At 32.8% G+C, this 288,358-nt stretch overlaps 19 protein-coding genes and 2 long non-coding RNA genes across 28 annotated transcripts in view; 16 read left to right on the top strand and 5 right to left on the bottom strand.

Moving 5' to 3' along the window:
• Positions 1-693: 693 nt before the first annotated feature.
• LOC100267360 (germin-like protein 9-3) lies at positions 694-1,320 on the top strand. Its single transcript, XM_002273518.1, has one exon. The coding sequence runs from the start codon at positions 694-696 to the stop codon at positions 1,318-1,320; it is 627 nt and encodes a 208-aa protein (XP_002273554.1).
• Positions 1,321-1,879: 559 nt separating this feature from the next.
• On the bottom strand, positions 1,880-3,388 carry LOC100262192 (peroxidase 60). Its single transcript, XM_002273546.3, has 4 exons — positions 3,158-3,388; positions 2,871-3,050; positions 2,491-2,650; positions 1,880-2,386 (listed from the first exon to the last, which is right to left on the bottom strand). The coding sequence occupies exons 1-4, from the start codon at positions 3,374-3,376 to the stop codon at positions 1,944-1,946; spliced, it is 1,002 nt and encodes a 333-aa protein (XP_002273582.2). The 5' UTR covers positions 3,377-3,388; the 3' UTR covers positions 1,880-1,943.
• Positions 3,389-6,678: 3,290 nt separating this feature from the next.
• Positions 6,679-8,945, top strand: LOC104879730 (uncharacterized). Its single transcript, XM_010653568.3, has 2 exons — positions 6,679-6,874; positions 8,522-8,945. Exons 1-2 carry the CDS (start codon positions 6,787-6,789, stop codon positions 8,791-8,793), a joined length of 360 nt encoding a protein of 119 aa, XP_010651870.1. The 5' UTR covers positions 6,679-6,786; the 3' UTR covers positions 8,794-8,945.
• A 15,484-nt stretch (positions 8,946-24,429) lies between these two features.
• On the top strand, positions 24,430-26,353 carry LOC104879731 (uncharacterized). Its single transcript, XM_010653569.3, has 2 exons — positions 24,430-24,574; positions 25,906-26,353. Exons 1-2 carry the CDS (start codon positions 24,475-24,477, stop codon positions 26,187-26,189), a joined length of 384 nt encoding a protein of 127 aa, XP_010651871.1. The 5' UTR covers positions 24,430-24,474; the 3' UTR covers positions 26,190-26,353.
• A 19,601-nt stretch (positions 26,354-45,954) lies between these two features.
• On the bottom strand, positions 45,955-59,800 carry LOC109122722 (uncharacterized). Its single transcript, XR_002030232.2, has 2 exons — positions 59,495-59,800; positions 45,955-46,552 (listed from the first exon to the last, which is right to left on the bottom strand). It is a non-coding gene; the product is annotated as an uncharacterized LOC109122722 (long non-coding RNA).
• On the top strand, positions 46,022-47,027 carry LOC100246820 (uncharacterized). Its single transcript, XM_002274624.4, has 2 exons — positions 46,022-46,127; positions 46,552-47,027. The coding sequence occupies exons 1-2, from the start codon at positions 46,043-46,045 to the stop codon at positions 46,824-46,826; spliced, it is 360 nt and encodes a 119-aa protein (XP_002274660.1). The 5' UTR covers positions 46,022-46,042; the 3' UTR covers positions 46,827-47,027.
• Positions 59,801-62,581: 2,781 nt separating the features above from the next.
• LOC104879732 (uncharacterized) lies at positions 62,582-66,115 on the top strand. Its single transcript, XM_010653571.3, has 2 exons — positions 62,582-62,858; positions 65,707-66,115. Exons 1-2 carry the CDS (start codon positions 62,699-62,701, stop codon positions 66,000-66,002), a joined length of 456 nt encoding a protein of 151 aa, XP_010651873.1. The 5' UTR covers positions 62,582-62,698; the 3' UTR covers positions 66,003-66,115.
• Positions 66,116-76,509: 10,394 nt separating this feature from the next.
• Positions 76,510-79,822, top strand: LOC100853004 (glycine-rich protein DOT1). Its single transcript, XM_003632233.4, has 2 exons — positions 76,510-76,710; positions 79,344-79,822. Exons 1-2 carry the CDS (start codon positions 76,599-76,601, stop codon positions 79,697-79,699), a joined length of 468 nt encoding a protein of 155 aa, XP_003632281.2. The 5' UTR covers positions 76,510-76,598; the 3' UTR covers positions 79,700-79,822.
• Positions 79,823-109,870: 30,048 nt separating this feature from the next.
• Positions 109,871-111,734, top strand: LOC104879734 (uncharacterized). The gene is made up of 2 exons (XM_010653573.3): positions 109,871-110,092; positions 111,407-111,734. Exons 1-2 carry the CDS (start codon positions 110,005-110,007, stop codon positions 111,679-111,681), a joined length of 363 nt encoding a protein of 120 aa, XP_010651875.1. The 5' UTR covers positions 109,871-110,004; the 3' UTR covers positions 111,682-111,734.
• Positions 111,735-130,598: 18,864 nt separating this feature from the next.
• Positions 130,599-131,570, top strand: LOC100265664 (uncharacterized). The gene has a single exon (XM_002274681.5). It carries the CDS (start codon positions 130,928-130,930, stop codon positions 131,480-131,482), a length of 555 nt encoding a protein of 184 aa, XP_002274717.1. The 5' UTR covers positions 130,599-130,927; the 3' UTR covers positions 131,483-131,570.
• A 6,990-nt stretch (positions 131,571-138,560) lies between these two features.
• On the top strand, positions 138,561-146,412 carry LOC100243219 (rho GTPase-activating protein 5). Its single transcript, XM_010653575.3, has 5 exons — positions 138,561-139,159; positions 144,425-144,545; positions 144,741-144,860; positions 145,102-145,332; positions 145,570-146,412. Exons 1-5 carry the CDS (start codon positions 138,795-138,797, stop codon positions 146,170-146,172), a joined length of 1,440 nt encoding a protein of 479 aa, XP_010651877.1. The 5' UTR covers positions 138,561-138,794; the 3' UTR covers positions 146,173-146,412.
• Positions 146,413-147,165: 753 nt separating this feature from the next.
• LOC104879735 (suppressor protein SRP40) lies at positions 147,166-148,867 on the top strand. Its single transcript, XM_010653574.3, has one exon. It carries the CDS (start codon positions 147,766-147,768, stop codon positions 148,690-148,692), a length of 927 nt encoding a protein of 308 aa, XP_010651876.1. The 5' UTR covers positions 147,166-147,765; the 3' UTR covers positions 148,693-148,867.
• Positions 148,868-150,868: 2,001 nt separating this feature from the next.
• LOC100260445 (N-carbamoylputrescine amidase) lies at positions 150,869-158,186 on the bottom strand. Its single transcript, XM_002274877.5, has 9 exons — positions 157,688-158,186; positions 156,850-156,898; positions 152,908-152,999; positions 152,579-152,730; positions 152,450-152,496; positions 152,302-152,335; positions 151,875-152,041; positions 151,420-151,516; positions 150,869-151,239 (listed from the first exon to the last, which is right to left on the bottom strand). Exons 1-9 carry the CDS (start codon positions 157,813-157,815, stop codon positions 151,070-151,072), a joined length of 936 nt encoding a protein of 311 aa, XP_002274913.1. The 5' UTR covers positions 157,816-158,186; the 3' UTR covers positions 150,869-151,069.
• A 3,237-nt stretch (positions 158,187-161,423) lies between these two features.
• On the top strand, positions 161,424-168,000 carry LOC100255368 (eukaryotic initiation factor 4A-3). The gene is made up of 8 exons (XM_002274975.4): positions 161,424-161,831; positions 162,671-162,911; positions 163,000-163,080; positions 163,701-163,808; positions 163,903-164,022; positions 165,079-165,246; positions 166,846-166,932; positions 167,609-168,000. Exons 1-8 carry the CDS (start codon positions 161,512-161,514, stop codon positions 167,720-167,722), a joined length of 1,239 nt encoding a protein of 412 aa, XP_002275011.1. The 5' UTR covers positions 161,424-161,511; the 3' UTR covers positions 167,723-168,000.
• A 642-nt stretch (positions 168,001-168,642) lies between these two features.
• Positions 168,643-176,030, bottom strand: LOC100250197 (uncharacterized). Of its 4 annotated transcripts, XM_059737668.1 has the most exons (5): positions 175,853-175,941; positions 173,700-173,755; positions 172,411-172,529; positions 169,514-169,552; positions 168,643-169,044 (listed from the first exon to the last, which is right to left on the bottom strand). In XM_059737668.1, exons 3-5 carry the CDS (start codon positions 172,510-172,512, stop codon positions 168,841-168,843), a joined length of 345 nt encoding a protein of 114 aa, XP_059593651.1. In that variant the 5' UTR covers positions 172,513-172,529; positions 173,700-173,755; positions 175,853-175,941; the 3' UTR covers positions 168,643-168,840. The 4 variants fall into 4 exon arrangements, with proteins under 4 accessions (XP_059593651.1, XP_002275041.1, XP_019076180.1 ...); XM_002275005.5 differs by lacking the exon at positions 173,700-173,755 and having other exon boundaries at positions 175,853-176,030; XM_019220635.2 differs by lacking the exon at positions 173,700-173,755 and having other exon boundaries at positions 175,807-175,915.
• A 1,236-nt stretch (positions 176,031-177,266) lies between these two features.
• LOC100855259 (asparagine--tRNA ligase, cytoplasmic 1) lies at positions 177,267-181,785 on the top strand. Its single transcript, XM_059737666.1, has one exon. It carries the CDS (start codon positions 180,251-180,253, stop codon positions 180,977-180,979), a length of 729 nt encoding a protein of 242 aa, XP_059593649.1. The 5' UTR covers positions 177,267-180,250; the 3' UTR covers positions 180,980-181,785.
• A 2,427-nt stretch (positions 181,786-184,212) lies between these two features.
• On the top strand, positions 184,213-186,647 carry LOC109122758 (uncharacterized). 3 transcript variants are annotated; one of them, XM_059737665.1, is made up of 3 exons: positions 184,213-184,808; positions 184,906-185,915; positions 186,025-186,647. In XM_059737665.1, the coding sequence occupies exons 2-3, from the start codon at positions 185,850-185,852 to the stop codon at positions 186,511-186,513; spliced, it is 555 nt and encodes a 184-aa protein (XP_059593648.1). In that variant the 5' UTR covers positions 184,213-184,808; positions 184,906-185,849; the 3' UTR covers positions 186,514-186,647. The 3 variants fall into 2 exon arrangements, 2 of the variants coding, with proteins under 2 accessions (XP_059593648.1, XP_059593647.1); XM_059737664.1 differs by having other exon boundaries at positions 184,906-186,647.
• Positions 186,648-190,155: 3,508 nt separating this feature from the next.
• Positions 190,156-207,093, top strand: LOC100245064 (protein transport protein SEC23 D). The gene is made up of 14 exons (XM_002275256.4): positions 190,156-190,901; positions 191,221-191,286; positions 197,321-197,374; positions 197,467-197,639; positions 197,794-197,980; positions 198,147-198,292; positions 198,375-198,529; positions 199,119-199,200; positions 199,290-199,405; positions 200,292-200,390; positions 203,761-203,884; positions 205,255-205,532; positions 206,151-206,365; positions 206,461-207,093. The coding sequence occupies exons 1-14, from the start codon at positions 190,574-190,576 to the stop codon at positions 206,670-206,672; spliced, it is 2,235 nt and encodes a 744-aa protein (XP_002275292.1). The 5' UTR covers positions 190,156-190,573; the 3' UTR covers positions 206,673-207,093.
• Positions 207,094-227,044: 19,951 nt separating this feature from the next.
• On the top strand, positions 227,045-231,338 carry LOC104879736 (uncharacterized). The gene is made up of 4 exons (XR_786108.3): positions 227,045-227,837; positions 229,065-229,931; positions 230,051-230,280; positions 230,365-231,338. It is a non-coding gene; the product is annotated as an uncharacterized LOC104879736 (long non-coding RNA).
• A 37,337-nt stretch (positions 231,339-268,675) lies between these two features.
• Positions 268,676-287,447, top strand: LOC100267377 (heterogeneous nuclear ribonucleoprotein Q). 2 transcript variants are annotated; one of them, XM_002275330.5, is made up of 10 exons: positions 268,676-268,780; positions 270,564-270,579; positions 271,227-271,716; positions 271,798-271,914; positions 272,306-272,446; positions 272,637-272,810; positions 273,541-273,748; positions 273,875-274,050; positions 286,881-286,966; positions 287,101-287,447. In XM_002275330.5, the coding sequence occupies exons 3-10, from the start codon at positions 271,261-271,263 to the stop codon at positions 287,252-287,254; spliced, it is 1,512 nt and encodes a 503-aa protein (XP_002275366.1). In that variant the 5' UTR covers positions 268,676-268,780; positions 270,564-270,579; positions 271,227-271,260; the 3' UTR covers positions 287,255-287,447. The 2 variants fall into 2 exon arrangements, with proteins under 2 accessions (XP_002275366.1, XP_010651881.1); XM_010653579.3 differs by lacking the exon at positions 270,564-270,579 and having other exon boundaries at positions 268,710-268,780.
• Positions 287,448-288,200: 753 nt separating this feature from the next.
• The window catches only part of LOC100262207 (DNA polymerase II subunit B4), an 8,327-nt gene continuing 8,169 nt past the window's right edge, over positions 288,201-288,358 (bottom strand). For both annotated transcript variants that reach the window (XM_002275446.5, XM_059737663.1), the window contains one exon: positions 288,201-288,358. This exon is cut by the window's right edge. The gene's annotated coding sequence lies outside the window, so the exon portion shown is untranslated.

Here is a 288,358-nt window from a genome sequence, read left to right as displayed (position 1 = left end):
ACTTGTCTGCAGGCCTGAATAACATGAGATGACAATCACAATGTCATTGTTTTGAGAGTCAGCTTGGTTTTATCATTCAGGTCGACAGTGACGATGTATTTGAGATATCCAAAATGCCTAAGCTGTGTTGAAATATTTACACTCATTGGACTAAAGCATATGCACAAGAAATCCCATTAATTCTCTAGAATGGAGCCATCATGCAACTGGTAGTGAAAGAAAAAACTGAAATATGGCCGTGCATTCTATGAACCCCAACCTACAATATTATTAAAGTGTAATGGTGGCTCTGTTATCTGCAATGGGCCAATGGTTTCACTAAAGAGACTGATTGAGAATATGAATGATATGGTTTCTTAAGGCCTAAATCATAGTTTTTACGGGAAAATTTTGGTGAGGTTACTCGAGTTCTTAGCTGGCTCTAAGCTTGCCCTAGGTTTCCCATACCTGACAGGCACTTGGCAACCGGTTCCAGATGTAGCATATCCTATGTTTGTCCATGATTCTGGAGTGGTCAAAGGAGGGGTAATCGAGGCACAAGCCTTGTGAACATCTAACCCCAGCCGGCCACCACCAGAAAATTGGCTTATTAGAAACACAGTTAAAAAATCACACTCTATAAATTGACAAGGGAAGTCAAGATGATCATCAACCAAACATTCTCATACATTATAGTCTCTGAAGTATATCTCGATGGCCTCAACCATGCTCAAACACCTTCTTTTCTTCACTGTAGCTGTCTTCGCCACTTCTTGGATTGCCCAAGCAAGTGATCCAGATATCTTGTCCGACTTCATATTCCCCGCAAATTCTAATGCCATTAATGGCAGTTTCTTCACCTTTACTGGAATGCGAGGAGTGCTTGATTCCCCAGTCCCACCAAACTTTAAGGTGACCAAAGCTAGCATGGTTGAGTTCCCGGCTCTAAATGGTCAGAGTGTCTCTTTCGCTGTTCTCCAGTACCCTGCAGAGGGTGTAAACCCGCTTCACACCCACCCCCGTTCTGCAGAGCATCTGTTTGTCGTGGAAGGTGCCCTTGTGGTTGGTTTTGTTGACACCACCAACAAACTCTACACTCAGACGCTCGAACTCGGGGACATGTTTGTGTTTCCTAAGGGACTAGTGCACTTTCAGTACAATGCTAATGCCCAAGAACCGGCCGTCGCTATCTCTGCCTTTGGCAGTGCAAATGCTGGAACTGTTTCAGTTCCCCTCTCTGTGTTCGCTACTGGCATCGATGATGGAATCCTGGCCAAGTCTTTCAAAACCGATGTAGCTACCATTCAGAAGATCAAGGCAGGACTTGGGGGCAAGGCCTAAGTTGGAATGGCACTCCGTTCTTCATCTACATTCAGTGCATACCTTTTACCATTACCTTCATTTCATTTTAAAATGTTTTCTTCCTTTGAAATAGATGACCACTAATAAGTCTAAAGCAAAGGTGCTATAGAAGAACTGATATTTCATGTTGCATCGATAAGATCAGTGTATTGATGTAATGGAACTCTTTTCTTTTGTACCCCTTATATATGAAAACCAAGTTGAGTGCAAAACTGTTTGTGATTTAATTCTAAAGTATATTTAATTTTCTTCCATCAATGTGCCATCTTAAAAACTTGTGTTTATATACATACATAACTTGTTTGCTCTATCTCTTCAATACCAATTTGTTTTGCCATCAAAGTTCTAGCCAAGTCAGAATTACATAAAAAGCAACACCACATTACATGCACAAATCCGAAACTTTATCTTATTGTCTTGAATTGAAAAATAATAGAGATGATTATTCCATACAAGTAGTTCAATTCAAAGCAAATGACAAGCTCCAATGGTGCACAACTTCAATGAAAGAAAAAGAATGAAAAACTAGGAAAAAAAAAAAAACACAGACCATAAAGGGAGAAGGAAAAGCAAGTAGAAAATTTCTCCTCAATCACTGGTGATTAAAAATTAGTGGCTCGGCATGATTTCCTTATTTCTCCTTGAGCATCAGTGAGGACTTCAACCGCACCCAGCTTAACCATGGCCTGTTGAAACTTGGTAAGGAAGTAGTCATTTGGTGCAAAGGCTACTGTGTTCACTGTGTCTTTGGTCAGCTGATGCAACGCCAGTGCTTGATCAATTTGAAGAACTCCTCTATGGAACACTATTTGCTTGTAGAAGGAATTGTCGACGGTGTTTGAAGTCGGTTCGCCTAGTAGATCTGCTGAGCTTCCACCTTGGTCAAGATTGACTGTGTTGTCAACTGTTGAACTCTGAGGGCATCTTAATCTGAGGAAGAAAGCTAGCGAAGGTTGCATGGTTGGATCAGGTCTCCCAGTGTTATTGAAATTGTACAAACGATCTTTGAAGAGGGAACAATGCGTCACTCCAACAGTGTGACCACCTATATCAAGAAGCAAAATCAATCCATCAGTTGGCATCTTCCATGATCAGTTTAATGCACTTAAAAGTAAAGAAAAAACTAGGGGAGGTAAATGTAAACTATACCAAGAAGGTAAACCATGTCTTCAGTGCTAATTCCTTTGCTGTTGAATATTGCAGTGGAATTCTCCACTGAGACTGAAGGACCAGGGAGATTCACATTTGTAGCCAGAGATACCAAGCCATCTCTTCTACCTGTTTGAACACTGTACCACCCTCCTTTACTCTGCATGATCACACACGTATTACCATAAGCTCAAAACAGTCAGTATTAGTATTTGATAAACTAAACCCCATTTTATGAACATTCCTTGGAAATGATTTATGAAACATAAATTGCTTCTATTTAAATTGTTGTGGTCATACCAAACCCTCCTAATGTATAGATCAATACTAAAAGATTATCCAATTCAATGTATTTGACAAAAAATGGGAATATTATTTACCGCAGCAACAGCATCTCTCGTTGCCATGACAATGACATCAGCACAAGATACCACTCCAGGGCACATTTTCTCAATAGCAGCCTTGACTAAATCGATAACATCGTATCCCCTCACGCTTAGGTTCGGTGGTGCAGTTTTCTCGCTCGAGCTCCCATCTAGTAGGATTGATGCATCACATCCCTTTTCATAGAAAACATTACATGTTAGCTCGAAGATTTGATGGTTTTCTTTCTAATATCATTGGCATGGAATCTACTAATTATACATATCAGAAGATAAGAGTTAACCTTGACAAAGCAATCATGAAACTGCATGCGCAAGAGAGCTGGTGTGATCCACGGTTTCTGACCAACTAGTGGGGTGATGATACCGGACACTATCTTCTCAACATCTACGTTACATTTTCCCTTGTAGAATCCCTCCTGCAGTGCGCCATGGCACTGGTTGGCGAAGTTTGCAAGAACAAGGGCGAAAGCGAGAGCAACTGCTGCTGCAGACATCTTCATTTTCTTGTAGGGTTGGATGGAGATTGAAGACAGAATGGCTCTATTTATAGGGGTGAAATGCAGGGAATACATGAGAAATATGAACATCACCTTCCATGTCTATACCAAGCTTAATGCTCTGCACGACTATGCCACTTCCAAGCGTATGTAGGTCTTGAAATGTTCGTTTTGTAAAGGAACGTGCACTCATGCATGTTCAAATAAAGAACAATTAATCAGAAAGGTTTGACTGGTATTATTGGTACCACGTACTGTTTTGGAAGTTGACGGGTCAATCTAATCGACGTGGGTTGGTGAGCTTGTAAGAACAATTCCTTTACAACTGGCGTCTGCTTCTCCTTGCCTATGCAATCCAGTCAAATGTGAAGAGACTCAAAACCAAGACATTTTTAGAAAATTTATTAGATTTAGATTTGATTTTATTTCCCTTCTCGATTTTTGTTATAATTTTCTTATTTTCTTTCTTTATTTCCTACTCTCATTTCCTCTCAAACTTTTCATGATTCAAATGGAGTCCCAGCGAAAAGGCAAATAGTTTCCAAATTTTGAGAAATTGCATGCTTATCGTGTTGAGTTAATTTGCAGCTTTGTACTATCATAAGTTAATTAATTGTTTTATTTAAGTGGTTCCCAGTGCTGTTTGAATACATTTTTTAGTTTTTGTTTTTAAAAAATAAAAATAATAATAAATTTTATGTAAAAGTAGAATTTCTTTAAACAAATTAGAGATTTATATTTAAATATCATTTTAAAATTTAAAATAATAATTTTTTTATATCATAATTTAATGAACCAAAATAGATATATAAAACTCACCTTGTGACATTGTGATAAAAATCACCTTATGTAGATTGTTTACAATATTGATTCACTTTGGCAATACCTTGTATCTGTTGAATCGGTAATGACATCTTATATCTTCCCTCTTCTTATTCTCTTACACTTGATGCTTAAATAAAAAATGATGAGAATCCTCACAAACTTAGGATGAGTAGAGAGAGGGACCAAAAACCCTTTTATATCATTTCAAATAACCTTCCACCAAGAGTTACAAATGAGCACTTCCTTCTAGATACATGAATCTTCGTAATATAGCTACATGACTTTGGTCTTATACCTTGTACACAACTTGGTAGATGCATGACTTTGGTCATGATATCTTGTATTTTTCCATGTACCATATGCGTTTAATTTCCCCACATACAAATATAAAAAAGATTGTGAAAGTGCCATCCTTTCAATCAGTGAAAAGAATTTCTTTCCTAGTGACAAATTATGAAAAAAAAAGAGTTAAAAATGCTTATACACCACCTAGTAATTTTACTTTATATATATATATAAAATGAAATAAAAAAATTAACATATAAAAATTAAAAATTATTATGCAATCATTAGACCATTGTTTATATGACAAATGATTGAAAAAAAATGAAAAAAAAATATCCCTATTGATAATATTTAAAGAAATGTTATTTTTTTGTTTGTGATAGGAAATTTATTAATTTACTTTGTCATCAAATTAATTATATTAATAAAACATGAATTATAATCATTCAATAGAGGAGAAGAAATCTCATACATATATTTTTCTTTAAAACAATTTAGTTCACTTTTTCTCTTTTAACCTAACTTTTTATTACAACAATTCTGTATTTTTTTTAAAATTTTCTCAATTATTTTAATTCTCTAAATTATATAATGATATTAATCTAAAAATTTAAAATATTAGAAAACTGATAAAAAAATATTTCATACAATAAAATATTTAAAAAAAGAAAAACTTTGATCCAGAGGGTGAAGGAGAAAAGTTTTTAACACTTTATATAAACTTCTATTAATTATACAAATACATTTGCAATATTTTTACGAGATAATTAAGAGAGAATACATTGTTACAAAAATTTTGAAAAAAAATTGTCAATATGAGAATTGCAAAGAATCAAACTTAGAAAATAAAGTTAGGTTAAGTCATGCATAATTGTATTTTATTAATGGTCATGCACTTGAACATTTAAGCTAATAATTTTATTGGTAAGTTTGATGCAGCTTAGAAAGTAAATTTAACTAGTATTGTTATTTCATCGTCAGCCAAGGGCCTTATGGAAGAACATGCTCCAATAACTATTTTGAATACTCTAGCATCTTATGAGGAAAAAGGTTTTTATCTTTAGAGCACATGATACCCCAGGAAAATTCCCTTGGTAAAGATTTCGATAATTAGCACCTTTGAAATTTGAAACCTAAATCTGCGATATTATTTATAGATTCTGGAATTTGGACTTCTGGTAATTATGGTCGGTTATCCTAGCTGAGGAATTCATTCTGTCCATACAAGCATCAAAACCAAGAGGACTGTTGATTAGTTAAATGAAGTCTAGAAAAACCTGGCCTGTTGCTACCGTTTTAAGTTGCTGTGCTAATAAAAGCTTTAATGCAAATAATATTAAATAAATATAAAGATAAAACAATCATGTACACATGGTTTTCAAGTAGTTCTGTCAATTATGTCTACATCTACGGATAAGGGATAATTATTCAATTATATTATAGAAAATATTAAAAATGACAAAACTAAATATAATTATTGAGTTTTCGAAACATTTCATGTTTCCTCACTCCTTGTATCCACATCTTGAACCATAAGCCTCATTGTTCCATCCTATGTTTTCTATTTTTTTTCATATCTCCATCCATATGATACAGTCTTTCCAAACCCATTTCTTATCCCATTAGCTTACCTAGAATATTTATAAAGATATTCTTATTAACTTTCTTTATTTTATAAAAAAATATAATATTACAATAATATATAATTTAGACAATATTCTATAAACAAATCTTTACTAGTTAGAAATTCGAGACACTTCTAAAAAAGCTATGAAAAAAGAAAAAGAAAAATACATGTTAACATCAATGTTTGATCATATTTAGTGTAATGCTTGGGAATATGAATAAAAGTGAAGGTGAGTCATGCACGGTACCTTTTAGAAATAGTTAGAGAAAAAGATGAATTGAAATTTTGGTAAGGATAGGCATTTGCTTCGACAAGAATAAATCTTTTTTTCCTTTTTTCTCTTTTTCTTTCTTTTTTTTTTACTTTATTCTCATTTTTAATAAACAATGCAAATGTTTCCCACACGTGGTATTGAGCGAGTCTGAAAGAACGCGTAGATGAATTAAATGCGAAGAAATTCTTAAACCCTTCTATAAACCTCTTCACGAATTTCTTAATGTCTGTTACAAAGCAAATGGGGAATCAAAACCTCTTGCCATAAGTGGTGTAATATCAAATGAAGGAAAGCAAATGGGGAATCAAAATCCCTTTCCAGAAGTGACAGAATATAATAGCCTAGTAGTATAAAAATGAAGGTGAAGAAACCCTCATATATGAGAAAACCAAAAAGAGTGAGATGGGATCGAGAAGATTGGAATTTCTTCTCCTGCTTTTCTTCTTCCTTCTTTCATCTTCAAATACTTTGCAATATCTTTTTGCTTCAGGTAGGTGCAATCTCATTCCTTAACTGCCATATTTTGATTTTTTCTTCTTGTTTCCTGATCGGATATTCTTAATAATTAGAACTACAAATCATTCCATGCCCTTGTCTGCTTTTTTCCTTGTAACATTTCTTTTGATTTCTCATAGGTTTACATTTGTTTGGCATACATTTGTTTGAAAAAGTAATTCATGAAACATATTTGTAATCAATATTATGAAACAATTAATTGCTTGTTTGATTTTTCATATCAATACTATATTCTCCCATATTATAAATCAACAGTCGACAATCAGCCACTTATGTAAATGAGTTGTAATTATAGATAAATATTATTTATAATATAATTATTAAAATTCAGAATAATGCTGTGGAGTAATATTCTTTTTCTTATGATTGTGAAATTGATTCCATATTCCAATAAACACCGAGGAAAATAAAGAAAAAGGAACGACAAAGAACAATCACCATATACCTTTCTTGCCGCCCTAAAAAAGTTGATATCTTTTCAAGTGTCTATCCAACATAGAGAAGCATGGATGGAAATCTCACAAATTTCTAGTTTCGAGCTAACGGTTATTATTTCTCAAAATGTCTGCATTCGTGCTTTGGAATGTCGGATTATCTTGATAAATTATGTGTTGTTGTTAAGTTTAAGTGAATTTAAACTTGTAAATAAAATTATAGACATTTTCAAAAAGGTGGTATAGAAAATAAAAAATAATAATGTATATATCATTATTTTTCAACACCCTTTATTAAGAGTCTGTTTTGGTAATGATTTCAGACAGCGTTTCTACTCATTTTTCTAGGTACTTGAAAATCATTACCAAACAAATTCTAAGTATATTAAAAAATATTATCATTTTAATATTAAATGTAATACAACGAGTTTCTAAGGGTTGAAAATCAGTTAAAACATATTTTCAATCTTACATGAAAGTAATCTACATGCATGCCTTCTACCTTGTACCACAATTTTTATTCATTTTCATTTTTCCATTAAAAATAGAAGGAAATAAATATAATTTCCCATCTTTGATAACTAATTTACAATATTATTGTCTTATTATGGTCAACTTGGACAAGTTTAATAAGTCTCACTTTTTACTTGGCCATCCAATGTTCTATGTTGACTTTTATGATGAATTCAAGAATAGTTGACATCTATCATTTTAGAGAAGCTCTCGAGATGATACTATTACTAAAGTCAAACCCAAAGAATATTATTTTATTTATTTATTTTTGGTGGTGTTTTTTTTTACTAAATAGAAAAATATAAAATATTTGATTTTTTCTATTCAGTTAAAAATAATTTACTGATATTAATAGACATAATTAAAGTGAATTTATCATTAATGAGTTCAGTTTACTTATATTGATTGATATTAATAAGTTATTTTTAACTAAGTAAAACAAACAAAATATTTTAACTTTTTTTATTTAGTAAAAAAGCACCGCTTTATAGTATGGAATTAATGCACAATTTCTTTTTTTTCTTAAACTTGGAGAGAGCCTAGCTAGTCACCGGGTAAAAAGATCACAAAGAAAGGTGGAAAAGAAAGAAGGGTAGTAAAAAAAAAAAAAAAATAGCATGATACCCGTATGCATAAGAAAGGTATATATTTTTAATATAGTGTGACTCTTTCAGCTTTGAATGAAGAGCAAAATGTTAGAAACAGAGAGATATGGGAGAATCATTCAACCAAAACAAGATTGGTAGGAGAGATAACAGTGGATCGTCGGGGAGCTACTGGCGCTGGAGGGTCTCGCGGAGGTACCTATAGTTCCAGCAGTGCCATGAACCATGGCAATAACAACGACAACAAACCATCTCACCGTAATTCTGGTGGTTGCACCATCAGCCATCTTGGCTTCACTCGCTTGGGTATTCTACTATTATCGTCATTTTTGCTTCTCTAGCTTATACACATGTATATGCTGAATCGAAACGAGGCTTTAGAAATGAGATACTGGTATGATGTAAAGTGGGTATAACTTAAGTGTATCAATCATATCACATAATGTACTTTCCTTTCATGCGAGTTAATGATATTTTCGAAGTGTATCAATCATATCTGGTATGCGAGTTAATATATATGAAAATGTGGCTTTTGAAGTGTACCACTAAATCTATAGTACCAATAAAGGTATAAGAAATGAGTGAGGATGAAAATATCAGGATTAATGGATAGATCGGTAATTCAATTTTATAGATATATTGAAAAATATCAGTGGATATTTTGACAAAAAATATCGATTAAACGAAAATTGATCATGAAAACTCATGAAAATGTTAGGAAAAATATAAAAAATGATAGAAAAAGTAATAATGGTCATTTTGAAATTGTTCTACTTAAAAAATTGATATATGTATGATATAATTTATTAAATTTAATAATAATGTTATGTGCGTCAATAATCATATGAATTTTGTAAGTATACATTCATTATTAAGCTACATTAAATATTATTCGATAACAATATTATGACATTGATAATAGTATGTATAACTTGAAAATATATTTAATATTAAAACCATAATTTATTTAATTCAAATATATTTAATGAAGTAAAATAAATGATGATACACATATAATTTTTTTTTAATATTTATATTCTTTATATTTAATTATCATATAAATGATATAAAAAAAGACTATTAAGAAAATTATAAAGGTGATTTTATATTTTTGGTAATCAATTAAATGAAATTTAAAATAAAATAATTAGAATTCATTAATTAATTTAAATATTCTTTTAATATTAAAACTATAATATATTTAATATAGTAATGTCCCCCAATGCTTAGCTGGCTAGGTTAAGATGCTCACGACTCGGAAGCTTTAGAAAGCATAGTAGGCGACTCTTGAAGAATGGAAGCTTTTATTTCTCAAAGGAAGCTTTACAAGTGCTTTAGGGACTCCTTGCTTGGTTGGTTAGGTTCTTGAGTGGTTTTTGGGTGGTGCCTTACCAAATGAGGCCCTCACCTATTTATAGGCACCATTGGAACTTTTTGGAACCTTGGAGGGTTCCTTACAAATCAAGAAGATTCTAGAACACCTTACATAATTCTATGTACAAGAATATACAAGAGATTCCTAGAATTCTCTAGAAAGCCTTGGACTCCTCTCATGCCTTCCACCATAGTGTAGAGATGTGTGGACATCTCTAGGCATCTCTAGAACCTTCCACACTTTTCCCATGAATGACTTAGTGTAGATGACTCTAGGAGTCTCTAGAAGCTCCCTAGGCTCTATATAAGCCCATGGGGAGGCTCATTTGAAGTAGCATGTGACACTCTCCCCCACCTATGCCGTCGACGTCCCAGTCGTTGCCTCTTCTTGAAACCTCTCGATGTGTTTCCAGAACCTTCTCAAGGAATCCGCATGTTCCCGGCTTGCCTGCCTCTTGGGTAGTCATTTCCATCGGACTAGATACTCTATCATAGGAGGGACCCCTTGTCTCCTGGAAACCCGTTTAGCTAGGATATTTTTCACCTCTTTTTCCCATGAGGCCTTGGATGGATGCAGATCCTTGCACTTTCGATGCTTGGAATGCTGCTTCCTCTTACCCATCGAGTTCACCTTTCCCTTGGTGACTTTGTCAATGTGTGTGTGAGCTACCTCAGCTCGCTTATCTTTTGCCTCCTTTACTTGCACCCCTGATAGTAAGGAGGTTTTAGGCGTCCTAGGCTTTGGGTTGACTTGGAGGGCACCTAGCAGCTGCATCGAGCTCATATGTGCTTCATGTTCCTGCTTCATCTCTTCGATCATGGCACTGAGCGCTTTCCTTTTTGGACAATCCCGTGCCGAATGTGGACCATCACACAGGAAGCATTTGATTTTAGGCGTAAACTCCTTCCTTTCCACCTTACCCCTTCCTTCTCGGACATTAGACGTTTTGCCTAATCCCATTCTAGGAGCATTGTGGTCCCTTGAAACCTCGTCTTCCCCACCCGTGGCGTGGCTATTCTCCAAAGAATCAACTTAAGAGGAGTCTCCCCTTTTGTAATCCATTAAAGACTCTGTTATTTCCATAGCAATGGCTAAGTCTTGAATGCCTCGACGCCTTAATTCCTGCTCGGCCCATCCTTGCAGGTTATCCATGAAGTTGAATAATAACTCCTCTTCAGTCATGTTAGGAATCTCAAGCATAAGCGAAGAGAATTCCTTGACATAGTCGCGTATTGAGCCTATGTGCTTGAGACGCTTCATGTTTTTCCTATCCAGGTAAGCCACGTCCTCGGGGTAGAACTGCCTCTTGATCTTCCTCTTGAAGTCCTCCCACATCTCTATGGTGCAAATTCTTTTCTCTATATTGGCAAACCTCCGACGCCACCATAGAGTAGCTGTGTCAATAAGGTGGAGGGTTGCAGTTCTTACCGTAGCTGCCTCATTAGTTAGTGCGATAGCCTCGAAGTATCGCTTCATATGCCATAAGAAGTTGCCCAACTCCTTGGCATCCCGTTTGCCACTAAACCCTTGTGGCTTCGGCATCTCCACCCTAGATGCCTCCTAGGTGGCCATGACTCGTGCTGACACAACAACCTTGTAGATGGCCAACTCCTGCCTAACCTCCTGTCTCGGAACTCCATTCGAGTGGCCAAGGCCTCCACCTTTGACTTATGCTAGCGAACATGCTCATGACCTTGTCTTGGAAGGACATGAACTCCTTGTGTGACACCGGCTAAACTTGTGAGCCAAGCATCCCATCACGAAGGTCTTAGATCTGTACCATTAGATCCTCTAAGCCTTTCTCCATGCCTTACTCGATCAAGTCTACCCTTTCCCAGGTGTCTGCCATGGCTAGCTCCACTTTGGCTAGCCTTGCCTCCATGTTGGCTATGGCGCCACAAGATTTATCCTTTTGGCCCCTGCCCCGTGCAGTAGGCTCGATCTCACTCCCTTGGGTTTGCTCGCTAGTCTTCTCTACATTGGAGCCCGACATGCTTCCTTTACTATGCCCGCTTCATAGCCGCGCTCTGACACCACTTTTCATAGACTTAATCTTTTCCTAAGCTCGTGTGACACTTAGACAAGTCAAGACACTTGATCTTGCTAAGTCAGCCTTACTCCCAATGCTTAGCTTGCTAGGCTAAGATGCTCATGACTCCGAAGCTTTAGAAGGCAAAGTAGGTGATTCTTGAAGAATGGAATCTTTTATTGCTCAAAGGAAGCTTTACAAGTGCTTTAGGAACTCACTTGCTTGGTTGGTTAGGTTCTTGGGTGGTGCCTTACCAAATAAGGCCCTCACCTATTTATAGGCACCATTGGAACTTTATGGAACCTTAGAGGGTTCTTTACAAATCAGGAAGATTCTAGAACACCTTACATAATTCTATGTACAAACCTATGTACAAGAATATACAAGAGATTCCTAGAATTCTCTAGAAAGCCTTGGACTCCTCTCATGCCTTCCACCATAGTATAGAGATGTGTGGACATCTCCAGGCATCTCTAGAACCTTTCACACTCTTCCCATGAATGACTTAGTGTAGATGGCTCTAGGAGTCTTCGGAAGCTTCCTGGGTTCTATATAAGCCTATGAGGAGGCTCATTTGAAGCAACCTGTGACATGAGGCTGCAAATGAATCATTATGGATTACAGGTTTGGTTAAGGAGTTGGGTATTCAGCAAGGTGAAGTTCAATTATTTTGTGATAGTCAGAGTGCCATTTATTTGGAAAAGAACCAGGTGTATCATGCAAGGACCAAACACATAGATGCGAGGTTTCACAAGATTAGGGGATTGGTCTCTTTTGGTGAATTGTTACTTGAGAAGGTTCACACCTCTGAGAATGCAACAAACATGTTGACAAAGCTTGTTACCACAAAAAAGTTCAAGCATTGCTTGAACTTGATTAATGTCTCCAGATGTTAGATAGGAGATGCCCCAACCTATTGTCCTAGGTGGAGTTACAAGCTATGTTTCTTGTTTCCTAAGGGGGGTGAATTTTCGCTAAGGTGGAGATTGTAGTAGTATGTGGCTCATATTGAGTGAAAGACATATGGAGAAAAAGTGGCAAATGCTGGAGTGGAGAGGAGTGATGACATTTTCCATTCAAGTTTGTATTTTTATTGTTGAGGGCGAACGATAGGTTGGGAGGTTGCCCTCCCTACGATACGGTTAAGGGGTATTTTTGGAATTTCATTACTTGAGGGTTAGTATAAATACCCTTTTATGTAACCCTAATTTGAGATATAGTGAAAGTCTTCTTCCCTGTTCCCATGGACGTAGGCAATCTGCCAAACCACGTTAAATCTGTGTGTTTTTCTTTTCATTTTTCTCTAATTTTTCACTAGGAATCATTGCACGAAAAATCAACAGACATGGAATGCATTTTGCAAATGAAAAAGTTCATTAGGTTATGAAAGAACTTAGAGCTAACATGTGAGATGGTTAGATTCTTACTATTATTAATATTGATTGCATTTTTTCCTTGATAGGGTTGTAAGTTAGAAAGAGTTTCTTCACTATGTGCAAGATGTTGGCGTGAGTTGTTCTCTAAACCATTAAAGGAGAAAAATCAGTCACTGCAATCCCTCAGCAATTGTAGCCGTAATCCATGTAGTCCATGTATAACCTTTTCTTTTGTCTATATATACACCTGTACTCTAATAAATTGATATAAAAAAAATATATGATTTTATCTCAGACCAACATGGTATCAGAGCAGAATTCGATCCTCTACTCTCCGTTCAACCAAATTTCTTGAAAAGAGAGCCCAAACTCTTTTCACATGGCAGATACAAATCCTCACTCGGGTGAGCACTCGGGTGAATCTTCAATCCCGCCATCTGTACTGTTTGAACTGACGGCAAGGATGACAGAAGCTTTGAGTAAAGCTCCGACGTCCATTCCAGCCACCGACTCAGCAATTGGCCCGATTGGCATCAAACTGGATGGCATGAATTACGTCCTCTGGTCACGAGTCGTAGAGATGTATATCGCAGGCAAGGATAAACTCGGCTACATTAACGGCGACCTTCCTCAACCATTAACAACCCACCTTTCCTTCTGTAGGTGGCGGACTGAGAATACAACTGTGAAAGGATGGCTGATTGGTTCGATGGATCCATCCCTTATTGGCAACTTCATTCGGTTCCCAATGGCAAAGCAAGTTTGGGATGCAATTGCAACCACTTACTTCGATGGAAGTGATGCAACCCAAGTTTATGAACTCCGGCGGCGAGTGGTGCGACTCAGGTAGGGTAGTGGCTCTTTGGAAAAATACTACAATGATCTCCAAGGTCTATGACGGGAGATTGATTTCCGTCGTCCCAATCCAATGCAATGTCTAGCAGATATCCAATATTTTAACAATATGCTGCAGGAGGATCGAGTATATACTTTTCTTGATGGTTTGGATGATAAACTTGATAATATTAGAAGTGATGTGTTGCAGCTTAAGCCATTTCCCATAGTAGAACAGGCATATGCCCATGTTCGTAGAGAAGCTGTGCGTCAAGCGGTGATGACAGCCAATAATGGAGAAGAGGCGGTTGGAGCAGTGTTGGCTTCACGAAGCCTCAAACAAGGGCCCTCCACTGCAGCCAACTCTCTGTCATTGAATGGAAAATTCAACTCAGTTTCTAAGTCAAATAGTCCATCCAATGACATGAAATGCTCTTATTGTGGAAATTCAAAGCATACTCGAGACACATGCTTCAAACTACATGGCTACCCAGATTGGTGGCATGAATTACAAGCCAAGAGGCGACAAGATGGGAATGGGAATGATGGTGGAGCCAGCAAAAATGCAGCTAATGGCACGGGCAAGGCCGCGATAGCCTCGGCTGAGTCCCAATTGTCACTTATTCCTATAACAACAGTTGATTTGGATACAGGTATGAGTTTTCTCGGGACCAATACCACTGAATCATATGATGGTTGGATTCTTGATTCAGGGGCAACAGACCACATGACGTATGATGCAAGTGATTTTTCTGAACGATCCTCTCCTTGGCGTACTAGCATTGCTAATGCTAATGGGGACATCTCTTTGGTAAAAGGGGCTGGTACAATGATGATATCACCGGCTCTCTCCTTAACCAATACCATTTTTGTACCCTCATTGTCTCATAAATTATTGTCAGTGAGCCAAGTCATGAAGGAGTTAAATTGTATTGTTCTAATTTATCCAACCTTTTGTCTTCTTCAGGATATTCTCACCAAGGAGATAATTAGGCGTGGTACTAAAAAGGGGGGGCTCTACTATATGGAAGATTTTGGCATCGGTCGAGCTAACCATACGAGAAGCTCTAGTGATCGAAATAAGGCGAACATTTTGTTGTGGCATCGTCGGTTAGGACATCCTTCATTTGGATATTTGAAACTTATATTTCCTGCTTTATTTTCGGGTTTGTTGAATTTGGATTTTAAATGTGAGACATGCATCTTAGCTAAAAGTCATTGTGTTAGTTATCCTTTGAGTTTTAATAAGAGTCAGATGCCTTTTGAATTGATTCACTCTGATGTGTGGGGTCCATATCCCAAATCCACTATATCTAGGGTTCGATGGTTTGTGATTTTTGTGGATGATTGCACTCGTATGACATGGTTGTATCTAATGAAGAATAAGGATGAAGTTTTCTCTGTATTTTGCTCATTTCATGAGATGGTTAAAACTCAGTATTCTGCTACAATTCGCATACTTCGATCCGATAATGGTGGAGAGTATATGCATCGTGACTTCAAAAATTATTTCAGTCACCATGGCTTGATTCATGAAACTACCTGTCCTCAAACACCACAACAAAACGGAATTGCCGAAAGGAAAAATTGGCATATTTTAGAGACTGCTCGGGCTATTCTTCTTGGAGCTCATGTACCTAATCATTTTTGGACTGATGCTGTCACTACAGCAGTTCACTTTATTAATCGGATGCCTTCTAAGGTTCTTAAGTTCAAGACTCCTCTACAGGCTCTATCCACTGTCATCTCTCTACCTACTGCCTTAATGCTTCCACCTCGAGTATTTGGTTGTGTTGCCTTTGTTCATTTACACAAGAATCAACGCACTAAACTCGATCCCTGCGCAGTCCGATGTCTTTTTTTGGGGTATGGCCTACATCAAAAGGGATATCGCTGTTATGATCCATCTAATCATCGCACCTATGTGACAATGGATGTCACCTTCTTGGAATCAGAGACTTTCTACTCTCCGACCACATCCACTTCTACCCTTCAGGGGACGCCTCAAAATAAAGAGTTGAATTGGCTGAGGTTTGATTGGGAGCTTGTTGTTTCTGTATCCAATTCAGAACCTAATGTTGACACAGAACCTGGTGTTCTACCATTAGTAACTGAAGAGCAACAGCCACAACAGTCGATAGTACCCCCTCATCCCATAGTATCCAAAGACCCATCTCTTGAGAATATTCTTGAGGTAAGTTCCCTGAACACTCTGAGTACACCTGTATTAACTAATGATGCTCATGTGGGCTATGAGTTACCATACAGGCATAATCGAGGCAAGCCACCAGATAGATACTCTCCTAACATAGAAGATCAGAGGTTGAAATACCCAATTGTCAACTATGTATCCACAAAGACGCTTCCTAAACCTCTAAAGACTTTTGTAGATGCACTCTCCTCGTGTCAGGTTCCTACAAGCGTTGAAAAAGCAATGAAAGACCCGAGGTGGGTCCAGGCTATGAAGGAGGAGAAAGAGGCACTATTGAAAAATAAGACCTGGATTCTTGTCAATCTACCTAAAGGACAGAAAACAGTGGGGTGCAAGTGGGTGTTTTCTATCAAATACAAGGTAGATGGAACAATTGAGCGTTACAAGGAAAGACTTGTAGCAAAGGGATTCACGCAGACATACGGAGTTGACTATCAGGAAACATTCTCACCCGTTGCCAAACTAAATATGGTGAGAGTATTGTTGTCACTTGCAGCAAATCTGGATTGGCCCTTACATCAGTTCGATGTAAAGAATGCATTTTTACATGGTGATCTAGAAGAAGATATATATATATATGGACATTCCCTCAGGATATGTAGCCAACACAGAAGGCAACATTGTTTACAAATTACAAAGAACTCTATACGGATTGAAACAATCACCTCGAGCTTGGTTTGGGATATTCAGTACGGCAATGAAAAAATATGGATTCCAGCAAAGTAACTGTGATCACACTTTGTTCCTAAAGCATAGACAGGGCAAACTGACTACTCTGATAGTCTATGTAGACGATATGATCATCACAGGAGACGATTCAGAGGAGATAGCGAGACTTCAAGAGCAGTTGGCATTTGAGTTTGAAATGAAGAACCTAGGAGGACTAAAATACTTTCTAGGAATTGAAGTTGCTAGATCAAAGCGAGGTATATTCCTGTCTCAGAGAAAATATATTTTAGACCTATTAACAGAGGTTGGATTACTTGATTATAAGCCTACAAAAACTCTAATAATTCCGAATCTCAAACTTGGAGAATATCCCAATCAAGTACCAACAGACAAAGGAAGGTATAAAAGACTGGTAGGCAAGCTTATTTATCTTTCTCACACACGACCTGATATTGCTTATACAGTAAATGTGGTAAGCCAGTTTATGCATTGTCCAAGTGAAGATCATATGAGTGCTGTTATGCAGATTTTGAGATATTTGAAGTCGTCCCCTGGAAAGGGACTTATGTTCTCAAAAAATGATCACCTAAGAGTAGAAGAATATACAGACGCAGATTGGGCAGGGAACATCACGGATAGGAAATCCACCTCAGGCTACTTCACTTTTCTTGGAGGAAACTTGGTTACTTGGAGAAGCAAAAAACAGAAGGTGGTCGCTCTATCCAGTGCGGAAGCTGAGTTTCGTGGAATGGCTAAAGGGCTATGTGAGTTATTCTAACGGAGATTGGTTTTGCCCCTGACTCCGAGATGAAGTTGTTTTGTGATAATAAAGCAGCAATTGACATCTCGCATAATTCCATTCATCATGATCGGACTAAGCACGTAGAAGTAGATCGACACTTTATTAAACAAAATCTTGATGCAAAGATTATCCAATTCCCTTTTGTGAAATCTGAAGACCAATTGGCCGATATTCTTACAAAAGCTGTGTGCAGTAAAATATTCCATCACGCACTAGACAAGTTGAGACTTATTGATATTTACGTACCAACTTGAGGGGGAGTGTTGGCGTGAGCTGTTCTCTAAACCATTAAAGGAGAAAAATCAGTCCCTGCAATCCCTCAGCAATTGTAGTCGTAATCCATGTAGTCCATGTATAGCCTTTTCTTTTGTCTATATATACACCTGTACTCTAATGAATTGATATAGAAAAAATATATGATTTTATCTCAGACTAACACAAGATAGTGAGTAACACTGGTATCAAGAAACCATGAGTCATTGATGTTTGAGGATGGAGTGGCCAACATAGCTTGAACATTGTTCTTGGTTGTTGTGGAGAATGAGGGTTTAGTGCAGGTAAGGAATTTGGGTCTTGAAAATGGATGTCAAATCTGTGATAATATGAAATCACAGTGTGGCCATGTTTGCTACATAACTGACATTGTGGCCGATTGCTATTTTGTTTTGGTCAATGGTTCTGTCCGCGACCACCATGTCGATATTGTCATTGGAGTCCATTTTAATTGTATCCTACAGTGGTAGGTTTTCCATGTTAATGTTTTCTTGGACTTACAAAATGACTTTGGGTAGCTATATTTGTTGAGATAATTTCATCTTTTGTTACAGTGTTTTGAAAGTGAAGTCTTTGTTCATGGGTGAGTTGGAAGTTATGTATAGAGTGGAGGCTTGTATCATCTTCTTAGGTTGTTAAAAATGCTATAATGGGGTTATAATTTGGTCCAAGGCCGCCAAGAAGTTTCAAGATTTGATTTTGTTCAAAAATTGGTTCTCTAATGGCTGCAAAACTGTTAGTTAGTGTCTTTAATTTAAGGATACACTCCATCATAGACAAGAAACCTTCTTAGGTGGTTTGAAAAACTAGCCTTAACTGCATTATTCTTGCCTTTGATGAGGTTGAGAAAATTTTCTCAAGAGCAATCCATGCTGTATTAGAAGTTTGATGCCCAACTATTTGTCGCATAATTTCAGGAGTCAAGGATGAAAAGATTTAACTCATGATCATGCCATCAAAGCATCTCAAATTTAGGAATTTTGCATTGATTTCTTCATTTTTGTTTGTCTTGGGAGGGCAGGTCCATAGACCTTTGATGTGTTCTTTGAAGCCATTGACATAGATGACATTTTTCATCCGAGCTTTCCGTAGAATGTAGTTACTCTATCCAACATAATGGGTAGTGAATGATTCAACATATGCAGTGATTGAGATGGGTTTGGATGTTGCGACATGGAGTACTATGTAGTGGTGGTCATGTGTTGGTTGGTTGTTCTTTATGAACAAAGATGTCTATGGTTGAAATAGTGAGTGTTGGTCTAAGATTTAAACACTTATACAGAATATATATTTTGGGTTGTTGGAACACACGTTTTATTGATGAAGAGTGCTGAATTTATAAATGAGTTTGTAACTGAAATGATATTAGAATAGTAGAAAATCAAGCTACTAGATAATGAGCAAATACTTCCTATAAAATAGAAACCAAATAACCAAATCTTGACCAAATAAAAAAAAAGAAAATATTTGGATGTTGCAGATTTGTTAAGGACTCCAGCTGCAATATTTAACTTCAAAATTCAAATTCCAGCAAATACTAAGTCAAAATTCAACACTCCTCATTGACTTAGTAGATGCAAACTCCAAGTCTTCCACGTAGAAACTCAAACCAAACTTCGAAAGGGGTTTGCTTCTTTAATGCTTTTGTTGGAGATTTGTTCAGCAAATATACTGTTGTACTTGCAGCTCAACCCAAAATTTTTTAGGTAGATCTTTTTCATGTAGAAGACATCTTGTCATCTCCAAAATCGTTCTATTTTTCCTTTCCACGCTCCATTTTGTTGTGGATTATATGGTGCAGTGAGCTAGTGAACGATGCCTGCATTCTCTTTCAAGGATGGCATCTTTTGAGGTCCACCAACATCAGTATGCACCATTTTCAATTTTTAGGTTGCTCTCCAGGATGTTTTTTTTGGAAAGGAAAGTTTAGTTTGCTTCCCATATTGACAAATAGCACTTATAGGAAGATCCTTTTCTAAGTCAAGAAGTCTTTCAACTATTTGATTTTTCTTCATGTAGAGCACAACATCATGATGAAAGTGCCTGAGCCTTCTGTGCCAAAGCATTGTTGTGCTATCTTGTTGTAAAACAACAACATGCTCATCTTCTAATAAATTCAAGGCAAAACTCTTGCCCTTCATTTTTATGTTAAACACCTCTTTGCCTTCAACATCCTTGATAATGCAATTCCTATCTTCAAAATAAACTTTAAATCATTTCTCAATGAACTGTCCAACACTGAGTAAGTTTTGGTTAATGTCAGGCACAAACAAAACATCATAAATGAGTTTCAAACCCGTTTGGCTTTTGATAGCAACCGTTCTTTTGCCTTTCATTGGAATATACTCACCATTTCCAATTCTAACTTTGGAAATAGTTGTTCTATCAAATTCTCTAAAGAGATCTTGATTATTTGTCATGTGGTTTGTACAACCACTATCTACAAGCCAACTTTCAGAGGTGCTTTTATTAGCAAAACACGTTGTTGCAAATAATTGCTCATCCTGACAATAGTCAATTGCTACACTAGTTTCTTTTTGCTGTTGATTTTTGCAAATCCTTTCCACATGTCCTTGTTTACCACACTTGTTGCATTTCACATCTGGTTTCCACCAACATTTTTGTGGAGAATGATTTGTCTTCTTGTAATGAGGACAAGGTGGAAAAAATCCATTTTTTTGGTTATTGTTGCTTGGCTTATTGTTGTTCATCTTGCCATTTTTATGGTATGCATTTTTCTGCATTCTTGCTTGAAATGCTCCTTCTACAGTATCTCCTTGTCTCATGAGTCTTCTTTGTTTCGCAACCTCCAAGGAATGTAATAATTCTGTCAAGCTAATAGTTGATAGATCCTTTGAATTCTCCAAAGAGGAAATTGTAGCTTCATATTTCTCAGGAAGTGTAACCAATATCTTTTGAACAATCTTCTAATTGGAAAATTCTTTTCCAAGCAGCCTAACTTTGTCTGCTATTGAAAGAAGTTGTGCACCATAGTCTTTAACAGCATAAGACTCCTTCATTTTCTTCATTTCAAATTCTCAAATCAAGTTCATCACCTTCATGTTCTTGATTCTTTCATCTCCTTTGTATTCCTCCTTGAGATACTCCCAAATTTCTACAACTAAACCAATTTTCATGATTTTTATGAGAATTGATAGTGAAACTGCAGCAAACAAGCAAGCCTTCACTTTAGCCTTTCTTGTCTTTCTTTCTTTATACAACTTCATTTGAGCCACAGTTGGATTGGCTCCTAGGGGAGGAACTTCATAATTTTCTTCCACTACTTCCCAAACATCAAGTGCTTGTAGATGAACTGTCATTCTAACAGCCCAAGTTTCATAATTGTCTCCATCAAGAATTGATGGTGCAGCTGTGAGACTTGACTCCTCCATTGCTAGATGATTTTAGAAGGTGTTTGGGTTCACTCACCTCATGGGTTTTTAGGTGTTTAGGCACTCTCAAGGTATTCAGGCTTACTCAACTCACTGGCCCCTCAAGATAACTTCAACTCTGATACCACAATGTTGGTCTAAGATTTAAACACTTATGTAGAATATATATTTTGGGTTGCTGGAACACACGTTTTATTGATGAAGAGTGCTGAATTTATACATGAGTTTGTAATTGAAATGACATTAGAATAACAGAAAATCAAGCTACTAGATAATGAGCAACTACTTCCAATAAAATAAAAACCAAATAACCAAATCTTGACCAAATAAAAAACAAGAAAATATTTGGATGTTGCAGATTTTGTTAAGAACTCCAGCTGCAATATTTAACTTCAAAATTCAAATTCCAGCAGATACTAAGTCAAAATTCAATAGTGAGGCTCAAGGAAAATGGAATGTGGGGTCTGTGAGGATGAGAGTGAATGGCTCTAATACCATAAAGGAATTTCTTATTCTCTTGCATTATCGTGTTTCTTTATGTACAATATTTATACCCTGACTATAACAGATTCTTGAACAAAATATCAATTATATGATTTTACAATAGTCTTGAAGATTCTTTTGGTGTAGCTGTTTCTTCTATTGAAGGTAAGTTATTGTGACTTGAGGTTGTTGCAATATAGTGAGTGTTATCAGCTAATCAAATCACTATGGAGACAATCTAACTCTTATGCTTAGTTGTCAGTTGACTATGATCAATTCAGGATCAAGAGTCAAATCTAAAACTTAATTGTGAAACTGATTTTAAAAAGAGATTTTAAGGAAATCGAACTTTGAGAAATTGTAATAGGAAATAATTATTAAGTGAACATGAAATAGTCATCTAATTAAGTGCTATGTTAATTTGACTCAAAGCAAAAGTAAAATCAACGCACCACCACACATTTATTGTGTGCATACATATATCACCTATATTCTCTCTACAAACCTTAGTTGTTAGTACACATAGACCTTATGACCTCTAGCTCAACTTTCCTTTGTTCTGATTTTCCCCTGTAATATTATTTATGTTGTCAACACAACCCCTATATTCCGTGCACAATTTTCAACCTATGTTCTCTCTCTCTCCTTTTCTTTGTTCTAGTTCTCTCCAACTAAGCTTTTTGTTTTGGGTTTTTTTTTTTTTTTTTCCAGTTTCTTTGTTCAATTTTCCCATACAAGCAAGTGAATGATCTATTTTAAATTGAGAAAGTTTTAAAAATGGCTTACTAATGATACCCAGGAAAATTTCAAGAGTGATAAGTCAGTTTACAAGGTATAAATGCTTGAAGTTTATTACCCAAAGAGCTATGTTATAGATTGAAACTTTTAAATTAGAAACTTAATTTATAACCAAAATTGAAATTTATTAAAATTGAGTTGTGATCGACCAAACTTCTATCTTATAGATGATTAATGCTAGATTAAAAAAAAAAAAAAGTAATTACTAAGATATGTACTACTCAAGGTTATTATCATCTGGAACCAATACTAATGTATTTACTTGTCTTAGCCTAAATAATAACCATTCACCAAATCCGTTGATTGAAAATGTTAATACATCCCATTGACATCTAGCAATCACACAAGCATAATTGTTGAGAAACCACTAGTTTCTGTGGGCAAGTGAAGAAGTATCTAATTATACTAATAGACAAATGAAAGGTTGTCAAGTTGGAAATATTTAATTACCAAGATATGATTATGAATTATTAAATGGTAAAATGAATAAAAATTCATAGTTTGAAGGATTGTTCCTAAAGGACCCACGAATTCCTAATTGAAATTAGGGTATCTTTTTTTAATTGATTCTTTTATCACATTGTGATAATTTACATTGTTGAAAGGATCCATTCGAGAACAGTTGGACGATGACAAAATTACCAAAGATTGGCATTCATTATTTCGATTTAATAACATATGAATAGTTCATTCCAAAATATAAATATGTGTTAAATTATTTTTTCTTTTTTTAGATTTGTCATAATAAAAGATTTAACGATGCCTCTTCTGAATCCATTTCTTGTTGAGCAGCACACAACTGGTTATGAAAACCATTTTGAGAGAGAGAGGAAATTTTTTTTGTCCTATACCATGATGTCCTAGGGAAATAATAAAGAATGCAACAAATTTCCAATTTCTTATGTGGGATTGGGATTTATGGATATAAACCACCATTGTAACCAAGTCAGCAATTCATTCCATTATTTTACCCTCCAATTTTTAGTTGGTCCATATCCGCATATAGAAAACAAGTGGAGGGTGCATTGTTAAATTAGCATATATTACTGAGTTTTGTTGGAGTTGGGTTGGATGTTCGAGTGGATTGATATGGCCTTACCTAATAAAATGAGAAATAGAGCGAGATATTGTCTATATATATATATATATATATAAACTCTCTTACTTTCTTCGAGAAAAAAAAAAAAAAAATACTTTTAAAAAAAGTTATTTTTCTTAAATTTTTCTTTTTTTGAATGAAAATAAAAGAGAATACAGTTATATTATGGAAATAGAGGGGACACTTATGTTATAGAAATAGAGTGATTATCTTAATTTTTTTTTTTTGTGATTCTATTCGCCACTTGAGATAGAGAATTTATCAATAAAATAATTAATCAAAATTTTTGAGAATTCAAAAGTGAATCCTTATATTCCTTCAAGTTTAGAAAAGAGAAAGGATATGGTAACTTAACTACTTTCAAATAGGTTGGCATTCGAGCTTCGTTATGATGGGCTTATCTTACTTTTTCACTTTTTTTTTTTCCCCTTTTGTATTTTCCATGAGAAAATCCCTTTCCAATTTCCTTCCCAATTCGTTGTAATTCTATTAGGTGAAAGAAGTATTTGGAAATTGTCAAGAAATTTCCTAAACCCTGGTAGGAAACCTCTGTAGGAATTTGGTTAGTGGGCCACAAAGCACAAGAAGGAACATATCCCCTTTCTAGAAGTGACAGAATATAATATAAAAATGAACGTGACCAGAGGAACTCTCATCCAAGACAACTCAAAAGGAGTGAAATGGGAATGAGAAAATTGGGATTGCTTCTTGTGCTTCTCTTCTTCCTTCAGCCGTCTTCAAATCCTTTGCAAAATCCTCTGAAAAACCCTTTGGTTTCAGGTACGTACTTATCTTATTATTTACTTAGTATATTTTGGTTTTTCTTTTTCCTTTTTCTTTTTTCTTTTTTTTTTTTTCTTTTTCTTTTTGATTCTCTATACTTTGTAATTTAAACTGCAAACCATTCTATTATTCCCTGGCTTTTTTTTCCTGTAATATTTCTTTTGATTTCTCATGGGGAACAATTACTATGTGATCCCATTGACGATTAACATTGTTCGAACACTACATATTCATGGCATGCAACATACCCAGACATGCATACTTGTATTTTCAAAGTTTTCTATGACAGATTTTTTCTTTAGGATTTTAAATTACTGTTTATTAATTTATTAAATAGTATGTTTTATTTAAAAATTTAAATGAAATTATAAAAGGTGAAACATTTTCCACTGTACCATGTTAGAAGATTTGAGAAAAAGAGAGTTGAGAGTCATTAAAAGTATTTGAATAGAAGTTGACAAAGATGGGAACATGCTTTTGATTGAAAACTTAATAAAAGGAGTTTTATTATTTAGGTTATAAATTTAAATTTAATAAGACTAAAAATTCTATATATGTTATTTAAAATTTAAAAAAAAAAATTCTATTATGACTATTACCAACATATTGACAAAGCACATGATGAGAATAATTAATGCTCTTTTGCTCAAATTAATGCATTGTAATTTGAGTGATAAATATTTTTGGTGTTGTAATTATAAAAACCTAGAAAGACAGTAATATTTACTAGGCTAAAGTTGATACCATATGCCAAAAAGCCTCCCCCACATAGGAAAAGAGAAAAAAGAAAAATGACAAAGGACAATTAATATACTTTCCTTACTATCCTAGAAAGCAAACCTTACTTGACTATTTGAATAAAAATATTCCACATCCAGGAGCAAATGTTCTGCATTCACAAAACTTTCCCCACAAAAGCAAAGTTATTATATTAATTGCATGAAAATATTCTATATGTCTGAACCTTACTTGACGTTTATCCATGAAAATATTCTATATGTCTGAACCTTGACTGTTTTCCATAAAGATATTCTACTTATCTGAACCTTACTTTATTGTTTGGATAAAAATATTTCATATTCATTAAGCTTTTACTTGGTTGTTTCCATAAAAATATTCCATATCCATTAAGTTCTAACCTGATTGTTGGCATAAAAATATTCTACATCCACTAAGCTCTCTCTATATTCATTCACTAAGAATATTTACTCACATGCTACTTGGTGTTATATCATGCATGCTAAAGAAAAATATACCAATAAATAGTTGCATGATATATGCATACCCAAGAAAAAATATATACTTTTGACATGGTGGTACTCTTCCAGCCTATGATGAAAAACACAATGTTACCAATGGAGGGACATGGAAGAATCATGAATTGACCAAAATATCATTTGGACAAGAGGTAATGGTTGATCGACGTGGCGGTGGCGGTCATGGTGGGACTGAAAATAGTGGAGGCGTCCTAAACAATCAACCAACTGACAATAAGAGCAAACCCCACCATCATGGTCGTAATGGTTGCAGTAGCAATCATATTGGACTGGCTCGCTTGGTTTTTCTGCTCTTGACCTCATCTTTTCTTATCTTTATTTTTCATGGGTTTTAGGCATGTATAATGCTGAAGTATTTATACAATGCGTGCAGTTTCTACGATTCCCAGTTTTAGAAAGTGATGAATCAAGATGAGGCATGGGATATAAATGGAAAAAAAATGTAAATTAGTTTATATCAACCATATGTTATGTATAAATGAAAAGCGGAGCTTTCTCATATTTGCTTCCTTAATGGACCAAATGATATTTTCTGTATTCATAAGATTAGTCTTATGATTCCAACATGCTCCCAGTCCTACAAAATTCAATTCATAATTTCTTCTATTGATTTTTATTTAAATTTATTAATAGAATTGAAGGATAAGGAATAAGGAGACTATGAATAGTACTCTACAAGCTACATAAAATACGTTATACAACATATGTGAAAACATCCTACAAACCTTTTGTAGGCGTAAGACTATGAGTCTTAATTTAGTGCAAATAAAATTCAATTGTATTAAAAAGAATAAATAATTTTATTTGATTGGACTTTTACTTCTCCTAAAGAACTTATATTGATTAGCACATACATTCCTGATCTTTTTGTCCTCAATGGAACACCTCGTACTCTTTAGTGAATTCCATCTGACTTTCTATTATGGTAGGTTATTTGACCATACTTATCTTTCTATCTAGCTAATTGAAAGATTTTGAAAGTTCAAGAATAATAGTAAAGTACTTAATATATAGTAGATTATGAACACTAGTTCATAAGAAACTTGAATGTAGTGGTTAGTTTATCACCAACCTAAGCTTCATACCTTGTTTTAATATGATAGGATATTGGAGTGCACCCTATAGTAGGATGATAAGTTAACTTCAAAATTGGATTCTAAGAGAACTAATATTTTCCTATGGGTTCCAATGGTCTTCAATCAAACTTATATTTCTAGGTGATACATTATTTTAAGGATGTTTGGATTTATCATTCATATGTCTACATAAGAGCATTTTGGTAAAAATGTAAGGTTATATAAGAGCTTATGAATGTTCTTTCTTGATTAGGCTAATAAATTAATTGGAGACCAATAGTCTTAATTAATTAAGACTCAATGAGCTAGATTATGTAAACTCAAGCTTAAGATGGGCCCAAGTCTTTAAAGCTTATATGTGAGAAGGCTTGTATTTCTTGTTATTTAGTCTTCCAAAGAGAGAGAACCCTAGCCTCCATCAAAGAGGATTCCACCATCCTTGTATGCCAAGGTCTAGGAGAGAGTCATTGGGTTTTTGATCACAAGGTGTTTGAGATTCACATCACCCCTTTCACCAATTGGAGCGATTTAGGAACATCCTGATTGTAGGTATTGTTTTCTTAGCAATTAGATCTATACTTTTTTATTCATTTATGCTTCTATTGCATAGATCTAGAGATCCCTAGGATAGTTTTGAATGCACCCTATTGATTTGGGGCTAGAATGATTTTTCATAGTCATTCCTACACATGCATCCCATCTGGAATAAGATACAATGAAAAGTCAACATGTGACATACAATAGGTTACCCAACATATGTGACAACAACCTATAATACCTTTGTAGGCATACAACTATGATTCTTAATTGATTGTAGATAAAATTCTCTTGTATTAAAGACAATGTATGATTTTACTTTATTGGACGTTTCCGTCTCCTGAAGAACTTATATCAATTAGCAAATATATTCCTCTTTTTATTCTTGATGCAAAACCTTGTGTTGCTTCGTAAACTCTACCTCAATTCTTATTAAGTTAGGCCAGTCTTGTCTTTCTATCTAGCTACTTGAAAGATTTTGAAAAGTTAATTTGGGAACAATAACAAAGTACGTAATAGTAAAAAAAAAAAAAAACTTTCGAATCACGTGTCCATATGCTATGAAAAATATTTGTTTTTATATAGGTAAATTGAAACCTAAGAAAAATAGAATAAGAAGTCTAATAAATTAAAAGCATGAAACAAAACCAATTAGAACCAAAAATTTTTAAAAAGTATTTTAGGCACAAATTTTGAGAGGTACTTGAGTGGCACAAATTTTGAGAGGTAAGAGTGGCCATTGGAGAGCACTTGTACTCTTGGCAATTGAGCTTCTTTGTTAGGCATTTAAGGAGTTCCCTTCCTTTTTTAGATTTTCCATATTTTAAGATAACTCAAATGCTTCTTTGAGTGTCCTTAAATAATTTTAAACTCACTTTAAATTTATTAATTAATAACTTAGAGAGTATTTGATTAATCAATTTAATGACTTAATATGATTTATTAACTTAATTTTAAGTCAGATTAAATATGCTTGATAAAATAACTTAATATCAGAATTTAAAATAAATATAATTTTATGTATTAATTTAAAATAATTAACTTATTCTTAATCTCAAATATCTTTTGATGAATTGTCATGTTGAGTGAGAGTATATTTTATAATAGTTATCTTATGGTTTTACAATACTTTAATATGAATATTTAACAATAATTTGTTGGTTAAAATTAATGAAATTAAATATTAATTAAAAGTAATGAAGGTACCAATAATTAAAAACCTTAATACTTAAAATAAAAATCAAGTTCTAAGTTCTAAGTCAATTGCCAAAAAAATAATTTAACTTAAAATCAACTTAAATCATTATGTATTTGGTATTGAGTTTTGCCAATAACCTTTTCAATCATTACTTATTCAAGGATAAACTATAGTGGTGTTTGTTTTTTCTAATTTAATATTGAATATAATTTGCTTTTAGACTTTAGATTGTATATATATATTAACTTTTTTTCTATTTATTATTTATTTTAAAAAAATATTTTGACGGAATAAAAAAAACCAGAATATTTGGCTTGTTATTTAATGCTTAAAATAACTTGTTGAAACAACCCAAACATAATCTTCACCCTATTAATACTTAATACTTAATAAAAATAAAATAATAAAAAATAATATAATACTTAATACTACTAAATTGTATTTAGAGTTATATTAATTTGAGGGATATTTTCTATGATTTTCAGCATGTATATGGAAGGTGTCCACTTTTTGAAAGCAAAAAGGATTCCTTTCTGAATCATCACCACGCATAAAAAGGACAGGTTGCCACTTTGATAGGAGCCCGCAGCCTCCATAAAGGATCAGGGGACATCCATTTGGAAAGGCCTCCAACACGGGCAGATTCGGGGGATTTTTTTGGAGATGCAGCACGCACATAGGGGATCCATTCTGCATGCATAAGAGGATTAGAGTTGTCACTTTATAAGGACTTACGATACTGATCATTGGAGAAGTCTCAGACAGCATATTATTTGTAGTGTCATGCAGGATAGATGAATAATTTAAGTCTTAGGCTCACTTTTGCTATTTTATGTAGATTTATTTTGTAATTATATGTTCGTTGGAAATGTGAATGTTGCATATTATTTGAACTTGTTAGTTTCTTTACGTCTTATCTTAAATCATATATAAGTCATGTAGTATATGGGGTTTCTAATCAAGTTCTTCTTCTACTTATTATTATTTCTTGTAAACTCACTCTCTCTAGTTTATGCAAGTGGATTATAAGCCATGATTATTATCAAGGTACTATCTTCACCCTTTATTTCCTTAATTCCGTGAATATACACTTTGTGTCTACACAACCCTATGCTTAATTATGCTTCATTATGCTTTGATCATTGCTTGATTTCTTGAATGGAATGAAATGCATGTAACATGTAATATGATATGAATTAACCTTGATATCTTTATATGATATGTGTGTAGCATATTATTTGAAATGCATAAATTTTTTACTAGTGAGAAATATAATTATTTTTTTTCTATTTTCTATCATATAATTAAATATGAGAAAATCATTTTTCTTACCATTTTTCTTGCATTATTGTACCAATATATCTAAAGGGCTCTAGTAACTATACCAACATTTAACATCCTTGCTCATCCTTCAATCTCAACATGAATGCATGATAGTAAACAAGAGTCCTTGCTTATTATAGTTTGATAAAAATGGTGAACCAATCTTGTATAGAAGAGTGAGGGTGGCATTCTAAATGACCAAAAAAACATTTTCTGTCATAATCTAATAGATTGTTAGAATAGAGCCCTGAAAAACATGACATGATGAAACAATATATTATTTCATTTATATTTATGATTTTGGTAACCCTTTACTATTATATTTATGTGTCTTAATTACTTTGAGCATTCAAGTCTACTTCACTTACATTGTACATTGACGTGGGTGCATTATAAATTGCATAAAAGGTCTAAGCCCTTCCAAGTTGATGAGTTGTTCATTGCCAAATCATGGACTTAGGTAGTCCACCTAAGGTTAAAGTTTAGTACCTCCTAATATGGATGAGATGACTTATCTTGGTTATTAGGAAGAATTTTCCATAGTGAGTGCATTAGTGTGTATGATTACACACTGGGTATGACCTACAATGAGTCATAATATTAGCTATAGGGTGGTGATGACTTCACTAAGCTACTCTATTGCATGAGCTCTCAATCTTGAGTTAGTGTCAAGGTCATCAATGGCTTTAATCTACGGGTAAGACTCTAAAGTGGTCATATATTCCCTATGGATTGGTTACCATTGATTAAGACAAATAACAATAAGTATTCTCAAGATGGGTACCATGATATCTCAAGGGTTTGAGATAACATGTCCCCATGGGTGATCATAAGGATTTATGATCGTGAAATTTATAATTATAATAATTGCTTTAGTGGAATTTGCACATACTCTTCATGAGTTAGATTGTGTTAGTTGGTCATATAATTGGAGGATCTAAGTCTCAAGTCTTAGGATAGGGCCCTAAAAATCGTACCATGATGTAATAGATTTGGAATTCATTATTCATTTAATGATATTTTTGTTTCACTTTTATCTATCCATATCCCATGCATACTTTATAAGCATTTTCACCTAGAATCTTTTGCATTGTACATGACTTAGGTACATTAGGAATTGCACAAAAAATCCAAGTTATGGATTCCTTACAAGTAGATGATTTGTTTACATCTGGTTTGTGGACTTAGGAAATTTATTTGAGGTTGTAGTTCACCACCTCCTAATTAGAGGAATGACTGGTCTTGGCCATTGGGATGGGGTTCCCATGGTGAGTGCACTAGTGTGTTCAGTTACACATTGGACATGACTTATGGTGAGTCATGACATAAGATTATCGGTTAGTCATGACTTCATCAAGCGAATACATTCTATTGTCTCTCAATCTTGAGAGAATATTAAGCTTATACCAAAGTTAGCAATGACTTTAACTTACGAATAAGATCCTAAAGTGATCATATATTCCTTATGGATTGGGTCACCGTTGATAAATGTTGGTAGAATAGGTATTCTCAATAGAGTTACCATGATATCTAATGGACTTTGAGACAGTGTGTCCCTTTGGGTGATACTATGGACATGTAATCATGAAATATGTGGGTCCATAGTAATTTCTTTAGTGAAAATTGACATATGCTTTTATTGAGCTAGAGTAATAGGAGAATTTTTAACACAAAGATGGTAGAGGCAGTCTTGAAAGGATGATGACTTTCTCTTTGTTAGACTGTAGAAAACTAGTTCATGAGGGGACCATATATAGTGGATAGTCGATCATGGACTCGAGCAATTAGTATATCGTTGTAATTTACTTTAGGTACTAGAGTGTAATTGACTCTTTATAGTGAAATGTTGAGTCAACTTCAAAATTGGATTATGAGGGAACCGATATTTTCCTATGGGTTGTAATGGTCCCTACTCGAGCTCATATACCTTGATGACATGGTTTATGATGGTTGAATTGTTTCTTAGCTCACTTGTGTGCGCAAAAATGTTTTAATAATTACTTAAGATTGCATAGGGGTAAGAGACCAGTATCTCTAAATTGGACTAGTTGATTAATTAAAACCCTATTGGGTTATTTTAATAATATTATTATAATTCTTTTTTTTTTTTGGCTTATGTTAATTTCATTATTCTTGGGAAATAGCAATCTTGAAATATATATTGAGAAATAATGCAATTAATATTTTCCCATTAGCTTCCTCTATATTTAGGAAACAAAATCATGACTATTAGATTATATTAATTATAGATCCTTAACTGTTATCTAATGGACCATTTCTTTCCTTGTTCTTAATATTTTTATTTGGCCATACGAATTATGGAAAACAAGTTGTGAGTGTTCCCCTGATTTAAGTCCCTAAGATAACTCGTTGATTGTTGATTTTAGTCTCCAATTGCTAAAAAGAGAGAGAAAAAAAATTCAAACTTCTCATCCTCAAGTTTAAAAAAGGATAAGAACGGTGAGTATAGCAAGCAAACTTTATGGTTTTGAGTATTAAAATTAATTTGAATTGATTTCATCAATTTCCTACATTGATTTAATTGGTTTTTTGGTTTAATAATAATAATTGATCTAAGTTGATTTGGATTAATAACAAAACTGATTTTTTTTAGCTAATTACAACTAAAATCATAAAGTTTATAATTGTATATTGTGAGTCAATCATATGAATAGCTATTGTTATAGTCAATACTTTTCATACTAAGTAACCTAGCCATAGAGGGGAAAAAAACATATAAGTGTGATTTGGGGCTTTATCGAGTGCAAAACATGTGCACCAAACTTGAACTAAGTTAGTTTTTTCTTTTCCTTTTTTTTGTTTTTCAAAATTTATTAGTTGAATTTGAGGTATGTGTGGTAAAAGTAAGACAACTCAAATCAAATCCAAAATAATAGGGTATGGGCTCAACATAAACAAGTTTGGATTAGAATTTAGTTAACTCATTTAGCCCATTTAAATAATGGGTTGAGTTGTAGTCAACCCACATTCAAATTGTTTATCACCCATAAGAAACCCTAATTTAGATATATAAACACCTAATTTGCATTTTCAGCCTTAGGTTTTCTTTCGTAACTCTCACACTCTCAACAACTGCATCTCTAAATTTTCATTCTACCAAGTCAACAACAATCTCACTAGAGGTTTTTCCTGAGTTGAGTTAGTATAGCTTAGAGACCTCACCAACATATGGCTATCTATAGTTCTCCTTACTCTTATGGTTAGAAACAAAGGTTTGAACTTTTACTTCTTTATCTATGATTCTTTGGAGTTTTAGGGATTTTTTGTTCTACTTGTTGGAATATATTTTTGTGGGTAGGTTTTGGTTTGAGAATTTTTTTTGGAAGGCTTGCATTTAGTTGTGAAAGGTTGTACATGACCATAGAGCAAATAAACTTTTTAACCTTATTGTGATTAAGGATTGTGCAAGGTTCGTGTAGTAATCTTGTACAGGTTCTTACTTTAGACATTTGTCATTGATAAAACTTAAGGGAATGATTATTTCTTCTTGAGGCTATTTTTGCTTTATAAATAAATTTATGTCATGATTAGAATGTCCATATTCTTTTATGATTTATGGATATATGAGATTTTGATGCACTATCTTCAATTAGGTGTTTGATAAAGAATGTCTTTATTCTCTATTTATATATTGAGAGAAGATATGAAACGAAAGAACAAATATAAAATTTGAATTTAGAGGATAATTCTTGTTTGCAAGACATAATAGATAAAATATCTAGGCCTTGAAGCTTTTCTTTTTCCTTTTTGTTTCCTCATTTTCTTCAAAAAACAATATTAGGGCTAGGAAAAAAAGATATATTATATGAAATTTTGTACAAAATGTATTTCTATAAGAATGCTATCCATTTATTTATTTATTCATTGATAATTCTAAAAAAAAAGAAAAGAAAAGAAGACAGGGGATATGATTTAATTGAATATATGTTTTAGTATGAATATGAAACAATGACTCCAAGCTAGGAAATTAGAAGAGGTGTTATAGGGAATACTAAAATTATAATTTTATGGAAGAATCTAAAACTCAATGCCTTTCACTTATTATTCTATCTTCAGAATAAGAACTTCTGTTTGCCTTCCATTTTCCTAGAGATTTTAGGTTACTTATCATCGCGTAAGGAAAATGAAAATATAATGATAATAATAATAATAGATAATTTAAGTACTAAACACTATTGAATTTTCATATCATCATACAAAATCTGATTAGTGATATATTATGGTCTTAGCAAGAAGTAATACTAGAAAACATATGAGGTATCTTATTTGGAGCCTATAAGTAGTACCATGCTTAAAAAGGCAAACCATATACTAGTTGGGACATGTATTGGAACCATTTTATTTAGTTTTCAATAAACTATTCATATAAAATATAAAAATTCTAATAGAAGTTAAGAAGGGTTACTACTTAACATTTCTACAACCTATGTTTTATAACACATTCATTATTGAGAATTTGAGTTCACAATTTTACTTTTTAAATGTCAATCACTAAGTATCTTAAAATATAAGATAAAAACAACTTACATGGTATGGATAAAAGCAAGAAAGTAACAATGACGTAGAAGAAGCCATTCTCCCACAATGGAGTTTCTACATTTTATTCGGACTAGTCATTGCAAGCTAAACCACTTCTATATTCCTTTATTGGGCTCAATACATGATTCAAATTTGAGCAACCATGTTTTGGAAAGGAGAATTAAGTCTCTTATAGTGATGGCAACAAGACCATTTCCCTCTGGGTACTTCCTATGTGGCAGTTGATCATGCTTCATTAGGTTGACCTTTTCACATCATTTCATATCTTTATCAATTGGGTCTACACCAGTCGTCTTTCCTGCATATTGGCATTATGTTATATAAATTTTCCTTTTTGTAATGTATTACGACAATTTGCAGAACCACTTGTCCTTAGGAGTGTTTGTCATTAAGACACATTTTGCAATAGAGGAAATTAATATCAATGCACTAAAAGGAAAGTTAGCATAAAGTTCTCGATCAACAAATTTTTTAGCATCAATGATGTGAAGTACATAAATAATAAATGAGTAATAGTCATGTGGAATCAAATAACACCAAATTAGGTCAAAGTTGATTGGGCATGTAACATGAAAATGTACATTATCCAACATTGTTACAAAAAAAATTAACATTATAATAGTGATGTAAAAAGTTGTGACAAGAGAAAATAACGAAAAACAATTGAGGTGTGTAGAAAAGAAAAAGGTTTTGTTTCTATATGTTCAAGATGTTATATTTTACTAGTGTTTTTAAAACCAGACCAAATCAGTTGTTCCAACTAGTCGGATCGTTGAATGGAGAGTTTTTTGGTTCGGTTCATATTATCAAACCGGTCATAGCTACCATTGGGCTATCTATAAGCTTTTTGTAAATTTTTACAAAAAACCAATAATGTAAGGGTTTTTGTTTTCTTTTAAAGTTTCATTAATTTAAATTCTTAAATAAACATAAATATTTAAGTGAATATTTATTTTTGTAATGATAAGTATTAAAATAATAAAATCTATAATTTTCTATATGTAAATACTATTTACAGAATAGAATTGAATATTATCTTTTTTTCTTCTATTTTAAATTATATCTTCACATTCAAATATTATATATATATTATTGCATAAAATTAAAAATATTAATATATTTATATTTAAACTCATCATTATTTAATTTGATGATATCAAATATAAATGATAAAATATTCTTAAAAGTTTGAATTATATTTATATCCCTAATTTTTTTATAATTAATTATAATTTTATATAATATATTAAATTATATATTTATGACGTTACTAGTTTGATTGCGGTTCAACCATTTGACTAGTGAATCATGAACCGATAATTTTTCCGATTCAATGGTCTATCCAACTCTAAAAACATTGTATTTTACTATTATAAAACTTCTAAACTCAAATAGCAAGGTAACGGTGGTAAGAGACCATGTGGGTGGAGACAATGGTGAAAAATTATTGAGAATGCCTTCTATGTATCATTTTGAGGTTTTCTTGTGTTAATTGCATCTTATAATTAGTTATTTTAAAGCTAAAATGGCATGTCCAACTTTGTTGATGTGTTTTTACATTAGTAGACATTTTTGCAAGTTTCTTGACTCTAATGTCAAGTTTAATCATTTTCTCTAAGGTGAATGACTACATTTTGGAGCTTGGAAGTATCAATTGCCTTGTAGTCTCATGGAAAATTTGCCCTAAAGTCTAGCCACACTTCAAGTGAATATGTAAGATGAGTAGATCTCATTACTTGGATTGCTACTTAAACCTTGTACAAAATTAATGTTAAATAGATTTTCCATATATCCATTTATGACTAGAAACCCTTATGCCAACATCTATGCATATATTCTCAAAGTGAATGCATAAAAAATTGTCTTTAGTTTGATGCATTCCCTGGTCACACAATGGCGGCACATTACCAAATAAAGGTAACATGTTTAAGAGTATAAATACCATTTTAAAACTAAAAGTAAGGGTTTCAATCTAGGGTTCTTGTCCTTTTGTTTTCCATAACTTCTCTCTCATTATATAAACCCATTTTAAACATAGTTTAAAACTAGTTTTATGATTTTGAGATGCAATATTCAATTTTATTGTTTAAAATCACATTTGATTATTTAATCTTTAACACTAGGAGTTGTAACAACCTAAATTTTATTTACAAGAACACTAGTTGCTAAACTCTGCCACAAAATAATAGCTTCAGCCTGAATTTTTGAATGAGAGGGGCTTGGTAAATTTTTTTAATTATATAAAATCCCTTTAAGTAGAAAAATGAGTTACTATCATCAAGCATATGTATATGTTGTTGACATGGTAATAGAAACTCTTTTAGAGTAGGAGTGCAAAGAAGTTTCAAGCATGATCATTAATATTATTTATTATTAAGCAACTATAAAAAAATTGCTTCCTAATATAATTTTTGAACTTGACACTAAATAAAAAAGACCATACCAATAAAGAAAATTACCATAAAATATGAGAAAGTTATTAATAAAATGAAATATATAAGAAACCATACCTTTTTCGGACTCTACTCATGCCATTGTACTTACTACCCATTAGAAGTAATCTTACATTATGAAAATAAAAAAGAAATAGACGATCTTGTGAAAATTGGAAAATTTATACATGATACTAATTTAAGAAAATGGTTTTTTTTTTTTTTTTTCACTTTTTAGGAATTTAAGAAACAAAAAAATTAAGTTGGATCATGACCACCAAAGGCACACAAAAACAAGTTTCCATACACACATTCAACCTCTTAAAATAAACATAATTTAGGTAATTGTCCCTTTAAAGGAAAAGAAAAACAATAGTACTAGGCAAGGAAAAAGAGAAAACATTATAAAAAATAAGCTTAAGGTCATACCATAATGTATGCAGAAAATGATCCCACTCCATTCTTTTAAATGATTGGTAGCATGGCCATGCCTCTTTACTAGTTTGTGTTCCAATAACCATAACTCAATCTTCATTTTTGCATTCTTTTTTACCTTCCATTTTGCTATGGATAGAGCTGAAACAAGGATTAAGGATCAAATCAGTAACCCATAAATGGATTTATCTACCGTAGTGTTTTACAAAGATTATAAAAATACATACTCTTAACTTTTCATAAAAAGTGAAAGGTACATTAAGTAACCTCTCATATTTTCACAACACATCTTGCATTGCATTTAATTTAAAAAAGAAAGTTATAATGCCTAGTAAATGTCACTAAAAGACTAGCTGTTTTGATATATTTTAAGATATTTTGGTTGATTACAAGTATATCTTTTCATGACATAAGCTTCCATTTGCAATTAGGAATGTTTAATATCAATCAAACATTAGCTAGGGTTAGTATAATTAAGGGAAAAAAAGTACATTAGAAAAAAATTAGCTAATGGTATGATTCTATAATGAGATTCATTTTATTATAAAAAATAATATACTAATTCTAATCTCATAGATCAATATCCATTATACAATGAGAAAACCAAAAAATGCATATGTTATTGGAATATAATGCACAAATGAAATATCAATGATAAAAATGAAAGTTGAACTAAACATTACGTCAAAATTGAATATCTCCTAGAGCTACTTTTACATTAATTTTAAAATTCTTTAATTTTGAAGAAGAGTATTGGAGATATTGACACCCATATTTGAAATAATGGGTAAAATTTGAAGCATTTCATGCAAAGTGGAAATAGATTATATACCTTCAAGATATTTTATGGTACTTTTATATTTAAAGTGTCAAAGTAATGGTATTCTCATATGTTCATATCAACCCAAGAAGTGGTTCATTTCATATCATAAAGATTAGAAATAATTTGGCTATGAAGAAAGTATCTTGATGTTTAAAATATGAATGTAAAGTACAAAACCATAGTTGGAAAAAGGCTTAGCAGAATAATTAAAGTTTTAATTTTTACATTTTCCACAAAATAACATCTCTACAATTGGAAAACTTATAATTGCTTCCTACTTCCTACTTATCCCTAACCAAACAAGTTATTAAACCAACAACCAAAGTATAAAAAACATCACCAAGTGCCTCATCACAAAATAAGGAAAAATATTTAAATAAAACTTCTCTACATACACTAAACAAACAGAACATCGATCTCATATGTAGGAATAAGTCTTGAGGAAAACTATAAAAGGACTAAGTTAAAAATAAAAATAAAATGGTATGACAACTTTGAAAACACTAAAATATAAAGTTAAAAGAGAAAAAAAAAACAAAGAAATACAAAAAAAAAAGAATGTTGAGGCCTTTTAAGAGGGTTATAAAGATTGAGTAAATAGAACAAAGAAGTTGGTTTCACTTGTATTAGAAATGAAAAACCACTATCAAACCAAACCTTTGTCCATTTCAAAATGAGAATAAAAAATCGAACCCTAACTTCATAATGACATACTTTTTATGGCTTTGTCCATCAAATTATAGTAATTGATTCTCACCATAAATAGAGAGTACAATTGATTTATAAAAATTAATGATAGAGCCGATTCCGAAAGGAGATGAGATGTGAAGTTTGAAGTTCTAATAGTAATAGGTTTGGATAAAGTGAGTCATAAAATAGAATAAATATTTGAGAAGTGATTACTTCAAAAGCTAGGACTTTTATAATGGGTTTGAATCAACATTTAAGAATATTCTAAATGGTGGCTCTTACGAAACCAATATTGTTGCTTTGTAAAAATGAGAAATTTTAGTTTACCATACATTTTCCCAAGAGTCAACAATAGACCATGATCTATAAAAATTAGAACCCTATTAGCAAAGGTTAATAGAAACAACTTCAAGAATATGTTTTTATTTTATTTTATTAATACTTGAAATATTTCAAAGAGCCAAAATATTCTCACAATGGATAAGCATTTCTTTGTAATTTAACATTTTTTTTTAGCTTGTCAAAAATAAATAAAAATTTTTTGGTAAATTTTTCATAATTGTTATTGAAATATGACTACAAAAATACTGTTCCACAAAGGCACACCAAACCTACTCAAGTAGTATAATATAAACCAACTTGTCATTAATTAACTCCAAATGACTACAAAATAGATCAAAAACTAAACTCTCAAACATACAAAATATGCTAACCTAAACAACTGCACCACATTATCTAATTTCATTAGTTGAAAAAAAATGTGTGGCCCAAAATTTGAAGAGACCTAATTATTTGTCTTCACAAATGATTTATTATTATTATTATTATTATTGGAACATTGAACGGAATTTTTTACTTTTCAATTTATTTAATGTGCTCTTTTCCTTTTTGATTTTTTTGCAACTACATGATTCCTAGGATATGGTATGGGTTCACAAAGAATGAAAAGAAAACCACTACCAAATTGTCAACTAATAGAACAAATTAGGCTAGACTATAGTGATGACCATTAGAAAAAAAAAAAACTCAAGTCTCTACAACAAGAATCATAAATTCAAGTGACAACATGGATTTAATCCACCTTAGCATGGCTTAAAAAATCAAAATGTTGGTATTTAAATAGGGCTATGGTTCAACACTCTATATCATATCTTTCAAATGTATTCCATTATGAAAAATAAGACTCCATATAAAAGGGGCAAATATCCAAAAAAAAAAAAAAAGTAATAAATATGTGACTTCATTTTGGTTACCTAACTTATACTATTCATTTATTTTCAACCATTTCTATGAAATCTAAAAAATATTAAAACCAATAAAGCAAAGGATTAGGATACTTATTGTCCATGTTATAGGCTTGGAATCTACTTCTTGGGAATTTGAGACATTGGTACTAACTATAAATATTAGATGGTAAATTAATCACTAAATTTAAAGATATATATCTTAATCATTTTTTTTCTTCAAGACTAAACGGATAACTAGAATTGTTTTTCAATTTCCTTTTGTTTGTTTTATTTAACTATTGCATTATAGTAGCTTCCATAGTGTTACTAATAGTAACTACTACAATCAAAAGTTTTCTACCATGATAGTTGTCTAAGGCTTAGGGTAATTGGAGAAATAAAAACCTTGATAGAACTTTAGTAATAAAGAAAACTATTTTGAAATGATTATGTTAATATAAAAGTTTGAATATTTAATAAGAACTCATATTTTCATTTAATAAGAATTGTATTGAAAATAATCAATACAATTGATAACCAAACAAGTTGTACATCGAATGAACATGGGTACAAAATTAAATTAATAAATAATTTTAATTCAATCTATAAGCAACTATTTTCTTTATAAGAGGGTAGGAATAGATGAAAGAATCTAAAGCTTAAGAATCATACAACTAGAAGCAACGGACTAGTTCCATGCCATTAATCATAGGAACACTAGATAAGACAAGCCCAAATTTTAATATGACTGAAATGCATGAACCATTCTAATCTCACAAGAAGATTACAAACTTCAAAACGCTTTTCCTCTTTCCAAAAGCCTTTCATTGTTTTTTCCTCATTACGAGTAGGATATCTATATATGAATAGTTGACTATAAAAACTTCTCCTATAATTAGCTATCATATCACTAAATATAACCTAATATCTAAAATCAAGTAATCTACTCTTAAAATCAAGAAATAAATCTTATACTATTATAAATAAAAACACAACTTATTAGACATATAAATACATTTAACTAAGGTCATCTTGATATTTCCTTTTGGGTATAACATGGCTACCAAATTAGTGTCAAACCTTAAATAACATTACCTCACATCTTAGATAGCAAAAGTACAATTACTAAGTTAGAAAGGTAATTCAATTTTGATAATGAAGCACTTAAGTAGAATATTTTTACTAAACTAACATACTCCTAATAACATTAATCCGCATTATAAAATTTACTAAATAAAAAAATTACACTTGATATTGATTTTGTTTTTTTATTATGAAAATCTAGAAGAGAAATTTTTTTATTGATAATATATAGTTGAGCTAGATATTTAACTATGATACCTATAACTAGTAAGCAATTTGATATCTGGCTAATAGAGTATAAATAGTCATTCTCCAAAAAAACGTAATAGCTTAACACAGAAAAACTAACATGGTGGGTTATATCACACTTCTCTTGAATTAATATTTTATATATAGTAGTCTTAATTTGAAGATGGACTCTAATATCAATTTTTATGAAATACAAATAACTAAAAAAAGGATGTTATACACTACAATTGACTCTTATGTTATTTGATCTCATTTAACTGAGCAAATAATTAAAGTAAAAAAATTGCATAAACTTAGATACATAAAATTCCAATATTTCTATGCAATGATTTGATATAGTGAATCTATCCATTTACATTTATTCATGTGGAATGATGATAAAGAAAAGAAAAATATAAGAATTCACAAAAAAAAAATAAAAAAAAATAAAAACATAAAACATATAACAAGGTTGGGTTCGACTTGTGGATGATATTGATAAAAATCTCCTCATTGTAAATGAGGGTAGTACAATTAATCCCTAAAGGCTCATTTTTTCACTAAAGGTTTGCATGAATTATTTGATTAGGCTTTAATATATTGAGGGTAGGTTAAGCCTTTTATGATATTTTACCACCATCTTTGTGACCAATCCCTAAGTTTAAGAGCGACATTGTTCCACCCCAACTTGAAACCATGACCTCGAATTTGATGTCAATTCTTGGACCTAACTTTGACCATCTTAGCTTAAAAACCAATTGATGTCTAAGGATAGATTAAGCCTTTCTTTTTTTTTTTTAGCATCGACCACCATTAGTTAGGTAATTCAATCCTAAGCTTGAGAGAGGCATTTTTGCACCATAATAGGAATACAAGAGTTTTAATTGCAATGAGACTTTATTACTAGTCAAACAAGTAAGTATTCATACTATTCTCTTTCTAGCTGATAGTTTTAGATACTTAAACTTCATATTTACAATGCTTTCCTTCATGGTATCCTCAAAGAAATGTAAATAGAGTAGCCACTTATATTGTTTTAATTATTCTAGATTGGTATTCTATAATAAGTTTATGTGATGCAACCTTATATATTTGTTGAATCTAGAAATTCACAACATCATGTGTGTTGCCAACAAGATCGCTCTATGACTCGATATAAGTACCTTGTATCGTCCTTATACTTAAAGCCTTCATTAGCTCCAAAAATAATTTATTACTTATTATTCTAAATTATTCGGGCCTAGGCACAATTGCTTGTCCTTAATTATGCCCATGAGTTCACAATTATGAGTAACATCAATTGTACTCTTTATCTTAATCCAAAATCGCCTCTAAATGTCTTGTACAATTAAATTTCTTTTAAACACTGAAATTCTTCATTCCACAACTAATCTTAACACTGCATAATTATATCATAATCAAATTTTAAACTATAATAATGGGACTAGTTTAAATATTTATTGGGGAACACTCTTATCTATTTATAAAGGAACACTATCTATTAGGTCGAAAGATACAATCTTTGTCTACTTTGCTTTACCTCCTATATAGTTATTTTACTTTAAACTGAACACATTAGGCATACATGCAATCTATTTAAATAATAGATGTACTATGATTTACAAGGAAGCTATGTTTGGTGATGAAAATTATTTTTTACATTCAATTCTTGGCATTTTAATAGGAAGAAATTAATTTTGCTACCTATGTAAAGGACAATTACTTAGACAATATAGAAACAATGATTTAGGCATTGGGAATTTATCTTAATCACTAAAGATAGTTTTCTAAAAGCTAATAGCAAATAGAACCTAATCTTACCAACATCTGTAAATAGGGAAACAGGCCTACAAAATAAATTCTAGAGAGAGAAAGCCACATTTGTAGCTTAAATCTTCATTCCCTCAAACACTTAAGTCTTCAAGTTCTCATATATTAAAAGTAAAGGCTTTGAAGTTTTCAATTTTTCAAAGAATGTATATTTGTACTTTCTACTTTAGTCAATGGGAAAATCTTTGTTCCTTATTATTTTTTCTTTTCATCAGATTTTCTATACTGATATGCACATTCAACAGTATTTAGTACTTAAATTATATCTTTATTATTATTATTATTGTGCTTAAATTATCATTTTCCCTGTACAATGTCACAACCTAAAAACTCTAGGAAAATAGAAGGCAAACTAAAAGTTCTAAAATTGCAAGGAAAAAATAACAAGTGAAAGGCATGGAGTTTTAGATATCTTCCATAAAATTATAATTTGAGTATTCCCAATAATCCCTCTTCTAATTTCCTATATTTGAGATTTTCATATTCATACTAAAATATACATTCAATTAAATCATATACTCTTTCTCTCTATTCTATCATAATCATAAAAATAAATAAGTAAATAAACAAATATCACTCTTGCAAGCAACACATTTTATGTCCAAAAATCCATCTATGTTTATTATTTTCCTAGCACCAATATTATTGTCTTTTGAAGAAATAAAAAGGAAAAGAAAAGTTTTGAAACCTAGATTTTATTGTTATGTTAGACAAAAAAGAATATCCTCTAAATTCAAATATTTTATTTCTTTTTAGAAGTAAGGGTAAATTAATCTTTATTAACCTTATTTAAATTCTAATAGTATTGTACCTATTTGCAAGAGAATTCATAATGAATTTTTCTTTTATTTTCTCCTCTCTCTCTCTCTCTTTTTTTTTTTGGATTTCAATGGTAATAGCATGAAATGTGAATTATTTTTTAAGGATTTTATTTTCCTTTTCTTAAATAATTTTTTTTTAAAAAAAAAACTTCTATACTTAACCACACTTCACACTTTGTTGTTACTATTGCCCAATGTTTTAAACACAGCCGACCAACGGCCTTTCCGCTCTGATTGAGATAATTAGACCATCTTACATTTGGACCGCTGGTCGAACCAGCAAACACCATCCAATCAGACGAACCATCCGATTTCAGCTGAGCCAGTGTGGGATTTGGTCAAATAATGAATGAAAATAAACAGTGTCTCCTTGGGAAGGACTCGAACCAAAGACTTGCTATTCACCCAAAGGGTGAGAAGCCACCCTGGTGGGAGGCCCTTTTATCATGTGGTAATGGAAATTTTATATATTGAGTCTCCTTTCAAAATTCCATCATATGAAATATTTGAACAAATATAAATATTTAGTTATTTATATTCAAGTTTATTCTTATAATAATAATTAATAATAAGTATGAAAATACTATAATTAACTAATATAATAATTTTCAAATTTTAAAATAATAAAATAGATAGAAAACTTAAATATCTTAATTTTTTTCATGTTAAATATATCTTCATATTTAAATATTTACATATTTTATTTAATATATTCATATTTATAATTTAATTTGGTATATCAAATTTTAAAAATATTAATTATATATATTTTAAATTTAATAAAATGTAAATTTTATATTTATGAAATCATCGGTTTAACAACGGTTCAATCACCAGTCGAACCACTAAACATGAACTGATAACTTTTTTGGTTCAATGATTGATTTGATTTTTTCAACATTGCTATTGCCCTCTAATTGTCTGAAGTCTTATATATTTCCATATGACTTCTTCCCTTTTCCTTTCACTACATTTTTTTTTCTCAATAAAAAATAAGAAAGAAAGAAAGAAAAGGAATCTTCCATTGTTGCATTGGTCCAACTGAGGTAGTTTCCCTCTCTCTTATCATTATTTTTCTCTTTATTCTTTCTTTTTTCTTTATTCCAAAGTAGAGATGGAGTAAAAGAAAGGGGAGATGAAGCATGGAAGGGTTTAGGAACTAAGATCATGGTTTGGCCTGGTTGGTGAAAGATTGGAAGATCAGTGTAGGTTACGAATTTCACATCTTTATTTATTCAAAAATAAGAAATAAAATAAGAGAAAATTGGGCTTTTCAAATTTCCTATGTCTTCCGGTATCCTTTCACTTTGTTTCTCAAGTCAGAAATTCCAAAGTGGTTTAACTTAAGGCTTAATTATAGTATTTAAGTGTACTTTTTCAATATCTATGGAAAATGTACCATTAATCAAGTGATATCATTTATATATATATATATATATATATATTTTCAAGTATCTACATCCTAGTCTAATTATTTGTATCCATGTACCTTGAGTCCATTCGTTTGTACTTTCATTCAACACCTAGATCTCATCATATATGTTCGATGATTTAGATCTTTTGTGCTATATATATGGCTACAATAGCTTAACTTTTTTCCTCAATTTTAATATAGGAGGAAATGTCTTCTCAAAACAAAATCTCCGCCAAGTGTTTGATTCTTTCCCTTCTTCTTTTTTTGTTTTATTTATTTGTAAAATTTAGAAATTCCATCTGATTTCTTTGTAATACCATTATGAATTCAATGAAAAATTAATCCCAAAAGTGCCAAGGAATATGCCAAGATTTGTTGGAAACCACCTGGGACTTCCATAATAATGGCCAGGAAGCATAAAGGGTCCCAAATCCCCTTTCCAGGAGTGAAAGAATATAGTATAAAGATGAAGATAGAGGAGTTCTCATGTGGGACAACCAAACCGGAGTGAGATGGGAACAAGAAGATTGGAATTGTTTCTCCTGCTTCTCTTCTTCCTTCCACCTTCAAATCCTTTGCAAAATCCTCTGGTTTCAGGTATGTAGAAATCTCATTCCTTAAGGTCCATATTTTGATTTTTATTTTTGCTTCATGGTCCCTTATACATACAATTTGAAACTACCAACCATTCAGTCTCCTACATCTGTTTCTTCCTGTACTTAGTGACAATTAATATTAGAGATGCAAGGTAAGAGAAAAAAAATGAAAGATGGCTTTTTGTATCACGATTAAATAATTTTTATCTTATAATTATACAAATTTATAAAGCATTTTGTGAAATAAATAATTTTAAAGGAAACAATATTATTTGTCCCACAATCCAATCTGCCTTGCAGCTAGTTAAAAAAAAACTTACACAAGAAGGAAGATTGTAGCCAATAAAAATACTAAATGAATAATATCATACCTGCAAGCTCAAGGTAGATGCCTATTAATTTTTGACGTGGTGTTTCTCTTCCAGCCTTCAATGAAGAAAAAAATGTTAGAAATAGAGGAGCGGAGAAGAATGATTCCATTGAAATAGAATTTGGACAAGAAATGAGAGTTATTAGACGTAGTAGCGGTGGCGGCCACATGGGGGGTGGTCGCGGTGGAGGTATGAACCATCACAACAGCAACAATAATGGTTATAAACGTGGTGCTAACGGTTGCACCATCAATCATATTGGCCTGGCTCACTTGGCTTATCTACTCTTATCCCCACTTTTTCTTATATATATTTCACTTGGCTTCTAGGTATTTGCAATGCTAAAATATTTATTCAATTTCTACGAGTTTGGAATACGCATATTTTGTATGTTTAGCTTCATTCAAATGAAGCATTTAAAGTTGGGATATTGGTTTTATATCAAATGTAAATTAATGTATATAATCATCACAAATTGGCACGAATGTTCTATTTGATTGTTATTCTTAATGATATTGTTTTATGTTCAAGTGATTAATCTAACTATAACCTTAACATGCTGCTCATTTTTTTTTTTGTATAAAAAGGGGAAAAAAGATATATTCTAGGTTTAATGGACCCTTCTGACTTAAAATTAGATCTACATGATTAAAATAAGTCAATAATATATACAATGTGTAACACTCCAAATTAAAGTATAGGGGTAAAATCATAAATTAGAAAAAATAAATTAAAATTGGATGAAAAGGTCTTTTTCCTTTTAAAAGTTCAGGTATAAATTAGATTTTTTTTTTTTAATCTTCTTTGTACTAGAGAGTTTATGGTTTAAAGATTAGTTTTTCTAAGATTTTAGTTCTTAAATTAGTATTTCAACTGTTAAAGAGTTTAGAATGATTTAATTAGTCATTTGGAAAATTTCTATCTACATGAGGGTTTTATTCATTTAATTTTTAGATAAAAAAGATTGGAAATATATTAATATAGATAGATTCATTGATGGAGATTGAAAATTTTTGAATATTCAAATGAATAAATCTAAGCAAAAATATATAAATAAATAAAAATAAAAAAATCATAAATTTTGTATGAAAAAAATAGAAAAGATTGATTATAGAAAAAGTGTGTATGGCTATAAATTTGGATATAAAAAGTGTTTGACTTCGGAAAAAAATTATAAAATGGAAACACAACGTTCTTACTGTATTCCATGAAATTGTGAGGTCACTCAAAGTACTTTTAACACTCACTTTAAGTCTCAAGTTGGGGTTAACATTGGAAATCAACTTTGATACCATTCTATAAAAACTTGTTTCCTCCCATTTATATAAACTTAGAAAACCCAGAGCAGTTACTTAGAGTCTTACATAGGGGTCGATATTAATAACAACCTACTCCCTTCCATATAGATATCGTTTACTTTAGGCCTAATAGGCACTCATGGGTACTCATGGTTTTAAAATATGCTAGTTAAGAGAACCCCATTAGATGTATAATGTCAAAAAGTTTCCTCTTACTTGACCTTCTCCCTCCAATGTCAATATTAGGCCCCTCACATCTTTAAAATGGTACCAGAAACTTATTCCCCTATCCAACCTATATCCTCCTATGTAGATATTGGGCCTTCAAGGCTTTAAAATGTGTTTACCAAGTTAAGAAAGTTGATTGCATATACAATGCAAAAAACTTCTTCACTTATTTGATACAGGATACCACAATCATGCTCTTTCCATGGTGCAACATTCTCATTACCATTTTGTAATGGCCAACTCCCTCCTATTTTGATGTTATCCGCATTTGATCCAATGCACCCTCATAGCTCTAAAACACATTCATCTAGTTTAAAAAAGCTCATTGCATATATAGTTTTAGGAACTCCTTTTCCCCTATCCAATGTGGGATATTGCAAAGTCATAACCAAAGATACTCATTTACCATGCTTTTTTCTACCCCTTCATGAGCTCCTTACATTTTTACATGGTTGTATCACGTGACAAGCAAGTTTTGAGTGCTAATGAATGGTTGTTGGTTTTGACTTAATTAGTATTTGTTTTATTTATTTATTTATTTTTATTGATTCTTTGCCCCAAATCTATTATGTATTAGTTTTGCCTAGGCTTAGTGAAGAAAAATATTGGCAAGAGTCTTCAAGTATTGGTTTTCATTACCTAATAAGACATTCTTAACAAAGCCCCTAAATTTTGTATCCCTCTTCTATTTATTTTTCAATATATTGATTAGAGTTAGTTTACTTTGATTTCTAGTGGGCCTTCGAACGATAGTAATAAGGATACAAAATAACAAAATAGCTAGTGGAGTACTCATTCTAGCAAGTCAACTATATTTTACAATAAATAAGTTATCTTAAATTAAATAATCAAATAAAATTATATTACTTCTAAAATTACTAACAAATAATATTTTATATTTATCTTATTTTACCTAGGTAAATATTAATAATTATTTATAAAATTATTATAAAGAAGATTAAATTTTTTTTATTATTCTTAATTAATAAAATATTAATATTTTAATTCAAATTTAATTTAATTTATCTATTTATAACATTTTTATATCTTATTCTAAACCACGCTTAATTTTTATAAGATGAATACATCATACTTAGAATATAACATTAAAAGAATTATTAGTTTAAAAAATAAAATTAATATTAACATTTCTTATCCCGATAAGAGAACTATGACAACTAACTTTATTTTCATTCTAATTCCTGATATTCTTGTAAGCACTTGGTATAATTCCTAATTCTAATTGGAATCGCTTCTATTTTTTTTCCTTTTTGCTGTGGTTCTTTTTCTTTTCATTTTCTTTCTCAAAAATTTAGTGAACAAGTCATTAATAATAACATTTTCTTGATTTAGATTTCTAAAAACAATTTGTCCTCTTTTCCCCTCGTTTTTGAGTCTCTAATTAAGTTATCATAGCGCATCTCCTTCTCCCTTTCTTTGAGTTCCCTGTTACCCTTTCTTCTTCTCTCCTCTCTAAGGCCCAAACTAGTCTCATCTCTTGTCCTTTTAGGGCCCTTCCCTCTCCTCTTCCCCTCTTCATCCCCTTGTGGCCTCACAAAATTTTAAATTAAGCTTGAGTCAATTAATGATTTGGGATTAACTTAGTTACAAAGAAGTGACACTCATAAGATTTGGAAAGGATGGAAAAATATAAAAGTGATGTGGTGAAAGATTGTAATAAAAATGGATTGAAATTTGGAAGAAAGAAGAATTAAGTAACACTAAATAAATTAAGAATTTGAATTTAAGAACTAAAACTTAGAGTTTGGGAATCTTGGATCCCGACAATTGTGATGGTGCATATCATTTTTATAACTTAGATGACTCTCATGAAGTTAGTTGATGAGTTATACAAAAAGTATATATCAATAAAACATTGAAATTTTATCCCCACAAAATATTTCAAATCAATTCCATAAATTAATGTTTGAATTTTCTTTTTCTTAAACCAGATAAGATACTTCAAAATTCTAAATTCAACATGAAAGTTTAAGATCTTAGTCACATGTGGAGTTACCTAGAGGTGGTGAAGAGGTAGTCCTCTATCAAGTTAGCCCAAAGGTACCAAATTTTTATTTTTTTAGAAAATATTTAATTAATCAAATAGTTAATCAATATATCAAGAATTCCAATCACATGATGAGGCGCATCATATCTATAGAAAACCACCTACAAAACATCTAAGAGACTTTGAGGATGTAAAAAATCATGTTGATAGAGACCTTAGAGTCAACAATTCCAATCACATGATGAGGTGCATCATATTTGTGAAAAACCACCGACAAAACATCTAAGAGACTTTTTGGATGTAAAAAATCATATTGATAGAGACCTTAAAGTTAACAATTCCAATCACATGATGAGGTGCATCATATCTATTAAAAACCACATATAAAACATCTAAGAGACTTTGTAGATGTAAGAGTCATGTTAAAGACTTCAAAGCTATAATCCACTAACTTTGAAGAATTTTCTACCTAAACCTCATGTGCTTAATTTTGGTGTCCCCTCATAGTATTCTTCTTAAGACTTTTTCTTAAACTCAAATTTCATCATTCTTTAAGTTAAAGAGGGAAGAAAATTTATTTTGATTTTTCTTTCTTAGTTTAGGAAATCTCCTTCTATATGGCTCAATAGGGATCCACCGACAACCCCCGAGTTTTCACCCAAGGCACCAAGTGTTGAGGACCTTTATAGGCCACTTACCTCTTAGGTATCACCCTAGCTCAACGTAGAATAAGGTCAAATTTTTCAAACATTTATTTATTTATTTTTACCAAGTTTAGCTTGTGTAAAGAGCAAGATAGCAATGACTCCTAATCAGTTGGTTTAAGGCACCGGGGCTTGAAAATATAAGGCCATTACCCCCTCGAATAATTGCTCAAGCTTAAATCAGTCAAATTCATTTTTTTTTCATTTTCATTTTTTTATTATATATATATTATTTCCTTTTCTTGTTGCTTAAGAATAACTCTTTTTAAGTTAAAGAAATTATCTTCATTAAGATACCATAAGGGTACACAAGCTTTGTGTGTGCTTTGAGTATTAAATAGAAAATAACCATCATCAAACAAAAATTGAAGGTGTCCCAAGGATTCAACCTAACTATTTTTGCATTTGAAGGTATATGAAGAAAAGGTAAGCAAACTAATACTCTTGCTCCAACTGTATCTCTTCTCAAATTCTAAAGAAATAATACTACTTAAAGCATTCTTATGCAAAATAAACCATGAGTCACTGAGGCAAATCAAGAATCTTATTAATTAACCAAAGATAACATGCAAAATATTGAAAAAAAAAAATTAAGGCTAATATACTTTCCCCCTCAACCTAAATTACACAATGTCTCTAATGTATAGAACGAGTGAAAAGAATAGGGTGGAAGTGTTACCTCACAATCATAGAATCGGAATGACAAGTTAGCAAACCAAATCTTGTATCAACCAATCATTTGGGAAACAATATTAGAAAACTAACAAGAAATAAAAATTAATAAAATATCCTAAATAAGAAAAGAAAAGACAATAAAACAAAGCATAACAATTCAAATCCTAAAAGTTTAAGGGAGAAATAAACTAGAAATACCTAAACATGAATAAATGAAAAAGAAATAAAAACAAAAACAAAAACTAAAAAGCAACCTAAACCTAATTTTACCTACTAGATAAAGGAAATTAATGCATCATCCATTTTGAATCTTTCCATCAACAAGATGGAAAGTTTCCTCCAGTGGCCATACTTGCTCTCCAAGGGACTTGAGACAATGGTCTTTCACCTTAAACTTATGACCAATTTTGGGATTGAGTAAGGTGATGGGGCCAAAAAGAGGAACTTACCTCTTATTTGGTTTGAACTTTCTCCTCTTGTTCCTTTTACCATGATGAAATTTCAAGTTATCTCTTGCTTTCATCAACTTTTCATATAGTTCTTCCTCCAAAACACCTAAGTTAATCTTCCCATTCATTCCATGTTTTTTAGATTCCTTGGGAATTTTTAACAACTTTCTTCTTTGCACTTCTTCAATTGATGAAATTGAATCAACCATTAGTTCCATATTTTGCAAGATTTGGTTAGTGGGCCTTTGAATGAGAGTTTCAATTTGACATGCTTCTTCAATCTCTTCTTCCTCATGGTCAATTTGTTGATGACTTAAGTTAAATACATTCAACTCCAATGTCATATTGCCAAAAGAAAGTTGCATTATCCCATTTTGACAATTGATAAGGGCATTTGTTATCGCTAGAAAGGGTCTTCTAAGAATGATAGGCATAGAAGTTACTCCCTTATATAATGGCTCAGTGTCTAGTACCACGAAATCTACAGGATGGTAGAACTTGTCAACTCATACCAACACATGCTCTACTATTCCTCTAGGAACTTGGATAGATCGATCAGCCAAAGACAAAGTCATAGTAGTGGCCTTGAGCTCTCCTAACCCTAGTTTCTTGTAGATGGAGTATGGTAGGAGATTCATATTTGCTCCCAAATCAAGTAAAGTTTTCTCCACATATGTATCCCCTATTTGCACTGAAATAGAGGGGCATCCTAGATCTTTGTATTTCATTGGAGCTTTATTCTCAATTATTACACTTATTTGCTTGGAAAGGAATGCCTTCTTAAATCCTTCTCTTTACTATGCATAAGTCCTTAAGGAACTTTGCATAGGCTAGAACTTACTAGATCATATCTAGGAAAGAGATATTTATCTTAACTTTCTTCAACACTTCCAATATTTTTGAGGTCTTGTCTCCTACTCTCTGTTTTTTAAGTGTCATGGGAAATGGAATGGATTAGCATATTTATCATTTTCCTTACAATGATTTCTTCAAGTTCCATCTTTCTTCCAAAATTTAGACCATTCTCTTTGGTGTCATTGTCTTCAACCATTGGATTTTTAAGCCCTTTATATCATTTTCCACTTCTAAGTGTGACCAATGTCTTGCATTCTTCATTCCTTATTTTTGAAATTTCACATACACCTCTTGGATTTTGTTGTGTTTAAGTAGGAAACTTACCTTTCTCTTAACAAATACTTGCAGTGATTTGATTGAGATTGCTTGTGATGTTTGAGCATTAGTCCTTTCTTGATCCTCATTGATCTTACCTTGGTGTTGGATGAACTGCTTCATCATGTTTTCCAAGCTTGATATAGATGATAAAATTTGTCCTTATTATTGAAAACCAAGTGATGGTATTGCCTGAGGTGTAAATCCTTGTTGTTCATTACCTTGGTAACCTTGATACTGATTGCCTTGATGCTAGAATTGATCATTATTGTTACCTCCCCATGACATATTTGAATGATTTTTTTCAACCTGGATTGTAAGTGTTAGAGTATGGAAAGTTATTCATTGGTTGTTTATAGGTTCCAATAGCATTAGCTTGCTCAAAGAACATGTCTTGTACTGCAGGTAGTGTAGGGCAAGAATGCACATCATGTTCCATGGACTTACATATCAAGCACAGTTGCATTATTCCTTCATTGGCTATTTGAACCTTTTGAACTTTCTTAGCTTCCAAATCATCTAACCTCCTTATAATAGCGACAATCTTTGCTTGGACATCTAAACCCTCTGGTAATGTATACACCCCATTAGTTCTTGCCCTAATCACTATTCTATCTCTAAGTGGTTCCTTGATGATTGGTTTTTCCCAACTTCTAGATACCTCGACAACATAATCAAGGAATTGAAATGCTTCATCAGGGTTTTTATTCATGAAATCTTCTCCACTCATAATCTCGAGAAGTTGTTTCATTGGTGGTGACATGTCGTCATAGGAATACGATACTAGCGTCCAGTTGTCAAATTCATGATGGGGGCATGCTGCGACCATCTTCCTGAATCTTTCCCAACATGCAAAAAAAATTCTCATCCTCTATAGCCTTGAAATTCGAGATCTTCTTTTTCAATGCACTAGTCCTATGTGTTCGAAATAATTTTTGCAAAAACACTGATTGTAGATCACCCCAATTTTTGATACTATAAGGTCTATGACTATTTAACCAAGTCTTAGCTTTATCCTTCAATGACAAGGGGAACAGTTTCATGCGGAAGATCTCCAAAGAAGTGTTGGTTTCTCGAAAAATTGAAACGATGTCCTCAAATTCCTTGATATGAGAGTATGGGTTTTCATTTTCTATCCCTTTAAAAAAGGGTAATTGAGATATCACTTGAGGTTGAATGGTAACATGATCCTGATTTGGAGGTAGCATAAAACACGATGGTGTGCTCAACCTAGGAGGATTTAGAAACTCTCTCATAGTTCTTTGGTCCTACATAAGTGGTCGATGCTTGTTGTTGTTGTTGTTGGACTCTTCAATGTCCTTTATATTTGGTTGAGATTCTTGTGAAAGATCTTTTTCCTAACCAAGCATAAAATAGAAGAAAAATATATATAAAGAAAAAAAATTAAAAGAAATAAAACAAAGTAATGCATTATATCCTAGTTATGACGGTTGCTAATCCCCGACAACTACATCATTTTGTTGATCGATCTTCTCTATTGTCCAAAATATTAAGCCTTTTTATGTAGCAGCTCTGGTGAAATAAAAAACCAGAGAAAGAGTTACTACGACTTTTGTAGTACTCCGGGTATCGTCCTTAGGGATTAGCTTATGGAATTTATCAATATTGGTATAAATGAATCGTTTTTATTTGAATCCTAAAGTGAAAAATAATATGTGAATGAAGTGAAACTAAGTAAAAGAACTAAATTAATAACAAAACAAATATTTATTTTTAATTCAATTGATTCAAGTCTAGGGCTTTCCATAATATAACTTAAGGTATATAAATGGAGAGAACAAGGGTTTCTCAAGGAAAGTGATCTTAGGGTTTTGAGATCCTTGGTCGTTTGCAATCAACTTGAGTTCTATAACTCAAAATTGCATCTGAAACCTAATTTTTCCTTTTTAAAATAGATTCCTAAAATCATCAAATGACTAAGATTGATTACTGGTTTAAGGTTTGACTTTTTAACCCTTCTTAGTCCTTATAGCTTTGTTTTAGGACAAATAACGATAGAGAAGACAAGGATACCTAATGATCAAGAGTTACCAAGAATCATTAGTATAGAGTAATAACCCACCATATCATTCCCTAAACTAACTCACAATGATAGGATAAAAAAATTGATAAATTGTCACCCAACCAATAATTCACCTCATTGTTACAATAATTTATCCATTGTTCCTATAAGTTTCTAGCCCTTAGGTTTTCATGCTTCAAGCCCCAAGTTGGCTTTTTAGCCTCTCATGGGGGTGATGTCACATTCACAATCCATAATAGGGTAAAAATCCATAATTTGAATCAAAAGAAACTAAAAACAATATATTTAATAAAGAAGAAAAGAAAACAAACCAAAGTTCTCGTCTTCTTCCACCTTCGATGTCAAACTCTCCAAAAAAATATCCAAGATTTCTAAACCCTAGAACTAAGAGAGTTTATATAATATCATCAATAACCTAACATGTGGTACACTCTCATTGGTCACTTATTACAAAATAATTACCTAAAATGATTAGAAAATAATAAAATGGTGATTTATAATTGTATAGGGTCCACTTAGGGCGGATGGAGTGCCCTAGATGCAATTCTTGAGGTAGAGGAGGTGAAACATCAAAGTGGTAGTGGGTGAATTTGAAATTGGGTTCATTTCGAATTGGATTTTGAATTCATAAGTTGGATTTCAAATCCATAAGTTGAATTTCGAAATGGTTCTTCAACTTTGCGAAGTTGTCTTCAAATGGTCATAACTTCTTCATTTCAACTCCGATTTTCACATTATTTAAAGCATTGGATTTTTAACTTCTCGAACTTCAAAACAATATATAGTATGTCTAAAATGGACTTCATAAATTATTCCAATTTTTCCTCAAAGTCAGAGTATATGTTGCCACCAGATTTTGAGTTCTAAAATTTCCATGCAGATGAATCTTGTTTCATGCCTTATTTCCCATGTTTTTGTGCTTTTTTTCTTACTCCATAATGGTCATTTCTCATCATTCAAGCTCATGATAGCCTCGTCTTCCAAACTATTACTTTCTTACTCTTGATCTTTCAAAATCTAAAGTGATTCAACTTGCATCCTGAGATAAATCTCTAAAATACAAGTTAAACTCATGGCTAGGGTCTTAGCATTGATTTAGGTTATGTTAGGTGACTTGAGTGTCCTTTGGTGTAAAAATAATGTTGAATATGTGCCATTAGATCACATATTTTGGATCCAATCAATGACATGCTTAAAAACTCTGGATTAAATAGCAGAGTAAGCATTATACAAAAGTTCTAGCATTTGACAAGAACAATAGGGTTCTTAGAATAAATCTTAAAGAAAATATCTAACAGATGAATTCAGTTATGAGAATTTTTAGGAGACATCCTCTATGCGTCTAGTTCATCATTCAAGTGGTCAAACAATTATTCAAATCTCATACTTAAATCAAAACACCCAAAAGTTCTATAAGGTCCAAAACTAGGCAGAAAACAATAACTAGTGCAAACTAAATTTTACAAAATACCTAGAAGTCTTCTAAATTCACACAAAAAGTTGTACAAGTCATTTAAGATGTCTAGATTGTATAAAAAATAAATTAAACATTGGAAAACATTTAAAAGAATTTTTAGAACACTATACTTGATCAGCTATCCAGATTCAGTCATGTGTAGTAGGTACGACTTTGAAAAATCATATCTTCTCAAGAAAGCATACTTTTTTTAAAATATTTTATTTGTTAAAATTAAATTTTAAGAAGTCAATAATTTGATAGAAATATTCATTTAAATTAAAGAGATCAAAAAGTGATTTAATTTTACAAAGTTCTCTTGAGTGTACAAAAGTAGTCCTAAATAGTACATGTTGAAAGAAGTGATCATAACTCGACTTTGAGAAAAGCTATTTCACTCAAATAAAATTCAAAAATCAAATTCGAGAAGTCTACAATGCCATAAAACCACTAGAAATTTTTTTTAAATATCATAAGTCAAATCAAATTTTCTTTTCAGATGTGCAGTGAGTACAACAAGCTAACAATAAAAGTTTTTTTGAAAAATAATTTTATATAGGAGTTTCACCAAATCCCCACTTGATATATACAAATCTAGCCTATTGTCACAAGATGCTTCAAATGACCCTCCCCATGGGCTTATATAGGAGGAGGGAAGCTTCTGGAGACTCTTGGAGCCATCTACACTAAGCCATTGGTGGGAAGAGTGTGGAAGGTTCTAGAAATGCCTAGAGATGTCCACACATCTCTACACTATGGGGGAAGGCATGAGAGGAGTCCAAGGCTTTCTAGAGACTTCTAGGAATCTCTTGTATATTCTTGTACATAGGGTTGTACATAGAATAGGGTAGGATGTTCTAGAATATTCTTGATTTGTAAGGAACCCTCCAAGGTTCCAGAGAGTTCCATTGGTGCCTATAAATATGTGAGGGCCTCATTTGGCCAAGGCACCACCCAAATCACTTCCTAACCAAGCAAGTGAGCATCCAAGCACTTGTAAAGGTTTCCTTGAGTTAGTGAAAGCTTCCATTCTTTCAAGAGTTGCCTACCAAGCGTCTTAAGCTTTTGAGTCGCGAGTGTCTTAACCGAGCAAGCTAAGCATTGGGTAGCAAGGCTGACTTAGCAAGATCAAGCGTCTTGGCTTGTCTAAGTACCGCACAAGCTTAGTGAACGATTAAGTACGTGATACTATGCATTCTAAACTTTGCATGAGTTTTAATAAACTCATCAAAATTGAGAATTGTCCTATTTGTTTGGAACCATAAGTTTGGATTTGTGTTTCAATCAAAACCAGATTTTTTTTTTTTAGTGAAAACAAACAAACGGTGCAAACCCATCAAAACATGATGCGTATTTTCCAAGAAAAGGATTTTGATCTTAACTAAAGACTCTAGGGAATTTTTAAAATGAATTTTAATAAGGATTTCTTTAAGAAATTTTATTTTTAAAGGAGAAAAGAAAGTTTAGAATTTGCAAATAACAAAACACAAGAATCATACACAAGCAGACCAAAAGAAAAAAAAATTACAAAATATAATTTTGGACAACCAACCAAACTATTACTGGTGAGAGTAGAGGTTAATCTTCATAAGTTTTCAATGGCCTCTAAGAATTCAATTTAACAAACAAACGCCAAAGCAAATAACTAAACGACCTTAGATCAAATAAAGTCAACTAGATGTCAATCAAGTGCATAAATTGAGAATATAATCAAGAATTAAACATGATCAACCAAGCACACAAACCTATTATTATAATAAGGTAAAATATAGTACCACAAGTGCTTAGAATTCTAAAACACCTTAACTAAATAAGGATCAATCAATAACTAAAGCTTAACATTCTTAAAACATGAATATAATGATAAAGAATCAAATAAATTAATCAACTAAAATTCTAAAGACTCGTAAACTCAATAGGAACAATCCAAAAAAACAAAATTAACAAACATGGTAATAATGATATAGAATCAAATGAATTAATCAACTAAAAACCCAAAGCATCACATGAATCAACTAAGATGAATCCAAAAAAACTAAAATTTAAAACATAATGATAATGAGATAGAATAAAATAAATTAATTAATAAACTAAAATTTTTAAGACTGCTTAGAAACCAAATTGAATCAACTAAGATGAATCCAAAAAAACAATGATGACAATGACATAAAATCAAATAAATTAATCCACTAAACTCTTAAAACAACACACGAATTAATTAAGATGAATCCGAAAACTAAAATTTATAACATGATGATAATGACATACAATCAAATAAATTAATCCACTAAAATTTCAAAGACTAAAAACCAAATGAAATCAACTAAGATGAATCCTAAAAACTAAAATTAAAAACATGATGATAATAACATAGAATTGAATGAATTAATCCATTAAAATTTTAAAGACTCGGAAACCAAATCGAATCAACTAAGATGAATCGATTAACTAAATTAAAAACATGATGATAATAATATAGAATCAAATAAATTAATCCACTAAAATCTTAAAGCATCACACAAATTAATTAAAATGAATCTGAAAACTAAAATTAAAAACATGATGATAATAACATAGAGTGGAATAAATTAATCCACTAAAATCCTAAAGCATCACACAAATTAATTAAAACAAATCTGAAAATTAAAATTAAAAACAAGATGATAATGACATAAAATCAACTTAATTAATCAACTAAAATCCTAAAGCATTACACAAATTAATTAAGATGAATCCGAAAACTAAAATTAAAATCAAGATGATAGTGACAGCAAAGCAAATAAATTAATCAACAAAAATTTTAAAGACTTAGAAAGTAAATTATCCAAAAAAAAAAAAAAGAATATTTACAATATTAAGATAATGAAACATAACCAAAATCTAACATTCAACTTAATTAAAAAATAAAAAACTAATAAACTAATTAAAAAAAAAAAAATCAAAACTAATGAACAAAGAAACTCACCTTTCGAATGGGTGCACGGACTGTGGCAAAGTGGCAATGTCTCCAAGCTGTACATATGTGGTCATTCAAAGATGCAGCTACCACTTACATTCTTTAATGGTGCAACCTATCTTTCATCTTATGGCGCATCATGCGGAGATATTTTGTGTTGATGCTGGTTGTTTCCCCTCAAACTTGCAGCCCACGTGGAGATGCGTTGGACTCTGCGGCCGCCATATTCTGAGAGGCAGCCCGCTTTTTCTTTGAGAAAATCTGGGCATCATCCCCTCTATATCCTAAGTGGAGCATGCCCCTTTTAAAATTCTGGTATGGCAGCCGCCCCCCCCCCCCCCCCCCAGATCAGTGTTGTCCTAAAGATCCCCAAAAGGTGCAGATCATGTCCTGATCCCTCCCATGAGTGCGTGGTGACTTTCTTTTAGTAATCGTGCCTCCAAAGAATCAAGCATTTCCCCTTTGCGTGATGCTCTCCCAATGCATTCAGTCCACATATCAACCAAGTTGCAACTTTCCAAAATCCCATCTAATCTTCTTTTCATATTCTCTGGGATGTGCTTCCTTGGAGAGAATTTTCAAAGATGCAGTTGTGATGTCCCTTGGAGAGAATCATCCTTTTTCTCTTTGGAAAGTAGCCTCCTATTCTCATCTGTGGCTATGTATTATTATGGGAATCCTCTCCTAGTTGCACTGTGTTATCCTTTCTCAATGACACCTGTGGAGAATTCCTTTAGGAATGTGGACTGTGCGTGTTCAAGATCTCTCCAATGTGCGTGAACGTGTCCTTCTTTTGAAAAGGTGCCAGCCCTTATCTTCCTTTTTGGAGAGTTATCGAATTTCTATGAAAAAGAAAAAAAAAATAGAGATACAAGTTAAAAACCTTATAATAAATAATAATAATAAAAGTAAAAAATCACACCAATTTGGAAAAGGAAAATAGAAAATATTGATAAATGCATATATAAGAAAAATCTAAGTATTAATTCATGCAAATTTAATAATAATAATAATAATAATAATAATAATAATAATAATAATAATAAGGATAACATCACCAATCACATGCAATTTTTTGAAAATAAATAAATAAAAATAAACAAATAATAATACATAAATAACTAAATAAATAAATAAAATAAAATAGATAAATAAATAAGTAAAATCAAGTATATGTAAGTGTTAAAAATGCAAATCATGCGAACTATGTAAGTCATGTGACCTTGCAAGCCATGCAAGCCACTAACTAAAGGTGACTTAAGTGGGACAGGTGAGCTTAGATGTATCTAAATGGGCCAAGGTATATCTAAGTGGGTCTAAGTATGCCTAAATCAGCCTAGGCATGCCTAGATGGGTCAAGGTGTGCCTAAATGTGTCTATGTGGGCCTAGATGGCTTAAGGTGTGCCTAAAGTGGGTTTAAGTGTGTTAGGGTGTGTCTAAGTGACCTAAGATGATCATAAATATGCCTAAGAAAACTTCACAAAACCTCCCAAGGACTTTGCAAATATAAAGAACCACGAGGTTAGAGACCATAAATAATCATTAATTTGATTAATTAGGTGAATTGATTTATCCCATGGTTGCTACTCCTTGGGACATACACCATTGTACTCCTTAGTGAACTCCTCAACACCTTGACTAGATACAATTCTTTCTCATAAACCCACAAATGACACCGAACTTGTTTTGTGAGTTTTGGGTGATGCAAAGTGAAATAACTTTTAAGCTATTTGTGTATCAAGAAGAAGCTATATATATATGGGGTGAAAACCTATTGAACTTGGACTTATTTCCAAAATCTTAATTTTCTTAAACAAGTTTATCAAAATATATACAAGTTAAAACTTGCAAATTGAAATTAGGTTGTTCATGATTTGGACACTTGAGCACCTCTAGGAAGCACTTAAGCGCTCTCATACAGAACTTGAGTTCTCAATCTTAAAATCCAATTTTTTTATTGCATCAATGCATAATTTCTTAATTTCCTAAAGTCTATACCACTTGTAAAAATTATTACCATTTTCATAACCATTTATAGTTACCTATGCTATTCCTAGGTGATTTTACCACAACTTTGAGTTTTTAATGGAATGTAAGTTACAAGAAAATATAAAATTCCCTAAATTAGGATGACTAAAATAAAATTATCAACTTAATTTAATCAAACTAATGCACTAACAAAATAATTGGCTAAGTCATCCTCGATTACCTTAAGAGATCTCTATTATTATCATCCAACATATGAGCTCTTTCAAATGTTTCTTTTACAAGCAATATAATTTGACTAAATAAAATGACATAAGAGTCTTTTACAGAATATGTTCTAGTGACTATTTTTGAGGACTCAAGCATTTCGTGAAAGAGTAAAGATTTTTATCTTCCGCCATGATGTACTAGGAAAATCCACTTGCTAGAAAATGAAATAGAATTGTAATAACGTTATATCTGCAATATGCTTTTAAAGTGTGTGATTGAGACTTCTAATTACGAGCTATGATGTTACTGAATCAAGCAACTTACGATATTTTCTTACTCTATTTTTATAAGCCCATAAAAGCATCATAAACGAGTAAAGGATCCATCACTATGTTTTAAGTCTCCAATGCGTGGTTTTCAACAAAAGATGAAAGTGAAAATAGATACTTGGCGATTCTATGGACAACCCTTCTTTTCTTTTCATATCCTAATTTTCTTTTTTCTATAATCAAATTGCATGTATATAATCTACCATCAACTTCAACCTCATACCACATCAACCCAGTCCTCACCTATTCCCTCATCTTTTTCTTCCCTTCACGCCATTGCAGCTTCCCCCTCTGTGATTCTTTAATTTTAGGTGGGATTGGAATAAGGTTGAAGGTGAGGATGGTTTTGGAATTTTACTTGCTTCTTTATTTAAAGGCCAACACTTCCAAACAAGTTTATCTGAACACCATCGCACTATTCTGAACATCACTTTGTTTAAGAGGCCCAAGGCATATCTAACTTTAACTTTTATACAAGATGAAATATCTTGCCATGAGAGAATCTCCACCTATGTGTGTGGTTTCTTTTCCTTCTTTCTATAAAGGTTAGAAATTCGATACCATTTCTTTAGAATACCATTGAGTTGGGTATTAAAAAATATCCCAAAACTGCCCAAAAAAAAAAAAATTAAAAACCTTCTTGGAAACCAAATTCCCTTTCCAGTAGTGAAAGAATATGAAATAAAAATGGAGGTGGAGAAGCTTTCACTCGAGGCAACCAAAGAAAGGAGTGAAATGGGAATGAGAAGGTTGGGATGGTTTCTTCTGCTTCTCTTCTTCTTTCCGTCATCTTCAAATCCTTCGCAGAATCCTTTACAGAGTCCTTCACGAAATTCTCTGGTCTCGGGTATGTACTAATCGCATTCTTTAATTCCTATATTTTTGCCTTTTCCCTTTTTTTTTTCCTTGATTCATTAATACGTGACAATTTTAATTCCTATATTCCTAAAATAACCTCACCATATTAACCGTTATTTGTTTCTTTATTACACAACAACGGTTCATATATATTCTCACATATTCACTTATTGCTTCCTACAATATTCCTATCATATCATTCAATTTTACTTGTATAGCATGTTTTTATTATTGGGAGAATTATATTTTGGGGGTAGATGGGCCCCCAAATTAATAAAAGGTCCATGTAACTCTTCAAATTGAGCCCAATACCCAATGAAAGTATGGAAATTGAGTTGAAAGATATCATCCTTCAGTATTTCCAAAAATGTCCTTTGTTGATTTTGAGAAAAAAAATTAATATTTTTGAAAAATACTTTTATTTAATTTAATATTTTTGATTTAATTTAATATTTTTTAAAAATACTTTTATGTAATTTAATATTTTTTAAAAATAAATTCATTTAATTTAATATTTTAAAAAAATATTTAATTTAATATTTTTGAAAAAAAATTATTTAATTTAATATTTTTGAAAACTACTTTTATTTAATTTAGTATTTTTGAAAAAAAATTATTGAAAAAAAATTATTTAACTTAATTTTATAAAATATTTTATATGTATTCTTAAAGGGTATATTTGTCCGTTACTATTTCATATCCTTCAACTCAATTTGAAGAGTTATATGGACCTTTTGTTAATTTGGGGGTCCATCTACCCCCAAAACATAATTCTCCTATTACTGAAGGATGATATCCTTCAACTCAATTTTCATACTTTCATTGGGTCTTGGGCTCAATTTGAAGAGTTACATGAAACTTTTATTAATTTGGGGTCCATCTACCCCCAAAACATAATTCTCCCTTTATTATTTTATTGTAACAGTTTTTATAAATACTTTCATTATGACTGTAATGATATTAATAAATGCACAATTTTATTATTCACTATAATGAATAATATTAATTTAAAAAAAATTGTTTAGTCAAGTGTAAATATATAACATTTAATATTTTGTCTCAATTATATTTTTAAAGTCTAATTATAAGAAAATTTGATCATGACAAAAAGAAGTCATAGGTAATGTTTTAAAAATCGAATTAGACCAAACTGTCATTGAACCGTCTAAACCGACTGTCAAACCATCAAGGAATGAGAGATAAAATTCGGCATAAAACTATGAAGGAAAGAGAGATCAAGGAAAAGAAACATAAGAAGACACAAAACCATAAAAGAAAAAGAGACAAATAGAATTTGGATTCATATCCAATAGACAAAGACATACAAAATTTGCATTCATATCCAACAAATAAAGATAGATAGAATTTGGATTCATATATAATAAATAGACAAAATTTGGATTCATATCCAACAAACAAATAAGGGAAATGCAAAATTAGATTGTGTATACAATCTTTTCAAATGTTCCCATATCTTTTTTGTAGTTTTATATTTCACCAGCTGTATGTCTATCGAATTATCAATGGAGTTGTTGATCCAAGTGATAATTTTCAACTTGCTCACTTCCTAAACATTTAATTGTTCTACATATTTTTCATTATTTTTATTCATAAGTTTGTGTAGAGTGTCAATAATATAACCCCACAACTTTTTTCCCTTTAGAAAATTTTTCATCACATAACTCTAATACGAATAATTTTTTCATCCAATCTCACACTAATAAATTGAAGGAAATCAACTCATTCACCAGCCATGACAAATAAATAACAAATAACTACCAAACAAATGAAAGTAAATACGAATCAAAGAAAATGAATACGAAATCAAATATTAAGATCAAACAAGAAAAGAATGATACAATCACCTACTACGATATCCCATGGTCAAACACGACAAAAAAAAAAAAAAAAAAAGAATTTCATGATCAAACAGATCCGTGAAAGTAGTGTATGAGATTAAACTCTCTTCCATGAGATCACAAATCAAAAGTCCTATTAAAGATCAATTTAGCTCTGATACCATGTTGAAATCCAAAAAAATATTAAAAGAGATAAGAAAATCTAGGATTTCTTATTATGAATTCCCTTAAAAATAGATACAACATCATTAGAACTTAAATAAACCTAATAAAAAAAATAAAACTAATTTACCCTTACTTTAAAAAATAATAATTATTATAAATAAAGAAGAGATATAATAACTAAATATATAAATATATAGTAAACTAAATAAATATATAATAACTAAATATATCAATAACTTCTACCCGAAGAAATAATTATTTTAATAAAATTTGCAAGTGAGTAATTACATTCATTTTTAAAAAAATAATTTGATGAAAATGATTTTAGTTTCAAGATTAACACAATATAAATATATGTTTTATACTATGTTTTCTATAAAATAAAATGATATTTATTATCTTTTAATTACGTATCATTTTAGTAGTATATTTATAAGAATGAATTTACATTATTATGTACTATTATGCTTCAATTAAAACTCAGGCCATAGAATATTTTATATTCTCTTATTAATAAATTCAATCATAATTAAGTTGTACTTGTTTTAGAGAACTATTTTAAACACCTGTTTAAAGAAAATAATGTGACCAAAATATTTGGAAAATTTTAATCTTTCCACTTTTAATCTGTTTGTAATATAGAAAAAATATTTGTATTTGCTCTAGTGTTATTTATTTATTTTTCTTTTTTTTTTTTTTTTTTTTAATTTCATGAGCACCTTAGTTAAAAAACAAAAAGTAGTCAATCAAAAAATAAATATCATTCTGCATCCAAACTCAATGTATATTTTTGACTTGTTTTTATTCTTTCAGTCTCCAAGGGCGGGCAAAATGTTAGAAAAAGAGGTGTAGTGGAGAATGGTTTGAATAAAATAGGATTTGGAGAAGAGAGAATAGTTAGACCAGAAGTCCATGTTGGTGGTCACGGTGTTGGAGGCCACGGCGGCGGCGGTCATAGTGAGGGTGGTCACGGTGGAGGTGGTGCCATGAACCATCACAACAACAATAAGGATGATCCACGCGTCCGTGGTGCGAAGAGTTGCACCACGAACTATATTGGTTTCCTTCACTTGACTTTTCTAGTCTTGCCCCTGCTTTTTCTTATTTAGATCTCATATGACTTTTAGATAAGTGTGACACTAAAAAAAAATGTATGTACTACATCAAACTTCTACCTTTTCTAATCTAAATATTTCACTTTTTTTTTTTTAGTTTTATAAAATTGGGGAAAGAGGTTTTTCAAAATGGGAGTAAACACAATCGTGTTCCCTGTCATCATGAGTCTACATGCTCTGAATTAAAAAATAAAATAAAATAAAAGATCAGTCTAACAATCCTAATATTGTGCTCCCTTTTAATAAAAAATAATTGGAAGACCTTCCAAAAGTTCTTGATTAAAATTAAAAAAATAATAAATTATCCAATTTACTTGCCTGTGCATAAAAAATAAAATAAATAAAATAAAACTATTAAAACCAATTGCCATGACCAAAGGTGGCAATTTACCTTCATTTTTTTTTTCATCTTCTTAATTGACTATTTATATTTTTATATAGATATATAACTAAAAACCTCAAAATTTGCCTCAATTTTATTTCTACATTAATTTTGAACTCAATTTTATCCTTAGATTTTAAATCTCGATTACATATAATATTTTTTACTCACTCATCATTTAATTTTTAGTTTTTAATATTTTATATATTATTTTATTTTATTATTATTATTATTTTCTCTCTCCTCTCTCCTTTCTCTCCCCCACCCACCCCACCTCTCTTTCTCTCTCCTCCCATACCTCCCCATTCCCAATACCACCACCATCTCATCTCTTGCTTCTTTTTTCCCCCATCTGTTGGTCGGCCCCCATTTATTTTGCCCTTCCCCATCCTTCTTCCTCCCTCCAACACCCACACTCCACAGCCACTTCCAGTCGATCCCATATTTATATATATACATTTTTTATTCCATTTTTCTCTCTCTCCACTTCCTCTTCTTCCTCCACATACTACATTGCCACACGTCCCCCTCATTTCCCTCCTTCCATTTTTTTTCCTTTTTCCTTTTTCCTTTTTTTTATTTTTTATTTCCTAAAAAATACCCATCAATCCCTCCCACCACCAACGAGCCACTACCCGACTACTCCCTCCTCTTTCCTCTCTCATTCTTTAATTTCCTCAACTTTCTCTCACTTTCTCATCTTTCCAAAATTTAAAATTGTGTAAGTTTTTTTTTCCCCTTGATTTTAACAGTAATTTTTGTTGAAATTGGTCTTGTGTCGGTTAATGGGTCTTATGTTTGGGCTTTGAGGTTTCGGTATGAGCTCATGCATTTATTTTATATTTGTGAGTCATATGTTTGGGCTTTAAGATTTAGACATGCATACTGGATATCTAGTTGGGCTTAATTAAATTTATTGACTTTTTTTTTTTATTACATGTGGACTTTACATATTAAATTTTGTTTGGTTTTAGTTATGAATTTATGTTTGTGTATTAAATCAAGATTGAAGTATGAAATATTAAATTTAGGCCTAATTTAATTTATTTTGATTTGTCATATTTTAAACTTTGGTGAATTAATATTTAATTTGTTGGATGTGAGTTTGCATATTAAATTAGATTGATTTTGGTTATGGATTTAGGTTTGCATATTAAATTGGGCTTGAATTATGGGATATTAAATTTAGGCTTAATGAGATTTATTTTAATTTATCATATTTTGGGTTTGATTAATTGAGTTTATATTTTGACTATTAATTTAGAAACTTTATATTAAGTCTATGATATGTAAGATATTTTTGTTGGGTTATATTTGTTAATTTAGGTCCATTTTTAATTGATGAAATTTATTGGACTAATTTGAAGTTTGAATTTGGGTTTGAATAATTATTTTGGACTCCACATATTTTTGGATATTTACACTTTGTGCTATTTTTGTTTTTTTGCATGGGCCTATCCTGCAATTCTGTTGGCTGGGTACAAATTTATGGCGTGTGGAGCATGGAATTTCATGGAAGAAAGTGAGAATCGAAAAGTTGTAAGAAGACATTGAACTTGTTGTAAGCTTATTTAGGTACATATTTTATTTTTCACTTTTATTTGGTTTTATTTTTATTCGTTCTTGTAAATATTCATTTGTATATATTTATTGAGTGTGTACAAAATTGAATATCGAACAAATCAGAAATTTTGTTAAAATAAGAGCATGGAATTCTGTTGGCTGGGTATGAATTTATGACGTATGGAGCATGGAATTTCATGGAAGAAAGTGAGACTCGAAAAGTTGTAAGAAGACATTAAGCTTGTTGTAAACTTATTTGGTTACATATTTTATTTTTCACTTTTATTTGGTTTTATTTTTATTCGTTCTTGTAAATATTCATTTGTATATATTTATTGAGTGTGTACAAAATTGAATATCGAACAAATCAGAAATTTTGTTAAAATAAGAGCATGGAATTCTGTTGGCTGGGTATGAATTTATGACGTATGGAGCATGGAATTTCATGGAAGAAAGTGAGACTCGAAAAGTTGTAAGAAGACATTAAGCTTGTTGTAAACTTATTTGGTTACATATTTTATTTTTCACTTTTATTTGGTTTTATTTTTATTCGTTCTTGTAAATATTCATTTGTATATATTTATTGAGTGTGTACAAAATTGACTATCGAACAAATCAGAAATTTTGTTAAAATAAGATGAATAATTCAGTAAATATGTTTTAATAAAATAATAATTTTAAAATATTCTTCTTAATAAAAGAAAGTTTTTTTATTAATAAAAATTTAGAAAAATACTTTTAGAAAAAAAAAAGTGTTTTTAATAGGATTTGAAAAATTGTTTTTAATAATAATTGTCCAAAAATGTCTTTGTTTAATAAAAATTGTCCAAAAATTATTTTGTACTTAAAGTTGTCCCAAAAATGAATTTTTAATAAAATTGTCCAAAACATGCTTTTTAAATAAATAATTCTTTTTCCTTAATTGAAATGGGATTAAAAGTAATTTTTGGAAATAGAGGATTTAATTTTTTTTTAATATAAGAATAGAATAAAAGTCATTTTTGCAAATTGAAGTTGTGGAAATCATTTTTCTTGATAAAATTGGATTGAAAATATTTTCTTTGTAAAGAAATTATTTCCTTTTGAACAAAATCAAATTGAAATATTTTTGTAAAAAAAGTTGTAAAAAATCATTCTTTTCCTAACAAAGGTAAATAAAAATCATTTCTTTGTTAATTAATAAAATAAAATTCTTTTTTTTCTCTTTTTATATATATTATTTTTAATAAATTCTTTTAATAGTGTAAATAACTTTCTTGAAAATTGAATACAAGTGAAATTGAATCAAATCATTAATTGAAAATAAATTGAAACTGTTTTTGTAAATAAATAAATTAAAATCATTAATTAGAATTTGTTTTTAATAAACTCCTTTGAAATTTCTTGAAAAAATATCTTTTTTTAATCAGTTCAATAAACTAATTTGCATAATCTTCTTGTCATTTATTTTGTGTATTCTTGTAATTAGATTTCATCATTATTTTTTTTGTATATTGATTTTCATCATGACTTATACATACTCATTTGCATGATTATTTTTCTTGGTATCCATAATTAATTAATTATCACAATTTCCTTAATTCGTTTAGTAGAAGTCGTACATATACGGGTTTAAAGGGTTGCTATGGCTCACCACCGTAGCTTCCTAATAGGTAACCTGACTCCCGAATCTCGACTCGGATTTTCACAGACCTATTTTTCCTTTAGGAGTCACACTTAGGGTTTTTATTTCTTATTTTATTTTTCCCTTTAAAAATAAAACAAAAATAAGTGGTGACTCCAAGTCTTTTTCTAAAAATCATATTTTTCAACAAATAAATAAAAAACGAGTCTCACCATTCAAGTGAGGATGCATGTGAAAAACGCGGGTCCACAAAATAGCAAACAAGTTGTGAGTGTCATTGAGTGATAAGTCCACAGAATAACTAGTTGAGTTCTGATTTTAATTTGTGTTTCTATCGATTATGTTTTTCAATCAACTAAGTTCAAGAAATTTTGCTAATTTTGATACTTGGGGAATGGAATGGTTTATTGATGAAGTTCTATTTTTGGGCTTAGTGAGGTTCATTGTAATTTGTATAATTTTGTTGCAAAACTATCAAGGGGAAGATAGTGATGTATTAGTTTTAAATTGATAATTTTGTTTCATTTCTAAGTAATTAGGATGTGGTAACCACTATGAATCCAAAGAGGCTAAGAAGGCTTTAAGCTTTGCAAAACTGAGTTTGGGAAGGTATAGAATCATCGAATTCGATGTAAGTATGCATATTTAGTATGATAAAAAAATTTAGATGATAATTACATTAAAAAAAAAAGTCAAAAAGGCAATTGAAAATAGCTTCAAAGCTTGCAAAATGGAGAACACACTAAGTGGGCATTCAAATACCCATGAAGGTACCATAAGGAACTCCAAATTACTTATTTTCTTGACCTTGGATTGGTTAGTTGCATATTGGATCAGTTAGATGCATACAAAAACTTCCTAGGCTAATCTATATCTATGCACACAAAAAATAATTGATATTTAAAACAATTTATAAATCTAGATTATTGGTTTGAATATCTTACAAGGATTTAGACGTTCCTAGATTGATTCCATGTGATGAAGATTTTCGTTCAATACTGTTGAAGTTGAAAACAATCTTGTAGACCCTTGATGTTTCGTCCAATATCTCTTCCTTAAAGCTTGGCACTAAGATAGTAGAGATATCAGAAGATCGAGGCTAAGGCTCTCTCTTTAGAATGTAAGGAAGGATGGTGAAAGGATGAAACCTTAATTCCATAAGTATTTATAGGCTTCTTATTAAACTTAAGTGACTTGACCCTACTTTGGGCTTGAGTCACTTAATTTAACTTAAAAAGGGTTTTAATTGATCAACTAACCCAACAAGACTCCAATTAATCAATTAACCCGGCCTAGAAATATTGTTCACTAATTCCTATGTAACTTTACATAATTACCAAAACACCTTTTATGCACATAAGTGAACTAAGAACTGACCCTTATAAATCATCTCATCAAGGTAATGAGTTTGAACGAGGATCATTAGAACCCATAGGACAATACTAACTCCCTTAAAATTCAATTTTAAAGTTAATTCAATATCTCATTATACAAAATTAACTACACTCCAATACCTATTACAACGAAACACTAGATGTTCAAGTGTGTGACATGTTATCCATTGTATGCAATCTTCTCATGAACTAGCATCGATAATCTAACAAGGTGAAAGGTATCAATCTTTTAAGATTATCTTTACCATCCTTAAGTTATAAATCCTCCTATTGTGTGACCAAGTGAAATGTTCTAGCTTATAAAAAGCTTATTTTAAGTTCCACTAAAGGAACTACTATGGTCGTAGTTTATTTAAACACACATTCATAGAATCACCTAAGGGAATATACTGTCTTAATTCCATGAGATATCATGGTACCTTTATTAAGAGTACTCATTGCTATTAGTTTCCATCAACAGTGATCTCACCTATAGGTTAAATTCATTATTAACTTTAGCACAAACTTAATATTCTCTCAAGGTTAAGAGACAATATAACAATTTGGTGAAATCATGACTACTCGATAATATTATTGATCTTCATGCAAAGGTCCAACTACTAATAAATGAAGTTTATGACCGAATAGCTTCCAAATGCTACTTAGAAGGGTGGAGTGGGCCATGGGGTGGGGTGGGTGTTGTCACCCCTATGTTTACAGTAATGTTCAAAGTCTTTATATATATTCAATAATCCAATATCATTTTAAGCACAAACTTAATTATGAATCAGTTAAAATTAATTGACTCAATCAAGATTCTATGTTGACTTGGTTGATTTGTCCAAATTTTCTAAATATTTTTAAGTTAAATCCAAAATTAAATTTTCTATTCTTTCAAATTACAACAAAAGAAAAAAAATTAAAAATGAAAAATCTCTTAAAAATAAGAGATTCAAAAAAGCCTCAAGACTCATTACATCCATGATGAAGAAGAAAGAGGACATCAAACTAACCCATGACTAAGTGTTAGAGGTTTAGAAACAAAAAAAAAAAGAAAAAAAAGTTGAGGGTATTTCATTACTAATCTCATAATGTTCATGGATGGAGTTTAATGATTTCATCCTTGTGGTATTACTATGATGAGAAACACTGATTTTTCCATCCAGGATGATAGTTTCGTTGTACTCTCTCCTCTCTCAATGCTCTTGATCTCCGTGACCAAATGGTTTGGTCATGTGAAAATTGGGAATTTGAAGGGGAGTTGGTAATATATTATTTTTTATGATAATAATGTGATATGAATTGCATAAATTTAGCTAATATATTATTTCATATGGTTGAATATATGGTGTTTTAGTATGCTAATTTATTATTAATAATATATCGAAATCATTTAATTTATTATTATACTATTATATTAAAACATTTTAATTATTAATATTATACTTTGTTTGATAAATACATATTTATATTTTATTTATTTATGCAACTATGATTTTAATTTAGATTTGACAATACTAACCATTAAAATTGATATTATTGAACTTTGTAGTAAATTAGCCGAGAACTTGTTCTTACACATTGTAATACAATTACATTAGTTAGATCTTCCTCATCGTCTATGTCTAACATCTAGACCTTGTCTATGATGGGTACAAATTGGGAAGGGTGACTTAGCAACTTCATGGTAGATAATTTTTTTAGGTTATTTATTCAAAGAAATATTAGAATAATAAATTTTTTAAATACATGCATCTATTTATGATTCAATCATCTATGAAGAGGGACAAACTCAACATTTACTTTTGGTTAAATTGGAAGTTATATTTGGGTTCTAGAAAAATTTATGGAAAAATATAAGAAGAAATTAAAGAGGAAAATTAGAAGAAATGAGAAAAAAAAATTGAGAGAAAATAAAATAAATTTAAAATCAATAAATAATTTGTATATATTACTTTAAATTCATTTTTCTTATTTTAATTCTAAAAATTAAATAATTTGAAAATAAATAAATTTTTAAGTAATTAATTATTTTTAATTTTATTTCTTATTTTTTTATAATAAAACCAAATATTATATCTAAAATTCTATATAGTAAATAGTGAAAAAAGTGATGTAAAGAAAATTAAGATACACTACTAGGAATGACAACGGGGTGGGTTCAGGACGGGTCGCCCTCATCCCAATCCCGCCTCATTTATTCAAAATAATTTTCATCCCCATCCCATTTAAAAAATTAAACGGGGCGAGGTGGGTATGAGATCCCACTCCGTGTAACTTTTTTTTTTTAATTTAAATATTTTTTTTAAATCACTTTTAAAATTTTTAATTACATTAAAATAAATATATTTATAAATAATTAAATTATTATATTTTTTATAACTTATTTTATTAAAAATATTTTATTATTATCTAGATATCAAAAATAGTAAAATAAAAATTAAATTAAACTAATTTTAAAAATTAATTTTATATATAATCGGGACAGGACAATACCCGAACCCGTCCTAGGTTTTAAAGAAAATTTCAAACTCATCCCAAACCCATTTATTAAAATTGAACCCTGTCCCATTAGGGGTGGGGCGGGTACCAGAAAAAACCCGTCTCATTGCCATCCCTATGCACTACTCTAAAACCTAATTAAAACACTAGCTACTTCCACAAGATGCTATTTTGTGGGCCTTTTGAGGTAACGTATGTCTGGGGGCTTAGCTTTTTTACCTTGTCCAAGAAATTCCCCAAACCTTTTGGGAAACATCCTAGGGGTTTCACAACGGAGATAGATTAGACAACAAAACTCCTTTCCAGGAGTTGTAGGATAGGATTGTTCTATGGTACCCATTCTTCATTTTGGGGGTACCTACCCATATTTGACCACAATAAAAAGATGACATGTGTAAAGTACATATCATTAAAAAATTTATAAAACTTATCAAACCGGTAAAGATGACTTGTTGGTGAGAAATAATCACATGCATTTCATACATACATATATATATATATATATCTAAATATTACAACTTTTTTATAATTTATTATTAAATATCAAATATAATTTGTTATTTAATGCATTACCTAACTCTATCTAAAAAAAAGAAAATTCTACCAACTACTTTTATACTCTCATTATTCATATATAAAAAAAGGGATAGTAATTTAATATGAAAATTAAATAATTTCAACTACCAAATTACAAAATATGTAAGATGTATTTTGATGAATCAAATTTCAAGATCAAGTTTAAAACTTTTTGAGAGAGAAAATTTAAAATTTGTATTATATGAAGAAGATGAAGGATTTCAAGTGATTACAAGTGTCAAATGTAATATTTGATATATTTTTTATCCAAATATAATTGTTGTAAGAAGAAATGTGATGTTAAATAACGATTTTAGAATTTTTTATGAGTTTATTATAAAATTTTGTTATCAAATTGTTATTAATATTTTTATATAATTTTTTTTTGTTCATACATTAAATTTGAAGATAAAGCTTTATATATCTTGAAAGATGTCAAGTGATTACAAGTGTTAAAAGATAACATTTGATTTTTTTTTTCCATTTACATATAACTATTGTAAGTAGAAATGTCATGTTAAATGACATTTAAATATGTAATGATTTATAACATCTAGATTTTTTTTTTTTTGAGTTATTATTAATCAAATTGAGAGCATTTAGTCATTTGTTATGAAATTGTCATCAATATTTTGTAAGAGAGGGTACAAACATTGTAAACTTTCTAAGAGAGGGTACGAACTTTATAAGAGAGGGTACGAACTTTCTAAGAGAGGGTACGAACTTTCTAAGAGAGGGTACGAACTTTCTAAGAGAGGGTACGAACTTTCTAACAGAGAGTACGAACTTTCTAAGAGAGGGTACAAACTTTCTAAGAGAGGGTACAAACTTTCTAAGACAGGATACGAACTTTCTAAGAGAATGTACGAACTTTCTAAGATAGGGTACGAACTTTCTAAGACAGTGTACGAACTTTCTAAGAGATGGTACAAACTTTATAAGAGATTGTACGAACTTTCTATGAGATGGTACGAACTTTTGTAAGATAGGATACGAACTTTCTAAGAGAGGATACGAACTTTCTAAGAAATGATACGAACTTTCTAAGACAGGATACGAACTTTCTAAGAGAAGGTACGAACTTTATAAGACAGTGTACGAACTTTCTAAGAGATGGTACGAACTTTCTAAGACAGGGTACAAACTTTATAAGATAGGGTACGAACTTTCTAAGAGATGGTACAAACTTTCTAAGATAGGGTACGAACTTTGTAAGAGATGGTACGAACTTTGTAAGAGATGGTACGAACTTTGTAAGAGAGGATACGAACTTTCTAAGAAAGGGTACGAACTTTCTAAGACAAGGTACGAACTTTCTAAGACATGGTACGAACTTTGTAAAATAAGGTACGAACTTTCTAAGAGATGATACGAACTTTCTAAGAGAGTGTACGAACTTTGTAAGAGATGGTACGAACTTTGTAAGAGAGTATACGAACTTTGAAAATATAATATTTTACAATTACATAATGTTTTAATTTTTTAATTTTCTTGAAAATAGTTTTCATCATTTCTAAGCTTGATTAGTATCAATAAACAATATTATTTGTATTTTTAAGTGGAAAAAATCGAAAAAATTTTAAATTTCAAGATATGGAGAATATGATGTAGGATATGAAGAATGTGAGGATTTCTCATAATCTTCATACCTTTTCTCACATTTTTCGTATTCTCTCTAATTTTTTAGTGTTTTAATTTTCTAATTTTTTTTAGGACAATTTACATTATTTCCAATTTAAAAAATTTTAAAATTCTTTTTTTTTTTTTTGTAACAATTCTATCAATAATAACTCAAAATAATATCATTAAACTATGTTATTATTATTTCAAGTTAAAAAGTAAATATGAAATTTTAAAAATATAAATAATTTAGGGTACGAAAAATATGAGAACGGTACGAAAAATGTGATAAATACATGTTTGGTACTTTCATCACATTTTTCATATTGATTTTTAGTTTTAAAATTTTTGAAATTACAAATTTATTTTCCAAAGTACTATCATTAGTAACTCAAAAGAGTATTAGTAATTTATTTTATTCTAATTTAACTTTAAAAACCTTAAATTCAAAAAATGTAAAATTTGGAGAGTACGGAAAAAAATTAGGACGATCTAATTACCTAAGTTTCACATATGATTATCAAAATGTTGAATTTTAATGAAAATACTCATTTTATATTAAAATATTATCATATTCATTTTTATGTTGAATTTAAATGTTTAATAATTTGTTAAAAATAAAATAATGTAATTATGATATATGATGATTTTTTTTGTTAATAAATATGTTTTCAAATTTTATATCATTTTTATTTTTATTTTTTTTTCAATTCTATTTTTATCTCATATTTATTTTATTTAAACCAAAAATTGTTGATAAGGGAGGAAGAAAGAAGGCCACCGGTTCTTCCCTTAACTGATTAAGTAGAATTTTTATTTCAAATTTAAAATGGATGGCCAAGATGTAATATTGAACATCCAATGACTTAGAAAAACTTTTCGCTAGGTACCGAAGAGGTACCCTAGAATTTTCCCGTAGGATATAGTATAAAAACCAAAGGCGGTCCGACATGGAACAACCACCGGCGAGTAAAATGGGAGTGAGAAAATTGAGATTGCTTCTTCATATGCTCTTCTTCTTTTCTTCATCTTTAAGTCCTTCGCAAACCCGTCTGGTTTCAGGTTAGTAATCTCATTCCTTTGTTTCTATACCATGATACATGAAGCTTCTATAACGTTATTGATGATTGATCATACTCTACAACATTGAACTACCAACCACTGTCTTCTTCTGTTTTATTTTCCCTTTACTATTTGTTTTTATTTTTCTGAGCAACAAACTGTTCTTCAGTGATACCTCCGATGATAATTTGTTGTTTAGAGAACACACTGTATATTTTCTTAGTAACAGATATATACAAAGGGTGCAGCTTGGTTTAGTCCTTCTGGGCCTCCGTTTGGAAAATATTTTATGTTGTGAAAAGTTAAATAACATGAGAAACTGAACCAATTTGAAACTCTATTGGAGTTGAAACTCTTTGATTTAGAATTGAATAAAATGTTTTTGTTTTTTTCTTTCTTATAGGTTTTGATTTGAAAATTGATAGAATGATCAGCAAAAAAGGAAAAAGGAAAAAAATGAGAAAGAGAGTTGGGGGTGGGGGCGAAGGCGGTTGAGAAGTTGAGATACCTTCCTTGTCATCACCAAAAAAAGAAAGAAAGAAGAAAAGAGAAAAAACAAAGAAAAAAAAAAAAAAAAAGACCACTTGAGATACCTTCCTTGTCATCACCCACAAAAGAAGAAAAGACGTGGAGTGATATACCGCGTGCCTTCCTCCTCGCTTTTGAACCACAAGTTTCCTCTCGCTTTTAAACCACTCGTTCTCTTTTTGTGGCTTTCCATCCTCATCTTGAATGGACAGGTTTCCTAATACAGGGAGAGGCAAATGGATTCTTTTTAAGGGAAAAAAGATCCTAAATCTGGGTTAACGATGAAAATATTCACCAAAATCTTCCTGCCATATCTTCAAAACCACTTTATTCACCTTTAAATTTTTTGGTGTTAAAACCATATATATATATATATATATAAATGTGGTAGGAGCCCATTAATTTGGTCAATGTTATCAAGAATTTTTTGAAGGGTTATTTTTATTGCAAACTCTAACAAATGGGTTATTCTAGTTAGGGATGGGGTGTTTGGTAAAGTTTCAACCTTAATAGATTGAGGTTTGGATGGATATAATCTTAATAAATAAATATTTGATAAATTAATAACGTAATAACATCTCCTAGTCCCAGATAATAATTTTTCTAAAATCTTTTAAAGGATGAGTTAATATAAATTAATAATGGATGAATTAGATTTTTTTTAAAAAAATAGCAAACAAAAATTTATTACAAAGAATTAAATTATTAATTTTATATGAATTTTTTTTTTCAATTCAAGTCTTTTTCAGTATTATCACATACCGGAAACTTCTTTATCTTTTAAGCTATTAAGTTTTGATATCATATTTCTTTAATTTTTTTATTTTTTACAATTAATAATCATCTTCATTTTTAAAGTTTCTTAAGTTTATATCTATTAACTTTTTATCATATCTATTATTTTTGTGTTTATAAGTTATACATGTATAAAAAATCATAATGCTTTCTCTAAGCTAATAAATATCCATTAGTGATAAATTAATAACTCAATTAAGATAATAATTTTTCTTGATCCTAAGAGTATTAGTTTTTTTTTTAGTTTTTTTTTATCCTAAATAGATTAGGGGTAGGTTTAGAATTTTTTTTTTTTTTTTTTTGCAAGCTTGAAATGGGTGAGGTATTGACTTATTTCGTTACATCTTTATTATATGCAATTAAATTGAAAAATAATTTAATTTAATTCTTTTCATTTTTTTAAAACACATACAAAATAATAAAAATATCTTCTTCTTTTTTAAATAATAAGTTATAAAAATTTATAATATTTATTTAGTTAGAAAACATATTTATAATTTATTTTTAATCTAATTAAAAAAAATTAAAATTGAAAAACAAAAAAATTAAATAAAAGAATATTTGAATTAGCAAGTATGAGATCATTTAAATTTTTAATTGAAACGGGATGAATATAGGTTTCCATAAATGTTGGGATGGAATGAGGAGTTTGAATCCATTCCATTGTCATCCCCTTCCTAATTTTGATTCTTAAGAAGATGATGCAACATAAATTTTTTATTACATAAATAATATCATATGATTCCCTTTATTGGTTTAATAAATGAGATGATGGTGTATAAAGTGTTAATGTAATTCTAAATCATAATCTATGAACACAATTTTGAAGTATTTGAACATTCTTACCATTTAAATTTATAAAATATTACTTGAAAAATATTTTTTTAGCTATTTTAAGTTTTAATTTTTAATATTAATTTTTCATTCAAATGTATTACAAGATACAAAAAATAAATAAATAAATAAAATTCAAATATGATAAACTTTAATTTAACTCTTTATTTAGAATTGTATTTAATTTTTTAATTATAAAATATTTTTAATCCTTCCAATTTTATACTTATTTATTTAATTTTTTTAATTGTATGATTTATAATTTAAAAGGTAGTTTAATTTTTATAATTTTAAAATATATGAAATAATAAATTTATATATGAAATAATTGTCGTTTAAAAAAAAAAGTAAATTGTTATGGCACTCATGAGTTTATTTAAATGTAGCTTTAATTTCACAAGCATATCATGTAATTCTTTTAATAATTCAATTTTAATACAAATATGTAATAATTAAATATGGTGTTACACCTGCAGCGTCCAATCAAGCGATACGTGGACGAGAGATGATGGTAGTTAATCGGAGAGGAGGTGGTGGCGGTCACGGTGGCGGTGGAGGCGGTGGGCGCGGTGGAGGTGGAGGGAGTAGTGGGCACGGTGAAGGCGGTGGATCAAACGGTAAAGCCAAGGGGTTGGCGGCAGCCGGAGTAGTGCCGTTATACGCAGCTGGTGCCTTGAACCATCAAAACTACAACCACCAAAAGAATCCCCACCACCATGGTTCTAATAGCTGCACCACCAACTACAACATTGGCCTCCCTCAGTTTGTTTTTCCACTCTTCGGCCTTTCTTTTTCTCTTTCTTATTTGTTATTTCCTTCTAGAGTTGTGTGATGTTAAAACATGGATGGATTCACTATTCCCATTCCTTATTTCTATGAAACGTGTTTTTCAAGAAATGGAACACTGCTATTAATAAAGATTTAGGTGGTGTTTTTTTTTTCGGTCTAAATAAAATAATCAAAATATTTTATTTTTTCTATTCAGTTAAAAGTAACTTGTTGATATCAACAACATAATTAAATTGAATCTATTGATAAAAGTTTATTTTAATTATGTTAATTAATATCAACATATTACTTTTAATTGAATAAAAAAAAACATAAATATTTTATTTTTTTCTATTCAGTCAAAAAAAAAAACACCCACTTAAATTTAAGTTATTTTTGTTTTTGAAAAGTACTAAAAAAGAAAAAAGAATATTAAGGTTTTGTTTTGTTCACGGTAATTAGTAAGAAACGAACAAAAACATTAAAGAAAATTATTTTCTCATGTTTGATTATATTATGGAAAATACCAAATATAGAAATTTTTGTATCTTCAAATTATTTAATTTTTATATCAAAGATTTAAATAAGTAAAATGAATTTTATGTAGCATACAAAAATAATATAATGACTTCAAGTCTATTTTTTATTTTTTTTTTATTTTTTCTATCTGTTGTCTTTTCTTAAGTTATGTTTGGTTCTTAGAAAATCATTTTTCCTTAAATTTTCTAAGAACCAAACATAGCTTAAGAAAAATGATTTTCTTACATTTACTTGTATTATGAAAAATTCCAAAGAAAATCAAATAAAATTAAAATAAATTAGAAACTTATGTATTTTCAAATAATTAAAAAGAGTATAAAGTAGCACATAAAAATGATATATTGATAAGAAAGTAGTTCCCATTTATTAGATTCATCTCTCATAACATGTATAAGTATTTAAGACAAACAAAATATCAAGGAATCTACCTTTCAAGTCTTGAACTTGATTGTAAAGCAGGTAGTTCTCCTCTAAAACCTTCTGATAGGAAGACCCAGCTACCTCAAGTCATTTAACATGATAAACTAAGGCATCAAATAGTCCTAAAATAATGAAGCTTCAATCCAATATGCAAAATTACTTAAACGAAATTGAAAACTAGTTCAAAGGATAACATTTTTCTTAGTTATAGCCATGGTAGTCAACACCACATAAGACATCCCAAAATACAACATCCAAAATTAAAAGATATCCATAAACTTAACAACATTGAAAAAAAAAAAGACATTACAAAGAAATTGTTAACATCCCAAAATATGTCTTTAACATCATCTTAAGTAAAAAATTTAAAGCACAAGTAAATCATCATTTCATCCATCATTGTGAGTTGAAGCTGTGAGTCATGAATTGAATAATCACCTAATAAAAAGAAAGCACAAAAAAATAGAAAACTTTACTAAATATCTTAATATGAAACTATTCATAAAATTGATAATTATGTAAATCAGTTACCTTCTTTTTCCTTCCATAACCAACTTTGAGCACACATTAAGGTATCCAAAGTATTTGGATGAAGCCTATTGCGATGTTTTGATACCACCTTACCACTTGTGCTAAAGGCTGACTTAGATGCAACTGTAGATACCGGAATAGCATAAATATCACGAACAATCATCTGCAAAGTCGGATACTTTATACCATTTGTCTTCCACCAACTTAAAACATCAAAATCTAAAGTCCTTGGCATAATAGACTCCTTTAAGTAATAATCTAACTCCAACTTCGTATGACTTTCTCCAATGGTACTATGAACAAATAAGTCAAGCTTTGAAAGAGGATCTTGTTCATCATAGTTTAACTCCAAAATAGTTGAACCTGATGAAATATCATAGGATGAAGTTTTTTGCCCCAACTTAGACTTTGATTGATACTAAAAAAACAACTCATAATACATTCCACAGATTTTTTCTATCTCATTTGAAGCTTCAAACCCATATATTAGTGGGAAGTAAAACTCTAAAATCTTTATCTTGTATCTTGGGTTAAATATAGCTTCTATTGCCATCACAATATGACACTCACTCCAATACTTGTCAAACTTTTGTAACATACATGATGCCATTGTTTTCACAACATCATTTGAGTAGATCAACCAATCATACAATGCCTCTTTGATCTCACACACTTTGATGAAGAAAGTATTTGCAGTGGGATAATTTTGTCCTGTGAACAACTCTGTTATATTGTAAAACAATTTCAATCTTCCTCATATTTCCTTTGCCATATTCCATTTTTCCTCTAATGGCACAACCATGTAGTATTTTTCACATTGCTTCAAACGTGGAAACACATCTTTATATGTTATAGCAATTGATAACATCAAGTAGGTGGAATTCCATCGTGTCTTACAATCAATATTTAACTTCTTGTTGCATGGAATACACAATTGGCGAGTTGCATCTTCAAACTTTTCCACTCTTGATGGGGTTGCCGACCAATATGCAACACTCTCATGAATTTTTTCAATTTCTACTTCAATGACATCCAAACCTTCCTTAACAATTAAGTTCAACACATGTGCCGCACATCGCATATGAAAAAATTTTCCATTCAATAAGAGTGAATTGCTCAAAGATAATTTTTCCACCAAGATATCGATAATTCCGTCATTATTTGAGCAATTATCCACAATGACTATAGATATTTTTCTATTCACATTCCAATCCAACAAGAAATCCATTAATACATATTAAAGAACTTCTTTTGTGTGTGGAGCAGGCTTATAAAGAAATCTACATTAAGAAAAAAAAACATATCATTAACACAAACGATATCATTAAAGGATCAAATCAAAAAACACTTAGGAAGTTAAAAAAATAAATAACATAACATAACTAACCTTTTAATATGATGTTGCAATAACCAAGACTCATCAATGTAATGTATAGTGATAGCCATGTAGCCTTTCTTTTGATTTGATGCCCACATATCAATTGTGATAGCAACTCTACTTTCAAGTTTCTCTAAGTAGCTAATCATCTTCTCTTTCTCAACTTTATAATCTTTATTATATCACCCTTAATTGTGTTGCGGGAAACCATCTTAAACAAGGGTTGGAGACTAGTAGCAAAATCTCTAAACTCCACTCAACAATTGAAAGTGGGTACTCATGCAATATAATTGCACATGCAAGCTTTTCTCTTGAGATTTCTTGATCAAAGGTAAAACCACCAATTTGAACTTTTCCATAACCTTTTCTTTGTACTGCTAATAATTGTTGTCTAATATCAACATTTCTTCATTTCATGCACCTATCTATGTGTACATGTAAATGTTTTGTCCCATTCTTACTATCGGCCTTGAGCTTTCCTTTACAGTGCTTACAAATAGCATAATCTTGTTCATATATCTTCTATGACTTAACCGAAGTCAACTTTCTTCTTTTAGATCCCAATGGTCCATTAGTAGTTGAAGTACTACCTTTAATTGGAGTTGAACTCGCACTTGGTATGGAAAAGTTTTCTCATTCTTCTGATGCCATTTTTCTTAATATGAAATAAAGCCTATAAGTAAAACATTCAAACCCCAAATAAATAAGACTATGTTACCACATAAATAGACCACAAAAATATAAATACCCCATAAAAAATAATGTTTTATTCCCTACTGGTAAATGGGAGCTTCATGAAGAAGACAATACTAACAAGTTCAGATAAATAACATGATGCAAATAAATTTTCTACTTCAACTTCTCAAGACTTAATGTAGCATAAATCAACCTTCTAAACACCTAAAGTGAATATGTGGCTGATTTCACATGCTATGCTATGATGTATCAATTTTTATTTATCGTTTAAATATTATGGCGAATGCTTAAGTTGGTAAAAATTTTCTAAGCATCCTATCTATTGCAATACTTATTTAGTTAAGATAGGAAATAATGAATGCATGGTTTTGAAAAGAAATATATAAGTGCATCCCTCATTATCTCTCGTAAAACAACAAAACCAAATAAATTAGCAAAAATACCACACCTTGTTGCCAAAAGATTATGAATCTACTGTACGTTTGGACTCTTCGAATTTTTTGATTAAGTTGCAATTACAATGATGCCAATAAGAAGGACAATCTCAAATATCACCAACAAATCTCTCATTCTTTGCCTAGAAACTAACAGAGAAAACACCCCAAACCAAACAAATCAACATTCAAGAAAATTACCTAACGTTCAAGACACAAAAAACAAAACAAATGAACAAATAATCTTGCCAGTTTGTAGATACATGAAGATATGATTCTTGTGGAGAAAATGGTAGTAGCGTAAACTGATGAGACTGCCAATAGATGTGATTATGCGATAAACATGGATGAATCAAAAGGAGATGAAGGAAATGAGATTAGTGAATGGATTTTCAGATGATTATCTTATGGATTTTTGCATTGAGTAGGAGAAACAACAACCCTAACAATAGAGAGGAATGAGAACCCTAAAATGAGAGAGGAAGGCCAGAAAAGATCAAGGGAAACAAATATTTTTTTGTTTTCTTGATAAAATCTTATGGCAAGGAAAAATTCCTATTAGGTATTGTTTATGTGATTTTTTATAAATGTTTATTATAAATATACCTGAAAATATTTAGGATGAATTTAAGTAAAAAAAAATATTTATAAAATTGAAAAAAATTATATTACAGGTGGGAGTACAGTGTTGCTTTGGTGTCTTACACCCTTAAATAAAAAAGGTATTTCAATCTTTTTCTTGATCAATTATTTTGTTCCCCAACCATTCATAGGAATTATTTTTACTCTCTTAATCAATTATCCAGGGTCATTTTATATTCTATAATCACTAATGGTTAATGTTCTAGCAATGTTAAAAACTAAAGTTAAATCTTTTATATAAAACAACGTAATTTTATATATATAAAATAAATTTAAGTGAAAACCAAGTTATTTTTAAAAAATATGAAGTGAAATATTTCAAATTAAATAATATAATTATATATATATAAATTTAAATAAAAATCGTAGTTGATGACTACAATTTGAAGCTTAAAGTCAAATGTATTATTTTGGAATCCGGATATTTTTTTAAAAATGGGTTATTTTTGGTCAAGTGCATAATGCAAGTACATCAATAACCGTTGGTACCATTTACCATCTATTTTTTTATTTCATTAACTATTGCCCCCACTTGCCACATTTCTAAATGCTATTGGTCCAAAGCAAAACGGCCGGCACCGAAAAGTTTCATCTATCTACTAAACTCCTGGTATAGGTTTAAACAAATCCAATATCACCAAAAAAAAAAAAAATCCCAAATCGTTGTTGGAAATCTCCTACAAGTTCCATAACATCTTCCAAAAGCCCGAAGAAAATTTCTCTGCCAGAATAGTAGACTACTATAAAAATGAAGGATAGAGAGATTTTAGATATTCAATAAGGCAAATTAGAATGAGAATATCAACATTGTTCCTCCTCCTCCTCTTCTTTTATGCATCTTCCTGTCATCTGGTTTCAAGTATGTAAAGAGTAATTATTAAAATAATTATGGACTCACATATGTAACATAGTTTATGATTAAGCTATTCGCATTCACATATTTATTTTCTGTTTGTTTTAAAGTATGGGCCACGTCATGTGTAGAGCCCGATACCATATGTATCTCAAATGATAGGCTTAAGACACATATGGCCCAATATTTTAAAGGGAATGATCCTTAAGGCATAGAGGGTATATAAGGTTGGTGTCTGTTCAATTTCTGGAGAGATATCTTTTGAATAGACAAAAAACATTCTCTCCCGCTTCCCATCGCCAAAAAAATTACAGAGACAGTGGTTTCCCCTCTACAGCCTTAGAAGATCCATACCTTGTTCAAAATCAAGAGATAAATGGACTCGGGTTCATTCATTTTCTATAAAGATGTCTAGCATAAGTTCGTCATATGATTCAACATGTTATCCCAGTCTGTTATTAGATTTATAATGGAGTTCTCTCAATTGGTATCAGAGCCAACATGTTTAATCATTGAAAAAATTGCCACATTTTTTTAAATTCTTAATGGAAATTTCTTTGTGAAATGTATTGCAATGCAATTCGTCAAAGCCCTTGATAGGCATGCAATTCCACTCCTATCATGGTGGCCCATCCTACAACGGTGTTTTTTTTTTTTTTTTTTTTTTTTTTTACCGCGGTGATGCTGCGATGCCGCCTTGCACGTTGTGGTGTCGTTTGGCACCACTACCGGCATCTCCGAACGCTAAATCCCTATGATAAAACCTAGAGGGGGGATAGGAACGTCGTTGCAGGCCGTGACGGCACCGCTATAACGCCGTTTCAAGCAATCAAGACGTCGTTATGGCGTCGTTTCCAATCGGCGATGTAGTTCAAACGTCGTTCCCAGTCAAGTGGCGCCTTCAAGGCGTCGTTTTGGCACCATTGTTGCAAGCGTTCCAGGGACGCCGTTCAGGCACCATTTCACATCGGTGAGAAGCGTCGTTTTGGGCGTTGTTGCAGGCTTCCCAACGACGTTGTTACAACATCTTTCTGTGAAAGCGTTGTTGTTCCGATGATGGCACTCCTTACGACGCCACTCTCGGCATCGTTAACGATTGGAGAAGATGACGCCGTTTTGGCGTCGTTCGGAGATCACAGAAGATCGTTTTGGGGCCGCTGCTAACGTCGTTTGAGGATCGCTCCGGCGCCGTTTTGGCACAATTGATGACGTCGTTGCCGAGGACCTTAGGGTCCTTTGGGGCTACAGTAAATAAATTATATATATACATGGGTTTATGCATCTAATCAGATGGGTTTATGCATCTAAAATGAATGTCCTCTCTAAGCTATTGATAATAAAGGATTGGTGGTGGTTTGATAAATAAATAAATAAAGGTCTTAATGAGATTGACATGTAATTCCTCCTCTATTAAGGCATTCCAAGCATGAATTATATTAATGTCATCTCATTGGAAATTTATTTACTTTTATTTATCTAAACTTATCCATGTTATGGGAAGATAGGCACTTGTTATGGGTTTCTCATTCAGCTTTGGTGATAAACACTAGTATTTGAGTTATAGATTCAATTTTATAAAGAGAAACTCAACTAAAACCATAATTCAAGTTATTCGCATAGAGTTTAAATAATGGATTTAGCATTTTCTTGCTACATTTGTGTTTAATATTTTAAAATAAATGAATTATGTATATTTGTTGCCAAATTAACTTATATTATATAATTCATTTATTTTATAATATGTAAACATGTTATTATTATATAAAATAATTAGCCCAAAAGAAGATTATTTTAATATAATAATAAATAAAGTAGTCATAAATATGTGATATATAAAGTTTATCTTCCATGTTGTATGTCAGTCCAAAGACAGGCATATTGCTTCGGTTTTATTGTCAATATTTATGAATTAATTTTGAAAAGGATACCAATTACAAGTTGATATTTTTATCCAAAGACTGATATTAATGTTTGTGCTAGGTATCTTGTAATGGGCCCACATGCATGATTACTACCAAAAAGTGTTATTTTGTAGACCTAATAATAATGGTTTTAAGCACCTTTGAGTAGTAATCATATTCATTTAACCCAATTAATTCATTAAGGTCCTTAGTAATTGGTTTTAACCATTTTGTGGCAAGTTTACATGTTTTTATCAGCTTATGAACCAATTCAAGCATGCCAATTGATGGAGGAGCTATTTGGGCGAGTTAAGCAAGGATTTTGGATGATTACAGGCTTGAATTTCAAGTGGAAACACGAGCACAAGCAATGGAGAAGAGGAAAACAGAGTGAAGAAAACAGCTGCAGTCTTCTTTCGCACTTTTGGAGCACTTCCCGAAGTCCATTTTCTACATGCTATATACCATTTGAAAGCTTAGGAAGTCAAGAATCCAACGCTTCAAACCGTGTATGATTTGGAGCTGAAATGAGGAAGATATGGCCTTCGGAAGGCAACTGCATCATGCCAAATGACCAATTTCGCAAGGTGAATTTCACATTGCGAAAATTTCGCAATGTGATTTTCTTCATGGTGCGAAATTTTGCCATTTCGCAATGTGAATTTCACATTGCGAAAATTTCGCAAGGTGAATTAACTCATGATGCGAAAATATGGCACTTCGCATCATGAGTAATTCACCTTGCGAAAATTTCGCAATGTGCCTTTTACATTGCGAAATTCCTTTGAATCCTCTGTTTCTCCACGCACGCACCACCGACTTCCCAAATATTTTTAGCTTGATATTTTCTCATGTAAATTCCTTTTGTAACCTTGTATTCAGCCGACATAAAGCTTTATCTTGTAATTTTGCTATATATAGAGGTGCACAACACCTCCAACAGGGAGGGGGATGTTTTGGGGATCGATCCTCTGTACATTAACTTAGAATATATAAAGCTTTGTTTTTCTCTCTTCTCCTGTTCTTCTCCATTTCTATTTTCTTAGTAGCCAAACAGCCTCTGAGGGCTTTTCCTCAGAGGATGATTGGCTAAAACTTTTAGTTTCTCAAAGTATGGATGTTATGTGATAGCTTGGATGCAATCCCATGGAAATTTCTCGCACCTGGAAGGTAAGGTAGTCGTTTTTCATTAATGGTTCCTTAATGCAAAGTTTGGTTTTTATTTCCTTTGGACAACTTCCAACGGCCAATACTTGATAAGCTTTTGGATTTCTATCCATTAGTTATCTCCTACGAGCTATTGGAAGGTGAGGTTTTCAATTCCAAGTTTTGCATTAATCCATTAGAACCAATTTCAATGGCCATTGAAAGGTGAGTTTATCACTTGGAATGACTTTGAGTTGCCAATATTTGGTAAGCTTTTGGCTTTAGACCATTAGTTATCTCTTACAAGCCATTCAAAGGAAGTCTAAGGTGAATAACCATTGATGAAATTCACTACCATCTGTTTTGCCATTTTAAAGGATTAAAACTTGATTTGCTAAATCCATACCGGTTCGGGAAGCAAGCATCACCATAGTTGCAACCTCAACGCGAGGAGCCTATCCTGAGATTTCCAATTTGCATAAGAGCCAGAGCATAGCTATCCTATCTTTGAGAAACTTGTTTTTACACCCTTTCATTTTAGTCTTTAATGTTAGCTTAGATTAGTTTAAATCTTTCTAAAAACATTTGCATTTTCTTTTAAAGCTAACATCTATAAGAAAATCACCTATTTTCCTAATTTGAATATCACTTGTGTTTGTGAAAACCCTTCCCAGTGAACGATCCTAGAACCACTATGCTATAGTAGCTTGGCTACTTTAGTAATAGTATTTAAGGTATAAATTTTGTTGATACGCCTTTAAAGCTAAGCTACCATGAGTCGCATCAATGCATATACATATATATGTTAAATTTTTATTTATTCATGTATGTATGATATTTTTGTGACTGATTTTGAGCTTTATTGTTATGAATTTAGCATCTTCTATATCTGCAAATGTTATTAACATTCCTGTGCTTAATGGCACAAACTTCAAGAAATGGAAAGAGCACGTTATAATTGTGCTCGGGTGCATGGATTTGGACTATGCATTAAGAGAGGACCGTCTTCCAAACCTTACTAATACTAGTACTGTTGAGCAAAGGGTTGTTATGGAAAAATGGGAGCGATCCAATCGCATGAGTCTAATGATAATAAAGCACTCAATTCCAGAAGCTATAAGGGGTGCAATATCTGAGAAAACCCGAGCCAAGACATTCTTGGACCAAATGGAAAACCGATTCGCTGCAAATGAAAAGGTTGAGACAAGAACTATTCTTAGTAAGCTTGTCTCCATGCGGTACAAAGGGAAAAAGAATATAAGGGAGTACATAATGGAAATGTCCAATCTTGTGACTAGACTCAAGGCACTAAAGTTAGAGTTTTCAGAAGACATACTCGTGCACTTGGTCTTGATATCTTTGCCTACGCAATTTAGCCCATTCAAGATCAGTTACAACACACAAAAGGAAAAATGGACTCTGAATGAGCTTATTGCTCAGTGTGTACAAGAGGAAGAGAGATTGAAACAAGAAAAGATAGAAAGTGCTCACTTGGTTTCCATATCTCAGGGATTTGGTACCAGCAAGAAAAGAATGGGGGACAATAAAGGAAAACAAACTGCATTTTCTGGGATATCAAAGCAAAAGGTGCAGAAGAAACAAGATAAGGAGATCACTTGTTTCTTTTGCAAAAAGACTGGTCATATGAAGAAGACATGTACCAAATACACTACTTGGTATGAAAAGAAAGGTACACTTCTCAACTTTGTTTATTCAGAAATTAATTTAGTTATAGTGCCTAATGATACTTGGTGGATAGATACGAGTGAAACTACTCACATAAGTGTCACGATGCAGGGTTGCCTAAGGATTCATATGTCAACTGATGGTGAAAGATATATCTATGTGGGAAATAACAACAAGGCTGCAATGAAGGCTATTGGTCTTTTTAGATTACAGTTAGACTTTGGATGTACTTTGGACTTGGAAGAGACTTTTGTAGTGTCGTCGTTTTGACGAAATTTAATTTATGTTTCATGTTTGGACAAATGCGGATATTATTGTTCATTTAGAAATGGAATGGTTAGTCTTTATCTAAATTCAAATGTTATTGGTACAAGTAGTCTAATAGACAAATTATACAAATGATCAGTCATTCCACCTTACCAAAATCACTTTGGGGCGAAGCTGTCAAAACTGCAGTTTATATTTTGAACAAAGTCCCAAGCAAAGCAGTAGCCAAAACCCCATATGAGTTATGGACTAACAAGAAACCTAGTATTAAATACTTGTATGTCTAGGGTTGTCCAACTGAGGCTAGGCCTTACAAGCCAAATGAAAAGAAATTGGACTCCAGAACAGTGAGCTGCTACTTTGTAGGGTATTCTAAATGGTCGAGAGGTTTTAAGTTTTATGACCCCTCAACTAGATCCTTCTTTGAAACGGGCAATGCTAAGTTTATTGAGGATGTTGAGTTAAGTGGAAGAGAGCCATTAAGAAAGGTGGTCTTTGAAGAGGAATCTGTTAGTATTCCTATTATTACAACTAGACATGGTCATATTATATTTGATGACACTATCCAGAATGTACAACCAATAACAGAGATTGTAGACACACCTAAGATTTCTCATACTCAAGTTATGGAACCAGTTCAAGTTCATGAAGAGGTAACTCAACAACCTCAAGAACCTCAAGTATAAGTGCCACTGAGGAGATCCACTACAGAAATGAGAAGTACAATTCTAGATGATTATGTTGTATATCTCCAGGAACATGAGTTTGACATGGGTCTAGAAGACGATCCAATTTCAGTTAGTCAAGTAAAACAAAGTTTTGACTCTGAAAAGTGGATAAAATCCATGAAGGATGAGATGAAATCAATGAAAGACAATGGTGTTTGGGACTTAGTAGAGTTGCTTGAATGTGTAAAACCGATTGGTTGTAAATGGATTTTTAAGACCAAACGGGATTCAAAAGGTAACATTGTTAGGTATAAGGCACGCCTAGTCGCAAAAGGTTTCACTTAAAAGGAAGGCATTGATTATAAGGAGACCTTTTCACCGGTTTCGTCAAAAGACTCCTCTAGAATCATCATGGCACTTGTGGCTCATTATGATTTAGAGTTGCATCAAATGGACGTTAAAACTGCGTTTCTTGATGGTAACATCGATGAGACAATATACATGGTGCAACCAGAGAACTTTGAGTCTAATGATTCAAAGCAACTTGTATGCAAATTTTAAAAGGTCCATATATGGTTTAAAGCAAGCATCCTGACAATGGTACCGAAAGTTTGATCAGGTGATTACTTCATTCGGTTTTAAGGAGAACATCGTTGATCAATGCATATATCTCAAGTTCAGTGGGAGCAAATTCATTATCTTGGTGCTATATGTAGATGATATTCTACTTGCAAGTAGTCATGTGGAACTTTTACATGAAACCAAGTGATTTCTATCTAGTAAATTTGACATGAAGGATCTTGGTAATGCATCTTTTGTGCTGGGTATACAGATCTATAGGGATCGTTCAAGAGGTATACTTGGGCTATCACAAAATTCCTACGTCGATAAGCTGTTAAGTAGGTTTGGCATGAGCAATTGTGCACCAGGAGACACGCTTGTGGGAAAAGGCGATAATTTTAGTTTGCACCAATGTCCGAAAAATGAACTTGAGAAGAAGGATATGGAGAGGTTTCCCTATGCCTCGGCAGTAGGAAGTCTCATGTATGCACAAGTTTGTACGCGTTCGGATATTGCGTACATTAATTGTTGGAATGTTGGGTAGATATTTGAGTAACTCAGGTATGGATCACTGGAAAAAGGCAAAACAGGTTATGCGGTATTTACAAAGAACTAAAGATTATATGCTCACATATCATAGATCCAGTCATTTAGAGATCGTGGGATATTTGGACTCCGATTTTTTGGGATGTCTTGACAGTAGGAGATCCACTTCAAACTACATCTTCATGTTGGCTGGAGGAGCAATTTCATGGAAAAGTGTTAAACAAACACTTATTGCTCCTTCCACCATGTAGGCAGAATTCATAGCATGGTACGAGGCATCAAACCATGTGATATGGCTGCGGAATTTTATCACTCAGTTGAGAATTGTTGATGGGATTGAGAAACCATTGAGAATCAATTGTGATAATAAGGCCCGCAGAATTATATTCTAAGAACAACCGAAGTTCGTCAAAGTCCAAGCACATTGACGTCAAGTTCTTGGTTGTGAAAGAAATAGTTCAGAGTCTTCAAGTATCAATTGAACACATAAGCACAAACTCCATGATTGTGGATCCGCTCACTAAAGGTTTGCCACCCAAAGTATATCATGAGCATGTCACACATATGGGTGTTGTACATATTGATAATATGCTAGTATAGTGGGAGTTTGTATCTAGATTTTATGTTTGTTTTCTTGATGTGTTATTATGTTTGTGTTATCTGTACAGACCTTGGTTTTAAAGACTATTGTGTTTAAATACTCTGAATTGAAATGATGACTTTCAGAAGCAGTTCAGCATCAAGTGTTGAAAGTGGAATTTGACTTTTTTTTTTTTTTAGTCATAAAGTAGGACCAATTGGAAATAGACATATTAAAGATTACATTCTATATAATTTCCATGCTACACATCCATACTTGATCCATGTTGCTAATTTTGTTAATGTTGTAATCATTGATGGGTCTAGTTATAATTATGATTAACGAAGGCCGCTTTAATCCTGTGTTAACATAATTAGTAAACCATATTGTTTAAGGATATTTAGATAGAATAGCAAAGATGAGCTCAATAAAGTACTATCATGAACATTGTTCTATAATATATGTGATCCAAGTGGGAGATTGTTAAAATAACTATGGACTCACATATGTAACATAGTTTATGATTAAGCTATTCGCATTCACGTATTTGTTTTTTGTTTGTTCTAAAGTATGGGCCACCTCATGTGTAGAGCCCGATACCATATGTGTCTCAGATGATGGGCCTAAGACACATATGGCCCAATATTTTAAAGGGAATGGTCCCTAAGGCATAGAGATATCTTTTGAATAGACAAGAAACGTTCTCTCCCGCTTCCCACTGTCAGAGAGATTATAGAGACGGTGGTTTCCCCTCTACAGCCTTACAAGATCCATACCTTGTTCAAAACCAAGAGATAAATGGACTCAGGTTTGTTCTTTTTCTATAAAGATGTCTGGCATAAGTTTTTCATATGATTCAACATGCGATCCCAGTCTGTTATTGGATTTATAATGGAGTTCCCTCAATAATCGCGTTCCTTAACATTCATATATTTCCATCTTTCTATTTCAACTTTAGATTTTTGTTGGTTTCATAATTGATATGTGTTGAATTTGAATTTGTGTCGCTACTTCAAGCTTCAATGGGAACAAAGAGGTTAAAGATAAAAGAATTCTAGATAGATTTATGCTAGAAAGAGTAGTTAGTCGTCCTGGCAGTTCTGACGGCGATGGTGGACGAGGTGGTGGCAGCAGTGGTGGGAGTCGGGGAGGCCTCAGTGGCGGCGGCGGCAACGGCGGGAATAGAGCTAGTACATTGGTGCCACCAATGATTCCCATCATCTTAGGAGTAATAATTGCAGCGCCGCACAAGCTGCTTGTCGTATAAGCGTAGTTCAAAACTTAAAGCATATTTGTATCAAAATCTAATTATGAGCTTATAACCATGTTTCAAACTTTAAATGTTCAAATAAACCGTTGCAAAGCTATAGAACTTAATTTTTTTTTCTTTTTTTTTGTATTTTCTCCCTCATATTTTTTTTCCTCGATCTCATCTCTCTCTTACATTAACCCATAACTAGATTCACAATTTGATAAAAACTAATATCAACGGAATAAAAATAAATTAATGATTTGTTTAAGTAAAAGTAAAAATTGGAGGCATGATTGAGAGAGTATTCGGTAAAATTTAACATTTATTATTTAGTGACTTAAGTTGACTTTAAGTTAAATTATAATTAAGTTGTTGATTTAAAACTTATTACTTAATTCTTACTTTAAGTATTAAGGTTGTTTAAAAAAGTTAACTTAAAACTTATTTTAAATTATGAAATTGATATATTTATCACCATAAATTATAAATAGGGTAAATGAGGTCGAGTAATAGCGGAGAATAAGTTCATTGTTTTTACTTATTATTTAAAGTTTTTTTTTACTTTAAATCATGCTATTAAGTTATTTTACCAAATATATTTAATTTACTTAATGACTTAAATTAAGTTATTAAACTACTTTCAGTTATTATGTTGGTTTATTAAACACCAACTAAATAAAATTAAATAAAATAAAGTATATTTGAAACCTCTCTATATTTTAATCTTTTGAACGCTATTTGGATCATATAATTAATGATGAAGCTATGAAAGAAAGAAGGATTCATTTCATCTACCTCTCCCAAGATTTAGATTAAATATACATGACTTTTAGTTTGAAGTTATATGAAATACATTTCAATGATGTTTGTTTTTTTTATTGAATAGAAAAAATGAAAATATTTGACTTTTTTTATTCAGTTAAAAGTAATATATTAATATCAATCAATATAACTAAAATAAACTTATTGATAATAAGTTTAATTTAATTATATTCAATTAAAAGTAATATATTTTAACTTTTTCTATTTATTAAAAAAAAACAGCACTTTCATCTCCTTTTCATTTATTTTCTTATGATTTAAAATAATAAAAACATTTAACAAAATTTCAAATTTTTGGTGATTTTGACTTAAATGTTAGTGGGAGGCAAGTGAATGTACTTTTTATTTTAATGAGATAATAGGTAATATATAGTTGGAAAATGGAAAGGGAAAAATAAAAATAACAAAGAACAATAAATATTTTTTAAATCCACATGTCACATTAGAAGATAGTAAAATTGCGGTATTAAAAAAAAAATCCTTTATTGCATGAATAATTTTATATTAATTTGATCCAAATTTCTACATTACTGATGTCATCTTCATGATTATATTTATTATAGTTGACCACTACCGAAGTTTTTCATTGTTTGGTTTTTTATTTGATCAGCCATGTCTTCACGTTTCGCCATGGTTGCGGAGATACGCCCTCCCGTAAATGATGGAAATGCTATTGACCCGACTCTTCTGTGAAGCCTCCTGGTACCTTCATGAAGGTCTCCGGTTTTTTTTAAAATGGAAACGTAACCTTTCAAAGTGCGATAGACTGGGTATAAAAATGGAAGGTGGATATACTTTTAGATGTGGATAAGAGGGGCAAGAAATCAAGAATGAGAAAGTTTGGATCGTTTCTCCTCTTTCTCTGCTTCTTCTCTGCATCTTCTAATGATCTGCATAATCCTCTGGTTTCAGGTATGCACTAATTAATCTCAGCCCTTAATTTGTGTGGATTGATCTTTCTTTGTGTTTGGATTAAGCTTTTGTCGATATATATGGAATTTGCGGTACCGTCGCTCTTGCAGCCTTGCATCAGGAACAAAATGATAAAGACACAGGACTTACAGAGGGATTTCTACAATTGAGAGTCGTTAGTAGGCCTGGTGGCGGTGGTGGCGGTGGTGGTGGCGGCGGAGGGAGTAAAGGTGGCGGAGGGAGCAGCAGCAGTGGCGGCAGTAAAGGTGGCGGCAGCAGCACTGGCGGCAGTGGTGGTGGTGGGAGTAAAGGTAGCGGCAGCAGCAGTGGCGGTAGTGGTGGTGGGAGTAAAGGTAGCGGCAGCAGCAGTGGGAGTGGAAGCAGCAGCAGCCGCAGTAAGGATCGCGGGGGTGGCGGGGGTGACGGGGGTGGCGGAGACGATGGGGATAGTGGAGGGGGTACGGCTGTTGGAGGCAATCATCATCACAATAGCCCACCTCAAAGTGTGACTAGCAATAGCTGCGCCGCCCGTATTGCTCTCATTCTCCTGCCCTCTCTCCTTTTGGCGTCTTTTCTTCACCAATAGAGCTAGGGGCTTGATGAAGCAGTTATTTTTGGATATTAATTTCTTAAGAATATGAAGGCGTGAGAAGTTGGCTTTTATACTGTGTGTGTATATATATATATATATATATATATATTTCTTATTACTTTTGTAATATGCCCATCGATAATCCTTTCAAAATGGGTGTGTTTTCCGAGAAGCATGTAGTGTAGGGTGGCAACCTTTGTGAAGATTATAATCTGATATGATGTACATGATTTGATTTTTATTAAAGTAAAGAAATGATTCATTCTTAACATTTTAAGGGAGGAATATCGTAGCTTCAAAGCCCCCATTTTCCTAATTTATTCGAGTATTCTGAGTTTCAAAAATAGGAAATTTGTCATTTGAGGGAAAGAAATGGAGAAAAACATATAAGTTTGATTTGAAATATATGGCATGTGTATGACAACTTTGCTATCCATGAACTAAGGACTTGTAAGAGAATGCGATATTAGGGCAAGTAATGGTAATATAAATGAAACTTCCAATTAGACTTCAATACATTGATGGATTAGGTAGAAGCACACCATCAGTGGAGTTTAGATGAAGATTTTGTTCCATGGGAGATGTGGTTGGTTGAAAAGCAAGAAAACTACTATTTCCTATTATGTCGAGTTCATATTTCATTTGAGAAAGATGAATTCCGTATTTGGAGTGAGCCACTTATAAGCCTAGGAAATATTTAGGTGAACCAAGATCCTTCAAAGAAAATTGATGATGGTTGTAATTTGTTATGGAGGAGGCAAATGAAGAATCATTACTATAAACAATAATATACTCCACATAAATAATAATAGCAATGAAGGAAGTATCAGATTAAACAAAGAATAGATTAAAAATTGATTATAGAAATTCTACTACAATCGAAGTAATGGATAATTTTTTGAATCATCATCGAGAGGCTTGCTCGAGGCCATATAAAGATTTGTGGAGCTTGAAAACATGATTCTCCCCCTTTAATGAAAACCGAGTGGAAGTTGCATATAAACATCTTCATCCAAATCTCCATGAAGAAATGCGTTATTGGTATCCAAATGGTGAAGATGTCAATATAGCCAAGAAAACTTGGATAGTGACCAATTTTGCAACTAGAGCAAAAGTCTCATGAAAATTCAATCATTTCTATTTGTTATAACATTAGGCAACAAAGCTTGCTTCAATTATAACGTTTGATAGATCCATTGGACTTATATTTAATATTATAAACCCATTTACAACCAATTGCACTTTTTCTAGGTGGAGATCTATAAGTCCCTTTTTTTATTAGCTTCTAAAGTACAAATTTTAGTAACCATAGCTTCACAACATTTAGGATCTTGAACACCCTATGTAAAGGACTTGGATTTTGACATGGAAGAGAGTATTGCATTAAAAACATGATGAATGGGAGAAAATTGGGCATAAAATAGATAATGAGAAAAGGATAAGGTCTACTTATAATAGGCCCATTTGTTGAGCAAGATGATTGATCCTTGGGAGAAGCAACTATAAATCATAGTGGAAGTATTGCAAATAACTTGATCATTGATAAAAGTGTTCATAATGATAGAGGATGTTAGTTTTTTGAGAAGTGGGAGGAGGAGTAAGTCATATTTTTTTTATGACAAAGGAAGAACAGGATCAGAGATTGAATTTTAGTGTATTTGATTGAAAGGAAAAATGTCCCCATGGAAAATGGCATCACATGCAATAAAGGTCTTATTTATCTCAAGATCATAAATTTTGTACCTTCTTTTACTATATTAATACCCAATAAAAACATGTGCAGCACGTGAATCAAATTTAGTTCTCCTTAAAGCATGAGTAGAAACATAATAGAGACAACCAAAGACTCTTAAGTGTTTGTAAAAAGGTTTAGCACCAAAGTGTTTTTCATAAGGGTTTGATCATAAAACATGACAGATAGAGTTCGATTTGTCAAATATGCAACTGCGAGAATGCAATCATCCTAATTTTTTAGTGAAAGCTGAGTTTGAAAATGTAAGGCACAAGCCACAGTTAGATCGATTTTCTTTTCTTCTTCTCTTTTAATCTTCTAGAATCACCCATGTACACTTGTTTCTCTCCTTACACTTGTTGCCATGGATGAGGAAGTAATGGTGAAGAACCAAAAATTGATGAGACACTTTATGCTTATGAGTCTAAAGATGTTTGTGATGAATTTGAAAAAGAGAATGGCAAGGAGTGTTCATAAAAAATAACATCTCTAGAGACAAAAATCTTGCAATTTTTTTCTAAGCACTTATAACCTTTATGATTCATGTTGTAACCAAGAAAAGTACATTGAGTTAATCTAAAATTGACTTTATGTTATTATTAGATCTAGTATTTGGATAACAAGCACATCCAAACACTCTAAGCATAAAGTAGTGCGGAGATGAGTGAAATAAGACTTCCAAAGGAGTTTTCCAATGTAAAATTGAAGTAGGTAGCTTGTTGTATAGGAAAACAGCAGCTTTAAAGACCTTGTCCCAATATTTTGAAGGCATAAAAGCTTTTAGCTAATAAAGTAAGGCCATTAATTTTCTACTATATGATGATGTTTTCTCTCTACAAACCCATTTTGTTCATGAGTATGGGGGCAAGAATTTCTATGAATTATACCATGAGACATTAAGAGATTAGTAAAAGCTCTATATTCTACTCCCCAATAAGTTTGAATGGCCTTTATTTTATAACCAAGCTGCAACTCAACTTGTGTCTTGAAATTTGAGAAAGTTTGAAGAGCATCTCACTTATGCCTTAGCAAAAAAATCTAAGTGAAACAAGAGAATGCATCTATAAAACTAATATAATATCTATAACCATTGGATGACAACATTGGAAAAGGTCCCCATAAGTCAGAGTGAACCAATTATAAAGGTTATGTATAGGTTGTATTAGACAATCTAAAAGGAAACTTATGAATTTTACCAAGGCAACAAGTTGAACAAAAAAATAAAAAATAAAAAAATAAAATTAGGAAGAGGTATTTTGCAATTTGTAAGTACAACTTTTACAACTTTCTCAAAAGGATGGCCTAATCTATCATGACACAAATCATATAATGAACAAGAATGAGAGAGAACAAGTACATGTAAGGTAAAGACATGGTGTTGGAATTGGGAACTTTGAGGAAGACAAAGGAGGCCGCAACTGCTTTTTGAGATCAATTTGGGTGTGGTTAAAGACATACAATCAATTTTTGAGTTTTCTCTCCAAAAGCACAGTTTTGAAAGTATGATATTTCACAAAATAGGAATGTGAGTGAAATTCAAAGAAAACATTATTATCATAGGCAAACTTTAAAACACTAAGTAATTTTTTTGTTATAGTTGTGACCTATAAGAGTTGCTTAAGAGAAAGAATTTTAACAATATAAAAAGAGGAAAAGACATATTGACCATCATGTTTAATCGATAGACCCATACTATTTCCAATATGAACTTGATCTGATCCATAATATTCAGCCCATTTGAAGAACACTGTCTTGACATCCATTTGTTATATCTTATAATTGAGATGTGTAATGGGTATGAGTATTCTGATGGACTTGAGTATGACCACATGTGAAAAGGTCTCATACCTTTTGCAATAAGTCTAGTCTTGTATGTCTCAACCTTTCCATCAACTCCTCTCTTCCTCTTGTAAATCCACTTGCATCCTATAGGTTTTATCCCTTTAGGTGCTTCTACAAGATCGTAGACTTTGTTAGAATATATAGATTCTAACTCTTGCCTCCATAACTCCTTGCTCATAAATAATCATTCACATCACTCATGGCTTCATCATCATTTATGAGATTGATCTTATGTTCTTTTGGAATTATCTTAAAGGACTATACTAAATACATGGATCGATCTAGTTGAAAAACAATCCTCTTACTATGATGAGGTACTCATGTGCTAGAACTGTCAAGAACGGTAGCTATCAACAGTATTAAATTCATAATATTTTGTGTTGTTGTGGGACTATTATCTAGAGCTATCCAATTGATATCACTCATAAACTTATTATTTATCATATAATATTTTTCCAAAATCTGATATTTGTGCCAACAAATACCTTATGGTCAACCTAACTTTAAAAGTAATAACCCCTTATTCCTTTTAGATATCTTACAAACTAACAAACTTATGACCTTGATTCAGTTTATCTACCTTTGGCTTCAACACATAGATTGGATAGCCCAATATGGGAGTATGGTGTAAATTAGGCTTACAACTTGTCCATATTTCCATGGGAGTCAAAGGTACCAATTAGAAGGAACTAGGTTAAGAAGATATATATCCTGTAGTTTCCAAGGCATATCCCTAAAAGGATGTTGGGAGAGTTGAGAAACTTATTATCACTCTCACCATGTTCAATACAGTTTGATTTCTCATTTCCATTACTACATTTTTTTGTAGTCACCCAATGTAACAATGAACAAACAATTATTCCCATCCAAAACAATGATAGCTAATAGAATACCTTCATATGGCCTCTTTAAGTGGCATCCATCCAATATTATGAAAATTTCGCAAACACTTATGAAGCAACTCTTCATTGCCTCAAATGAAATAAGAAACTTTTGAATTTAGGAGTATATTTTTAAGTTTTACTATCAGCACTAATCTTTACTACAAATCTAGGATTTGTCATCCTTACTATCTCTACAATTTAAGCTAGAAGCTTTACATATAATTCACTATGTGATCCTTCATTCTCATACTTTCTCTTCCATCTAACCCTATAGAGTTGCATCTTACTTGGTTCAATACCATAACTTCCTCTCAATTCTTCTTATTCCCTTTAATTTCATTTTAGGATCCCGCTTAGTCTTGTAATTAATTTTTGGGCTCTCGATGTAGTTTGAATTTTTTTTTTTTTTTTGAGATTCTAACACAAATTGTCTGCATTTGACATTTTTTTTTTTTTTTTTTTATCATGTAAGTTGCCTCATCAATAGTTGGAGAAACATGAATATTTCAATGACAACCCTAGCTACACACCTATTTGTCACCTAGTTCTTTCATTCTTTACCTTCTTTATTTCAAAACCCTCTTAGATCACATATTCACTCAATGCAACTCTAAATCCATACATATTTCCAAAAAGCTAGTCCTCACTCAATTTTATCTTACCCTCTTCATCAACATCGTATGTCTTCCCACTAATATCCCCATTTATGTCATCTCTAACCTTTTCACTTCTTGAGGTGGAATTGTATTGAAACCCATTATCACTAATAGATTTATACTCGAAAAGATTATCATTAATATGAAACCTATTGCCCCCACTTTCTCTATCAAGTGATTCATCGTTGGATGGATTCTCATCTACATGACTTTGTGGTTACCACTTAGTTCCATCATCATCATCATCATCATCACTTATGTCAAATTCTTCATCCTTGTTATCATCTTTTTATAGTTATCCTCATTATCATCCTTACTAGTCATCCTCATCCTTACCTGACCCTCACCTCACCCTCAAACCTTAAATCTTTTTTAGCTCTATGGCTACTATTAGAACTTAATTCTTTTGCAACTTCATGGCTGCCATTCTTCCCACCCCACTAAAGCCATATGTCCTCACCATCTTTTGGATCGAGACTCTATCCATGGTACTTGGACTTTCATGAGCAAAAGGGCAATGCACATGCTTAGTGAGATGACTCACTAGGCCCTCATGCAAACCTCATCTTCAAATCGACATCGATCAACTCAACTTATAATGTGATATGTGTATGTGACCTTCTAAGAGCTTGTGAAGATTGTGTTAGGGCCATCAATTGGAGTAGCAATTATAATAGACACAATTAGATGTATTGTCTACTGGCTATCATATATTCCAAACAACTGCAACCAAATCTTAATTTGTGTTCACATCCATATAGGAATTCAATGTCAATAAATATGATGTGAGCATAACTCTAGGTAGAATCACATAAAACCATGCCAAACAAATCTCAAATATGTCAAAAATACAATAATGGTCTTGATCAACATTATTTTTCTCATCTATTTCTATTATGATGGACATTAATGAAGTCAAGTTTCTTGATTTTTTTTAACTGCACAAGAAAAAATTACAACTAATTACAATGAGAAACAAACCCTAAAAGAAAATTCATTACTCTGCAAATATATATATATATATATATATATATATTCATTACAATGAGCATGTGACAAAGTAAAAGGCTATACTTGATCCTCATTAATGATTTATTTTTTTTCCCAAACATGTACCATTATATCATTCTCCACCATCAACCTATTCTTTTATTAGTACATTTACTATTTATACTATCAAATATGAAATAGAATAAAATCAATAAAATAAAACTTACAAATGCCATTGAGAGAAACATTCTCAAGTACCCATTTTTTGTGAGTTGAAATCAATGGAGAGAAATTACAAACCAAAAAACAATCCCAGAATCTCTCAGATCGTTGTTTACATTAAGTAAATACCTAAAAATGGTAATAATTGAACTCCTTTCTAGCAGCGATGAGAATAACATCTTACAAATGAAAAAGAACAGACATAGGAAAAGAAAACTAAGGGGACTGATTGGAATGGGAAGATTTGGATTGTTTCTCATGATGCTGTTTTTTCTTCATGCATTTCTCAATCTACAGAAAAATCTTCTGGTTTCAGGTATGTAGGAATCTCATTCCTTTTTGTTTGAACTTAAAAAACTCTTGTTGATTCAGATTCATTAGTCCTTTAGGAAAAATGTTTTCCCATATATTCTAATTTCCTAAACTCATAGGGTAGCATATAGATTGGTTCTGCAAATATGAAAGTACTATGAAGGAAAAGGAAAGGCCAAATAGCTTGGAAGGACACACAAATATTTCCATAGGATATATAGCTAATTTGAAATGGATTTACTTTGAATTGTAGGGTTGAAACAGGAAAAAGTTGAAGAGAAAGGAAAAATGGAGGGAGCAATATTTCGGAAAATGATGAGATTTGGAGGAGAGAGAATAGTGAGGAGACATGCGTTTCATGGCGGCCATGGTGGGGCCGGTGGACACCATTCATCTGCTAGAGGAACCGGTGCGCACGGCAGACCCCACCGCAGCGGTTCCAACAGCTGTTCCTCCAACCTCATGCACCTCACAGCCTTGGCTTTTCTACCTCTGGCCACATCTTTTCTTAATTTTATCTTTCATGCTTAATCTCAAAAAATAAAAAAATAAAAAATAAATATTGGGAAAAGTGTGTTTTGATAAATAAAAAATAAAAATAAAAATTTCAAAAAGTAATCCTCAAAAACTTATTAAAATTTCATGGACTCAAGGCCTAATGCATCATCAAAAGATGATGCATGGATCCTATATATCTGTCAATTTGTCTTATGACTTGAAAGTGTATAAAATAACAAATATTTTGGTATCACAGATATAATTTCAAATGTTGTAAATGTACTAAATATGGATTACTTGTCTTCAAAATGAATATTAAATGGAAAATCTTTGGTTTAATTTATTTTTGTAAGAGCCTAATTCATGTTTATATTACTTGTTGCAAGTGAAATTTAAAAGTATCTTATTCTTTTTATCTTTGTTTGTAGGCTCCAAAGAGGAAAAAAAAAAAAAGGAAAAAAAATTCAAGCTACCGAAAGAAGTGATGCCAAAAAACACGAGATTACATCAATAAACTCATTAGGAGATTGAACTATTTTTGTAGATTATAATTTCAGTTTTTGCACTGATGTTTGTTCAATTTTTTTTTAATATTTTGATATAATTAACAAATTTTTATATATTTGTGATACATCAATAGTTATATCAATTGTTCAAACTAAGTAGGTGCATATGATTTTTTTTTTTTTTAGAAATATTTTAATTGGTAAATTTCGATTAAATTAATTCTATGGCTTATATTTTTTTTAAATCACAAGGATTCTATTATTTTAACAACAAAAATTAATATTAGCATAATAGAAAATGTTCATTAAAGATGACAGTTCTACAAGTGTCATTAAAATGAATTAAAGATATCGCTCATAAGAGTGTCATTGATAAAATTAATAAAAAATAATAATAATGCTTCTATAAGTGTCAAAATTGTCAATTTTGCAAGCATCATTTATAGGAAAGAATTTCACCCATGATCATAACTTCATATTGATAAATAAGCTATAAAAATAAAGAACAAAAGTTGCCCTAAACTAGTGATAGGGGATCTTATTCAACTGGTTAGGTTTTTTTTATTGACGATTGGTCAAGTTTGTGCAAAATTTTCTCTTTCTTCGAATAGCTGGTATCTAATTAGTTGAGATTTGGTCAAGCGTTAAAAACACCAATGGTCCCTATAAAACATTAAATACCCCAGTGACTATCCAATTAGTCAAAACTAAAGCTCTACCACTGAGGTGAATGACTTAACATCATGAACGCCAAACTTTTAATCGTCTTGCCTGATAATGAAGTATAACAATCAATCATCAAGTCCAATCTTTAACGATTCTATGAAATATGATGGAAAATTAATCAAGCCGTGAAGGAAAAACGACTGATTGTTCATAAGGACTTTGATCATCCTGAAGCGCTAACGATGGAAAAGGTTTCCTTGAACTAAATAGACCCAAAAAAACGCAGAAGAACCAAAAATCAGTCCCTTGATTTGGTACATCCACTTACCCATCCAAACAATGCCCGGAAAAGGTTTACTTGAAATCCCAGACCACATAATGTGAATCAATGAAAAAAAATACATAGCAAGTTGCAGCACATCAAAGTTGATAAATACAAAAATTAAACAAATTAAGAACCAAGAAAAAACTCAAAAAGCAAGGAACAGAAACTTGCGTTTCATCAACATCAAAGCCAACTCAGAATATACGAAGTCTTAAGCTCTTTGAAATGTCATCAATTTAATTTTATTTCCAGGTAGAATTTGTACTAAGTGCATGCAACCAAATAATGGAAACTGAACTATATAACAATTTACAATTGGCATCTAGAATTTTGTTAGATGGCAATGTAACTATAGTGAACAAAAGCTGAAAAATGTAAATAGGAATCACATTTGGCTTCTCAAGGTTCAAGATCTTCTCCCAATACATTTCACAAAAGATTTGTAATTTTCTAACTCATTTTAGCTTGAGAAATGAACTTCACTTGCAACTACCATGACTTGGAAAATTTGTACTGTAAAATGCTAGAATCAAGTCCTTTTGTGCATGGTACCTTTTGTCACATTCAAGCCAAAGGTGCATATTTAGACCAGGAACTCGATACTTAAATTTTCTTAATGGTGATTCAAACTGTGTATCAACAAACTTCCCTATCGACTCCAATTAGTGAAACACGTACCTGATGTGTTGGGCTCCCTCGTATGTGAGGAAGTGGGCCCCATATGCTTGGGGCCCAAGTCAATTACATTAAAAAAAAAAGATCGGGAAAAGAAAAACAAAGAGAAGAGGAGAGAAAAAAAAACACATGCCCAGATTTCATCAACAAGTCAATCTCGCTTCATCTGTGGTCTGATCGAGTTGAAATTTGAAGAAGGGATTCAAAACTCGAGTAACTACAATCTGAATGGTGAAGATCAGATTTTGAACTCGAGAATTGGTGTTACTGCCCGTGAACAATAACATGATGTTTTTGGGTATTCTTTCTCTAATTTTCCTTGCTTTTTTGCCAAGAGAGATTGTATAATCCAAGGCTATATGTGCTTTTGATGTATTTGGTAGCCTCTATAGATTATTCTAGAGAAGACAAGTGTAACCCATTATTATTGATAGTGGAAGTTTGAACTAGAATAGGTCCTATAGTTTTTCCCTTTGCATTGGAGGTTTTTCAAGTAAAAATTTTGATGTCTAATTTATTTTTTTGTTGCATGAGTTTATTTATTTATTGTTATTAGTTATTATTACCTATTTAATTTTACACCAAAAAAAATGGTAGAAAAATCCTGATGTTTGTTGGAATATTGTGACCCTAACATGATATGTGTTCTGCAAGCTTTCTTCTGTAATATTTACACGGTTTCTCCAAACAGCCAAAAGGCTTGACCAAGAAGAACTAACATTGATAATTTTTGTTTTTTGTTTTTTTATGCAATAACTCGGCCTACAAAATAAGAGTGCACGTCCTTAAAGGAAGCTGATATAACCGAAATAAGTCTATTTGTTACGTCATTCTCGTAAATTCAAAGGCATAACATCACAGCCAAAAAAAAATTTGCAGCACAGCTACATGTTTAGAAAGATGGTTGAAGGGTAAAACTTTAGTCCCCATTAATAATATCTCATACATACATTATTTTTAATTCAATTTCAATTTACCAAGCATTGAAGGTATTTCAATCAAAAACCGTGTCTACATTCTAGAAGAGCAAGAAATAACCGCCATAGCAACAAAATCGGTCACCTAAATAACTTGCAAAAGAAAAAGAAAATTTTGTTTTGGTTAGAGTAGATTTCTTTAACATCCAGTTGACTGGAGCTTCTTGCCTGTGCTATATCAGGACAAGACAAGGAAGTCATAACCCAATACAAAATGCATTCCGACTTCACCGATTAAGCGGATACAGAATATCATATCTATTGACCAATCAATAATAGATTCATGATTAGCAGATAGAGATAAAAGAAACTTATTACAAAGTTATTAATTCTCACGATGGACTACCAAGAAAATCTAACTACACCAGCGCCTATAGACTAAAACAGAACAAACTCATGCATGCTAGAGACTATCTATAGATTTTATTTTCCTTACTGCAGCTCATGCCCCTAAATAGTATTCACCTCATACGATGACTTTCCCAATCCTGTAATTTTTTTTCTTTTACAAGAAACCGAATTTATTACCAAAAAAATGGGGAAAAAAAATACCAATTATAAGTCATAGGTCTATCCCAACTCATATCTATCTAGTTTAAGCCAAGGAGAACATTTTAATGCTCATGCAGTGCCACAATCGTAACCTTAGTAATTTGGCTTCAGATGGAAATGTTATTAACAAGGACGAAAGAATGAGTTAACTTCAAGACATAATCCTAAGAGAGTACAGTAGCTCCACATCCATAAAATTTTCCAATTTTGTTTAGCTTCTTCTAAAGACAAAAAATATTGGAGCCAGTTATTGCAGTCGCCACAGGTAACCCTAATTTGAATCTGGCTCTGGAAGGGCAATCTCTTTAACAAGTTGTACCCAAGTTCAAGGCAATTGGCAACGGTAAAGAAAAAGCTTCATGAAGATAAACCAGATAATGGATAACTAGAAAATTATAGTAGTAAACTCTATAGGACGTTAAAGGTCATACCTCAACATACTCAATGCTACTCAGCTTTAACCAATTAGGCCACCTTGATGTTGAGATCATTAGGTATGTTATGTATAGAAAGAAATTGGTTTAGACCCCAAACATCAACATGGTAGCTGTTTTTTGAGGAACAAGATCAAGATAGTCCAACAATCAAGTCTGATGTCAAAAATGAAGAGAAAATAAATGTGTAGATTCAGTATAACGCCTGAACCAAAGGCTCTATGAATAGTCAAATTCCACTTCCTGTGCTTCCACATCATTTGCTATCGCTTGTGTTGATGGATGCAACTTCCGTAGCAATAAAAGACTGTTCGACTTTTTCCCATGAAATCAAAATCTCCAATATTGTACCGAATGCTTATAACTAAGGGTGTAGATCAGTAAATGGCCATTAGGACATATAGCAGTTAAAGGAGACAGCATAGTACATTCCTAATAGCTACCACATACTGCCTTGCCTGTCCCAGTTACTAACATTTGTATGAGCCCATAGACATCCGCAGCAGAGAAGTTTAGCATTAATTTGTATCGAGCCTGAGTGGTTCCATTCGAAAAGGGAGGGTAATAGGGGGTTAAATGTAGCAACATAAACTTTACTACAGTGGAAAGGCTGTTCATCTTCTAGGTAGAGAGCTGTGGAGGCTTTACCTATATATAAATAATGGCAAATTCAATATGGAACTATAATTCAGACTTATGGAAAACCTTCCAAGAGCAAGGTGTCACCAAACTAATAATTTTTTGGAGGGATAAGAATATGATTTATTTAGAAAAAAAAAAAAATCATTTTCATAGTAATGCAATAGCAAGGTACTATTCTAATCCAACTAGAAGACATTGTAATGATATAAAAAATTTATTACTCTTATCTTTGGAGAATGACTTACGTAGGTATAATTTATTCAAGAAATCAATCACAATTACTTGTAAACAAAGGCAAGTTATCCTCTGGAACCTCGCAAGGCTTGATTTCAAACAAGATATCCATTTATTTGTGGAGATACTGTTATATCATGGAAATCTATAAAATAAATAATGGTTGCCACTTTTTTCAATCATTTGGAGATACATGCGATCCATAAAGTAAGTTGTAAATGTAAATAACTAAATTAAATATATGATCCAATGTATTGAAAAATCGTGTAGATTATCCTCGATGAGGATAATGCAACAATATAACATGGAGATCACATTGCATGTATTACACAAATTAAAGAAAATTATATTAAAAATGATAAAACCAAACACATCTCACCTAGTTTGTTTTTTTCCATACACATGACCTTCAAAAAAGTCATAAGATTCTTATTAATTTTGTTCAAGGAATAATCTAGTTTATCTATTCATAATGGTTTTGTCAACTAAAACTTTTAAGAAATTAATATATAAGATTGGAATGCATCTACTGAAAGATATTTCATAATAAAGTAGTGAAAAAATCGTACTTATATCAACATGAATGGGAACATGTTCATGAAAGAATGTTAATATATTGTACTTTTATTTTCTTTGAAAGTTTTGTCTCATGAGTTTTACTGATAAAATTTTTAATGATGCAGTTCTAAAAAACCAAGATCACCATAAAGAATTACCAAAATATTACACTTTTTTTTTCTTTCACTAGGTTCTTCCATAGAGTTTTATTTAAAAAAAAAATTAATGGGGTATATTCTCTTCAATGTGATGGATATCCAAAGGAATAAATATGAATGTCATCATATTCTTCCATTCACTCATCTTAAATATGAGCAATTTTAAATGGAAAATTTTCAAGTTTGTTTTTGTAAGCACATAAGAAGGCACCCCTTATTAATGTATCAAGAGGTAAAGCAGTTATCTTTGCTCCTCCTTATACTGTTTTCTATATTTTTGTATTGTTCCTTATTTGTTTCTCTTTTAAAACATACAGTATAAGGTTGAAACTTTTGACCTTTCAACATTAACTCTTAGATATCATGTTAAATTACAATTAAAATTTAAATTATTATATAATAATAGATATTGAGTTTATTTTAACTAAAGTGTTGTTTGTTTTTTTAATTTTTACTAAAAATAATTTGTATTTATATTTTAAATCATTTTTTTTTTTTTACTTTTTGTTAACTTGTTACTTATTTCTCAAAATTTTTATTGAATAGAAAAAATTAAAATATTTGATTTTTCTTTAACGTTAAAATTAATATATTATTATTATTATTTTACTTTTTAATATTTAATAAAAAAAAATATGAAAAAAAAAATCAAATAACTTAATACTTAACACTATTAAGTATTATTTAGTTTTAAGTTCTATTTAGAATTAAATGAAAAAAAAAAAAAAACAAACAAACATTACCCAATACTCTGAAAATATCTGAGTTATGGAAAATTAATAAACTTACGTTGAGATAATTTAGGTCAAGGCACCAACAATTTCAATACGGAAAGTGACTAGAAAAATAGCCCGTGAAAGTATATATAGTACTTTATTCATTAGATCTACTGACGCTCAATCTTCTTTTTTTCTTTTCTCTCACCTTTTTGGGTGCTCCCATGTGCACCTACCGTGGTAAGCAATATAATCACGGGGAAAAAAAGAAACCTACAAAAAGCAGTGATGAGAATGAAGTATAAAAAATTTTGGAAGGAGGAAAACTGTTGATTTGGAATAAGACGACTAAGGAGGAGTCCTATGGAAATGGCAAGATCTGGATTGCTTCTCCTGCTACTCTTCTTCCTTGTTTTACCTCCAGACCCTTTCCAAAGTCTTCTGGTTTCAGGTATCCAGTTGTTTCATTCCTTTTTTACATTTGATTTTTCTGTTTCAGTTAAAACATTTGTTGATTCATGTTTTATTCAGCTTAGAACTGTCACCCATATGGTGTTGTGTTTCAGAAAATACACCATTGTTGCGAGGGAAATAGAAGTGGGTTAACTTGGTTTCTTTTTCCAAAAAGAAAAGAAAATTGTCTCATTTCATTCTTTATTGAAGATGCAACTTGCTGAATGTGTGAACCATCTATGCTATAGCCTATATCTGTGGAACTAATTTTTCGATTTTATTTCTGGAATAATAAAGGTCTCTCTCTGATGGAAAATAAGGTTTGGATCATCTTATGCTCAAAATTTTGATTGATTGTTTTATTGACAAATTCGCTACCCCAAATCATGAATGGAACTATAAAAATAGAACCATTTTATTTTCACGTAAGTGCCTTAACCTTCGTTTTTATTTAGAAAAAATTTAAAAACAAATTCAAGAGAGAGGGCTTTCTTTATAAATGTATTCTTTCAAATTTTTTCACAAAGATAAGAGTGCAACAAAAAAGGATTTTTTTTTTTTTTTCTTTATAATGATAGTTTCTAGGTGGTTGTAAAACTCTCAAAAACTGTTTCCTATTTCTCGATTGTTGGATCTGTCCGACCAGACACCCAACCCCAACTCCAACGCTCTCATTGCTTCAAAAGATTGCATCTAAAAAGCGGGAAAATGTATGCTTCAATTTTTAACTTGGTCTGGTAACCCTTCAACCAAGTGAACTGGGAACAAGTTGATGTGGGGTAATATGTTGTTTCTGAATTTTGAATCAATTTGAGTAGTTTATGATCAGAGGATGATTTGAAGCTTTAGATGAGTGAATTCAACTGCCAATTAATGGTCATTTCCAAAAGTTTCCCCATAAAACATAAATATTTTTTTACTTTATCAAAAGCTAATGTGAATAAGTGAAAACAATGATGTAGCCACACTGAAAAAGTATACTTTTCCGGCTTCCCCATGTGTTCCCTACTAACTTCATACGAAATATATCCCATCTTTTTATTCCTTTGAATGATGAAAGGAAGAAAAAAAAAGGAAAACAACTCGATGACTTCTGATGACTATAGTCTTGGGTTGTATTCATTGGGAATCATCACGGCCACTATCTTCTTTTATCATGCTTTTAATTTTAAAAAGGAAAAGAATAAAGCACAGAGACATATAGTTTCTTCACCAACATGATTACATACCGACAAATTAAAGTAGCTTTTGAACGGTACGTATTTGTAGCCAAATGTGAAAGATGTGATTTGAAATAGTATCGTTGTTGTAGGGCTAAAAGAGGAACAAGATGTTGGAGAGAGAGGAATGATGAAGAGAGAGGAGGCAAGTGAAGAAAGATTCGGAGGAGAGGTAGTAGCAAAGAGGTATGCCAGTGCTGGGGGTGGTCACAAGGCAGGTGGTGCACCAGGTGCTATGAATCATCGCACCAACTCACCTCACAGTGGCTCCAATACTTGCAACACCATCATCCATTTTGGCCTCACTCGCTTGGGCTTTGCACTCTTGGCTTCACTGCTTCTTCCCTATATTTTATGTAGCCTTTAGATTTGTATGATGTCAAGACATGGACTTCTTTTATTCCCAATTTAGTATTTTCACTTTTTTTTCTAACCTAATTTATTAAAAAAAAAAACAAAAGAAGAAGAAGAAGAAGAAGAATTAGATCATGATATTTTAATTAAGAAGGTAAAGCAGGAAAGCTAAAACTCCCACCTGTAGAGTAAGAGAAAAAAAAAACATAGACTTAAATTAAGAAAGTTAACTTAATTAATTTAGGGTTAAATTAGACTTGGGTTGAGGCTCTACCAACAGCTCAATCCAAAATCTAACCTAAAATATGCATATTGTTAATACTCTATTGAAAAGAAAAAAAAAAATTGTCCTTTACTTTACATTTCCTAAAAAACCAAACTCTATCATACGTAAAGTTGTCAAAGTGGTATCATAAATCGGGTCAATGTAGAGGAAAAATGAATTTCAAGTTATAATATTCGACATTTTTGCTAACATGTTTTAATTATATTAAAACATATTTAAGTCTTCCTTTGAATGCTATTGATGCTATTTTGGCAAGCATCAACTTAATAATGTTTTGGACTTCTAAATTTGATATACTTGTCTTTACTAGATTGAGGCATATGTTGCTTATCTACTCAACATGTCTTCTGCTCTTAAAGTTTCTCTCTTTCATTCATCTTTTCTATAGTTCGATGTTTCATTCATCTTTTCTTTACTTCAATATTTCTTCTTCTTTATCTACTTCAATATAGTTTCTCTCTTTCATTTTCACTATCATCTTTTCTATGCTTCAATATTTCTTTTCCTTTCTTTACTTCAATATTGAACTAGCTCCTCTCACTCTTATTCTTTCTCTACTTCAATTTTTTTTTTTTTTCTTTCTCATTCTCTATCCTCTACAATGGTATTTTTCTCTTTCAAATTTCATCCATTATCTACTTCAATATTTCAGTTTTCAGTCAAACTATCGAAAATGATAACTATAAAATCTTTGCAAAGAGGATTTAAACTAACGACTAGTTTGTTAACAATCAACATAAATTAAGTCTACTTGGAGAACCAGTAGGACACATAGATAGATGGATCTATGTATGTGTATAGGTTGAGCCTGCTTCAGATTGATTGACCCACCAGCCTATATAGCGAAATAGTAGAACACAAAGATAGATGGATCAATATGAATTAATTCAAGAATGGATGGTTAACCGCACCCCCTTTTATATATATATATATAATTTTTTGAATTAATTTATGAATAAAAGGGTATTTGGTAAATCAGTTATATTGTAACTTAAAATTATTTTTTTTGAATTAACTTATGAATAAGAAGATATTTGGTAAATCAATTTAATGACTTAATAACTTAATTTAAATTATTAAATAGATTAAGTATATTTGATAAAATAACATAATATTACAACTTAAAATTATTTTTAATTTTAAGTATCAAGTCAAAATAGTTAATTTATTCTTAATCTCAAATCCTTTTTATTTTATTTATCCACATCGATGGAAGTATATTTTAGAATTATGATTTTACATCCATGATTCATTTTTTATAATAAATATTTTATGATTATCTTATGTATATACAATACTTTGAATATGAATGATTTATAAATAAATTTATTGTTTAAAAATAATGAAAATAAATACGAGTTAAAATTAATAAGGGTAAATGTATCAGTTTGATGATTTAGAATAAATTTTAAATTAATTTTATCAAACAACCTTAATGCTTAAAATAAAAAAATAAGTAATAAATTTTAAATGAACAACTTAAAAATAATTTAATTTAAAATCAACTTAAGTAACTAAGTAATAAATATTTAAATGTTTTCTAAAATTAAGTTTGAGAACACGGTTGAACCATTCAAATTTTCGATCACTTATTTTTCAGGTTGGATTCAATTATTGAATCGTTTGCAAGGTTGAGACAACTTTGAACCAATTGACCTACGGTACAACCACCAATCCAGTTATCAAATTTCGTTTTTTCTCACTTGAGTGGGTGGGGATTTGAGATTGTCAATCTTTTTTTTCTTGAGCTGGAAAAAGTATTAAGAGCCTACCACTAGACTATAATGCTCTGTTGTCAAAACAATGACTTAAATTAATAAAATACAATACTTGCTTCCAAATAAAGTTACATACTGTAGAACTTTGATAAATTAATCTCAATAAATTGATATTTTGATTAAATATTATTTTTTGTTAGTGTCAACTTGGGGCCATCATACTAAATTAATAATTCATTAAATTTATAAAATAATATAATATTATATAAAATTTTATATAAGTTCAAATAGTACTCACTTATTACATAAGTTAATGATTTCCTGATATACAACTAAATTTATAATATCTATCTAAGAAGTCTTTGTAAAATATGTATCTAGTGTTACTTGTTTCTTCTTAAAATCGATGGCAAGCGCCTACGATCTCATCTTTAGCTTTTCGTAATATAGAAAGAAATTTTGGTATGGTATTCTCATATTGTAATAAGAAAGTATTCAATGTCATTGCTTTGACTGCTTATTTGAGTGAGACAGGCTCCATGATAGAACTATCATCTTCGATTTAGTCTTCTCTATCATTTCTCATGACGCTCTTAATAATCAGCTCATCACTCAAAATCTCTGAAATTGTGTTGTTTTCTCCCAAGTAGTTAAAGAGGTGCTTGACATCTATTCCATTGTGGCAATATAACTCTTTGATTACTATTTCCAGTTCTTGAATGGCTTTGTCATCTAAGGATTCATCTACCTTCTCTAAAATCATGTTATCTATAGGCCTAATTTTACATTGTCAAAAGCAATTTGCAATCGTATTTGCCTGAGCATCTACTATCCAACTCAAAATTACAAGATTCGTTACATCTAAAAATTTATCTTTTATAGATTTGGTTGCCCTACTTCATAATTTTCCAAAATATTACAATAAAATCGAGGATGACTACACATTTTGAAAGCTTGTATGATCCTTGCTTCACAAGGTTGAGTCTTTGATGTTGTGATAGGTGGGTAAAAAAGCAATTCCACATTTTTCAATCCTTCAATTTTTAAATTCTCAAGACAATTACCATTAAGCAAGAAAACTAGCTTACTAATAAATTCTTTTAAAATTATCTTATATCCTTGTTTTTGTTCAATTTCAAATCAATTAATGTATAAATATATACATATAATTTTTTCTTGTATTTCAATACTCCTAAGGTCATAATTCAATTAAGGTAAAAAATTTAAGAACTTGAACTAGATTGCCAAAATATAAATTTGTTAAAAGATACTCATTTATCTACTTGCAATATATTTTTTATATCAGAGTGGATTATGTTAAAAACTTGTCAAAATGACATTTAAATAAACTCAAATTGTTATGGGAGGTTTAGGAATAAGTACCATGTTTATGGTAGAAATTTATTTCAAAAATTAAGAAATCAAAAAAATTTATTTGCCATCAAAATTTTAAAAACAAATAGTAAAAATACCCACAAAGACGATCTTATAAATTATTTTCAAAACTTTAGTTAAAAATTTTAGATATCATGAAGTCCCTACCTAATTAGATTGAAGCAATTATTAAAATAAAAGGATATTTAGATATCATAGGGCTAAGAGGATAGGGTATGCAAGTTTTATAAATCCATTTATAGATTAAAGAAGGCATCCCACTCATGGAACGAACATTATGATCATATGGTTAAGACCTTTGACTTTGATTAAAACATGGATGAACCTTATGTATACAAGAAGGTGTAGGGAAACATGGTGGTCTTTATAATCTTGTACATAGATGACATTCTACTCATTGGTAATTATGATGTAAAGTTATTGTCATCTATCAAGATTTGGTTATCTACTCAATTCCAAATGAAAGATTTAGGAAAAGCGTAGTATATTTTTAGGATTAAGATCCTAAAAGATCATAAAAATAGGAAACTAGCATTGTCTCAAGCCACTTACATTGACAAGCTTTTAATCAAGTATGCAATTTAGTCTCTTACCCTTCAAGCATGGAATTCCACTTTCTTAGGATTAGTGTCATCACACACTTGAAGAGAAAGAGCGCCTGTAGGTAGTACCCTATGCCTCAATAGTGGGTAAGCTTATGTATGCAATACTATGCACTAGACTGGATATTTGTTTTGCAGTAGGTATGGTGAGTAGATATCAGTCAAATTCAAGTCCATAACATTAGACACTTATTAAGCATATAGTCAAGTATTTTAGGAAAACAAAGGATTATATGCTTGTGTTCTAAAGTGACAAGTTAGTACACAAATGGTACACGGATTCAGACTTTCAATTTGATAAGGATTTTTCTTAGTCTACCTCCAATTTTGTATTTACTTTTGGTGGTGCAACTATTAGTTAAAGAAGTATCAAGCAATCTTAGATTGTTGACTCCGTTATGGAAGCCAAGTACGTTGCAGCTTTTGAAGTGACAAAGGAAGTCGTTTTGCTTAGGAAGTTCCTCATAGGACTTAAGATTATACCCTTAGCTATACAACCCATGATAATATTTTGTGACAACAATTAGGATAGAGACCTTAAAAGATTGACATGATGTAAAAAATTCGGAGTTCGTTATCTATTTACTAATATTTTAATTTTACTTTAGTCTATCCTTATTCCAAGCACTATATCTTATGAACATTTAAGCATGCATCTCTTGCATTGCAAATGACTTAGGTAGATTAGGAGTTGCATGAAAGATCTGAGTCATAGGTTCCTTGCAATTAGATTATTTTTCCATAGTTGATTTATAAATTTAGGCAACCCATTTGAGGTTATAGTGCACAACCTCTTCATTTGAGGGATGACTAGTTTTAGCCATTGGGACAAGGTTCCCATTGTGAGCACACTACTGTGTATGATTACACATTATATGGGACCTATGGTAAGTTATGACATCAAACTATCGAGTAATCATAACTTCCCCAAACTCCTATGTTATATTATATTTCAACCTTGAAAGAATACCGAATTTGTGTCAAAGTTAGTAGTGGCTTTAACCTACGGGTGAGATCCTAAAGTGACCATATATTTCCTATGGGTCATTGTTGATAGAAACTAGTAGCAACAAGTATTCTCGATAGAGGTACCATGATATCTCATGGTCTTGGAGATAGTGTGTCCCCTTGGGTGATCCTAAGGAGGTATGTACAGGTAAACTATGATCATAACAGTTCCTTAAATGGAACTTGACATCAACTTTTGGCGAGTTAAGATATGTTAATTGATCAAACTATAGGAGGATTTGAAACTCAAGGATGGTAGAGGTAAACTTAAGAGGGTAATAGTTTTCACCTTGTTAGATTGTAGACACCAATTCGTGGGGAGATTGTATATAGCGGATAGCATATCACGGAGTTGAGCACTTAGTGTCTCCTTGTTATTTACATAGGGTATTGTAGTATAGTGGGATGTTGAGTCAACTTCAAAATTGGATTCTGAATGAACTAGTATTATCCTATGGGTTCTAGTGGTCTTTACTCAGGCTCATATACCTTGGTAGCATGATTTATGAGGGTTGGATTGACTCTTAGCTTACTTATGTGCACAAAGGTGTTTTGGTAATCACTTATGGTTGCACAGGCATTACTAAGTGATATCCCTATATTAGGCTTATTGATTAATTAGATACCTTTATTTAGTTAATTAATCAATTATGATCCTTTTGTATTAGATTAAGTGACCTAAGCCCATGGTAGGCTCATGTCATTTAAGTCCAGTAGGAACCCTATAAATACCCTCATAGGGGTTAAGTTCTCAAGCTTCTTCCATTCATCTTCTACATTCTAGAGAAAGAGCCCTAGCCACTACCATCCAAAATTCCATCATTTAAGTGTCAAGTTTGAGGTTGAGTCATTAGAAGGAAGATCGTGGGTCTACAAGATTTCTAACAACTTCAGATTTGTACTTCACCACAAGGATTAGATTTGGGAATATATGGATCTAGGTAAGTTCTCTATTCTCATGTACTAGATCTTGAAATTGAAGTTATATGCATGTCCTCATTGGCTGTAATTTATGGTTAAAGTCTCACTTAGCACGATGTGAATAATGTCTTCCTTTATGTTGATCTCATCGAGGAAGTTTAGCATGGCTTTGCCTCCCGGTTATCACAATGAAAGGGAGTCTCTACTTGCTAATACTATTTGTAATCTTCACAAATTGCTTTATAGGTTGAAGTAAGCCCTATGGAAATGGTTTTCCAAGTTCTCTAGTGTGTTGATTGATAAAGGTTTTAAACAATTTGCTACAAACAACTTATTTTTTGTCGAGGTTATTAGTATTTCCTTCATTGCCTTGTTGATTTATGTAGATGACATTTGAAATTTTAGCCAAAATTGAATATTTTAATTATTTAATTATCTCAGTTGTAAATTAGGAAAGCTTAGAGATAACAAACATAAGGCACATAGTATTTTTTTTTTTTTTTTTTTACATGGAAAACCACCCACACAACATGCAAATATAAAAATGAAGGGGTTAGAGATCTTAAATCACCAATCCACTATTTAAAATTACAATACACAATGTTACCTAGTGAAAATTATCCCTAAGTCTTACTCCCTTTAATTAATTAGCCCAATCCAAAAGGATAATTCAGGATCTAATGTGACCTTACATTTTTATCAAAATGCTCTCATACACTTACATGAATAAGAAACCCAAATATCTCTCAATAAATATGTCACCAAGGAATATCAACTCAAGTGGGACCATTGGAACTCATAGGAAAATACCGACTCACTCATAATCCAATTTAAAAATGACTTAAAATCCCATTGTTAAGAGTCACTTGCACTCTAAGATCCTATGATATTAGAATGAAATATAAACTCGAGTATATTGTTGTGGACCCGCATTTTTCACTATGCGTCCCCACACAAAACAGCAAGACTTGCTTTTGATTTGTGAAAAACTATATTTTCATCAAAATTTGGAGTCGTCACTTACTTCTATTTTTATTTAAAAGGGGAAATCAAGTAAGAAAAAAAAACCCCAAAATGACTCTTGACTTTTGGAAAAGTTGTCTGCAAAAAACTCGAGTTTAGGTCCGAGGATCAGGTTACCTATTGGGAAGGTACCTTCGAAGAGGTAGCACCTCTCCAAGCCCTAAGGAGGTCTCTACTAACTAAGGGAAACATGGTGATTAATTGATTGATTTTGGGCACCAAAATGGGTTAAGGTGATTTTAAAATTCTACTAACATGCCAAACAAGAAGTCAAATCGCAATCATAAAGAGAAGTTAGGATGTATACCTAGACTGCTTCTTAAGCACTATCACAAAACACCAAAGTTAGGTCAGGTATTATATCACTCAACATGCATTTTATCATAAGAAATCAAATGAAAACCAAGGCACCCAAGGCAGTTACGGATATAGTTCACTCGAAACATTTTTTATGCAACCAAAAGAAAGTGAAAGTTGGAGAGTGTACCTAAATAGTATATTCTAAAATGCAAATACACTTGTAATATGAATAGAGAGGTTAGGACAGAAAATGATAAAATTCAATTAGGAGAGTAAAACGTGACATGCATGATCATAATAAGATATTTAAAGTCAAGAATTATCAACAATGACCTAGTGAAATAGCAAACTAAAAGGCATTTTTGTCATACAACTAAAAACCTAATGAGCTAAAAAAAAAAGTAAAATGCTTTAATCAACTAAACGAAATAAATTAAATTAAAACAAATTTAGGAAAAACATTTTACCACATAACTAATTCATTCAATAAAAATAACTTTAACTTAAATCATCCAATTAAACTAAAGATTTTAAAGACTCCAACTTTTTCATTATCACAAGAAATTTAACTAAAAACTAAAATTTTTAACACTCTAACTTTCATTAACATTAAAAACTATCTACAGATAAAATTTGTAAAATCTAACTCTTTTATTAACATTAAAGAAAATCAAAAAGTAAAATTTCAAAACTCTTAACTGTTTGTTAACATTAAAGAAAAACTAAAACTAAAACTAAAATTTCAAATTTGTAACATTTCATTAACATTAAAGAAAAACTAAAAATAAAATTTTAAAACTCTAACTTTTCATTAACATTAAAGAAAAACTAAAACTAAAATTTTAAAACTCTTAACTTTTAATAATATCTAAAACTAAAAATTTTAAAACACCAACTTTCCAATTAACATTAAAAAAAAATAATAATAACTAAAACTTAGATTTTAAAATTCTAACTTCAATTAACCTCCTCCACGAATTTTTATCTTAAAAAACCATTATATTTATCACTTTCCACTATCATCAACATGCATTTTAAAGCAACCATTACATTTCAATTACACTAATTTATTTTATATTTAAAAACCTAAAACCCTAACACACACTGTCACATATTATATTACTTAATATTTAAAACCTAAAACACTAACTCAACTAAAACTACTATTTTTAACACTCTTAACTTTCATCAACATTAAATTATCTAAAACTAAAATTTTAAAAATTAACTTTTCCCTAAAATTATCTAAAACTAAATATATATAACAACTAACTATTCCACTATCATGCATGTTATATAAAACTAAGATTTTATAAAACTAACTTTTTATACATAAAAAAGACCAAAAAAACAAGAATATCAAAACTGTATCTTTCAAAAACTAAAATATCAAAAAGAAATTATAAAAAAACTAACTAAAAACAAGAACTAAAATTAAACTGAACGAAAATTAAATAAAGCAATAACCTGCATAGTTCACATAAAAACTCTCATAAAACTTGAATTAGAAAAACAAATCGAATTCAAGAACCCATGTCTGGATGTATCAACAAAAAATTAAAACAATTCATATAACACGTTAAAAACCATTTTTAAATAAAATGCACTTTGAGAAAGCTTTTCCATTTTTAAAAATAATCACTTTAAATCTAAAACAAAAAAAAACACCCATTTGACCTTAAAGTAAAGGCCTTGTTACTTGATATATTATAATACAATTCATAGATGAAACCACCACCACCACTATACAACAATAATTATTAAAAAGTATAATAATATAATATAATATAATAATACCAATAATAAAACCATCTCAACCTTACATGTTATAAAATTATTCATACTTGAAATTCCACGACCACTAGGCAACAACAATTTTTAAAATAATGAAATTAAAGCACTTTGAAACATCTTATAACATAATAATAATAATAAAACAATCTCAACCTTATAGAAATGGCAAGGGTGTTATTCGTAGTAATGGAAAGTTAATTAATGGTGGCTACGCATGAAGTTATGGTTGCCCCTTCTTCAAAATTTTGGGGCCTCCTTGATCCTTTGTGCATGAGTGGCTCTTCCAAAAGCGCGTGTTGACTTCCTAGCCATCTGATGGTGTGGCTACCACCACTTCAAAAATTCTGTGTATGAATCCTCAAGTGTTCCGCCATCAATTAAAACATCAACTTTCTGAACTAATAAATGGATAAAATCATAAAATACAAAACAATACCCTTCGGAATTCCAAAACCAAAAAAAAAAAAAAAAAATACCTATACAGCACATCTCTGAAAATGACCATCATCGGAACCTCATGCAAGCTCCAACTTTCTCTTCCCAAAAACGCATGTAAGCTGTCCAAAGATCGTAGTCCAGTAGGTTGTTTCATCCTCCAAAATCCTATGGCGTGCGTTTGGAGCCCTTTTCAAAGGTACAAGCGGCTTCTCTTTTTTTTTTTTTTTTCTTTTACAGTAGTAGCATGCCAGCGTGAATGGAGATGGTTACCCTCCTTTACTCTTATGAATGCATGGTTGATGTCTTGAAGAATCCTCCTCTATGTGGCGCCCAAAGTGTCATTGGAAAGCCACAATCTTCCCCCCAAAAAAATTTGTGGTGCAGTCCCCCTTCTTTTTGGTGTATGTGGAGGCTTTCTTCCTCAACAAAATGTCGTCATGGTCATCCTCCTCCTATGCATCGGCACAGATTTTCAAGTCCTGGAACCTTGAGTGTGCATTTTGTGACTACACTAGTCTTTTTGTTCTTTTATACTATGGCTTTTATGTGGATATCCATGACAGGATCAACCTTAATGTTCAACAAGATTAAACCCCCCAGTAATGACATCACAAACTTGCTCAAAGAAACCAGAAACAGAGGAACACAGAGAAAGAACAAAAGAAGAGAAGTAGGTGCAGAGCATAAACATTCACCAAATATGCAGAACCCATTTCATTAATTTACTTATGGGTTTCATAATCAGTGGATTAAGCCGATAAATAATATTAAATAGAAAGCATAGAATGTGTTAAAACCTCCAAATGTGAAACAGCAACCAAAACGCAATCAGAAAACCCTTGAACAAACCAGAGATAAAAGGATGAAGCAACAATAATCAACCCATAACAACTCAATGAATGATGCAAAGGAAACAAAAAGGAAAAAGGATAAAAGAAGCATAATGAACAAAGTAAATGAAGAACCCAAATAGTTTTACCAGATACCTCTCCTCTCAAATAGGAATTTTTTGGCTTTAAGCCGGCCTTCCCCCCTCTGATCCTCTACTCCACTCCCTTCTCCTTCTCCTATTTTTCCTTCTCTTCCTTTTGACCTTCCAAAACTACTCAAAAAACCTGCTCTCAGAACCTCAAAACCTCTCCAGTAAAATCCCTTTCCTTCTCCCATGTTTTTTTATATGCTCCTTTTATATCCCTCTTATGCCTACTCTGCTCTCCCCAAAAAAACATTTTGAATCTTCTCTCGTAATCCACCAGCATCTCCTTCCCGATGGTCCTTCTCCACTTCCCCACCAAAGCTCTTTAATTCTCCCAAAAATCCAGCCTATGTCTTCTTCCCCACAGTCTCTTTTTCACTTTCCCACCAAAAATTCTTTTTTTTTTCCTAAATAAATGAGTAAATAAAATAAAAATAAATAAAAAGTATTTTAAAAAATGAAAATAAAAATAAAAATGAAATAAATAGAATGAAATATAATAGTAAGAATAATAATAATAATATCAATAAAATAATAATAATAATGATAATACGAACAATGGTAACAAAGACAAATCTAATGATGATGATAATAATAATAACAAAAATATACAATTGACTATATATAAAGATAAGAAAATGAATATATAATTAATTAAATAAATAAGTATAAGTACGTGACACATACTCATAAAAAAACATGCAAGCTACATAAGCCATGTGGGTCATGCAAGTCATGCAAGCTTCGTAAGCCATGCAAATGACTTAGGGTTGCTAGGGTAAGCCTAAACGAACTAGGTGCACCTAAATAGACCAAATGTGCCTAATGAGCCTAAATGTTTGAGCAAACTGTCATAAAAGTATACCTAGTGTCCAGACTCATTCAAAGAGGTAAGCTATATAAATAGCAATGGGCCACCAAGAACTATTGTGGAGTACTAAAAAAGTACTTTAATAGTGCATGTGCTAAGAGGACAAAATGGAGAGTTTACAATTACTTACTATCTATTACATGTCGACTCTTCATGAATTGGTGTCCATAATCTGACAAGTTATATGTTATCAACCTTTCAAGATTACCTCTACAATCTTTGAGTTTCAAATTCTCTAATTATGTGATCAATTGAGATAGTTTAGTTCTCTAAGAGCATATGTCAAATTCTAATTGAGGAATTACTATAGTTATAGTTTTCCTGATCACATGTTTGTATGATCTATTGGGATTGAGCCCTTAAAAGTAAGAAATGATGTAACAAAGTCATAATTAACTATCCATTTGTTATGTTTTTTAAACATTGGCATTGACGTCATGTAGTGAATAGTAGATCACGGACTCAAGCTTCATCTTTTTGTTATTTACATAGGGTATTAGAGTGCAATTGATTATCTTTAGTAGAATAGTGAATCAACTTCAAAATTAGATTATAAGTGAGTCAGTACTCCTATAGGTGCTATTAGTCCCATTTTTAGCTCATATGGCATGGTTTATGAGGTTTGAATTGGCTCTAGGTTCATTCTTATGCATAAGGGCATTTTGGTAATTACATAAGGTTGCATAAGGGATAGTGAACAAGGTCTTTGGATTGGGCTAATTGATTAATTAGATGGTCTTATATGGTTAATTAATCAATTAGGACCAGTTTTGGACTAGATTAAGTGACCCAAGCCTTTATAGGCTTAAGTCACTTAAGCCTAATAGGTAACCCTATAAATACCCCGTTAAGGGTTGGGGTTTCTTAGTTACTTCAATGAGTCGTCTTCCACCTCCAAAGAGAGAGAAAGAGAGCCAAAGTTTCCTTTCTTCCATTATCCACACTTTGAATTGCTAATATCATGGTTTGAATCATCGGGTGGAAGATTTTATGTGTATTAGACCTTTAGACTTCTTCTCAATGTAGAATTGATCTAGGAACATCCAAATCCAGGTATGAGTACTATATCTCTATATCTATAGCTAATAATGGTTTTTATTGTCATTTTAATAGATTTAGAGATGCCTAGGGATAAATTCATGCACCCTACAAGATCCAAGGATAGGGAATGGAGAAATCCAAGGTTTCCAACAGGATCACCCAAGATAACACACTATCTTAAACTCATGAGATATCATGGTTTCTATATCGAAAATATTTATTGTCACCTACCTTAATCAATAATGACCTAATTCGTAAGGAATATATGACCACCTTAAGGTCTCACCCACATATTAAAACCAATAAAAAGCTCAACACTAGCTCAATATTTTCTTAAGGTTGAGGTTTCATGCAACATAGTAGCTTGGTAAATCATGACTACCCGATAGCCAATATCATAATTCACCATAAGTCTTGTCAATATTCAATCATACACATTAGTGCACTCACCATGGGAAAACCATACTAATAATCAAGACAAGTCATTTCTCCAATTATGAGGAAGTGCATTACAATTTTTGATAGATTGCTTAAGTCCATGAACTAGTTATAAACTATTTACCATCTTGCAAAGAACCTATGACTTGAATCTTCTGTGTAACTCCTAATGCACTCAAGTCATATACAATGCAAGTGATATGAGCTTAAATGTTCAAATAATAATTAATGCAAACAAGGATAGAAAAGAGAACCAAAATCATAATAAATAAATTTATTTGTGAAACTTATCCTATTACATCATTTCATGCTTGCAAGAGCTCTTTCCTAACAATGTTGACTATTAAATGGAGGATGGTAAAGGCAATTAAAAGGTCATTAAGATATTGCTCACCAAGGGTACATGACTATGGGAATATCTGACCAATGTTTTATTGAGTTGATATATGAAACTCAACACTAGTGTTACCAACTTACTCCTAAGTCAGAAGCCAACACCCAAAAAGTATGGCAGTATGCCCCTTAGAAGTTCTATCGAATACGGAGGCCATGACCAATAGCTATAATTGGATAAAGGTGTTTCAACCCAAGTTATTCTAGGCTAGCTACTATAGCCCAAGGGTTTCTATTTAGCACTCCTCGGTACCTCCACTAATCATACACCAACCTTGTTTTAGCCTTCTTACTTAGAAGAGGCTTAAAAGGGGCCAGTTAAATGAAAGAAAAATGCTAGTGGGATTAAGGAGAAGATCTCTTCTAGGTTCATTATGATAGAAAGATAGTTCCAATCTTTTCTTTAAGCAAAGACATGTTTCTTAAAAGCTCTTAGAACCATTCTCAATAACCACATTTTGAGCTCTCGAATGTAGAAAGAGGAAAGAAAAATTTTCTTTTAATCAGCTAAAGCATTAAGCAACTTTTGAAAAAGAACTAAAAAGATAAAGATAAGATCACTAGAAATTTACACCGTCTTCTAAGGGTGTTGAACTAGACACAACAAGATTGTGCATTTGGTAACACAATGTAAATGAGGTAATTGTTCATAATAAGAGGTTCATCCATAAGAAAACACAACACTTGTCTAGTCATATAGATAAGCATCATTCATCAAAGAACACGAAAGACAGTTATCACATATTCTTTTTGTCAATCAATTATCATTAAGGAGCAACCACGTGTCACTACAAATCACCACATAATAGAATATATATGTAGTACAAAGGAGAGAAGAAAATGAGACTCCAACATTTGGCATCATCGATGGGAAGCAAGCAAAAAGTCAAGTTTTAATTCAAAAATCGTTTTGCCCCTCTAAGCTTAGAAGAAAAGGCTTCATCCTTGATTGTTGAGGAGCACTTACAACAATTGGAGAAGTTGCAAAGCTTCCATGGCTTATGTGTGAGTCTTTCTTTTACTAAACTAATTGTTTAATCACTATCCTTTGGCTTCTTTGAATAATTTTCCTTAGGAATTCGAATTGGCCATCCATAGTCTAAACCTTAAGCTTAAGTTCAAACCCTTGGGCAATGTTGATGGTGAATTAAGGAAGCTTGGGGAGGCAAGCCAACCTCTTTCTTGAGGCAAGTGGTAATGGGTTTGCAGATGCTCATGTGAATGAAAGTGACTAGCTTCACCATCAACAGTGTCATGTCTAAGTTGAAACTAAGCTCACACACCACCTATTCAATCTTTTGATTGTTAGATTCTACCATGTGTATAGTTTCTAAAAATTAAACATCCACTCCACACTTTAAATAAGGAAAATCTTTGTTTTAGTCCCACATATTTTGTTTTATAAATGTCACCCAATTGTCTTCATTGAATAATCTTGTAATAATAATTTATGAACTTTATAAAAAAACTAAAAAAAAATACAATTATAAGTGACTACCCTTAAATCAAAAGGTTGTCTTCAAGTAGAAGGTTCTCTATAGAATCCCATTTCTTAAGAAAATAGAGAAACAAAAAGCAAAACTACAACTAGTCTACCCTCAAATCTTATGAAAGAGGCAAACTCCCATAGTCTATCAATTTTGTTATATTACTTAGGTCACTAGGGTCAAAAGAGTCCAAAAACTAAATACACAATTTATATTTCAATTGCACCCTTACTATAATGCATGCCTATGTAGATGGTTAATAATGCTAGATTTTTCATTTATGAAAGCTAATCTTGTTTTCTTTGTGGCCTACTCCTTCCATATGCATGATGCTGATATCTTGAGTTATGCCAAAACAATGAAACCAACTTAACCACAAAATTAGGACACAATTTGAAGGATATTAGGATAATTAACAAGTAGATAATTTTCAAAGTAGCTCTACCTTTAAAAACTTAGAAAATTTGATTCTCTTTTATCTTATAAGAAGCATATCTTTGTCCTCTTTATTCTTACCCAACCATAACAGCAAACAATATAAGTTGAAATAGCAATTCCTAGCACATACTCACCAAATCTATCTTTAGTTTTTCTCAGGAGACTTGATAGAATATGCTTTCTTGGTTTATGTTGAAGACAACTAGTGAATATAGTTATATTTATATATTACCATCCTCATGGTTTTTATTGATAAAAAATTTGAAACAATATAAAGCCCCTTCATCACTTTCCTAAGGCCATTTGAGAAATTACCTACCTTTGTTTGCCTTATATTATGATCTAATTTAGTGATTTGCACTTGATTATCCTCCCTAAACATGAATGATCGTTTTTCCTACAACTTTAGCTAAGTTTCCATAATTTCTAAACATTCACAACTTTTGAAGAGCTAATGTATATACCATCTATACATTGTATTAAGATTTTTGCATTCTTTCCAATTTGGAATTGCTTGAGCCTTTAGTTGTGGAAACATTATGATATAAGCAAATTTAGATTTTACTATAAGCTATGCACCTTCTTCATTCTTGGTAATTGAGCATGTATCTCTTGACTTTATTTTTATTTTTTTTATAAGAATATCAAGATCTTGACCTCAAGTACTTTGAGTCCTAACCCGCCTTAGATGATAGATATTTGAATTAATTGATAGTCTATAATAAGAAGCAATTCTCCATGATACTCATCTAAAGAACAATTGTACTCATGCTTCAAATTTCATGATTGCTTTAGAGCCCAATTGGGAGTGATTCTAGAAAGCGTTTTTAGCATTTCTAATACTTGAATGATAAAAAAATTCAAGTGTTTCCTAAAATCATTACCAAACGGGCTCTTAATATCACATGTCATGCATGTAAAACCTCTCTCATCTCTTTTTTTGTCATCCATGATTGACCCTAAATTCATATTAAGTATAGTAAAATCTAAAACCATATCTTTCCTTCAAATAACTTCTTTGTGGTATTTATTTAATAAAGATTGTATAATTTTTTTAGATCAATGATTGGATGATGCAAACTACTACTACCTTTCTTGGATATTGGAACATGTGACCCTGATCCATTTCCATAAAATAAATAAAAAGTCAAATTTAATTTGTTTCAAAAATTGTCAAAAATGATCAAATGTCGTTATGACTTATGTCTAATATATCATATATTGCAGTATATCATAACATACACTTCAATCATGATATATGCACCAGAATAGAGCTATAAGACCCTTAATACATGTGATGACTTGCAAAATGATCCCAATGACCAAACTAATTTTCTCCATTCCTTTCCATTTGTTATGATGTTTCCTAATACAGAAAAACCCTATTCAATCTAGATATAAATTTTCAGGTGACAAATAAGATTTTATTGAGGTATTTCAAATCATATCCTTAAGGTCCATAAACTTGAGGGTTTGGTAGTTTTCGATCAAAGCTTTACAAGGTTCTTTTCTAAAAATTAAATAAAGCTTTGGTATGGTGATTGTGATGATCGAAGCTAGTTAGGGTATGTGGCATTTTATGATATAAAGATTAATTTTCCAATTTCTACTCTAATTTTGACTGGATGATTAGCTCATGCTTACAACTTGATAGTGAGAAATGGAAGGAATAAGACACACTAATTAACGACACTAGAAGGTTGATGCTTACAAAAGTCAAAGCATAATCTATAGTACAAAATAAAACTAGAACAAGCCAAAATAATACAATTTCAGCGAACTTAAGACCATGGAGCCTATTCAAGGTTTTATAGCATGCTTAAGGTCATAGAGCTCGACCAAGGCGAAATGCCCAACCAAGGCGAGATGCCCAAGCAAGCCAACATGCCCAAATAAGGCGAAATGGCCAGAAAGGCGAAATACCCAAACAAGGCAAAATGTCCAACCAATGCAAAATGCCTAACCAAAGGAAATGCCCAAACAGGGCGAAATGTCCAAATCGTGTGAAATGCCCAAAGAATGTGAAATGTCTACATTGGGCCAAAGGCCTTAACAAAAGAGTGAAGAAAGATCATGTACCTTCAAGGATTGGAAAGCCCATCCAAGGAAAACGAAAGTCCAATGGGTGAGTTTCACAATAATACTAGTTAATTATTTCCCATGAAAAAGTATAAGTCGTAGGTGGTATTTGTTTTTTGGCTTAATAGAAAAAACCAAAATATTTGGTTTTTTCTATTAAGCTAAAAGTTAATTGTTGACATCATCCAATATAGCTAAAATGAACTTGTTATCAATAGGTTCAGTTTAGTTATATTGGATGATGTCAATATGTTACTTTTAGCTGAATAGAAAAAGTCAAATATTTTGACTTTTTCTATTAAGCCAAAAAACAAACACCACCATAGTCCTTATACCATGTGGCATCACAATGTAGAGAACCCCACTTGTGGGTAAACAAATGGACCAAGTTTAGAGCTCATCTTTTCATGAACACAAGATGGATGTAAAAATAATAATAAATTAGTCACATTCCCCTAGCCACGTGGCATCACCACAGCCTCATGCGACAACACACTTACTAAGGGGTAAGCGACCCTAACAAAATAAAATACATGAAGATCTCATGAAAACTCCTTAGTAAACGAGGTAATTGTTCATAATAAGAGGTTCATCCATAGGAAAACATGACACCTATATGGTCGTATAGATGAGTGTTGTTCACCGACAAACACGGAAGATGGTTATCATATATTCTTTTTGTCAATCAATTACCACTAAGATGCAGCCATGTGTCATTGCAAATCACTATATAAGAAAAGAGAGATGTAGTATTGAGGGAAGAAGACAATGAGACTCCAATAGGTGTCACTTGGGCTAGTTAGACAAATCCAACCCAACCTTTGAGCAAGTTTAGACAATTATTTTTAATACTCAAGTACAGTTTGGGTTAAGTTTATTCGATTCTAATTCAATTTGGTTTGGATTAGGCCTAGGATTTAAACAACTCAAGTTTAACTCAAACTTTATTTAATATTTTTATCATATTTACTATTTCTACCCTATATAATAATATTCATTTTATTTATTATATTTTAAAATTTTTGAGGAAAATATCAAATTTTAATTATATTATATACTTTTTTATTTTTGTAAAAACACATCTAAATTTATTTTAAAGTTTTTTTATTATCTCGAAATTCAATTTTATTTACTATTTAAATTTCGATGTAAATACATAGAAAAAAATTTAAAAATACTATAGATGTATTTTAAATCATACAACCAGATTAACTCAACCAACTCAAGTGTAACTCGAACTCAATCTGAGTTTAAAAAAATCAAGTTGGATTGTGACTAGCTTAAGTACTTCAAATTAAAGATCATGTTAAGGTGGTATTTGATAAAACTTAATATTATTATTTAATAAGTTAAGTTAACTTTAAGTTAAATTATATTTAAATCGTTAATTTAAACTTATTACTTAATTCTTACCTTTAAATATTAAAGTTGTTTAATAAAATTAACTTAAAACTTATTTTAAATCATCATATTAATATACTTATCGTCATAAATTATAATAATGGAGGTCGTGAAATAGTAAAAGAGATTGTAATGATAATTAGGACAAATGAGAATAAAAAGGTAAAAGTAAGATATACGAATAAATTAATTATTTTTATTTATTATTTAAACTTATTTTTAACTTTAAGTCATACCATTAAATTTAAATATATTTAATTAATTTAATTATTTAAATTAAGTTATCAATTATTAAATTGATTTACCAAAAACATCTAACTTAATAGAGGTTCACTTCTCATTTCAATGTATACATGACTTGTCTTTAGCGGGTTGATGTATCAACAGTTGCAACATTGTTTGGAACACAAAATTGTAAGGTACAAGCAGATAAGCTGTAATTTTTGGACTTCGTCTCAAAGCGACATCTGTCCAAATTGCTATGTTGCTCCCACAAAGACATAAATAACCTCCACCTCTCGATAACACAAAAAACAAAACAGGGGCATTATAGTCATTTGAATCTCTCTTCCTCAAAATCTTTCCCCAACACCTCCGCCCTAGATCTGCGAACATCGACAGCGAAAAACAGGGGTAATTTCTGCAAAGTCATGGGCAAAACCGTAAAATGGAGCTGGACTTCTGCTCTGATCGGGGCGGCGTCGGCTACAGCCGCGGCGGCTCTCATAAATGCGAAGCCGAAGGACCCGGCCTTCCACCTCATCTCAATCAGCCTCACCTCCTTCAAGTTCAACTTCCCAGTCCTCGATGCCGAGGTCATCCTCACCGTACACGTCACCAACCCCAACATCGCGCCCATCCACTACTCCTCGACGGCCATGTCTATCTTCTACGACGGCTCTCACCTCGGCTCCGCCCAGATAGACGCCGGCTCCCAGGCCCCCAAGTCCTGCCAGGTGCTGCGGCTTCCTGCTCGACTCGACGGGCTGGAGCTGCTGACTCAACACGCGGGGCGGTTCCTGGCTGACATTAGGCGGAGAGAGATGACGCTGGATGCCACAGTGGACATCGAGGGTGCAGCGAAGGTGCTATGGTGGGATCACAAGTTCAAGGTACACGTGGACAGTCACGTTGTCGTTGATCCTTTGTACCTTGATGTCATTGATCAGGAAAACAAGTCTGATTTGGAACTTCGCCTTGCATAACATATGATATTTGAGTAGAAATGTTGTCCAAATATATTTTTTTTTTTATTAAAATATCTTTTTATAACTATTAAATTGAATATTTTCCTAACATTTGTTATCATATATGATTTTTCATTAAAGATTATTTTAAATCCAAATAAAGTTTTATTTTTGTTTTATCATTCTATTAAATAAAACAAATAAATAAATTTCACAAATGATTAGACTCTACATAGGTAACAACACCTTTGAACTCTCAACCTATTTATGCTTATGTCTTTGCAAATTGAGTAAAATGATATTTAAGCATCCAAGATGTAGCATCTTGTGTTCATTAATTCCATAAGGACCCGTATGTCATATTTTATTTTATTTTTGGCATATCGTAACATATTGATTTACTTTTATCGGTCTTAAGAGAAGCTATGGTGCTTAGCCTTTATGTCACCATGTTTCCCAATGCCTAAAGTTAATTTCGGTGGCCTAGAAAATTTATGTTAACAACAATTAACGCTTACTCAAATAAATAAAGGCATGACTTAAAGTCAAACAAACACAAATGATAAAAGTGCAATAAGACTATGTGTATAAACATGGTCTAAACAGAAAGTGGGACATGACATGTTGATCATATAGATGCGATCCAAATAGAAATAACACATGATGTGATCGATCATATAGGTGTGGTCATAACTAAAATAAGACATGATATTGTTTGAAATTAAAATAAGACTAAACGTGATTGGACGTACGAGTACGGTCTAAAATTGAAATAAAACTAAATGTGATAGAGCATATAGGTGTGGTATAAAATAAATAAAGACTAAACGTATTAATCGTACAAGTACAATCTGAAACTGAAATATGACTAAATGTGATCAAATGTACAAGTACGGTCTAAAATTAAAATAAGACTAAATGTGACTGATCATACCAGTGCGGTATGAAACTAAAATAAGAAACATGGTTGATCGTATAGATGTGGTTTAAAACTAAAATAAGACATGACATGACAAATTGTACAAGTGTGATCTAAAATTAAATAAGATATGATGTGATCAATCATACAAGTGCAGTCTAAAACTGAAGTAAGACATGACGTGACTTATCAGATAGGTGTATGTCTAAAATTGAAATAAGACATGACGTGATTGATCGTATAGGTGTGATCTAAAACTAAAATAAGACTAAACATGACCAAATATACAATTGCGATCTAAAACTAAAATAAAACTAAACGTGATCGAACATACAAGTGTGGTATGAAACTAAAATATGATATGATGTGACTAAACGTACAAGTGTCATCTAAAACTAAAATAAGATTAAACATTATTGATCGTATAGATGCAATCTAAAAAGGAAATAAAACTAAATGTGATTGATCGTACAAGTGCGATCTAAAACTAAAATAAGACTAAACGTGACCATTTGTGGACCTGCATTTTTCATGTGTGTCATCACTTAATGGTAAGACTCGTTTTTTAGTGAAAAACTAATTTTTATAAAAATTGGAGTTACCACTTATTTTTATTTATTTTTTTAAAAGGGAAAACAAAATAAGAAATAACACACTAAAAATGACTCTTTATTTAGAAAAACGTGTCTTTGAAAACCGAGTTCAAGTCCACAGGTCAAGTTACTCTTTGAGAAGGCATCATAAGGTAGCATCCCTATAACCCTTGAAACAGGTCTCTACTAATTAAGTTGAGGTAACTATGACAATTGTTATATAAATCAATGGATACCAAGAATCAAGAATACGTATCAAGGCAATGGCAATAGCATAGTCAAAGAACAATCAAGCAAGTCATACACACTCAAAGAACCAATACTCAAGGAAATGAAGGAGTGTACCTCAATAGCATGTTAAGCGCTTCCATAAAACAAGAGAGTTAGTTCACAAGAACAATCTCATAATATGCAAGATATGCATTTCACTCAAATTAAGGAACAAAAATGACAACATAGAGACCAAACAAGGCAAGATGAATCAATCATGAGAATAGAATATACATCTTAATGAAAACAAATAGATAAGGAAAAGAAGACACGTACCGTGTTAGCATATAAATGCTTTCATAAATATGAGGTTAATTCACAAATAATAATATTGAGCTTAAAAAAAATCAAAGACTAAACCTATATATATATATAGCATGCCTCAAATCAAGGAGTGAAAAGTGATGATGAATAAACTCAAGGGAACAATGTATACTACTTACAAATTCAAAGTTGACTAACTTGTATTCATCTATAAGAATTGATCTACATAAAATATCAAATGAATGATTTTAATCTAGAGAAAATTCTAACCAATATGCATCATTCATCTACAATGTGAATCCATGGTCAAAAAGGCTCACAAGCATGTTCAAAAGTTATCAAATTATGAAAAACATATGAATTGTTATTAATAGGGTAGAATAGTAGTTTTCACAAAATAAATTCCAAATAAATATCAAAAGAAGTTACTTCATCAAGATAAAAATTGGGTAATATCTTTGATTTAAATATGAGTGGAGTTGAATGTCGACTTAAAGTATTTAAATTATTTGGTTTTGTATTAATGTCTAAATGTTATAAGTGTTAAGTCATTTGTTGGGTTTATGTTAATCCAACCTTTTCCAATTTAAGCTTAGGTTTTTCTTTAAAATATTTTTCATCCATTTTATGAAAATATAAAACCAATTTTGGCACTTGAATGAATTAAGATGCTTTAACAAAAAATATAAAATGTAACCCTAACTTAATGCACTCTCAATCTTACATAAATTAAAGTCATAAATATTGATCTTCACACATGAACCTTCTCTTTCGTCTTCTTGATTTCTTTCTTAATTTGATGTCTCTTCTCTTTGATACTTCAAAGAAAATCTTTTTGTTTGTCACACTTAAATATTTTTTGTTAAATTCAAATTTTGTTTTATTTGTTACATGTTAATAATACCTATAAAATTAATTATTATGTTTCTTATTATTTTATATAATTAAGATTAAAATATTTGAAAACTAATAATTTAAAAAAAAAAATAGTAATTTAACATTTTTTTAAATATATGAAAATATTATAATTTATTACAATAATAAATATTTAATAATCATTAATTGTATAATTAATTATAAATTTGATAATTGGATGGTAATTATGATTTCTATTATTGGATGGTTCCAAAGAAAGTGTTAATAATTTTCTAAGTCAAGTTTTACTAATTAATCACCTATTTTTATGTGAATTATCTTTGAATTTATGAATTTGTGGTTGAAATGTATGTTTAATTATTGAGATTAATTTATTAAATTTTTAGATTTTCAATTTAGGAAAGAACATTAAATTATAACTTCTTATTTTCAATCCTTACGTCTAGTAGATGTGAACATCAGTATTGTGAATTATTCCATTACTTAGATTTAGGGTTTTAAAATGACAGTGTATTTTGATTTTGTTATATAATAAGATGTCGAATTTTAAAATTTTGTAGTAAATTCATTTCTAATTCAAAATTTTTATTTTATTGTTACTATTTTCATTTTCAATAAGGAATCCACAAAAAAATTATGGAATTTAATTTTATTGAAAATTGAATAAGGTATGAGGCAAAAAAAAATAGAGGTTGCACATAGTAAAATTTTGATTTCTAGTTTAGAACTTAATGAATTTATTTTAAATTAGTTTTTATGTAAATTAAGTAGTTTTTATGTTTTTTTTTTTTTTTTTGAGTGATAATTTATGAGAATATTTTAGATTTAATTACTTCTCAAGAATTAAGAGAAAATTGATGACAATAGAACTTATTTCAATCATATTCAATTTTTTCTTAATGACGACTTTCTTATTTCACATCCAAATTCACAAAATTAAGGGAAGGGTTGTCCAAAATTTTCAAAATTTCATTTAATTTCATTTTGTGTTGAGAAATTGGATTTGGTTATGGGAATAAAGTTAAGGTTAAACAGTAAACAAAAGAAGGAAAAAAAAGGATTTCTAAAAATATAAAAAGAAATATCACTTTTTTTTACCAGGACAAAATTGTATCAGAAAAAGTGGTAGAGTTAAAAATTAAAATTAAAATAAAATAAAAACAAATGGCTCTAAAAAAAATTATTAAGGCTATGTTTGGTTCTCAAAAAAATTGAGGGAAAATGGAAGGAAAAGTAAAAAAAATTAAATATATATTTAAAGTCAATAAGTTATTTTTATGTGCTACTTCAAACTTATTTCACATATTTTAACTCGTCAATATAAAGATTAAACAATTTGAAAATATAGAAGTTTCTAGCTGGTTTTAATTATATTTGGTTTTCTTTTATATTTTTCATAAAACAATCAAAGATGAGAAAGTCATTTTCTTTGGCATTTTTTTTTCTCTTATTGATACTTTCTGAGAACCAAACATAACATAAATGTTAAAACAAATTCTTTTATAATTTAAAAATATTTTATATGTCAAAAAGATCACACCATAAAAAAACATAAGAAAAAAATAATACACCCCTAACTTAGGCCTAATATAGCCACAATATCACTAAATATTGAAACACACAAAGGACGCCAAACAATATACCTCATATATAAAGCACAAAGATAGCAAGGCCAGGATTGGCTATGAATGATTTCAATAAGTTATAAATTGAAATGATTTGATCAAACAACAGTTTCACAAACCACCAAAACTTCTTTAATGCGAAATACGAAGTAATTTTTTTATGTGATATGAAGATCACTTGAGTTTATGAAATAATGATATAAAGCATTTTTTATGGTAAAAATATTCAAATTGGCTTTGGAAAATAAAAAAGAAAAGAATAAAGAAGCAAAGAAAGACCATAAGAAACTTGTCATTAAAAAAATTAATAAAAAAAAAAATGAAAAACATGGAAAAAATCATAATAAGAGCATATGTCAAATTCCACTAAAGAAATTACTGTGACCACAAATTTCATGATCACATGTCCTTTAGATCGCCCAAAGGGACACATTATTTTAATCCCATGAGATATTATGATGTTTCTATTGAAAATACCTATTGCAACCAGCCTCCATCAACAATGACCCAATCCATAGGGATATATGACTATTTTAGGGTATCGCCCATAGGTCAAAGTCTCGTGTTGATTTTGGCATAGGTTCAATATCCTCTCATAGTTGGGAGTCCATGCAGTATAGTAGCTTGATAAATCATGACAATTGATAGTTTTGCATCATAATTCACTGGAGGTCTTGTTTAGTGTACATCACATAGACTAGTGCACTCATCATGGGAAACCTATCCAAGTAGCCAAGACAAGTCATCCCTCTAATTAGGAGATGATGCACTACAATCTCTATTGGATTGCCTAAATTCATGAATTGACTGTAAACAACTTATTTACTCATAAAGAACTCATGACTTGTATCATCTATACAACTCCTAATACACCCAAGTCATGTACAATATAAGATACATGAGTTGAATGTTCAAATCAATGTCAATACACCAAAGGAATAGCAAGGGAATAATTAAGTTTACCTTTATTACATCATGCCTTGCTTTTTGGAGCTTAATCCCAACAGAATCCCCTTTCAAGGATTACACCAAAAGGATGTAAGGTATGTAAACTAAAAAAGGTTTTGTATTGATTGAAGCAATTGCCAAGTGCATGGCTTGGCAAGTTGAGCTACTTGATTAAAGCGTATGGTTTTAAACAAGCTATGACATATCACGCTCTGTTCTATAAGTAAGATGGTGATAACATTACTTTTCTTATTGTTTATGTTGATGACATGATAGTTGCAGGTAGTAACTCTACAAAAATAGAGAAGCTTCAGAGCTATCTAGTCAAGAAATTTGAAATGAAGGACTTCGGTGCTCTAAAATACTTCTTAGGCATTGAGGTGTCTCGGTCTAAGGACTTTTCCTCTCACAATGGAATTATGCATTAGATCTTTTAGTTGAAACTAATAACTCCGCTTGTGAACCTATAGATACTCCAATTGAGATAAATCATGGTTTGTACATTTATCCTGATCAAATTCCAACAAATAAAGAAAGATATCAGAGACTATTGAGGAAATTAATCTATTTAACCCACACTAAACCTAACTTGCCATATGCAGTTAGTGTTATAAGTCAATTCATGCATAATTTAAGTGATTGACATAAGAATACAATAAATCGTATCCTGACCTATCTAAAATCACCTTCAAGCAAAGGTATTATGTTTTCCAAACACAAACATCTAGATATTAAGGGTTACACAAAAATTTTCCGAATTCAGATTAAATAGAAAGTTTACTTCCATAATGTAACTGCATTTTTTATATAAAAAAAAAATTAATTAATTACATTTTATAAGAAAATTGTTTTTAAAAAAAATAATTTAGTTAATTCAATTTTTTATTTTAATATATGAGTAATATGAAAATTATAAAAGTTGTCTCTTTAAGGGACAACTTCCAACGCGGCCAACACTATTGTAAGTTCCTCCATATTTTTACTACTTTTGTTTTTTAAGAATTTTTTTATTCAATTTGGTGTAGTCATTAACAAAGACAGCATAGAGTGAGAGAGTGGTAAGAAAGATCCAGTTTGACGTGTTTATTTTCAATTTTTACCACATGATATTAGTTGTCAACTCTTCAATAGTTTATGTGTTATGAAGTTTGCAACAACCATACTCTTTAGCTTTATTAGAATTTGTGTGCCTTAAAGCAGTATTATCCCTACTATTAAAATATTTAAAACTTAATAAAATATAAAGAAAAAGAGTAAAAAATAATATAATTATTTGATTAAAAAAATGAAATAATCTTAAAAATCTAATTTTTCAATTTTTTCAATTTAAAAAATATTTGATTTTTGTAAAAGTATGTTATTTTTTTCTTGTAAAAATAAATTTTTCTTTAAAATTTAAATGTAAAATAATTTTGTAAAAAATAGATTATTTTTCTACTTCCAAATGTTAAATTTATTTTGGGATGATTTTTTCCTTTTAATCAATCAATCAATTAATTAATTAATTAATATTAATATTAATAATAATAATAATAAGAGAATACCGGGGAAGGGGGGTCTCAACCGTACCAAAGCACTCCATTGTATTTATGTGAGTTCAACGCTCAAAAAAAAAAGCAGCTAAAAGCCAGTTAACAGAAAAAAGAGAAAAATAATGACTTCATGATTCTCACGTCCCCCACTCTTCACAATACCATTTCTTCAAGTCCAACTTCTCTCTGATCTTCTTCTTCATTTCCCTCTTTCTTTAATCCCAATTCAACTATATTTTTTTCGGATTTTTTTGGGATTTTTTAATCTTTTTTTCTCTGTGGGGGGTTTTTTCATTGCCAGCCATGACTGAGGTCCTCCATTTGCCTTCATCTCCAAGGTCCTCCGCCTTATCCAATGATGGTTTTTTCCAGGCTCAGACTGCTGGTTCTGGTGGTCTAGGTGTGGAGGGGGATTCAAGGGTCACCGGCGCTGAGGGACAGAGGGTGAAGGATAGGGAACAGTTGTCTCTGTTGGCGCTGCTTGTAACGCTGTTCAGGAAGTCTTTGGTTGTTTGCAAGACGGACAGGGAGGAGCTTTGCGCCATGGAGATCGGGTGGCCGACTAATGTGCGCCATGTTGCGCATGTTACCTTCGATCGGTTCAATGGTTTCCTGGGCTTGCCTGTTGAGTTCGAACCTGAAGTTCCCAGGAGGGCTCCGAGTGCCAGGTGAGTGTTTTTTCCATCTTTTTGGAAATTGGGATATGGGTTTTGCGTTTTTTGCTGTTGTGGTTGTGAATTTGTGGAGCTTGATTGATGGGTTTTGCTCGATTGTTGATATTTTGAAGTTCTTGGGTTTTTGCTTTATGTTGGGGTTTTATTTGCTTTTACCCAATCTTGAATTGTGGATTGTGAACTGTTCTTGTTTAGTTATAGGAACTGGATTTCTTAAAGAAGAGATGTTACAGAGTACAATTTGAAGTTATTGCATTGCTAAAATAACAAGTTTCAGGTTGAATTTGATTTGCATTTCTGCCCACCCCTACGTGTGCATCAAAGCAATCTGATCCCTGCATTGCAATGAATCTCAGAAAAGGCATTCCTCAATATTACTCTTACAAATCTCAAATATACTGCATTGCTCCAATAAGTTGGGGAAATTTGAGCTAGATGTTGTAGTGATGAAGACTTGTTGTGTTCATTATGTCATATTTGTTTTACCATTTCTCTTTCTTGCTTCATCTTCCCTGTTGGCTCCTTGTTTTTGAATTTTGATGAATATCGTATTCACAATTTTGTCCAATTTTGAATTTTTTTTGTCTTTAGTAGATTGGGTTATGGTTACTTTGGGAATGAAGGTTCGTTGGTGATGCATATTTGAATGCAAACTCAACCAAAGCGAAGTTTGGGGAATACACGTTTTTCTTGGTATAAATATTGATAAGGTGTCTTGTTTTTGTGTTCTGTCGGTTCCTTGGATTCTCGAGATTGTGAATATGTTGCATTTAATGGGTGGGCTTCTGTTTTTTCAATTTTTGGCATGTGAATTATTTGGAAACAAATGTTAAGAGTACAACCTGAAGTACTGGCATCACGAGACCATGTAAACTTCAGTTTTGATGAATATCCTTTCTTATGAACAGAAATTTTAATATTGGTTTTTCATTTTCATAATCAGGGGTTTACCCAAGTCTTAAAATTGTGAATTTGTTGACTTTGATAGGTAATTTTTCTTTTATGCTATGTTTGGTTCTAGAGAAGTATAAAGGAAAGAAAAAAAATATCAAAGACAATGATTTTCCCATGTCTAATTTTATTATAGAAAATACTAAAAAAAGTAAAATATAATTAAAATTTGTGTAGAGACTTATGTATTTTCAAATTATTTAATCTTTATGTAAAAGAGTTAAAAATAAGTTAAATGAGTTTGAAGTAACATATAAAAATAATTTATTAACTTTAAATATATTTCTTATTGTCCTTGATATTTTTTTTCCTTCTAATTTTTCTTATGTTTGATTTTAGTATAGAAAATATAAAAGAAATTAAAATATAATTAAAATTTGGCCAAAACTTATGTATTTTCAAATTATTTAATCTTTACATAGAAGAGTTAAAAATAAATAAAATGAGCTTGAAATAGCATATAAAAATAATTTATAGACTTTAAATCTATTTTTTATGTTTTTTCACTTTTTTTTTCCATCTAATTTTGTTCCCCATTTTCTTTCCCTCAAATTTTCCGAGTTCCAAACATAGCCTTAAAATTCTGTTGGCTTTCCCATTCTCAGTATTATGATTTTTTTTTTTACTTTGTGTTTTTATTCTTCTTTTCTTTTTCTTCTTCTTTTTAAAAATTGTTAGGATGCATATTCATGATGTAGTTGTATCAAATCTGAAAGAATGGAGTTAGGAGAATATTATAGTAATTATAAGTTTTTAAACCCTGAAGTAACCGGAAGAAATGGGTTTTTTTTCCTTGTGTTCCATAGAGGAGTTATAGTGATCATCAAAGTGTACTTATTTAATCAATTTCTTGTTTTAGTTTGATTACCGAATCAGTGCATGTCATTGAGTATTGTTTTTCTCAATTGATATCATCGGTACCTGCATAACTAATGTTAGACCTCTCCTATGCATGGGTGTGTGTCCTAAAGAAATTTAAAACAAAAAAAAAAGACCAACAAACTTATTTTGGAGGCTCAAAGAACTTAAAAAACCTGTCACCTATCAAAAGAAAAAAACAAGAACTTCAAAAACCTGTCATGACTCATGAGTAATCTTGATAGGAAATGAAAACTAAATCCTTAACAAAAAGCTCCCCTTTTACCTTTTAAAGTAAATGTGTGGGAAATGATATAGCAACCAATCAAAATGGTAAAATAGGAAAGGAAAAACTCATAAATTGTTGAACAAATCAAAACACAGAGGGAAAGTAGGACAAGGTATTCTTCGGTATGAAATATGAATGAACCAACAATGAGAACTTCAAACAGTATCTCATTTTGTTCCCATGAACTTCCAGCATCCAAAATGAAAATATTACTAACCTCGTATATATTGCCATTGCTGTTTTTTTCAGTTTGAAATTAATTTTTTCTAAAAGTGATCATGGATGAAAACTCTTTTAAATGTGATCATTAATCAATTAGACAAAGAATTTGAGGCTGTTTAGGCTAGAACAGTTAGATATCAGAAAAATGGCCACCATTTCAATTTAGTTTTGAAAACTCAGATCCATTTGGATTGCAGGAATTACAAAGAAAAGGGAAAGGAACAAGAAATAGAACAGAAAAGGATGGAAAAAAATAAGCTTGAACTCAATAATTTTTTTTTTTCATTAATACTTTTCCAGTTGTATTCCTTTTAATTGTAAATACTCTTCTGTATTTTTTATTTTCCTTCTAGTCTTTGTTGCAGATCAATTAACAGAACTCAAAATTCGTTCTCATTTTTGTCCCTTTTCCCAATTATAGTCTTCCTATTAAGTGCAAGAATGGATGTGTCTGAGACAGAGCAGTAATTAAACCAAATCAATCATAAAAAATTCTAAAAATAAAAAATCAATTATAAAAAGAACTTGAAAATACTGGTGATAAGAGACTCCTACATGGCATCATGAGGTGAGGACTCATATTCTATTATACATGTATATGGGAATAGGAAGAAAGAGTTAGTTGCCCATTGATATAAAACAAAAGTTGTCTCTATCTTTTCAATCAAAATGTATTTTGGAATGATTTAATTAATTCTTTTTATTCGTATAAATATCAGTTAACATAAAAACATAGTTTGGAATGAATTGCAATTAGATTTTCCCTTGATTGAATAAGTACCAATTGAACATAAAAGGAACGTTGTCTTCCTTAGATGTTTACTAATGAAGCACCTTCATGTAAGGTTTGCCAAAAGGGATAATTTTAGGAGTTAAAACCTGATCAATGTTTGAATTTAATTTCATTTGAATTTGACATTGACTTAAATCTTTCTGCATTTTCTTTTCCTTTCATATACCTTTTAACTTGTATCATGTTCTTTTGTTCCCTTAAAATGGATAGTGAGCACATATTTAAATGCATTGAGCAAGAGATGTAAATTTATAAAGATTGTTTTGTTAAAATTAATTGTCAAAAACATTCATTTTGTCAAAGCAACCATGTTCTTGCATTTTTAGAAGCTATATAATCAATGCCTGTTTCAACCTTTAGGTGTTAAGTTCCAATTTCAGAGCTCAAATTCACAAGATTTTATCAATAGTGGAAAACTCCTTGTGTTTCTTCAAAAGTTAATTAAGTTGCCTTCCTTCTGTTGTAAAATCTAAAAATGAAAAGAAAAACCAAAGACCAAAAAAAAAATGAAAATTGCCTTGATTTTTTTTTTTTTTCTTTAATCATGAACGTACCTTAAAGTTAATAAACTGAAGTCATTCTAGGGTTTTAAGGCTTCCTGTGGATCTTGGAAATTTTGATAAAAGTACAACAAAAAGAAATATAGGTGAAAATTGGAAGGAAAGGAAAAAAAAAATGAGGGGAAACTAAAAATGGGTTTTAAATTTAATAATTTTTTTTTCACATGCTTTTTCAAATATACCTCTCTTAATTCCTTTTCTACTTAAAGATGAAGAATTTGAAGATATATAAGTTTCTAAATATTTTCATTGAAAATAGGTTTAAATTCAACTAGATGTTTTTTAGATGCAGAAGTTTCTTAGTCTCTCTTGGGAAATTGTTCTTGAAAATTGTTTTCTGTTTTTTATAACATAACTCAAAGAACACACTAACGAACTTTTGACATAAAACAGCTTTTAAGCATTTGTTCTTAAAACGTGTTGTTTTTTGGAACAAATTTTCAGTGTTCTTAGTTGTTTTGTGTAGAGTGCTCTGATTAACAATTGAAAATATGGTGAATACTTTGAAAATTTTGTATTGTACATAAGTAAGTGCATATTACCTTCATGTAGAACAAGACAAGAAAACAGTGTTTCATATTTAAGTTTCCAAACAAAATTTTGTTCCTGGAAATAATGGGAATAATTTTTGAGAACTGTTCTTAAAAACTATTTTCTAAAAACTGCTTCTGAAAACATTCCCAAATATGCTGAACAATTTTCATTGAAAATAGGTTTATATTCTATAATTTTTGTTTACTTGTTTCTTCAAGTCTTATTTCCTCTTCTACACAAAGATGAAGAACTTTTAAATGTATAATTTTTAAATAATTTTCATTATATTTGATTTTCCTTTCCTTCATATTTTCCATGACAAACCAAATAAAAGATTTATATATAAGTATACATCTTAACTTAGTGTAAGGTCTTGACTGATACAGAGAAGTATAAGTCAATATATATATGGTCATATCTGTTGTTATGGACAGGTTTCCCTCATAAGTTATAGTCTGATGCATAATTAAAGTAAAATGCAGTATGAGGCAAGCATTGTCCAGTATCTTGATGTATGATGATGTCTATCATCAGCATCAATTCATCTATCATCAGCTAAATTAGTTTTATCTATCAATTTTAAGGTTCTAAAATCACTTTTTTGTCAACAAGGCTGAAGTTCTATTACCCTTAAACAGTAAACACAGAATATTTGGAAAAAAAATAAAACCACCTCTTAGCTTGTTTGTGAATATTTGTGGAGCTTATAACAGTAATGGGTCTTGGGTGATAGATATAAGTTTGATCAACAAAGGAGTACAGGTGATTAATTTTTCAAGTTTTACTTAAAAATTGTGTAACCAAAATGTTCTATGCATGGGATATTATTACTGTTCTGTATGTTGTACTGCATACATACATGCTACAAAAATGATGACATCTTAGATAATATGAATTAGGTTCTTTTGGGGGCTCCAGAAGTTGGTAATCATGACATATCTTTTGATCAGCATCATACATCATGATGACAATGTCTTGGCCCAAGTTTCAGAACCTTTCTTATTATGATGATGGCCATCCCAGTATACTGACTTGAGCTTTTTCATCTTTAGTGCAAATGTTTTTGGAGTTTCAACGGAATCCATGCAGTTGTCATTTGACTCCAGAGGAAACAGTGTGCCAACAATACTCCTACTGATGCAAAGACGCTTGTATCTTCAAGGAGGCTTGCAGGTAGATCACCCACAACACAACCCCCCTCCCTCTCTCCTCTCCAACGTCTAGCTCCAATTAGCTGGGATAAAAGTTTGGTTGAATTCTGTTTCATCATGATGGAGGCTTCTTCATCCACATGTTTCTTATTTCACTTAGATCTATATTGAGTTTATCATCTTCCAGACTTCATCAGACTGTTGAATATCAATGCAGGCAGAAGGGATTTTTAGAATTAATGCAGAAAACAGCCAGGAGGAGTATGTGAGAGAGCAATTAAATAGGGGAGTGGTACCAGAAGGAATAGATTTACATTGTCTAGCAGGTCTTATTAAGGTACAGCTCCACAATTTTAAGCCTGCTGATTTTTCTGTTAATAAATTGTGCAAAAGATACTTTTTTTCAATCAGGAAGTTGGATACCTATTTTTTATATACCTTGAGGTCTTATAGTCAATTCAACCTCATGATGATCAAGAAAGTTCAATTCATGTTTATTTTGTTCCATCACTTCTCTTCCATTTAAAATCAAACTGTCTCAATCTTAGATTGACTTTAATGTGTATTTGATTCAATAGGCTTGGTTTAGAGAACTCCCAACTGGGGTTTTGGACTCTCTGTCACCTGAGCAGGTAATGCAATGCCAAGCAGAAGAGGAATGTGCAGAGCTCGTGAGGCTTCTGCCTCCTACGGAAGCTGCTCTACTGGATTGGGCCATCAACCTCATGGCAGATGTCGTCCAGGAGGAGCATCTAAACAAAATGAATGCACGCAACATTGCAATGGTCTTTGCACCAAACATGACTCAGGTGAGGTTGAATGGTTTACGCTTCTTGAAAATTGTCCAAGTAGGGATTTGCATGTCCAGATGAAATTGAATGAATATGACGTTCTCATTGCATTTTAAATCAGTGGGTTTTTCTCTCATCACTCACTGAAAATAAAGGCATTTTAAGATTTCAATCAATAATTTATCATTTTATCGTTCTGCAACTGTTTCAATAACACCATTGGTAACAGCCTTCTATGTTTTCTTCTCATCATAGATGGCAGATCCTCTGACTGCATTGATGTATGCTGTCCAAGTCATGAATTTCCTCAAGACACTTATCATAAAGACACTACGAGAAAGAGAAGATTCAATGGTAGAGCCGGCTCCTACTTCCAGCCTTGAGCCATTTGATGAGAATGGACACCAGAGCCCTTCTCAGCCCACCTGGCTAGAAAATACTGCACAAGACAATGAAGAGACAGAGCAAGCCTTCATCATGGAAGAACCTGTTTTAGAAAGCCCCCCTTACTGTACTCAGAACAAGCACGTGGAGGATAGAGAAGCACATGGTTTTTTAACTTCTCTTGAGAAGTCGCTCCCTAACATGGATGGATCTTTTGAGACTCTAACTCAAGTTGAAACATTCGTCGCTGAAACAGAAGTTTATGCGGTTGATAGTCCAAAAACTGGGGTTCAAGCAAACCCTCTTAAGAGCAAAAGTGGCCAATCAAGTAATTCAAATATCAAAAAGGGTCCCAAAACAATTAACAGGCAGCCATCTTCAGTTTGTGAACCGGGACCCCTGGAGAAGACCAAGGGAATCAGCAATCTCAGCCGCATAAATTCAAGGACGGAGCGGATTGAAGCCTGGCGGTGAAGCTCAACAAGGGTCTGGCATGACTGATTCTATGACGAGTTGGCAGTGTAAGTCTGTTTGATTTGGAAGTTGTGAAAGTAAGTTTGTTAAAATTGTTCATGCATGTTTTGTGCTGTGGGGTGGTTTGCTCAACCTGTTTTGATTTCAAGGATAACATCTGTATGCTACGATACTAACATTTTCTGCTTTCCAAAAATGCATTTGAATCCAATGGATATAATCTTCATGGGTTTGGTCATATGTCCCATGACTGACCTTTTTTCTGGTACCCCAAGCAAAAAAACGCCACTTTCATTTCCATTACGTCTCCGATTTTTTTGGGCAAAACAAAATCCGGAGAACAAATGACTAAAGCAGTGTGATTTCAGATTTTGCTTACCTACATTATTGAAGAAATTATTTACAGGAAACGAAAAGATGACATTCAAAAAACATCATGGGGATGCCAAAATCGGGTATGTTTTGTTTGAATGCCATTTGCAGGATTCAGTGGCGTATGGGAACACAAGCTTTTCCTGATAGAACTTAAATATACTATAAAACGAGGATATGTGGGAACCCCTCTACCTGCATTCAACTTCTGGCTGAACCCAGAATTGGTACTCATATCCTACCTAAATCTGGCACAAGATTTTCCCCTTCATTTTTGTGGCGAAAGGTAGAGATACGTCAGATACACTTTTCAATGCGTTAGGACCACAAGATGGAGCTGAAACTTGGACGCAGTACTACCATCAAAAAACCCGAAAAAGACCGTGCGGGACAGAAAATTACACGATCATGGAGCCAAGCCCTTTGGTCACTACATTACAATTTAAGCTACACCTCGTGGGAGGCGGTCCACAGCCCCCAGGCCGCGTGGGAAAGAAAATTATACGATCATGGAGCCAATCCCTGGTCACTACATTACAGCTAAACTACACTTCGTGGGAGGCGGTCCACATCCCCCGGCTTCTTTATCAATCGGTAAAGAATGGTCATCAAAAATGAATAATAACAGCCAAATATTTTCCCTAAAAGTAGCAGACAAGCAAATTGGATAACACCCGAATATTCTTGCGTTGCTGGCAATGACAATTACATAGTGGGAATTTAATAACCAAATCCAAGTTTAGAATAAAACATTAAAACCACATCCTAAGCAGTATACAATTGACGTCTGTATGCAAGGATTAAGGATTGCCACACAAAGAATAGAAAAGGGGTAGAAGGAGGTGAAGGGTATATAGCAGGCAGCAGCAGACCAGTATTGGGGTGTGGGGGATTGGGTAAGAGTTTTCCAAGTGTGAGTCTTGTGCAAACAGCTTGGCTTTGCTTTTTGTGCGATTACAACCACTGAATTGGGTATTCAACCCACCTCAGGTTCCAGCTATGGTACTCCCAAGATTATCTCTTTATCCCTAATTAATAGCACCTCCCTTTGATTTTTTCAACATCTTCAATCCCGTGACTCCCCCCTGCTGGGTCTCTCTCCCTCCTTTTCTCCCTGTCTCTCTCTCTTTCTACCAACAATACAGCTATCTACTTTCTTTCTTCTTCCCTTCTTTTTTTCCCACCCTGTAACCATTCTACACAATACTGGAGAGCCAAGCCATGGCTGCCTGTGGGAGTCTTCAACACATCTTTGAGAAGCCATTGCCAGAAAATCCAACACTCATGGACACCCTCTCGTCATGGAACCAGATTAAATCCATGAAGCCCCCTGAGCAGCCCTCCTTCACTGAGATATTTGGGGAACTGCATTTCAAAGAGAATTCCGAACTACTATCATCATCATCATACTTGTCCTCCCCGCATCCACCAACATCATCATCTTCGTCATCATTGTCTTCTACATCATCAACATCCTCATTGATAGATTTCAACCCGCAACTGAGGATTGAAAAGAATGAGAATTGGGGTGAGAAGGGGGAGGAGAACAAGGGGCCATTAAATCCGTATGTGAGTCGTCACAGGAACAGTGATAGCTTTTCATCTATGAAGAGTGAAAGCCTACAGCTATGCACTGAGGGTCTTGGGTTCGAAAGCTGTGATGATGTTGAGGACGTGCACAATGAAATAAAGGATGATTGGGAAAACCAAGAGGAAAGGGTGACAAGGCATTCACCAAGGGAGAATGCATACACAGAATTCAGGAGATCCAGGACACAAGGAGGAGCATTCCCTCCACCCATTTCTTGTATAGGGAAGAGCGGGAAGCCTTGGGTTAGCTTTAAATCCTACCGACATGATGGCAGGTTTGTTCTTAAGGAGATTCGGATCCCCAATCAGGAGCTCCTTCATGCGTGCCGAGAAGATGGGCGTCTGAAGCTGCACTTTGTTCAACCAGATGAAATCCTGGAAGAAGATGAAGAACAAGATGTAGAAGACACAGATAATGAAGATGAATATGATGATAATGATGAAGAAGACAATGACGAAAATGGCGAACACGAAGCTGAAATCAGCCATGATGAAGCCAAAGGAGATTCCTGCTTTTCTCCCTTCCAAGGGGAACTGCAAATAAAATTAGGGAAATAAGTCAAGAATTTGCCTTGGATGTTCCTAGAATAGTTGTTTTCTTCTGCTAAGCATTTTCACACTAAATTTCAATGTGAGGTACAGTTTTCCTCTACTTTCTACAACTGTAGTTGCTCTTAGCATGTTAGATTTCTTCAGGCAATGCAACAGTACCTCAAACTAATTTTACCTCAAACATGAACACACAGTGCTTTTGCAATTGAGACTCAATTCATAGTCTAGAAAGAAAATATTTCCTGTGAGGCAAGTCTCTATGTATACCAATTAGTAATCCACTACAGCAGCTCTGCAATGGAAATTCTATTAAAGACTGTTCAAAGTTCAAACAACATGTCAACAATCTAAAATCCTAATCATAGAGCAACTGCTCAAGAATATTAAACTTAGCAACCTAAGAATTTTCTTCCAATACAACAGGTTCCTCATGATTCTATTAATCTCCTGATGCACGTGTACAAGGTTCATATTTATATATCATATAGCATGCTTAATGTGAATGATTCACTGTCTCATCAATCAGAAGTTAAAGGATCAACACCCACTCAAATCAACGTTCATTAAAAATGGAAAGCCCTGTGCATGTTGAAAACTGGTATCACAATTTAACTAGTTAGAATCATCATCTTCTTGGCCATAAGAGGTAGGTACTTTGTGAACCACTTAAGTTCACATACAACAGCATTCTGTTTTCCAGAAACAAAATGCTTCTGAAGTTTTTGTGGCCATATAAAACAGCAAGGATAAATATTAATCAATGGGTTAGGAAGCAGAGTTGTCGGCAAAAGAGAAACACATCCAACTATTAAAAGCAAATCAAACAATAAGAATGTAACAGATAAATGAAGAAAAATGGTAGAAAAGAGGAAAAAAATGTTGCAAATGAGAGGAAATTCAGCATTTCCAGCTAGTGATAGCATCAGCTCCTGTTAAGGTGACACTGCATGTGCATCAAAGACACCACGATCATGGTAAACTTGCTCTCAAATCATGACACATGATGCATAAAGCACAACTGTTTCACAGTTTGCTGCCACATGCAATGATCAGAACAGAAGACTGTTGTAGTCCTATTTGTACTAGTTCATTACTCACCCAACAGAGAGCACAATTTGGGAACCAAAGAAAGAAGGAAGAAGGCAGACGTAAAAGTGCAAGTCCACAAAATCCAAGGCCAAAATATATCCCAGAAAAAAGAGACTGATTGATACACCATTGACTGGAAAAATAGATTCAGATATATTTAATGGTTGATTTCATCAGGATGATGTCTTGTGAAAAAAGAGCTACCTAGAATTGGACAATGGGTAACCCACCAATAACAAAAAGAGAAAGCACAACAGAATGAACTCATATACTAAAATCTATGGGTCAGGCCCTTTCAATCCTGTCCATAATAGATTCTTGGAACAAACTTGTTTACATGGAAAAAGTGGGATACACTTTCCTACAAATGCTTCAACAAATTTCAAGAGAGGTCTTATGGACAAGAACAGAAGTTCTTCTCCACCAAACACATGGCAAGACATGTTCCAAGCCTTCTAAGGCCTAAATATTTTCTCGTCTTGTTCTGGAACCCATATGAACTACACGGAAACCCTACTAGTTGCAGACAGAATGAGAAAATCTGAGGCTGCAATGCTTCCAAAGAGAGATTTCCAGTTAATAGGGATCTACCAAAGGGCCTGTGTCCAGGCTACAATCACACACACATACAATTCTTCCACTCATAGATTGTAATTTCAGGCTCCACTCCAATACAATGCTCGAGATTTTATAGCCTGCTCTATGTCGTTTAAAGTGTTGAACATCCTAGCTGACAATCATATACAATGTGTGTACTACATCTCTCAAACTTAAAGTATAGAACAAGTGGCTTGCAAATAGAAGAGCGGAACCCAAAAATCAAAGGGTCCACTTCGATATCAAGAGGGTAAACCATAAGGATTATAATATTTTTTACCACCTAGTTTTACCCCTTGCTTGAGAGCAAATCTTCAGATTAAATGGTCCAAAATCATTTTATCACACAAATTTAAGGTAGACGTGATCAGCTGATCTTCCAATAGATAATGCTCTAGTGATTAAACCTGCATCAGAACACATGCAACACATAGCATATGACACCCTAACAGTGCTTAATGAACCATACTTTAGATCTGAGAAGATGCTAAATATATTTTTACATAATCATTTTTATTCTGAAATATTTATGAAAAGCATCTATGTTCAATCATGTTTTTAACTCTTTTTTTCTTGAAAAACAATATGATGGTTAAATAATTTTCTTTGTTACCTCTACAGTGAGGTATAATGGTTAAACAATTTTCTTTATTACCTCTACAACAAGGTATTATTGGAAAAGGGATACTAAACATAGTCAGGGTTTGCTGCCATCTAATGTCAGAAGCACCTTATATAGGTCTGGGCGTCGATCCCTAAATATCCCCCAACTATATCTCTTGGATTTGATTTTATCCAGATCAAATTGTGCTACAACAACAGCTTCCTCTTTATCATCAGCAGCTGCGACAATTTCTCCAGTGGGTCCTATAATCACAGTATCAATATCCAAGCATGTTCATCATTGCAAGCAAACAGAGTTACAGATTTCAGTCCAATAGAAAACTGAAATAAAGTTGATTTTAGGGTAGAATTCCATGCATGTAACTAAGGGATAAGAGAGTAAATTGAACTCTGCAGATGATCAAAACAATGAATGGAAAGTACCTGCTATAAAAGAGTTTCCATAGAATGTGATTTCAGTATTTCCATGCTCTGTCTGGATTATTTCCTTCCCAATGCGGTTTGAAGCTACTAGAGGTACCTGAATTAACAAAAATAGATTAATCCCCATTGAGCAGTAGCATTTATGTGACACCAACTTCTGTAAACATCATACTCAAACTTCACAATTAATGGCAAGCCCTAGATTTAAAAGGGCAGCAACAACAGAGAACATCTAGTCTGTCATTTCCTTGCTTTAGGGATGATAAGATAAGGTGCTTGATTACTTGAATGGATGATTATTAGTCCAAGGACAGGGGAGCTTTAAAAATAAAGCAAGATACAAAATGCCAATCAACTCTTTACAGAAAGCACATGGGCAGCATATCACATAAATTAACTTAAGAATCAAAAAAACTGATTCTAAGGTTGAAAAAAAAAAATGTCAGTTAACTTACCAAATTAGCCCCAGCATGCCCTTGCATCACTCGCTTCCAGTGATCACAAGAATCAAGTCCGGTATCTTGAGGTTCAGACCCAATAGCAGTAGGGTACAAAAGAATCTCTGCACCTTGAAGAACCATAGCTCGAGCTGCCTCTGGAAACCACTGATCCCAGCATATTGCTGACATTAAAATACAATGAAATGGTGAAGCAAACACTAAAAATCCTGCTTCTAAGCTGTGAAATTAACACATTCATGTTTGCATTGTAAAGCCAGAGCCTAGAGTATAGCATTTTATAGTTGAAGATTTTCATACAACCCTTTGGATGCACCCCATTAGTCGGTTGGTTTGCCTAAATAAAATTACTATCAGACCTAAGAAGCATAAATAAATAAAATCTTTAATATTAAAGTAAAAGCATAATAGAAAAAATTCTTACCAACTCCAATTTTTGCAAACTTAGTTTCAAAAACCTGTTCACCAGCAGCATTATAATTACCATAAGTTTCACTAGAAAATAAAATCACCACCAAACTAAATGTACTGAGGAAGCATTAGATCTGATGAAATTTCATCAACGTAGGCACCTTAAAGCCAGTGTCGCCTGGATTGAAGTAAAACTTTTCCTGGTAGCCTGTAAGAAATAACTATTTATTATAATCAAAATGGATAGAAAACATACCAGCTCGGTATATAGTATCCTTACATTCACATACCTGGTCCATCTGGGATATGGGACTTTCTGTAGATTCCAAGATCAGTGCCATCAGCATCAACTATGGCAATTGAATTGTAATGAGCATTGTTTGCCTCTTCAAAGAAGCTAACTGGTATCACTACTCCCAACTCTTTTGCAAGTTTTTGCATCCTGCATAGCATGCAGATGTACAACATAAGTTCAACTTGATTAAATTGTAAATGTAGTAGGAATTCAAGATGTCCTTTTGTTCCTGTGCTATAAAAATACGAAGATAATTAGTACAGGAGGATGACATTCCAACTAGCTGAGCAAATCTAGAAGCCAGGTTTGGGTTGAAACATTTACCTCAGAATTGTAGGATGACCCTTGTAAGGCTTAGCTCGCTGAAAGAAATCCTCCCTCTGTGCTTGACAGAAGTAATATCCTTCAAATAGTTCCTGGATGAACCCATAAGCACACAAGGTAAAAACTAAAAATGAATATAAAGGATTTAGGGAGAGCTACTCCTTTGTGGTATGGTGTTAAAAGCATTTATTGATTGTACTCCAAAAGATGGGATGCCAATTTAATTGTCAGGTGATCTCACTGTTGTCCTTGGGAAGTCATCTTCCAGGGATTTCATAGTTTCTCATTTTAACTTCTTAATTTTGTGTATCCTTAATTTGACAAGAAAAAAAAAAAAAAAAAAGCAAACCCGAGAATAAAAAATTAGGAAAAAAGGTAGAAGAAACAATTAACAGCCCCCAGTCCCCTGCTTCCCAACTTTCTACAACTCTTTTCTTTTTCTTGTTTTTCCTTTCTCTTTTTTCTTCTTCTTTTTCTTTTTTTTCCCCCCTCTTTTTTCCTCTCCATTTCCATATATTCACTAAGACCCTATTTACTACAGTTTTTTTCTGAACTCCTAAAAGTTCTTTCTAACACTTAGTACTTTGCACTATGCTTGGTTACATACTAGAGCACCTTATGGCAGAAGGCTTATGGCAGAAGGCTCTTTTCAACAAAGCGATGACCTAGATACTTTTGCAAAAAGCTTCCAACAAGTGGTTTCAGAATTTAATTTTTTTAATACACTAAATACTAACCAATTTTTCAAACTAATATTGTCAAAGAAGTAGTTTAATAGAAGTTGCAGATAAATCAAACAGGTCTTAAGTTTTTTAACAATATTCCTTTCCTTCGTTAAATATTTATAAGATGAGTATTCTTTCTACTTTTTTCCTTTTAATTTTAATTTTAATAAATATTTCAACCAAGTTCTTTTCTCATAATTCTTGACAGGTTATAATTGGGGTAATACCTGCCAGCTTTTAGTTCCACTTTTTTTTTGTCCTCCATACTTTTTCTTGTTCTTTTATTTCCATTTACAATCTTTGCTAAAAGCGTTCTAGACAGATTTTTGTCAATAAATAGTCTTGTAGGTCAATTGAAAGTAGAAATTGGAGTCTTGTGTGATCATCTGTCATGCAAGGCGGCAGAGTGCAAGGATGGAGTCTTGCAATTCAGGCCAGTGACAAGTGTTTCAAACTTACAAGTAATAGTCAATTAACTAACCTATGGAGATTGATAAATTGAAAACACTAGAATATCCTAACATATTATGTAAAATAATAATAAAATTGCCTACCAAATTTACAAACTTGACAAAACCATGGTGATTAATAAAGCATGTATGTACTCAAAAAAATCCCACCACAAGTGACATCAAGCCTGCCATAGTTGCAACCATTTAACAATGTATGTTGGTGATGTCTTATGACTCTTATCTAGTGAAACAAAGCCCTATTGAAGGAGTTAGCGTGTGTAGAGCACATGAATGAAAAAAAACCATCTTTTTTTAACTTTTTCTACCAGTAAATGAAAGAACTCCCACAAATTACAAAGGAGCATTAGATGTCTATGCTTATAAAATTGCCCAAAGTTGACCTTGCTGAAGTTGTCATCTTCATCTTTTAAAAGAATTCAGCATCCAGAGATGCTTGCTTTAGATTAATGCAGTCAATTGGGAGACCAGAAGACAAATGTGGAAAAGAGAGATATGGGCTGGCCGTAATGGGATTGATATTTCCACAACCTGTTTCAAGCAATGATTTATGATTATCCAAAATTGTTGGATTTAACCTAGCTTATTATTTATGCTCCAAGTCTTGAATCACCACATGTTCAATCATGTGATTCAACAGAAGTGTAGCAATTTTGTTTGCAAGAAGAAATTAGCAATGACAAAATAATCTAATAATCCATTGTAAATATTTTTCTTTGCCCATTTCTGATCTAAACACTTTTTAATCTAAGTTTAGCACGACAAAGAACAAGTTTTTATTAATTAAATAAAACTAAACCCAATCCTTTCTTTGTCATTTAGCTCCAGCTATGGCCATCTCTTCAGTCAAATATTAGCTATCAGATATTTTCCAACTACCTTTACCCAAATCCCATATTCTTCTTAGCCAACCTTTTTCCATTGCAGCACTTTCTACTTAAATCATACTGGCCTTCTTGCTTGTGTAGTCATGGATCTTTGTTGCATGTAAACAGACAATCTCTCATATCATATCTAAATTGGAGCCACCTCTACTTTCTTATAAATGCATTCATTCCCTGAATGATCTTTTCTTGTGTTACCTCTCACGCATCTCAACATCCTCATTTCATCCACAAACACATTTTAAGAGTGCCTTGGTTCTTGACTACCTAGTAGTTTGTACCACGTATTTGTGGCAGTTGATTTATGCTCTTTTTGGTGTACCGCGGGTGATACACTCTTTAGTTAGAGGGGGTCTCTTGAGCTAGCATGGGTCCTTTGTTAGAAAAAAGAAAAAAAAAGAAAAGAAAAGGCTTTGAAATTTGCTCCATTGTGCTTGTTTTGGACCATATAGAGGGAGATATATAGGAGAGCTTTTGATGGTTTTGAAAGCATGGACCAAACAATTAAAAATTCTTTTTTGTATCTTTTTTGGGACTAGGTTAGATTGCATATTAGGGGTAGTTCTTTGTCGCTATTAGACTTTGTGGATTGGTTAGGCTCTTTGTAGGGCGCGGATGTTGGTTTTCATGTTTTCAAGCCTTTTTTTGGTCTTTTGGTTGCTTTGTATATGTTGTGTATACCTTCTTGTTTTTATGTTTAATACAATCTTTACTTACCTATCAAAAAAAATACGGAGCCTTATGGATATCGAACTGAACTTTTCTTTAACAGGATCCATATTCAAGTTCAACAACCACAAGAAACTCAAATACACTTCTCTACTTCATTCATCTCTCTCCAATGTCTTTCTCAAACTTCCCCCTCATAAAATTGGGTGTCAATAAGTCAAATCAGGTCTGCTGTATTGAGGTAAGATTATTCTAAAATTTTACTCAAACCACACAACGCATCTAATAATTGTGTCAAAATTCTTTAGGCACAAACATGAGCAGTTTAGTAGAGAGTAACATGACATAACCCGTACCAATTTGTTGATCAATGCTTCAATTGAGTTAGGTTAGCAAGTATTCAACTTCACATGCATAATACACTAACTTAAGTGTCAACTTGATATGATTATGCTCAATTGACAATTTATATATATAAAATTAATATGAACTCTTGCTGATTTTTTCTTAACTTTCCAAAAATATAGAAAGAATGTACTGTTTGTTCAAGTATTTTATTTAAAAATACTACAAAATAATGTGAACTATTAACGATAAAATTTTTCCTTAAATCTCTAAAAAAGCACAAAGTCATATAAGTTTAAAATACCAAATACAAATGAAGCCATTTTGTGTCTTAAGGAGAACTTTTCTTTAAATGTCTAAAAATGCACAAAGTTATGTAAGTTCCAAGGATCATATATAAATTGAGACATATTTGCAATGAGAACTTATTCTTTAAATCTAGAAAACCACAAAAAAAAAACTCTATGAACTAAAAATCTTATATGCTTATTAAAAAAGTAAAAACTAAAAAAAATTAAATGAATAAATCAGCATCCAGAAAAGTGAACTATAGGTTTGCCTTTTAACTCTCAAAGGATAAAGATAGCCCATAATATTTCAATTTCCTTCTTCCCAGGTTCCTAAATATCTAAATTGTCCCAAGCACACATCTACTCCTGTTTGGTTCACAACATTCAGCATTTGCAAGAGGATAAAGCACTCCAGAGTTAAAACAAACAAATGACCTCAAGGACCACTATAGAAATTCATAAAATAAACACACCAAAGTCACAGTACAGCTTTAAAAATGTATTCAGCACGCATACTCCTGCAAGAAATATATATATCCCAGGCTTCCCAAGCACATACCTGAATAAGAATAATATTTGCACCCTTCCTGTGAGCATCTCTCACCAACCTGCATATGAAAAGGTACCTTAGCAACACCATACAATATGCCAAAATTTCATAAAAGGTGAAAATGTTATCATGCCGTGAATATCACCCAAAAGCAGCACATATAACAATTCATAACGAAAATAATTAAACGCTGAAAAACCAACCAGGATCTTCATGACTAGATGCCAACAGCATCAAGGATATTAGAGGCTGAAAAAGTTCCTAGAGTATAAGGGCAAAACAGGAAGAATCCCCACCCAAAATAATGGAACTGATATTGATTCAGTTGCTCCAAAAAATTGTAAACACAAAACATCAAGGATACTGTAAGTCTGTAATGTTATACATAATTGGAAACAGATTTGTAAGCTAAGCGTATGGATTCAAAAACAACAAAGAAGGGCATGAAGAATTCAAATGAAATGCATAAATGAGAGTGAAAACTCAAAGAAAAGGAAGAAAGAGGTGCTTGTGCTTCACATGAATGCTTGGACCCAAGAAGGGCAGTTTTCATCCCTGATCGTGTTGTGTGCATACGCACATCATAATATTGACGAGAAAAATAGCAGGGCACTGAGTTATGAAACACTAGATCTAAAACCTCGAAACCCAAAACCCTAGTAACCCATTTGGGTGCTGAGAAATCCCAGTAAATGAAAAGAAAATATAAAATAAAAAGTTGGGAAATCATACACAGCGAAATAGAAGCCCAAACCACATAGTTTTGATCTTGTTACTCTGGGAAATATGAACAACCAAAGAGACCAGAAGATCAAAAATAAAAAGATGAGAAAAAGAAGAGAGAAACCTTTCAGCGGTATTGAGGTTAGTGGGGACGTCGTCGGTGCAGGCGAATTGCAGAGCTGAAACCACCACTACTCTGTTTCCCTCCATTCTCCCTTCCCTCTTCTCTACTTCTCTACCCACAGCCGCCATTCTTGCATCCAAAACTGAACCCTTTTAATCGGTTCGGTTTCGGACCGACCATTCACCATGTAATGATGTAAATTTCAATATCTATGACTTAATGGACAATCTGTCTCTCATTAATTATTATTTGTTAGTGTCTTTCAGAATTTTCAATTTTGCTGTCGTCTCTATCTTCAATTATGTTATTAATTATTGGGAAAGAAATTAATGATTACTCTGTTACTGAAATTCTACAAAATACCACTAGAATTTCATATATTTTTTCATTCCTCTCGTTTTAATCTTGTCATTCCTATGGTTTTCATTTCCGATTGATTCTTGCTTACCATAATTTCCTCTTAGTCCTCATCCCTCTTGGTGAGCATTGTTTCTCACTCTTACTGTCTTGGTTTATTCCTTTATCCCTACCATCTTCGATTAATATAGGACTTTTTGCAACTTAGAATCACAATAAGTTGTCATATTAGGAAACGCTTTTTGTAGTAAGACTAAGAGTTCGTTTTATAGTAATTTTGGGAAGCGTTTTTAATATTTTTAATACTTGAAAGTTTTTATTATTTATGTGTTAAAACTATTATAAACGTTTTCTAAAATCACTTCCAAACACACTCTAAAATCATCTTTCCACCTTTTGTCCACCAACTCTTCAACGACTTCTACCTACATCATAACTAATTTCATCCCAATATAATTAAAATACTTACAGGGCGTATGGTGCTTAACCCTTGGCATAATTTGGATCTTAGTCTAAGGGATATTCCCTTTGCATACATTTTGAAGAAGATGAAAAAGGAAAGCACTTATTTATTCTCTCCTTTAAAGAATGGAGAATGTATACGTGGAAGTATATGGAGATTGGTAATTTGATTCTCAGAAATATGAAAAGGCTATGGAATGTTCCATGGACCTTTGGATCACTTGGTGGGTGTCTTTTCCATCTATTATCCCTGCTTTCACTTTCCCAATCATGAGTCTTTTATTAAGGAATAGAGTGTGTTTTTCCTCTATACAAAGAAGAGTGGAGGTTTTGCAATAAGATTTCCAATGAACTAATCGAAGTGTTTGTGATGACACTACAAAAATCTAGGAGAGAGCAAGATTTTCTACTTCTTAAGAAGGTGGGTTAATCAAGCTATCAAATGAATCCCTCCTACTAATGACTAATGTTTTGAAATCTGAGAGCGCCCTCACCATAAGAAACAAAAGCTTTCTAGTTTTAAGACTCTTTGAGTGTTAGGATCATCTTGCTCTTTCAAAAGAAATAGGTTTGGAATATTCCTTGAAGAAGGTGGTGTTTATTTTTATACTTAATTCTAAATAGAATTTTAATACTTAATAGTGTTAAGTATGAGATTATTTATTTTTTTAATATTTTATTTCTATTAAACATTAAAAAGTAAAGAAAAATCAATACAGTATCTTTTCTATTTAGAAAAAATCAAATATTTTGATTTTTTCTATTCAGCAAAAAATTTATAATAAGTCATGAAAAAGTAAAAAATAAAAAATTTAAAATATAAAAGCAAATTACTTTTAGCAAAAAGTTGAAAAAACAAATGCCCTCGAAGTCACAAGTAATATTTCTTAAAGAAATCCTAAATAATATTCCTTGAAGAAATAAATGACGAGTTAGGAAAGGTTTTAATGGTCATATTAGAAATTAGTAATAGGAGGGAAAGGGACAGAGAGGAGGATACTCCCTCCATCCCAAAATAGATTGTCATCAACTCTTCTACAAACAATGTGATAGATCTCCTCAAGAAAGCTTTCCTCATTTAAGAAGGGTTAGAACAAAGGAAAGCTTATCTCATGTTCAAGCCACTACCTATTGAACTTTACGTGATCAATCTAAAATAACAACAATATTTGAGGTTATGTTGGGCTCATCATCTCCTGATAAGATGGCAATGCCACTTTCTTCGAACAATGAAGACTTGGTAAGAATCAAGTCTATTGTCTTTCTTTTCATGAGCTTAGAATTTCAAGTGCTACTCACAAGACATTGAATCCTTACTTATTTGCTTATGATACTTAGTTACACTATTAGCCATCTTTCCTTAACTATTTGGTTGTGTCGTCTTCACAAGCTCAATCTCAAACGTGGCAAAATATGAGGTTGATTGTCAAGGTTATAAGAAGTCAATATCAAAGATATATGCATTATTGAAAAAACATGAGGAGGTGTGGAAAATAGCGGAGAATGCAAATGTGAAGTTGAAAGAGATATCGAGTGCCTTAAAAAAGAAATATTTAGATTTGCAAGAGATGTTAAAGGGCACATTGAAAGAAATTATAGGTATTTAGGAATTAGAGATGTCTAATAAGTCAGCCCGCTCATTTTGGCTTGTACATTATGCCTTGTCTAGTTGGGAACAAAACTATATGCAAAGTTGATGAAACCACTCTCATATGGTGAATCCAACTATACCCTAAAATGATGTTGGATGAAGAGGCATCCACGGCTAGTTTATGTATTTTTAATAATTTAAAATTTTGGTTTTTAAAACGGTATCAATCACCTAGTTTATGTAAAAATAAAATGCTTCCAAATATAAGAAGTATTTTTACTCATTTCAAAATCACTCCAATAGGATTGTGAGCCATTAAAGCATCAAAATAAAAAATGATTGATTTTACCTTTTTAATTCTTAAAAACTTTTCATCGAACAAAATGATTGATTTCCTATGTATCATCTTATAAATTATAACATTAAAAAAAAATGATTGGTAATTAAAATATATCAATTATTAATATCTTATTCATGTAAATAGAGAAAATCCATCATCTTAACACAAATGTTGAATCAATACTTTCCAAAAGTTTTGATATTTCGCATTCAATATTGGAACAAAATTTAAATCATTGGACGACAATATAAATAATTGAAGTGAGATTCAAAAAATAAGATTAAGGTGGTGTTTGTTTTTTTACTTAATTATAAATAGAACTTTAATAGTTAATAGTGTTAAATATTATGTTATTTTTTTGTGGTATTTTATTTCTATTAAGTATTAAAAAGTAAATAAAAACCAATATGTTATTTTTTCTATTTAGAAAAAACTATATATTTTGGTTTTTTCTATTTAGTAAAAATTTTATAATAAGTTATAAAAAAATAAAAATAAATAAACAACCTAAATTCTTAAAATAAATTGCTTACTGACAAAAGCCAAAAAAACAAACACCACCTAAAATATAAATAAATTAGATTAAGATATAAGAAAAAAAATTAATTAGACCTAAATGCATATGTGATACAACTTGATCATTATTTTCGATAGCTACATTTTTTTACAGCGAAACTTAACCCAAATATATTTTGACCTTGTTTATTAATAATTTTTTCTTATTAATTGTTATTATTATTATTTATTGATACTTCATCAAACATGCACTTTAGTAGCGATTTACAATTCCATTTATAAGAGTTATTTTTCTTTTTTTTAAAAAAACTTTTTGTCTAATTTTTTTCTTTTAAAAATATGCTTTAAAAATTGTTTTTTTTTTTTTTTTTTTTTTTTTTTAAGTTTCACTAATTGAGATTTATTTAATTTTTTTATTTATGGTGCCATTTTTAATTTATAAAATAAATGATGGTTGTAATTATTAAATGCGGGCACTGGGTATTTAAAAACTTAGTATCGTCTTGAAATCGAATCAAATCAAAAGAGATTGGGAGAGACAGGGTTCGAGAAAAATCAATGGCAGCAGCCGCAACAGCGTCGGTCGTGCCGGCGAACAGAGGCGGTCGTCGGAACGGCGCCGTCGACGATGAGAAGCTGGTGTTCGAGACCACGGAGGGTGTGGAGCCCATCATGAGCTTCGACCAGATGGGAATCAAGGACGATCTCCTTCGGGGCATCTACGCCTACGGCTTCGAGAAGCCCTCCGCCATTCAGCAGAGAGCGGTCTTGCCCATCATTCAGGGCCGCGACGTCATCGCTCAGGCCCAGTCCGGTACCGGAAAAACCTCCATGATTGCTCTCACCGTTTGCCAGATGGTCGACACTTCCAACCGAGAGTACGTGGTTTCTCCATGCCTTGATATTCTGTTTCTCGTGTTTTAATTTTGATTTGTTTTGCTTTCTGGGTTTTTAGGGTTTCAGTTTTGAAACCCTAGCAGGGTTTTGTTTTGGGATTTCAAACCAGAGAATATGTTTTCACGGAAAATAATGAAACACCAGTCTGAAAATCCTATTATTATTAAGTTATTTTCTCTTCAGGTCTTCGTTTTGGAGTTTTAAAAACCCTAATTTCTGTTCTCGTGTGTTTTTTTTTTCCCTTTTTTTACAATTTTGTTTTTTCAGGTTATTTTAGGGTTTCGGTTCTGAAATCATAGATTAATTACACTATAAGGTTGAAACTAGAGATTATGTTTCCTTCATAAAAACTGAACGCCTATCTGAAAATCCTATTTTTGATTCTTTTTTGCTTTTTGCCTCATTGCTCTATATTGTGTTTTCTATGTAGGATTTTGTGTTTCCAAGCCCTAATTGAGGTGTCTAAATCTTCTTAAAGGGGAAAAGGACAGCAGATGAAAAAAAACAAAACTTGAAATTAAGTAGGAAAGATGCCCTTGAGACCTGGCTCAGGTAGTAAAGGGTTGGGGGGGGGGGGGGGGGGGGTGGTTGTTTGCAGGAGGTTCAGGGTTAAGTTGGGGAAAAAAAGAAGAAAAAAAAAAAGATTAGGAAACATGTTTTCTGAGACATTCAAAAAATTGTTTTCTAAATCATTTCAGGGTCATTTTTAGAGAACCTAAAATATTGTTTTGCATGTTTTTAATTATGTAAATGTTTTACTGATAGATGTAATGAAATTGTAAATTGGACTAGTATGATGTGAGGTTCTTAATTTTTTCAGGGTCCAAGCATTGATCCTATCGCCCACAAGGGAACTTGCATCTCAGACAGAGAAAGTGATTCTGGCCATTGGGGATTTCATAAATATACAAGCCCATGCATGTATTGGAGGCAAAAGTGTAGGTGAAGATATTAGAAAACTAGAATATGGCGTTCACATTGTGTCTGGAACTCCTGGAAGAGTGTGCGACATGATCAAGAGGAGAACATTGCGTACTAGAGCTATTAAACTATTAGTTCTTGTGAGTTGTGGTCCTTAACCTTTAACTATTATAATTCTTTTCATTTATATTTTAGGGTTTAACTTTGATTTTCCTAATTCTACCCTAGGATGAATCTGATGAGATGTTGAGCAGAGGTTTCAAGGACCAAATTTATGATGTTTACAGATATCTTCCACCAGAGCTTCAGGTACTCTTCTTCTATCTTTGTCTCTCTTCTGCATTATGTATGGCTGGCATCTGACTTCTTTATGAAGCTTGTTCATGGTTCACTGGGTCATTTAGATAATTCCTCTCAGCATTTTCATTTTTTGGGGTTTTTGATTCTGAATGAATATTATTTGCCTCTTCCTCTTTGTACAGTGAATTGATTTTTATTTGTTACAAGTTATGGAAAATGAACCCTCAATCTTTGTTGCTTACATGATATTTTGGGCAATAATATTGATATTGTTCCTATATTTTGTTCTTTCATCTATGTACTTGAGATTTGAGGTCTCGTTATGTATTAATTTTCTTTTTTGGTGTGTGACCCTGTATGTGGTTGATTGGCATTGGATTAGGCATGTAGAGGTTAATGAGAGTTTCATCCTCAATTCACTATATTACCTTTAAAATAGAAACAACAAATCCTGCTGATGTGATTGGAGAACAATCCCATTTCCCTATGTCTATGCCATTGTTCAGAACATGCTGTCCATTTGCTTACAAATATTATATCAGCAAAGCATAGATGGCGCTAGTTGGCTGTTAAATGTAATCTTTTATGGTGCAGAATTGGGTTTCTAAATTTATGATTTTTTCATATAGGTTGTCTTGATTTCTGCTACCCTTCCAAATGAAATTTTGGAGATAACGAACAAATTTATGACAGATCCTGTAAGGATCCTTGTGAAACGTGATGAGTTGACTCTAGAGGTAAATACTATTTCTGCTTTATGTAAGATGCCTTCAAAAGTGACTTCAGCTTTTGATGCCAGTTTCCTTTTCTTTTGTTTCTCTACGATGACAGGGTATAAAGCAATTTTTTGTTGCCGTAGAAAGAGAAGAGTGGAAGTTTGACACTTTATGTGATCTTTATGATACTCTTACTATCACTCAAGCTGTTATTTTCTGCAACACGAAACGAAAGGTAATGGGTGATGAAAAGTTCTTATCTTAATAGTACGTTGGATGGTAGATATCCACTTTACATTGAATGCACAAATTTGAGACCAAATTTCATATTTGATCTGGACTTGTAGGTATACACACACGCACACTCAAAATGGTGGTATATACAACTTTGATTCAATAGTTTTTCATTGCTGATATCTATAAGAAAGCGTATATCAATTTGATGAGAAAGTAAATGTCAATATGCCTACTGAACATATCCCCACATTAAATAAGCTGCAAATTTGGGTTTGTATTTTAAGCTGCAAATTTAGTCATTCCCATTTAGCAAACCAAGCAGCTGCATAGTATGGATTTAGACAAGTTCAGTAGTTGCATAATTTTAAAAGGTACAAGGCGCACCTAGGGTGCAAAAGTCTTTTAAAGCTTAAGCACAAGGTGCGACGCAAGGCGTGTGCCTGAGTGAAGTGAAATGCAAGCATATCAATTTTATAAAATATAATTTAAAATCTAATCCAATCAATTAAAAATTTAAGATTCCAAACATTTAAAAGAAGCATTCAATAACAAAGTACTGAAGTTATATAAATTTTAATATACAATTAGAAATTTGAAGAATAAAAGTGTTTAAAAAGGAAAAGTAAAGTAGATAAAGCGAGCCTCTTCAACAAGGCACATGTCTTGGAAAACCAGGTGCTATGCCTAGAAAGTGGTTGTGTCTTGTGCTTAGGTGTGCTTAAAGCATGCCTTTTAAAAGTATGAGTAGTTGAATGGGCAATCGGGGCATCCATCTGATGCCTCTTTTTGAGAGTTTCCCTTGGTTTTATAGTCTCAAATTAGGCCATTTTACATGATTTATAGACAATCTTTGAACTTCTACATTTACCGGATGTTTATGAGGAGAGAAAATATTTTGCTTCCTCTCGACTCTTGATTTGAATTTTGTCTCATGGAAATGGGGATAAAATGGTGGAGCAGACAGATTTCCTCAGTTTTCACCACCTTAGCTTTCATTCGTATCCCAGGTCCCAGTCTATGGATTTATTTTAATTTCTTTATATTGTTGGTACAGGTGGATTGGCTAACTGAGAAGATGCGCAGTAATAACTTTACCGTCTCATCAATGCATGGAGACATGCCTCAGAAGGAGAGAGATGCTATAATGGCAGAGTTCCGTTCTGGTACTACCCGTGTGCTGATCACAACAGACGTCTGGGCTCGTGGGCTTGATGTTCAACAGGCAAGTCATGTTTTTCTCAGTTTTATTTCTTTATTTACCATAGGAATTTTGTTTTATGTTCTTCTATTAACTTCTGAAAAGCTAAAATAATGTAAAACAGTAAAAGGCTAGATTTTGATTGTTGCTGCTATGATTTGGTAAATTTGTCTTCACTTCTTTGGTTGGGTATATTTGACTTCAACAAGGAGTTTTGCCCAGCTATATCTAATTGATCAGTCCTATTTGTTGTTTGAAAACAAAATTATTAGAAATGCATGCATGATTGCATGTTGCAAATACATGACACACTGGCCAGTTGATCCTGGTAGATACAATTAGAAGAGAAACTATATTTGGTTTCGTACTTAGTAATACTGAAACCAAGGAGCTGTAGTGTTTATTCTGGAGGGCACACTCCAGAAGACCTAACCATGTTAGGTTGTATAGATAAGGGGCACAAATCCTAAGATTTATCTTGTTGGACATTGAAGGAGTTTGATATTCCATTTTGGTATTAGGTTCAGTGTCAAGCAAGATCTGTGTTGGGGAAAACATACTTCATTCCCCTGCTTGGTTTGATAAAATGGCTAAATGGCTAAGATACGAGGAAGCCCCAATCCATCTTCTAATTCAAAAAATATCCTTCTGATATTTTGTTGCTTTTTTTTTTTTATAAAAAATATTCTATGAAGGCCAAACTGCCTCCTCTCTTTTGCTTTCCACAGAAGTTGCACCCTTGCTGGGCAGAGTGTTTCCTTTTTCTGTTTTGTTGTTCAAGAGTTTCTTTTTGCAGTTTTCCTTTTTTTTTTTTCTTTTCCTGTGGGATGCAGAACCCAGATCACGATGTCATTGAGACAAACCCCTTTTTGATATGATAGACATGAAGTTTGGCGAAAATGTGCGGCATAAGTTAATGATTTGTATTATTTTGGACCATTGTGAGGGAGAGAAATAGGAGAGCTTTTAAAAGACAGATCACGATGTCTTGTATATTTTTTTGAAATGGGTCAGAGTGTCTTTAGGTGACTGCTCCTTGTCCATGATGGACTTTGTGGAGTGGTTAGGTTCTAAGTGAGCCATGGTGTTCGATTTTTGTGTACCCCTTGCCTTGGTTTTTGGCCTTTTGGCGTTCTTGTATACATTGAGCATATTTTTTAGGTACTTTTAAAACAATTGATATTTTACCCATCAAAAAAAAAAAAAAAAAAAAACAATCTTTTATATGGTGAACCAAACATGCCCAGTGTAAATTAGAGTTTAAGCCAGTTATGCATGGTGAACCATGAGTATGTCATGTTGTAATATCCAAGACATATCTAAAAAGAAAGGAAAAAAAAAACCTAGTGCAGTCATTGAGAGATGATCTTGTAAATAAAACTGTCAATTGGATATTATGACATCTGTGCTAGCCCAATGACTCTGGATGTGCATAGCACACAACTATTTAATATAGCTGTTTCATATGTGCATGCACTTAAGCATGCATAACCACAATAAAGCACCAATTACATATTGACTTATAAAAAAAGGCATGAAAATATATATCATGTGTTTATGCTTCTCTTTTGAAATGTTATAACTTTCTTGTTTGACAAGTTCTCATACTTTCCATCGTTGCAGGTTTCCCTGGTGATTAATTATGACCTTCCAAATAATCGAGAGCTTTACATTCATCGTATTGGTCGTTCTGGTCGGTTTGGACGCAAGGTATTTCTCCTGTTATGTGATTTAGGAAACTTTAGATAGTGCTTGGCTGGGAAGCATTTTTTAATCTCTAATATGAAAATAAAGTTCCAATTTTTTAGCAGTGAAAATGTCTTTTGTTAGATTAATGAGATTTTTTTTTTCTTGCGTTTGTTTTTGTTTTGAATATGAAGCAAAAACTTGGTATGCATCATGTAGTGTCTACTTTGTTTGGTAACATTAAACAAGAACTTAGTTGGCATTTGTGCATCCATCATCCCGTTTGATCCTAGCCTAGTATTTTCCACTATATTTGAGTTGTTATAATGTCAAAATCTCATTGACATCTCTTTTAATGATATAAAATCTATTACGGTGTAAATGATTCTTAGAGATATTTGAATAATAAAAACTAACAATGCAAGTTATGGTTCAGTATATGTCAATTGTCATGTTGGCAAATTGAGTAGGAAGTATGCTTTTCATGTGAGAGGAATATAAATTAGAATTTCAGTAGAAATTGAATATAGCTCATATATATTTCTGTGCTGGTGTATTTAACATGAAATATGACTTGTATGTGTATTAAACTTATTGGGCTCAGGACTTCTAATGGGTTGTGTTGAAATGTTGAATCGTGATTGTTTCACAATTGATGGCCAATCATGGAAATGGTTTTTGATGGTGTGTGTGTGTGCAGGGTGTTGCAATCAACTTTGTCAAAACCGATGATATCAAGATTCTAAGAGACATAGAGCAGTACTACAGTACCCAGATTGACGAAATGCCAATGAATGTGGCCGATCTGATTTAAGGAGTCTCCTGGCCATTTTGGCCAAGCAGGGAATGTAGGTTGTGACTTTGCGATTGCTCGACTAGTGCTGGTTTTTTCTCTTGGGTAGTAGTTTGTATACTATACTGGCTTTGGCTTTTGGCTTTTTCCTGGGTGATAGATTGTACACTATTGGGTCGCAGATTGAAGGTTTTTTCTGTCTCTGGGTTTTTGGGTTTTTGTAATGAGAGTGGTTTCAATTAAAGATTTTCTGTGGATGACATTATTTTTATAATTTTTTATGAGACCAAATGCCCTCACCACGGTGCCCTATGACCTTGATGTTTTAGGTAACTTGGTCCAATTTGGATTGAAGATGTTATGTATTTTCTTGAACCTTAATATCTAACATTGGACAAAAGTTTAGGATTGACACTGTTTCAAAAAAAAAAATTAGGAATATGCCTCAAGCTGAAGGTTATAATTTATCCTAATTTTTAAAATTAATATCCAACTTTTGAGCTGTGACTTGGTAGTTTTATGACCATCGCATGTGCTTCAGCTTTACTATTTGTGATTGTACAATTCCAACTTCTATCTATATTTGTATCCGGTCGGCCACTCCCACTAATTGGGAGGGGAAAAATGGAAAGAGAAAGATATAGAAAATAAAGAAGCTAACTCCATTCCTACTGCAAGGTGATGTTATATACACATCGTTCGTTATGAGGAGATGTTAAATATACATTGTCGAGTCTCATTTATATGGATTTTTACTTAAGACTCAATAGTCAGGATGAGGTATCCATTTGGTGACTTATTATCTTCTTTTTTTATGGTTGTCACAATTTGGATGAAAGCTCAAATTTTGTGCGAGTCAAAGCCCAAGTGGACTAGCTGGGCTCGTGCGATTAACAAATTTGAAAACAATCCCCTTAGAGAGACTACTTGAGAACAATGAATTGAGGGGCAAAAAAGCCATTAAAAGAACCATTGCCCAGCTCAAAACCATACAATAAAATCTGGGACCAGTTGATAGATGGTCATCTCTGAGGATTTTATCAAAGAACTGCAACAAAATGGAAACAGTATTTGCTTCATACTGGGGTTTGATTTATTTTCATCATCTAATTACTTTCATAAGCAAAAGCTGATCATCCTCAGTCCTGAACTTCTGGCTTCTTTGAACTTGATTTAAGGTACCATCCCAGACCACCCAGAATAGCTGCGGTACCAGCTAAAACTGCATAGTTCCGATGTTTGTCAGTGGATACTCCAGCAGTTGAGGAGGCTGGGCCACTAGGATTAGCATCGGTCACTGTCTCACCTGAGCTGGTCACTGGTTTCTCTTCTGGCTTAGGGCCCTGAGAACATTTAATCCATCAAGCATTGGGTTAGCAACATCAAACATAAATATAGTGACATACACGGATGGCTAAATGGAGATTCAATCAGTGAACAACTCAATGGATATTCTATGTTAACAGTAGGACTACAACCTTAAAACAATATGAATCTGAAGCTTAATAGGGCAAGTTAAATCAGCCGAATTTTGGGATAATGGTTTTTATAGCAAGCAATACATTCACAAACCACATGGCCTAGCGTCTTAGGTGTTGAATGTCAATAAGAATACTTCTATATACACTTGAAGGATAATATGGGATAAATTGGTGCTCCATGTTTATACTTATGTCTATTTACAGGTTCCCATGCAATGCCAGAAATATCCTCTTGACAAATTACAAAGCTTCAAAAAGCTCGAATCTTCTTTGAATGGTTAGAACCCATTAAATGTCCAAAATAGATCAACAAAGTGTGGGGGGATCATACCTTTCGTGCAAGCTTCTCTAATTTCTCTTGCTCAGCTTTCTGCAGTGATACAACTAAGTTAATACAATTGTAACATCATTATGGCAAATGAAATAGAATAAAAAATGAAGATACTACATAGCAAAGACACATTCAACTCAAGACAGGTGACACAGAAAATTTTGAAAGTTCGTAACTCGATTGGTTAGTGCACTGCTGACACCATTGAGAGAGAGAATCACTAATTCAAATCTGGCTTTGTGGTTAAATTTATCATGTTCAGTGTGTAGTTTACTGTCAGGTGAGAAGGTCAACATACATACTATGTAATTCACACAGAATCTAATAATACTACTGCAAATATAGTTTCACCAATAAGTTCAGTCTTTCCCATTTACTCCTTACTATTATTCAGACAAAAAGAAGAACATCTATTGCGGTTAATTCCAGATTTACTACTTACAAAGACCAAATAGATATTGATCCGCAGTCAGATCCTACTTCAAAAGCAGGAATACAATATTTGATCAGATTAGCACAACAAAGGTAATATTTGAGGTAACAACTTTGCTGATATGTTTTTGACTCAAATAATTTCTTTTACTAAAATTTTTGTTTATTGATGGCTCAAGTATCACATTACGCCCCTTAAAAGGTAGTTGTCTCACCCGAACTTTGATGTCATTTTCACATCAAAACTTCTCTTTAGTTCCATGCATTTTTTGGACACTTCTGTTGCGCATCACTTGGTCATGAATCTATTTCCTGTCCACGCAGATGTGCTAAGATTTGTTTCCCACAGCTCATATTTGGGAAAGATTTGAAACATATAGCTAGAATTCCTAGGGAGGGCCTGTCCTCATGAGCAATAAGTTTTACATTTCATATTTACTTTTGCATCTTACAGTTGTCATCACATTTTCACAAGAATCATGAGTCACAAAATAATAACAACCTTTGATAATAGTACCAAATCAATTCTCATACATGCAGTCTGAAGATAAAAAAATTAATTTCAAAGAAATACATGAGTACCAACTAGGCTTCAGGTTTATTTGTCATGGTCCTCTTTGATATATATACAAAGAATACACATTCTTTAACACGCACATATGCATTAAATTATCATTCATGTGTAAAAATACTGAAAGTGCGAACACAGAAAATACAAACTTTTTTCATTACAACAATGTCTTAAACCTGGATTTGCAAAAATCAAATGCAAACCAACTTATGTATAATCCCCATTTTTAATAATTACCATTGACTGTGTTTGTATTTGGTGGTCTCCACATACTATCACTTGATATTGTGGGTCAATAAATTGTTGCACCAGGGCAATCTTTATAATCTTTCAAAAGCAAGTGCTTAGCCATGAGATTGGCATAGACTAAAATTAGAACATGTTGGAATTAGTTTAAGAAATTTAAGTTTAGAATCCAAATACAACTTAAGGGGGGTGCAATTTCATAATTCTTGTGCACCAAGACTTCTTTAGGGTATTTTTTTCCCCTTCTAAAAATGTATGGAAAATTAGAGGGATTTCTTATAGGCAATAAAAAAATAAATATTAAAAGCACCTAAGAGGAGAAGCACCAAAGTTAACACGATGTATACAATAGGTGCCTAAGGGCTAACCAAGGAAAGAGTAAACAAAAAAACAAACCCTCTCTCCTTATTTGAAGTTCAATCGATCTATAAAACCTTCCATAGACAGTGAATGACTCTAACCCATTCCCAAAAAAATAGACATAAAATGAGATTTGATTGCTTGGTTCAACTGTAAGGTCTAGAACAAGCACAAGCGAGCAATCTCCAAAACTTTCCAAAAAAATTAGAAATATTAGAGGGATATATCTCACACCTTTTTCCGGTAAGGCAAAGCTCTCAAGAGAGACAAAAATGAAGCTAGCGTTCAGTCATCTGAGTGTCACATGCAACTCTTGCATGTGACCATGCATGTTGTGGCAGATGTAAAAAGCACTTTATACCAACTTGAAGTGGAATGTCATCAACCATACATCAATGTCATGCATTCGGATAAGCATCTCCAACGAAGACTCAAGTTATTAAACTTATATTTGAGTTTCTAATATAAACTTCAATAATATCTTTTTTGGCAATTAACTTTATACTTTGCAGTTAAAATGTTTACACAACATTTAGTGAAGAAATGTTTTAACAAATTGCATGATGCCAAGAAAACATGCTCAAAGCACGTGTAACCAATAAAATTACAGAAACAAAACACCCAAATTCTAAAATGTTAAATGTTGAATTATAATATATCATAACATCTAAAAATCAGCTTTAAGTATCAAACAAGGTGAAAATGCTTTTCCATAATTTCATGAATTGGGAGCCCAAAAAATAGTATTTATTTAAAAGAGAAATAAGAAAGGAAAAGGCTACTTCAACATACAAGAGTTATTAAAACCACAACAAGAGCATGTAATCATAATGAAATATGCTTCTCTACTTATGAGAGACATTAAAATTCAGGTATTCGTTTCAAAAAAAATTAATAAAACATCTTTAAAATAAAACAATGTGCAGATCTATGACCATTTCACTCAAAACACCTGACAAAACATGGACAATCTATTCCCACAAGCAACAAGCTAAAAATGACAACTAATTGTAGTCAATGAAAAACCAAAAGGAAAACCATGGAAATTCTCTGAGGATTAAGTAAAAGTGCAAATCTCTGCCTCATAAATAACATAATTTGTGTGTTCAAGGCCACTGCTTTCCTGGATCATTAACCAAAATGATTTGTCACAGTTTGTCACTTCTCTGTGACAAATCCCAATTTGAAAAGGAGCTATAGAACCAAGAAATTTGACAAAAACCAGTGACCAAACTTCAAAATCCTGAAAAACCAGAAGGAAATGTACTGAAGGAATTTTGGCAGTCACCTTAATGTAGATATTTTCAGCAGCCTTTTCCTCCTCGCCAAGTACTTTGCCGCTGCTCGAGAGCCTTCGAGACACATATCTTGCAGCAATCCGAGTTGCCATGGCAGATGTTACTTTCCCTGTAGATGCCCCCCACCAAAAAAGAAAAGAAAAGAAATTCAACCACTAATTCAATCACTTAATGCAGTATCAGAATACCTCCAAAGTAATCTATATGTTTGTTTTGATAAATAAATGAACATATTAGAAGTGCCAAAAAAACTAGCAAACACTAATCTCTATCTTTCATCGTTTTGACAATTTGCATAAAAATGCTTTGAGGGGATCCTTTTCTACATATATGTGCTTGGTGTTAATGTTTCATCGTGGTAAAATCTACCAAGATAACAAAAGGAAACATATTCACAGATCCTATATGTGGCCCATCCCTTATGTGGGTAAACTACTAAGATTTTGTAGCTTATCAATAAGGAATCCTGCCTGATTCATGATTTCCTTTGACATTTTTATTTCCATTTTTTAATGCATTCTCAAGGGTCAAAATATAGCATCAAATTAATCAGCTGGGCTTCAATGAATAGAATTGTAATTCCAGTCATATTAAGTTTAGAAATACAGCTTTTTTCCCCCCTATTAATCTATGTCCAAAATCCATGGATATGGATCGTTCATATTGTGTATTGCTCTTATATTTTTCTGTATCATGTATATTATTGTACCATATCATGAATCATAGTTTCTTAATAATGTAAAAAAAATATAGGAAAAATATGCAAATATATATTAATTACATATCTATTGGAATAAAGAAGTATGAAGCAACATATAACCAGTTTAATGAAAGATAGCAAGATTCAAAGAGTTAAAACATAGGCAATCATCGAGATCATATACATGAAAACAATAAAATTAGAGTTTTAACAACCTTCAATTTAACAAAGTAAGACACTTAAATACATCAGTTCACCATTTGTGTGGTCTAGAGGTTGCTTGGGAGTTGACTGTTCTTTTTTATTTCACTTCATTGATAGCATATGATCCCAATAACTGCTTTCTCTCTCCTTTTCTAGACTTTTGGCACCCTTTTTATATTCCCAATGTAGTAGGGGTGTGCCCTACCTTTTTTTATTGGCACTTGTTGACACATACCTTTTGTTTGCCTATTTTAAAAAAAAAAAAAAATTGGTTCACAAAATCCAGAAAATAAAACTTTTGAATTTTTAACTATAATTTTTAGTTTCAAAATACAGGTAGTCACATATATACTTATATGTATTGTTGAAATGTACCCTTTTGTGTGCCACCTTCAAAGTTTCAACTTTTAAAGCTCATCATCATTCCCCACCTCCAAGGAAAAAAAATATCAGAAAAAACTAACAATATTAATTTAAAGTTTCCATTCACTGTGATACTCAAGGCTGACATTCAATCATTCAAATAAAATATAACTATATTTGTAACAACTTACAAGAAAAACTAAGTTTTAATCTTTCATGTGTACTTTGATAACATGCAGAAATTCATGTAGGATTATTTCACCTCTCAATTTTATCATCAATTTCTAACCATAAAGCACATTTTCAAAATAGTCAAAGAGCCAGTGTTGTTGTATCATCATATCATAGATTTCATATGTACCATGAGCTACACTTTAAATAAAATAGGTGACTAGTAATATGTATTGTTTTACGAAAAATTGTATAATATTGCTGTACCCTTTTGTGTTGTAAGTTTTTAACATGCTGCCTCTTCCACTATCATAGTATTGTATGCTTAAACAGCTAAATAAACTTCAGATTTTAGAGTGTTCACTTCATTATTCCATACTCTTGCTGTTTTATAGCCCAAACCAAAAGTGGATAAATTCACAAATGCTTTTCTTTTTTCTTAGACAACAAATACTTCATTCATTAATGAATCAAAAGTTTAACAGGGATGACACATCCTTGAAGAGAAGAAAAGTGAAAAAGAAAAAGAGCAAGTCCAAAACAGCAAACTGACCCAAATGCAAAATATAACAAAGACAAATACAAATCTCAAGGGGGGTATATACACACCCCTATAAAGGAATTAGTCATGTGCAAAAGAGACTAATGAAGGCACAGGTACTAAGGGATGGTTCGATAAAAGTAAAATACACTGCAAAGACAATAAAAATATAAAATAAAAACAAAAAAAACATGGGTAGAGCAAATAATAAAAGAACATGGGTAGAGCCAACCACTAGTAGTTTGCATATAAAACCCAGCAGAGTTGAGCAAGCTGAGTTCAGTCGTCATCAGAACATTATATTCAATTACATATAAAGATGATCATCTTGAACAAAAACATGTCATACAATAGAACCCCATCTTGCTTTCTATACAAATGCAGGAATAGGGCAATAGAATTTATTCACAGGAGCAACTTTAAGGGCATGATCAATTGCATGAACAAAAGAAAAAAAAATTGGTAGAACATACAAATCGCTTTACTTTCAGCATTTATTCCATAATTTCATGGGTGTAACCGTTTTTGCTAGACAGTGTTTAATATAGTCTATTTGCCTATCAAAAACTTTAGACAGAAATTTTACAATGAAATCTATAGCATATATAAAAGTACAAAGAGTTTGTAGGCCTTTTTCTTCGCAAGGTACCCCTATTATCAGTTATTTCCCTTCATATTCTACATATTTACTGTTTAACTGTAAAAATCATAATAAATACACCTTAAATATCATAACAAATTCAAGCCAAATTGTTTTTTGATACCATCCTGCAAGATAATGTTCCCTGATTGTTCCTTCTATAAAAATTCTAGCTTAAGCCGTAGTCCAAAATGAAATCCTAGAATTCAAAATATTAAACAATAGCAATGACAAGTTAAAAGCATTCAAAGACAAACCCTAAGCCCAATGTTTGGTTTCCAAGAAAATAGAGCAATTTTTTTTAAAAATTAAAAATTAAAAAATTCCCAGTATCTAAACTAAATCTATTTTTATACAAAGAAAACATTCCCCAATAGCAAAGACCGTTAATCAAACAAAATTTTCAGTCTGAGTTGTAATCGAATCTGGAAATGGTTCCACGGCCGTAAAGAGAAACCCTAAAATTCAAAACTTCCAGCAAGAGCAATCCCAAATTATGGAGCACGCAAAGTGAAATCCGACATTCTGATTGGTTAACAAGAAAATGAAGAAAAATAAAAGAAACCTCTCACCTTCCTTGCTGCCAAAAATCTAAAGCAAAAAAAAAAAATTTAAAAATTAAAACACTCCGATCAACTAAATCAAAGAGTCATATGAGTGTTAGATAAAATGCAATTTTCTGTATTCTCAAGCCATGAAATTTTTCTGATTCAAAATTTTCTATCATTTTCTCATTATTTCTTAGCATCCAAACGATTGTATCTGACCTAGAAGTCGATGGATTGAATTGGAAAACAGAGACTAGAACAGAACCTTGAACTCAGAGATCGACCGAAACGCAGTGTTTGGAGACGATGAAACAGAGACAGGGGCATTGTCTGCTGCACCACGCAATACCTATAGCGGTAAGCGGTGTACCACGTGAGTTGTGTCACGTGATAATGGCTAAGCCTGGGCCGGCCCAATTTCTTGAACTTTTGGGTTGTAACTGGGCCGATTTCTAATTTAGATTCAGCTTTTAATTTTTATAGCTTTTATTTGTATTTTAAACCTATCACTTTTTTAAAACGAGTTTGTATTAATAGAAAAAGTAATTTTCTTTTCACTTTTATCCTAATGGAAAAAATCTTTTTTTCTATATTTCTTTCAACTTTCTTACAATACTTAAAACCAATTTTTTATACAAAATAAAATCAAATTCTTTTTTTTTTTTTTAAATTGTGGATAATTTTTGTTTTAAAACAAATCAAATTACCTTATATATATGATAAAAATTTATTATTAATTAGCAAAATCGTTATCAAGAAAAAATAAAATACTTTTAGAGCTTTTTTTATTCATTTTTCTATTATTTTTAAAGAAAACTTAGATTTAAAAATTTTCTCATCAATTGTTGTCTATAGATGACAATAGAGTGGATTCAGGACAATCGTCCACATCCCAACCTCGTTCCGTTTATTCAAAATAATTCTCCCTTCCCATTAAAAATATTTAATGTAGTAGAAAGGCTGGTATGAAAAATTCTCATACCTGTCTCGCCCCGACCTAAATTAACTTTTTTTTTTAATTTTTTTATTCTTTTTTAAAAATTATTTATTTATTTTTAATTATATTAAAATAAATATATGTGATAAATGATTAGATTATTATAATTTTTATAACTTATTTTATTGAAAAATGTTTATTATTTTTATTATTATCTATATATTACGAATAGGAAAATAAAAATTAAATTAAATTAAGTTTATAAATAATCAGTGCGAGATAAGGCAATATCCGAACCTGTCCTAAATTTTTTTTAAAAATCTCAAATTTATCCCAAACTCATTTATTTAAATTTCAAACATGTCCCACTAATCTAAATGTCTATTAAATACCAAAATAAATTGTCCTCTTTTAATAAAAAATAAAAAAATAACTACACCTCCTATATATAATTCTGTAGACCCCCATTTGGGGCTCATTTTCTGCAGCTTGCTTTTAGCCAGGTGTCACCATCTGGGGGAAGCCACGTGTCACATTTTGACTAGCTGCTAGAGAATCACAATAGTGGAGTTGGAGGAGCAATCAGGGATTGACACCTGTAAAGGTGATTCTGAGAAAATCTGTTGGCCGTTAGTGCAAGCTGGGAGGAGCGTATGAGGAGAGGATGTTTTTTTTTGCTGCCAGCTGCATGGTAGTGGAGAGGGGATTTTAGGCAGCTGCAGGTGATTTTTGGCAATGGGGACGGTTAGAGATATTTTTGAAGGGGGAGAAAGTAAAGCTTAGGCTGGTTACAGAGAGAAAGGGGGATCCCGGATGAAGCAAGCTGGAGAGAGGATGCTGGGAGTTTTGAGAGAAAAAGTCTGAGTTAGAGGAGGACAACTAGTGAGAGGCAGATTGAGAGAGAATAGGAGAGGTGGTTCGGGGTGCTGCCGTTAGGGATATTTTCAGAGAGAGAGGTGCTAGAGAGAGGTGAGTTTTTTGGGGAACGGGAGAGAAATATTTTTAGGGAGGTTTTTGATAGCTGCTGGAGAGAGTTATCCAGATAAGGAAGAGCTTAAACAGAGGAAAGAAAGGGAACATTCTCAGGTACGTTTGCTAGACCTCATTTTGATTGCCATTAATGTTTCTTTTGGGTTGCTGTGGCTGTGTTGTGACATATCCGCTCCCTGTTCTTCATGTGAGGTTTGATTTAAAATGAGAATTCTTCTTTTGATATCTTTTGTGTGTTTGAGTGAGATCCTTTAATCTCATTCCCATATGGTTTAAATCTCGTTTTCATTTCATTCCCATATGGTTTAAATCTCGTTTTCATCTGGTTTCTTTTCCCACCTATGCATAAGCCCTATGGCTTCAATATAAGACGGGCTCGGGTCATTGTTTTCTGGGGATTCATTTTATACTCTGTTTTGGTCCTTGCGGTTGTTTACCCTCTATTCTCGGTGGTCACTCGTACGCCCAAGGAGAGGAGTCTTGGCTAGTAGTACTGCTAGTGGTTTTTGTATGGGCACATTTTGTGAATCTGGGAAGATGTCGTGGCCTTGCTCATAGAATCGCTTGAATATTTTGCTCAGAATGGGTGATTGCCATATTCAGGGAAGCTACTCCATAGCCCATCTCTCTCTCTTACTTGTGTGAGGTCCAGAGGGAGTGAGTTTGTTTGAAACCTGTTTGGTACCAGCAGCAGCCATAGCTTTGCTTGTTGAGAAGACCAGTTCTGGCCGGGAGTGCAAGGTCAAGGAAATGTATCGGATGGGCTTCGGCCATCTGGATACCCAAGCAAGCGGAGGCTGATATCTCATTGGGTCTAAGAGTAAATTCTGTGAGGCCTTCAAAAACAATTGTTATAACTGATTTTGGCCGCTGCGTGTGGGGACTTGGAGGCAATGGAGCAGATTCTGGGCAAGGTAGATGCTCAGATGACGGGTACATTGAGCTGGGCAGATTTTGATGCTGAGGTGGCAGAGACGTTGGACCAAATGAAGAATTGGGAGATTAGATTAATGGCTTGAAGAGAAGATTGTCACCTGATCATCCCAAGGAGATCTCACTTTTGGATATAGGAACTTTAGCTATTGATGATGATATTTCAGGCTCAGATCCTTACCTCACCTTGGAACACATCACTTCTCCAACCTACACATGCGTGAGACCCTTCATCAATGGCTCTCCAAGCTTTGCTACCACATTGCCCCGCAATCAGAGGGTCCGGAGGATTCGTCACTTTCATTTCTAAGCATGAAATGCAAAAGTGACTGACCTCGATATTGCTGAACTGGCAACAGAGGGCATATGACAGCAGAGCAGACAGATGTTAATGCTCATGCTGAGGCACCTTCCACTTTCACTCCAGAAACTCCAGCCACTGGTGGAGACAAGGAACATTTAGTTCCGGTAATGTCCATAAAGGAGGATGACGAGTGCAAGTCAATTAAGTTTGCTGTTGACTATGGCAACCTCCATAAGCAGAAGGCGCAGTCCATGGGAAAGGCAGCCAGTGATTTTATCTAAGAGGACTTGAAGATGGACAACGTGTATGCCTACATGTTTCATCTTTTAAACGAATATGCTAAGCTGTTGAAGTTCAAGCCCACTGTGCCTGATGAAGCTATGGAAGGCTATCTGGAAGGAGTTGAGCCTGATGAGGAAATTTGCTATCATGTTGTCTTCCACTTTTCTGAACTTGCCAAAGACCCAGGGATTAAATCTGATTGCTATGGAATCTGCCAAGGAATTAAATAGGCCATTTTATAGTAATCTCATTGGTACCTCCAGCTCAACAGGGTACTATAGATTTGCAGAGTGGGATTCGTCATGTGGAAGATGCCTGATTGGGCATACATGAAGGATCATGTAATTCCAAAGGCCCAAGAACTCCAACAGCTAGTTGAAGTCTAAGAATCCACTAGAATTCTAGTAAACATTGCCAATGGAAATAAACATTATGGAAGCAATATGCCACAGCCTGAGTTTGCTATTGTTCTTCCGTGTGATGTTGATGTTCAGACGAGCAATTGTTGAGGATGTGACTGAAAATCGAAATGAAAGAGATGCAGTGTACCTAAATCTTGCTCTTGAAGGCGTCTTTGAAACTGCATACCAAGTTTCAAGACATCACAATAGGAAGGACCAGCATGTGCCCATTATATAAGTGCAATTGTATGCATACCAGATCTGTCATGCACTTAACTGCATGCACAGTGCTATTGGGGTCTGTCATTGTGATATCAAGCTTCAAAATTTATGGGTCAATCTCCACACTCATCAGCTGCATATATGTGATTTTGGAAGCTCAAAGAAGGTGGCGCCAGGTGAACCAAACAAGTCATATATTTGCTCAAGGTATCATAGAGCTCCAGAAATGATCTTTAGGGCTACAGAATATACAACTGCCAGTGATATGTGGTCTGCAGGCTGCTTTGTGGCTGAGTTTCTTCTTTCCATCCAAATGCATCCTTAGGTCCTAAGACTCTTATCTTATTCCACACAGCAGTTACGTGGTTATTTCCATCATGAAACCCCTCCAGATGGCAATCATAGGTCATCTGTAAACCTGCATAGATTTGACCCAAGAGATAAATCACGTCAGTGCCACTTGAAGCATTTGCTTAAGGGATCCGCAACCTGGGCAGAGGAGAAGTTTCTCACTCCAAAGTTGCTGGTTGTAACATCTGTAATATGCAAATCTCGGTGTAAAATACCTTGCTAGAGCATGTCTAATCCTCGTGCATGGGGTCTCGTCTTTGTAGCCGCGAGCTGGGTTTCGGTCAGCCTGCTTTATGCTCTCAATGCCTTTTAAGAGCTGTGGGACTTTTGATGCAAGGAGAGGCTGTTGCCCAACTAAAATCTGCTAAAGCAAGTAAGGGGGAAATCACCGCATCTGTGGCTGAACTTAACAAGGCTAAGGAGAATCTCTCAAGGCTGGAAGAGCGATCTAAGCTTAAGCCTGGTATCCCTCAAAAAGATGGGAAGATTGATTATTCCCAGGATTTCTTTGCCCGTCAAGCATTTTTTAATGTTTCTGGCCAACTGCAAGTTGAGACTTATGCATGTGCTATTGGCAGTGTTTATACATTTGGGCCAACTTTCCGAGCTGAACACTCTCACACATCAAGGCATTTGGCAGAATTCTGGATGGTGGAGCCTGAAATAGCATTTGCAGATCTTAAGGATGATATGAATTGTGCGAAGGCCTATGTGAAATTTCTTTGCCAGTGGTTACCTGACAATTGCATTGATGATATGGAATTCATGGCTAAAATTTTTGATAAAGGCTCCATTGATCATCTAAGAATGGTTGCATCAATGCCCTTTGAGCGAATTTCATACGCAGAGGCAATCAAACTTCTGGAGGAAGCAGTCAAGAAAGATAAGAAATTTGAGAATAAAGTGGAATGGGGGATTGATTTAGCATCTGAGCATGATCAGATTCTGGCCAGCAGGCAAGGACACGTATAAGAAATTGACTTCTGATGGAGGGGTCATCTCAAGCATCTTGGTAATGTACTTGCTGCACCACATGTCCTGCTGAAGAGATGCTTCAGTCAAATGGTCAGAGTTCCATCATCATTGCTGGGGATATCAATATGTCTCTTTAGGCTTGAGACTCTTTTTGATGAGGATGCACAGATTGTAAAGAATGCGGGGATTGCTAGCTTTGCTTCAATGAGGATTTTCTGCTCTCCTCAGCATTTGGGTAATAAAGATTTGAAGGACTCCACAGGGATATCTTTTAGAAGATGTATGCAGCCTGTAGAGAAGTGTTCAAGGGATGTTTGGGAATTATTTCGATCAGTTGATGGTGCAGTACATGGATGGCCAACCCATATAGCAAGATCATGTGATTCATTTGAAGATGAGTTGTTGACAGAGTAGATGTAGTGGCACTCCAGATTGCATTCTTACTCGGTTTTCCCTCATCACCTTTTCACTTGTATGTCAATGCATGGCTACCTTTGAGGAATGTGCTATCTCCTATTCCCCTCTTTTAATTTTTAAGATAATTGCCCCAAATCCTATTTTGTAAATATTCTCTCAAATTCAGCTTTTCAAATAATCCCAACTCCTATTTTCTAATAAAACTTGGCTGCCTTTTTCTTTCTGGCAAGCCGTTTTCAAATTTTCTTTGTTTTTTAAAATGTTTTAAAATAAGCATGGATTTAATTCCGTAATTCCGAATAATGGAATTTATGGGATTAATTCATGCAAAATAAAACGGGCTTTGGTGGGGCCCAACATCAAATAATTTTTCTTTAAAATAAAAATGAATTTTGAGTGAAGTGCCATGCGTGCCTTTGATGATTTTGTACTCGATTTTGTGACATGTGAGTTATGTTTATACTCTTTATTTTGCACTAACCCTCCCTCTTGATAGCGCATAGTGGCTCGCTGCACAGGTACACACTCATTCCCACTCTAATTAGTCTATATGCATTTTTTGACTCTCGTATGTGCATGTTTTGCTCTGAGTATTCATTGATTTATTCATCCATTGCCATGTTAGCTTCACCTCATTAGTAGAGACCTGATTTAGGGACTTAGAGGGGTGCTACGGTCTTTACCGTACCTTCCCGATAAGTAACCTGACCTCCGAACCCGATCCGGTTTTCGTAGATCACCTTTTCCAAAATAAGGAGTCACACTTAGGGTTTTCTTTCTTATTTTGTTTACCCTTTAAAAATAAAACAAAAATAAGTGGCGACTTCAAGTCATTTTCAAATAATCAATAAAAATCAAATTTTCAAATAAAAATCGAGCTCGCCATCGAGTGGGAAACGCATTGAGCCGAAATGCGGGGTCCACAAATTCATACTCATCTAAATGTCTATTAAAATCAACAATTCCAATACATAGAAAAGAAAATAAGTTAGAATTTGATATTCTTTTCCATTTTGAAAATCTAAAATTAATGAGTTAATAATAACAATAGAACATTAAATTCTAATCATAAATCTGGAAATTCAAAGATAAATTACATAAAAACCCGATAGGTAATTAATAAAACTTAACTTAGAAAATTTCTAACATTTTTTTAGCAATAATATATAAGTAGAAACTATAATTTCTATCTAATTACCAATTTTTTAACTAATTACACAATTAATCTTTATATAGCTTTTTATTATAGCAATAAATTCTAGTGTTTTAGGATATTTGAAAATATGTTAAACTACTTTTTTTTTTTTCAAATCATTAGTTTTCTAATATTCTTATCATAATTATATAGAATAGGAACAAACATAAAAATTAATTTTGTAGATTTTTTTTTCACACTTTGCTTTATTTAAAATTCATGTTTGCTTAAATTTCAAACAAATATCGATAAAACAACTTAATATTACAAATTAACCTTAAAATGACTTAAATCAAAATAATAAACTTTGCTAAGAAGCTATTTTGTAAATCAACTTAACGACCTAATGACTTTAGCATAGTTCTGAAAGGCGCGCCTAGGCTCGGGGCGGCGCGACGCCACCCTTCGGCGCCTCGCCTGAAGAGAGGCGACGCCCCTTCACGAAGGCGCCGCTTAGGCGCGCAAGGCACTTGCCTCCAGCAAGGCGCGAGGCGGTCGCTCGAGTCGCCTCCGACGGCCCGACCAGGTACGCCCCTCCTTCTCATTCTTCTTCTTCTTCTTCTTCTTCTTCTTCTTCCTCCTCCAGTCGGGTTGCAGAGACCGCAGTAGCCCTAGGTTTTTTTTTAGTTTTTTTATTTATTTTATGGGCCCAAAACGACGCCGTTTGAGCACTGTGCACTTAAGTGAACAGTGACCAAAACGACGTCGTTTTGGTCACTGTGCATAGTGCTCAAAACGGCGTCGTTTTGGACCCTGTTCTTTAAAAAATAAAAACTCCTTCCATCCAGCCCCATTTTCTGCTCTTTTTCAACCCGAGACCACTGCCATTTTTTGCCCTAGCCTCTTCCGTGTTGGAGAAGTGAAGAAGAAGAAGAAAAAGAAGAAGAAAAATAGGGGGAAAATAGGAGAAAAATAAAGGGGAAATAGTCACGTACCTTCCGGACCTCGGTATTTTTCTTTTTTCTTCACTTTTCTGCATTTTTTTCCATTCTTACCTCATAACTCTCATTGGTAATTTTTTTTTTTAAATATAAATATTATATTTTGAGTTTTTGACATGAAAATTTAACAAAATAAAAATAAATAAATAAAAAGCACTCATGCATATTTGTTGTTAATGTGACATTTGATAATGTGATATGCATTTTTTTTTCAATTTTTTTTCTTAATTTAATTATAATTATTTTATTGTGGAGTATAGATAATTTGTTTGCAAGATGGATAATGAGAGTGAGACTCAAGTGGACTCTAGTGCAAGTGGAAGAAGAGATCCGGGGTGGAAATATGGTCGTTTGGTTAATGAAAAAGATTTGAACACCATCATATGCATTTTTTGTGATAAAGTAACCAAAGGAGGCATCTATAGACACAAACAACATCTTGTTGGTGGATATAGAAATGCTAAAAAGTGTAGAAAATGTCCGGAACATGTTAGAGAAGAAATGGAAGAGTATATGACTTCCAAGAAAAATCAAAAAGAGCAAATGAATATGGGGAGCGAATATGTTAATGAAGATTTGTTTGGTTTGGAAGATGAAGATATGGGTGAGGAGATTAATAGTAGAACGAATATCACCAACATTTCTAGTGGAGGTAGTAACCGAGGAAGAAGTGGTGGTAGGACGTTTTCTTCAAAAAAACCAAGACAAAAAGGTCCTATGGATCATTTTTTCACTCCTAATGCAGAGATGGTTGTTCAAAATCAAAGGAGTGGAAAGATGAATCAAACTACCATCAATGATGCCTACAAAAAGGAAGCAAGAGAAAGAGTTTGCACGCTTATCACAAGATGGATGTATGAGGCCGCTATTCCATTTAATGCAGTCACATATCCGAGTTTCCAACCAATGATTGAGGCTATTGGCCAATATGGTGTGGGTATGAAGGGACCAACTTTTCATGAGGTAAGAGTTACTAACCTTAAGAAAGAATTGGCTCTCACAAAAGATTTGATGAAAGATCATATGGTGGAATGGGGGAAAAATGGATGTTCACTTATGTCGGATGGATGGACCGATAGGAAAGAGAGAACTTTGGTGAACTTTTTGGTTAATTGTTCAAAGGGAACCATGTTCATGCAATCCATTGATGCTTCTTCAATGATTAAGACGAGAGAAAAGATGTTTGAGTTACTTGACAAATGGGTAGAGCAAGTTGGTGAAGAGAATGTTATTCAAGTTATAACAGATAATCACTCAAGTTATGTGATGGCAGGTAATAAATACTATTTCTTGAATTTTTATTTTCTTTTAAAATTTGAATTATCTATCTTGAGAACTTATGTAAATTTATTATCTACAATTTCATATAGGGAGGTTGTTAGAATTAAAGCGTCCACATTTGTATTGGACACCATGTGCTGCACATTGCCTTGACTTGATGTTGGAAGATATTGGAAAGCTACTAAACATCAAGAGGACATTGGAGAGGGCTATATCACTAAATGGGTATATTTATAATCGCTCAGGGCTACTCAACATGATGAGGCGGTTTACTGGACAAAGGGAATTGCTTAGGCCTGCTAAGACTCGGTTTGCAACTGCTTTCATCACATTATCGCGATTGCATGAACAAAAAAACAATTTGAGGAAGATGTTTACAAGCTCAGATTGGTCAGATAGTAAATGGGCAAAAGAGTAGAAGGGGAAAACTATAGCCAACATAGTTCTAATGCCTTCATTTTGGAACACTATTGTGTTTTGCTTAAAGGTTTCGGGTCCCCTAGTTCGTGTGTTTCGTTTGGTTGATGGTGAAAAAAAAGCTCCTATGGGATACATCTATGAGGCCATGAATAGAGCTAAGGATGCAATTGTGAGAAGTTTTAATGGAAATGAAGAGAAGTACAAAGAAATCTTCAACATCATTGATAAGAGGTGGGAGATTCAGCTTCATCGGCCTTTGCATGCAGCAGGGTACTTTTTGAACCGGGAATTCTTCTATGATAAGCCAGAAATAGAGCATGATGCCGAGATTATGAGTGATTTGTATAAATGCATCTTAAGGCTAACAAGAGACCCTGCTAAGCAAGAAAAAGTTGTGGCCAAAGTGAGTTTGTTCACAAATGCCCAAGGACTATTCGGGAATGAGTTAGTTGTTAGGACAAGAAAGACTAGAGCACCAGGTTAGTTATTTAAATGATTAGATTGTATTTTTGCTAAAATAGGTGAATTGTTTCACTAAATTGTTAATATCTATACTACAGCTGAATGGTGGGTTGCATATGGAGCTTCAGCTCCAAATTTGCAAAAGTTTGCAATGAAAGTCCTCAACTTAACATGCAGTGCATCAGGTTGTGAACGGAATTGGAGCATCTTTGAGAATGTGAGTGACCAAATCCAAAATAATTACAAGTAATAGTCTAATAGAGTCTTGAATGTAACTTAAAAGTTAAAATTTTAAAATATATTTATGAGCTTATGAATTTTTGCAGATTCATAGCAAGAGGAGAAATAGGTTAGATCATCAACGCTTGAATGATTTGGTGTACATCAAGTATAATCGAGCCTTGAAGAGAAGATACAATGAACGTAACACCATTGACCCAATTTCCTTGAAAGATATAGATGATAGCAATGAATGGTTAATAGGGAGAATGGAAGATGAGGATTCTCATGGAGGTGCACAAGATGATTTTGTATTTGATGATGACAATTTGACATGGGGTGATGTTGCTGGAGTTGCTGGAGCTGAGGAGGCCAGGTTTAATACTAGAGCTAGAGCTAGAGCAAGCTCAAGCATAATACCACCAACAAGGGGGATAGCTTCAAGTTCTAGAACTTTGCCTTCTTATTCACTAATAGATGAAGATGAAGATGGAGACATGGTTGATTCAGCAGATGAAGAAGATGGGGAAGGCTACAAATGTGGTGATGGAAATGATGATGATGATGATGATTTTGTTGATTTAGAGGAGGAGTGATGATTGCTTGTTGTGGACAAATTTGTGATTTAAGTGTTTTTTAATGATGTTTTTGAATTGTGGACAAATTTCATGTTTTGGACCTTTAGGTTTGGAAACTTTGGATTTGGATATGTATTAGGCAATTAGCAATATGGATTTAGATTTGTTTTTATGCTTGGAGTTCTTTATTTTTATGTTTTTTGTTTATTAAATTGAAGTTTTGGATGATATTTGATGATTTATGTGTTTAGGACAAATAAATGATTGTTAAATTTGATTATATTATATAAAAATATATATGTAAATTAGGGTGCGCCTCACTTCACTAAAGCCCACGCCTTAGATGCGCCTTGCGCCTCAGGCTCCAGGACTACTTTGCGCCTTGGTGCGCCTTGAGCCTTTTAAAACTATGGACATTAGTGATGCTTATTTTATTTTATCTGAAGTCTAAATAAACCTAAATTTGATTTAAACCTTAATAAAGATGAATGTAATTAAGTGCTTAGATTATTTATTCTTTAATAGTGTTAAATTTTATTAAGTATTAAGTCTTAAATTGTTTGTTTTTATTAATGTCTTAATATTTTTAACTATTAAATTTATTTATTTTTACAAGTTACAAATATTTATAAAATTAATTATTATATTTCTTTTTTTTTTATTTAAAAAAAAATAATAGCTCAACATATTTCCAAATATTCAAAAATGCCATAATTTATGTATGGTCGTTAAGAAAATGTTAGAAATTTTTTAAGTTAAGCGCTTATTTTCATATGGTGTACCTTCAAATTTATAGATTTATGATTGAAATAAATGTTTATTGAGATTAATTAATTAATTTTCAAAATTTTAATTTGAGCAAGATTACCAAATACTATTTTTTATTTGTTTAAAATTAATTGGAATAGTTTGTTGTGGTGAATGTTAGCATAAATATGAATTGTGCTTTGGAGTTCTAATTTAAAAAAAAAAAAAAAAATCAGAATTGATGCTAGTTTATTTTGGTTTTTGTTATAGGGTAAAAAATTAAATTTTGAAAATTTGTAGTAAATTTATATCTAAATGTGATGTCCTATTAATTTGTTCTTGAATGTGTAGACATTTATACTACTATAATGATATGAAAGAAGTGGACGATATGATTACATATGACAAATTGGCATAAGTATATAAGATGAAAAAAAACCTAAATATTAAGGAGTAGTTGTCTTATGAATAGCAAGTAAGCTAGATCCCTAGTTATCGAAGGGGATGGACTAAGTCCACAAAAGAGTCCACTCCGGAGATAACCCAACCTTTGACCTTGAAGAAGGTTCAATGGGTAGAAACAATTCACATTACATGACTCATAGGTAGCACTAATTTTGAGGAAAAAGTATCTCCATCATCCCAATGATGATAGTGTTACTAATGTGATGTTAGGAAAAGTGTTACCTTAAATGAGCTAAAGGCAGAAAATGCTATGAGGTACAGGTCACATGTACCTTTAGAGGACTCACTTAAGTGAGAGTTGTCATAAGGTTGGGACTATGAAATTGGGTTACTCTTATTAACTCATGAGAATCAAGATACCAATGCATAACCATTAATAGTGCCAACCCACTTAGAATAGTCTCATATCAATATTACGTGTGTGATATAAAGAAGTTTGGTTCAAGGACCTAGTTTAAGACATAATTCATTATGAATCTTCAAATAGAAATTGTCAATGCTAAATATTGAAAGACACCTACACTCATTACCTAGTATAAAGTTATCCAATTTTTTTTTTTTATTATTTACTTTATTTATTTTTATTTAAAAAATTTAAACTTTATGGGGGACTATTGGAAATTTGATGTTTAAAAGTTTAAAATTTTAATTATTTAAAAATAGGATAATTACAATATATTTCATTTGGTTTGAAAAGTTAATTATTTTAAGGTTAGAAAATCCTAACTTAATATGCAATTCAATAACCTTAAATATTTATAACTATTGAAGATTTATGAGCCTTATTATTATTGTTATATAAATAACAATCATTTCATAATTGAAAAAAAAAAAAATCCTTTTATCTTTAAAATTATTCTAAAATATGTATATCATTCTAAAAGACTTTCTATTTACTCATTTCTTGCCCTATAGACTCACTTATACCTTATGAGTTTTATCCATTTAGTTGCTTGTACGAGATCTTAAATTCTTATAGAATAGATAGATTCTAACTTTGTCTCCATACTGAACATCTACATCACTCATAGCTTCATTGTAATCCATAGGACCGATATCATGTTCCTTTACAATGGCCTCAAAAGACTCTCTCAAATACATGAACCTATCCAAATGTATAACAACCCTCCCACTATGATGAGACTGTTGTATACTAAAATTGCTAGGAATGATAGGTGTAGAAACCTTTGGACCTATAATCCTTTGTGCAAATATGAGTGTATCTTTAAGTTCTCTTCAATTTATATCATGTTTTGCCTTGTTACTCATCATATAACCTTCTTCCAAAAATCAAACATTTATGCTAACAAATACCTTTCTGATTGACCTCTTTGAAATTTAGTACAAACTTCAATTAGAAGCATTAGTTACCATGAGCTTGAGAGAGAATGTTAGAGATATCAATTAGAATGGTTAAGAGTAAGGTTTAGTTAGTTAAAGTTGCATATAGAATAATATATTACAAGTCACAATTAGATTATGTTAGAAATATTTCATGTATTTTAAAAACTTTGCAAACTCAATTAAGCAGTGAGGGAAACCATTTTTTTTAATTGAATTCTTTTTTTCTTTTTTTTCTTTTGTAATAAGTCCAAACAAGTTTCAAGCTTGTAGTAATGCACTTAGATTTATGATTTAGATTGGAACTGTAAACTTAACCATATACTAGTAAATCCTCTAAATAGAGTAAAGTCTTTGCAAAGAAAAACATAAAGGTCCTAATGAAGGAAAAACCAAAACATTCATAGGTTGAAAAGTTATTTAAAACTAAAAGGCTTTCAAATTCATTCCTTCTAACTTACTATTAATGATTTTAGAGATAATGCAATTCAGTGTTTCTTACAACCTTTTAAACTAAAATGGTAAGAAAATTGAAGACAATTAGGGTGCAAACTACTATTCAAATATACTATATATGCATATATCCATTGTCTTGTCTTATTTTTGAGTCAAGCCCCTTCTACCCTAGGATTAAATTTGGCTAAAAGGCATCACATGTGGACCAAGCTAAGTCCTATTACCTATGGCTTAGCCTTGTCCAACACCCTCTTTTTCCTCTCATGCTCTTAATTCTAAGCTCACTAAACCATTATCATTTTTCCACCTATCTCGAGTAAGTCTAACTTGACATCTTATTTGGAACTGACACACAAAGGCTAAAGACTCGCACATATGTCTTAGGCCTAGAAACATATGTCAAACTTAAAGTTATATTCATATTTTCTCATGATCAACAAATCTTTCTTAACAATTCTCATAGTTTTCTTAATGAAAAGAAATTTTATAAATTATATTCAAATTTATATAGTAAAGTTTAATTATATCTAGCATTCAAGGATTTTGAGTTACTTCTTTAGTGAGTTTTAAATTTGAAATGAAAAATATTTAAAAAGATTAGAAAAAATTAGTTTATTGAAATCTTTAATTGTAGTTACATTTTTAAGTAGAAAACTAAGCTACTAGAAATTATAAATTTTCTATATTTTTCGTTATATTTTTTTATCTAAAATATTAAAAAATTTTGACAAAAGAAAATGATATGGCATCTGGCACACTTAGAACGGAGAGTTTTGAAATTGAGTTATGAGGCAGTGGCGCTCATTGTCGTAATCGGTGTCTGTCGTGTCATTACTTTTGCTGACGTGGCGAAACCCTACTGGTTCACCCTATGTGGAAGCCTGAGCAGGGCTATTGCTAACATACGCCCGAAAGCTGCCTCCACCTAACCTCCCACCGTCGTCCCGCGCTGCACATCCTCCGTTTCCTTCTCCTGTTTGTTTCCGGACAAACCGGAGGAAAAGCAGACGAAAAGGAAAGAAAAGAGAAAGAAAATCGAATTCGGCAGTTCCTCTCTCAAGTGTCATTCATGGCGGTCAGGGCAACGATGTCACGGTTCCCAATGGACCCCGATGCCCAAGAAGGCTCGGGACTACCGTGGGGTGTCACGGTCACGCCGTTCGCCACCAAGGATGAGAACGGAAATTCTCCGGTATACGGATCGGACGGCCATCTTCTACCGCGATGCGAGAATTGCTGGGCTTACTTCAATACTTACTGTGAACTCGAACAGTGGGCTTGGAATTGCTCTCTCTGTGGAACCCTCAACGGCCTCACATCTGAGGCCATTACTCGCTACTCTCAACCTCAGTCGTGTGCGGAGATGATGTCGTCATTCATAGATCTCGAATTGCCTGGTAATTTTCGTTTGTCAATGTGTAGGAGTTTGTTTGATTGCTGAGAGTATTGAGGCAAAGCAAAGAAAATAAAAGAAAAATTGAATCTTGTGCTATATGTTCTTATGGTTTATGAAATGGAATTAAAGGATATGAAGCTTGATTGAGTGGAGGATTTTGTTTTCTCGGTTAATCAGAAGTTTAGAATTCAGAAATTTGATTTCTTATCTTTTCCTACCTTTCTCGGCAAGCAAATGGATTTTTTTTTTTTTTTTTTGGGTTTCAGTGTTTCATTGGTCTCTTATGCCATCTGAGATTGGTTTTATCTTCTTTCTTGTAGTGGAAGGATCGGAGGGAGAAGCTATGCAGGCTCGCCCAGTATATGTTGCAGCCATTGATCTATCTTGTAAGATTTTATTGCTACCCTTTTCTGAATTACCTCTAATAAAAGTATGGAGAACTCTCTAGCTTGTGCCCGCAAATGCAACCAGCAATATTCATATATGCAAGAATAAAGTTTTGCTTAAAATGCCAATTTCAAGGGCAGACAAATTTGGATTAAAAAGGTCTGCTGATGTCATGAAAGTTTCAGGTAGAACTGGTGGATAAAGATAGGTTAACAAAGCCTGTCTGGTCAAGTGGTATTGCAGGTTTGCAGGGGATAGAGATAGGCTGTGGAGTGGAGAAAAAATTTGGGGAAATGGAGAAGTGTGACATCCGATGGCTTGATGGATTTGCAGATCTATAAGGAAAGGATGAGAGCTTTTTGTTGGTCTCACATATTATTGTGGGGAGTGGCATAGGGCAAAATTCTGCCTCAATCTTTGTGGAGGCTGCTTTTAGGAATTGTTTCTCCAGTCTTTTTGCCTTAGCAGAGGATAGAGAAGCCTCGGTTGTTGATTTCTGTTGCTTAAATGTTGGAAATGGTACTTGGAACCCAAAGTTCATAAAAGCTGTCATGATTTGGAGCTTGGGGCTGTAGAGAGTTTCTTGGGCCTGATGTATAGCTATTGAATTTGTCCCTTAGAAGGAAGAATTTTTTAATATAGAATGGCCCTGGTAAGGATTGTTTGTAAATAAAGTTCATTTATTTGAAGCTTTCTTCAAGGGTTCACTCCTTTCAGATTATTGTTCATTAGGGGGTTCTTATGTGTCTTAAGGTGTGAATTTTTGTTCGAGAAGCAGTTTGAGAGATGATTCTCATCATTGCTCAACTTATATAAGGGGGTTGCCCATTTGAACTAGTGTTGCTTATGTAGATAGAGCAAGGAGACTATAAATTTTTGATAAGCAAGAGCAAGGAGACACCAAATCATTTTTTTCTTTATTCTTGTATGGCCTAAAATGTGGGGCATTGTTCTTTTCCTTCTTTTATATTGTTTGGGTGCTGTCATTTTTAGTTAAGGATAGGTAATTTGAGGGGAGGTGGAGAAGGAAGGTATGGAAATTTGCTTCTTGGGCTTTGTTTTGGTGCATTTGTAAGGAAAGAGACTAGGGGATTTCTGGGGGCTGCTGTTATGGCCTAGTAGTTTGGCCCTTAGTGTTTATTTATTTATATTTTTGATTTGATTTGATTTGATTTTTGCTTCATGGTGGTGTTCACGCTTCTTGTGTACTAGAGTTGGCCTTGTTTAATGTTTGCCTTTTTTTTTTTTTTTTAATATATATATATATATATATATATATATATATATATATATTATTTTCTTTTAACAAAGAAGAACATTTCACTGAAAAGGAAGACTATGGTACTATGAAAAAATTAATTAAAGGGACAATATTAAAAAAAAAAAAAAAAAAACCAAACAATCAAACAAAGGACTTGAAGAAATTACTCCCTTGCACAGGGTTCAAAATCTTGGCCGAGATTGATATGATTAGGCCAATTTGTGTCCACCTCGACCATGCTTATCATGATACCAATACTGAGTTCAATATTTTGCTGAGTCATGAAATGACTTGGATGACTGTGATGTCAATCAGTAGTTTTGGGTTGATTCGCATGACAACCCTGAAACAACTTGGAGATGATGCTAAGACTGTTTATCCAAGTGACAAAGAAGGTGGTGATGCTAGATAGAATGGCAATGAAGGGGAATAGAAGTTCTATGAAAATGGAGAATATTCAAAGAAGATTTCCATAGTTTGTTTTCTATTTTAATTTGCTAAGTTTTGGTTTGAGTTTGTTAAGTTTCTATTTTAGTTTGTGGTTGGCTTTTTGTATAATTTTCTATTTGTTTCTTTTATTCTTCTTATTATATTAGAAAAATTTATATTTCTTTTAGTTTGTAAATAATATCCTTTCTATAATTTTCTTACTTTTGCAAGAAAAAAAAGGGAATTAGGAAAGCTGTCCTATGAGGGGAAAGGTCATTAAAGTCTACCATTATATAACCATGTAGTTTATCAAATTGGAGATTTAGGATTTTAATAAAATTTTAGATTATGATTCATTCGGGGCTGTGATTGCCTTTTTATTAGATATGATTGCTTAAGAAACCCTAGTTTTGTATTGGAATTGGGAGTCATGGGCTAGATAATGGGTATTGGGTAATTACATCATGATCAACATGAAGAACATTTGTTAATTATATGAAATTAAACGTAATAATGGTTACTTCCCTTCTATTGCACTCCATCAGTTGAACCAAAGAGGACAATGAGGAATTAATCTCCACAACCACTGTTGTCCACCACTCATGAAGCTTGTGTCTCTAGGAAACCTGATCACACCTCAACACTTACTTTTTTTTTTTGATAGGTAACCACACCTCAACAATTATTAATGTCCTTAAAGCGAAATAAATAAGATGACAGGAAATAATATATAAGCTAGAGCAATCATGGTCAAATGGAAACTCCCCATCTTAGAAACTTCAACAAGGTGTATGTTTGTCTACGTGCGAAAACTCAAGTTGAGGCTCCTGTCATTAAGGGATTTCTTGTGCATGCTTTTTCAAGGTCATTTGTGCTAATATGTTTAATATCCCCACTTGAGTTTTCCCCTCCCAAACTCAAGCTGCTGACTTGGTAGTGATTCAGTACAGGGTTAACACGAAAAAGATGGTTTAGTTTAGAAGGAAATTTAAGATACTTGTTTCATGAACATGTCACATGAGAAAATTCTCAGTGTGAAGTTACTCCCATCTTGACAGCTTCATGGACTCACTCCTTCTTGGCTTTAGAGGTCAAATGGGGTTCTTAGGCATGGAAATGTACATGACTGCCTCCATTTGGTATATTTAGAGTGTGATTGTCACCTAGAAGACATTGTCCAACTCAGTTTTCGTGGATGCTTCATAAGCAATTCAGATCAGATGGGTGTTCCTAGAATTTAAAGAACCCATAGTATATTTATTTATTTGTTTTTTTTTTGTATTGTCTAAACTATTAAATTATGGGGCCACCATTAAGGTGGAGTTAAGAGCTGTTTCAATCTCAGGGAAGTGTCTAATCTTGTGTTCCATGGCATCATTGTCAAAGGTGATATTTCTAATATGGGGGTTAGTCAGAAGCTGGAAGCTCTTGGAGACACCAGTCTTTTAGAAAGTTGTTGATATTGCAATGCTCTTTTGCATGGGTGTGAAAACTTGCCAATTTGGCACATACTGCAGTAAAGACAGGATTTTTGACGCTTTAAGACTTCTCTGGCAATTTTTGTCCTCTTCTTTGGTGTATTTGTTTTTTCTTTTTCTTTTGTTTTTGGTTATTTGTTTGTTTGTTTGTTTTGTTGTTGTTGTTTTAGTGTTTGGTTCCTGTCTTCTGGATTGTTTCTTTGTTAAATTTTTCTTTGAGGAGATATCTTTCTCCTTTTTCTCATTCAATCAATTTTGCTTCTGAACTGGGCCTTAAATTCCGCCTAGGCTGCATGATTGAGCCCATTGGAGTCAGGGTGGTGCTGCCTGGCAGGTCCCCATTTCATTTTTCAAAATGGGAGATAGGGATATGATTGTTGAAGCCTTAAAGTTCCAGTAGTCACATCACACCTCAGGTCCCAACACTCCCATTTTTCTTTCTCACATATTTATGTTTTAATTTTCACCAATCCTGAGTGTTGGTCCCTATGTTTTGAAGGGACACGGCTTGAGCCTAAACCCCTTTGCATCCCAACATGTATTGTTGGGTTGATATAATTCTTTTACACAAGAAAAGCTTACAAGGACCACAATGATGCCAAAGGGTGTGATTAACCTCTTGGAATAACTACAGTTTTTGGAAGTCAAAAAATGCTAGGAAGGCCCTACTGAAAAACTACTATCAAAGAGAAAGGTCAACACTCTCCAATTTAATTATTCTGTATTATTTGGTTAATAGGTTATAGTAGTTAGTCTAGAAGAATTTATATTGTATTCTATATCCAAATTAGGTATATGTTCATGGAAAGTCTAAACTGTAATGTTGAATTCTCGAATTAAATTAGATAGTATATTTATCTAACCAGGATTAGGAGTTCTAGTGTAGTTGGACAGTAAGAAATCCATATGGTATAAAAGGGGCCTTTGCTTTGATGGTGCATTTTGTGCATGAGGAGTGAAGAAACAATAGACCATCTTTTTCTACATAGTCCATTGACTTTGAGTGTTTAGCACAGGCTATTCAAATTAGCCAGTTTGGATTGGGTACCTCCTAGACGTATATGTGATATGTTGTCCATTTCATATGGAGGTTTGAGGAGCTCCATTAGAGGTAAAGTCCTATGGAAAATCACTTGTCTCACACTGATATGGATTGTGTGGAGGAAAAGAGAAGCTAGGATTTTTGAGGACCATCAAAGGACTTCAAAGACGCAATGGGATCTAATTCATTTCTATTCATCCTTCCGGGCCTCTTGTTCCACGACATTTAAGGGCATTCCTCTCAATGTAGTTTAACTTGATTGGCATTTATTGTGTAAGTCGTAAGGGGTAGTTTTTGGAGGAGAGGAGAATTGTTTTGATCTCTATTTGAAGTTGTGTTAATCCTCATGGATGGATGAGAGGTTTCATGTTGTATATTCTCATATGGTTCTATATGGATGTATAGGTCTTTTAATTTTTTTTGGAGAAGGTTTAATCTTTCATTTTTTGATCAGTTTTTGTAAATTTGGGGAAGATTCCTCATCCTTCTCATGTACTTGCTTTACCCATTTCTAATACATTTTGTTTTTGATAAAAAAAGTTAGTACCCAGGAGAAAAGAAACACATAGAAAGCAAGGAGAACTTAGATAAGAAATTGTGGTTTTTTCTTCTGAATTTTCTAGTATCCATGCAAGTAAATTAGAAGAGAAATCCCTCTTATGGAAGTTTGGATCACCATTTCATATTTTATAAAAGAATATATAGTTTAGTGAAGGAGATAATTAAAAAATGTTAGAATATTATCAGAAAATTAACCATGACAACTGTATTCTTTCAAACTTATCAATTTATAATGGTAGCTGAAAAAAATAATGGGCATAGGGCTTTTGGTAGACGGGGTTGAGTATATTTATCCTGGTTTAATATAAGGAAATAAACCAGAACTTCAACTTGTTAATTGGTGTTGAAGAGTTTGGATGGGACTTTAGATTGAAACATGTGGTATAGGATTGTATGGGTGATGCAGTACAGAAAATAAAATGCAAGGAGAGTATAATTGAAAGGACCTTCACTCCTAGAAACCTTAGGCTTCACACCTATGTACTCTTTGCATCACACAAAGGAAAAAAATGGCTGCTGAAAATTCATTCATTCATTGATTCCTCCCAAAAGACTAATGAATTACTATATAAGACTTTTCTAGGGACTTATAACTCCTTGGAACTAGACTCGGTAAATGCAACTTGAAAATGACAAACTTGGACTGACTACTGACCACATTAAAGACTATTGGAAAATGACAACAATAATGACTGAAAATGGTAACTTATAACCATTGACTAGGCCCATAACTTAATTTCTGAAAGTGCTTTCTAGGCTGAACCCATATTGACTTATATAAGATCCCAACTAAGCCCATTATCATCTAGAGAGTGCCAAATTAAAGCTTGGACCTTGAAGCCCTCTCCTTTGCGCCTTTGATAAACTTTTAAAGGCGGCTGGCACTTGTCTCCATCAATGGGATTGGGAGCTCAAAACAATGTTCATATCTAGAATCTACCTTCTTTTTGCCATTCCCCTCCACTCTCTACTTCCCTAGTAAGTTGTGCACAACTTATATCTTTATTTATCTGTAATTTGAACCAATTAATAATTTTTCCCCTTAATTGGTAGTTCAATAGTGTCTTTTTTTTTTTTTAAATTATATGGTACATTAACTTCCTTTTATCTATGTCAAAATTTCTGTTGAGCCTATTGTTATATTTCCCTCATGTCCTTTATTTCATAATAATATTTTTATTAATGCATTTTTTTCCCTGCATGACACAAGATGAATACTGACAGGTGGGCATTTTCCTTCTTTTTCTTAAATTTATCTGCAGCTTCAGAAGAGTTTTTGGAACTCATTAAAAGTTCTCTATTAGCAGCATTGGAAGGTAGTTTATTTATATATTAAGATGGTTCTCAGTTTCTTTCATGCACAAAGTTTCCATTTCGAAAACTTAACTTTTTTCTTTTATTCTTACAGCTCTCGGGCCTGGAGCACTGTTTGGGCTTGCTACATTTAGCCACAAAATAGGGTTGTATGATGTTCAAGGGCCTGTACCAGTTGTAAAGAATGTTTTCGTCCCTGCAGATTCAGATGCAAGCCTGCCTATTGAGCTTGAAGATGTTATGCCTTTGTTGTCATTTTTGGCTCCGGTGTGTTACTGATGTCCGTCACTTTATTTTGTCTCCTTGGGAGTTCTTTCTTCAGTTAGTGACTAGGAAGTTGTCTGATCAGTCAATATCCATAATTTCTTATTTGTATTAGTAATATTGATTAAGCCCTAAATAATCAGCAATGCTTTTACAGGTGGAAACTTGTAAGGACCGTATTGCATCTGCACTTGAAACACTAAAACCAACTACTTCATGGGAAAGAACCTCAGCTGCAGGTCAAGGACTAGATGGCATTTTGTTGGGTGGCCGAGGTTTTGGAGTGGCAATGGAAGCCCTTTTTAATTACCTTGGTTCAGAATATGGAAGTACATTTGCCTTAGGTGTGATAATGTTCAAAGCTCATCACCCTATTTGTGCTCAGTTCTTGTGCAATTAATGGCTCCGCTTTAACTCTTAAATTTCATTTTTTCACTTTTTCACTTTTGTTATTTTTTGTACACTTTCTAAGGACATTCTACATGTTATTTTCATTGAAAATAAGTGCAGCTAGGGTCTTTGCCTTTTTGTCTGGTCCTCCTGACTATGGAGCTGGCCAACTAGATACAAGACGGTATGGTGAGCAATATGCTAGTAAAGGTGAGGATGCAGATCGAGCTTTGCTTCCTGAGCAGACACCATTCTACAAAGATCTGGTAATTGTGATCTGAATTATTATTTATTTTTTCTTTAGTTGGATGTTTTTGTAGAACATAAACATTGACACATATTTCACAGGCTGCTGTCGCTGTTCAAGCAGGTGTTTGTGTGGATATATTTGCTGTTACAAACGAGTATACGGATTTGGCATCCCTAAAATTTCTTAGTATTGAAAGTGGAGGTTCACTTTTTTTGTATTCCAATACTGATGATTCCACACTCCCTCAGGACATGTAAGTATTAAATGTCTTAGAAATTAGCCTGCTATAATTATTCATAGTTTCTTTAATATGGATACATTTATAATCTACATTAGAGATAGTATACATGCTTTCTTTTCAATCAGAAACAGGCTTCATTTCATAAAAAAATTGAATGAAAATGCTAAAAAAAAGGATATGCTAAGCTTGAAATAGGGAATTATAAACTTAGACTAAAAACTGTACAAAAATTCACTGATTGTGTTTTGCTTTGTGTAGTTAGTCAGGTCTCTTTTACTAAACAAATTCAGTGGTTTTTTTGGTGTTGTTTAGCTTTAAGTGGTTTAAAATTTGTGTTATCTACTTCAGAAGTGGGATCTATAATTTTTTTTCACTTTTCAATGATTAGTTCTTTATCAAACACCTCCTAAGTTAGATACCCTTGTTTGGCCAAAGTATTCTAGATGATATACATGTCTTTGTGGTACAACTAATCGAATGGCTTAATCTTACTTAGAGAAAAAAATATTTTATTTATGAGAGTGATATAAAGTAATTCTTATCTAATATTTTAATGATATTATCCTTGCAAATGTTAATGTCGTGAATGATCTTTTTATAGGTATCGCATGCTAAGTCGACCATATGCTTTTGGTTGTATATTGCGATTAAGGACGTCTTCTGAATTCAGACCTGGAAATTCTGTGAGTGATCATATCATGTCCTTTAAGATTGTCATAGCTGTGTTACACTTTGTTTATTTTACATTTACACTTACATTAAATTTTTGCAGTATGGTCATTTCTTCCCAGATCCACAGTACGAAAATGTGCAACACATTATTTGTTGTGATTCTTATGTCACATATGCCTACGATTTTGATTTTGCCAACACTACTGGGTTTTCCAGGTATAAATATGTTTCTGTCAAAGATCAATCCTATTATCTTTCTCTAGCCAAATGTAATTAAGTACTAAATGACTATTGTAGGATCAATTTGTTGCATTTTTTGTTAGCTTAGCAAACAACCATTGAATCCATAGGAATAATTCTGACAAGGACACCAATGAACCTTTTTAGTGATCCAAAGAATTTTGTCCTATAACGTATCAACTGGTTTCTATTTTTTCAAGGATCCTACTTTTCTTTCCAATTTAAATCAGTCACATGGTGGCTGGCATACCACAATGGAACAACACCCTATTCTTGGTCCTCTCATCAAACCCTTGGATGAACATAACTATCGTATCTTAGATCTCTTTTTGAGCCATCCAAGAAATGCTTGCCGAAGAGAAGAGTTTCTGCCAAAGCTTATAAGAGAACAATGAAGAAAAGGTAGTTTGCAATTGCTCCAGTCACTATGCAAAACAAATGTCCATTAGGATAGATAGGTTTGTAAGGTCCCATGATTTGGAGCATGCCCTTTATTCCCACTAAGAATGATGCAACAATCACCACTTGGTTGACGCCCAGATTCAGCATTACCAAATAGGATTTAGTCTAATTCACACTCATTTCCATCCATTATGTAATTTTGTGGAGTCATCCCTTTACATACAATATATCTTGAATCTGTTCATATGGTACCTTTTGATGGATTCTCTTTGTTTCACTAGAATTTTCATTTTTTTTCTTTCATTTTGATGCTTTTCTGCCATTTTTTAATTGTCAATGATGAATTCCTCAATTGTTTTCCATATGCACTTCTTGTGTGATGTATGGCACTACTGCTGTATGATTTGATTTCAATAATTTGTTGAGGAATTGTAACTTTATAGATGTCGTCCTTTTGCAGACATACATCAGAACCTCCCATGTTACAGATTGCATTTCAATACACTGTTGTTGTGCCCCCTGATGAACTTTCAACTCCAGGATCAGTTTCTGCAAGTAGGTATGGTTAATCCTACAGTCATGATCAATAATTTGGTTGACTTGGTGGTGAACTTATTTTATAGTGAATGAACTTATCATCTAATTTATTTATTATTACAATTTTTTATTTTATTTTATTTTATCATGAAAGTGATGTTACTTTGAACTACTGACCAGTTGTTGGCAGAAATTAATTCCAAGTTTTGTTTGTAGAAATCTGAATGATGCCTGCTTTCTGTTGCTGTATGCTAACAGTAAATTCGGAGACATTGCACATTGTGCCTTTGCACTGGAATTTATTATAGTTACGGAAGTGCCTGCTTGGAAAGTGATTATTAAATCACTTTTTGAGATTAGTAGACATGCTTCAGATGTTATGGTGAAGCCATGAAACTTGAGGAGTCTGATTCAACATGTCAACCTGATGCTGGCCATCATCTTATGATTAAACTTGAAAAAATAGTGACTGGTTGTCTCTTTATATTTTTATAGTGTGAATCCTGTGCATCAGGTCGTGGTTTCAGTTGCCAGCCACCAACCAAGGAGGCAACAGACTATTGATGCTCTTTGAGCATATTGAAACTAATGCAAAGGGCAGGTTCTTAGGTCTCTAACTGTAGTTGATAAAAATGGTGATTAACTCAGATCTCAAAATGGAAGAAAGCAGGGTCATAGATTTAGATTCCAAAAGCAATACTACACAAACATTTTAAAACATGTAAGATACTTGTTTTAGACATGAGGTGATACGGCTATGAACTTACGATATATATTTCTGCATGCATACTCCATACTTGGTGGTACACTGACGACAAGGGGACATTATAGCTTGTTAGAAGTTTCCTAGAGTGCTTTCTTAAATTGTTTCTTTGTTTCATGAATATGTTAAGATAACAGGAGTGCTCTTGCTAAAATTTTGTAGTGCAAAAGAATTTACTTGGCGTCCCCTCTTTGATGAGTTATGAAAGATTCTAAGATGCGGGACTAAGGAAAATTGCCTGCAGTGTATATCTATGTGGAGTCTTCATCCTCTTAGGTCGATTAAATTCAATTTTGACGATTGCCCTTTTAAGAGTCCAGGTTGGATGAATGCAGGTTATTTATTGTGGCAACTTGGGTGAAGTTAAATTGGCTTTCTCTAAGCCAAAGGGGTTTTGGGAATGATATCTAGCTTGAAACTCTTTGCACTTCTTGAGGCACTGCTGTTTGTCCTCCCATTGATTAGAGAACAAGGAATGATCAAGTGAACTAAAAATTGGTCCCCATGGATACTTCTAGTGGGCACTCTCCTTCACCAATACAAGGTGCCAATTTTGAGTTTTGGGTATACATGATACATGGTTGGGGGAGGAGGCATGCATCTGTGGTTTTCTCAGTCTTGTGATGCAGGGTTAGAAGGTTGACCATTGAGGGTCATAATTTTTTCACTGGTTGGATGAAGATCAGGAGGTTAGAAGACTGGTATTTAGATTGTCAACTTGAAATCTGTTGGTGTGGAGGACAAAGCCAGTCTTGAAAGATTCTGGAGATATCTGGGTGGTGCTTCCTGATGGCTTAATGATGTAGGATAACCCTAGAATGGTTGTTTACAATCAAATAGGCAGGTTAAGGTTTCAAGCTTTTACGGTTAAGGAGAGAAACAAGGAAGAAAAATTTATGGCAATGGAGAAATGTAAAATAAAATATAAGAAAAGAAAGATAAAGAACAAGAGACAGAACCTTAGAACCATAGAAGACCTTCTAGGAATCTTACCTATAAGAAAATCAGTAGGGTCACAGCATTGAGAACTATAGCAAGGTGTGCAAAGAAAAACTTAATATTATTGGTTATCAATATATAATCCCATTTGATGTCAATTAGGCTTATCTAGGGATAATCAATATTAAAACTGTAACACCTTTGTCTTGGGGTTTTTTTAGTGGTCTAGGGATTCTTTATGGGAAGGAAACTCTTTTTTCTCTTTTCTGGATTTCATGGAAGGTTAGTGATGACATGAGGCTATAGTCAGAGTTTTTTTGGCTCCTTTTCTTTCATTTTTTATTTTTTTATTTTTTTCAGTCATTCCTTAGATGTTCCTTTTATCCCTTCCTTTTTCTAGTGCTTTTTAATAGATTTGTCAATAGAAAGAAAAAAGAAATGTATATGTTTCCCTTTGAAATTATCCTTTCAAGAAATGCCAAATTAACACACACACACACACAAAAGCTACTCAATTGGAAGACACTTCTGCTCAGGAATGACAGGTTGCACCTATCGCGCACACACACACACAGACATGAGCAACCCCATTGTCAGCTCAGGAATGAGATCACACTAGCATGAGCAGCTCAACTGGCAGACACTCCTGCTCAGGAATGAGATCACACAAGCATGAGCAGCTCAACTGGCAGACGCTCTTGCACACACAAGCCAGAGTTTTCAACTTGTAAAATGTATCATGTGTGAGTCAGGGCCCTAGTCTGACCAAAGACAATTCGATGCAGATAGTATCCTTCCTTAAGGCATACACCTTTATATCATTTTCACAATCTTGGTACATGTCCTTTAACTTATTCCCTTGTCTCGAGAACTTTCAAATTGCATCAGTCCCTTTTTGATGGTGCATCTATGACCTTCCTTTTTAAGATGCCTGCCAAATTGATTGATAAAGTCTGTTGGTGATTGTACCAGAAACCTAGTTTCAGTTCTAAGCTTGGGTTTGTGTAACCTTATCTTCATGCCCACTATAAATGAACCAACTATTACAGTTTGACCATTTCATTCGATTAGTTACTGGAGTTACTCTTTGATTTCTAAGGATTAGCCTATTTGCAGTTCTTTTTCCTAGTTATTTTTCATTTTAGAATTTGCCACACAAAAAATTAATTTATTGTAGTTTCTCAATGTTTTATCCTTAGTTTTAATGAATATTGTCTACTACATGATTCTAAAGAAATTATGTTGGTATATACATTTACTTAACATTTTCACCTATAAAAAAAAATGTTGGTATATAGGAAATTCTTAATGAACTTTCTAGCCTACCACTACTGTTGGTTCTTGTTTTCCTGATATCTGGAAGATAACATGCAATTGCATCATGCTACTAATGCTTGTTTGATGTTTTATACCTTTATGTGCTATTATCTTTAGCCTAGGTTGTGTTGATTCGGGAAAGTTGTTTACGTAATTTTTCTTATGAATGTGTTTTTCAAAGTTTAGATTGTTGAATTTTGTCTCTAGTTTTCTAGTGCATAGGCACTACATCACTTGGTCTTCCCAGTTCCTCCCCCCACCCTAACCTTCTTTTTAAATTTCCATCTAGACAGCTACTTCAATGAATTCGCTAACTATTCAGATTTGCTTTAAAAGGATTGGGTTTAAGTTGATATAATGAATGATTATGCAGATCCAAGCATTGTCTGAAACGGCGACTGAGAATTCGGACATTGCAATATTTATCTGCTCAAAATAGCAGTGAACTTTATGACAGTGTTGATCCTGAAGTGGTTCTATCAGTGCTTGTTCACAAGGTTATTTTCTTTTCTCTCCTTCTTGCTTGATGTTATTCCTTATTTTCCTTACTGGTATTGTGGCACTCTCATTTTGCACCATGTAAACAAGGAAGCTCATTCCCAAGTTCCTGTTTGTTTTGTGACCTCTCTAATATAATGGCTGGTAGAAACAAGCAGTGTTAGATATGTTGGGAGTTCTCAATGAGAATGATCCCATCATAAAGTATATTAACCTTATACAATTGCTTAGTAAAATTGATTATTCATTCATTAGACAGTGGCAACACCCTTTTTGCTGTCTCCCCCAATTTCACCAGAAAACTCTCTCCTCGAATTCTCTTCCATTTCTTAAACTCTCAAGTTCTCTCCTAATAAAATCCCAAGAGATCTCCTATGATCAGCTCATCTTCCATATCAGACTCGATCTCCTACCTGCCCTTATCCATCACAGCTGCACATGACAGCTGATGAAGCAGCATCTTCCTTGGATGCAGTCATTATGGATGATACCCCACTTCTCATCCTGGTGCTTGCTGGGTGCCAATTATGGAGATGAAGTCATGCTATTGGAGTGCATGTTATATTTATGAAAGAAATATATATTTTTAGGAGCAATTGCCATCATATTCAGTAGGATATCAATGGTCAGACAATTAAACTTGTTTGATGATGGCAGAATTTCACTATATGGAAGCTCTTGAAAGAAGAGGTTTTGGCCTTTAAACAGGAGAATGTTGTGTCGAAATCCTGTATTTCCCCCCCTAATATATTTATTTTCATTTTACTTATTTATTTGTTTTATTTAATTAATTTTTCTTTTCCTTTAATTTCCTTCTGAAAACCAAAGAAAGGAAAATTTTGGATTTTCTTTTTCTTGCCTTTTTTCCCCTTAACTTTAGGTTTTTTCCCCTCTGTCAGTTTCCAAGGAACCATCATGGCCTGAGCATTTTTCAGGCAATCAAGACACTCTTCATAACATTTCTCCTAGAAGAGTTGAATAAAAAGTGCATCAGCCAGCTGGGACAATAAGTTACTCTTTTCTGAGGAATCCACTAGTTCCCTGGCAGTTTTCTCATTTCAAAATTGAATTTGTACCCTGATTTGGGTGAGCTCCTTGCTCTGATGGAAGCTTGGGTGGTTAACTTAAATCCTGGCCAAATAAAAAATTGTGAAAATGCATTAGGCAAAGCTTAGATGGTTATGTGGAGAAACCACACCATCCAAAATCTTGAATGTAGTATGTTTATTGGCTTTTGGGTTGTCCTGTTGGATTCCAGTTCCTTACTAAAATATCACATAATTTACAAAACCACAAACACCAAGATAGGTTGCTCTTTCATATTACATTGCATTCTCACTACTTGTTGATTTTGCATGTGGTTCTACAGGTTATATTAGCTTCTCTGGAGCAAGGAGTTCGGGAGGGAAGGATGTTGCTTCATGATTGGCTTGTAATCCTCATAGCTCAGTACAATGATGCTTATAAACTTCTTCAATACAGGAATGGAAGCTCAACAACTGCTCATGTTGATGTGGCTTTCTCACAATGTCCACAACTGCAGCCTCTACCTCGCTTAGTATTTGCTTTGCTTCGAAATCCTCTTCTTCGCTTCCATGAAGAAGGTGTACACCCTGACTACAGGATCTACCTGCAGTGCCTTTTCAGGTATTTGGTGATCATGTTTGAATGGTTATGCCTGGGAATTATAATGCAGTGTTTTTAGGTAATTAAAAAAATGTTATGCATTGAATCATTTGCCAAAGTTAGATTAGAATATGAAGTCGTGGATAAGTTAGGAAGCAATATGAGACAAGGATGGGGATTTGTGAGAAAACATAAGATCATAAAACCCAAGTGGTTTTGCTCATTCTGGTATGTTATCATGCTGGCACACCTGCTTGTGATGGAACATTGATTCACTATACCACTATATGGGGTATTCAAATTCTAATTTCTATTTAATTTTCCATCCCACTTATTTATGGAAAATTTGGAGATCAACATAATTTTTTTTATTCATCACTTCTCCATGGCAGGCTGAACCAAGTACTGGGCAACTTGACCTGTTCTTGGGGTCAATATTGTTCATAGATCTCAGTGCCAGCCCAATCCAACCCACTCCCCAAGTCATCTTGTCATTAATTAGTGTAAATTGGAATTTTATCTTAAAATTAGTAATTTTCTTTGGCACTCATTTTTTTTGTTCCATCTTTCCTTTGTTAGAATGCAATATTATTGTAGGACGCTTAATCCTTCTCTTCTATGATGGATGTTTTGATGCAGTGCATTGGAACCAAGTTCCCTTCACCGTGCAGTATATCCAGTACTGACATCATATTCTGCTCCTGATAAACAAGCATATCCACGCCACTCATTGAGTCGTGCTGCCCTGATAACCAGTGGTAGCCCAATATTTTTCCTCGATGCATTCACAACTCTAATTGTGTTTTATTCTTCAACAGCAGACCCTATACTTCCTTACCCCCCACCTCATGATTGTAAGTTGATTTTAATTGTTGCTGCCTCCATAGAACCAATATAGTTTTCAAAACTGGGACAGAATTTGATTTTGTCTAAATGTCTTCTACTACAGGTTTATTGCGCACTACAATCAACAAATTGAAGCAAGAGAGAAGTATCACTCCAAAGCTTCTATTTATCCGGGGAGGGCAGGATGATGCTACAGCATTTGAGAACTATCTTATTGAGGAACAGGATGTTGAGGGAAGTGGTCTCACTAGTGTCATGGGTTTTGTTTCCTTTCTGGAGGATATTACCCGCAGCGTCTTGGAGTACATGAAATAACAGAAAGAAAACCTGTACCTGGATCTCAACTGGGAGCAACTTACAGGCTACAGGAGGGTGCAACTAGACATTCATCAAGGATGCTTGAATCAGTGAAGTACTGGGCAGAGTTTTGATATGAACTACTTGTATTTGTTGTTTCAAACTGTTTCAGGCAAATCAAGACTGAGAAGTTCCATACTAATGCAGGAATACCCAGTTTCTTTTGTTGCAGGTTGTCCCTAGTACAAATTATGTAGATCTTAGTGAGTGGCACATACAGTTTTTGTACTTATATAGCCGCCAGTGTTTCTGATTACAACCTCAAAATATAGGTGACTCCAATTGCGCTAGCACTAGTTGCTTTCCGTTAGTTCCTCTGTTTTTCCATATTGTGAGGAATTCATCATTCTGCCAAAAACCAAAATAATTTATTTGTTCATAGTTGAGTTATATTGATAGTAAGACTCGGAATGTTCTGAAATTGGAATCCTAGGGCTCATTGCTCTGTATTCAAGTTTATTGTTTCGTACCTGGATATGAGCCTTTTCTTCTTGATTGATTTGGTACATGATCAGTAGCTAAAGATAGACTTCCGTCCAGGGATGGGTAAAAAGGCCGACAAACCATTCAAGCCGAAGAAATCAAATCGAACTGAACAGATTCTGAAGGGCCAAAAATGAAAAAATCACCCCACCAAAGCTATCAAATTTGGATGGGTGGAAATCACCATATGAAAACTTCCAAAAGCTATCAAAATCATGGTCACTGAATTCAAAGGCTAAAACCTTATTCCCATGCGTGAAAAAGAAATAGAATCTTATCAAGGAAACTTCATAAAGGAGTACAAATGAGAGCTATAAAGGCTAATTTGCCAATTTCCTTCATGTATCCGACAAAGAGATGAATAAAAAATTTAGAGTCCATTTGGGAGTGATTCTATAAAACGTTTATAGTATTTCTAATATTTGAATGATAAAAATTTTCAAGTATTAGAAATACTAAAAGCGTTTCCTAAAATTATTACCAAATGGACTCTTAATCATTTATAAGAAATTTATCATCTTCATTAGCATTCTCTGTGGAAGCAGAGAATAGAATGCCAAAAACATATTTTATATATACTTATTTTTAATTTGGATCTATTCAATGATTTAAAAGAAACCTTGATATATGTATAAATATTTTTTTATTAAAATATTGATAATTTTAATCATTAATTTATATTGATATTTTATTTAATTATTATATAAAAGACATGATAATTAAAATTAATTAAGATATGTATATTTAAGAATACTATATATAATGTGTATTATGTAATATATATAAACATGTCTGACTAGTATCATTTGAACATAGGTTGGGTGGCATGCCCACCCCTTTAAAGCTAGAAATTAAACAACATCCAAAATGGGTATTTAAGGGGAGCAGCAGCCATAATGAGAGTGGGTTGGTGGTATGGAGTGTGCAAGGTTTGAAATATTGGTAAATACGGATATATCGATACTTGAATTTTACATATATATTGGAAATATTAGAGAAATATCGGTGAATATTTTAACAAAATTATAAATAAAACAGAAATGGTTCGAAATTCTTGAAAATGCTTAAAAAACTAAAAAAAAGAAGATAAAATAAGTAAGAATACACATATTAAAATTATTTTGTAAGTGTAATTAATATAAGATAATATTTATCAAATTTTTATAAAAAATTAGCTTAAATTATTTTAATATATTTATATTCATTTATTTTAATTTTTTTTTTTAAAAATACTTTTATTAAAACATGTTTTATTACATTTTAAATAAAAAATTAAATCGATTTATATAAAATATTTTATTTGAGATTTAATTTCTAAAATTTTATTACAGTGACAACTTTTTCTATTATCATTAATTTATTTAAATAATTAAAATTATTAACAATTTATCTTATCAAATTAATTTTAATTTATAAAATATTAAGACTTCATTATTTTTTTATATTGTATCCATTTTTTTTAATTAAAGTTATATTTAATATTTTAAAATACAAACATTTAAAATTAAAAGTATAAATAAAAAAATTAAGAGTGAAGTGATAATAATTTTTTAAAATAAGATTAATGAGATAAATATGAAAAGTAGTTAAAAACATGGTTTTAAAAATCAGATTAGTCCGATTGTCGACAGGTCACGGTTCCGATCCAGTCCGACCAATTGGAACGGAAAGCAATCAAACCAGAATTGAACCGTTTGAACCGGCGACCTGACGGGCGAATCGGACAAATTGGCCGGTTCTCTCCGGACCCAGCAGTTCATTTTCCTTCCCCCTTCCCCATGCGGTTGGTACCCCCATTGTCACCTTGAGTGTCGTCCGGCCGACAACGGTACCTCCACTGTCGCCTGGAGCATCATCCCTTCAGCAGCACCCCGGTGCTGGGAACCCCATCCCACCCCCCGTCGCGCACTGAAAAGCCTTCCCAACCTCGGTAGCACCCAACGCAAATCCTGTCATCCTATCGGCAGCACCCAACGCCACCTCCCAACCTCGCCCCCAAAACGCTGCAAATCCCTCTTCCCCCTGCAATGGCAAAGAACCCTCCCACAACTCTAGAAGTTCAAAACGTTGCAAATCCCTATTGCCAACCCCCCGCCTGCAAAGCCCCATCACCCCCCACCCCTGGAAAGCTCTCCCCTCTCTCTCTCTCCATCCTCTCCCCTAATTGGAAAAGCCTTGCCTTCCATTTTAGTTTTTTAAAATTTAATTTTGATGTTTTATATTTAATTTTTTATTGATTATAATTGTTGTGATGTTTTATATTGATATTTTAATTTATTGAAATTATTGGGTTGATTGACAACTATAGGCAAAAAATTTTGTGAAAAAAATCAACAAACATAATAAATATTGTCAAAATTTAGATAGAATTTATTATTTTTATTTATTAATTTTTTTTAAAATTTTAATAATATATAAAAATATATATAAATGATGTCACCGGTTCGACCGCCTGTCCGACCAGTGAACCGGTAACTTTTCTGGTTCAATGATCGATCTAGTTCTGAAAACATTGGTTAAAAATAAAAGGATAATATAAAATAAAATAATAATATAAATTTAAAATAAAAGATAAATTTAAAATGAATAATTATATATATATATATATATATATATATATATATATATATATTTATTTATTTATTTATTTATTTAATTATTCATTTTTAATTTTTTAACAAAGTTTTTTTTAAAATTTTTTTATTATAGCTCATCGATGATTTTTTGATATTGCCCTGCCCACACACGTTTCGCTCCCATGCTCGATTTCATCGAAATTTTGTCAATATGTTGACGATTTTTTCAATTCTCAAACTCTCCAACTCTCCAACTCTCCTGGTTGATTGTCTTTGGACCATCGTTTATAACCTATTTTTCATTGAAATTATGGCAAAAAAAAACTGAATTTTCAAACCTTAGGAGTGTGCAACGTGGCCAAACAACTCTTGAAAAAGAATTTAGTCAAAATTGAAGATGGGGCTTTTTGGAAAAAAATTAAAAGTCAAAATTGATGGTGAGACGTAGATTTATCTGCACAGAACTTGAAATATTGGGGAAATATCATGAGCTTTGACCCAAAATGCCACATTTTTTAAAAAAAATTCCATAAAGTAAACCGAATTTGAAAATAATGCCCAATCTAGCGTGTATGTGCCACGTAGATTGCCACATCATAAAACTGTAGTCACCAATTACAATTTTGAATTTTTTTAAATCAATCAAAACCATAGTTGGTAACTACGGTTTTGAATCCTTTATCATTTTCCATTCCTTTCCCAGTTAGGTTTCTTACCTTTAGGGTTTCGTCCTTCCTATTGCATCCTTGGCTCAAATTCAAAATTTGGAAGTCATTGATAAGGTAAGATTTATGAGTTTTTCAGTTTTTGTAATTTTTAATTTTTTTTTGTAAAACTGTTTGGTTTTCACGTTGTTGTTGTAAATGTGTTTGGTTTCTGTTTGGTAAAGATGTGTTTGATTTTTTTATATTTTATTTTGATTGTGAGCTTAGAAGAAAGAAAAATGTTTTTTTGGTAAAGAAAACGGATATGGAATGGGGGGCCAGTATGAATTTTTTTTGTTAAAGATACCAAAAATGGAGGGGACCACTGTAAAAAAACTCCAAAAATGAACGGGACGAGCTGTGTTTTTTGTTATAGGAATAGAAAAAATGGGAGTACTCCACTTGTCAAGGGCCATATTTATCTTAAGCTAGGAGATTGAAGGTGTGGAGTCGGTTTCTACATCATTCTCCAAATTCTGGGAATGTTTGGTCGTCTAGAAAATAGAGGAAAGTAAAAAAATAGTCCCAAGATGACAAATCCTCAAATAAAAAAATGCTGCTGGAAGAAACTAGAGATTCCCTTCCTCACACCATACTGACTATTTCAATTTGACCCATCCACGAAGGAAATTCTTAAATAAATTAGCAACCAATTTGACCCCTTTATGAAGGCAATTGTTTTCAGATAAGCCCCATTTGAACTCTGCCATTTGCTTCCTGCTCTAATATGTGAGGAAGAATATCTAAGAATGTGATATAAGTGAAAATAGGACTGTGCCCAAATAAATTTCACAAATATTCAGTAGTAGTTTCATTCTCAATGCCTTTTTTCCCAAGGTAGACTAGAACTCATTTTCTATCATCTTTTATGAATTTTGCATCCTCTATCCTACATAACAATGTATTTTCTTTGAGCGAGCTTTGTGTTAACACGGGATCAGAGGTATTCTACTATTACAATGGCTAGAAAAACACTAACAATATGATTGTTGAACTACCAGTAGATACTATGAACTTTGATAGCAAATATATTGGAACAAACACACAGAGAACAACATTATATCATATAGTACAATAGGGTAATTTTATTGTCCTTTATACCACTACTCCCACCCCCACACCAGAAACATTGATAAAAAGAAAAAAGAAAAATCTAACATACTAGTCATTGATAACTTGGCAATTGTGATTGCTCATCTTCATGAATCCTTGAACTCTCAAGCATTGTCTTTTTTCTCTTTTTGGTTGCGGTTGAGTCTGCAGATAAGAGCAACCGGTTTTGCATCAAATCTAGTAAACGTGATTGCAAGTGCTTGCTCATCTCCATGACGTGCTTTGTCATTCTTGTAGTCCACATCCGGTTTTCTATACTTGTCTCTAGTTTCATTTGTATTGCTCCTGGTGTACATTCTTACCGCCAAATTCATTAGGATTGTTAAATTCATACAAATACATGACTTTCCAATATGATTATATTTCCTTCTTATTTGCTTAGTATATATTATGGGCCATATCCTAATAGTTTTAGCTTAATATGGTATCAGAGCTATGATTGATATAGATATCAAGTTTAGAGAAATACCTCTAGATTGAGAATCTTCTGGTTTAGTGAAATTGTGCTTTGGAACCCAATAGTAGGGAGGTGAACTCTATGGGAACAACATGAAGGTAGGAGAGTGATCATTCCCATGGATGAGTTGTCTGGCTGAGGATACTTGTCAAGCAAAGAAACATGGAAATAATTAGAGAATCGCTGATGGTTTGTCACAGAAAGTAGTGACGACTTTGGGATCACTACCATATTAGTAATAGCCCTTGCTTAGAGACGAAAACGACGTTCTTAATTAATTACAATTATAAAAGATGAAGTGCATATAGATGGAAAACTAAACTGTAAAAGGTAAAGAACTCCATTTGGTTGCTGAGAAAAATAGAGGAGAGGAAGAAATATACATTAGTTTTCAGTTTTTCTTTTTGTATCCTCTAACTTCTTAGCATCCAAACAGAAGATTAGAAAATGGAGTATTGAATCCTTCTAAGAAATAGAAAGATAGAACCTGCAAACCAGAAATGAAGATTATGGTCACCTTTTGGATGATTGAATCTTCTGATGATAACCCCACTGGCAACATCCCAGAGGTGGGCAGTGCAGTCCCTAGACACTGACACTGGACCCAATCTACTAAAGACCAATGTAGTTATTGACCTACTGCATTGCCAAGTGAAAAAATTGTCAGTTGAAAATTTGTGTATGCCTATTAATACTATTAACATTCTGCCTGTGATAATAAACCATTCTCTAACAAATATCGATAAACTTAAACCACCATACAATACTTGTGTCCATTTAGCACTATCGGTCGATCCTTTGGAACATCAAATGGACCCCCCTCCAGCCCAGTGTCAAGCATGCTAACCAAAATTCTCCCATCTACGCTTCTAGAGAACAAGAGCTGCTTCACTGGATCAAGAACAATAGTAGTTATTGCTGTTGGAAAAACTCGGGTTCGTAGAAGCCTTCCTTTGACTAGGTCTCAAACCTAGAACATATAGGAGAATGTCGTTCAGTAAAAGATGTTTGTTATTTGATAATGTTGAAAACATTAGTAATGCCATTTCAAGTGACTGGACCCCATGGGAGAAAACTAATATTGGAAACTTAGGTGAAGAGTTCATGGTTGACCAAGTTTTTAATTCAAAAGCAAATTTACAACATGCTGCGAAGTTGTACTCTATTAGTGCACACCAAGAGTACGTTGTTGTTTCATCAACTACAAAGTTGTTAGTCTTAAGATGCAAGAAGACTAAACAATCTTAATGTCCATGGAAACTTTGTGCTATGGTTGTAAAAGGTACAACTTCATTTGCAATCAATAAATACAATGGTCTGCACAAATGTGTAAATCCTTACTTAAATTGGGACCATCAACAATTAGATTCCAACTTGATTGCTGCTTATATCCAAGGAATGATTAAGGCACAATTCACATTGTTAGTGGCTGCTATTCAAGCAAGTATTGTGGAGAAATTTGGATACCAAATATCATACAAGAAGACATCTAAAACGAAGCTTAAAGCTCTTACAAACTTATTTGGTGATTTTTATAAGTCATATGCAGAGCTGCAATATTTTTTCATTGCCTTAAAGCAGGCAAATTCAGGATGTGTTGTAATTTCAAAAACATTTCCTGGTATTACGGAAATTACAGAGATATTTCTGCGAGTTTTTTGGACATTTCATCCATTTATTGAAGGATTCAAGCATTGTTGGCATGTACTCAGTATTGATGGTACACATTTGTATGGGAAGTATAAAGACACTTTAATGATTGCTATGGGTTGTGATGAAAATAATCAGTTATTTCCATTGGCTTTTGCCTTAACAGAGGGTGAGAATATTGATAGTTGGGGATGGTTTTTGGCATGTATTAGAACTAGAGTAACTCATAGAAGGGGACTTTATGTTATATCAGATCGACATCCAGGCATTATGGCTGCAATGAGCGATGTTCATCTTGGTTGGTCTGAGCCATACGCATATTATAGGGTTTGTATGCATCATCTTGCCAACAATTTTATGACTTAATTCAAGGATAAAGTATTGAAAAATCTAATGTGCAGAGCAACCTTAGAAACTAAGATTGAAAAATTCAATAAACATATGAACACAATTAGGAGGATTAATACAGCCACACAATAATGGTTGGAAGCAATCCCTTTTGAGAAATGGGTGCTCTCTCATGACGGAGGTCAAAGGTATGGCATCATGACTACAAACATGTCAGAGGTGTTCAATAGTGTGCTTAAAGGGGCTCGTAGCTTACCCGTAACTGCTTTGGTTCAATTGACATTTTTTCGGCTAAATAGTTATTTTGTTGTGAGAAGGGAACAAGGTGCTAATTGACTTGCTTCGAATGAGGAATACACTCCATATGTCGATGCTAAGATTAAGGCAAATGTGGCTAAGACGGGATCTCATGAGATTGTTTTATATGATCACATCCAAGGACAATTCCATGTGAAGACTAATAGGGGTACTAAGAGTAGCTCAACTGGTGGTCGAACATATCGCGTTAACTTATAGGAGTATGCATGCACGTGTGGTAAAACACTCATATATGGATTCCCATGTAGCCATATTCTAGCAGCATGTCATTGTCGTTTAGTTGATTTTAGACCACTTGTTCAACACTACTATAGTACACAATCGTACTATAATACTTGGGCACCCTTGTTCCATCCCATTTTCAATGTATATGAGTGGTCTCCTTATGATAGTCTGATTATAATGCCTTATGAGTCAATGAAACGTGCATCAAGTGGACGACCTAAATCAAGTCATTTGCATAATGAAACAGATGTTAGAAAGGGCAAGACTTCTATTACATGTGGGTTATGCAAACAAAGTGGCCATAATCGTCGTTCTTGTCAAAACAGTAATAGAGTTGATTAGACTATGTGATGTATGCATGTAATTTTCTTGGATATTGTGATGTAAGCTACTATGATACTACCTTTATGCAATTATTGGCTTTGGTTTGATTATAAATATTGATGTTATTTGCATAATCAGGTTATTTGTATTTGGAATGATGTCTATACTATAGGGGAAACTCTGTCAAAATTTTGAAATTTTCTATTAAAAATGTTAATAAAGTGCTCCATTGTATTTGTATCTCTAATTTTAATTTAGACTAGTATGACTTGTTTATTGGCCATAAATGAATTGATCTACTTAAATTTATCAAATTGATATATACTTAATATAGAGAAAACTCCATAAATTTTTAAAACTTTTCCATTAGAAATATTTTTTATTATTTAAAAACAATAAGTATTGTTTATTTATCTTCACAATTTTGTTACAGATATGGAGTATAAAGGACATAGTTCTGATCCAGATCCATTAGATACATCTGTTTTGGTTCTACAGGATAGACACAAGTCTCATTTAGTTGACTCTGGTCAAGTATGTATATGAAAGCACATAATATCTCTTTAAAGAACGAAAAAAATTTGCAGTTTATTATCTAAATGATTTATTTGTATTTTTACAGTTTGCTTCAGTCTTGACTTGTCGACAACATATATTTAGGTTTATGCGAGAGTGAGAAATGGATCCTCATCTTCGACCTTATATTATTCGATTTGGATTTTATGGTGTATACCGTATTGGACACATTACACTAGATTGGGGATTGATCACTAGTCTAGTTGAGAGATGGTGTCTTGAGACACACACATTTCACTTACCTATTGGGGAGATGACTATTACTTTACAAGATGTTGCTATCATATTAGGACTTCGTATTCATGAGCTTCTCATCACTGGCATATGTGACATAGATTGATGACTGCTATGTTATGAACTTTTAGGGGTGACTCCCCTTACATATGAGATTAAAGGATCAGCAATATCGATACGATGGCTATGTCACCAGTTCTCTCATCCACCAATTGATTTAGATGATGCTACATTAGAGCGGTATGCACGAGTTTTCATATTAAGACTCATAGGTTCAATGCTATTTACACACAAGAAGGGTACCCACATCTATATGTGTTATCTCCCACTGCTTAGAGACTTGACTCAGACATCTATGTATAGTTGGGGCAATGCAGTATTAGCACACCTATATAGGGAGTTGTGTTGAGCGAGTTTGGATGGTGCCACTGATATTGCTGGATGTGTCACACTATTATAGGTATAATTAATTATTCATATTAGATTAAAATTTCTAGTTGCTTCAAGTTTATAATTTAAGTAAAATTTTAATGTTACATTTTTTCCAGTTGTGGTCTTGGGAGAGACTCTATCTAGGTCGACCAGATTTTGGTCAACCACCAACCCCTTCAGCAGCCCAGCATTTAGAGCATGATGTAACCGATGATTTACCACGGTGGAGAGTATCTTTATCATGGGCTCAAAACCCATCACGTGTGTTGACATTTTATCGAGACCAATTAGATACACAGACCCTGACCAGGTATATATAAGATGTAATGTGCTATTGTTAACCATATAAACATTAACATTATTAATTTCAAATGTTGATTTTAACATATTTTATGGGAGCCTTGCATGGGAGACTTAGTTGCCCATTTTTTGGCGATATCTTTAGCAGACTAGGAGATTTGGCAGATGATGTCACCTCTTATTTGTTTTGACATTGTCGAAAGACATCGATTGGAGCGAGTACTACGATAGTTTTGCCTCCAACAAAGGATACCTCCATCTTGTTCCATAGAACAAGACCTTCATTCCGTGGATAGGCGAAGACGACATAAGTATGATTTGGGGGCATTCTATGCACAGTATATTACCTTATGGGCTAGTCGTGCAGAGCGTATTGCGACGACACCACTTATGATGGGTGCTATGCAGTTTCATGATCTATATATGGAGTGGTATCGACGTATTATACGACGTTTGATCACACCTCCTCTCCATAGAAATAAGATAAGGTATCATAGTACAACAACAACTACTCAGTTGTTGGTAATATTTTTTTAATTTATAAATGGTTTATTAAATTATAATTAATTAAAAATCATCTTCGTTTGTTTAACTTTTTTTATTTATTTATTTTATTTATAAATCATTGGTATGGTTGAGATTGCTAGTCGATCTACTGGGCCTACTTCAGGTGCATTAGGCGACATTCATCGGATTGCTATTGATATTTTGCATGTTATTAGAGAGGACCATCGCATATATTCTGCCCGTTAGTCACCTACATCATCATACCCATCCATGAGACCACCTATGTCAGCCACTATAGTTAGGATGCAGCCTATTCAAGGCCAAGAGAGAGATAGTAGGAGAGATGGTGGGCGAGCTGGTTGACAACCTCGACGATCTATGCATCCACCCAAGACCATGTTAGCACCATCCACATCATCTACCCCATTTGCACCTGAGGCTTCCACACTTCCCCCTTCACCCCTACCATCACCTTCACCTAGACCTTCTCCCTTAGAGCATGTCGTATCAGATACCACTCTACCATCACCTGTATTTCCTCCCACAGAGGCCACTATACTTGATGTCACTACACCAGAGACTACCCCACTATCTACTAATCTACCATCACCTCTACCTTGTCTCGAAGAGACCACTACACCACATGTCATCGCACCATCATCACTTATATTTCCTCTCATTGAGCCCACTATATCAGATGTTATTGCACCAGCTACCACTATAGTAAATGTCATTCTTTCATCTCCTATATCACATTTCCTAGATGCTACCATATTAGATATCACTGTACCTGAGATTGCCCCACCATCTACCACCTTACCATCACCTACACCTCTTCCTATAGAGATTACCATGCATCATACCCTTACACATGTTACACAGTTAGATGTATGTCCACTTAGGAAACGTCGTGGTCCACGTAGACGTCGAGTCTTGCCTCCATCAGCTCCATCTCAACCTATACATATTGAGACATGACAAATTGCACATATAGATTTCACAAAGATGTCTCTGTATCATATGTGTCCGCAGAGAAAGAGGAAGACCCCATCATCTGGCACTCATTGAGAACTATTTTTTAGTTTTTGTGTTTATTTTCATTTGCATTATATTGTTAACTTTTTTTTTTTATTATGAACAATTATTATATATTTAAATGAAAATATGATAAATCTTAAACTTAAACTGAACTTATATATATATATACCACTTACATATAGCAATCCGACAATCTAAAAATTTGTTTTAGGTTTAGATTTAAACTAATTATATTTATAACTAATTAGTTACAACAACACTATATTAATATAGAAAAAATAATGCATTAACAAAAATTTACAATCTTAACCTCCAATCAAAATAATTCTTAAAAAATTGAACATTTGCATGATTTAAAATTTGAACTTAAAAAATTGGTTTTATGTTTAAATTTAAAGTTATGATCACCAACTACTATTTTGACTATTTTTAAAAAAAATTCAAAAATCGTGATTACCAATTATAGTTTTGTGATGTGAATACCCTCATGAATAAGACACACATCACATTGAAAATCATTTTGAGAATAAAATTAATTTATGAATTTTTTGTTTTAAAGAAATCAATTTTGCCCAAAACTCCCGTTAGTACTCAATAAGGAACATTTTTCTTATTCTCAATGAATTTACAAAAATATTCTAAAAGCATTTTCATCTATTTACCGAAACAGTTAAACTAAATTGTGAATTGATTGGAAAAACATAGGTATTTTCTTTCTACAAGTCTATATTTTAAGAAGTGGATAAACAAATTCTATTAGGTTGGCATTTTAAGTTTAAAATTTTAAGCCTTTTCATTCCATTTTGATCTCATTTTGAAAGGAAAAAAATGGAGAAAAAAATTATTTTTGTTGTATTTAAGTAATTTTCCAATTATTTACCCACTTGAAGTCATATTATATTTTGTACAAATGCATAATTGGCTTTAATTTTTGCACAAAGTTACAAAATAATATAATATTCTTTATTATGAGGGCATAAAATAGTATATTTATAACTAATTACATTTATCTTGAGTATAGTGCCAAATATTTTAATAAAATTACACAAAAATATTTTTATATCAAATTAAAGACATCAATTATTTAATTTCATATATTACTATTCTTTAAATAATGAGATCAATTAAAGTTAAATATTTTTATTAAACCACTCACATATTTTTAGTCAATATAAAATCAAAATAATATAATATTTTTATTTAAAAAAATTAAAGTTAAATATTTTAAATCAAGCAACATAATTTTATATATATAAAATTAAAGTTAAAGCCGTAGTTGGTGACTACGACTTTGACTATTTTTAAAATAGTCAAAACCATAGTCACCAGCTACGGTTTTAGAATTAAAGTTAAAACCGTAGTTAGTGACTATGACTTTGACTATTTTTAAAAACAGTCAAAGCCGTAGTCACCAACTACAGTTTTAAACTTAAAGTTAAAACTGTGGTTGGTGACTACGGTTTTGACTGTTTTTAAAAAATAAAACCGTAGTTACCAACTACGGTTTTATGATGTGGCAATCTACGTGGTACAAACGCACTAGATTGGGTATTATTTTCAAATTTGGTTTACTTTATGGATTTTTTTTTTAAAATGTAGCATTTTGGGTTAAAGCTCAAATATCATCGACAACCTCCGATAATGTATAAGATCGGCAATGAACGATATTTCCCTGATAATTTCGGGTCTGTGTCGATAAATTGGCGCCACATTATCGATTTTGACTTTTAATTTTGTTTTTTTCAAAATTCTTTTAAGAGTTGACAGGCCACATTGCATACTCCATGCCCTCGACATTTTCAACCATGTCATCTACAACCCGCATGGTCTTTGCCATTTCTAGCCCTTTCTTTGAATCCTTCTACTTGGATCCCACTTCAACATCTCTGCTTGGGCCCGAACCCATCGCCACTGTTGTGGCCGCTGCTGCAGAGAGAAAACCCTACACTAATACTAGGAGTGTAGAGAAAGAATAATGCTTTTTGCAAGGACTGGTTACAGGATATTGTGCATTTTCTGTGCCCCAATGTCATTCTTTGATTCCACCTCAAGTGGGCGAATCCTAAGCAGAGCTTCAACCAAGTTGCATGGCAGGTTTCCATTGTTTTTGTCCCTATGATTGCAACCTGTATATGGTATTAACAATACTACAAGCCTTCAGCACAAGTTATGCTAAAATTGATTGGAGGACGCAAACGCAAAGCTAGTAGATGGGAATATGCGTCCTATGCTCGACATTGTTGGTGCATTGGAATGGTTGTGATTCCGCTTGGATATGCTATCTTTTATTGCATTTGCCTCCTTTTTGGTTTTCTCGATCTTTGTTACAGAGTGAGATTGTTGTCATCCATCGAGATCTAGTATGGAATCCCAAAGTTCCTCATTTGGAAGGGAGAACAAATGGTTTGCAATGCAAGTGCCCATGAATCATGTACTTAAGAATACCTCCGTATTCATGAATTGGATAAGCCTCAAGAGGTCATCCTACTTACCTCAACACGAAATTATTCAAAGATGTAAGGATGATCCCAATGTCAACCCACATGCATATCAGATAGTCTAAAACACAGGAGGAGATCTTGGCATCTAAACAAATGATCAAATGAAGTCCACATAGATTTTCTCTAAGAGCTTATTTTATTTTATGATTTCTAGCTTGATTATTTTATTCTGAAAAGGGAAACAATGAAAAACCAACGATATCTTAGAGGGTTAAGACAACCTCCAAATTGAAAACATAGTGTCAAATTAGCCTCAAAACAACCTAGCCATATGTGAAAGTTGACTTGGTGCAAGCCTGACCCTCCACACCTAAGATACAAATCATCTTTGTACTAAGACAACCTCCACACCTCCAGCTATAGGTCGCTTTTATACACATTATGTTAAATTATAACTTTAGGTATGGGTCAACTTTGCACCAAAACAACTTTCATATATGATCCTTATGGTAAAACATTTAACCAAAAGATCATTAGATGCGATTTCCAACAAATAACTTAAACCATCCTCAGAACCAAAAAAATCCAGTTCCAACCATCCCAGTATGAAAAGATACTCAACCCAAATCTTTTCTATTATTTGAAAAATTACCATCATTTACAAACCTCTTGTATTTAACATAAAAATTCTAGTAATTGTAGGCATAGCTAGCATACAAACTAAACAACCTTACTTGGCTATTTATATATGATGCAAAAACTATTTAAAAAAAGCCAAAACAAGTTATGGAATGAATCCATCTCATGACAAGATCATTAGGCGGAAGGATGATGTTCCAACAATAGGTTGGGATACCAAGATAGCATATGATTACGACCTCTTAATCACAAGCAGTAGGTTGGGGACTATATAAGAAGATCTAGTAAATAGATTGGTGTGAGTTGGAATGCATCCAGGAGTGTCTTTTGAAAAATCTTCAAATTGTTTCCTTACTAAACTAAAGAAAAAAAAGGAAGTAATCATTCATAAATTGCTTAAAAATAAGTACCAACACATGGTTATAGTTCGTAAAGGCAGAAGAAAAAACACCCAAGTCTAATAAGTAAACATCAAACCCTTAGTAAGGAGGTTAAATTGAACAAAGGCATATTACTTTAAGTCTCATTTCTAAAGTTTGGTTAAGGCATAGGGTTTGTTCAAGGGAAGGTACATGTCTATCTTATAAGGAATATCGGGATTACTCCATTCCCTATTTCAAGACTAGTTAGGGTGCATATTTTACTTCCTAGACCTCTATATCCTAGCAACAAAAACAATAGATATACCAAAAAATTTCTAAGATCTAAAGTTTAATGTTTTACCTTAGATTTGGATGGTCCCAAATCACTTTCTATTGGTGAAGTGTGCCAAATCCGAAGAAGACCTTGTAAACTCAATAGTATTTCACTTGATAACATTTTTTGAATCTTGACAAAGAGGAGTGGAAATCTCTAAGAGAGTTGGTGGCTAAGGTTCTCTTTCTTTAAGTGAATGGAATACAAAACTAAAGTCTTAACCCCTAAGAAGACTATTTATAGGCTTTCAATGGGCTTAAGTGATGAGCCTATCTTAGGCGTAGGTTACTTAAACTAGTCTACATGGGTTCTAATTGATTAATTAGCCCAATTAGGCTCCAATTAATCAATTAGCCTAGTTTAGAGAGACTGTTCATAAGCTCCTATGCAACCTTACTTACAACAACATGCTATTAGCACACAAATGAACAAAAAACACAACTAACCCTTATAACTTATGTTACCTTGGAAACTAAGCTTGAGTGGGGACCATTAGGGCCCATAGGCAAATACTAGCTCCCTTCAAATCCAATTATGAAGTTGACTCAATATCCTACTACAAAGAGTCAATTACAATTTAGTATCCTATGTATATTATAATGAGACAAAAAGAGTTTGAGTCCGTGACCTACTATTCACTGTATTTAGGCTCCTCATGAATTGGTGTCTATAATCAAATAAGTGAATATTATCAACCTCTTAAGATTACCTTTATAATCCTTGAGTCTCATATCCTTCTATTGTGTGATCGATTGATATACTCTAGCTCATAAAAAGTTTATGTCAAGTTCTAGTTAAGGAACTATCATGACTATAGATTTCCTAAACATATTTCCTTAGGATCAACCAATGGGACACACTATCTCAGTCTCTATGAGATATCATCGTGCTTTTATTGAGAATACTTGTTATCATTGGCCTCTATCAATAATGACCCAATCCATATGGAATATATGACCATCTTAGGGCCTTATCCGTTGGTCAAAACCATTATAAATTTTGGTACAAGTTCAATATTCTCTCAATGTTAAGAGACCATACAATATAGCATCTTGGTGAGGTCATGACTACCCAATAGTTTTATGTCATAACTCACCATAGGTTCTATCCAATATGTAATTATACACATTGATGTACTCACCATAGGAAACCTATCCCGACGACCAAGACTAATCATCCATCTAATTAGGAGGTAGTGTACTATAACCTTAAATGGATTGCCTAAGTCCATGAATTGATTATGAACAAATCATTTACATGCAAGGAACCCAAGATTTGGATCTTCATGCAACTCTTAATACATCCAAGCTAAGTGTAATGCAAAAAAATGCTAAGTCAGAATGCTAATAAAGTGTCATGCATGGAATATGATAGATATAATGAGAAACTGGAATCTTATTAAATAAATAATAAATCTAAATTGTCATGCTTTTGAGAATTCTATCCTAACATATCTCAATATGAGTTTCTTGGCTAATCGAAGGCTCGACTCCATCACAAGAAAATGATTTGAAGAGCTATCTCTAAGGCCTTTGATAGCCATATTAGACACTTCCCAAGAAATTTTGACCGCAACACTTGGAACCACCTCACCATTGGCTTGGCTCTTTGGCATCTCAAGTTGATCAATACTTAATGCTTGAGTTAAGCAAAAAAAGAATAGTCAAATATAAATTAGAAATCAAAATAAGGCCAAGAACAAAGAAAGAGGCTACTTGAAGATCAAATTTGGATGCAACTACAATTAAATCATCTAGTAGGAATTGTCTAGTAAAGCCTTTCGACTAACTACTAAAATGAGGTAGCTTAAGAATCTTCACACCAAGTTTTAGCCATACTCAAACAAACTTCCCACCCTCATATGACTTCTTGGACTTGGCTTAGGCAAGCTCAACATGAAGTTTTTTAGCCAATTGGTTTTCCATCTTTGAAGATGACTTGACCAAGGATAATTCATCAGAAAATTAACTAACTTGCAAAGACAATCCTTTAATTAGACCATTTAAACCAACTTAGCTTGAGTACTTTGAAGTGTATTACATGTAAACATTTGAGCTAAATTACAATAAGGAGGTTAAACCACAATCAAAATCACAAAGAGGGAAATAAGACTATAGGGAAAATAGATATGTAAGAAGAAAAAAATACCTAATTACTTAGTTGAAAAAATTTGTCTATCATTGTAAGCTTGATAAATACTAACAAGAAAAAAAAAAAAACTTAACCTCACCTAAGCTAAACATATACCTTAGAAAACTCTTACATTTGGCATGAGTAGAAATTGTTACTTGAAAAGAAACACAACAACATCCAAATTTAACTCAAGAGAAAGATACAAGAATCACAACCTTTAAATTCAAAGATTGCCACCCTACTCTGACAATTGAAAAAAAGCATAAAATCCAACCAAGGAAACTTCTTGGAAAAAGACTAAATCCAACCCTAACTTAGATATGAAGTAGTCAAATTGCCTAAAGTGGTCCTACTTATATCATTTACTGCTTAAAATTAAAAAAATATATTAATCATTGTCTTAGGAGAACTTTCCAAGTTTAAGGTAAAGAGATTAATTAGAGAAAGTCTCTATCTAGTAATAAGAATCATGACCTGCCTAAAGTAGGCTTAATCCTTATGATACTAAGATACCTTGCATAAATATATGTAATAATTTGAGAGCACTGCATTTTTTCTAAACTTACCAACCTGCCTTGAATGCTTAGACTCTAACTAATGTATGGGTTTCTTAATTGTTACATGAGTCATTATTACAATCTAATTAAACTTATTTTTATTACAAATAAATTAACTAAAACCAATTATGTCAATTGGAAAAGAAAATTAGGTATAGTGCTCATAGTAGAAGAGCTAAAATGGGTAACTCAAGACTTTGCACCACCCATTCCCAACTAACATTCCAACTAGAAAGAAAATGATGCTTATTCCAAATGGCAAAAGGCAAATGAGAAAGCCCAATGTATTATACTTGGGTCTTTGGACAATGTGTTGCAACAACAACAAATGTCTATTGGTACTACTTATGAGATTTTCTTTAGTTTATAAGAGATGTTTGGTGACAGGGGCAAGTTAGCTAACAAGCTTCACTCCGAACCATGGTTTTGAAAATTGGACTGGACTCACCGGTGGGACTAGTTCAACCACCGACTGGTAGCATTTTCGGTCCGATCCGCTATAATGAACCGCCCAATCATTGGACCGGTCGCAAACCACCTGAATCGGTGGTCGAATCATTAGACCGAACAAACCAAACCATTCTTGATGAATTGAATGGTTCAATGGCAGGTCTCTTTCCACATGTATTTTTTTTGTAAAACCCACACCCTACAACCCACATTTGTTAGACCACCTTACCTCATGCCATTTGATGGGCTAGATCCTTAGCCCATAAGGAGGTCATGAGTTCACCTATATGAGTGTTGTTTTTATAGAACTCTTTGTTCTCATCAAGTTCCCATGTGGGATTGATGATATTATAATTAATGAAAAACAATCACAAAACCCACCCAAGAATTATGCCTTTCCCAAATTGTTCATCTAGAATTGAGTAGATAACCATATTTTGGATAATGACAATAACCATACATCATTCCCAATGAGTAGAATGCCATTAACGTACAAAACGAAAAACACCACTATGCTTTCTTGTGTCTTCTTATACACATAAGACTCATCCTCATTTAGATCAAAATCAAAAGTCTTGATAGCTTGATCAAAATGTCCATTCCATGAGCGAGATGTTTGTTCTAATCCATAAATGGATTTATGCAACTTGCACACAAGGTGCTCTTAACCTTTTGTTATGAATCCATCTGGTTGCATCATATAGATATTCTCTTCAAGATCACTGTTCAAGAACGCTATCTTGACATCCATTTGCCATATCTCATAATCGAGATGCGTTGTAATGGATAGGAATATTATGATGGATTTAAGCATGACTATTGATAAAAAGGTCTTCCCATATTCAAAATTAGGTTTTTCACTATAACCCATTACTACCAGCCTATACGTTTCAATCTTTCCATCTACTCCTATATTTCTCTCGTAGACCCACTTAAACCCTATGGATTTTAATATTAGGGTTTCAAAGAATCTAGATTTAAAAAAAAAAAAATTACATTATCACATTTAGATATCTCTAACTCCCTTAACTAGCCTAAAATTGGTCAAAGTAGGACTGTACCATCACTCCTCATGCAATTTTGATACTTTAGCTCTATTCATACTTTGTTTTTACCCATAAGATGTCCCAAGAGGTAGCCATGACCATCATTATTCATGAAAATATATAGCAATAAAATCAAGGATTAAATGGAAATGTAAGAAAATGAAGTATATGAAAGGTGACATACAATTAAATAGTTGGGGAGCACTTTAAATTATAAAAGTGAGCCTAAGATATGATTTTTACCTTTATTAACGTGCCATGTAGACATCAATTAGCTACAATTGGCCAAAACAAAAACTTTTGAACATTTCCATCTATGGCTTGGGCAACTTATTTTTAACATTCTTAAATACCACAAGGCGCAATAAACATGTAGCCTTTCCAAGGAAGTCATTTTCTTTAGGTATTTTATATGTAAAGTATGTCAATGTATTGGACAAAATAAAGTTGCAAAAAAATCAATATAAATTGTAAGGGTTATGCAATAATAGATTAAATTCAATATTTTGAATATATATGTTGGTTATATAAAATGAATCTTAATTCTTTTCAAAACAATAAAATAGAAATCTTATTAATTATTTTAGATATAATTATTATAATTTTTGAAATTGTTTCATCAATGATTGTACTTTTTTATGATCTTTAAATGTATTTCTTTATGATCTTGATTGCATCTCGATCTGTTGGTCCTTGTAATTTTTACAACTAGATCATTAAACACATAATACTTTAAGCAATTGGTCCTAATTGGCTTGCTTTGTTACCAATTGTAGAGAATATCTATAGATTGAAATGCCTAGTTGTAGAGAAATTACAAAAAAGGATCACAAAATAAATATTATCAAGGTAACCACAATTTGCATAGGGAAGTGATAGAGGTAAAAATAGTTAAATAAAATTGTATAATTGAACTACATATATCAAGTACTATGGAAATGTGAGAGAACCATGACCAAGAAGCCCATATAAAAATACACCAAAATAAAACATCAAATAGGCCCAAGCCCAAACCTAAATTTACTACAATGAACACAACCACCTAAAACATAGAACCAAACAAGGTCTTAATATTGAAACCCTAGTGTCTTTTCCTTACCCGCCGCACCCCCATTCTTCTCCTACCAAAGGCCTTTATATTAGAACCCTAATCCCCATACTCAACCTAGTTCCCATTTCTTTCTCCATTTTTCTTTTTTCTTGCCCGCCGCACTCCCCCCCCCCCCCTCATCATTTTCCCTCTCCCAAAACCCTAATCCTTATCTTTTCCTCACCTTTCACATTCACTCAACCTAGTCCCTATTTCTTCCTTCATTTTTCTTATTACATACACTTAACCCTCATATCTCACACAACCTCAAAGGGATGATCTAAACAAGAGTAACGTTACTTCTTTTTATGGTTGCTAGAAATTGGTAAGTAGAAGTTCAATCCCTGAGCCTATGTTATTCCTCCTATTTCCTCTTCATGAACTTGTATCCCTTAAATCTTACTCAATCTATTGCGAATAAGCTAAAATAAGAGTCATGCTACCTCTTTTTATAGTAGCTACAAAGCAATAAGGAGATGTTCAAGCCCTAAGCCTCATTTCTTCCTTTTATCTCACGATCCCTCAATCTTATCCCTATTATTTCGTCCTCTTGCCTCTCCACATACTCTTATTCCTTATATCTCACTCAATGTCAATAGGATAATCCAAAACAACAATTGCACTTTTGAAACTAGAAGGAGATAAAGAGATGTAGTGTTTAGTGGTCAAGGACAATGATGGTAAAGAGAGAGACGAGAAACACGATTGGTGAAAGTGCGACAACGACAGAGCCAATTTTGGTAGGAAATGATGAGTTGGCATAGAGAGTGGAAATCATAAATGATGGTTAGTATTCCTCCTTTAAAAATTATAAAATATTTTAATTTATAAAATTGCAAAAAAAAAGTATTTTTTTAATTTTTTTTTTTTTTGCTATTTAGTCTATAATTCTCTTTTTTAGGCATGCTTAATAGTGTTATAATACCTATTCTTTCTTGTCATCTACATGGTCAAAGACTTATACAAGTTGAATTTGTGAGGTAATGATTTTAGATTATTATGCCCTTTTTCCATAGCCAAAAAAAAAAAAAGGTCTTTTTCACAATAAATATGTTTCACAATCACTTTTGTTTTTTCAAGGACAAAAGAGTAATGTTATTCAAATAAAGCACAAAATTTGGTTTTCTTCTACAGTCGATTATATGAATGACTCCAGGTCATGAGTTCAAGCCTCTAGATACTATGAATAACTCAAGGCTAACATCAACAGAACATTTAATTGAAATATCACAAAAGATATGATGTAATTTAATAAATATTTTGCGGAAGAGCCATCAGATCCATTTATTATAGCATTTAATAATGACATCTTAATGGATTACATGAGAAAAGTGCCATTAATTATATTGCATGACATTAAATCCATGCCATTGAATGTACATTGAAGCATTTTTAACATTTTTTTAATATCTGAAATTGGTCCTTAACCTTCCCAAATACAACTTGCTTTACATCACTGTAATTTAAAAATAAATAAAACTTAAATTTTATTCCCTAAACAAGCTTGAACTCTCATTGATTTCCAAAACTTTGACCAGGTATCTGTAAAGAAACCACTACATGTATAATCACAACACATACTATATGATAATGAAGAGAAATATCACATAGGTGATACAAACTATTCTCAAGCTTATTTTTTATATCTTCACCTATATGTTTTGCCTAATGATTATCCAGGCTAGCCTTGATAGTCCTCTTTGCTTCTTCACCAGTTGTATGATTAGTTAATTCATGTAAGGATCAACATATGAATGTCATACTATTGCTCCCCTCCTCACGTATACATTTTGTTGCCTCATAGTTATACATAACAAATTTATAAATGCATACATACTAACCTGAAAATGGATGATGTGCCCATAAACTATAGAGTTTACTTCAACAGATTCCTCCAATTATAATTTGTAAAATATGTAGTTTCAAGCGAAAAGTGTTCAGAATTATCTTTAAACAATATTGTCATCAGAATCATTTATTTCATAATTCATCGTTTGTATTTTATCATTTCAGGAACATGTTTCGAGAAGTTGTAAACTGAAATCATAAGGTCCATGGAAGTTTCAACTATTAGACTAAGGTGTAAAGCACTTCAGACTAGCTCCACAGCTTATGCTCCATTTTCACAGGTTTCAATAGTTCCAACAAGTCAAATAAAATGAGTCATAGCCAGCTTGCTCAGCCCCATAAAAGCTTCAGCAACAAAAACTCCTTGCCTTCTAAAGAGGCTTTGGTTGCTTGAATTTCCAACTTCTTGCATCTCTGATTGTCCAATCGACTATCCTTGACTTAGGATTTTCTTGATTTAGTCTTGTTGAGGTTGGAGTTGAAGATGAGTTTGAGTCTAAACAAGCTTTTTCCAACTTGTGTGGTGCTTTCTTACTTTGGTTTGGCTGAAACTCCCAGCATTGCACTGTCAAATCTTGTTATAGGATTTTAACCACTTGATGAAGACGGAAGCCATGAAAAGGTTTCAGTATGACTAGATCATTAGGAGAGTGCATGTTCTGTCTAACCAAACAACATGACAACAAGGTATTCAGCCACATCTCAAGTAGAATTTGTATGAAGCTGAGTACAATACAGTCAGTTGCATCCATGGTGCTTATAGGCATATCCTTAGTCCTAGTTAGAGCTTTGGGAACCAGATCTCAAGCAGTCATTCTGAGGACTAAAGTCTGATATTCCTGAGGAGCTGCTTTATGAAAGTGCCTTTCTCCTTATCTTGTTGAGTGCAAAAGAAAGCTGCTACTATTCCTTCATTACCGATGCTTTATGCCTCGGGTTTCAAATATTTTTTGTGCAATTCTTTGTCTTTCATCACTTTGAATCAAGGTGATTACAAAAGATCCCTCTATTCTGATACTTGGCCTATACGAGGTAAGAATATTCCAACCTAGACAAAAGATTAATTTCTTCCTGATATCGTATGGATAAAAGAAAATGTAAGTAGCTAAGATATTTTTTCTCTTTTCTTTCTTTCTTTTCTTTTTTGGCAGGTATCAACTTTGTAGTGCTCATAGAAGTGAAATTGGACACTCATTTGGTTCTTTCTGATGATTTAATTTCATCTCAAGTAAAGAATCAAAATGGCAATCAAATACACCCGGGCCCTACGGGAATGTCTCATGTAAGGCTGATGATGCATGGCATGCCAAAATTTGGTTATTTGCGAAAGAAGTATTTACTTTAGCGCTTGCTGCAGCTTGAAACCATGAGAGTGAAATTGGTATGTTCTAACTCTATACAATAACTATATTATTATTATTATTATAAATAAGTGATTATGTAATATTTGAAGGAATGCTGTCAGGTTTACTTTTGAGGCAGAGACATGAATCCATTTAAGCTTGGGCTAAGAAGGCCATGAAAGGCAAAGAATCACACAAAGTTATTTGAAACCCTAAGGGTACAAGTATGGGTAGTGAAGCAATAGGACCAACTTCCTTCTGCCTTCATGAAGATAGAGATAGAAGACGGGTCTTTCACATCACAGCTCTTCAAGAAGCTCAAATTTTAATCCGCCGAGCTATTGTAGATCTGGCTCCTACAGCTCTTACAGTGGAACTGACCATATCATACCTGCACTGATAAAGTCTAATTCTACAGGCAGGTCAAGCTTCATACTTATTCTGATTTAAGCCACTGCTCGCCATCTGTAGAACTGTGTGGGGCTATTTGGTTAGATAAACCAAGTCTTCAGAGCATCAATTTTAGAGACCTCCTAATGGAAATGCAAGCACTGCCCTAACAATCTGGTCATACTGAACCCCTTCATGGATTGTGTTTGCATCAAGGGGTTAAACTCCTACTGGATTTGGGGGCGCAATGCGAGACTTTGGAGGGGAACCAAAGCAAGAACGCAAGCCCCAGGTTGGAAAATCTTGTTCAATGTGAAGCTTATCTTCAACTTCAACACTAAGCAGGGCTAAACTAAGAAATTCTCCTAGTCAAGGCAATCCGATTAGACAATCAGAGATCCAAGAATCTGGAAGCCTAAGCAACTGTACCCCTTGAGGGGGGAAGTCTTTTTGCTTGCTGAAGATTCTATGGTGCTGCGTGAGCTGGCTATGGCCCATGTTATTTGACTCGATGGTACTGTTGGAACCTATGAAAAAGGAGCCAAAGCTGTGCAGCTAGTCTTCAGTGGTTTACTCCATAATCTGATGTTTGAGTTTTTGAATTTATTTTTGGTGACATCTTAAATACAAGAAGAATTTGACAAAATGTTTTCCTTAGTTGCTTTTGTGGTACATTTAATGGCATGCAATATAATCTTTCATGAAGTTAGAGGTTGTGATTGTTTGAACAATATAATATCGTACGTTGATTTTGCTGAACTTGAATAATATTAGTCTTTTAAACAATATCCAGATCTCTTAATGCACTGATCTCGTAATATATGGTAATTTATTTGTAAACAGTATGGTTTTTTTTTTAAGAAAATCATAATCTATGAAGATGATAAGCATGAATTCACTTTTGAGCATAAAGAAGAAAACTAGATCTTGTTTGACAACTATTTTCGAGAACGGTTTTCTATTATCCAAAACAAGAAATGGGAAAACATATTTGACAACCAGAAAACAAGGTGTTCTAAGATAACATTTTTTGTTGTTTTCATTTGTTTTCGGAATATTGTTTTAAAAAATAGTTATACATACATGTAGAATGATTAAAAATAAAATACTAGATATAAAAATTATTTTTAAAATATATTTAAAAATATTAAAAACAAAACAAACTATTATTCTACAAAACATCATAAAATATTTTTCAAAAACTGTTCTAAAAAATTATTTTTGAAAACAGTTACCACACTAGACAATATTAACTAAATTAAAAAGAAACCTTTTATCTCTATGTTGCGTTGTATAGCTTGTGCCTCAATGAAACTTAGCGGATGTTTGGTAAATCAACTTAATAACTTAAAGTAATTTAATAACTTAATTTAAGTCATTAAGTAAATTAAGTCTATTTGATAAAATAATTTAATGATATGACTTAAAGTAAAAAATAATTTTAAATAGTAAATAAAAACAATTAATTTATTCTTAAGTCTACATCTGCATTTTACCTTTTTACCCTCCTTTATCCTAATTACCTTCATAATTTATTTTGCTATTTCATGACCTCTATTGTTACTCGATCTCTTTTGCCCTAATTATCATTTATGAGGATAAATATATCAATTTGATTATTTAAAATAAATTTTAAGTTAATTTTATCAAATAACACTAATATTAAATTAAAAATTAAGTAATAAGTTTTAAGTCAATAACTTAAATATAGTTTAACTTAAAATTAATCAACTTAATTTATTAAGTAATAAGTATTAAGTTTTATCAAACACTCTTTTAGTGTATATTGTATGTGACTAGTTGTACCCGACAATCATTATGGTACTTGAACAAAACTCATTCTCCAGTAATGAATTAAGAAAAATTAGTATTCAGTTTATTAACCAACAGATTTGGATGGAGATGAATGGTTGAAGCCAAATAAAGGATTGTAACTTTTATTATTTTTATTTTTATGCCAGCCATGTTCCGTAATTCACAAAAAAGTAAGTTTGAAAATGATTGATTAAAGAGAATTTATGCTTGAAAAGGAATATAAAAAGGATGAATTTTATTACAACAGATTTATTAAGGTAAAATTTTAATCATAAAAAATATTTTATTCAAGTCAAATTATTTTTATTTTATATTTTTATCTATATTAAAGGAATTCCCTATCAAATAAAACATCAAATCTTAAATATCAAACCAATAATTTATTAAAAATAAAATTTAAATATAAAAAAAGTGTACTAATAGAAAGAAGAAAAAAATATTTGTAGTTCAAAATATTTTATGATTCACAAAATAAATTATTTATCAAACAATATAATTATTTACAACTAAAATAATTTAGGTAAGTAAAATCAAGTTTATTGCAACAAAATAAAAAAAAATGAATTTAACAGATTAGTGACTTACATGAATTTAATTTTTTTAGAAGGTAATTTTTTTCATTTAAAAAAATTAGATTTTACATACAACAAAATAAGTAACTTAAAAATTTAGTGCTTGAAAATATTATATTCAAAACAAATAATTTTATTATATTTTAATTGATTTAAATTTTTTTTACCAAAATGCCATATTTCAATCAAAGTATCACAGTACTCCATTAAAAAACAAAAGGGAAATTTTAGTTGTGATGATTCCCAATATGTTACAATTTTTTTAACATAGATTATTTACTAATAGAACTACTCATAAATAGAGTGCATTAAACAAATTGAAGAAAAAAAAAAAGAATAGATTGATAGAATATTAACTCAAATAAATTTATTTATAAAAAATAATTTTAAAACATATTATTTTTATTATAAAAAATTTATCAAAAAAAATAATTTGGACCCAATAATTATTTTTATATTTTGTGTTAATTGATTTACTTAAAGCGTTTCACAATACTTATGTATTCAATAACACACTCCATAACACAATATAAGTAAAAGGTGTATGGTCACAACCACATCGTGCAACTAAAACTAGTAAAACATGCAACTATATGATTTAGGTGCAGATCCAGTTGATCGTGACTCAACGCTACTATATATATATATATATCAAAATTCTAAAACTCTATTTCATATATAAATATATAATTATATTAAAACTACATATAATTGGAAAGAAATAATTTTATTTGAATTAATTGTTTTCATTTGAATTCAATTGCCAAAATAATTTACATTATACATCGACATGAAAAATCAACTACCAAAGCAACTCCATATTGAATACAACCCTGCGTAACTTTGTAAAGAACAATAAATGGCAACATTAGAAAGCTAAAGTTAAAAGACAATAAGAGATGTAATAGAGATAACAACCTAAAAGTTGGGGAAATCCTGATAGAATAAATGTAGACCGACAATATATTAAACATTGTCCAGGATTAAGCTATCTTTTAATATGCAATTTCTGATTTAATCTTGAGTATGAGCCACCTAATGTGTAGAGTTCAATGCCATCATGGGCTTTAGATGATGGGCCTAAGACCCGTGAGGCCCAATAACCAATGGGTATGGTCCCTAAGGCAGGAGGGTATAAAAGGCTTAGGCTTGTATCTTTTGGATCTATCACATCCTTTTGAAAGAACAGAACCTCTCTCTCCCGCTCCCATTGCCTGAGAGAATACAGTGAAAGAGGTGGTGCCCTCCGTTGCTCTTAGAAGATCCATACCGTCTTCATCAAACACACAAATGGAATCAGGTAGGTATCATTTGGCATAGAGATTTATGATATATTATTCATGTGATTCAACATGCGATCCTGTATGATCATTGTTCAGAATATGGAATCTTACAAATCCTTCCGGTATGTATGGAAAAAAATTGTATGAAGTGGAAAAAACTTTACTTTATGCATATTTTTGTTTGACAAAAAAATAAAATAAAATAAAATAAAGTTGCTAGGAATAAGCAAGTGAATATGGATAAATAAATTACTAACTTGAATTCTAGTCATCCTAAATCTTGGTCCTCAAAAGTAGCTTACTGGAAATCAGTAGAGAAAATAAAAAGAAGGAATAAAATAAAAAAGGTTATAGTTAAAACTACACCATAACTAAAATGAGTATAATCCAGGGGGAAGAGTATACAAAGAACCAATACAGAAATAAACAATGAAATCCATACCTCATCTCCATTATTATCTATTTTATTTTATATTGGTTCTTTTTTTAGAGTTTTAAAACTTGTCATTTTAATTTAAATTAATGAAAACATTATAATTTAAATAAATTTATGATTTTAAAATAAGATTTTGATTTAAAAATAAATTTTAAAATTCAAATTTTAAATTAAAATTGTGATTTAATTTTAATTTCTAATTTAAAACTATTTTTTTATTTAAAAAAAACCATTTTTAAATAATATATAAATGATATATTTATAACATTACCGGTTCAACCACCAGTCTGACTAGTGAATTGTAAACCGATAACTTTTCTAGTTCAATGATCGGTTCGGTTCTAAAAACATTAATTAAAACAATAACATCAGGAAGTTATTTAACTTTGAGGGTTTTTATTAAACAGCTTTGAGAATTTATTAAAACAAACTTCAAGAAATTATTTAAAAGAAAATTTGAGATTTTTTTTTTTTTGGATTAAAACACTTACTTTGAGAATTTATTAAGACAGTTATTAAAACTTTTAAGACTTTTATGGAAACAAACTTTAAATACATTTAATACACATAACTTTGAGAACTATTATTAAAACATTTCTTTTGAAAAATTTAATTAATTTATGACTTTTACAACTTTTTTGAAAACAAACTTTGAATTTTAAGAATTTTCATTAAACAAACTTATTAAAAAAAAAAAACTATTGTTTTAGAGAACATTTATTAAAACACTTATTTCAAGAATTTTCATTAAACAAACTTATTAAAAAAAATGAATTTTTAGAGAATATCTATTAAAATAGTTATTTCAAGAATTTTCATTAAACAAACTTATTAAAAAACAATTTTCTAGGGAACATTTATTAAGACACTTATATTGAGAATTTTTATTAAATAAACTTATTAAAAAAAAATTTCTAAAGAACATTTATTTAAACACTTATTTTGAGAATTTTCATTAAACAAAATTATTTGACTTTACAAACAAACTGGATTTTTAATATAAAAAAAAATCTACATTTATAAAAAAAGAATTTTTGGATTATTAAATTGAAAACCATTTTCTGAATATATTAAAAACGAATCTCTGAATTATTTATTACAAAATTATTAAAACGATTTTTTAATGATTTTATATGAAATCAATTTTCTGAATTTAATAATAACGGTTTTTCTAGATTATTTTATTAAAATCAATTTTTCTGCATTTTATTAAAAATGAATTTTTCAAACTATTTCTATTAAATACATTTTTCTAGATTTATTAAAAAACCAATTTTCTGGGTTATGAAAAAATAAATTTCTACACTTTATGGAAAGCTAAATTCTAGATTATTTATTAAAGAATACTATTTTGGAATTGATTAAAACTAGTTTTTTGAAAATCTTATTAAAAAATAAAGAAAAACTCAAGCAAAAATAAAAAAATAAAAACCCAAATATGGCAAGAAATGAAATATGAGGCAATAGGAGTAACATAAATAGAATTACAGAAAATTTAAGACAGAAATTACACAAATGTAGGTAACTTGAAACAAAATAAAATATGTATAGTAACACATATCAACAAAATAATAAATAAAAATAACAAACATATAGATTAGCAAAAAAATTTAGACAAATGTGCATACATACAAAATGTAAAGTATAATGGACAGATAACCCAAATAGTAAAGAATTGAATAACAGAGATGGATAAAATATTCAAATACTAAAATGCTCACAAATATAATAGATATAGAACAAGATAAATCTAAAAAATTCTAAAAAGAACAAAACTATAATATAAATAAAGAGATGAGGAAGAAAGAACGTACCCAAATGTAGCCTTAAATCAATCCTGACTCTCCAAGATACGAATATGGCATCAAAAACAAATAGACAACTCCAAAGTTGTTATAGTATGTGGCTTATATTGAAGGAAAAACATATATGGAGAAAAATGGGCAAATACTGGAGTTGAGCGAAGTGGAATGACGACATTTGTCATTCAAGCTTATATTTTTATTGTTAAGGGCGAACGATAGGATGGGGGTGTGGGGGGGCAACGCCCCCCTTGTGGTACAGTTTAAGGGTATTTTTGGAATTTCATTACCTGAGGGTTAATATAAATACCCTTTTATGTAATCCTAATTTGACATATAGTGAAAGTCTTCTTCCCTGTTCCTATGGACGTAGGCAATCTACCGAACTACGTTAAATCTGTGTGTTTTTTTTTCGTTTTTCTTTAATTTTTCACCAGGAATCATTGCATGACATATGCAATCAAGAAAAACTCTCTTTCACCAATGATATACCATTAAAAAAAACACTCGAAAAAAAAACCCCTAAAAAAATAAGATAAGACCTAAAAAAAAAAAAACAAACAAAGTAGCAACACTTTTCTCTCTCTGGTTGTCCTCCCTTTTTTGCCTAGGACTTGTGTCCTTTTAAATATAGTTTTCAAGACTTCTACTCCAAGAAACCTCATGGTCTCATGCAAAACAAAACCCAAAATGAGTAATGACAACCCAAGCCCACAACTTAAAATCTAAATACCCACAACCCAATTAAGATAACATTAAACAACCCAAGCCCCAATTTAAAATTTAAATACCCACAATCAAATTCTTCCAAACACTAAATACCTAACCCATAGCCCAAAAATACAAACTAAATACCCATATCTAAAATATCCAATATCCAAATTTCAAACACATAAACACATACCCACATCCAATAACCCACATCTAAATACCAAAACCAAATCTCATAAGCCAAATACCCAAGCAAAAACCCACAAACACCATCCAAGAATCCCAAATAGTCATTGTAAGAATAAAAAAGTGGGGTTTTACTTACTCTTCAACCTTGGATGGAAAAGTGTGGCAAAGAGGCCATAAAGGCACAATGAAAATATGGGTATAAGAAAAAAAAATGAGATGGGGAGAAAGAGAAAGGAAATGAGACAAATGAAAGCAAGCTCCGAGAAAATGGCAGGTAGCCAACGATGGTTGAGGTGAAAAATGTGATTTTTAGGGCTTCAAAATGGATCAATGGTGGAGATTAAATGAGCCAAAAATGGAGGCTCAAAAAAGTGCCTAAGTAACTTAGGGACTATCTAAGTCTTAAAAAGTGTACTTGAATATGCCTAAGTATGATGTCCTAAAGGTATACCTAAATGAATTATCCAAAAAAGAAAAGAAAATGAAAATCCTATATATAAGTCGAGGCCGCCAAAGGGCATAATATGGGGTCCAATGAGTCCTTAAACCAAAAGGTCCCTGAAGGTATCTCAGAAAGAGTAAGTTAAATGAGTGTCAATAGACTACTAAGGGATGACTATAGGGCAAAAGGGAAGTAGGAGGAACATCTGGTGTTACATGTGCTAAGATGACAAAATGGAGGGTCTACAAGGACCCAAAGGTTGTGATTAAGCCCCTAAAAGCAAGACATGATGTAACAAAGTCAAACTTGACTATCCCTTTGGTATCACTTTTATGCATTGACATTGATTTAAGCATTTAACACATATCTCTTACATTGTACATGATTTAGGTGCATTAAAAGTTTCACAATGGATACAAGTCATTGGTTCCTTGTAAGTAGATAAGTTGTCCATAGTTAGTTCATGGATTTGGAAAATCTAGTAAAGACTATAGTGCACTACCTCCTTATTGGAGGGTTTGATCTTGGTTGTTGGGATGAGTTTCTCATAGTGAGTGCACTAGTATGTGTGATATACACTAAACATGACCTATGGTGACACAAACGTAAGGTTATCAGTTGTCATAATTCACCAAGCTACTATACTACATGGATTCTCAACTCTGAAAAGATATTGAAGCTATCTTGAAATCAACAACAGCATTTGACCTAAGGGTGAGACCCTAAAGTGGCCATATATTATTATGGATTGGGTGACAGTTGATAAAGTCTAATGGCACTAAGTGTTCTCAATAGAGACACCAGGATATCTCATGGGTTTGAGACATCGTGTCCCCTTAGGTGATCCAAAGGACATGTGATCATGAAATCTATGGTCGTAGTAATTTTTTTAGTGAAATTTGACATATGCTTCTTGGAGCTAGAGTATGTCAGTTGATCACATAATAAGTGAGATTTGTAACTTAAAGATTTGAGAGGTAAACTTGATAGTTGATAGCACTACTTTATTAGATTAGGGACACCAGTTCATGGGGGGTTTGTATGCAATAGATAGTAAGTCATAGACCTAAGCTATGTCTTATTGTTATTTACATAGGGTATTAGAGTGTAGTTGATTTTCTGTAGTGAAATGTTGAATCAACTTCAAAATTGGATTTTAAGATAACTAATATTCATATGAGTCCTAATGGTCCCCGCTCTAAGCTCATATACCATGTTGGCATGGTTTATGAGAATTGGATTGACTCTTGATTCACTCTTGTGCATAAAAGCATTTTGGTAATTACACAAGGTTGCACAAGGGATAGTGAATAAGGTTTCTAGATTGGGCTAATTGATTAATTAAATGGTCCAATGTGGTATTAATCAATTAGAACGTGTTTTAGGCTAAATTAAGTAACCCAACCTCATGTGCAATTAAGTCACCTAAGCCTAATAGATGAACCTTATAAATACCCCTTTATAGGGTTTGGGGTTTCAAATGGCCTTTTGACTATTATCTTCCAAATTTAGGGAGAGAATGAGAGTTTAGGCATCTACCCTTCCAAAGTCGACTCTTTAGAGTATCATGTACATGGTTCGAGTCATAGGGTGAAAGACTTTGGGTGTATGAGACCTTAAGAGCATTCAAACATGTTCTTTATTGGATGGATTTTGATTTGTGAACATTCAGATTGCACATGAGTTTTAATCACTAGATTTGTATTATTCTATGGTTTTTAAAGTCATTTATTTCTATTGTGTTAAATCTAGAGATCCATAGGGATAGATGCATGCACCATGCGAGATCTAGAGCATGGGAAGGAAGTAATCAAGGATTCTTATAAATTGATATACCTCTTAGGAGAAAGAAATATTATACAATCTCTAAGATTCTTCAAAAAAATATGGGAATTAATAAAAAAAAAATCTAATCACTAATCTCACTATGTCTATTAAAATTTGATATCTTCTTTTCACCTCTCCATTTTGTATTATAGTCCCTAGTGCACATAATTGGGATATAATCTTGTACTCTCTATGAAAAGAATCAAACTTACTAGACATACACCACTTCGATCCAATCAAAGTTCCTAGTATGTTTACTCAATAGGTTATCTGATTTGCCTTAAATTCAATGAATGTATTCAAGGCATCGGATTTCCTATGTACATATCCGAACTTAAAGTATTTATCAATAAAATAATGAAATACCCACACTATTCATGTATACACACAAAAAGGTCTCCATACATGTCAATAAGCACCAACTCTAAACATCATTTGGCTCCAGTCTTCTTGGTCATTTTACCATCTATATGGCATTCACAAACTAGAAGATCTTCTAGAATCAAATAATCCAAACTTAATAGTCTTTAAATCCTATTTAGATCAATATGAGCTAGGTCTAGATACCAAATGTTTAATTAGTGTTAAGTCCAATCCTAAGATTTAACTATTCACATCACTTAGCAATGTGATAATGGAATACATATTGTTGAATATAATGTATTTATAGTATATAATCTTTCCTTGTTAATATAGGTCACATGTATGGTAGTTAGGACTCCTAGACTTGTATATATATATTTCTCAATTGTAAGTAAATAGATGAATGAGAATTAAGGTTTTTCTTCTTTCTCTCTCTCTCAACATGGTATCAGAGCCAAGGGAGAAAACCTAATTCTTTCCTGTTTCTCGTGTCATCAACTCCGGGAAACCTTCCGGTGATCGTGTTTCATTCGGTCACCTTCCCCATCTCCCAATACTTTCCGGTCAGTTGGATCGTCGTCAGAAAACACTCATCGCCGATGAACTTTTTTGGCGACGTCTTTTTCCGACACCAACCACACCAAGAGGAGCACCTGGAGGAGATCTCCAACTTTTGTGAAGTCACCGGAACCAAAAGATCATCCACGCGCCGGCCACGCGCAATTTTCCGGTCGGTGACTGAATCTCATGAGTCGGCGCGTGAGGACTTTTCCGACGACGCGCCTCCTTCTCCAGCTTCGCCTGACGCCGACCAACCTCCCTACCTCCTTGGTTCTCCCATCCGAGCCCTGCACGTACTTCTTTTGGGGATTTTTGTCTCCGTCGGCCCTCCAAACAGTCTTTTCGGCGAAGCTCCGACTACTTTTTCTCCACCCCAATCCCTGCACATGCCTTGGGAAGTGTTCTTTTACCTTTCTGGTGGTACCACGCCGCGATCTGAGGCCGTCTCCCTTTTTCGGTGGTGCCACGCCGCAATCTGAAGCCGTATTAGGGTTCTCTTCGATCCAAACATACTTCATTCTCCAGATAAGTGGATATGGCTACTAAAACTTCCATTTTTTCCTCTGTCATATCTGGATCTCCTATGATTACTTCGGAGAAATTGGTTGGCAGTGAAAATTATCTTTCCTGGTTTGTCTCTGTTGAACTTTGGTTTATGGGTCAAGGATATGAGGATCACTTGGTTACCCAGGAGGCAGATATCCCTGAGGTTAACCGCGTACAGTGGAGGAAGATAGATGCACAGTTATGTAGTGTATTATGGCAATCGGTTGATCCTAGGATTCTTCTTCATCTTCAAACCTACAAAACTTGTTTTAAATTTTGGATTCAGGCCAAAAGATTATACACGAATGATATCCAACGTCTTTATAAGGTGGTTTCTGCTATTGTCCATATCAGCCAACAGAATTTGGATCTATCTACTTATATTGGTCAGATTGCCTCTCTTAAGGAGGAGTTCTTGACTGTGATGCCTCTTACTCCTGATGTTGGGGCTCAACAAATACAGCTTGACAAGTTCTTCATGGGCCTTACTCTTATTGGCCTTCGTCCGGATCTTAAGCCTATCCGTGATTAGATTCTTGGTAGTTCATCAGTTCCGTCCTTGGATGATGTGTTTGCTCGCCTCCTCCGTATCTCGTCCACTCAGACTTTGCCATCTGATAGCATTTCAGATTCTTCTATGTTAGTTTCTCAAACTACCTCTCGAGGAGGACGCAGTAGTACCCGAGGTAGAGGCCAACGTCCTCATTGCACCTATTGCAATAAACTTGACCACACTCGCGATCGTTGCTATCAGTTACATGGAAGGCCTCCTCGCACTGCCCATATGGCCTCAGCCTCCGATTCTCCGCTGCCTCAGCCTTCGAGCTTTTTCGCATCTCAGACATCTTAGGCTTCTATTACCTCTGTTGCCCAGCCTGGTAATGTCTCTGTCTGCCTTACCCACACATCTTCTCTTGGACCTTGGATTCTAGATTCTGGAGCTTCTGATCACTTATCTAGTAATAAGGATTTTTTCTCCTCTATTACTACTACCTCTGCTTTACCTACTGTTACCTTAGCTAATGGTTCTCAAACTGTGGCTAAAGGTATTGGTTTGGCCCTTCCTCTGCCTTCTCTACCTCTCACTTCTGTCCTTTATACTCCTGAATGTCCTTTTAATCTTATTTCCATCGGCAAAATCACTCGTACTCTTAATTGCTCTATTACCTTTTGTGATAAATTTGTGACCTTGCAGGACCGGAGTACGAGGAAGACGATTGGCATAGGACATGAGTCTCAAGGCCTTTATCACCTCACCTCGGATTCATCTCCTGCAGTTTGCATTTCCACTGATGCACCTCTCCTCATTCACAATCGTCTGGGCCACCCTAGTCTCTCCAAGTTCCAGAAGATGGTCCATCGTTTTTCCACTTTGTCGTCGCTTCCGTGTGAGTCATGTCAGCTTGGGAAACATACTCGTGTCTCGTTCCCAAAGTGTTTGAATAATCGGGCAAAATCTCTTTTTGAGTTTGTCCACACTGATGTTTGGGGTCCTTGTCGGACTGCGTCTACTTTAGGATTTCAGTATTTTGTCACTTTCATTGATGACTATTCTCGATGTACTTGGTTATTTTTAATGAAAAATTGAGCTGAGTTATTCTCTATTTTCGAGAAATTTTATACTAAAATCCAAACCCAATTCAATATTTCGATTCATGTGTTACGTAGTGACAATGCTAGGGAATATTTTTCAACCTCATTTACTTCGTTTATGTCTCATCATGGGATTCTTCATCAGTCTTCTTGTGCTCATACTCCTCAACAAAATGGGGTAGCTGAACACAAGAATCGACATCTTGTTGAGACAGCTCGTACTATCCTCCTCCATAGTAATGTTCCTTTTCGTTTTTGGGGGGACGCTGTTCTTACTGCTTGTTATTTGATTAATCATATGCCCTCCTCTGTCTTACACGATCAGATTCCTCACTCCTTTCTCTTTCCTGACCAACCACTTTATTTTCTTTCTCCTCGTGTCTTTGGTTGTACTTGCTTTGTTCATATTCTCACTCCTGGACAGGACAAGCTTTCTGCCAAAGCTATGAAGTGCCTCTTCTTGGGATATTCCAGACTTCAGAAGGGTTATCGTTGTTATTCCCTTGAGACTCATCGATACTTTATCTCCGCTGATGTCACCTTCTTTGAGGACTCACCATTCTTTTCCACCACTTCTGAGTCTCTTCCTGTTTCTGAAGTTTTGCTCCTTCCCATTGTCTCCCCAACTGATGTCGTGCCTCCTCGACCACTTCAGGTTTATCATCGTCGTCCTCGTGTCGTTGCTCCTCTCCCTTTTGCTGAGGCACCTGCTGACTCACTTCTTATCCCTTTGGCTTCACCTGCCCCGGCTCTGCCTTCTCCTAATGACTTACCCATTGCTGTTCGGAAAGGTACTCGCTCTACTCGTAATCCTCATCCTATTTACAATTTTTTGAGTTATCATCGATTATCTTCACCCTATTCTGCTTTTGTTTCTGCTATATCCTCTGTTTCTCTTCCAAAGAGCACCCATGAAGCTCTTTCTCATCCAGGCTGGCGACAGGCAATGGTGGATGAAATGGCTGCTCTGCACTCTAATGGCACTTAGGATCTTGTTGTTTTACCCTCTGGTAAATCTACCGTTGGCTGTCGTTGGGTCTACGCAGTTAATGTTGGTCCTGATGGTCAGGTTGATCGCCTTCTGGCCCGCTTAGTTGCTAAAGGCTATACTCAGGTTTATGGTTCTGATTATGGTGAGACATTCTCCCATGTTGCCAAGATTGCTTCTGTCCGTCTGCTTCTCTCCATGGCTGCTATGTGTTCTTGGCCTCTTTATCAGTTGGATATTAAAAATGTCTTCCTTCATGGTGATCTTACCAAGGAAGTTTATATGGACCAACCTCCTGGTTTTGTTGCTCAGGGGAAGTCTGGTTTAGTGTGCAGGTTACGTCGTTCTCTATATGGCTTGAAACAATCTCCTCGAGCATGGTTTGGTCGTTTTAGTTTTGTTGTTCAAGAGTTTGGCATGCTTCGCAGTACAGCAGACCATTCAGTTTTCTATTATCATAACTCCTTGGGGCAGTGTATTTATCTAGTTGTTTATATAGACGACATCGTCATTACAAACAGTGATCAGGATGGTATTTAGAAACTAAAGCAACATCTTTTTACCCACTTTCAGACCAAAGACTTTGGGGAAACTCAAGTATTTCTTGGGAATTGAGATAGCTCAATCCAGTTATGGTGTGGTCCTTTCCCAAATGAAGTATGCTTTAGACATCCTGGAAAAAACCGGTATGTTAGACTGTAAACTGGTAGACACACCTATGGATCCAAATGTCAAACTTGTACCAAGATAGGGAGAGCCTTTAGGAGACCCCGGGAGATATCAACGACTCGTAGGTAAATTGAACTATCTCACCATTACTCGTCCAGACATTTATTTTCCTATGAGTGTTGTTAGTCAATTCCTACAGTCACCATGTGATAGCCATTGGGATGCCGTAATCCGCATTCTTCGATATATCAAAAGTACACCAGGCCAAGGTGTGTTGTACGGGAATAGAGGTCATACTCAGGTTGTTGGTTACATAGATGCAGATTGGGCTGGCTCACCCACAGATAGATGTTCCACTTCAGGGTACTGTGTTTTTATTGGAGGTAATCTAATATCTTGGAAGAGTAAGAAACAAGATGTAGTGGCCAGATCTAGCGTTGAAGCCGAGTATCGAGTTATGGCTTTGGCAACATGTGAACTCATATGGTTGAGACATCTTCTTCGAGAGTTGAGATTTGGAAAGGATGAACAGATGAAACTCATCTGTGATAACCAGGCCGCATTACATATTGCATCCAATCCAGTCTTTCATGAAAGGACCAAGCATATTGAAGTTGACTGTCATTTCATTAGAGAGAAGATCGCATCAGGATGTGTTGCTACAAGTATTGTTAATTCAAATGATCAACTAGCAGACATCTTCACTAAATCTCTCAGAGGTCCTAGGATTAAATATATTTGTAACAAGCTTGGTGCATATGACGTATATGCTCCAGCTTGAGGGAAAGTGTTGAATATAATGTATTTATAGTATATAATATTTCCTTGTTAATATAGGTCACATGTATGGTAGTTAGGACTCCTAGACTTGTATATATATATTTCTCAATTGTAAGTAAATAGATGAATGAGAATTAAGGTTTTTCTTCTTTCTCTCTCTCTCAACACATATAAAAGAAGAAGATATTACCCCTCACTAACTTACATAACTAACCTTGTATTAAAGCTAAGGTAAGTACAATCCCATCATTTAACTTCCTCATTTATTAAATACCTTGCAAGGATCTATAAATAATGGGCCTAGAATCTACCCACTATAAATGGTGAAATCCACAACTAAATATTCAACAATAAGAAAATAATGTATATTTTTCCTTTTCCTTATGTGAACTAAGCATTCCTTTTCTAGTGTCTTAAAAGTTCATAAAAAATTACTTGTCCCTAAGTTTGCTTTCTTATTCTTTCTCCTAGACTTTCCTTATTTGGTGGTGTCATTCTTCTTCTTCGTAGAAGAACCTGAAGAACCTTTGACTCCCATATGAATCTCTTATACTCTTTGAGAATCCTCTTAACCATCCTGGAGGAAACTAGCAAGGCCTTTAAAATCATATGAACTCTAGTGTTCATAATAGTCCTAAAGACAGTTTGTCTAAGCTGACCTGCCCTAATCACCAAACAACCCTTACATGCTAGAAAGAGAATATCAAAGTATTTGGTAATAGACATGTGTTGCTATTGCAACACATTATCTAAATATCCAAGTGTTAGACACTTAGTCTTCCAATCCATCTAATGATGCCTTTGATATACTACTCTTTCCTTTTGCTGGGTTAGTTCATAAGGAATAGTTAACTCTACCTAAACTAACTTCTTTACAATTAGTTACTAAATCCAAAATAAAATTAGTCCAAATGATAAGTTAGGTTTGGTCCAAAGTGAGAAAGAAAGTAATAATAAATAAATAACATGATATCTGTAACAAAAAAAAAAAAACCATCATATGACATAATTAAGCATTCGAGCCAATTGGTAATTAATTTAGGAAAAATGTATTGGTCTCAAACTACATATCCTTTTGCAAAGTATCCTAGTGTCATAAGAATCAAGTCTACAATGGGTAGGACCTTATTACTAGTTAGAGACCCACTCAAATTGACCTTCTTATCTTAACCATGAAAGGTATATAAAGGCAAGATCAACATATCTTTTATTTGGCCTGTGGACAATGCAAATAGGACCACGGTGGGCAATTCAACCACTTTGTATCCAATGATAAGTGTACAACCATTGTCCCTGAACTATCAATGTCACCAAGTAAGGAACCCACCAATGGGGTGGTTGTTCCCACTACAAAAATATATAGTCTCGTCCTAATAGAGAGTTAGTATTCCTTGATTCCTAACTCTTAACCAATTGGTGGGGTGGTGTTGAACCCAAATAAAGAAGGACTTGACAAAAGAGGCCTTGGGCTTGCCTAGGGTTCTTTCCCACTTATTTTTTTGAGATAAATAAGAGCATTTTAAATCCTTAGTAGTTATCTTGATGAATAAATTATCTACTTTAAGAACTTCTAAAAACATGTATTTCCTAATCAGATACCTAGTGTAATAGGGGAATATCAACATGAAAAATTTAAATTTTCCATGACAGTATTTTTCAAAGAATTTTGATCAAATATCCACTCTCAAAATTTTAAAATCTATTTTCATAAGATTCTCCTTGTATACACAATTAATCCAAACATTTTATCTAGGAGATGTTTTCAAAGAAATTTATTTCCATCAAATTACTAAGTCTTTTGGTGAGAATTTTTTAATGATAAATTATCTCTAATGAAAATTTCTATAATATTTATTTTTCGAATAAGAAACACTAGTGTAATAAGGAAATTATCAATTTATGAGATTTTGAAAATCTTAAGAGCACTTTATCCAAGAAATGAACTTTATCTTCTCATATTCAAAATTTCTCACAAATTTACTTTCTTTATCCTTACACTTTTCTAATCTAATAAATATTCTCATGTTCATAATAATTTATTCCATTAAATACTACCAAAAATAATTTTTTAGTAATTCCTTAATGGATAAAATATTCTCTATGAAAAACTTTCAAAACTGTTTATTTCCTCAAAAGGCATTAAACAATTCATTTTACAAAGTATTTTCAAAATATTTTAGATCTCCATTAAATTATTAAAAGTTTCCAAAAATATTTTGATAAATTTTTTTTATCATAAATTCTCTATCATGAGATTTTCTAAATGCGTTATTATCTTTTAAATTGATACTCCTATGCTAAAATAAATTTCTTTCTTATTCCTTATCATTGAACTATTTGTATCCAAACTAAACAATTTCTTCATTCTCTCAAGAGGGAGAGCTTGGAGGACTATATAGATGTAGTTATTCTCTCAAGGTAGGGGAGCCTAAAGAACCACTTATGCATAACTAAGTGGATAGTTCCAAAATAAATAACATTTTTATTAGCAACAAGTTTAAATAAATAATCTTGAAAAAATCTTCTTATGAAAATTTAATAACAATACCAAAACATTTTTCTTTAGGCTTTAACACTTATTTTGGTAACCTTCTTAATTATAAATTATCTATCATAAATTTCCAAAATTAACTTATTTTCTTTAAATTGGAATCTTGTGTAAAATAGGAAAAATATTATTTATAAAGAATTGAAAAAATAAAAACTTTTCCTTAAAAGAAAAATTTTATTCTTAGAAATCTCAAAGATTTGAGAAGATTTTAAATAAAATTAAAATATTTAAGAATTATTTTTTTATTTATTTAAAAAAAGAGCTCTTAATTCTTTTTCAACTTATCTTTTCTAAAAATAATATTTCCTGACCATGCACATTCCAACTAAAATAAGTTTTCCAATTTTGAAAAATATATGAAAATTTATATCCATTTAAAAATATCAAAATATCCTATTTTAGGTCACATATGTAATTAATAAAAAACATAAAGAATAAATAAGGAAATAATTAAATAGAAATATTTCTCATGGCCTTTAGGGATCCTATTGCATATTTCATAATTAAAAAATAGTTAAAATCCAAATTAGCAAAATAATCCTACAACCAAATATTAGGTTTAGTAAAAATTGAAACACCCTAAAAAGACCAATTGTTACAAAAAAAAACCTAAAAATTGTTTAAAAGCGAGCCCAAATAACCAAAATCAATTTGGCTCTAACTTAATATCGAAACAACATGCTCTTTGCACAACCTTGCTTCAATAGATTATATTTCATTTGTTTCAACTTCAAATTGTGAACCATTTGAAGCATTGGATTTTTGACTTCCTAAGCTTCAAAACTATAAGTGGCTTGCCCCAAGAAACTTGTGGGAGATAATCCTAATTTTGAGTCAAAGTTGACATCACTGTACTGCCATGGATCTCAAAATAAGAACTTCAAAGAATCTTTCTTTTTTTCTTAGATCTTCAAGAATCCTTCATTTTTTCTTTTTTTAGATCACCATAGGATCTTAAAAAAGAAACTTAAAGATGTCTTCTTTTCTCTTGTGTCACCATAGAATCTCAAAAGAAAACTTTAAGAATTCTTTATTTTCCTTTAGGTCACCATAGATGCACTAAAAACCTAAAATTTTTACAATAATAACAACTTTTATGCTCTTATAATTGAGATTGAACTCCTAAAAACAAGACATTATATAACAAAGTCAAACTTGACTATTCCCTTACTATCCATTTTACGCATTGACATTGATTTGAGGATTCAACCCATATCTCTTATATTGTACATGATTTGGTGCATTAGGAGTTACACAAATGATACAAGTCATTGGTTCCTTGTAAGTAGATAATTTGTCCATAGTCAGTTCACATATTTGGGCAATCCAATAGAGACTATAGTGCACCACCTCCTAATTAGGGGATGACTTGTCTTGGCCATGGAGATAGGTTTCTCATGGTAAGTGCACTAGCATATATAATGCACACTAGACATGACCTACTATGAATCATGACATCAGTCTATCAATTGTCATGATTCACCAAGTTATTATATTATATGGACTCTCAACCTTTAGAGGATATTGAGCCTTTATTGAATCAATAAGAGGCTTTGACCTAAAGGTGAGACCCTAACATGGTCATATATCTTTATGGATTGGGTCACTATTGATGAAGGTTTGTGACAACAGGTATTCTCAATAGAGACACCATGATATCTCATGAGTTTGAGATAGTGTGTCCCCTTAGATAATCTAAAAGGACATGGGATCATAAAATTTGTTGTCGTAATAATTCCTTTAGTAGAATTTGACATATGTCATTTAGAGTCAGAGTGTGTCAATTGATCATATGATAAGTGAGATCAATAACTCAAGGATTTAAGAGGTAATTTTGAGAGGTGATAGCTCTACCTTGTTATATTATGGACACTAGTTCATGGGGGTCTACATGTAGTGTATAATAGGTCATGAACCCGAGTTTTGTCTTATTATTTACATAAGGTACTAGAGTGTAGTTGATTCTCTAAAGTGGGATGTTGAATCAACTTTAGAATTTGATTCTGAGGAAGCTAGTACTCCTGTGGGTCCCAATAGTCCATGTTCTAAGTTTATATACCATGTTGGCATGGTTTATGAGGATTAGATTGATTCTTAGTTCACTTTTGTGCATACGAGTATTTTGGCAATTACGCAAGGTTACACAAGGGATAGTGAATAAGGTCTCTGGATTAGGCTAATTGATTAATTAGATGACCTAATGTGGTTAATTAATCAATTAGGACCTATTTTAGGCTAAATTAAGTATCCCAAGCCCATGCGAGTTTAAGTCACTTAAGCTTAGTAAGGAACCTTATAAATACCCCTTTATGGCGTTAAGGTTTTCTAACGGTCTTTTGATTGTTGTCTTCTAAATTCAAAAAGAGAGTGAGAGTCTAGGCATCCACCTTCCAAAGTCCACTATTTGGCATGTCATAGACATGGTTCAAGTCATCGAGTGGAAGAATGTGAGTGTATGAGACCTTTAGAGCATTTGGGCACATTCTTTATCGGAAGGATTTCGTTCTGGGAACATCTAGATCATAGGTATGAGTTTTAATCTCTAAATATGTATTATTCTATGGTTTTTGAAGCCATTTATTTCAATTGTGTTAGATCTAGAGATTCCTAAGGATAAATACATGTACCCTATGAGATATAAGGCATGAGAATTTTTTTTGGCAGCAATTAGGCTTTTTAGGATGTTTCAATTCTTACTAACCCTAATATTTGGTTGTAAGGCTATTTTGGTTATTTGGATTTTATCCATTTTTTAATTACCAAATATGTAACAGGATCCCTAAAGGCCATAGGACTAGTTAATTATTTTCTTATTTATTCTTTATGTTTTTTATTAATGGCATATGTAGACTAAAATAAGATATTTTAGTATTATTAATTGGATATAAATTTTTATGATTTTTCAAAATTCGAAAACTTATTTCAATCAGAATGTGCATGAATAGAAAATTTTGTTTTAAGAAAGATAAGTTGGAAAAAAAATTAAGTCTTTTTTTTTTCAAAATTAATTCTTAAGGGTTTTAAATTTTATTTAAAATCTTCTCAAATTTGGGAGATCTCTAACAATAAATCTTTCTTTTAAGGAAAAGTTCTTGTTTTTCCAAATCTTTATAAATAATATTTTTCCTATTTTGCACAATTCATATTTAAAGAAAACAAGTTAATTTTAGAAATTTATGATGGATAATATATAATTAAGAAGGTTACCAAAATAAGTATTAAAACCTAAAGAAATATGTTTTGGTATTCTTATTAAATTTTCATAAGAAGATTTTTCTAATATTATTTATTTAAACTGGTTGTTGTTAATAAGAATGTTATTCCTTTTAGAACTATCCACTTGATTATAGATAGGTGGTTCTCCAAGCTTTCCCACCTTGGGAAAAGGAGAAGTACACCTACATAGTTCTCCAAGCTCTTTCCCCCCTAATAGAAGGAGGAAACCTTTCAATTTGGATATGGATAGTTCAAGGATAAGGAATAAAAGAGAAATTCTTTTAGCACAGGAGTCTTAGTTTGAACGATAAATAACGGATTTGAAAAATCTCATGATAGAGAATTTATGATAAGAATGATTGCCAAAATATTTTTGGAAACTTTGAGTAATTTAATGGAGATATAAAATATTTTGAAAATACTTGTCAAAAAAAATTGTTTAATTTCTTTTAAGGAAATAAACATTTTTGAAAGTTTTTCATAGAGAATATTTTATCCATTAAGAAATTACTAAAAAATTATGTTTTGGGTAGTATTTAATTGAAGAAATTATTATGAAGTTTCCATGAGAATATTTATTAGATTGGAAAGGTGTAAAGATAAGGAAAGTAAATTTTATGAGGAATTTTGAATATGAGAAGTTAAAGTTCCTTTTTCGGATAAGGTGCTCTCAAGATTTTCAAAATCTTATAAATTGATAATTTCCTTATTACACTAGTGTTTCCAATTGGGAAAATAAATATTATGCAAATTTTTATTAGAGATAATTTATCATTAAAAGGTTATTACCAAAATGCTTAGCAATTTGATGGAGATAAATTTCTTTGAAAACATTTCCTAAATAAAATATTTATTAATTGGATTAATTGTGTATAAACAGAGAATTTTATAAAAATAGATTTTAAAATTTTGAGAGTGGACATTTTATGGAAACTCTTTTTGAAAAATACTCTCATGGAAATTTTAAATTTTGCATGTTGATATTCTCCTATTACACTAAGTATCCAATTATGAAATAAATATTTTTGGAAATTCTCAAAGTACATAATTTATTCATCAAGATAATTACTAAGGATTTAATATACTTTTATCTATCTCAAAAGATTAAGTGCGAGAAGGCCCTAGGCAAGCCTATGACCTCCATTGTCATGCCCATCTTGATTTGGGTTCATTACCACCCTACCGATTGGTTGGACCCTAGGAATCAAGAGATATGAACTTTCCATTATGACGAGACTAAACATGTCTATAATGAGAATAATCACCCCATCGATGGGGTTCCTTACTTGGTAACATTGATAGTTCAAGGACAATAGTTATACACTAATCATCGGACATGAAGTGGTCGAATCGCTCACCATGGTCCCACTTGCATAGTCCATGGGCCAAATAAATGTATGTTGATTTTTCCATTAGATACCTTAATAAGGCCATGACCAGCCCACCATAGGCTTGGTTCTTATTATACTAAGATACATCGTATAAGTAACATGCTAAGTTAGGTAAGAAAATCAATCAATATAATCAACATGTCAAGATCTTAAATGAATATAATAATCAAGCAAAAAGCATAGATAATCATCATATCAAAACTCTTAATGTGCTATCAACACTTAAGCATACAAAAGCCCAAAAAGGTGGGTATGCACTAATCGACTAATCAAACACCATATTTCACTCAAGTATAATCCAAGCTTAACCCTTTATGATCCCCAACGGAGTCACCATTTTGTACAATTCCTTGTAAAAGGACATGTAGTTTGAGAGCACTACATTTTTCCTAAATTAATTACCAAATGTTATGAATGCTCAATTATGTCATATGCACAATTGTATTCTTTATTACAGGTATCATGCCAGTTATTTACTATCACTTTCTTTCTCACTTTAGACTAAGCCTAACTAATCATTTGGTCTAATTTTAATCTAGATTTAATAACTAATTGCAAAGAAACTAATTTATTAGAGCTAGTTATTCCATTTGAACTAACCTAGCATAAGGAAATAGTAGTATATCAAATGTGGCATTAGACAGATTAGAAAACCAAACGTCTAATACTTGAATCTTTGGATAATGTGTTGCAATAACAACACATGTTTATTACCAGAGACTTTGATATTCTCTTGTTAGTATGAAGGGTTGTTTGATTACAAGGGCAGGTTAGTTTAGACAAGCTGCCCTTAGGACTATTATGAACACTAGAGTTCATATGATCTTAGAGACTTTGTCATTTTCCTTCAAAATGGTTAAAAAGATTCTCAAATAATATAGGGGTTTTCGTATGGGAGTCAAAGGTTCTTCTACCAAGAAGAAGATTGATAATACCAAATAAGGAAAGTTCAGGAGAATGAATAAGAGAGCAAGCTCACGAGCAATTGATTTCTTTGTGACCTTTTCGGAGATTAGAAAAGGAATATTCAGTTCATCTGAGGAAAAATAAAGGTATACATCATTTTCTCATTATTAAATATTTAGTGATGAATTTCACCATTTATGGTGGATAAATTCTAGGCCCACTATTTTCAAGTCTTTATAAGGTATTCAACAAGTGAGAAGGTTAAATGATGGGATTATACTTAACTTAGCTTCAATTGTAAGGTTAGTTGTGTTAATGGGAGGTAATATATTCTTCTTTTATACGTATTTCATTATCACTTTGCCAAGTAATGAGAATACTCAGATCTCAATATTAAACCTAGCACTAATTACACATTTGTTATCTAGACCTAGGTCATATTAATCTAAAAGTGATCCAAAGATTAGTCAAATCCGGATTCTTTGATTCTAGAAGATCTTCCAATCTCCAAATACTATATAAATGGTAAAATGACTAAGAAGACTAAAGCCAAGAGATGTTTAGAGTTAGTGCATACTAACATATATGGATCTTTTTGTGTTTATGCATGGATAGTGTGGGTATTTCATCATTTTACTGATAAATACTCTAGGTTTAGATATATATGCATAGGAAATTTGATACCTTGGATATATTCATTGAATTTAAGACAAGGTCGGATAACCTATTGGGTACACATACCAAGAACTTCGATTGGATCAAAGTGGTGTGTCTAGTAAGTTTGATTCTTTCCATATGAAGCACGAGATTATATCCCAGTTATTTGCACCAAGGACTACATTGCAAAATGGAGAGGTGGAAAGAAGTTATCAAACTTATATAAACATAGTGAGATTGGTGATTGGTTTTTCATTACTTCCCATATTCTTTTAAAGAATCTTAAAGACTGTGTAATACCTTTTTTCCTTCAGAGGATTATAAATTTATAGGATATCTAAGAGAATTTTTGGGTTATTACCTTTATAGTCAAGACATCAAAAGCTATTTGTTGGTAAAAATGCAGATTTCTTATTAAGAATTTATGATAAGGAATAAGATAAAGAGTGATATAGATTGGAGGATACATTAGAAGATAGTCCCACTTTTGCACAAGATATCATGGATCCAAAGGGTTAAAGACATACCATTTCTATGATTTCTAGTACACCAGTACTTCATCATAGTAGGAGGTTTATATCTTATGGATTATGATGAAATAGTGAGTGGTTTTTGTGTTCATTCTTAGCAAGAGAATCTTTGTCTTCTAACATAGTTTGGGTTCCTATAGTAGCACCTGAAAGGATAAAACCTATAAGTGTGAGTTGGTTTATAAGAGAAACAAATGAGTAAATGGAAAGCTTGAGTTTTATATGGCTAGTCTATAACTAAAGGTTATAGTTTGAAACTTTGTTTCAATTAACGAAAATCATTTCAATAGTAGTCATACTCAAATCCATCGAAATACTCCTATCCCTTACAATGCATTTCATTTATGAAATACAACAACCAAAAATTTTCATAACAAAGGGCCTTGTTCGTATAAGAATGTGCAAGGAAGCATGGTAGTCCTTTTAGATCTAGTAAATGGTTGACAATCTACTCATTGGGAATGATGTAGGGATATTATTTTCAGTCAAGATATATTTATCTACTCAATTTTAGATGAAAATATAAAAGGGACAATATATTATTGGATTTAAGGCCCTTTAGGACTACAAGAATGGGAAAATTGCATTATGTCTCCTACACTAAAAATCATTTGGTCAAGTGCATGATGTAGGACTCTATTTGATATCCATAGGTTTTGAGTTGTCTTTCTCATGATTACTGTCCTTGGATATCTAAGGAGAAAAATCGCATTAAGACAGTATCCTATGCCTCTGCTATGGGTAGTATCATGTATATTATGGGTAGTATCCTATCCAAATATTTGCTTTGTCATAGGAATAGTGAGTGAATATTAATTTGATCTGGGATTAGAGTTTTGGGTGGATATCAAGCATATACTCAAGTATCTTTGAAGAATGAGGAATTATATGTTTGTGAGTCTTTGCGATGAGTTAGTACTCATTAGGTACCGGGAATTAGACTTTTAGTTTGATGAGGCCTCTCATAGGTCCTTATAGCTATGTGTATACTCTACATGATTTTTATTGTTTCTGAAGTAACAAAGGAATTTGTTTGGCTTAAGATGTTCCTTATAGGAACTAAGAGTAGTTCTCTTTGTTGTATCATCTAAAATCTTATTTTTAAAGTGACACAATCTACAAAACTAAACTACCACCAAAAGAGAAAACGCATAAAGAATAAGTACTTTCGGATTTAGTAAGATAGTATAAAGAGGTGATATGACTATGGAACAGATTCTTTCTATGGTACTCAATCTACTTTTGAGGCTAATGGAAAGTTTTTAAGATTGAACCCCTAAAATCAAAACATAATATAACAAAGTCATACTCGACTATCCTCTTACTATCCTTTTTACATATTAAATTGATTTGAGCATTCAACCCTTATCTTTTATATCATATATGACTTAGGTGTATAAAAAGTTGCCAGTAGATACAAGTCATGGGTTCCTTGTAAGTAGATAAGTTGTTCATAGTCAATTCATGGATTTGAGCAATCCAGCAAAGATTGTAATATAGTACTACCTCCTAATTCGAGGTATGACTTGTTTTAGCTATCAGAGTGGGTTTCCCATGGTGAGTGCACTAGTATATATGATGCACATTGGATATGACCTACAATGAATCATGACATCAGGCTATCAATTTTCATGATTCACTAAGCTACTATACTGCATGGACTCTCAACCTTGAGAATATTGAGTATGTGCTAAAATCAATAAAAGACTTTGTGAGATCCTAAAGTGGTCTTATATCTCCATATGGATTGGATTACTATTGATGAAAGCTGATGGCAATAAGTGTTCTCAATAGAGACACTACAATATCTCATAGGTTTGAGACAATGTGTCCTCTTGGGTGATCCAAATGACATGTGATAATGAAATCTATGGTCATAGTAATTCCTTTAGTGAAATTGGACACATGAATATTATGTCAATTGATCACATAATAAGTGGGATCTATAACTCAAAGATTTAAGAGATAATCTTGATAGGTGATAACATTACCTTGTTAGTGATAATGATATTATTTTGTGACAATAGTGGGGCTATAACACAGTCTAAAGAACCAAGAAACCACTAAAAAAGTAAAAAACATTGAGATGAAGTACCATTTAATTTGTAAGATAGTTTAAAGGGGTGATATAGTGGTTGAGAAGATACCTTTTATAGATAAATAGATAGATCTCTTCACCAAGACATTGATAAGAAAACTCTTTAATGGTCACAGAGATAGCATATATGTTATATGTACAACTAGTATGCTTTAGAAGCATGAAGCATTAAGGGCTAATTGGAGATTGTTAAGATAGAACCCTTAAAAGCATGACATGATTTAATAAAATTTTGGATTTTATTACTTATGAATAAATTTTTAGTTCACTTTTATTTATCATAATTCCATGCATTATACCTTGTGAGTATTCTAATCTACATTTCTTACATTATACATAATTTGGGTACATTAGGAGTTAAACGAAATATCCAAGTCACGAGTTCCTTACAAGTAGATGACTTATTCACAATCAATTCATGGGCCTAGACAACTCATTAGAGTTTGTAATGCAATAACTCCTAATTAGAGGGATGGTTGGTTTTAGTCATCGAATGGGTTTTCCACGGTTAGTGCACTAGTGTGTATAGTTAGACATTGAACAAGACCTCCGATGAGTCATGACTTAAAGCTATCAAGTAGTCATCATTTCATCAAACTGTTTCATTATGTTGTTTCTCAACCTTCAGAAAATATTAAACTTGTGCTAAAGTTAGCAGTGGCTTTAACCTACAAGTGAGATCATAAACTGATCATATATTCCTTATAGATTGGGTAACTGTTGATGGAAATTGATAACAATAGGTATTCTCAATAGAGACACCATGATATTTCATGGGATTGAGACAAAGTGTCCTCTTGGGTGATCCTAAGTAGGTGTATTCATATAAACTATGATCATAATAGTTCTTTAAGTGAAACTTGACATAGGCTATTGGAAAGCTAAGACTTGTCAATTGAAAACATAATAGGAGAATTTATAACTCAAGGATAATAAAGGTAGTCTTGAAAGGTTGATAGTTTTCACCTTGTGACTATGAACACCAGTTCATAGGGAGACTAAACGCAATTGATAGCAAGTCAAGAACTCGAGCACTTAGTGTTTCGTTATTATTTATATAAAATATTGGAGTACGATTGATTTTCTATAGTTGGATATTGAATCAACTTCAAAATTGGATTTTAAATGAGCCAGTATTGTCCTATGGGTCTTAGTAGTCCCCGCTTAAGCTCATATTTCCTATTGGCACGATCAATGAGGGTTGGATTAGCTCTTGGTTCATTTTTATGTATAAGGGAATTTTGGTAATTACATAAGATTGCACAAGAGTAAGTGAACAAAGTCTCTGAATTGGGCTAATCGATTAATTAGATAACCCTATTAAGTTATTTAATTAATTAGGACTCATTTTATGTTAGATTAAGTGATTCAAGCCCTTAATAGACTTAAGTTACTTAAGTCCAATTAAGAAACCTTATAAATGCCCCTTAGGGGTTAAGGTTTTCATCACCTTTTTAAAGTGAGTTGCCTTTTACCATCCAAAGAGATAGAGAACCATAACCTCCATCATTCCTTCCTCTCCACTAGTTATGTGTCAAGATCAAGGAAGAGTCATCAGGTGGAAGATGTTAGGCATTCGAGACGTTCAGCAACTTCGATCTTCATTTTCATCATGTGGATTAGATTTGGGAATGTCTAAATCTTAGGTGGTGTTTTCTAATGCACAATCTAAATCATGTTATTGTTTAAAAATGTAATCTTTCTAATGCACATAGGATTTACAAAAGCCTAAGAAGTTTTGCATGCACCTAATTCTAGGATAAGGGACAAAGAGATCCTGGCATCCTTACGCCTATGCCTCTAGAGTGGATAGCCTTGTGTATGCAATGCTATGTTCTTGATCATATATTTGCCTTACTATAGGAATGGTGAGTGAATATCAGTCTAATCTAGGACTAGAGCATTGGACAGATGTCAAATATATATTTAAGTATCTTACAGAAACAAGGGATTCTATTCTTATGTGTCATTATGATAAGTTGGTACCCTTTGAGTACATGGATTAAGACTTTTAATCTAATAAGAACTCTTACAAGTTTACCTCTGGGTATGTGTTAACTTTAGGTGGTATTTTTTGTTGCTCCTAAAGCAACAAAGAAAGTCATTTGAATTAAGAAGTTCATTATGAGACTTGGGGTATTTTCTTTGGTTGTATAACCCATGATCTTGTTTTGTTATAATATTGGGGTGATGACACAATCTAAAGAACCAAGGAACGACTAGAAATGGAAACATAGAAAGGAATTACCACCTAATTTGTGACGTATATAATTCAAAGAGATGTTGTGGCTATGGAGTAGATTCTTCCTACGACACCTAGTCTACTTTGAGGTTGCTAAAACATTATTAGAATAAAGCCCTTAAAGGCATGACATGATGTAACAAAATAAGATTTCATTAATATATTTATATATTATAATTTTAGTTATACTTTTCTATCCACGTTTACATTGTATTTATCTAAGCATTTTGGCTTGCATTAGCATTATATATGACTTGGGTACATTAAAATTTATACAAAAAATCCAAGTTGCGAGTTCTTTACAAGTTAATGAGTTATTCATAGTTGTTTCATGAATTTAAATAATTCATCTAAAATTATAGCGTAATACCTCCTCGGATGACTAGTCTTCGTCATGAGGAGGGATTAATTAATTTAATTTGTGTGATTTGGCCTTTGAGATATTAATTTTAACTTGATTTGTTGAGTTTTGTTTGTTTTTTTTTTTTTTTTAATTAGAATTCAATGTTCAACATGGGCTTTGGGTTAGGCTTTTAATTTTTAAAAAGGTTTTGGATGAATGTTTGGATTTGACATGGGGCTTTGGTTATTTAATTCGGCTTTGGGCCATTGATTGGATTTGTAATATTGAGTTTAATTAGTTTTCGGCTTAGAATATTTTAATTTCATTTGAGCTTTCTTTGAATTGGGGTTAGAGTCCTTGGGTTTTCATTATTTTTATTTCATTTGGGCTTTGGTTTATATAATGTTGGGCCATGAACTTTGAAGTGTGAGTTGGGCTTTAATGATTTAATTTGGACATTGGGCATTAACATTTTATTGGGATATAATGCATAGGCTTTGGGCTTGGGTTGTTTTAAATTTGATTTCAATAGTGATTTGGGCTTTAATAATCCACTAGTAAATACAACGAAGGAATTTGGGTTTTCCCTTAGACCATAATATATCTTAAATTGAAAAATATATAATAATGTCAAATCTAATATATTTGATATTTAAAATGCATTTGGTACTAATTTTATAAAGTGTTTCTAATCTTTTTAATACTTAAAAAATAAAAATTTTCAAATATTAAATATGGTAGAAAGACTTCTTAGAACTACGATCAAACATATTATTAGATTGTATTTGACAGTAATTTTAACAAGTATTTTTAGTCCTTTTAATACTTGAAAAATAAAAACGTTAAAAGTGTTAAAAAAACAACAAACACTTCTAAATTCAGTTCCAAACGCACTCGTATTTTATGTTTGATCATCAATTATTTAAAAAATTATTTAAATTATCCATTATGATGACTAATTAAAGCAGATTTTTTTAGACATGAATAAGCATAACTATCCCCTAACAATAACAACTCTGGATCATTAGGCTAAAGTCCCTATTTGTTTCAAGGGTTGCCCTCATGTGAACAAAACTATCGGCTCCGCCACTAAAAGGTGAAAATAGAAAATTCAAATAAATTTCAACAAACAATAAAATAAAATTTTAAAAATAAATAAAGGAATTACCTGAAATTTTCTATGCAGGATTCTAAACCACCACTCCAATTTAGTCTTCTCAAATATGAAATGCCCATCAGCCTTCTAAACCACCAGATAGAAACAGAAGGCTGTAAAGGAGCCTTGATTCTCCACTGCACCATAGTGTATAGAATAATAATATATTTTAAAGAATATAATAATATATATATTATATTAAAGAATTAAAAAATGTGAAAAAGGAAGATTGAGATATTAATGTTAATATATTAATGAATAAATAAATATGGAAAATAAGTTTTTGTAAACAAATATTTTTTCTAAAAATGAAATAATATCTATTAAAGAAATATGGAAATAGAAGATCAAGTAAATAAATAAATTATTTAAATTTTTTCTAATAATAATAATATAAATTAAAAAATAAAGAAATATATATATAAAAAAAGTTTGAGAGAATGGGAAAAATGGTGAAAGAGGAATTTTTAGTAAATAAGTTTTTAATTCTTTTGCAATAAAGAATAGTATATATTAGAAATAAAGAAATATGGAGAGAAAAAAAAAACAAAAAAAGGCATGGGGCATATTAGGAATTTTTAATAAATAAATTATTTAATGTTTTTATAGAAGGATATGAAAATATATTAAGTAATAAAAAAATATTAAGAAAGTAAATAAATTTTTTAACTTTTTATTAAAAAAATAAGAATATGAAAAAAAGAAAGGTTTAGAGAAATACAGAAATAGTAGAATAAGTAAATGAAAATTAATTATTTAAAATTCTTTGTAAAAAGAATAATCTATACGAAAGAATAAAGAAATATGGACAACAAAGTTAAAAAGACATATCAAGAATATTATAGAGAAGAAAAATTTACAAGAATTAATAAATAAATTATTTAAAGTTATGAAAATATTTATTGATATCAATATATTAAAGAATAAAAAAAAAATGGAAAACAATGTTTACTAAATAAATTTAATTTTTTATAAAAGTGGATAATATTTTAAAGAAACGTGGAAAAGAAGGTTTAGAGAAATATGGAAATAAAACAATAAGTAAATAAATAAATTATTTAAATTTTTTATAATAATAATAATAATATATATTAAATAATAAATAAATATGGAAAAGGAGTTTTGAGAAATGGGAAAGAGATAAAACATATTAGGAACTTTTAGTAAATAAGTTATTTAATTTTTGTAATATTAAAGAACAAAAAAAATATGGAAAAAATACATAGAATATATTAAAACCATTATATTTTTTGAAGTAAGCCTCTAAAATTTATTTTAGTTTATAAAAAATTACTATTAGTTTCTAATTTTAAAACACAAAATAGGAAGTGTATTGAAAAGGACAACAATATATTGATTTGTATTGAAATATTTGGATAAAATTGATTAAATAATCCTTAAATTGTGAATCTAATCATTTACATATATTTTTTCTTGAAAAGTAATATTTTTTTCACATAAATGTTCCTTCTCATTTCAAATATTTATATGTAGGTTTTAAAAGAGAAAGTTATTTTTACAAAAAAAAAATAATGAGGACATTTTTGTCCAAATAAGGTCAAAATATGGTAGGAGGTTAAATTTCAAAATTTGGGTTTTCGAAAACCTTTTTAATCAAATAATCCATTTTCATTTAACAATTATGACTTCTTTTTTAATAATTTGGAAAAAAAATAAAGTCAGGAAATGTTATTAATATTTCTTCAAACATTATGTTTTATTATCGTATATTGTTAATAAATATTACTTAGATTTATGCTTTAATTTTATTTTACTCTATAGACCACATATGATTTATAATTAATGTAGACTTACAAAAGCTACTAATATATATAATTTTCCCATAGTCATTATACATTATATGACTCATGACTCTACATGTTTTATAATAAAAAATATTTTATTTTAAAAAGTTTGTCTTTCATATTGGAAATCTGTATCTTCACGAGAGAATAAGAAAATCTCTGTGACTTTGAATCTATCCAAGAATTCGTTTGACAATATTTTAAATATATATATATATATATATTAGTCTAAAAAAGTATTATTAAAGAAAAATGATATGTTGGACATTATTTAGAAATCATTTTTTAAAAGTTGAAAAATATGTTTTTTGGAGAGATACTTGATGGATGATTTTCTCTTAAACACTTATAGAGGAAAGTTTTTATTAAAAATATTTCAAAGAAAAATATTATTAAATGTAATTTTAAGACTAAGAATACGTTTGATAATAATTTTAAAAAGTATTTCTAATCTTTTCAATACTTAAAATTTTTTATCTTTTAAGTATAAAGAAAATTAGAAACACTTCTTATAATCATTACCAAACGTATTTTAAAAGTCTCATAAAAAAATGAAAGTATGTTTAACAGTTATTTTAGAAAGTGTTTTTGGTTTTTCTAATACTTAAAAAAATTTATCTTTCAAGTATTAAAAATATTAAAAACAATTCGTAAATGTAAAAACACTTCGAGTGGATGTAAGCCCTTACCCATTTTATGAGTAACCATTCGTTCCCTAAACTCCCACATTTGAAATGTTGAAGACCCCCACACCCTTTTCTGCATAGCCATGCACCATCTTCCTCACCACAGCCGCATCACCTCCATAGCAATGTCGCAGCCATTCCTCCCCCTTTCCACACCACAACCACCCGCATTGTTGTCTCTTGTCGTGGACCAACCATCATAGTCATTCTTTCTGTTGATGACACCACTGTCCATTTCGCCCATTTAGCAGCCATGGACAGTCGACACCGCCACTACACCTCCTTCAATCTCACATCCCTCTGATGCTACCATCACACACCATAGCCCTATCATTTTCACCATCGTGGCAACCTCCATCCACGGCCCCACTTGTTTGTCCTTCATCCTAGGGAGAAGTAACTGGGCCAAGCCTAGCCTTTGAAGTCACCTTTTGAATTATTTGTCACTCCTAGCATAAGAGTTCATATTAAGATTCTAAACAAAAAATTCTGATGATGAGATGAGGAGATTGAGGAAACCAGATCGAAGAGGAGACAATGACGCAAGGCTATAAAAATAGGTTTCATAAGTAAAAAGAAAAAAAAAAGAGTGAACCTTCTATGAGAGAGCTTACAAAGAAATAGAAGCAAGGATGTTGAATTTTGACTTAGTATTTGCTGGAATTTGAATTTTGAATATTGCAGCTGGAGTCTTGCACAAAATCTGCAACATCTAGATATTTTCTTATTTTTATTTGGTCAAGATTTGGTTTCTATTTTATAGGAAGTAGTTGTTCATCATCTAGTAGCTTGATTTTCTGCTATTCTAATGTCATTTAAGTTACAAGTTCATGTATAAATTCAGCATTCTTCAATCAATAAAAAAAGTTCCAGCAGCCCAAAAATATATATTCTGTATAAGTATTTAATCTTATACCAACAAAGTGGTATCAGAGCCATAGTTATCTTGAGGGGCCAGTGAGGTGAGAACCCAAATACCTTCTAAAATCATATAGCAATGGAAGAGTCAAGTCTCACAGTTGCACCATCAATTCTTGATGGAGACAATTATGAAACTTGGGCTGTTAGAATGACAGTTCATCTACAAGCACTTGATGTTTGGGAAGCAGTGGAAGAAAATTATGAAGTTCCTCCCCTGGGAGCCAATCCAACTGTGGCTCAAATGAAGTTGCATAAAGAAAGAAGGACAAGAAAGGCTAAAGCGAAAGCTTGCTTGTTTGCTGCAGTTTCACCATCAATTTTCATCAAAATCATGAAAATTGATTCAGCTGTAGAAATTTGGGAGTATCTCAAGGAGGAATACAAAGGAGATGAAAGAATCAAGAACATGCAGGTGATGAACTTGATTCGAGAATTTGAAATGAAGAAAATGAGGGAGTCTGATGCTGTTAAAGACTATGCTGCACAACTTCTTTCAATAGCAGACAAAGTTAGGCTGCTTGGAAAAGAATTTTCCAATGAGAAGATTGTTCAAAAGATATTGGTTACACTTCCTGAGAAATATGAAGCTACAATTTCCTCTTTGGAGAATTCAAAAGATCTGTCAACTATTAGCTTGACAAAATTATTACATTCCTTGGAGGCTGTGGAACAAAGAAGACTCATGAGACAAGGAGATACTACAGAAGGAGCATTTCAAGCAAGAATGCAGAAAAATGCAGGCCATAAAAATGGAAAGATGAACAACAACAAGCCATGCAGCAACAACCAGAAAAATGGAGTTTTTCCACCTTGTCCTCATTGCAAGAAGACAAATCATTCTCCACAAAAATGTTGGTGGAGACCAGATGTGAAATGCAACAAGTGTGGTAAACAAGGACATGTGGAGAGGATTTGCAAAAATCAACAGCAGGAAGAAACTAATGCAATAGTTGACTATTGTCAGGAGGAGCAATTGTTTGCAGCAACGTGTTTTGCTAATAAAAGCACTTCTAAAAGCTGGCTTGTGGATAGTGGTTGTACAAACCACATGACAAATAATCAAGATCTCTTTAGAGAACTTGATAGAACAACTATTTCCAAAGTCAGAATTGGAAATGGTGAGTATATTCCAGTGAAGGGCAAGGGAACGGTTGCTATCGAAAGCCAAACAGGTTTGAAACTCATTTATGATGTTTTGTTTGTGCCTGACATTGACCAAAACTTACTCAGTGTTGGACAGCTCGTTGAGAAAGAATTTAAAGTTTATTTTGAAGATAGGAATTGCATTATCAAGGATGCTGAAGGCAAAGAGGTGTTCAACATAAAAATGTAGGGCAAAAGTTTTGCCTTGAATTTACTGGAAGATGATCATACTGCTATTTTACAACAAGATAGCACAACAATGTTTTGGGACAGAAGGGTCGAGCACTTTCATCATGATGATGTGCTCTACATGAAGAAAAATCAAATAGTTGAAGGACTTCCTGACTTAGAAAAAGATCTTCCTATATGTGCTACTTGTCAATATGGGAAGCAAACTAAACTTCCCTTTCCAAAGAAAATATCCTGGAGAGCAACCCAAAAACTGCAACTGGTGCATACTAATGTTGGTGGATCTCAAAAAATGCCATCCTTGAAATGGAATGCAAACAATGTTTGGTGGATCTCAAAAAATGTCATCCTTGAAATGGAATGCAAACAATTTTGGGCTAAAACTGCAAGTAGAGCAGTATATTTTCTGAACATATTGCCAACAAAAGTGTTAAAGAAGCAGACCCCTTTCGAAGTTTGGTTTGAGTGTCTACGTGCAAGACTTGGAGTTTGCATCTACGAAGTCAAGGAGGAGTGTTGAATTTTGACTTAGTATTTGCTGGAATTTGAATTTTGAATATTGCAGCTGGAGTCTTGCACAAAATCTGCAACATCTAGATATTTTCTTATGTTTATTTGGTCAAGATTTGGTTTCTATTTTATAGGAAGTAGTTGTTCATCATCTAGTAGCTTGATTTTCTGCTATTCTAATGTCATTTAAGTTACAAGTTCATGTATAAATTCAGCATTCTTCAATCAATAAAAAAAGTTCCAGCAGGCCAAAAATATATATTCTGTATAAGTATTTAATCTTATACCAACAAAGGAGAAGGAGAAGGATTTTCAGCAAAAGAATTAATGTTATGTTTGGTTCAGAAAATTTAAAGGAAAATGTAAGGGAAAAAAAATACAAAGAAAAAATAGAAGAAAAATAAAAAATAGATTAAAAATCAATAATTTTTTTTTTGTTACTTCAAATTCATTTTATTTATTTTAACTCATCAATATAAAGATTAAATAATTTAAAAATATATAAATTTTTAATTATATTTTATTTTATTTTATTTTATATTTTTTATAAGACAACCAAATATGAAAAAATCATTTTTCCTTTGTATTTTTTTTCTTTTTTTAGTATTTTCCAGGAACCAAACATAAAAAAAATTAATGGAGTGTGTTTTTCGGTGTAATTTAAAAATTAAAATTTCAAAAGACTATTTTACCGTCAACCCATAACCTTGAGTCAAAGATTTGACCATAAGAGTTACTACTATCTACGATGACAATCAACTAGTCAAATTAATTCCTCTAAACAATTTAATCTAAAATGAATAAATGAAATAATACTAACAATTATATTACGGGATCATCTAGGTAAGTCTCAATTACTACGACAAAAATTGGTTGTACAATAGGCAATGATCTTTTCATCAAACTATATATGCATCTAAAATGGGAAAAGGATGAGCATTTCCACAACTCAATAGTGGTGTTTCCACGAGTATAGTAACTTACATCATATAAAAGTTGAACATGAATATCAAAACATCCCAAGTATCCACTACTAATACTAATTAAATTTTAATGAGACAAGTATGTCCATAATATGATAATAACATAAAATATTTATCTGTTACTAGCATATTTACAATCGAATACATTTATGTCAAATAAGGAACATATGAAATTTCAATTTATTGGAATATTCACCTTATCAAATATTTAAATTAGATCAAGTATCCATTCACCATAATTGAAATATCATAAAACTCAAATATATAAAATTTATATTCATGATAATGCTCATATACACACAATCAAACAATACAATCTTGTTTTCAGACTTTTATCAAAGGATGAACATACATTGATACACTCTTCATTCAAAGTCTTCATAGGGGTAAATTTTTATGTATTTCACACTAGAAATCTCACTCCCTTTTTAATTTTCATTTTTTAAGGTCTTTCCATTTCTCATTTCCTTATTTTATTTCTCCCTTTTCGTTTTCACAAATTGCCCTCTTCGAGGTCCTTCCATTGTATTTTCCATTTCATACAACCATTTCTTTATTTTTCTTTCCATATGACCATGGATGCAAAGTGAATGCAACATAATATCATTGTCTACTCTAATTAAAATTGATGAATGACCATCACATGAAAGAATAGTAATTGAAGTTTATTAATTGGACTTTCATTAATTTACTCATCTCTTAAAGATGAGTATTAAATGGAAGCCATTGTAAAGCTCGTAAATGGCTTCCTATTCTTTGTATAATGGACATCGTGAACAAGAAAGCTTTTTCAAGTTCTTTATCTTACTCTCTCATTCTCTTAATTATCTTTTATAGCTTATATTTCATTGTTTCTCATTTTATAATAGATAATATGATTGTTTTCACATGCCCTTTTTTTTGTAATACATTTACTTTAATAGGTATACTAGTAAAAGAATATTTACATCTACATGCACCAAATATCTCTATAGATCCACCTGAACTCAAAAAAATTTAAAACAAAAATGACCCTTAATGAAATAACTAAAATAATTTTAAAGTTAGCATTGTCAAGAATTATACTTTTGAACAAACATAAGAGTATTTGAAACTATACTTTCGGACATGCTTAAGAACATCCATAATTATACTTTCAAACAAGCTTAAGGGTGTTTAAAACTATACTTTTGAAGATATTTTCAATGTCCGCCCTTGCGAGTTTGGGTGCCACATTATTAGTTTGTTTTTCTTCTTTTCATTTTTTTTTCATTTTTTAAATGTGTTTCAAAATATAAAAAAAAACGAGTTTTTCCACATTCATATAAAAATAATTATAAAATAGAAACCTTTTAAAAATAATTCAAGTTTATGTAGTCACCATTCAAAAATAGTAACTAAGATAGTAAAAAGTAATATCCATATCATTAAAAGATAATACTTAAAGGGTCAAAATGTATTATTTTTGACCAAAAAGTATTTGAAATGTTAATTACTTTTAGATAACGGTTTGAAATTTATATTTTATAAATTCGAATTCCTATTTTATAATTTTCTTTTTTCATAAGAGTGTATGGGAACACGCTTTTCCCAAACATAATTCTCACAACAATTTTTTTTTTTTTTTTTTTTTTTAAGTTGGATCATAGGTGGATGAGGTGAAAAATGCCCCTCACATTATTTTATGAATCATATGTGAGATGTGTATGAAAACGGCTCATTAAGGGTATTTTTATATATAAAATAAAAATTATTGTTTTGAAAACATGATGTTTATTTTTAATCAAATCTGATAAATTTTAACTTTTTAATTAAATATAACAAATTTTGTTAGAATTAATTAGTTAAAAGAGATTAAATAATTCATCTTTCATGTTTTTACTTAAAAAATAACTCATTTTTTATATAAATATTATTGACTATTTTAAGTATTTATTGATATATTTAAAAGAAAAAGGTTAATTTTTTTAAAAAAGAATAAGAATATTTTTATCAAATTATTATAAAAAAAAAGAATAAAGGGTTAGATATTCAAAATTGGTTTCAATGTCCTCTTAATCAAATAACCTATTTTGTTAAGAAGGATGAACATAAGGATTTACGAATGGTAAAATAGGATTACCATTTTTTACCGGCGGTAAATTTGATGGTATACTGTACAAATAGTGAAAGGGGCTTCCTGAATAAAAAGGTGGGTCGAGGGTTTGTTCTCTTCCATTGCGTTTCTCAACTTCCAAAGAATCTCTCTGCCGATAGCTTTTTCGGGTACCCTTTCTCTATATTTTCCCTCTTGTCTTTGCTATTTTTATTTTATTTTATTTTTTCAAAATTTCTCTATTTATTTTCCTCTAATTCAAGCTGTTATTTGATGCACCGTGCGTTTGGTTGCTGAGAAAACGCAGTAGCAGAAAAGAAAAATTTTCAATTTTCATTTATAGAGACCTGAGAAAACTGAACCTTTCACTTAGCTGCGCCTTCTATTAAAATGTTTGGCGTAGTTGATGTGAGATTCGGAACTCGTGCAACAAAAAAAACATGAATTTTCCCACTTATTGAAGGAAAATATGAATTTTCTTGGATGAAATCTTGAGCTAATTGACAACAGTTGTACATTGAGTTGGGTTTTGTGAAGATGGCGTGTGGGTTTGTGGGATTAGTATTTTTGTTTTTGTTGTTTGGTTTGGGAAATAAATTTATAGTTTTTGGCATTGATTCATTGATACATGATCGGGTTTTTGTTCCTGAAGCGTGGGCCTCTAGCGGAGGGTGGCTAAGCGTACTTAATCTAATATCTAGCCGGGGAAAAGATTTAGAGGCCAAGAAACTTAGGGGAAATTTTTGCAGTGTGGGTTATAGTGGATTATGTGTTGTTTCAGAATATCTCATAAATGAAAACATTATGTTTTCTTATTTATAGTGTTTTGGTGTAATCCTTTTCAAATGGGAGTCATTCGGAAGAAAAGAGAGAATTTTTTTTTGGCATCCAAATTCCCTACAAATGGTTTGGGATATATAATTAGGAACTATGAGTTTGGTATGGGTTCAGATTGAAGATCTTTTTTAATCTATCTTTATGCATGTAAGCTCTATTTTATACATAGGAACAAACTGTTATGCTTAGATCCCAACATGAATATGCATATTCAGGGAGGTGAATTGGGGTAAGCTGCCTCTATGTTGATGAGATTGTTGCCTATGTATAATTCTGTCAGATTTTGCTTCTAGTGCTCTTTAACAATTCCATGTTGAAGATTCTGTGATGTAATTCTGCTTACAAGTCAATATTATACGTCTAGAACCTCTCAAATAAAAATTATTCCTTTTCAATTGCATTAATCATAGGTATTTTTTCTTTCTTTCTTTCTTTTCTCATTGATTCTATGTCTGGTTGCTGAGAGAGTTATTTATTATTTGGCACCTGAAGAAACAAAAGCCGTTAGTGAATTATGCTTAGGAGTTAGGGGGCTTCTCAGAAGTTAATCCAAATGGGAGCTTCGTACAACTATTTGGCTTGTCTCAGTTTTGGAAACCAAAGCATCATACCACACAAGATCCTTGACCTTTTATTTTTCTTTACTGTTTCTCAGATTTCATAAATGCCAAATGGGGGGTATTTTTTTTTATTTTTTTGATAGATAAAGAAAAGACGTATGTAAGGAAAAGAGGATACACAAAAAACAGTGCCCTCAAAGTATACAGTAAAAGCCTAATGGCTCGGCCTAGAGGGGAAGGGAAAGAAGCAAAAAACATCACCTGTCCTTACTTAAAGTCTAACCAATCAATGAAGTTAACAAGAGAAATAAGACTTGTATCTATAGACAACCTAGACCAAGACCACAGATTACATACAAAAAAATTACCCGTCCTTTGTCAAGCTTAATGGAGAGAAACTGTCCTTTGTGAAGTCCCTGTCATTTTTCATTTATGCATAAATACAGCTAATGGATAATTATAGTTTATTCTCATTGTTGGTAATCTTTTGAGAAGTTATCGTTTGAAGCATGATGGTCTATTCTGATTTCAATTATTGTGTGTCAATTTATTGCAGGAAGCGGCACTAATTGGTACGTTTAGTTTGGAACTGGTATTATTTTTGTGAGATTGGGCAATTTTTGGCTTCACTCTCCTTCCTGTTATATCTGAATTGCTGAAATTTCCAATTGGGCACTTCAATGTTGTTTGTTTTTTCACCTTGGTTTATCTTGGAGCATCGTGATTGTCCCGTAATTCTACTGTCTATGATTTAATGTCTTTGTTCATATATGATTCTTCTCTTTATTCTTACATTTTTTGGGGGGGCTACACCCTCCTGGAATGAAGATGCTTGAAAGCTTAAACTTGTCAATATTCTTTTTGGTTGCTGTCTTATTCTGATATCAAGACATTCATTTTTTGATTTCTTTCTTTCTTCTTTGTTTTTTGGTTGGTCTTGGCACCAGATTCATAACCCTCTTGATTATCATTCGGAAATCTCTTTTGCCTGTCTCTTTTAGTACTGCTACTATTGTTATCATTATCCCTTTTAATAAGTTGTCTTTCACAATGCAACCTTGTCTTTCACATTGCAACCTCTCGGACTCATATTTCATAACACGGGTTCAATTGAAATTCATACTCTGCAACTCCTTTTGGCCTTTCATTTTGTTTCCACCTTTCGATATATGTATACTTCTTCCCATGAATTCTTCTGGCTTCTATACCTTCTTCACAGTTGCCTTGCAAGCTTACTTAATTAGATACATAAGATGCCAAGGGCAAAGGGAAATGCATCAGCAACCTGTAAGCCAGTTGAACCTGAAAAGCTAAGCGAGCCTGAAAAGCCAATTGAGTCTGATGAGAGGGTGGATCTTGATGAAGACAATGATCCTGATGAGGCAATGGATGAAGAGGTCGAGTATGAAGAAGTAGAGGTAGAAGAAGAAGTGGAAGAAGTGGAAGAAGAGGTAGAGGAAGAGGAAGTGGAAGAAGAAGAAGAAGAAGTAGAGGAAGAAGAGGAAGAAGAAGAGGCTAATGAAGCTGATGAACAGAAAAGCCCAAGTGGTGGTGGAGGGAAGATTGAAGACGAGGATGAGAGCAAAAAACATGCTGAGCTTCTTGCCCTGCCACCTCATGGTTCTGAAGTATATGTTGGCGGTATTTCACAAGATGCTTCTGAGGAGGACTTGAAGAGCTTTTGCGAGTCTGTAGGAGAAGTAACTGAAGTAAGCTATACTTCTGTTTATCCTGTACCCAGTTTAAGTGCTCTGTATAAAGACTAATGCCATCATATTATCCAATTACAGGTCAGAATAATGAAAGGCAAAGATTCGGGTGAGAACAAGGGCTTTGCATTTGTGACCTTTAGAAATGTAGAATTGGCTTCTAAAGCAATTGAGGAGCTGAATAATACTGAATTTAAGGTAACACAATCTTCTTGTGCATTGTGTTTTTCTGAGCCAATGATATTCTGAGACTTGGTTGACTTAGTGGTACTTTCTGTTCTGAGTTTATTACCCCTAAAATATTACCCCGGATTTAACTGAAAACCTTGCTAGGAAAAAAAAAAAAGAAAAAGAAAAATGGAAGAAGAAGAAGTAGTGAAGAGGTTTTAAGGAATCTTGGGGGAATTTTCTTTGATTCCATTGTTTTATGCAGAACAGATCTAGAATTGCTCTTTTTGGGAAATTATTATTATTTTTAAAAAAATGCTGTTTTGAAGCATGTTGGTTATGGACTTATGGTGAATGCTAGGCATTGTTAAAATTGCTGAGTGTTTTCTTCTCTCTCTCTCTTTCTCATGCAAACACACAGGGGAGAAAAATAAAATGTTCAACATCTCAAGCAAAGCATCGTCTGTTCATTGGTAATGTTCCTAGAAGCTGGGGAGAAGAAGATATAAAGAAGGTGGTGACTGAGATTGGACCTGGAGTTACAGCTGTTGAACTGGTGAAGGTTAGTGCGATCTTGTTATTAGTTTTATTGTAGTTATTGTTTCTGGACATGTATATTTGCTCTCTCACTCATTTTCCATTTGTTGGCCTGTTATTAATCATTATGAAACTGTGCATTCATCATTGCCAATGGTTTGATTTTGATTTTATTTTTTTGCATTTTGCTTATTTATTTATTTTTTGGTTAACAGGATATGAAGAACTCTAGCAACAACCGTGGCTTTGCTTTTATTGACTATTATAACCACGCATGTGCTGAATATTCGAGGCAGAAGATGATGAACCCGAAATTCAAACTAGACAATAATGCTCCTACTGTGAGCTGGGCTGACCCTAAGAATGCTGATTCTTCTCCTGCTTCACAGGTTTTCCAAGTTCATTTATTTATTTTTTGTTTCAAGGTTGTCTCACAGCAAGATGAACAGTCAATGCACAATTCATGTGACAGGGACACTGGCATGGGTATTGGTATTTAACATTGTGACTTCTAAACCAAATGAAGTACAATAATATTTTGGTGCCAGAACTTATCGGATATGCACACTCTTTTTTTTCCTTTGGACCAGAAAGAACAATTCAGTTCATTGTTATGCATACATCTTGGTGAATTCAAGAGACTGAAATGCTAAAACAGTCATGATCCTACTAAAAAAAATGCACTTCATTCTGATCAGAAAAAAAAAAAAAAGAAGAAAAAATCCACTTCATTAAACCCATAGCAAGTGTGCTAGGATGGAGCTTCTGACACAAGACAAGATAAGAAATAAGAAGCTCAGTGGTGTCTGTTAAATTACATTAAATCAATTGGATGATCATTCCCATCTCATGATTGGAATGTTATTGAGGTATTATCCTTCATAAAGACATGATTTCCTGATGGAAAAAATCTATGTCCTGACCAGGACAAAAAAAAACAGAAGAATAAAAAGAAAAAAGAAAAAATTGACCTATCAAACCGAGAAAGTATGATCCTTCATTTCATGAACTAGTGCTATGGACGTGTGTTTTCCTGCATTATGTTGCAATTTGTTGTGGGGTGTATTGTTCTTCGAAGGCTGGATTTGATCACCTCAAACTTCTTGTTGTCTCATGCAGGTGAAAGCAGTATACGTGAAGAATTTGCCAAAGAACATAACCCAAGATCAGCTAAAGCAGCTTTTTGAACACCATGGAAAAATCACGAAAGTGGTTTTACCACCAGCAAAATCTGGACAGGAAAAGAGTAGAATTGGTTTTGTACACTTTGCAGAGAGGTCAAGTGCTATGAAAGCTCTTAAGAACACTGAGAAATATGAGATAGATGGTGATCATTACTTTACTTTACTAGTGTCTCTCCTCCCTCCTTGAAGAAAATAAATAAAAAAGAGGGAAAAAGAAAGCAAGTACAAACTCTTACATATGTTGGCTGTTTTTTTTTCCTGATTTTCAGGCCAGGTTTTGGAGTGTTCTCTTGCAAAGCCACAGGCAGATCAGAAATCTGTTGGTGGATCTAATTCACAAAAATCAGGTTTGCTTTCAAGTTATCCACCTCGTGTAGGTTATGGTTTTGTTGGTGGTGCCTATGGTGCTCTAGGTGCAGGTTATGGCACAGCAGGCTTTGCACAGGTGAGATGGCTGCATGTATTTATCTGTTTAAATTTGTTGATCATTTTCTATCTTTTAATTGATAATCAGGTGGATGGTAATTCCTTCTTACAATTAGCTTCATAAACCTAGGCCCAATGAAATATTGAGATATTTCTTTACTGGTAACAACATGAAAGGTTGAAACAATTATAATAACAGTTCAGTGAATTGTCTCTGCTCTATTTTCTTTATTTTTTCTGCATCTTCTTTGAAATCTTCATTCTCTTTATGAAGCCCAGGAATACACAGAGAATTGGCTACACATTAAGTTAACATTTACAGCACATTCTAATGGGCAGTTATGAACTAACAAACATGAAATTTTTGGCATTAGGTTCATAAGCTATCTTCTAAAAGTATGACTTTCTATGTCATAGTCTGGACCAAATTATGAGTTAAGGTGATTTGATGAATCTAAGTATTCCTCTGGTGAGCCAATTTTTTTTTCCTCTATTTTTTGAGGGCTTTTTTGTGTGTGTGTGTGTGTGTTTTGTTTTTTGTTTGTTTGTTTTTTTTTTTTCTTTTCTTTTGTGGGGTGTTTTTTTAGGCAGTGGGTTGTTGCCCTAGCAAGCCATAGGAGTGGTTTTATTACCGGAGGACTTATAGGCTAACAAGTCAATTGAGCAAGATTCAGGGAACATATTACCCTGCCTTTTTCTTTAAAAGTAATCCATAATTTTGGTTATCTGGAACCATTTTGTTAGGAAATTTGCTAGTCCATGCAGGTTTTGAGACATTCTACTTGTTGGTTGGCAGTAGAGTAACTAATCTATTGATAGTTCTGTCTATCGCATACCTACACTTGATATGCCAACCTAGATTGTTCAAGAATTTCAAGACACTCCCTGGGTCTAATTAATCTGTCAGACATTGCTGCTTTCCATCCTTATATGCATCAAACTTGGGTTCTCAAATGAAAATTTGGATTAACTTTAGTGAGGTTAACACTTCTTTCTATCTTGTTTTCCTGAATCCATCCAAGGAAGCTAGTGGTATCAAGGTTTGCATTTCTTCCTGCAGCAATCTTTCTTGGAATCTCAGTTTCAGGAGAAAATCCTATACTCTAAGAAGTGGAACTGGCTGCTTTCTTTCATCTTTTGAACAATGTGTATCTTTCTCTTTTCTTCAAAAAGTACCAAATATATATATTTTTTTCCGGTAAATCCATTTGTTGTTTTTAAAAGACATCCAGGGACCATTGGCAATACCAGTTAAAGTGGCATTGTTGAACCAACCAGCCATCTAAAAGTTTAATGTATTATTGTGAATAAGCATGCACCTGAATGAGTTCAACATAAGGGAAACTGTATGATCCATAGCACAATCCTTGAACATGCCATCCTAGTAAGGTAGCAGTAAGATTTCCAGGACATTAATGACACCTAGCATCATCAAACATTAAAGAGGAGCACAAACTGCAAGCAAAATAGGAAAGATCATCTTTTTACAGCATCTCTGCACAATGTTGCTTAGTTACCATGTTGACAACATTGCATGATTTCATGAACATGCTGATTCAAGCTTAATTGCCCTGTCAAATTCATAAAATACTGTTTTTTTGTCACAATAGCTCAATCTGTCGTGGAATTTCTGAATGAGTTTTAAAATTATAGGCTAGATAGATATGGAATATCCAATTCCTCTGCTTGACAGGTACATGTATTGCTACCATGACCTTGTGGAGACCGAGAACAAATCTTTGGATGCCTAAAGCACACCTGTAAGTTGTTGCGTGGTTGACTTTGTGCCACAGGTATGGTACTAGGGTTGACCAAGGTCCACCATGCTTCCCCTTATAATAGGATTGCTGGCCTTTAATCTGTTTACACTAGCAAATATTGTCCGTCCTTTAGAAATCATACTAGTATTAGAAAACTTAATTCGCATTCAGGTGATGTGCTATCACTTTTCATGGACTTCTGCCCTAAGTAACTTTCAGAAGATATTTATTCCCTTCTGATTATTGTAGATTAATTATGTAGGAAGCACTGTGCAATAGTACAAGAACAGTAGCATTCCTTAAACTCAAAGTTGTCCACTGCATTGTGTGATCTTTGAATTGACTGATTCACTTCACTTTTAGATGTAATAAAATGCTGGTGGGTTTTCTAAAAGAAAATTCCTGGACAAGTACATGTTTTTGCTCAAAATACCCATTTACAAACTTCATCCAATATTGCTGTAAAGTTTATGAAAAAGAGTACAGCATGCTATCTTGATGTCCTATGTGTACTGTATGCTGCAAAAGGTGTAGATTTGAAAATAAATCCAGGTTCATACATCAGAACATAAAGGAAGCACATGTTAAACACGAGAAACATCAATAATGAATATAACATAGTGTTTTGGTGAGCATTGATGTTGGAGAGAACAATTGTCTATCAATTGACCAAATTATCTTTCTTAGTAGCTAAAATTTATCTCAATAGATCTCTTTCAATCTACTCAAGCCTGTAAGTAACTTGATTGGGAGCACAAATGAGAACAAATAAGGATTTTCAGTATGCAATTCTGAATCAAACTAATTTTGCCTCCTAGTATATATAGGCTTTCTTCAGCATATCCAAATGCTTCAGACCTATCCACCTCCATATCTGACACTCTTTTCTCCTAGTTCTCCCCAAGAGAACCAACCTAGATTCTTGCAAGGCTACCCACAGGCTTGTAGAATAGGTTGGATGTGAAGCTGGTGGTTAGGAAGAATCATTGTGCCCTTGGAAATTAATATCTCAATTTTAACAAAATTTTCGGATATTGTTTAAAGGGAAAAAAAAAAAGAGGATATCTTTCTCAAAATAAGGCAAAAACAAGCTAAAAACAGAGGGAAAAAAATTTCCCTGAGTACTGCCAAAACCATAGGAACACAAAACACCAGCAGTAAATGCAATAATCATGGATCTTTCTGTATTAAAGGAAAAGGGATATCATGCAAACTATAGTCATTAGAGGCATTCCTAGGCCTCGGTATAATGGCTCCCTAGCTATAGCATCTTGTTTGTGAAGTCACACCTTGTCCTTTTTTTTTTTTTCCTTTTTTTCTTTTTTTTTGTCCTTTTGCAATTTGCAATTTTATTCTTGAAATTTGTGGCTGTATATTGGAATTTTATTTAATCTCATTGATTTTTATTTTTTTTATTGGATGCTTATTTAAATGCTTGGAATCTTTTTTTTTTTTTTTTTATTGCTTGGATTGGACTTTTTAGATTATATTTGGTGATTATGAGAGTATAATAAATGTTCGCATGTCCACAGTTACACTGATTTATAAAATTGACATGCACCCATAAGTTACAACTTGCTTGGCTTAGGTACATACATTAGGTTGTGCTTTAGTGCATGTTGCTCCTTTAAGAACAATGTTGCCAATTCCTCTAAAGCCCTAGCTCTCTTATAACTTAGGCCTTCAAAAAAAGGAGGCTATCATGTCCCTTGATGAATCAATTGTCATGGGCTTCTACTGCCTAATGATGCCCAGCTGATCGAGGACTGCTCTTCAATAATGAGATTATTCCTAATTCCTATGTCTGACGCCATTTTCAAATTTTCTAACAACTCTAAGTGCTCAACTTTATTGGTCCATATCATATTGATTTGGAGTAGATGCATGGTGTATCTCATTTGTACTATTTAAATGTTTTCAAAAACAAATTTGCTTGGGTGGCACAATAAGCTTCAATGGTAATTCAACCTGAATTTCCTGGTTACCAATCAGCTTCCTAATTCATTCTCTCTCTCTAAAAATTTTAATCATTTTTGTTTCTATTGACAAGAAAATTTTATTAGAAGCACTTATAAAAAAAGGGCACAATCCAGGTACTCCAAAAGTATGTAAAAAGCGCCAAATGGGGCCAATTTACCAAGATCAATAGTAATGAAAAAGGGCAAAGACATAGGACTCGCATCCAAAGACTTCTTAGACCACAAGAAAAGAGAACAAAGAAATCTTTTAAAATTTGAACCAATTGCTTCGAATCTTTGGACATCCTCTGGCTTCACTCCCTTTATGTAGTCCAAAACAAGCAAAAGAGGCTACTCTTTTATATGCTTATTCCCAACAAAGCTGCAATGCCATCCTAAATAAACCTTTCTGACTGCCCAAGGGAGGGCCCAGGAGAGGACAATCAAAGATAGTAAGAAAGGTCGCGGGGCATGAGCTAGACTACTATAGATCAGGAGCTGGAAAATCCAAGCAAGCTGCCTCCAAATCCTTAGCAATGAGACATGGTGATCTCTTGGTTACAAACATCCATAGAGAAGCCAAGAAGCAAACTCTATGCCATGTGGCCCATACTCCTCTACTACCCCTGCTTGTCCTCAAAAGGTCATTGCAACCAGATCACTTAAACAATTAATAAATCTCATTATTAAAGCACACTATTTCACACCCTTAAGCCAAAATCCTTAAAGGAAATAACTATTATTTTGGGATTTTTTTTTAATTTTTTTTTTATAGATAAAAAGAATAATATTAAACGAAAAGAGGAAACACCAAAAAGTGTCCTCTAAGTATACAGGGAGTATACAAAAGCAGCCCAAAGGCTTGAAACCAAAGGAGGAGGATATAAACAACAACCCCTACTCTTACTTAGAGCCTAGCCACTCAAAAAAGCTAATAAGAGAAGAAGGGCTCAAAACTATAAACACCCTAACTCAAGACCAAAGATTACATACAAAAGAATATTTCAACCTTTAAAGCGAAAGCTCCTCATTCCCAAAAGTTAGCAAATTTCTTTCATTCCAGACTGACCAAAATATATATAAGGGGGCCATTTGCCAAGCCTTTTTACGGGTCTTCCCTACAAACGCACCATGCCACCTAAGGAGAGTTTCCTTAACTAAACCAGAGAGAACCAAAGCCACACCAAAAAGGGAGAAAAGGAGATTCCACAAAACCTGCGTCTTTACACAATGAAGTAAAAGGTGATCCACCGTTTCTACTTCAGAAAGGCATAGAAAACACCTATTTGCCAAAGAGTACCCCCTCCTCTGGAGTTGCTCCAAAGTTAAGATTTTACTTCAGGAAGCCTCCCAAGCAAAGAAAGTTACCTTAAGAGGCACGCTCGCCCTCCAAATACTACCACAAGGGAACAAAGAAGAAATTCCGGGCTCTAAAATAGAATAAAGCGACTTGACTGAGAAAGCTCCACTCTTAGATGCTATCCACACCACTTTATCATCGTCCTCCCTATGCACCTTAAAGGCTTGGATTTTAAGCATAAAACTCTCCACCATCCCAATCTCCCAATCATTAAACGACCTTGAGAAAAGAAGGGTTCAACCATCTCCTACACCATCTGGGTTCCAAACATTCGATACCCAATCTTCTTTAACCAAGGAGATGGCAAATAATGAAGGGAAAGACTCGCAAAGAGGCATATCTCCACACCACTTGTTCTTCCAGAAACTCACTCTCCTACCACAACCCACGCGGTAGGTTAAACTGCTATTCATACACAACCACTCCTTTCTAATTGTTTTCCAAAGCTCGACACCATACCTCCCGCTTACAGCCCGAGTACACCATCCTCCCTCCTCTATACCATATTTTTTACTGATAACCTGCTTCCACAAAGCCTCACTTTCACTGGCAAAGCACCAATTCCACTTACTCAAGAGAGCTTTATTCATCAAGGCTAAATTTCTCACACCCAGACCACCTTTCTTTCTTTCCAAACAAACCAAGTTCCACCTAACAAGATGTGGCTTCTGCACCAGAGCTCTTCCACCCCACAGAAAATCCCTCTGAATCTTCTCCAACCTCGACCTTACTTTTCCGCGCAAATAAAGAGAGACATGAAGTAAATAGACATGCTAGAGAGAGTGCTCCGAATTAGGGTGAGTCTTCCTCCTTTTGATATATACTGTCTCTTCCACATTGCAAGCCTTTTTCGAAACCTCTCTTCAACTCCATCCCAAACCACCTCTGATTTGAAGGGTGCCCCCAAAGGCAAACCCAAATAACAAGAAGGCAGACCACCCACTTTACAACCCAACTCCAAGACTAAATCCTCTATATCATGCACCCTCCCCATTGGGATAAGCTCGCTCTTTTCCAAATAAACTCTCAACCCTGAGCAAGCCTCAAACCACATGAGAAGCCAGCTTAGATATGTCAACTGATCATGAGACTCCTCACAAAACACCAAAGTGTCATCCGCAAATAGCACGCGTGAGATCAGAATCCCCTCACCTTCCTTGCCTCTCACCCTTCACCCTAATAAAAAGCCCCCACTAATAGCCCTTCTTAATAAGCAACTAAACGCCTCCATAGCTATCACAAACAGATAAGGGGAGAGAGGGTCTCCTTGTCTCAAACCCCTCAAACTTTGAAAAAAACCGGAGAGAGAGCCATTTATAAGAACAGAGAATCTCATAGTAAAGGTGCATCACTCTATCCACTTAATCCATCTCTCCCCAAAACCCATTTTTTTAAGCACTGCCAACAAGAACTTCCAATTGACATGATCATATGCCTTCTCTATATCCAACTTGCACAACACACCCCCTTGATTGCTTTTCAACCTAGAATCCACAACCTCATTTGCAATCAAAGCTGCATCTAGAATTTGTCTACCCTCCACAAAGGCATTTTGAGGTTTGGAAATCACTTTCCCCATAACCTTCTTGATACTATTTGCCAACACCTTGGCCAACAAGTTGTAAAGGCTTCCCACAAGGCTAATCGGCTTGAAATCTTTCAAATCTTCTGCACCTCCCTTCTTTGGGACTAAAACCAAGAAGGTGGCATTTAGAGACTTTACAAATCTGCCCATTTCATGAAATTCTCTAAAAAAACTCATAATCTCTACCTTCATCACATCCCAACAAAAAAGCCAAAAAGCCATGGTAAATCCATCCAGCCTGGGGGCTTTGTCCTTGACCAGATCTGATAGAGTTGCAAACACCTCTTCTTCCGTAAAAGGAATCTCCAACCCCTCAGCCTCACTGCTAACTAACCCCATAAAGGACAGCCCGTCGATACAAGGACGTCACCCCTTTTCTTCTGAATACAACTTTTGAAATGCCCTACCACACTGTTTTTTAAATTATTATCCTCCAAGTGCCAACAACCATTCACTTTCAACTTGGACAGCCAGTTTCTTCTATTGAGAACATTCGCCATCCTATGAAAAAATCTGGTATTATTGTCCTCCTCCTTCAGCCATAACTCCCTAGACTTCTGTCTCCAGGAGATCTCTTCCCTCAACACCCCAAGACTTATAAGACTCCCTCGCCTTTTTTCTAGCTTCACACTCTTCCAGATTTAAAGCTGAATATTTCTCCTTTTCATCCCAATACTCAACCTGCCTAAGAGCTTCACCCTTTTTAGTCTCAATGAGCCCAAACTCTTCTTGATTCCAAATCTTTAGAATATTTGTTAAGGCCCTCAATTTAGCATCTAAGATAAAGCTGGATGTCCCTGTAAAATTTAAACTCCCTCACCACATTTTCAGCTTATCTTTGAAACCCTCTTCCTCCAACCACATATTCTCAAATCTGAAAGGGGAAGGTCCCATCTTCAAACCTCCTCCTTCTAGGAGGACGGGGAAGTGATTAGAGACTAGTTTGGGAAGAATTCCCTGCACATCTCCATTGAAAAAGCTATCCCAGTTTTTGTCCCTAAAAACCGGTCAAACCTAGACTGGGCTTGGTTATTCAAGCCGCCTCTCCAAGTAAACAGGCCCCTCACCAAAGGAAAATCGCTCAACTCCAAATCCTCTATCACTTTTGAGAATCTCCTCATTGAAGCTGTAAGCCCTCCTTCCCTACTACGCTCCTCTGGAAACCTTAACAAATTGAAATCCCCTCCTACACACCAAGGGTCACTCCATAAACCTTTTATTGACCCAAGTTCCTCCCAGAAATTCTCTCTATCTCTGCTACAGACTGACCCATACACACCAGTGAACACCCACACTATATCGTCCACACAATTTTTGAACGACATGAAATTGAGAAAACCCCTTCTACTAGATCAACCAACTCCACCAATTTGTTATCCCAAAACACCAGAATACCACCAGCTGCACCCCTAGAATTGACTGCTCCCCAGTCTAGATGTCTTCCCACCCTTAGACTACGAACAAGCCCCATAGTCATTTCTTTAATTTTAGTTTCCTGTAAATAAACCACATCCACTCTTTGGGATTTGATGACTAACTTAATGATCTTCCTTTTATCTCTATCATTAACCCCTCTAACATTCCACGATAAAATTTTTATCTTCATTTACACCCTGATCCAGAAGCCCCTCCAAAAATACCCACGCTAGAACCCATTTTAGCTTTCTTATAGCTTATAGTTTATAGTCCACTCCAGCTTCTTGAGTTCCCTACTGGATTTTGAGGATTTCAAAATCGTCTTCTTGGTTGCCCCGTCCTGCCTCTTCTGATCAATCCTTCCCTTCATTCTCCTCTAGAGGTACAACATTTCCTCTTCATACCCTTTTGTCGACATTCCAAGGCACCAACTGAACTTTGCAAGACAGTTGGAGCTCCACCCTTCATCCTGCCCCCCTTCTTCTTGAAAAAAATCTCTCTTTTCCTCCAAATGACTCGCATAATCCAAACCAACCAAGACAAGTGCTAACTCAGCCTCACTATCACTGCCTCTCGAACCCCAAAGTGGCTATTTCTAGCCACTAAGAGCCGACAAGTCTTCAATCCGTACTACTCGCAACGGAATCCGGTCCATCGCCCCTTCCACTAACCCTTCCGCTCCACTTGAAACCCCCTCCATAAGCTTCGTCGGGCCCCAAGGAAAGAGAGTTTGGGATCAGCGGGATACCTGGATGCTTCCTCTAACAACGCCGTGTCGGTGAGCTTCAGACAACTAGAAAGCAACTCCCTGTCGGCGGCAAGAAGCTCATGCTCCAACCCCCCGTGCCCCACACCCCCCCCCCCCCCCCCCCCCCCCCGGGGTTTTGTAAGAGCCTTAGAAGAAAAAGAAAGCCTCTCCGATATGCTCAAGGAGGGCTTAATAAAATTGGGCCCATGAGGCCTCAAAGAGATGTCGCCCAGGCTCACCTCTGGATTTGGGCTTCTATCCCATTCCCCTGCACCACTTGAGCCCATGCGACCATTTTCTTTAAAAGCCTCCCATCTAGCTGTTCTGGGCCTAGGCCCACTCACAGTTGAGACCGGCTCAACTGCTCTAGCCTGCCTACCTCTTGCAGCCGCTGCTACTCTATACCTTTTGCCACACTCAACCTGCACTTCTGACCCCCAAGACTGATCACCAATTTGAAAATCCCACTCACTACCACAAGCGCATGCATCCTCCCTCTCCCTTCATCCCTATCCTATAGCCCCTCTTTCTTATGCTAGGCTGCCCTCGACACTACCTGAGAAACCCAAGGGGGGATTTCCCACCACAGATTAACCACCCAACAAAAATTCCTGGCCACCACCTGCAATGAACTTGGCATATTCTTTCCAGAAGCTCTAACTAAGATACGGGCCCACTGCAACTGTAAGTTGTTTCGTCATCAACAGCTAAGAACCCCCCATAGCTCTCTCCAATTCTCTTGAACACATCTCTACTCCAAAGGTGAAGTGGCAGTCCTACTACCTTCACCCAAACTTCCTTGGCATGGCTCCCGCTCCAAAAACACCCCATTTCAGGTCCTTATTTCTGCAGGAGAAACTCTCTCTCCTCAAAATGTCTGCTACCCCTTAAAAGCACCAAATCAGCTTCGCATTTATTTTCAAATTTGAACAACACAAGGGCCTCACCCAACCTGGAAATTTTTAAACCACCCTTAAGAGACCACCTTTCTAATGCCCACTCCTTCAAAGAGAACAGGGGAGGAACAGACTCAAAACTGCCCCCAAAACAACCAACCAAGCAACGACTTAGCTACTCTTCCCTACAAAGCAGATCATGGTCCCCTACATGCACCCATAAAGAATCCCTTGGTTCCCCTATCTTCACTCTCGCGACTTCTGCAACCGCACCTTTTCCTTCCTCATTCCCTTTGATACTACATCCATCCTTTTCAGGGTTGGGAGTACCCAGATTACCTTGGCTCAGAGCTGGAGTGGAAACTCCAAGGGCCCTTAACTTCTGAGCCAACAGCAAACACCCCCCTACTAAGCCTTTTCCTTCTGGAAAAACAAGACAATACTTCTTAGCTTCCACATCTCTTACCGAGCAAAGTAAAAACCTACCAGTTTCATTAGAACGACACTCCGATCTAAACTTTCTTCCTCCTTCTTCTCAAACTTTCAGACACCTCGAGTTAGACTCTCCTCTACACCAAGATTCCACACCTTCTAACAGATAGCTTAAGATTTTTTCTCCAAATCTTATTCAAGAGGAAAAAACTTTGCTCCTTTCCACAATAGTCCCTCTCTGTTTACCTTGGACCTCTTCAATGGAGATTTCGAATGTCTTAGATTCCACTGCAAACCAACACTTTCTACCTTCCAAAACTCCTCTCCCCACCTTCCGAAACTCCTCTGTTCCAGGTGATTTCATTTCGAATATTTTGGGAATTTTTTAATGAGCTACCAAAGAATATCCCAACTAAGGAGCTTGTAGCTCATGAACGATGATATTCCTTGTTCTCCAAACACAATATGTTTTTGCTGATGGCTTTATTAGGCCTTTGGTTTCCAACCATGTGACCTGTGGGTTATTAACCATGCAAAACCTTTGCCTTTATGGGGAAAAAATTAATTTGGCTGGAAGTTAGCCACATTATGGCCCATGGAGATGAACTGTAAGAGGGATGTAGGAGAGAATCCTGTTGTATCCAAAACTAATGTCTCTAGTAGATTTTTTCATGCAGGAGAGGATTATTTTATTGTCTTCATTGTTAACTCAGTCATCACTCACTTTATCCATCTCTTTGATGCTTATAGTAGTAGTATGGGTTTTTTATATTCCCATTGTCATATTCTTGAGTTTCTAGTCATTGTAATATTGAACTTCAACAGAAACTCTGATGTAGGATAACCCTAGGATGGTTGCCTATTCTCAAAAGTAGGTGGGCTAGAGTTTTATTTTTAGGGTGTAAGGAGAGGAACAAGGAAGAAATTTTATGGTAAAGAAAACATATAATATGAGAAATAGAGAGAAAGAAGAAACAATGAAGAAAAGATCGAAAACCTTAGAGTCTCATTAAGGCCTTCTAGGAGTTTCACCCATAAGAAAATCAATGGAGTCTCACCATTGAGGATTGCAACACTTGCAATGATAGAAAATATAATATTATTAATATTAATTCATCCCTTTGATTTACATTGATTAGTCTATTTATAGGCTTCTCTAAGAAATCCAAAATCTACTAGGACTTTAATAACCTATTATGACTCTAATTCTTATTATAACATTCAAAGAATACTAGGACTCTAATGGTTATCATGACTCAAATTCTAATTATATTATAACTAAACTAGCTAATCCTAATTAGAGTCCAACAAATACCATCCTAATTAATATTAATCCTACTTAAAGTTTACTTAGGTCTTCCCTTTCCTCCTTGAATGAACTTTAAAAGGTTTTCCCCTGTCAAACTCCCCTTGGAATTTGGGCCTGATCGGTGTTGGCCTTTTCTATCTCATCTTGAGAGTGAATGTGTAATATCAGGCTCTTTCCTGGCTCATCTTCTGATAAAAGGGGGGCTGTTCTGTGATTATTTAATGCCAGCATGGACTTTTCCAACACATCAGGTTGCAGTGTGACTGGATCTCTATTATGTACAATAGTTAAAATAGGGCTGACATTCTTGTGCAATTTGTAACTTCCTTGCCAGTTGCCACTAAATTGCTTTGTTGCCTCTTTTTGCTTTCTTCTAATGCCTTGGTGGTTCTTTTGCCCCGTCTTCTGCGTTACGACACTCCACTTTTATTTCAGTTGTGATTAATGAATTTATTTGAAAACCCTTGGGTGATGTTAGGAGAATGAGGATGGCGCCACTGAGGACAAGAAAGATGGTGATGATATAGCCTAGCAAGTTGCAAAGTAGTTGGTTTCTCTTGTGGGAGACCTTTTACCTCCTTGAGTGTGTAGAGAGTTTTTTTTTTTTTGGGTACATTTTTCCACCTTAAGCTGTGCAACTTGATTTGTTTTTTTTTTTTTTGAACAGCATAGGCATACCTCTTTTTCCTTGACATATATTTGGATCTCTTATCCTTTGTACATACCTTTTTAAAACAATGAATTTGTTGTCTCCAATTAAAAGAAAGAGAAGAAATTAAAAAAAGAAAAAGAAAAAGGAAAACAAACAAACAAGGAGATGATTATGTTGATAAGAAGGATGCTAGGTGATAGTGGAGGAGAAGCTTGCGTCGATCACTACACTAGCAAATATATGTTCTTTTAGTACTTAGATATGTGTTCTATAAAATGTTTGTTCTATTCAATCAAGTGTTCAAAGTTGTTTCTAATTTGATATTCTTTCCGCTTGTCTGGATGTTTTAATGATCGGGGATTTTAAGCTTCTCCTCCCTATTCATGGAATCATCTTGTCATACTGGTTCCTTCTTCAAAAGAATGCCAGAGTTGATCAAAACCTGCTGATGACATAAGATTAACCCCAACCTTAGACCCAATAAACACCAACTGAACTCCAGTTTTTCCTGTTCTACATACCAAACCTTGTGTATTTCTTAAAGTAGGAAACATCTACTGTTAATGTTTTGATGAATTATATGATACATTAGTGGAACTTGAATTCTAGGCTGCAATCAAGAGGTTATAAAATGAGTGTCAATCATGGCTGTTTGCTTCTTTATTATTCACTGTCCATTGAAGTTCTATAACTTCTAGATTTCTGCTGATTCTGAAATGCATTTGTCTTGCAGCCCCTGATCTATGGGAGGGGACCAACTCCTGCTGGTATGGCAATGATGCCAATGCTTCTCCCTGACGGGCGGATTGGATATGTCTTGTAAGCACCAGCTATGCTACCCAATCTTCTTTTTCTTCTATTTTCTTAACAGAAAGTCAAATAAAATTTCTTGCTGATTTGTATGCTTGGGAATTGAAAGCCCAATGACATTTATGTTTCCCCCCTCTTTGTAGGCAACAGCCAGGAGCACAGCCACACACCCCACCTTCACATCAGAGAAGTAGTGGCAGGGGTGGGAGTGGGAGTGGCAGCAAGAGTGGTGGGAGCTCTAGCAGGGGAAGGCACAACAACGATGGTGGCCATGGAAGGAGGTATCACCCATATTAAACTGCAGGGGAGAGCAGCGGCAATGGTTCCAATTTACTGCTTACCTTGAGTGCCCATTGTGGAGGGAATTAGGTGTGAGGACAGAGGGAGGGAATCTCTTTGCTCCTATTCCTATGTGTGATTTCTACTATTATGCCATTTGAGATTATTTAGTGTTTCACTATAAGTAGTATTTAACCTTCAACTCCATAAACATTCTTCTTGTCTTGTTGGCATCATTAGTTCATTCAGTTCCTAAGTAGTTATAGGCTTGCCGGCCTTGAAACAAGACTTGAACTGGGGCGTGCTTACCATATCTATCTCGGGTTTAAGCATTCTAAATTATACTAAAATGAACTGCCCAAACTCGTTTCATTATTATTTCAACCCTAAATCCTAATTTTAACGTTCACACTCTTTATAAGTAGGTGGTTGTGGGGGTCCCTCCACCTATATGCTCGTTAATGTTGGTTCCTATACCCATTGAGGTCAAGCCTAGGGTTGAAATTTAATGAGGAAATATCGGAGTACTAAGGAAAAAAAATTGTTAAAGAAACTGGTTTTCTTATAATTGATTTCATTAAAGAAAATCAAATATAATTAAAATTAATTAAAAATTTATAAAATTTTCCATGGTAAATCAATTTGCTAAAGTAAAGGATAATACCTTTATCTTTTCAATTTTATTTTCTAATAATTTATTTATAAAAAATAAATCTTTTCCCCCCCAATGAAACATAAACACTAAACCACCACCTTAAATTAAATGTTTTATAGACTTGTTAAACACGCCCTTTATCTAAGATCTTTCTAAAAAAAATGAAATTTTATAAACGAAATAAATTTATAGGAATGCAAGAACCAATGATAAGTTACATTCTATGTATCCTAGAGACTACACAGGCTTCACCCCCTACACCTATAGAAAACCGGCGAGCTGCAAAACAGAAGAAAAAAATCAAGTGTATGGCCAATGCAATTTTATCACTCAGGCATACTTACTAGAGATTTGGTAAAACAGTTTACACAAAAATTGATGCAGCCTACATTTTAGGCATTGTGTAGGAATACAAAATGGCATTTAGAGCAACAGGATCATTTTTTTTCCTCCCTCTGAAAAGCATG

The sequence above is a fragment of the Vitis vinifera genome, chromosome 6 (assembly GCF_030704535.1).
Source record: "Vitis vinifera cultivar Pinot Noir 40024 chromosome 6, ASM3070453v1".
Classification (NCBI taxonomy): Eukaryota; Viridiplantae; Streptophyta; class Magnoliopsida; order Vitales; family Vitaceae; genus Vitis; species Vitis vinifera.
The sequence above is the reverse complement of the archived record's forward strand: the minus strand, read 5'-3'. Positions and strand labels throughout refer to the sequence as shown.

Excerpts from the sequence above, each read along its gene's own strand:
- LOC104879732 (XM_010653571.3), top strand. The coding sequence starts at position 62,699 with ATGGAGGTGGAGAAGCTTTCACTCGAGGCAACCAAAGAAAGGAGTGAA. Across the intron at positions 62,859-65,706 it reads ACGAAATTCTCTGGTCTCGG|TCTCCAAGGGCGGGCAAAAT; the intron begins GTATGTACTAAT and ends TTATTCTTTCAG.
- LOC104879730 (XM_010653568.3), top strand. The coding sequence starts at position 6,787 with ATGGGATCGAGAAGATTGGAATTTCTTCTCCTGCTTTTCTTCTTCCTT. Across the intron at positions 6,875-8,521 it reads GCAATATCTTTTTGCTTCAG|CTTTGAATGAAGAGCAAAAT; the intron begins GTAGGTGCAATC and ends TGACTCTTTCAG.
- LOC100246820 (XM_002274624.4), top strand. The coding sequence starts at position 46,043 with ATGGGAACAAGAAGATTGGAATTGTTTCTCCTGCTTCTCTTCTTCCTT. Across the intron at positions 46,128-46,551 it reads GCAAAATCCTCTGGTTTCAG|CCTTCAATGAAGAAAAAAAT; the intron begins GTATGTAGAAAT and ends TTTCTCTTCCAG.
- LOC100853004 (XM_003632233.4), top strand. The coding sequence starts at position 76,599 with ATGGAACAACCACCGGCGAGTAAAATGGGAGTGAGAAAATTGAGATTG. Across the intron at positions 76,711-79,343 it reads GCAAACCCGTCTGGTTTCAG|CGTCCAATCAAGCGATACGT; the intron begins GTTAGTAATCTC and ends TTACACCTGCAG.
- LOC100255368 (XM_002274975.4), top strand. The coding sequence starts at position 161,512 with ATGGCAGCAGCCGCAACAGCGTCGGTCGTGCCGGCGAACAGAGGCGGT. Across the intron at positions 163,081-163,700 it reads ATCTTCCACCAGAGCTTCAG|GTTGTCTTGATTTCTGCTAC; the intron begins GTACTCTTCTTC and ends TTTTTCATATAG. Across the intron at positions 163,809-163,902 it reads GTGATGAGTTGACTCTAGAG|GGTATAAAGCAATTTTTTGT; the intron begins GTAAATACTATT and ends CTACGATGACAG.
- LOC100262192 (XM_002273546.3), bottom strand. The coding sequence starts at position 3,376 with ATGAAGATGTCTGCAGCAGCAGTTGCTCTCGCTTTCGCCCTTGTTCTT. Across the intron at positions 3,051-3,157 it reads TTCATGATTGCTTTGTCAAG|GGATGTGATGCATCAATCCT; the intron begins GTTAACTCTTAT and ends TTCTATGAAAAG. Across the intron at positions 2,651-2,870 it reads CGAGAGATGCTGTTGCTGCG|AGTAAAGGAGGGTGGTACAG; the intron begins GTAAATAATATT and ends GTGATCATGCAG.
- LOC100245064 (XM_002275256.4), top strand. The coding sequence starts at position 190,574 with ATGGCGGTCAGGGCAACGATGTCACGGTTCCCAATGGACCCCGATGCC. Across the intron at positions 198,293-198,374 it reads CACCATTCTACAAAGATCTG|GCTGCTGTCGCTGTTCAAGC; the intron begins GTAATTGTGATC and ends CATATTTCACAG. Across the intron at positions 205,533-206,150 it reads TACCTGCAGTGCCTTTTCAG|TGCATTGGAACCAAGTTCCC; the intron begins GTATTTGGTGAT and ends GTTTTGATGCAG.
- LOC100855259 (XM_059737666.1), top strand. The coding sequence starts at position 180,251 with ATGGGGTCTCGTCTTTGTAGCCGCGAGCTGGGTTTCGGTCAGCCTGCT.
- LOC104879734 (XM_010653573.3), top strand. The coding sequence starts at position 110,005 with ATGGAAATGGCAAGATCTGGATTGCTTCTCCTGCTACTCTTCTTCCTT. Across the intron at positions 110,093-111,406 it reads CCAAAGTCTTCTGGTTTCAG|GGCTAAAAGAGGAACAAGAT; the intron begins GTATCCAGTTGT and ends TCGTTGTTGTAG.
- LOC104879735 (XM_010653574.3), top strand. The coding sequence starts at position 147,766 with ATGGCTGCCTGTGGGAGTCTTCAACACATCTTTGAGAAGCCATTGCCA.
- LOC100267377 (XM_002275330.5), top strand. The coding sequence starts at position 271,261 with ATGCCAAGGGCAAAGGGAAATGCATCAGCAACCTGTAAGCCAGTTGAA. Across the intron at positions 271,915-272,305 it reads TGAATAATACTGAATTTAAG|GGGAGAAAAATAAAATGTTC; the intron begins GTAACACAATCT and ends GCAAACACACAG. Across the intron at positions 274,051-286,880 it reads GCACAGCAGGCTTTGCACAG|CCCCTGATCTATGGGAGGGG; the intron begins GTGAGATGGCTG and ends TTTGTCTTGCAG.
- LOC109122758 (XM_059737664.1), top strand. The coding sequence starts at position 184,253 with ATGGATCATTTTTTCACTCCTAATGCAGAGATGGTTGTTCAAAATCAA. Across the intron at positions 184,809-184,905 it reads CTCAAGTTATGTGATGGCAG|GGAGGTTGTTAGAATTAAAG; the intron begins GTAATAAATACT and ends AATTTCATATAG.
- LOC100250197 (XM_002275005.5), bottom strand. The coding sequence starts at position 172,512 with ATGGCAACTCGGATTGCTGCAAGATATGTGTCTCGAAGGCTCTCGAGC. Across the intron at positions 169,553-172,410 it reads CTGAAAATATCTACATTAAG|AAAGCTGAGCAAGAGAAATT; the intron begins GTGACTGCCAAA and ends GTATCACTGCAG. Across the intron at positions 169,045-169,513 it reads TAGAGAAGCTTGCACGAAAG|GGCCCTAAGCCAGAAGAGAA; the intron begins GTATGATCCCCC and ends AAATGTTCTCAG.
- LOC100267360 (XM_002273518.1), top strand. The coding sequence starts at position 694 with ATGGCCTCAACCATGCTCAAACACCTTCTTTTCTTCACTGTAGCTGTC.
- LOC104879731 (XM_010653569.3), top strand. The coding sequence starts at position 24,475 with ATGGGAATGAGAAAATTGGGATTGCTTCTTGTGCTTCTCTTCTTCCTT. Across the intron at positions 24,575-25,905 it reads GAAAAACCCTTTGGTTTCAG|CCTATGATGAAAAACACAAT; the intron begins GTACGTACTTAT and ends GTACTCTTCCAG.
- LOC100265664 (XM_002274681.5), top strand. The coding sequence starts at position 130,928 with ATGGGCAAAACCGTAAAATGGAGCTGGACTTCTGCTCTGATCGGGGCG.
- LOC100260445 (XM_002274877.5), bottom strand. The coding sequence starts at position 157,815 with ATGGCGGCTGTGGGTAGAGAAGTAGAGAAGAGGGAAGGGAGAATGGAG. Across the intron at positions 152,336-152,449 it reads CAGGCGACACTGGCTTTAAG|GTTTTTGAAACTAAGTTTGC; the intron begins GTGCCTACGTTG and ends GCTGGTGAACAG. Across the intron at positions 151,517-151,874 it reads GGCATGCTGGGGCTAATTTG|GTACCTCTAGTAGCTTCAAA; the intron begins GTAAGTTAACTG and ends TTGTTAATTCAG.
- LOC100243219 (XM_010653575.3), top strand. The coding sequence starts at position 138,795 with ATGACTGAGGTCCTCCATTTGCCTTCATCTCCAAGGTCCTCCGCCTTA. Across the intron at positions 139,160-144,424 it reads AGGAGGGCTCCGAGTGCCAG|TGCAAATGTTTTTGGAGTTT; the intron begins GTGAGTGTTTTT and ends TTTCATCTTTAG. Across the intron at positions 144,546-144,740 it reads ATCTTCAAGGAGGCTTGCAG|GCAGAAGGGATTTTTAGAAT; the intron begins GTAGATCACCCA and ends ATATCAATGCAG.